The sequence below is a fragment of the Thalassophryne amazonica genome, chromosome 11 (assembly GCF_902500255.1).
Source record: "Thalassophryne amazonica chromosome 11, fThaAma1.1, whole genome shotgun sequence".
Lineage (NCBI taxonomy): Eukaryota > Metazoa > Chordata > Actinopteri > Batrachoidiformes > Batrachoididae > Thalassophryne > Thalassophryne amazonica.
The window spans coordinates 33,982,768-34,226,420 of NC_047113.1; the positions used below are offsets into that span (position 1 = coordinate 33,982,768).

Consider the following 243,653-nt stretch of genomic DNA (forward strand, 5'->3'; position numbering starts at 1 on the left):
CAGACTCAGAAACAACTGGAGACGCAGGCCAACAGACAGACAGAAATACAGACCGACAGATAGACAGGCCACAGGAGACATCAGACTCGGACAGCAACTTAGTAGATTTACCGACAGAAGAACCACAGGAAGTACAACCCAGACAAAGCACAGATACACCACACATCCCTAGTGACAGCTCATCTAGTGACGGCTCACTCAGTAGCACATCTAGTAGCACATCTCAACAGTCATCAGAGCAATGATTAAGGAATTATTCAAGGGATTGACAATACTACTGGTGGTCAGTATGGGAGAAAATAGACATCCAAAACATACAACGGACTGTGCCGTGGCCATGGCCGCAATAGCAGCTAAACAAGGCATTCTAAACACAGGAAAAACATATAATTTGGTATACATTAAATCAAAAGCCTACAAGAACATAGGAATACAGGGAAAGCTGGGGGATTACATATTAGGCGAAGCCATTAGCATCAAATGTGAAGAGGAGGGAACACTCAACATAGAGGTAATTTGTGATAAAGGAGGATGCAGGGAAACCAAGCAAGACGTAACTGTTACAGTACATGAAGCCACAAAATGGGTAAAAATCAAACCAAGGAAAAAGAGGACAATTAGAAGCCTAGAAACAAGCAGTCACTTAGGGAGATGGGATCCCAGGACAGACCTAGCCCGCACACAAGGGTTGAAGACCAATTTATTTTACCAATGGTTGAAATTTTCGGCTAGGCAGATCAGTGATCAGTCACCGGAAAGGTGTGATACCTCAGGCTAAACCCCTACCTGATATCAACAACTGTTATAGGAGCCCCCAACATAACTCAGACCAAGCAGAATGCTATACACAATGTGTTATGAAAATGGCAGTAGGTGATGAAAAATATGCTGCCGACAGTAAACTTTGTCCAGTGCCTCTAAGTACAGAATGAACCGTTCCACCTATGATTAAAATAGAGAAAGGGATGATACACCCATTCTGTATAGCTAAAGGCTTAGTAGCACAATACATAAGCGATTGGCAGGTAGGGACGACCCAGCCAAAACACCACATACAGTGTATGCAAAAGCAGCAAGAATACAAACCGGCCAAAACAGCATGGAACATTACCGTCTGTCGCACCCTGCCAGCAGCAGGCATACAGTGTGAACAAATAGTACCGGCCACAGGGGGGTCTGTAATTGGACTGAATCTCACCCATGCTTCATGGGTATCTACTCCAAATTTAGCTAAGGGAACGGTACCCTTAGCTGACATCTTTTGGATATGCGGACAAAAAAGGAAACTCCTGTCATCGCTGTCCCCGAATTGGAAAGGCCTTTGTGCTCCTGTGATGCTTACAGGAGCAATAACAGTAATTGAAATGCCAAATGCAATACAACCCATGCCACAGAAACTTTGTAAGAAAAGAGGAATAATGACGTTTAAAACAGACTACAACATCACAATAAGAAACGGGATACCAGAAGGGATACTCCGACAATTAGAAGCCATAGACAGTAGCAGAGTTAAAGCAGATGAAGACGCGGATAAATGGGGATGGGCATTGGCTCTGTTCGGGGTTACTCCAAAAATCCGTTCTAGGTTCCAGGAGGTGCAGTGGATTAATTACTTGTGGTATAATCAACAAAGATATTTGAATTGGACATTGGCAGCTGTAGGAGCCTTAACCGAACAACTGCACGCCACCTCGCTAATGACAATGCAAAATAGATTAGCTATTGAGATGATGATGGCTGATGAACAAGGAGTTTGTATTATGATCAAAGCCACCGAATGTTGCACAGCTATTCCCATGCGTACAGGGGAAGATGGAAATTTGACAGAGCTCTTAATCACACTTGAAGAGATGCAACAGGAACTATTAAGTAACTCCATAGGAGGGAGAAATGAAACTGACGATTCTGGATACGTTGTAGGGAATGGAATGAATATTGGCCCACTATTTTCACTGTTTGGGACTCTAAGGAGAGGGTGGATATCATGGAAAGACTGGTTATATCAGATAGGTGTAATCTTGGCACTAACAGGGGTGGCGGTCTTGCTGGTAATATGTTGTGGTATTCCCTTGATAAAATTTCTGGTCAATAAATTGATTTCATCCACAGTAGGACAGCTCCCACTGTTAGCCATCCGAGCCCTGGAAGAAAGCACAAACGAAACAGACAGAGAACCAGAATATATGGAAATGGATGAAATACCAATTATCCTCCCCGACAGCCCCCAGCTCCCTAATATTGTGGCGTATACCCCAGATAGGGAGGACTGGGATGGACCGTGCTTGGTGATATTGTAGACGAGGAAGAAGACATGCACGCACATTTACATTCACACACATGCACCCACAAAAATGAGGGATAGGATAGACAATATCTGAAAGAATGACATGGAGCTGTAATAATGAACGTATATGTATATTACTAGGACACAGGAGTATGGCTGAGAGACCAGACTCCCCTGATCAGGGACCTATGCCTGATCTGCCTCTATCAAGTCTGATTGGACTCTCAGAACTGTTTGGAGAAGAGGATATACAGGAGGGATGGTCGAGACATGATTGGTCACCACAGCCGCCATCCATCCAGCAGCTAAACCAGTTGGCAACAGAAGGATCTTCATCGTTCCAGCACCTGGCGATGACGGCTTCACAGAATCTGCCTGCAGCAAGAGTCGGCCCAAGGACTCCACCATCACCTGAAGGACCTTTTGGACTCAGGAACACACCCCTTCCGCAGATGCCATGGAGACAGTCACATGTGCCAGTGGCAATGATACCCTCCAGGGGAGGCAGCCAAGGTCGGCCATATGCAGCAACCGCCCGAGTGCATCCTAGACCCAATTCACTGCTAGGACCTGTCCCCAGCTTTCCACCCCCAAGGCAGGAGAGATATTCCGATCAGCCCAGTACCTCTGGAGGAGGATCAGCAGGGGTGGACCTTAGTCGAACTCACCGACCAGGACAGAGGGGAGCTTTGTACAGGCTGCTAAATGCCCAGAGTGTCCCAGCCACTTGCCCGAGCGACATCAGCAATACTCCCCCCACACACGAAATGCCTTCCCCCTTGTACTTCCTGTCCCCTGGACTGCACAACCTTAATCTGGTCATGGTCACCCCACAGGACATGGCAATCTTGGTTCGAGAGCTTTGTCTTCCACAAGAGTCTGTTCCAAAAACCTTGGAGCAGCTCCTGCCCCTCACAAATCACATTCCCCATGGGCTATTTGAGGAAATCATGCCACAACTGAGTCAGACAGCTGCATACCTGTTAAGGATACACCGTGACAATGCCAACATCTCTTGTGCTCAGGAGGGCCTCCATACTCAACTGTGTGGTCTTCAGTCTAGTATGGACATGCTAGCCAGCATGATGGAGCATATGGAAAGGGAACAGCTAGGGCTGGCCACCACCACCCTGAATGTGGGCAAGAATTCTCTGGGGGCCCTGTACAACCTGGCCAAGCAGCACAAGGAGCTGGAAAGATCCATCAGAGAACTGCACGACTGTCTGAAAGCCAGAATTCCTGATCCTTCCCCCACTACCCCTGAAAGGCTAACCTCCCCATATTCCCCAACTTCTCCCAAAACTTCAGACGCTGAGTAAATGCTGAGGAGCGCGGACTGACGTAATGGCACTGAACACGGACTATGATCTTAGTTCTTGAGTTTGAATTGCGGACTGGTTTCAGAAATCTGAGTGTAAATAAAAACAAAGAAGGATATATGTTAGTAACGAAGGTCGGGTAAATGTCTGTCCTTACCATCATCTGCGTAACACAGATAAAGCTAAATGCGTACACATAGATATCACATTGCAAAGTTATAAAAAGGGGACCCTTACACGGCGTGTTTGTAGATTTAGTAGTAAAGATGCACCATAGGGACCCCTTTTTCTTAAATTATAGCATGCCTCAAGAGACATGCATCGCCTAAATTTGGCGTCTGGCCAAAAAGGGCATTAGAAAACAAGCTGAAAAAGAAGAAAAACAAAGTGGAGAATGTTGAGAAATGGCCTATAATGAAAACCATTATATGATTGACTAAGGCAAATGACTTAAGGACGGACATGAAGGGAAACCATTTATGGTGTTTATCATTTAACTAGACATAGCTGCGCTAACCTTAGAATAGTTTCTTGATTGGTTGACTAAATAGTGGTAACGTAGGGGTTATTTGATGCATTTAAATAATAAATGTGTGACGCTTTAACAAAATAATATGTAGAACCAAGTATAATGGGTTGGAGCCTCTGGTTGAGTGAGACAATAGATGCCAGAAGATGATTGGTTGCACTGATGTCAATGTAAAGCCTTTGCTTTGCCATGATTAAGAGGTTGCTGTAACTTGTTTTATGTGGCCATTTTAAGTGCCTTGAATTACACCAAAACTCAATGTTTGAATGTCACCTTGCGTTGATATAATCCAGCTAATTGATCTCCTTGTGCCTTAGTATGTAGGTTCACCTGCACTTAAATATATTTACCGTGTGAAGTATCACTGATATTCATATCCGCACCAGAGTTATCAGTAATTCGAGTGATGTGTTTTTCTTTTTTATTGCAATGCACAAATGAGGATGTCTTGTCAGTAAACAACCCAAGAGTATAGTTGATGTAATGGGACTCTTTCGAGTCCCAGAGGAGGGACTGTAGAAGAATTTTTAGGTCCTTATTTGAACTATGATGAACTATCAAGTGTCCTGATCCGAACTGTATGTCCTCTGGTTGAACTAGCAGGTGTTCAACCCAAAAAAAGGGGCTCTATTAGTCATTCAGTCTGTCAGGGGCTTTCCAAGGCCTCTTAGGTGCTTTCCCGCAGGCCACGTGCGAGGGGCCTCGGGCCAGCTGCACCTGTGGCTGAGGCCACGTGCGGGGGGCCTCAGGCCAGCTGCACCTGTGGCTGAAGGTCTTTTAAAAAAAATCAGTTGTAAATCCTTCACGTTTTAATGGGAGCATTTGTCACATTGAAATAATGGCCTAACACCTGCTTAGGGTTCACTAGAGGACGCTTCCAATAGAAAACCATGTCTTGGGAATGAAATAAATAAAAAAGTCGAAGGAGGAGCGATGCCCGCGGGTCTCCAATAAATAGATGAGCGCGGTTGTCACATATTCAGTCTCTCTAGAGGACTCAGTTTGTCTAAGCTCTGTGTCGAAGGCTTAAATAAACTTAAAAACTCTGTGCATTTTATCTTGCTTAAGGCTGAATTATTCTAAAGTGTTGTGTCCTTTTCTAGCATATCACTTGCAATTAGTTTGTGTTATCTAAAAGACGACATCCCGAGAAGACTAAAGACGAACCACGACAAGAATTTTAAATTCTATTCTAGAATTAACAGGAAGCCAATGAAGAGAGGCCAATATGGGTGAGATATGCTCTCTCCTTCTAGTCCCCGTTAGTACTCTAGCTGCAGCATTTTGAATTAACTGAAGGCTTTTCAGGGAACTTTTAGGACAACCTGATAATAATGAATTACAATAGTCCAGTCTAGAGGAAATAAATGCATGAATTAGTTTTTCAGCATCACTCTGAGACAAGACCTTTCTAATTTTAGAGATATTGCGTAAATGCAAAATAGCAGTCCTACATATTTGTTTAATATGCGCTTTGAATGACATATCCTGATCAAAAATGACTCCAAGATTTCTCACAGTATTACTAGAGGTCAGGGTAATGCCATCCAGAGTAAGGATCTGGTTACCAGAGTAAGGATCTGGTTAGACACCATGTTTCTAAGATTTGTGGGGCCAAGTACAATAACTTCAGTTTTATCTGAGTTTAAAAGCAGGAAATTAGAGGTCATCCATGTCTTTATGTCTGTAAGACAATCCTGCAGTTTAGCTAATTGGTGTGTGTCCTCTGGCTTCATGGATAGATAAAGCTGGGTATCATCTGCGTAACAATGAAAATTTAAGCAATGCCGTCTAATAATACTGCCTAAGGGAAGCATGTATAAAGTGAATAAAATTGGTCCTAGCACAGAACCTTGTGGAACTCCATAATTAACCTTAGTCTGTGAAGAAGATTCCCCATTTACATGAACAAATTGTAATCTATTAGATAAATATGATTCAAACCACCGCAGCGCAGTGCCTTTAATACCTATGGCATGCTCTAATCTCTGTAATAAAATTTTATGGTCAACAGTATCAAAAGCAGCACTGAGGTCTAACAGAACAAGCACAGAGATGAGTCCACTGTCTGAGGCCATAAGAAGATCATTTGTCACCTTCACTAATGCTGTTTCTGTACTATGATGAATTCTAAAACCTGACTGAAACTCTTCAAATAGACCATTCCTCTGCAGATGATCAGTTAGCTGTTTTACAACTACCCTTTCAAGAATTTTTGAGAGAAAAGGAAGGTTGGAAATTGGCCTATAATTAGCTAAGATAGCTGGGTCAAGTGATGGCTTTTTAAGTAATGGTTTAATTACTGCCACCTTAAAAGCCTGTGGTACATAGCCAACTAATAAAGATAGATTGATCATATTTAAGATCGAAGCATTAAATAATGGTAGGGCTTCCTTGAGCAGCCTGGTAGGAATGGGGTCTAATAGACATGTTGATGGTTTGGATGAAGTAACTAATGAAAATAACTCAGACAGAACAATCTGAGAGAAAGAGTCTAACCAAATACCGGCATCACTGAAAGCAGCCAAAGATAACGATACGTCTTTGGGATGGTTATGAGTAATTTTTTCTCTAATAGTTAAAATTTTATTAGCAAAGAAAGTCATGAAGTCATTACTAGTTAAAGTTAAAGGAATACTCGGCTCAATAGAGCTCTGACTCTTTGTCAGCCTGGCTACAGTGCTGAAAAGAAACCTGGGGTTGTTCTTATTTTCTTCAATTAGTGATGAGTAGTAAGATGTCCTAGCTTTACGGAGGGCTTTTTATAGAGCAACAGACTCTTTTTCCAGGCTAAGTGAAGATCTTCTAAATTAGTGAGACGCCATTTCCTCTCCAACTTACGGGTTATCTGCTTTAAGCTGCGAGTTTGTGAGTTATACCATGGAGTCAGGCACTTCTGATTTAAAGCTCTCTTTTTCAGACGAGCTACAGCATCCAAAGTTGTCTTCAATGAGGATGTAAAACTATTGACGAGATACTCTATCTCACTTACAGAGTTTAGGTAGCTACTCTGCACTGTGTTGGTATATGGCATTAGAGAACATAAAGAAGGAATCATATCCTTAAACCTAGTTACAGTGCTTTCTGAAAGACTTTTAGTGTAATGAAATTTATTCCCCACTGCTGGGTAGTCCATCAGAGTAAATGTAAATGTTATTAAGAAATGATCAGACAGAAGGGAGTTTTCAGGGAATACTGTTAAGTCTTTAATTTCCATACCATAAGTCAGAACAAGATCTAAGATATGATTAAAGTGGTGGGTGGATTCATTTACATTTTGAGCAAAGCCAATTGAGTCTAATAATAGATTAAATGCAGTGTTGAGGCTGTCATTCTCAGCATCTGTGTGGATGTTAAAATCGCCCACTATAATTATCTTATCTGAGCTAAGCACTAAGTCAGACAAAAGGTCTGAAAATTCACAGAGAAACTCACAGTAACAACCAGGTGGACGATAGATAATAACAAATAAAACTGGTTTTTGGGACTTCCAATTTGGATGGACAAGACTAAGAGTCAAGCTTTCAAATGAATTAAAGCTCTGTCTGGGTTTTTGATTAATTAATAAGCTGGAATGGAAGATTGCTGCTAATCCTTTGCCTCGGCCCGTGCTACGAGCATTCTGGCAGTTAGTGTGACTCGGGGGTGTTGACTCATTTAAACTAACATATTCATCCTGCTGTAACCAGGTTTCTGTAAGGCAGAATAAATCAATATGTTGATCAATTATTATATCATTTACTAACAGGGACTTAATGTTGTGTGTGGGCCGCCAGAAGAGGAGGTACTGCTGGCCCACCACCAGTGGGCGCCCTGCCTGAAGTGCGGGCTTCAGGCACGAGAGGGCGCTGCCGCCACGGACACAGCCGGGGGTGACAGCTGTCACTCATTATCTCTTGACAGCTGTCACCCATCTACTCAACATCATCTCACTCCATAAAGACCAGACGTCATCTCCACCTCGTTTCCGAGATATCGTACTACATTGGAGGTAATATCCTCAGCCATTTGTGTTACTTATAAGCTGTATATTGTGTGTTTGCGGGAGTACCGGCCCCTCTTCCTGTGGAGGCTGAGTGAGTGCAGGACGGCACTCTTTTCCTCTGAGGGATCACTGTAAATTCATCAGCGTATTGAGTGAGAGGTGGAGGTGGCATTCCCACCGTTGTTGTTACTGGGTGTGCACACACCTACACTTGACTGTCTTTGTTCTCGCCAGCAGTACCAGATCCGACAGTCGGGGACGGTGATCAACTGGGAATTCGGGACTTGGCGGCTCCAGTATTCACCAGGTTCGGTGGCGGCGGAAATCGTGTGGTTCCGGCTCTTCTCAGGACAGACGTCTTCTATCCTCGAGCCTGCCCACACATCACCTTTGTGATTTGACTGTAATTATATTCTGAGATTGTCTGTATTTCGGTGTGCACATTTCACAACATTAAATTGTTACTTTTTGGCTCATCTATTGACCGTTCATTTGCGCCCCCTGTTGTGGGTCCGTGTCACTACACTTTCACAACACTTAGAAGAGAGAGACCTAATGTTTAATAGACCACATTTAACTGTTTAGTCTGTGGTGCAGTTGAAGGTGCTATATTATTTTTTCTTTTTGAATTTTTATGCTTAAATAGATTTTTGCTGGTTATTGGTGGTCTGGGAGCAGGCACCATCTCTACGGGGATGGGGTAATGAGGGGATGGCAGGGGGAGAGAAGCTGCAGAGAGGTGTGTAAGACTACAACTCTGCTTCCTGGTCCCAACCCTGGATAGTCACGGTTTGGAGGATTTAAGAAAATTGGCCAGATTTCTAGAAATGAGAGCTGCTCCATCCAAAGTGGGATGGATGCCGTCTCTCCTAACAAGACCAGGTTTTCCCCAGAAGCTTTGCCAAATATCTATGAAGCTCACCTCATTTTTTGGACACCACTCAGACAGCCAGCAATTCAAGGAGAACATGCGGCTAAACATGTCACTCCCGGTCCGATTGGGGAGGGGCCCAGAGAAAACTACAGAGTCCGACATTGTTTTTGCAAAGTTACACACCGATTCAATGTTAATTTTAGTGACCTCCGATTGGCGTAACCGGATGTCATTACTGCCGACGTGAATTACAATCTTACCAAATTTACGCTTAGCCTTAGCCAGCAGTTTCAAATTTCCTTCAATGTCGCCTGCTCTGGCCCCCGGAAGACAATTGACTATGGTTGCTGGTGTCGCTAACTTCACATTTCTCAAAACAGAGTCGCCAATAACCAGAGTTTGATCCTCGGCGGGTGTGTCGTCGAGTGGGGAAAAATGGTTAGAAATGTGAACGGGTTGGCGGTGTACATGGGGCTTCTGTTTAGAACTACGCTTCCTCCTCACAGTCACCCAGTCGGCCTCCTTTCCCGGCTGCTCGGGATCTGCCAGAGGGAAACTAACGGCGGCTAAGCTACCTTGGTCCGCACCGACTACAGGGGCCTGGCTAGCTGTAGAATTTTCCACGGTGCGGAGCCGAGTCTCCAATTCGCCCAGCCTGGCCTCCAAAGCTACGAATAAGCTACACTTATTACAAGTACCATTACTGCTAAAGGAGGCCGAGGAATAACTAAACATTTCTCACCCAGAGCAGAAAAGTGCAGGAGAGACAGGAGAAGCCGCCATGCTAAACCGGCTAAGAGCTAGTAGCTGCGCTAAGCTAGCGGATTCCTAAAAACACACAAAGTGAATAATGCGTAAATAATTTAGAGGTGATTCAGCAGATTCAGCACGGTGATACACCGTGAAACAAATCGTTATCTAGTTAACTAGATCAATCTAACTGCGCAGATTAAACAGCTAACAGATACAGCAAAACACCGCTGTGCTCCGGAACAGGAAGTGATACAATACCACAGTGAGAGCCAACCACCAGGATCCACCTGGCCAGTGCGCCCTCTGGAGCCCGAAAGGTGCCAACAGGCAGGGCGCCCTCTGGTGGTAGGCCAGCAGTACCTCCTCTTTGGCGGCCCACACAACAGATCCAGCGATGAGGCCAAGGTCTTGAAATGGAAAGCAGGTTTGAGTTATGGTTTTGCTTTAAAAATAAAATGATTGTGGATAGAATAACTACATTAATGTAAACTCTTAAAATGTACAAAGTGATATATAACACATATCTGTTCATTTTAAAATAATGCACTAATTCTCAAGATTTGAACATTAACAAACAGATACCCAGAGGGGATTATGGGTAACTAAGCTTCCGCTCATACTGATTGGTTGATTCATTCATTCTATGTAAAAACCAACAGAAGTTGGTGTTTACAAATAAATGTGATTTTGTAAAATATGGCATTTTTTTTCATTTGTATATAAAAAAAGAAAAATTTTCAAGATCCCGCTAGACAGCGCATAAGCGCACATGTGATGACATCACAACTCTTGCCGGTTAGGGGGCCGAGGTTTCTTTCAATAACAAGAACTGTCAAAAAACTTTCTTGTGTGTGGTTGGAGTTGTGTGGCGCTAGGATCACACAAAGGATTCTGGGTAAAATGTGCCTCGGCTAACACTGATTGGTTTGACTCATACATTATTGTAAACCAACACGTTAATGTGAGGTGTGTCGTGTGTTGGTGTTTACAGATAAATGTGCTTTGGTAAAACATTCCATTTTTTATTTGTAAAAAAAAAGGCATTTTCAAAAAAAAAAAAAAAAAAAAGGCCAAGTTGTAATTAGATAATCGTCTGATATAACCTGTGTCAAAAATAAATAATAGAACACTGCCATGATCTACTGGTGCCAGACATTCAGTACTTAAGCTGGGTTTACACTGTGCGGGTTTTGGCCCTTTTCAGCTGATTTTTCATTCGTGTGAGAATTTTTGGATTGCACCGAGTTTCAGGTTAATCGCGCATCCTGCATCGTTTAGTATACATGGAGTAACGAGCTGCGATTAACATCTCATGACCACCTCCTGAATGCCAATCATATGGTCGAATGAAAAGCAAACCTGTTTGATATTATTCTGGTCGGCCGTCGTGAGGGTATCCTGCTGCTGAAGCGCTACAAGCATCCAACCTCTCGCACTGTCCATGTGCAAACACCGCAGACCTGTCTTGTAATTTTTTTTTTTTCTTTTGCTTTGTTTTTTTTTTTACTTTGATGTCTCCCATCGAGAGTTTTTGGAAATTAAGTTTGAAAAAAAGCTTCTGTTTACATTTTGCTTCTGGAAACACGAGTCCGATGTGTGGTTTTTGAACGTACAATGTGTGTGAGAACATAAATCGTGCGCTCTGAACTTTGACACTGTGCAGTTCTGTGGTACAGCTGAGCTGGAACTGAGTACAGTGATTGAAAATATCAGCCTAGCTTCAGTTTGAATACTGCCATGAACACTACTGGCCAGTAGATGACAGCAGAGACCGTGAAAACTTGCCAAAACAAAATTCCAGATAATCCGTGTCTGCTACATTTAAGATGCGTGGAATTTAACAAACGCAAACACAATAACAACATCTAGAAACCCAGAGAATATATTCACGAGATTTTTATGTACTATAGTTTAATGCTGTTGTCTGTCGAGCCTGAACAGATTGTCTGAAATGCATTTGTCCTGTCGTGAACTTACTGGGATTACCCTATCCTACCCATAATGCACTGCTGGGCTGGGTTAAAAGAAATTAATTTTTTTGTGACTAATTCTCCTTTGCCTGCAGAGGATAGAGCAGTTTCTTCTACAGGCAGCTCTCTTCTGTTTGCAGAGGGTAGGACTATACATCTGATATGAAACATTTAACAGGTAGGTGCTCAACTGATTTTAAATTTTAAAAATGTTTGTAGCTGTTCAGCTTTGTTTTCTACGTTAACGGTCTAAAAATTATCGGAGGAAAATTTATCGGAAGATAATTAGTCTGATAATGGCTTTTAAAGTTATCTGAAAAGATAATCCGATAATGAAAACATTATCTTAGATAATTATTGGATTATTGGAACTGTGCCCACCACCGGATCAGAGCTTCTCAAATGCATTTCTCCTGTCATGAACTTTTACCCATAATGCACTGCGCACACACCATGTCCACATTAAAACCTTCAAAATTCGTGCATTACTTTAAAACTAAAACATATATCTGATATTTTCACTTTCATAAAACTTCAGACGTGACGTTAATTTAAATAACTTGTCCGAAATTAGTTTGGTTAAAATTGTAACCATGAGTTAAAACTATGCCTCGATGACTTGGGTGCTATTGCCAGTGTATTTGTATGGGGTCAAAAGAAATGAGTTTTCTTTTTTCTAGGACAGAGTAGTTTATTCTGGAACCAGCTCTTTTCTGTTTGTAGAGGATAGAACTGTGCATCTGCTACAAAGAACTGCGTATGCAAAAATGTTAGCAGTCTAAAAATTATCGGACCAAAGTTTATAGGAAAGTAATTGGTCTAATGATGGTTTTCAAAGTTATCTAAAAAGCTAATCCAATAATGAAAACATTATCTTCGATAATTAGCAGTTAGCGGATTTGTGGAACTGTGCCCACCATTGACCATGGGTCATTTATAGAGGAACAGATGGATCATATTTGTATTGCTTGCTTGATAAATGCAGTGTTTTTATATGGTGTGTGATTTTAATTTATTTTGTAATACTTGTTGTCCTTCCTGATATGAGGCAGATTCCCACAGCTTTCAAAGAGCAGCTCTGTAGCTCAGTGTTGAAGTCTCTGACTGGCAATCAGAGCTTTTGGATGGCGCGAGTTTGCGTCCATTGGGTAATTTTATTTATTTTTTCCACATAAGCGACGCGATGTGGTCCCACAGGTACCAGCTGGTTTTTTATATTTCCTCTGCATGCGATGTGCTGCAGCTGGTACTGTGTGTTCCTGCCAGATAGACATTGGCGCATGAATGAACTCTTGCACTGGGTTCGTGCATGCCTGCCCGTCGGCATGATGTTTGGTGGTGCGCTTATTTCGAATTATTTGGCGCTGTTTCGCCGTTGTCGTCCAAACGCTTCCAAACTTTGCATTATGTGTGAAGGGGCTCTGAATGTATTTTTACCGTGTATATGACAAGAAACATCTTGATTTTATTTTGCACGGGCTCTCTTTGACTCACCATATGGATAAGTCCAACATGCACCCTCCATCATATTGTCACAACAACCAGATGTTTTCCCTCACCATCTGACAAGGAAGTCCACTGTTTTTAGCTTTAGTTTGTAACTCAGAGCTGACCCTAAGACTAATCCTACTGTCAGGATTCGGCCCATTCACCTTCTGTGTCATCCATTTACCTTCTGTGTTTTATCATCTTGGTTATGCTCCGTTTATGATTAGTTTTGTTTAATTTATTTTCTTTGTATCACCTGGTTGCCATGTGTTTAGTTTTGTCTTTGTTCCTGTCTGGCCTGTAGTTTGTTTTTCTTTATTGCTCATTGTAATGCATTTGTATTCTTTTACTCATGGTCCCTTTAGTTACTTCCATCTCAGTTAAGTTTTTGTTTATCACATTTATTGCTTTATGCTGTAGTCACTGGTTTTGGTTGGTATTTATCTTCAGTGTTTTCTTCTGGTTATGTACCTTTAGTTATTTATTGCTTTCTCTGATTATTAATTATTCTGTGTTGTCCTTCATTGTATTCTTTTGTCACTGGTTTAGTTTTGTGTCTTTTATTTTTCTGGTCATCTTGTAATCGGTTATGGCATTTACTTTCATACTGTATCTGTATCAGTTCTGTTCTAGTTTCGACTTTGCTTTTTATTTTCGTGTGTTTGCACTCTAGTGTTTGCACTAGTTAAATAGTTCAGGTAAAATCCCGCTAAATTAACAAACTCCGCCATCTACTGTTGGAACGCGGTAACTGCATCAGGTAATAAAGGCAAAGGATTATGGGTAATCCTCAGTGCAAAGGAGGGTTCACCATGAGGTAGCGTGTCTCTGACTGTCTGTGGATAAATTCATCTTAACTCATTTGGTGCTGGAGCTAAGATGGTTTTCTTTGGTTGAATCTTGTTTATTTGACAGTATTTTCGCCACGTTTTAGTGAAGTCAAGAGATCGTTTTAGATATTTTATTGCCGGTTCTCATAGCTAGCTAACACCCACATGGTACCATCTTTCCAGATGGAGAATGAGCTGTTATCCACGACTGAATTCAGTGCCTTTGTTCACCAATGCAGGTATGTTAGTGTGTAGTCCATGAGTGGGAAATTTATCAAGTATTTTGTAATATATTTTTGTACTGGTTTTATATACTAATTTGCTCTATATGGAAAATGTTTAAAACAGGTAACAGTCAAAGTTCTAAAGTGAAAACTATATTTTTATTTTAATTGGTTGCTTTGTATAAAGTCCCCGAATTTAATTTAGACAAATTCATGACATTGTATTTTATTTTCATTTTTAACTCCATGAATGCTAAATCCACTATGCGATCACAATGCCAGTGTATTTTACAGAATATTAATTATGGGTAATCCTCAGTGCAACGGAGGATTACCCATTAGACGGAGAATGAGCTGTTATCCACATGACTGAATTAAGTGCCTTTGTTCACCAATGCAGGGATGGTGAGAAATAAACTGGCTGTTACCAACACTCTGACCAGCTCCGAGATTTTCAGTCAAAGCAGGGGATATTTTGCAGAGGTCACATTGGTGCTGTGACCCGGATGGAAGTGAGGTTTACTAACTACATCTGCACAGCGACACCTGCTGGCCTCTGTTACACTCATCCCCCTAAACTCACTCCCATCCGGGTACACGGCACCATTGTAGCGGCTGCACTCTGCGTTGTGTTGTTATGACTCCGCCCATTCGCTCCCCTCGGGACGCGAACTCACGATCCTCGACACGGGAGTCAGACTCTTTAACCAGAAGGCTAAAACCCAGGGCTCTGGCCTCGTGACCAGAGAATTCTTTTTGAGCTGTTGGGAGTGAGGTTTACTAACTACATCTGCACAGCAACACCTGCTGGCCTCCGTTACACTATAGTCATTAGTTGTATTTCCCTTTATACTTTAGCCACATGGTGAGTTCTGTCTTAGTTAGGTCTCTGCCTTTTATTTTTCTGACACATGAGCACATCAGTTTGTGGTTTTCAGGTCATTTTATCTCTGTTGGTTGTGGGTGTGTCACTCACTGGCAGTTGTTTTGTCTGTCACACCCACCTGTCTTGTCTGGCCACTCCCCTTCCAGAACCTTCCCCACACCTGTTTTACATCATGCCCTGATTCCTTCTCTTGTATTTCAGCTCTCACAGTCCCTCACTTCCCTGCTAGTTTGTTGATCGTGTGTCACATCCTCGCCTTTTTGCCATTTGCCTCTCTTTTTTTTTTACCTTGCTTGTTTGTCTCGATCTCCGCCACGCCGTGAACCTGACCCCAGCATGTGAACTGAACTACGAATCTGCCTCTCATCTGTCTGTACTGCCGCCCCACTGACTGCCTTATTGTGTATCAAACCATTGCCTGTTTTTTTTGATAAAGCCTATTTTTACCTCCACACCTCAGCCTGGGAGCCTGCATCGTGTGTCCTACCATTTTCTGTGCCACGCCACACCCACTCACAACACCTACCTACAAATCTACCAAACTACAATATATAAAATATACCATTTTCTCTCATTATATAATTAAGATGAGATCAACTTTATTTATGCTGAAGGAAATTATTTAAATTGCTAAAATAAATGTATTTATTCTACAAAGTATATACCTTTAGAATTGTTACTGTAACCTTTATGTCCTAGATCACTGTTATCATTTTCACATCCTCTTTCTGAAGAACATTTCTTCCTTTTTGCTACATTCAGTCCATTTCAAGCATAAAGGCATTTGGCGTGGTGAAGTTTGAGACTTCCTTCCCCTTTTGACTCTAAAAAGTTGAATTCAGCAGCACTCTGAGTTTTATGTCAGTAATCAGACAGGAGCAGGATTTATTTCAGGTGTAAATGTTTTCAAAGGCTGAACTTTGAGCACAGATGGAAGCTGCCGTTGGATTGTTGCTGGTGATACTTGGAGTCTGTCACGGTGAGTTGATTTTCTTTTTAATATGTAGGATTTAATATTACATCAGCTTGTTTTTTTTCTCTTCAATTCTGTGACTATAGACATAGAACACATCATGTCCAGTGACAGACACACCCAAGAATTTTGTGCTTCTGTATTGTTTAACTGACTTTTTATCTGACAATATGTTTTAGAAGGAGTGTAGATATTATTTGCAGGAGCCAAACTTCATAAGACAAATACTGTTGTGGAATTAAATCATGTTTTCAGGTTCTCACAGTGCTGTATTGAATCACTGACCTTCAGTTTATTTATTGACCCTTGATTGGAATAAACTGGTTAGGAAACCTGTTGTCTGTAAAATGTCTATATTTGTGAAACGTCATTTCTTGATGGATCAGTTTAGGAAGTCATATTTGAGTTTGGTCATCAACCCTAATTTAAGAAGTGTTGAGAAGTGTACTTCTTCTTTCGGCTACTCCTGTTAGCATCACAGCAGATCATCCATTTCCATCTCACCCTGTCTCCAGCATCTTCCTCTCTCACACCAACCACCTCAATCTCACCACTCTAACTTTGTCTCCAAACTGTCCTATCTGTACTGTCCCTCTGATCATCGTCGTTGCTCTCAAAGAAAATCTTCAGCATCTTCAGCTCTGCCTCTTCCAGAATTGCCCTCCTGTCTGTCTGTTAACTCCAGACAGCCTCTAAGTCTTACCACTTAGCTGTCCTCACTGCTGTTTTTTAAAGCTTTCCCTTGATGTGGACTATGGTAAATGTTTGTAAAGACTTGTGCTCTACGGCATCGTTGCCTGACGGAAGAGCCAGAAAATACAAAATCACCAAACACCTGGAGCCTTTACAGTGTTGTTTATGTTTTTAAGATGATGAGATTTGGTCGGTAATTCCTGAATATGATCAACACAAACAGGTAAAGCAGAGTTCAAATTTGCCAGACATAACGAAAAAATGGAAAGGTGGCAGAATCAGAGTGAAGTATTTTATCAAAATGCAAAATGTGTTGTGTTTGCACATGGAAATTGAGAGGAATATTCATGAAATCTCACACTTATACATAATGTTGTATGGAATGAGTCATGAGAATATGTTGGCTTTCACTGAGGAAGATGAGTTGTATGAAAGCAGTGATTCTGACAGGTGAGAAGGTGGTCTCCAGAACAGAATCGAGAACTGAACCTCTATAGCCTGGAACTCTGTCTGAGTCTGTAGACCAGGGCCCGTATCCTCGGTGCATCTCAAAGTCCTCTCAAAGAGCTCCTAACTTAGCCTAAAATATCCTGGCAAGGACTCCCAGCCTCAGAGAGATCCAAGAGGTGTCTGAAAGTAACTCTGGGCAAGGAGTTGACAGAAACTCCTATCTTATGGCCCCTTTACACAGAGTGCAAAGTTTGGATGGTGTTTGGATGAAAACGGCGAAACAGCGCAAAACATTTCAAAATTAGCACACGAAACATCGTACCAACGGGCCAAGTGCACCCTTTTGAAGCCAAAACAGCAAAAATAAATTTCGACAAAAAATAAAAAAATAAAAAAATCCTATGGCAGTAAATACCATACTGCACTACCCCCACTTCAAGCAGAATTTTGTGTGGCATGGTGTGTGTGTGTGTGTGTGTGTGTGTGTGTGTGTGTAACAGAGTGCCTCATTGAGACAGAACACTATACTGTGCAAAATATGACTGACATGACATAATACTGACGATAATGTAATACAGTTCACTGTAAATCTTTTGAAAAGGCACTTGATTGTTTCAGAGACGCTTTTCATAGATGAACATCACTTTGAGCAGATGAGATGAATTCATTAGTGAAATCATCTGCTGGAGTCAGTGCTGCATAGAAAACCTGCCCCCTCTTGGCCCTTTCTGGAACACTTTGGGCACCGCTGCCTTACAGCCTGCTGGGTGGCTCGGTGGTCCTGTTCTTCTTCTTTTTTGTCTTCTTACCCTGCACCAGAACAAACGGTTTGATCAAATCACAAAAAGACGTCTCACTCTGATCATGAATTCTTAAAGTCCTGTGCAGTGATGGTAACATGATGCCACATGTGTGAGCTGAATGTGAGCAGGTTGTACTCACGTAGCTGTCTTTGAACGTCCAGTGGGGGTGCAGCTGGGAGTGGAGGAGCTTTTCTGCTTTGGCCTTTTCAGAGTATCTGGATTTTTCCTCCCGTGTCATATTTTTCCACTGTGGACAGAAGACATGATACTATCAGTGATCTCACACACACACACACACACAGAGGAGGATCCACACTTACCAGCTCTCCCAGAATCTTATTCACGTGGCAGCTATCTTTGCATTTATGCTGTGCCATGATGCGGCCTTTCTCCTCCCTCCTGAAGATCATGAAGGCGTTCGCTGGCTTTTTAACATATGATGTCTGCGGTGGAGGCGCCGCTGCAGGAGCTGGAATATGAACAACAATAATTGTCCTCTGTCTTTGATTTTAATGCAACTGTACCATCAGGAGAATTTGGGTCCAGATGATACAAAACAATATGGACTATATATCCTTTATCGATTATCAAATATTGAAAGTGTTGACCAATGAGCACGACATGAAAACAACTAAACCAAATACATTTCACACATTGCCAGATTTTATCAACTGCCAAGAGTTATTAATACATACGTAAATTGATCCCTGTCCAAACTCAGTATATTGGCAGATTTTTACGATGTTTGAGTGGTGTTTATTATTTACAGGATGATATTGAGATGTGTTACTTTCATTTAAAATGAGCTCAAACAAAATATTTCTTATTAAAACTTTTAATCATTCATAGAATAACCATCTTACCTTCATCCCCAGCCAAAGGGTCCAACTGCTGCTGAGCCTAAAAACAATCAATTAAAAACACACACGTTACTCTTTCTATCAATGGAATTTATATCAAGAAGTGTCCTTGTTATCTGTGACATGAACAGACAACATGTATGACATGAGCGTGTCAAACTCACACAGGCTAACCACTTAATGTCCTGCTGGTTCAGGGTGACCCAGTTCATCTCTTGTCTTTTCCTCTTACATTCAGCACCCTGGATTTTTTCTCCTTTCCGCTTACATCCAACAGCTTGACCTTGTTCTCCTTTTTGCTACACACACACACACACACACACATATGAACACTAAACAGTGCTGCTTCTGTAATGGCCACGCCCACAATTAATTTGTGTCATAAAGCACAGAGAAATCATTCTGTACTTTTTGTTTTTTTGCAGTTTTTGTTTTTGTCTTTTCTGAAAACGGACACAGAAATGGATGAAATCTTTGATTTGCCTCATTAGAATGAAACTCCTGCATATTTGCAGCCGTCATCATTGTTCACTCTGTGTTGGCATCAAAACACCAAACAGAAGTAGAATGTGGATTTTGTTGTGAGGAAAATATCAACTTGTCATTGTGCTGCACATCCACAAAAATAGGTCCAAAACTGTCTTTCTAGGAAACGAGTATGTACACTGACATCATCTGATAAATAAAATGTGATGGATGATGTGATGTAATGTTTTGATGTGAATAGCGGCCTCGCGGTGCGGCACAAACAGATTCATATTTGTGTAAAGTGTTGAACTGTTGGTCTGTTGAACTTCGCCTGGTCTCACCTGCGTCTGCTGTCTGTCCTCGTATCCTGACATCAAACAAGGCTTCTTTGAATGTGACGGTTCTTCAGATTCTGCAGGTGCACAACAAACAACCCGACATCAATCATTTGACTGGAAATGTAAAGTTTTAAATTATTGAATCAAAAATATTTAAAAAGTCAGAGGTTCTCAGAGCCCAAGATTTTGGAGTCGATATGAAACAAATTCACTGAAAACGGATCTGGAACCAAAACGTGTAACTTCCAAATATCAAGCAGAAGCCTGAAAGCTCCAGTTTTGAGCCCAAACACACATCAGTGGTGTTTGTTGATGGGATAAAGCAGGCTGTCAGGAAACTTATGTCATGACCAAAGTCGTCACATCAACACTGTCTCAAATATCTGCACTGCTTGAAAGTGGAGTTTGTGGCTAAAAAACTGAAGCGATTTACATTTTAGCTGAACATATTTTCTCTTTCTCATGAATATGACCTCACCTTCCATCGTGCTGTGCGTGCACCTCTTTCTTTTACCCTGCAACAAAACAAACACATGACACCTTCGACATGCTGTCAACAAAGAGCGTTCACTCTCACGGTGACTCCATTAATGTTGTGATGACAACATGCAGCGTGTGTGAGTTAAAAATGAGCCGGTTGGACTCACATAGTTTTCTTTGGCTGACCAGTCGGGATGCTGCTGGAAGTGGAGGATGTTTTCTCCTTTAGCCAGCTCATAGTACGTGGCCTGTTCCTCCGCGGGTAGATCATCCCACTGTGGACAGACGACATCACACTTTCAGATACATGCAGACGGACACATCCAGGAGCATCAACACTTACCGAGTGTCAACACTTACCTGACTTATCATTTGGCATCAGTGTCTCAATTTCAGGCCTGCAGAACTTGTAGGACATCAGTAGATCTGTCTTCATGGTTTGAAAAGACGTCTGTCAGCTGGAGACCGCTGTTACTTTTCACAAATCTGATCATATCTTCACTTACTGTGTGACTGAGGTGTTCACAGGAGCAACGTCTGGTAAAGTGAAGTCTGAGAGAATATAAACTGGTTCACCGTTACAGAGAGAGAGAGAGTGAGTTATACAACCTGCAAACACACGTTTGGGGTGTTTTTAGGAATCATAATGTCTGTTTTCTCAGAGCAACTTCTTAACTGTTCACTCTTACTTTTTCAGATTTCATCATCATTTGTTTTTTTTTTTACAGTCAGTTTGACTTTCAAATCGTTTGCTTTCATCAGGTAACATTTGACATTCAGGACATTTCATGATCATTTTTGAGAGAAGTTGCCACTTGAGGAAAAATAATGTCTTGATGACGTTTACTGTGTTATTTTTGGTGGAATCAGCTGTCACATGTGGTTGATTACATTCTGATCTGAGCTGTCGATGGACCCATCAACCAGATTCTCACTACAACTAAAGAACAAGCGAGTGTGTCGACTGGTTCTTGAATATGTGACCCGACTGAGGAAAGTCAGAATAAATCATGTTTGCGTGTATGTTTTTACTTACAGCCACGCTACAGGCTCCGTGTCTATGGTCATGTCAAGTTTCACCACAGGAATGTCGACATTCTAGAGACACAAACACACAACATACAATTATTGTAACATCTGTCCACATCAGTCTCATATAGTGTGAAGAACTGACGACCCAACAATCTGTGAAACACACACACACACACACACACAGAGGCTGAGAAGCTGCTATTGACCCTCGTCCATTTGAATTTTCATCATTTCTGTCTCATCTTACTTCATATTTTGCACCGATCACATTCTTTGAATGTTCTGAATATTAATTTACTCAGAAAAGTTGTTTGGTTCTGTGTTTTAATTAATTCAGAAGTAGAAGGTTCAGTCAGAGAGGTCACAACTGCTCCAGAGGGACAACAGTTATCGCTTCAGACAACCACCAGGGGGCAGTCACGATTCTTTCAGCTTTGAGATGTCATCAGCATCACTTGTCTTCACACTGTTCACTGTCTAAAAATATTCAGGCATCTTAATTTCACTCACACGACTTAGTGACACTTGTACACTAACGTATTTACGTCATTTAGAATTTTGTGAAGCTAAAACGCCCTGAAAAAGAAACGTTGTTGTTGTACTGGGAGATGCTGCCTGAGATGCTCCTTATTATTATTGTGAGCAAAACGTGTTGTTTCATCAGTTACTTACAAATCTCGCTGATTATCTGTGCTAATTTCGGCTTCTACAATAAATAACTCTTAAATTAAACAAAGTTAAATCTCAGTATAATCTGAAGCTCTGCTGAATCAGGTTCCATCTAAACTGAACCAGTGCTGCTTCTCCTTATGTTCTTTAAAACAACTTTGTAAGATGACGTTTGAGCAAAAAGACTGAAATAACCTTTAACCTTGCTCCGGTTTCCTTCCACATCCAAAGACATGAGGGTCAGGTGGATTGGAATCTTTAAAAAAAAAAATTGTCCGTAGGTGTGTGTGTGTGTGGGTGTGTCTGTGTTTGTTTGTCTATTTGTGGCCCTGCGACAGACTGGCGTCCTGTCCTGGGTGTACCCCGCCTCGCGCTCTATCACTGCTGGGATAGGCTCCAGCCCCCACGACCCTTGATTGGACTAAGCGGTAGAAGATGAATGAATGAATGACTGTCCTGTCATACACGCTAAAGTATAATTGTTCATTCAAATAAGCCACAAATAAATAAAAACATATTTGGACCATTGTTCACTCTATAAAAATCTTCAAGCATCTTAATTTCACGAACACGACTTAGTGACACTTGTACACTAACGGATTTACGTCATTTAGAATTTTTAGAAGCTAAAAATTCCTTAAAAGAAACGTGGATTGCGAAATGCTTCCACCTACTCGTTGATCTATGTTACTACATCAAATCGCAAATATATTTTTTAATGTTGACATTGTGTACATAACGTGTTGTTTCATCAGTTACTTACAAATCTTGCTGATTATCTGTGCTAATTTTTCGGCTTCTATAATAAATAAATTAAACAAAGTTAAATCTGAGTATAATAAGAAGCTCTACTGAATCCCCCAAAATGAACCAGTGCTGCTTCTCCTTATGTTCTTTAAAACAGCTTTGTAAGATGACGTTTGAGCAAAAACATTAAGATAACCTTTAACCTTTTTCTTTGTTCTTAGAAAGTGTTTGCATCACTTAGAATTCTGAAATCTTTTGAAGACACTTGACTGCTGGGTTAGGCTCCACCCCCATTATTGTTGAGTGCGCGAAGCTCGCTCTATGGTAGATGAAGGCACAAAGCAGAAATGGCACAAGAAAATTTGCCCACTGCCGTAAAAAAAAATGAAGCCATAAATAGTGAAGAGATTCGCTCATGGCCCCTTCACACATAACACGAAAGACGCAGAAACCGGAAGAAAATCCGCAAACCAAACACAAAATGGGGAACCACGAACCGTCGTGTGTGTGCAAGAACACAGTGTGAGCAGCTGCATCACATCGCACCGCTGATGTGGAGAAAAAAAACTAGCTGTATAATTAGTGAATTTTACTGGGTTGATATAAATAAGAAATAAAAGGGTACCCAATACAGAACCCTGCGTTTAAATATCCATGGTTAAATAAAAAACAAATTCCACTCATGGGATTCAAACCTGCAATTTACAAAAACTCAGATTACCAAACAGAAATTTTACCACTGCACTACAATCACTTTCTTATAACAAGACCGTAAAATGACTAAAATCAACAAGGAGATAAAAGTATTTTCTAAAAACAAAGAGAAAAAAGTGCAGCAATAACTGACAAAACGGCATTTGTTACGGCATATGGTTGGTGATACGTGATTGAAAGTGGCGTATTTGTGACACTGTTGGCTTGTCATATTGTCATAGTCCTGCGGCGCACGTGTTCTGCCGGACACGTGTGAGATTTAGATCACCTGCTGTGTGATCTGACAGTCCGTTTCACATGGAGCAGCTTGCCGACATGCGCTGTGTGCGACCACTGCAGCCTGGCTGTGTGCACTCAGACTGTCCAGCCCCCATGTGATCATGTCTGTAAATACATGTCATCAACATGTCATGCAAGTGTGCTCCCGGGTGGGGGGGCGTGACACACACGCACACAACATGTGTGTTGCTTTGCAATTCCACACTCATGGGGCCACTTAGACAAATTTCAGTGTCAGCTTGAAAGTGGTCTTCTGCTCACTGTTTTAGTGCTAACAGCGTAAACGTCACCACATTTTCTAAGTGCCATGTGAGCCTTGTTGGATGTTTGTGTGTGTCACCTGGAATTTGGCCGACACCTGCTGCAAGAGGGATTGAATGAGCTCTCACAGGGCACTCTCTGTCTTTCGGGGCCCTCAATAATGTCAGTGAAATCGAACATATAATGTGTGAAATACCAAGTGTTCCAATACTTTTGGAGGGCACTGTATCCTAACCTTATGATGAGTGCAAAATGAGTGTGGTATTATTACTGTTTTGTTTAAGAATGTTTAATTTTCACTGCTGCACTTTGTGTGAAATCATAGTCATATCGTATATCATATTGATATGACAATATTCCAATATGATACTTTGGCCATATTGTACAACCCTGTCATGTAGTTTAGGGGAGGTGATGGTCTAGTGGTTAAAGCATTGGGCTTGAGACCAGATGATTCTTGGTTCAAATCTCAGCCTGACCGTGCCATGCTCATGCTCCATTGAAGCATTTACTCAAAAAAAAAAAGTCTGAAGGACCTAAATGACATGGTGAAATGCAGAAGAGCTTTGCTCATTCATGTCCGTGACATATACATATTATTACTCAGACTCACTTTTATTGTCACTCGACCCTCACAGGCAGAATGAAATGCAGTTTCTTGAGGTCTTGGTGTAGTTAACTGGGACATTTTTTTTTTTTTTACCTAGCCTGTTGTATAAACTTTTGCAATATAAACTTTTGCAGTGTACAATATTCACACTCCTGTGGCCATAGAATATATATACAAGGCACAGGGTCGGCGGCAGCGTTAGAGTATTAAGAAGGTGACTGTGCGTGTAGTGCAATGTTCACAGTTTGGTGGTGGATGTTGAACTGTTCAATAGTCTGACTGCATTAGGGTAGAAGCTGTTTTTCAGTCTGAACGTTTTTGCCCGGATGCTGCACAGCCTCCTTCAGAGGGAAGGGGTGTGAACAGAGTGTACGCAGGGTGAGTGGGGTCTCGAAGGATGCAGGTGGCTTTGTCTCTACATCTGGAGATGTAGATGTCCCCAATGGGTGGTAAGCTGCCTCCGATGGTCCTCTGTGCAGACTTCACCACCCACTGCAGTGCTTTCTTCTCCACCACCGTGAGCCACCATACCACACAGAGAGGCAGCAGGACAGGACATTCTCCACTACACAGCTGTAGAAGGCCCTGAAGACCTCGGTGTTCAGTCCGGCCCTTCCCAATTTCCTCAAAAAACAGAGACGGTGGGCTTTCTTGATGACAGCCATGGTTTTGGTGTGCCAGGTGAGAGTGTTGGTGAGGTGGACTCCAAGATACCTGATGGAGGAGACGATCTCCACCGCTGCTCCGTTGATGTAGAGGGGGCAGGGGATGGTGGGGGCTGACCTGCGGAAGTCAACAACTATCTCCTTGGTCTTCTGGGTGTTGAGGATGAGGTTGTTGTCGCCGTACCACCATGTCAGGTTCTCCACTTCTCGCCTGTACGCTGTCTCGTCCCCTTGGCTAATGAGCCTGATCACTGCTGTATTGTCTGCAAACTTAACAACAAGATTATTCTTGTGCTGGGCTCTGCAGTCAAAGGTCATCAATATGTACAGCAGTGGACTAAGCACACAACCCTGGGGTGAGCCAGTGTTCGGGATGATGGTGGAGGATGATGTGGTGTTGATCCTGACACTCTGTGGCCTCCCAGTCAGGAAGTCCAGGATCCAGTTGCACAGTGCTGAGGGGGCTCCTAGTTCAGCCAGCTTGGAAACCAGTTTCTGCGAGATGATGATGTTGAACCCAGAAGTGAAGTCCAGGAACAGCAGCCTTGCATAGGAGTCCTTGTTCTCTGTGTGGGAGAGGGCCTGATGCACCACGGTGGAGATGGCATCAGCTGTTGACCGGTTTTGCCTGTACATATACTAGTGCTCATCTACAGTCACATCGATGGTCTGCTTCAGGAGCCTCGTCACCAGCCTCTCAAAGCACTTTGTGGTGATGGGGGTGAGTGCAACTGGCCTGTAGTCGTTGAGGCAGGATGGTGCAGAGGTCTTTGGCACAGGGATTATCCTTGATGTCTTGAGGCACGGCGGAACTCTGACTTGGGACAGAGAGGTGTTGAATATATCTGCCAGAACCTCAAACAGCTGGTGTGCACAGTCTTTAAGGACTCTCTCTGGTATTCCATCAGGGCCTGGGGCCTTTCAGGGGTTGATCCTCTGCAGCACGTTCCTCACCTCAGCTGTAGTGGTGTTGCTGACTGGGGGGTCTTTGGGGGAGTGAGGGAATCGGGAGGGACTGGTGGTGTTGGATGCCTCAAAACGTGCATAAAAGGCATTCAGAGTGTCCGGGAGCGTTGGGTCTGCAGAGCACTGTGCTACAAAAACAATGTAGCACAGTGCTATTAATAATAATATAATAATACGAGGACTGTTAGAAAAGTAACGGACCTTTTTATTTTTTGCAAAAACCATATGGATTTGAATCACATGTGATTGCATCAGCCAAGCTTGAACCTTCGTGCGCATGCGTAAGTTTTTTTTCACGCCTGTCGGTTGCGTCATTCGCCTGTGAACATGCTTTGTGGGAGGAGTGGTCCAGCCCCCTCGGCGGATTTTCATTGTCAGGAAAATGGCCGAGCGACTGCCGCTTTGCTGCATCAAAATTTTTTCAGAAACTGTGTGAGACAGCCAGGTGGAAACCATTGGGAAAATTCAGATGGCTTTCGGTGAAGATCTTATGGGCATCACACAGATTAAGGAGCATCCCAACTGGATTACAGATGGCCCACAGCTTCGAGCGGCCATCGACAGGCTGAAACGACCAGATCATTTCCAAAGTGAAGGCTGTGTTGATCCGGGACGTCGTCTGACTACCAGAGAAATGGCAAGAGAGGTGGACATAGCACTTTTTCGGCACATTACAATGTTACAGGAGATTTTGTAATGAAAGACGTGTGGCGGAATTTGCGCGTCAGGACGGAGCCGCTAATGGCGCAGAACAAAAAGGACCTCCGTGTTGGAAGTCTCACAGGACATGCCAGCTCTTCCACCATTCGGAAGATTCAGATGGCTTTGGGTGGCTTTTCAGTTGAGTGAGTATCCGAGAAATTGTCGAGGAGCTGGGCATGTCACAACATGTCCTGTGAGACCAACACGGAGGTGCTTTCATTCCACGCCATTAGCGGCTCCGTGGCGAATTCCTCCGCTCCTGTTTTCATGACAAAATCTCCTTTAACAGTGCTATGTCCACCTTTTCTGCCATTTCTCTGGTAGTCAGATGACGTCCCGGATCAACACAGCATTCAGTTTGGAAATGATCTGGTCGTTTCAGCCTGTCGATCGCCGCTCGGAGCGCGGCGCGCCCTCTGCCATTGTGCGCCGTCTTTAAACCGGCTGTACCACTCCATAATCTGTGTGATGTCCATAAAATCGTCCCTGAAAGCCATCTGAATTTTCCGAATGGTGTCCACCTGGCTGTCTCTCACAGTTTCTGGAAAAATTTGATGCAGCGCTACTCCAGCCGTTCAGACATTTTCCTCACAATGAAAATCCAACGAGGGGGGAGGACCAGTGCTCACTCAAAGCCTGCTCACAGGCGAATGACGCAACCGACAGGCGTGAAAAAACTCACGCATGCGCACTAAGGTTCATGCTTGGCTGATGCAATCACACGTGATCCAAATCCATAAGGTTATTGCAAAAAATAAAAGGTCCTATACTTTTCTAACAGACCTTGTATTAATAATAATAATAACAATAATTATATAATCATCATCATGTGGCCCTGCCATAGACCTGAGGTCTGTCCATTTTGTACTCTGCCTCTCGCCCCCTGATCACTGGGACAGAGTGCAGCCCCCCGACCCTAATAATAATAATAATACAATAATATGCTTTTGTAGGGCGGTATGCATTTTCAGAGGCCCGGCGTTCACGCCCAGTCACCCAAAATGACAGCTATTCGCCCGAGTTACATGAGGGCGAATAGCTGTCATTGTGGGTGACTGGCAGTGAACGGAGGGATGCAGAAAATGCATGCCGCACGACAAGAGCATGTTATTTGCATTATTATCACTTTTTACTGAGATACACAAGATGTAACGTGTACATAAAAAGTTGGCTCACTTAATTTCTGCCACCTGGCGCGCGCGCTGCTGTTGAAATTCAGCAGTGCGTCCTCATCAAGCTGGCTGCTTTAGCTGCTGTTCATTGTCGACCTATCCATGAGAAAATCATCCGGAAAATCCATATTGGGACCAAAACACACTTCTCGCCTTTTAATCTTTTCCTCCGCGGAAAGTTTTTTTTTTTCCCCTCTGCGGACAGTTCTTGGGCTGCGCGCGCGCTATGACATCATTTGTTTACACACAGCGGGCGGGTATAGCCAGATACCGTCGACGTAAATCTACGATACCGGCCTAGCAACGCCCCGGTAAAGTGATGATAAAATTAAATATAATACCACCAATCATGTATAGTTGTGCAGATTTTACAACAAGAAATATAATTTTAAAAAGTGTGTGTGTGTTTGTGTGTGGTGGAGGGCTGGGCCTGTGTCTAAGAATCTTAAAGCATCGACGTGCACAAACTCAGTGCGAGAGTTCGTGCACACGCCGGTGTCCGTCGAGCACGAACAGTGCCAGGTGCACCACATAGCACTGCTTATTTGGAATAAATAAAAAATAAAAACCAGCCAGTACCTGTGGGACCACATCGCACCACTTATGTGGAATAATAAGAAAAGAAAAAAACACACCACCTAGGAAGCGAACTCACGCCTTTCAAAAGCTTTGATTCCCAGTCAGAGACTTTACCACTGAGCTACAGAGCTGTTCTTTGAAAGCTGCAGGAAGCTGCCTCATATCAGGAAGGATATGGAAGTAAGTAAGTCCCTTCGGCTGCTTCCTTGTTTGCACTTGGGGTCGCTACAGCAAATCCAAGGCGAATCTGCATGTTGACACAACTCCACATTACATGGAGAAATGTGGCAGGGGTGGGATTTGAACCCAGAACCTTCTGCACTGAAACCAAGTGCATTAACCACTTGGCCACCACCCCTAGGAAGGATATGGAAGTATTACAAAAAATAAATAACTAAATAAATAAAATAAAATCCCACACCATTTAAAAACACAGCATTTATCAAGCGAGCAATAAAAATATGATCAGTCTGTTCCTCTGGCAATGACCTATGGTCAGAGACATACAGTCATGAAATTACGTGAATGAGAAGCAGTGTGCTCTGATGTCCATATCTACTGGTCAGGTGCATCCAGTTGGTTGTGCATGTGTTCTGCCCAACACGCATGTCTTGTGGATGGCGCACCGCAGCACAGACACCGCGTCATATGGAACAGAGCTCACGTGGGTGACGTGCCGGTCAGATTGCACCGGTCTGACGGTCAATTTTAACCTGGGGGGTTGTCAGTGCCTGCTCCGTGCACGTGCTCACTTGCTGCAGCTTGCTGCCACCACAGCAATATAATTTTTTATTTATGTCCATGTAAATACAGTAATCAGACACACGTGCTTCACAGTGGACAGTTGTTAGTCCATGACTGTCCAAACACAGTAGGTGTTGTGTAGCTGGAATGTCAAGAATGACAGATCACCACAGCTGCTTCTGTCGGAAGTCACGCCTCCTGTGAGTGGAGCGCACACACCCACATGCCAGTGTGTGTGTTTGCAAAGTCACACTCGTGGGGAACTTATACAAATTTTACAGCAGTACGACAGTGATTATCTGCAGTCTGTTGTCGTGTGAAGAGTGCGACTGGCCACACATTTTCTAAGTGCCATGCGAGCGGTGTTAGATGTTCAGGTGTGTCACCTGGAATTTGGCCGGCACCTGTCGCGAGTGGGTGCGATGGGTTCACACAGCACACACTTTGTCTTTCAGGCACTTGTGTGTGTAAATAGCTGTAGCAACAGGTGTATGAGGCGTTGGCAGCAGGGACGACATTACATGGTTTGCACATGATTCCTGCGTCATGCGCACTAAGTGCACACTTCGTCCAAACGTCACACTGTGTAAAGGGGCCCTTAGAAAGGAGGCGGGGTTGACCCTGTTGCTAGGTATGATGTGGTCCTGTAAGAGCTGTGATTGGTTGTCACAGAAAGGGACGGGGAAATAAAAAAATAAACGCGCTCTGCACTCCTACATATGAATGAACAGTAAAATCAACTCGTCATATAACCTGAACTGCATAAGAAATGCGTAATCGTGAAAATAATTTAATGTCATGATGATGATACTCAGCAAAATTAAATTGGAGCTATTGCTGGGCCGGTCGCTTAACCTGTTAATTGTTGTCCTGCAATGCATTATGGGAGTTATTGGTTTTGTGGTTCTAAATGTTGTGGTTCACGTTATTTTAACAGTGTTGTTAGTGTTATTGATTTATTGTGTTTTTGTAGTTCAATTGGTTTTGTAAGCAAAATGTCACCATAAGTTACAAGTGTTTGATTTCGTCCCTTCACCGTCTGTGTTGTTTTATCTGAGAAATCAGAGCGCCTCCTAGCGGCAGAGTGCCAAAAAGAAAAAGCTCTCGTTTGTCTTTCATTATTCCACACAGTTCCCCACAAAATGTATTGTTACACAGCTTGAAGATGTTTGAACATATGTCATTCAGATGCCGATTATCTGCATATTAAACGTGCGTGAGTTTATTAAGTTCGATGTAAGTAGAAAATATAATTGTAAATAAGTTACGATTACATGCATGACACAAGAAAGTGAAAACACTTATTTCCATTGTAGTCCATTTAAAAATCAAATGATAAAATAGAAGTAATAATAAAATAAAATATTACTAATACTGATAATAATAATAAAAATAATATTAATGTGTGAATATGATAACAAGAACCTAAACAATTTATAAACACATTCAGACAGTAAATTAACATAAAATAACGAGTAATTATGTAGCTCAAGCCGGTAGCGTGTTACTGATTCACTGTCATCCTACATACACAGAATATCTCTGCTTCCTCTGTGTCTTTTCCACCATCTTCTCTGCTTAAGACACTCTTATGCTTCTTAAAAGTTCTCCTCACTACTCTTACCCGTTTGGTATCTTAGAGCTCTCTTAAGGCCTAAGGTGCTTTGTGGACAAGTTTCATCTTACCGAGGGAAAATTCTGAGAAATGTCTAAGAATCTGAGGAATTCTAAGATCTCATGTAGGGGCTTCATGGATGAGAAAGAGTTATCAAAGTAGAGAATTGGATGCATTTTTCAGAACACTGGAAAAACTGCCCACAAGGAAAGAACCATTTGTTGATTAAATTGGTACAAACAGCAATCTGACTTCACCTGAATGACTGTTTGTCCTTTTCTTCCCTCTGCATGTTTTTAGTGTCTTTCTTCTTCATAGACAGCTGCAGAAACTGATTCTGCTTCATTTTAAAGATATTAACATTTGCAAATGTAACAAACACAGCAATAATTTTATAAAACCAGCTTGGTTACATTTGTGAGTTCTTACAACTTATATTTTTAATATCTGCAGGTGAGGAAACGTACTGTGATGGGAGACAGAATGGAACTCAGTGCTATGGAGCTTTGGGAGGAACTGTGTCTCTCCGGCTGATGACGAGTGCCTCAGAAATACATAGATACGAATTGGTGAAGAACACAACCAAAATGCTCAGTGGGAAAAAGAATAATATTTCATTAGATGCTCTTGTAAACAGATCTGTCTTCACTCCCAGTGATGGAACATTCAGGATAAATAACCTGATCAGAAGTGATGGTGGTGAATATGTTCTTAGCATGTTTGATTCAAATGGAAATCTATACGAGAAGCGAACTCTGCACTTATTCATTCAAGGTAAATCGCTACAAATAATATTTCAGTTTAACTTGGATTACATACATAAAGTAAGTGGTCAGTCAGTCAGTCAACAGTAAGGGCTCCTTCACACATAGTATGAATAAGTACAACTCAGGGCGACTCACAGCGAAACAGGTCATATGAGCGAACCACGAAAACATTAAGCCAACAGGCAGGCATGCACGATGCTGCTGCGACAGTTCTTGCATGCGGGAACACAGTGTGAGCAGCTGCGTGATGTGGTTCGACATTGCGCAGCTGCTGTGAAAATAACAAAAATAAAATAAAAATACATGCCACCCACAGGATTCAAACCTGTACTTTCCAAAGGCTCTGATTGCCAGTCAGAAACTTTACCACTAAGCTACCATTGCTGTCCTGTGAAAGGTGCAGGAAAATGCATGATATCAGGAAGGACATGGATGTATTTAAGAAAAAATAAGACCACACACCATAAAAAACACAGCATTTTATTGAATCCCTCTTAATAAGCGGGCAATACAAGTTTTGATCCGTCTGTTCCTCTGTAGATGACCCATGGTCACAGACAAACAGTCATGAAATGACATGAATGATGAAGCAGGGCGCTGTTATCATGTCAACGTCTGCTGGCGGTGTGCCCGGCCAGCCCCACGTGTGTCCGGCCCGATATGGCATGCCACAGGACATACACTGCGTCACGTGGAACAGAGCTCATGTGGGTGACATGACAGTCAGACTGCCCGCTGCGTTTTATGATCTGACGGTCTGTTTCACCTGGAGTAGTCTGTGAATGTGCGCAGTGTATGCATGCTTGCTGCAGCCCATTGCAACATGGATATATGTTTTTATGTATGTCCACATGACAGTAAGCAGACACACGTGCGTCACAGTGGACAGTTAGTTCATGTCCATCCAAACATGGTACGTGTTCCCAGGCATGACGTCCAGATCCACAGATCTCTGCAGCCACTCCTGTCGGTGGCCACACCCCCTGTCACACACACCAATGTGTCACAGTGTCTGTTTGCAAAGCCACACTAATGGGGCGCTAAGACAAATTTCACATCCAGCTCAACAGTGATTGTCTGCTGACTGTTGTGTTAACAATGCGAAGGGTCACACATTTTCCAAGTGTCATGCGAGCAGTGTTAGATGTTCATGTGTGTCACCTGGAATTTGGCCGACACCTGCCGCGAGAGGGTTTGATGGGCTCTCACAGCGCACACTGTCTTTCAGCCACTGGTGTGTGCATAGTTGTAGCAACAGGTGTACGAGGCGTTAGAGGCAGCTATGATTTTACACGTATTGCAAACAATTCCTGCTTCATGCCCAATTTATGCGCAATTCAACCAAATTGTTGAAGTGAATCATGAATGTAATTTTTGTCTGTCTTTGATGCAACATAATGAATCTGTCATTTTACTTTTGTGTTTCTTAAGTCCCATCAAAACATGTTCCCATTATGGCTGGTATATTGGCGGCACTGGTTACACTGGTTTTGGCGGGCATAGCAGTTTACTGTTATAAGAAGAAAAAACAAAGCAAGAAACGTCATGGTATGATATTTTTCTTGTTAACTGCTGCATTAGCATGTTTTTAGTATGTTACACACAACCCTGTCTCACAAGTTTTTTTTTCATGCTCCCATCACAAAATGATTCAAATTTTCATGACGGGTTTTGTAAACTTACTATTATGAGCGAAGGCATAAAAGGTAGACAAAGGCACAAATGGGAAATGGAACAAAAATTCAGCCCCAGTAGAGAAAAAGCCACAAACCAGACAACATTGTCGTAAAAAGCTGTAAAAATCTACAAACCGACAGTAGATGAATATAGACAATATAAAGAGGAGTAGACGCCGCATTGGTTGCTGAGGCGCAAGAAATGTGGCCGCCATCTTGGAATGGCCATCATAGTGATTCTATCACAAGGCACAGTGAAGGTTTGATTTTATATTCTTATTCTCTTTCTTAATCTTTCTAACATAATGTGTGAAATAGCAAATGTTCCAATACTTCTGGAGGGCACTGCATCCTAAGATTATGATCCTAAGTTTATCTGGCCAATTTTCTTAAATCCTCCAGACCGTGACTATCCAGGGTTGGGACCAGGAAGCAGAGTTGTAGTCTTACACACCTCTCTGCAGCTTCTCTCCCCCTGCCATCCCCCCAGTACCCCATCCCCGTAGAGACGGTGCCTGCTCCCAGACCACCAATAACCAGCAAAAATCTATTTAAGCATAAAAATTCAAAAAGAAAAAATAATATAGCACCTTCAACTGCACCACAGACTAAAACAGTTAAATGTGGTCTATTAAACATTAGGTCTCTCTCTTCTAAGTCCCTGTTAGTAAATGATATAATAATTGATCATCATATTGATTTATTCTGCCTTACAGAAACCTGGTTACAGCAGGATGAATATGTTAGTTTAAATGAGTCAACACCCCTGAGTCACACTAACTGCCAGAATGCTCATAGCACGGGCCGAGGCGGAGGATTAGCAGCAATCTTCCATTCCAGCTTATTAATTAATCAAAAACCCAGACAGAGCTTTAATTCATTTGAAAGCTTGACTCTTAGTCTTGTCCATCCAAATTGGAAGTCCCAAAAAACAGTTTTATTTGTTATTATCTATCGTCCACCTGGTCGTTACTGTGAGTTTCTCTGTGAATTTTCAGACCTTTTGTCTGACTTAGTGCTTAGCTCAGATAAGATAATTATAGTGGGCGATTTTAACATCCACACAGATGCTGAGAATGACAGCCTCAACACTGCATTTAATCTATTATTAGACTCAATTGGCTTTGTTCAAAATGTAAATGAGTCCACCCACCACTTTAATCATATCTTAGATCTTGTTCTGACTTATGGTATGGAAATTGAAGACTTAACAGTATTCCCGGAAAACTCCCTTCTGTCTGATCATTTCTTAATAACATTTACATTTACTCTGATGGACTACCCAGCAGTGCAGAATAAGTTTCATTACACTAGAAGTCTTTCAGAAAGCACTGTAACTAGGTTTAAGGATATGATTCCTTCTTTATGTTCTCTAATGCCATATACCAACACAGTGCAGAGTAGCTACCTAAACTCTGTAAGTGAGATAGAGTATCTCGTCAATAGTTTTACATCCTCATTGAAGACAACTTTGGATGCTGTAGCTCCTCTGAAAAAGAGAGCTTTAAATCTGAAGTGCCTGACTCTGTGGTATAACTCACAAACTCGCAGCTTAAAGCAGATAACCCGTAAGTTGGAGAGGAAATGGAGTCTCACTAATTTAGAAGATCTTCACTTAGCCTGGAAAAAGAGTCTGTTGCTCTATAAAAAAGCCCTCCGTAAAGCTAGGACATCTTACTACACATCACTAATTGAAGAAAATAAGAACAACCCCAGGTTTCTTTTCAGCACTGTAGCCAGGCTGACAAAGAGTCAGAGCTCTATTGAGCCGAGCATTCCTTTAACTTTAACTAGTAATGACTTCATGACTTTCTTTGCTAATAAAATTTTAACTATTAGAGAAAAAATTACTCATAACCATCCCAAAGACGTATCGTTATCTTTGGCTGCTTTCAGTGATGCCGGTATTTGGTTAGACTCTTTCTCTCAGATTGTTCTGTCTGAGTTATTTTCATTAGTTACTTCATCCAAACCATCAACATGTCTATTAGACCCCATTCCTACCAGGCTGCTCAAGGAAGCCCTACCATTATTTAATGCTTCGATCTTAAATATGATCAATCTATCTTTATTAGTTGGCTATGTACCACAGGCTTTTAAGGTGGCAGTAATTAAACCATTACTTAAAAAGCCATCACTTGACCCAGCTATCTTAGCTAATTATAGGCCAATCTCCAACCTTCCTTTTCTCTCAAAAATTCTTGAAAGGGTAGTTGTAAAACAGCTAACTGATCATCTGCAGAGGAATGGTCTATTTGAAGAGTTTCAGTCAGGTTTTAGAATTCATCATAGTACAGAAACAGCATTAGTGAAGGTTACAAATGATCTTCTTATGGCCTCAGACAGTGGACTCATCTCTGTGCTTGTTCTGTTAGACCTCAGTGCTGCTTTTGATACTGTTGACCATAAAATTTTATTTCAGAGATTAGAGCATGCCATAGGTATTAAAGGCACTGCGCTGCGGTGGTTTGAATCATATTTATCTAATAGATTACAATTTGTTCATGTAAATGGGGAATCTTCTTCACAGACTAAGGTTAATTATGGAGTTCCACAAGGTTCTGTGCTAGGACCAATTTTATTCACTTTATACATGCTTCCCTTAGGCAGTATTATTAGACGGCATTGCTTAAATTTTCATTGTTACGCAGATGATACCCAGCTTTATCTATCCATGAAGCCAGAGGACACACACCAATTAGCTAAACTGCAGGATTGTCTTACAGACATAAAGACATGGATGACCTCTAATTTCCTGCTTTTAAACTCAGGTAAAACTGAAGTTATTGTACTTGGCCCCACAAATCTTAGAAACATGGTGTCTAACCAGATCCTTACTCTGGATGGCATTACCCTGACCTCTAGTAATACTGTGAGAAATCTTGGAGTCATTTTTGATCAGGATATGTCATTCAAAGCACATATTAAACAAATATGTAGGACTGCTTTTTTGCATTTACGCAATATCTCTAAAATTAGAAAGGTCTTGTCTCAGAGTGATGCTGAAAAACTAATTCATGCATTTATTTCCTCTAGGCTGGACTATTGTAATTCATTATTATCAGGTTGTCCTAAAAGTTCCCTGAAAAGCCTTCAGTTAATTCAAAATGCTGCAGCTAGAGTACTAACGGAGACTAGGAGGAGAGAGCATATCTCACCCATATTGGCCTCTCTTCATTGGCTTCCTGTTAATTCTAGAATAGAATCTTACTTATAAGGTTTTGAATAATCAGGTCCCATCTTATCTTAGGGACCTCATAGTACCATATCACCCCAATAGAGCGCTTCGCTCTCAGACTGCAGGCTTACTTGTAGTTCCTAGGGTTTGTAAGAGTAGAATGGGAGGCAGAGCCTTCAGCTTTCAGGCTCCTCTCCTGTGGAACCAGCTCCCAATTCAGATCAGGGAGACAGATACCCTCTCTACTTTTAAGATTAGGCTTAAAACTTTCCTTTTTGCTAAAGCTTATAGTTAGGGCTGGATCAGGTGACCCTGAACCATCCCTTAGTTATGCTGCTATAGACGTAGACTGCTGGGGGGTTCCCATGATGCACTGTTTCTTTCTCTTTTTGCTCTGTATGCACCACTCTGCATTTAATCATTAGTGATCGATCTCTGCTCCCCTCCACAGCATGTCTTTTTCCTGGTTCTCTCCCTCAGCCCCAACCAGTCCCAGCAGAAGACTGCCCCTCCCTGAGCCTGGTTCTGCTGGAGGTTTCTTCCTGTTAAAAGGGAGTTTTTCCTTCCCACTGTAGCCAAGTGCTTGCTCACAGCGGGTCGTTTTGACCGTTGGGGTTTTACATAATTATTGTGTGGCCTTGCCTTACAATATAAAGCGCCTTGGGGCAACTGTTTGTTGTGATTTGGCGCTATATAAAAAAATTGATTGATTGATTGGATTGATGATGGATGATGGATAAGGTTTGTTCAACAGTCAGTGGCACAGATGGGCAGTTTCTACGCAGAAAGAGCAGTAAACTGCACTTGTGGTCTAAAACTAAAAACAATACGGTCATACCTTAACACAAGATAGAAGAAAAGAATTTAGCTGAAAAACAATGAACGTGAAGTAAACAGTCCATCTAGGTAAGCAGCAAATGTAGTTGATGAGAATAGACTGTAAATTATTATAACTAGCTGTGGCTTTGGTGGCCACCAGCTCTAAGGATCGTACGTGTCACTTCAAAACCTTTATGTAAATTCATTCATTTATTAATTCATTTATCTATTCATTTGCTGCACTTTATAGAGGGTTAATACCAAAGTGTTCCCAAAACCTTTTCCTAAGCATAGGGGGTAAAAAAAAAAAAAAAAGACAGGGGGTCGTTTTGACCGTTGGGGTTTTTACGTAATTATTGTATGGCCTTGCCTTACAATATAAAGCGCCTTGGGGCAACTGTTTGTTGTGATTTGGCGCTATATAAATAAAATTGATTGATTGATTAGTGCAAAATGAGAGTGGTATTATTACTGTTTTGTTTAAGAATGTTTAATTTTCACTGTTGCTGCACTTAGTGTGAAATCATATTCATATCTTATATCATATTGATATGACAATATTGTGATATGATAGTTTGGTCATATTGTAGGCAAAAAAAGAAAAATGCTTAAAAAGGTGGTGGGGGGGGAGGTCAAAGCTGAAAGGCAAAAAAAAAAAAAAAAAAAGAAAAAAGGCAGGGGTTGGGTGAAGCTGAAAGGTTTTAGCCCTGCTCATGCTCCACCGAAGCATTTACTAAAAAAAAAAAAAAGTCTGAAGGACCTAAATGACATGGTGAGATGCTGAAGAGCTTCACTCGTCATGTCGCAACATATACATGTTGCTAACCCCTTCGCGCAGCCTTCACAGAATGTATTAGAATAAGTTTGTGCTCCCATCAGGAAAATTTTGCATTTTTTGTGACAATATCACAAACCAATAGATTAATGTATATTTTGTGATGCTGAATCATGACATGCTATGAGATGTGGTAGGCTACGCAAGAGTTTTGCATCATACATTCCAAGATGGCCACAGCACACGTCAGCACTCGTTTTATTTTCCATTTTCCTCTCAGTATTGGTTATTTTAAAAGGGTTTTAGGGGTTTTTCAGTGATTAGACTGATCTATCAGTACATATTTTTTTTGTCCTTTTAAAAATCTTAGCATTTTATAAACCACAAGTTAGGAGCCAGTACAGAGGTGTTATGGATCCTGGGATCATGTCTGCAGGCCGCCAGATCATCCACCATCGGTAGATCCTGTGGTGCCGTCAGGCTGCTGCCTGTTGAGCCATTGGGAGTTTGGCTGCTGGAGTCTGAGGGCTGCTGTCAGATGAGACCCTCAGTGCCAGTTATAGAGCTGCTGAAATGCCGTGCTGGCAGCCACCGAAGTCTGCTAGCTGCTGGAGCCTTCTAGCCACCGGAGCCAGCTAGCTCTCTTTCCGCTGGAACCTGCTAGCTTTCTAGCTGATGGAGCCCACTGGCCTGCTAGCTCTAGGAGCCTGCTAATCTGCTGGCCATCAGAGCTTTTTACCTTGCTTGATGACGGAATTCCCTAACCTGCTAGCTACTGGAGCCCATTAACTCAAACTACCAGAGCCTGAAAAATTGGTCTGTGATCAACTGAAGGAATTTTTAGAATCATACATTTTAAAGTGTAGGTGACACGTAATGCAATGTTTTCATGAATATTTAAGACTAAAATTAAACAACAGTTTGAAATTTATCCTTTCCTGGTGCACAGTTCTTGAAGAGATAAATATTCGGATTTTGAACTGTGCACCACTAAAAAAAACAGGAACTTCCTGGCATGCTGACATTGGACAAGAAGGAGGAGGAAGTGGCATCAGCTCCGGAATCATTATCTTAATTATCCCATTCATTTATGGATTAATTTATGGATTTTTACAGGCTACTGACAACCCCGTGGTTTGGGTCAGAGCTGCACCATGTTTTCGGTGTCAGAACAGTTACTTTTCGCTGGCAGAATGGCAGGTGGAACACTTATACCTCCGTAACACATAGCCGGAATCATGCAGAATGGCGTCGGACTTATGAATTGGTGCACATCTGGAAAGTGTCAGATTTCAATTCTGACAGCCATCTGCGGAAGTACACATAGTTGGTCAAAATTGGCCGCCGGCCCCGAGTGTGACCCACATGTTCAAAACTCTCCGGGCGAGGTTGAGATAGGACACCTATCCGACGGCGGTCTGAACACCATCTGACTGCAATTTACATATTCTGAAGACAGCATAAACATTATCCAAAACGATTTGAGCGCGTATGAGGGAAAATCGAGATGGATCGGGCATGGCAAAGCCTGCAGTATGACCTGCACATGCCACTTATCCATTTATAATGTCCACCTCCACTGCAAAGGAACAATTGATCGTTGATATGTATATGACACGCAGTCATCCATGTGCAGGCGATGTGAACACAGTGCAAACAAACCGAAAGCACCGTGTCCACTGCGGGTCAATGTGTGGCACAGTGCATGGCACTGCACTCTGGACAGGCTGTTATATCCATAATAGACCTTACAGTACAGCGGCTACAAATATTTGGGATTAATTACACTGGTCATCAAATTTGTTTTTTTCTTGCATGGACTTTGAGAACTGATTTAGCATAATTTTGTGGGGCTGAAACCAAATCTGCAGCTTTTGCTTCAATGCTTGATACGAAAAATATGTTTTCAAATCTCAAAAACATAATGTGACTGCCAAAAACTTCCACCAGATTTGAATTCAGCGCCCCCAAATGACCCCAAATCCATTAAAAAACTCCATGCAAGAAAAATCGTGTTGATCAGTGATACTGACATGGAGCTTTCTTTAAAGTTCATCTTAAACAATTTATTTGTAAATTAATGGTGAAGCTCTGTTCCTGTTGTAGAAATAAGTCATGCTTCTCCTTCCTCCTCCCGAGGAAGTACACAGCATCTGTGTTTACAGTCCAGTCCAGTTTGTTGTCTGTGTATACCCATGTACTTGTAGTAGACCACCTCAGTTCCATTAATGGTAACTGGATTTGGATAGGCCTTTTGTCTTCTGAAGACCACCAACAACTCCTTCGTCTTAGATACGTTGAGCTGCAGGTGGTTGTGTCCACACCACTCCACAAACCTGTCCACCACACTCCTGTCCTCAGCCTCCTGGTCACTGCCAATTCAGCACACAATGGCAGAGTCATCTGAAAACTTCTGCAGGTGGCAGGACTGTGACCAGAACAGAAAGAGAGACAGGACCCTGTGGTGCACCTGTGCTGCTCCTGATGGTGTCAGATGTAATGTCCCAAAGCCTCACATATTGTGGGAATCCTGTGAGGGAGTTGGTGATCCAGGCCACCAGTGGAGCCTCCACTTTCATGTCCTGTAGCTTATTGCTGAGCAAGTCAGGCCAGATGGTGTTGAATGCACTGGAGAAGTCGAATAACATGACTCTCACCTGCCTCCTCCAGGTCAGCGTAAGCACTGTGCAGCATGAAGATGATGGCATCCTCCACTTCCCCGTTGGGCTGGTTGCTTGGTTTGCTTGGTTGTGCGGCGGTACCTCAGGATGAGCCTCTCAAGTGACTTTATAACATGTTAGGGCCACAGGTCTGTAGTGATTAAGTGTGCTGGGATTCTTCTTCTTGGGCACAGGAACCAGACAGGAGGTTTTCCACCTCTCAGGAACAACCATCTGGCTCAGGCTCAAGTTGAATACGCGTATGTGCTGGAAAATCCCACACAGCTGGATAGCACATCCCTTCAGTACTCTGGGGCTGAGGCCATCAGGACCCACAGCCTTTCCTGGACATAGGCAAATAAATTCTCTTGTCACCTCCTCTGCAGTGATAGTGATGGGAGGCATTGGGGAGGATGAGGGAGTGGTGGAGGGAGGGGAGTGGAGGCAGGTTGATGAGAGGAGGGGGTGGTGTTGGGGTTTGAGGTGAGTGCACAGGGGAGGGGGAGCACTGAGAGGAGCTGGGGGAAGGGTGGGCAGAGAGTGTTGTCAAACCTGTTGAACAGGTTTAACTCATTGGCCTCATGAAGGTCTCCTTCCATAATCTGGTCCGCCTTCTGACCATGACCAGTGATGGCTCTCATCACCTTCCACACCTCCCTCAAGTGGTCCTGCTGGAGCTTAACCTCCAGCTTCCTCCTATACATGTCCTTTCCCTTTGTGATCTTCAGTATGCATATGTGTGCTTCAGCCAGTTGTCTACAGTCCTTGACTCTGGTGTACCATTGTCCTCTGAGATTTATTACTGGCTGTAGCCACCTCACTCACCACTGTGAGTTGCAATGCCACCTTTGAATGTAAGGCAATATTCAACCCCAATTCCAATTAAGTTGGGACGTTGTGTTAAATGTAAATAAAAACAGAATACAATTATTTCAAATCCTCTTCATCCTATATTCAATTGAATACACCACAAAGACAAGATATTTCATTTTTAAACTGATAAACTATTGTTTTTTTTGTTTTTTTTCAAATATTTGCTCATTTTGAAATGGATGCCTGCAACATGTTTCAAAAAAGCTGGGACAGTGGTATGTTTACCACTGTGTTACATCATCTTTCCTTCTCACAGCACTCAATAAGGGTTTGGAAACTCAGGGCAATGATTAGTGAAGCTTTGTAGGTGGAATTCTTTCTCATTCTTGCTTGATATACGACTTCAGTTGTTCAACAGTCTGGGGTCTCCGTTGTCGTATTTTATGCTTCATAATGCGCCACACATTTTTAATGGGTGACAGGTCTGGACTGCAAGCAGGCCAGTCTAGTACCTGCGCTGTTGTAACACATGCAGAATGTGGCTTGGCATTGTCTTGCTGACATAAGCAGGGACGTCCCTGAAAAAACGTTACTTGAATGGCATGTGTTGCTCCATGCCATGGGCACCAACACCCCCCATATGATCACAGATGCTGGCTTTTGAACTTTGCGCTGGTAACAATCTGGATGATCTTTTTCCTCTTTTGTCTGGAGGACACGATGTCCATGATTTCGCAAAACAATTTGAAATGTGGACTCATCAGACCACAGCACACTTTTCCACTGTGCGTCTGTCCATTTCAAATGAGCTCAGGCCCAGAGAAGGTGGCGGTGTTTCTAGGTGTTATTGATGTATGGCTTTCGCTTTTCATAGTAGAGTTTTAACTTGCACTTGTAGATGTAGCGATGAACTGTGTTAACTGACAATGGTTTTCTGAAGTGTTCCTGAGTCCATGTGGTAAGATCCTTTACACAATGATGTCGGTTTTTAATGCATCCCTGAGGGATCGAAGGTCACGGGTATTCAGTGTTTGTTTTCAGCCTTTCTGCTTACGTGTAGAAAGTTCTCCAGATTCTCTGAATCTTCTGATTATATTATGGACTGTAGATGATGGAATCCCTAAATTCCTTTCAATTGAACCTTTCAGTTGAACGAGAAAAACAGAATACAATGATTTGCAAATCCTCTTGACAAACATTGTTCTCAAACTGGTGGACTACTTTTTCATGCAGTTGTTCACAGTGATGATCCTCACCCCATCTTTGCTTGTGAACAGCTGAGCCTTTTGGGGATGCTCCTTTTATACCCAATCATTACACTCACCTGTTTCCAATTAGGTGTTCTTTGAACATTCATCAACTTTCCCAGTCTTTTGTTGCCCCATCCCAACTTTTTTGAAATGTGTTGCAGGCATCCATTTCAAAATGAGCAAATATTTGCACAAATCAAAAAAGTCTATCACTTTTAACATTAAATATCTTGCCTTTGTGCTGTATTCAATTGAATATGCTCACGTAAGTCAAATTTCCATTTTACGGACAATAAAGTCTTATCTTATATAGGTTGAAGAGGATTTGCAAATCATTGTATTCTGTTTTTATTTACATTTTACACAATGTCCCAACTTCATTGGATTTGGGGTTGTACACACTGGATGACTCTGGTTTACAAGGCTCTTATTGGTTTTGTTCCGCCTTAAATCTGAACTGAAACTGTCAGGGTTGGATTTCTCCGAATGCTTTCTGCTCCATTTTAAGAAACCAACAGTGGAAATCTTTTGAACAGTGAATGTGTTTTAAATCAGAAACTCATTTTTTAAACTCATATATTGTTACTATCACTGAAACGATTGTTATATTTCTTAATTGCTTGTATTTTGTATATTTTAATGGTTATCTTGTTGCTGTTTATCTTGTCTACTAAGACATGTGCTGCTGCCTTTATTTGCGAGGTTACCCTTGCAAAAGAGGACTCGATCTCAGTGGGTTTTTTTCTGGTTAAATAAAGGTTTAATAAAGGATGCTTGTATCAGTTTGTATTGAGTATGTTGTCTTCTTAAAAAGCTGTTTACCATGCACGTCTTCCTCTCCACAGAGGAGGACGAAGGCCAAGAAGTAACCTACACTGATGTCAAGATTGTGCAGCATCAGAAGATGCAGAAGCACAAGGAGGTAGAGATGGAAGTGGAATACGACCAAGTTAATGTTTTAGGAGAGCACCAGCAAATATCAGAGCAACCAAAGACAACTTTGTGCACGCCAAAGTCTGGAAAAACAGGTGATGCTGAGTGAGAGATTTCTGAACAAAGACTGCACCACTGAAAGAGGCTGTGTTTGTAAAAAAGCCTGGACATATTTCACCTTCATTTAATGTCATTTCCTTTATGTATCATATGGAGTTAAATCCAGGCCACAAGTTTTGTAATCTGAAAAAAAAACAAAACAAAAAAAAAAAAAGATGGAAAAAATAAATTTTGAAACTGAAAATTCAATGTTTGTTCTTGAATCCTGCGACCTGACTCTGGATAAAGTGGAAGAAAATGGATGGATGGATGTTCTTGATTCTTCTAATAATTTAAAAAGTATTATTAAAATAAAAATAAGTGTAAGATATATATTTTTCAGTTTAAATGTACTTTTGATTCAGCTCTGTAATTACTTTGATCAGATAATTTATTTTCTTTTTTTACTCTGAAATATATTTTAACATGTGACGTGTCATTTTTATAAGTTGCAGGATTATTTTTTTCAGTATCAGATCTTATCTTTTTGGTTTCATATTTCTTTTTTTACTTTCAGATCGTATTTTTTCAGTTTCAAACTTTTGGCCGTGTTCTGTCATGGGAGGGCGTGGCTTCGATTGAGAAGGGCATGGAATTGTGAGTGACAGCAGAGCAAACAGTCTTTACATGATGTTGCTTTTAGGAAACGTGGGTGCTTTGATAAATAATGACTCAACACTTTCTCTCCACTGTGTTGTCTTTATACCTGTAAATAAAGTGATGCTAAGGACAAAGATGTGTGTTACAAGTAATTCTAGATCACTCTTGGTCATTTTTTATGTATAAAAACTGGAAAATACGCCAGATTGTAAAGTTTAACACATCATTCATGTGGCGCAGCATCGCGCATGAATTATTCGAAGGTTTATCGGTCACGTCATTTTGTGCCCCACAGCCATTCTGGATTACGACGCGGTGGCCGCTGTGATACGCTACGTGAATTTGGCGAACAATTGCAGAAGCTTTTGTGCTGTCGTCGGTTGTTCAGAGGTGATAAAAATGAGGCAGGTCGCTCATTTTACAGGCTGCCAGCAGTTATTGTTCATCAAGCAGCGGCGTGTTACGAGCTTTCTAAGCGACACAGAGGCCTGGCACAGCAGATGTGAACGAAGCTTTAATATGTCCAGAACCAAGCAGACCACCCGGAAGAGTGCTCCAGCTACTGGCGGTGTGAAGAATCCTCACTGTTACAGGCTTGGCACCGTGGTGCTGAAAGAGATCCGCCGCTACCAGAAATCCACAGAGGAGCTGATCCGTAAGCTGCCGACAAGGTCAGCCTCTATGGCCTCCTGCAGAACATCACAGCGGACCTCTGAAAGCAGAGGTCGGTCTTGAAGTCCTGAGCGATTTTTTTTCACCAGGTGCTGGAAGGGCTGCTTGCGGATCACCAACTCATTGGATTTCTGGAAGCGACGGATCTCTCTCAGCACCACGGTGCTGAGCATGTAACAACGAGGCTTCTTCACTCCGCCGGTAGCCGGAGCACTCTTCCGGGTGGCTTTGGTAGCCAGCTGCTTCCTTTGAGCATTTCCTCCTGTGGATTTACAGGCGGTCTGCTTGGTTCTGGCCATATTAAGCTTATGCTGTGAAACTGCCGGCCACTCTTTTACATCGTCATTAAATTCACTATTCGCTGATCCACTGAACCAACTGTTACACATCAATCACAATAAACAGCTTCAACTCGAGGGTTTAAAGCCTCGTAATAAGCTTTCATTCTCTTTTCTTTCACGCGCCAGCCGCGTAGTAATCCGCGATGGAGACGGTAACTATTTGGTCGCCTGTTTCCAGTTTTTATACATCAAAATGACCAAGAGTGGTCTAGAATTACTTGTAATAGACATCTTTGTCCTTAGCATCACTTTATTTACAGGTATCAAGACAACACAGTGGAGAGAAAGTGCCCACATTTCCTGAAAGCAACATCATGTGAAGACTGTTTGCTCTGCGGTCACTCACAATTCCACGCCCCTCTTAATCGAAGCCACGCCCTCCCACATCAGAACAGGGCCAAAAGTTTGAAACTGAAAAAATAAGATCTGAAAGTGGGAAAAAAAAAAGATCTGAAGGGAAAAAAGAACTATGAAACCAAAAAGATAAGATTTTATTCTGAAAAATTTAATCCTGCAGTTGATAAAAATGGCATCACATGTTAAAATATATTTCAGAGTAAAAAATGAAAATAAATTATTTGATCAAAATAATTACAGAGCTGAATCAAAAACATTTAAAGTGAAAAATATATATCTTACACTTATTTTTATTCTAATAATACTTTTTAAATTATTAGAAGATTCAAGGACAAACATTGAATTTTCAGTTTCAAAATTTATTTATTTTTTCAATCAATTATTTTTTCAGATTACAAAATTTTTGGCCTGGATTTAGCTCCATTTCAGTCAACAACAAACCACAATCATTTATTACTTATTGGTTACTTATTGTTTACACCATTTTGCATGCGTTAAAAAAAATTTAAGTGACTACAGTTGGTAGGAAATCATATCATGAGCAACCAGTTAGCTCTGAGAAAGCCTGATTCTGTCACATCTCAAAAGCTAAGCAGAGTCAGTCCTACTTGGGGATGTGAATAGCAGTTGCAAGGGAAATCACTAGTTTAATGTTTAATATATCCATCCATCCATCCATCCATTCATTTTCTTCTGCTTTATCCGGAGTCGGGTTGCGGGGGCAGCAGCTCAAGCAAAGCCGCCCAGACCTCCCGATCCACACACACCTCCTCCAGCTCCTCCGGGGGAACCCCAAGGCGTTCCCAAGCCAGCCGAGAGATGTAGTCCCTCCAGCGTGTCCTGGGTCTTCCCCGGGGCCTCCTCCCAATGGGACGTGCCTGGAACACCTCACCAGCGAGGCGCCCAGGGGGCATCCGGAAAAGATGCCCGAGCCACCTCAACTGACTATTTTCGACATGGAGGAGCAGCGGCTCGACTCCGAGCTCCTCCCGAGTGACCGAGCTCCTCACTGAGGCTCAAAAGTCATAAATTCTGAATGGCTTTAAATCTACTTGGAATAAAATGTTAGTAAAAATCATATATATATATATATTGTTGTCATTAAAAGACAAGCAATATAGCGAGAAAACCAGCACAGTTTGTCATTTCCCCAAATTTCTGCATTTTACATAAAAGTTTTTTTCACCCACACATGCATAGGTTAATTGGAAAGAGCTTTCAAATGGCTTTAAAACAAGCCTGTATTTATTAAAATCCCTTAAATAGTGACGCTAGTGCGAAAAACAGTCAGATTATTATTTATGATCTGCACATCTCCACCCTTAGCAATGACGCCGCCCTGTCTTGAGTGACTCTAATAGATTGAGGCGTGCACGTCCATTCCAGGTCTATTGTTGTGAAGGTGTAGGAACACGGACCCACAACAGGGGGCGTTAAATGAATGGACAATGGATAAGCCAAACAGTAACAATTTAATGTTGTGAAGTGCACAACGGAATACAGACAAACGCAGTTTTGGTACCACAGACAATTATATTCACAAATTCAAATTTATTAATTTATATAGCGCCAATTCACGACAAAATCGTCTCAAGGCGCTTCACAACATAAAAACAATTAAAAATTTAAAACACAATAAAAACATATTAATTATATGTAGCGTGACGTGTGGGCAGGCTTGAGGATAGGAGACGTCCGTCCCGAACCGAGCCGGATCCCACACGGCCTTCACCGCCAACGGATCCGAAGAACACCGGAGCCGCCAAGTCCTGGATCCCCAGGTGGCCACCATCTCCAGCTGTCAGACCTGGTATTGCTGGCAGAGAACAGAAACGGTATTGATGAGTGTGAGTTCGCACACCCAGTAATCCCACAGTCTGTGTTCTTTTGGGAGGGAGCACCTCCAATCACACACTTGTGCAGCTCCTGTCTAACCACTTATCTGGTTGGAGTGTGAAGCGAAGCCGTTGCTGATCACACCAAACGGCAATCCCTCAGATAAGGCACACCACAGGAAAACGGCTGCAAAGAAGTTCAGACTATAAGTCAGAGTTAAGTGTAGCAGAGAAATTACCTCTCTAGTGGCTGATTTCTCGGCGGGGAGGTGGAGTTGTAGTCCGGCCTTTATGGTGGTGGTGATGAACTGTGGATGAGTGACAGCTGGTGCTGATGATGTGACAGCTGTCACTCGTGCTTGAAGCCCGCACTTCAAGCAGGGCGCCATCTGGTGGTGGTGGGCCAGCAGTACCTCTTCTTCAGCGGCCCACACATCTATATTTCCGTGGTAATAACATACAAAGAGTTGTCAGTCATCAATTAGAAATACATCTTGAAAATAGCTAAATAATAGTGATTAAATACAACCTGATGATAGGCATTTTTAATTTAATTTTGTAATGAATCCTATTAAATAATAATAATAAGAATAGTAATAATAATAATAAGAAGAAGAATTAATAATTAATCATACAAAGAAGGTTATTTTGCATTTTACATTAAAGAAAAACAGTAATTTTACTTGATACACTGTGCTGTGTTGTCCGCAGTCTGGCCCGGTCATGTTTTGTCCTCTGTTGTATTTATCTGGTCATATTTGTAGTCATTTGTCAAATCTCATCATAGTTTGGCTCTGTTTATCTCGTTTCTGTGTGTATCACTTTTGCCGCTGGTTTTATTTTCTGTTTATTATTTTTTATTATACTTTAGTCATGTCTAGTTTCCAACCAGCCATTGTTTTTTTTGCCATTGTATAATCATTAGTTTTATCACCTGTCATTTTACTTGATACACATTCACATTATACTGTCAGTGACGTCCTCAGAGATCAGAATTTGTCTTTTCCCCCGTTATAATTTTACATAAAAGTAATTTCTGTGTTTAAAACTGATGCTGTGTCACGTCATGTCCTGTATTTTATAAGCATTTATATTAGGTGTTTTTTCAGTCTTTGTAACTCCTCATTGGTCTTAGTAGGTATGAGGTATTGGGATGCAAATATGTCAGGATGTACTGAACTCATTTGTGTTTCACAACCATGTCAGCATGATATTTATCATACCATAACACTTCCGTGACACCACTAAGTGATGCCAAACAAAAGCTAATCTTATCAACCGACAGTTTTGGGTGTCAATGTCTAGTATAAAAACGAGTTCATGCTATCACTCTAGGTCTCTGCTTTATTTCTTTGGGGTGGTCTGACTCTTGGCTAAATAAACTACAGGAACCACTTGACTGCTCATTCTGTGTCTCAGGACCCATTATTTAAAACCACAACAGAGGTGGCCCCCTGTTGGTTCACAGAGGCATGCTTTTATGTGTATCATAATGTCACCTTAAAATAATGGCCTAAGTTAAATTCTCCAAAACATGACTTAGACCATTATTTTAGGAAGGTAACGATAATATTCAGTTTTCAGATGATCTCAAATCCCACAGTACACTGAATATCTCTCTCTCTCTCTCTATAATATAATTTTATGGTAAGATATTTGTACTTTACTCAAGTATCATTTTGAGATAATTAATACAAGACTGGCGGTAAATCATCTACAACCCCAATTCCAATGAAGTTGGGACGATGTGTAAAATGGAAATAAAAACAGAATACAATGATTTGCAAATCCTCTTCAACCTATATTCAATTGAATACACCATTGAATACACCACAAAGACAAGATATAGTATGTAAAAACTGATAAACTTTATTGTTTTTGTGCAAATGTTTGCTCATTTTGAAATGGATGCCTGCAACATGTTTCAAAAAAAGTAGTATGTTTACCACTGTGTTACATCAACTTTCCTTCTAACAACACTCAATAAGCATTTGGGAACTGAGGACACTAATTGTGTGTGTGTGTGTGTGTGTGTGTGTGTGTGTGTGTGTGTGTGTGTGTGTGTGTGTGTGTGTGTGTATATATATATATATATATATATATATATATATATATATATATATATATATATAAATATATATATATAAATTTTATGGTAAGATACTTGTACTTTCACTTAAGTATCACTTTGAGGTACTTAATACAAGACTGGCGTGACATCATCTATGTATTAAAAGCCAAGTACCTCTGTGTATGTGTGCGTGCATGCGTGCGTGTAACTTCAATCATGGACAAACTGGAGAGAGCTGACATTTGCTGTTTGGAATGCTTATGTATTTTGGCCAAAACAGAATGTTGACTAATACTGTTGGAGAAATTACGGATATAAATTACATAACAACAGTGAAGAATGAACATTGATAATTACATTCTGATCTCACATGCCATTCCAAATCATTATAGAAACTTATAGAAACTTTGCATAATTTATTACCCCCTTGGAAAAATGTCAGCTACATATTTTATAAACACTACCCAATTTAGAGCCCACAATCCCCATGGGCAACATCCAAGTTCTTAATATTGTCTTTGTATAAGTGAAGAGAAGCAAGCAAAGTAAGAATTTCATTGCAGGATCTTAATGTATTTTGACTGTGTACGAGGTCTGTTAGACAAGTATCCGACCTTTTTATTTTTTTCAAAAACTATATGGATTTGAATCATGTGTGCTTGCATCAGCCAAGCTTGAACCTTCGTGCGCATGCGCGAGTTTTTTCATGAAATGATCTGGTCGTTTCAGCCTGTCGATGGCCGCTCGGAGCGCGGCGCACCCTCCGTCGCTGTGGGCCGTCTTTAATCCGGTTGTAAAGGTCCTTAATCTGTGTGACGCCCAGAGTATCCTCACCGAAACCCATTTGAATCTTCTGAATGGTTTCCACTTGGCTGTCTCTCACAGTTTCTGGAAAAATTTGATTCAGCGCTGCTACAATCGCTCAGCAATTTCCCAGACAATGAAAATCTAACGAGGGGGTGGACCAGTACTCACTCAAAGATTGCCCACAGGTGAATGATGCAACCGACAGGCGTGAAAAAACTCATGCATGCGCATGAAGGTTCAAGCTTGGCTGATGTAAGCGCACATGATTCAAATCCGTATAGTTTTTGAAAAAAATAAAAAGGTCGGATACTTTTGTAGCAGACCTCGTATATGACAAGAAATTTAATTTTGCACGGGCTCTCTTTGACGCACCATATGGATAACTCCAACATGCAGCCTCCATCATATTGTCACAACAACCAGATGTTTTCCCTCACCATCTGACAAAGAAGTCCACTGTTTTTAGCTTCAGTTTATAACTCAGAACTGACCCTAAGACTAATCCTCCCTACTAATCTACCAAACCACCAATATTTATACGAGGTCTGTTAGAAAAGTATCCGACCTTATTATTTTTTTAAAAAACCATATGGATTTGAATCACGTGTGATTGCGTCAGACAAGCTTGAACCCTCGTGCGCATGCGTGAGTTTTTGTCATGCCTGTCGGTTGCGTCATTCGCCTGTGAGCAGGCTTTGAGTGAGGTGTGGTCCACCCCTCTCGTCTATTTTTTATTGCGAATAAATGTCTGAACGATTAACTATACTGGATGCTGTCTTGATCCAGTAGGTCATCTGACTAGCACAGGAATTGTGAAAAGACGTGGACATCAGCACTTTTTCCGGCACATTAAGACAGACGTGCGGAGGAGTTCCGTGCGTCGCGGTGCAGCCGCTCGGCGCAAAGCTACGCCGTGATGAAGCCTCACGGGACATGTTCTGGCATGTCCAGCTCATGCACAATCACAATCGGATATTCACACGACTGGAAAGCAACCGGAATCCATCTGAAATCCACCTAAAAGCTGTCCTGAGAGACCAACACCGAGGTGGTTTTGTCCCGCATAATGAACGGCTCCGTGGCGCGTCCCTCCGCTTTTCTTTCCATGAAAAAAACTCCTGTAACGGAGGAATGTGCCGGAAAAAGTGCTGATGTCCACGTCTTTTCACAATTCCTGTGCTAGTCAGATGACATACCGGATCAAGACAACGTCCAGTTTAAAAATGAACGGCACATTTCACTGTTACAGGAGTTTTTGTCATGGAAAGAGAAGCTGCTCCACATCTTCTGCCTTTTTGTGAAAGTCAGACGAGGTCCCGGATCAACAAAGCTTTCATGTTGGAAATGATCTGGTTGTTCCAGCGGGGTGTCAGCCTGTCGATGGGGGCTGGGAGCGCGCCGCGCTCTCAGCAGTTGTGGGCCGTCCTTAAAGCAGCAGTAACACCCCGTAATCTGTTTAATCCCCGTAAAATCGTCCCTGAAAGCCATATTAATTTTTCGAACGGTGTCCACCTGGAGGTCTCTCACAGTTTCTGGAAAAAAATTGACGCAGCAAAGCTCCAAATCATTCAGACATTTATTCGCAATAAAAAATAGACGAGAGGGGTGGACCACACCTCACTCAAAGCCTGCTCACAGGCGAATGATGCAACCGTCAGGCATGAAAAAACTCACACATGCGCACGAGGGTTCAAGCTTGTCTGACGCAATCACACGTGATTCAAATCCATATGGTGTTTTAAAAAAATAATAAGGTCGGATACTTTTCTAACAGACCTCGTATATATAAAATATACAATTTTCTCTCATTATATAATTAAGATACAATAATTTATCCTGGAGATAATTATTTAAATTGCTAAAATAAATTAATTTATTCTAACCACTATATACCTTTAGAATTGTTACTGTAACCTTTATGTCCTAGATCACTGTTATCATTTTCACATCCTCTTTCTGAAGAACATTTCTTCCTTTTTGCTACATTCAGTCCATTTCAAGCATAAAGGCATTTGGCGTGGTGAAGTTTGAGACTTCCTTCCCCTTTTGACTCTAAAAAGTTGAATTCAGCAGCACTCTGAGTTTTATGTCAGTAATCAGACAGGAGCAGAACTTATTTCAGGTGTAAATGTTTTCAAAGGCTGAACTTTGAGCACAGATGGAAGCTGCCGTTGGATTGTTGCTGGTGATACTTGGAGTCTGTCACGGTGAGTTGATTTTCTTTTTAATATGTAGGATTTAATATTACATCAGCTTGTTTTTTTTCTCGTCAATTCTGTGACTATAGACATAGAACACATCATGTCCAATGACAGGCACACCCAAGAATTTTGTGCTTCTGTATTGTTTAACTGACTTTTTATCTGACAATATGTTTTAGAGGGAGAGTAGATATTATTTGCAGGAGCCGAACGTCATAACACAAATACAGGTTCTCACAGTGCTGTACTGAATCAGTGACCTTCAGTTTATTTATAATGTAGAATAAACAAGTGGACAAATGACACTTCTACTCAAGAAATGGGTTTAATTGTTGCACCATGCCCTGTGACAGACTGGCATCCTGTCCAGGGTCAACCCTCCCTCGTGCCCTGTGCCTGCTGGAGTAGGATCAAGCCCCTAGTGACCCTTGATTGGAGTAAGCTGGTTAGGAGATCTGTTGTCTCTAAAATGTCTGTATTTGTGTCATTTCTTGATGGATCAGTTTAGGAAGTCATATTTGAGTTTGGTCATCAACCCTAATTTAAGAAGTGTTGCTTATACTTCTTCTTTCGGCTGCTACTGTTTGGAGTCATCACAGCAGATCATCTGTCTCCATCTCACCCTGTCTCCAGCATCTTCCTCTCTCACACCAACCACCTCAAGCTCACCACTCTAACTTTATCTGCAAACTGTCCTACCTGTACTGTCCCTCTGATCATCGTCGTTGCTCCCAAAGAAAATCTTCAGCATCTTAAGCTCTGCCTCTTCCAGAACTGCCCTCCTGTCTGTTAACTCCAGACAGCCTCTAAGTCTTACCACTTAGCTGTCCTCACTGCTGTTTTTAATGCTTGATGTGGACTATAATAAATATTTGTAAAGATTTGTGATCTACGGCATCGTTGCCTGACGGAAGAGCCAGAAAATATAAAAATCACCAAACACCTGGAGCCTTTACAGTGTTGTTTATGTCTTTAAGATGATGAGATTTGGTCAGGAATTCCTGAATATGATCAACACAAACAGGTAAAGCAGAGTTCAAATTTGCCAGACATAACGAAAAATGGAAAGGTGGCAGAATCAGAGTGAAGTATTTAATCAAAATACAAAATGTGTTGTGTATGCACATGGAAATTGAGAGGAATATTCATGAAATCTCACACTTATACATAATTTCATATGAAAGGAGACATGAGAATATGTTATGTTCCCAACCTGGTCTGTGTTTTCACTGTGAGGAAGATGAGTTGTATGAAAGCAGTGATTGTGACAGGTGAGGAGGTGCCAGTGGTGTCCAGAACTGAACCTCTACAGCCTGGAACTCTAGGTGAGACTGAGTCTGTAGACCAGGTCTCATCCAGCACCATGTGAGCAACCATCATGGATGAGAGAGAGTTATCAAAGTGGAGTATTGGATGCATTTTTCAGAACACTGGAAAAACTCCACACATGGAAGAAAACATTTGTTGATTAAATTGGTACAAACAGCAGCCTGACTTCACCTGAGTAACTGTTTGCCAATTTCAATTTCGATATATTTTCATTTATATAGCGCCATATCACAAAAAGTTACCTCAAGGTGCTTCACACAAGTAAGGTACCTTACCAACCCCCAGAGCAAGCACACAGGTGAGAGTGGTAAAGAAAAACTCCCTCTGATAATTTGAGGAAGAAACCTCAAGCAAACCAGACTCAAAGGGGTGACCCTCTGCCTGGGCCACGCTACCTACACAATTTACAGAACAATTCACAAAACAAAAATGCAGGAAATGTTGCCGGTGCCCATGACAGGAGGGTACAGAAACAGAAAACAGACACCACACCCATCTCTGGATGGAGCCGCACCTTAAACAGAGCGAGAGATACAGTATAATTTGTCAGTATTAAGCAACAAGAAAAACAGAAGAAATACTAAGGTGATCGTCGGCCACTAGCCCTGAGCTTCACTAAAAGACCCAGAATTTAGATAAAGTTGAGGCCGCGGCATGCTCCGTTTCCTAAAAAAATGAATTAAAAGAGTAAAAAGCATAGTAACATACTATACAAGTATGCTAGCAATATGAAATGGAAACTAAGTGTGTCTTAAGTCTGGACTTGAAAGTCTCTGCAGAATCTGACTTTTATTGATGAAGGGAGATCATTCCACAGAACAGGGGCACAATAAGAGAAAGCTCTATGACCTGCAGACTTTTTATTAACCCTCGGGACACAAAGTAGTCCTGCACCCTGAGAACGCAGGGGTTTAATGAGGTCAGCTAAGTAGGGAGGGGCCAGTCAGTGAACAATTTTATAGGCTAGTAGCAGAACCTTAAAATCTGCTCTCACAGGCACAGGAAGCCAGTGAAGAGATGCCAAAATGGGTATAATGTGGTCAAACTTTCTGCTTCTCCTTTGTCCTTTTCTTCCCTCTGCATGTTTTAGGTGTCTCTCTATTTTTCATAGACAGCTGCAGAAACTGATTCTGTTTCATGTTGAAGACATTAAATCAAATCAAATCAATTTTATTTATATAGCGCCAAATCAGCTGCCCCAAGGTGCTTTGTATTGTAAGGCAAAGCCATACAATAATTACGGAAAAACCCCAACGGTCAAAACGACCCCCTGTGAGCAAGCACTTGGTGACAGTGGGAAGGAAAAACTCCCTTTTAATAGGAAGAAACCTCCAGCAGAACCAGGCTCAGGGAGGGGCAGTCTTCTGCTGGGACTGGTTGGGGCTGAGGGAGAGAATCAGGAAAAAGACATGCTGTGGAAGAGAGCAGAGGTCAATCAGAGCAAAAACAGAAAGAAACACTCCGTGCATCATGGGAACCCCCCAGCAGTCTAAGTCTATAGCAGCATAACTAAGGGATGGTTCAGGGTCACCTGATCCAGCCCTAACTATAAGCTTTAGCAAAAAAGAAAGTTCTAATCTTAAAAGTAGAGAGGGTGTCTGTCTCCCTGATCTGAATTGGGAGCTGGTTCCACAGGAGAGGAGCCTGAAAGCTGAAGGCTCTGCCTCCCATTCTACTCTTACAAACCCTAGGAACTACAAGTAAGCCTGCAGTCTGAGAGCGAAGCGCTCTATTGGGGTGATATGGTACTACGAGGTCCCTAAGATAAGATGGGACCTGATTATTCAAAACCTTATAAGTAAGAAGAAGAATTTTAAATTCTATTCTAGAATTAACAGGAAGCCAATGAAGAGAGGCCAATATGGATGAGATATGCTCTCTCCTTCTAGTCCCCGTCAGTACTCTAGCTGCAGCATTTTGAATTAACTGAAGGCTTTTTAGGGAACTTTTAGGACAACCTGATAATAATGAATTACAATAGTCCAGCCTAGAGGAAATAAATGCATGAATTAGTTTTTCAGCATCACTCTGAGACAAGACCTTTCTGATTTTAGAGATATTGCGTAAATGCAAAAAAGCAGTCCTACATATTTGTTTAATATGCGCTTTGAATGACATATCCTGATCAAAAATGACTCCAAGATTTCTCACAGTATTACGAGAGGTCAGGGTAATGCCATCCACAGTAAGGATCTGGTTAGACACCATGTTTCTAAGATTTGTGGGGCCAAGTACAATAACTTCAGTTTTATCTGAGTTTAAAAGCAGGAAATTAGAGGTCATCCATGTCTTTATGTCTGTAAGACAATCCTGCAGTTTAGCTAATTGGTGTGTGTCCTCTGGCTTCATGGATAGATAAAGCTGGGTATCGTCTGCGTAACAATGAAAATTTAAGCAATACCGTCTAATAATACTGCCTAAGGGAAGCATGTATAAAGTGAATAAAATTGGTCCTAGCACAGAACCTTGTGGAACTCCATAATTAACTTTAGTCTGTGAAGAAGATTCCCCATTTACATGAACAAATTGTAATCTATTAGACAAATATGATTCAAACCACCGCAGCGCAGTGCCTTTAATACCTATGGCATGCTCAAGTAAGCCTGCAGTCTGAGAGCGAAGCGCTCTATTGGGGTGATATGGTACTATGAGGTCCCTAAGATAAGATGGGACCTGATTATTCAAAACCTTATAAGTAAGAAGAAGAATTTTAAATTCTATTCTGGAATTAACAGGAATCCAATGAACAGAGGCCAATATGGGTGAGATATGCTCTCTCCTTCTAGTCTCTGTCAGTACTCTAGCTGCAGCATTTTGAATTAACTGAAGGCTTTTCAGGGAACTTTTAGGACAGCCTGATAATAATGAATTACAATAGTCCAGCCTAGAGGAAATAAATGCATGAATTAGTTTTTCAGCATCACTCTGAGACAAGACCTTTCTGATTTTAGAGATATTGCGTAAATGCAAAAAAGCAGTCCTACATATTTGTTTAATATGCGCTTTGAATGACATATCCTGATCAAAAATGACTCCAAGATTTCTCACAGTATTACTAGAGGTCAGGGTAATGCCATCCACAGTAAGGATCTGGTTAGACACCATGTTTCTAAGATTTGTGGGGCCAAGTACAATAACTTCAGTTTTATCTGAGTTTAAAAGCAGGAAATTAGAGGTCATCCATGTCTTTATGTCTGTAAGACAATCCTGCAGTTTAGCTAATTGGTGTGTGTCCTCTGGCTTCATGGATAGATAAAGCTGGGTATCATCTGCGTAACAATGAAAATTTAAGCAATACCGTCTAATAATACTGCCTAAGGGAAGCATGTATAAAGTGAATAAAATTGGTCCTAGCACAGAACCTTGTGGAACTCCATAATTAACTTTAGTCTGTGAAGAAGATTCCCCATTTACATGAACAAATTGTAATCTATTAGACAAATATGATTCAAACCACCGCAGCGCAGTGCCTTTAATACCTATGGCATGCTCAAGTAAGCCTGCAGTCTGAGAGCGAAGCGCTCTATTGGGGTGATATGGTACTATGAGGTCCCTAAGATAAGATGGGACCTGATTATTCAAAACCTTATAAGTAAGAAGAAGAATTTTAAATTCTATTCTGGAATTAACAGGAAGCCAATGAACAGAGGCCAATATGGGTGAGATATGCTCTCTCCTTCTAGTCTCTGTCAGTACTCTAGCTGCAGCATTTTGAATTAACTGAAGGCTTTTCAGGGAACTTTTAGGACAGCCTGATAATAATGAATTACAATAGTCCAGCCTAGAGGAAATAAATGCATGAATTAGTTTTTCAGCATCACTCTGAGACAAGACCTTTCTAATTTTAGAGATATTGCGCAAATGCAAAAAAGCAGTCCTACATATTTGTTTAATATGCGCATTGAATGACATGCGCATATTAAACAAATATGTTGGACATTATTAACATTATTAAATTTGTGAGTTTTTACAACTGATATTTTTATTTTTTGCAGGTGAGGAAACGTACTGTGATGGCAGACAGAATGGAACTCAGTGTTACGGAGCTTTAGGAGGAACTGTGGCTGTCCGGCTGATGACGAGCGCCTCAGAAATATATAAATATGAATGGCTGAAGAACATAACAAAAATACTCAGTGGGAAAAATATTAACATTTCATTAAATACTCTTGAAAGCAGATCCATCTTCACTCCCAGTGATGGAACATTCAGGATAAATAACCTGAGCAGAAGTGACAGTGGTGAATATTTTCTTAGCACGTTTGATTTAAATGGAAAACTATCAGAGAAGCGAACTCTACAATTATTCATTCAAGGTAATTATCATTTAAATTTGACTTTTATAACAATAAATTTATATTTAATAATAAAATGATAGTTGATGTTTTTATTTTCCCACCTGTGAAACATTTTATTGTAAAATGTCTCATATCAATAATTAGCTGCACTCAGTGTCTCGTGTATTTCTGATTGAAATGTCTCTGTGAGCAACATTCTGAGGATTTCACAGTTTGACCAGTTTGGTGTTTTTGTCTCAGCTCCTGTGTCCTCTGTGCTGCTGGTCTCTGAGTGTCTGTCCCGGGGGCAGATGAGGGCGTCCTGCTCCTCTGAGGGAGGTGACAGTCCTCAGTACAGCTGGACTCTGGATGGACGCACACTGACAGACACTGACCTCCTCTCAGGACACAATGAGACCACAAACATCACTCTGAAACAAGGTCTCTCAGGACGACTTGTCTGCACAGTCAGCAATCACATCAGCAAAGTCAGCAAAGAGGAGAACATATCTACCTGTGCAGGTGAGCCATAACATGAGCAGCAAACAGCTGGATGCTGATAATCCTGACTGATATTTGAGCTTTCTGTTCACTTACAGGTTTTATATTCATAAACTGCACTTTATCTAATGGGACGCTCATATCACAGTGGGTGTTTGAAGCCAATAACACACTGTGCATTGAGCCAACAACCATCTCAACTACTGTTCCAGAAACTCCAGCCTCCCCCATCGGTAAGGAGACTGACAGTGTGTCCAACAAAACCTTCACTCACATCACACCATCCAATCAAACGGCTGCTTCTGCAGATGAGCCGTGGTACATCAGTAAGTCAAAACTAACATTGCTGAAGTGGATTTTAAATGTAATTTTTTTTTTTCTCTGTCTTTGATGCAACATTATGAATTTGTCACTTAAAGACATTTTTGTGTTTATGTCCCATCAGAACATGTCCCCATTATGGCTGGTGTATTGGTGGCACTGGTTACACTGTTTTTGGCGAGCATAGCAGTTTACTGTTGTAAGAACAAGAAACAAAGCAAGGAACATCATGGTATGATATTTTTCTGGTTAACTGCTGCATTTGTATGTTTGTAACAGGTGTCTGTGCACGTTGTCTTATTAGAAAGATGTTATCATGCACGTCTTCCTCTCCACAGAGGAGGAAGAAGACCACGAAGTAACCTACGCTGATGTCAAGATCCTGCAGTGTCAAACGAGGCCAAAGCACAAGATGCAAGAGATGGAAGTGGAATACGGCCAAGTTAAGGTTTCAGGAGAGCGCTGGCAAACAACCGAACCAACGGAAGATGACTGTGTGTACGCCAAAGTCCGGAAAAATCTGTGATGCTGACTGAGAGGTTTCTGAACAAAACCTGCCCCGCTGAAAGAGGGTGTGTTTGTTAAAAAAAAAAAAAAAAAAAAAAAAGCCTGGACCTGTTTCACCTTCATTCAGTCTCATTTTCTGTATGTATCACCATCAATTTTTAAATAGCCTACATTCCAACACAATGTCAGGAAATTAAATGAGCATTTCTGTCTACATGACTAAACACCAAACCAAAATCATTTATTATTGCTTATTTGTTGTTTACACATTTTTGCAACCTTTTTAACAAAAAAATGGATGAATACAATTAGTAGGATGTCAAACAGAATTTAAAAAAGTATTTTCTGAAAAATGTTACACTTTTATCATGTCAATATTTATTGGCGTACTGATAACATGCTGCTCAAAAAACAGTCTGAAGGACCTCAATGACATGATGACATGCTGAAGCGCTTCGCTTATTCATGCCTGCAACACATTCACATTTTAATAATAATAATTATTATACAAAGAAGCTCAAGAGGAATTTTCAGTGGTTGATTTGAGGATGTGTGCGTCCACACATTATCTTTCTGAAACTGTGGCTTAAGATATATGAATGTTTAAGAAGCTGTTTATTGTACTGTTGGTTTGTTATCCACGAGGAAAAACTTGTAAAATTGTGATGTTGTATTCAAAGCACATTTATTTTGCATGTTAAATTAAAGACAAAACTGTAATTTTATTTGATACACATTCACATTATAGTGTAAGTGGTGTCAGAATTTGTGTTTCTCACATTCCAGTTTTAAATAAAAGTCACTTCTGTGTTTAAAACTGATACGTTGTCACCCCATAACTTGAATTCACTTTATTTTTATAGTGGCCTCAAGGGGCTTCACATGCATCTTTGTGAAGTCGGCCACTGCTGGTTCTGCTGTTTTTTAAACTTTACCTTAATGAAAAGCAGAATTACTGATGGACCGTGTTTGTAAAGATTTGTGATCTACCACATCATTGGCTGACCAAAGACCCAGAAAATACAAAATCACCAAACACCTGGAGCCTTTACAGTGTCATTTATGTCTTTATGATGAGATTTGGTCAGTAATTCCATAATATTATCAACACTATCAGGAAAAACAGAGTTCAACTTCACAGCATGAAGAAACAATGGAAAGGTGACAGAATCAAACTGAAGCATTTGTTCTAAATACAAAATGTGTTTGCACATGGAAATTGAGAGGAATATTCACTGAATCTCAGACTTATACATGATGTCATATGAAACGAGTCACGAGAATATGTTGGCTTTCATTGAGGAAGATGAGTTGTATGAAAGCAGTGATTCTGACAGGTGAGGAGGTGTCAGTGGTGTCAGGCTGAAGCCAGCAGGGTCTCCAGAACAGAGTTGAGAATTAAACTTCTGCAGCCTGGAACTCTGTGTGAGTCTGAGTCTGCAGATCAGGGGCCTTATTTGCAAAGACTTGCATGGATTTCCTGCTGAAACATGGCGTACGCCAAAACCCAGAACTGGTGTAAGCACAAAAAAGGTCAGCCGTATCAAAGTGTCCATACACATGGATCCAAGCACGCTGCTTTTGTACATCCGACTGAACGTGGATTTGTGCACAAATGCAGAAGTACCAATCTCCTCCCTGTCCGTGCCCCTATTTAAATATGTAAATGTGTTTAAATGGGCCCTGGGATCTGGGGATTCCCCTTTCTGTCCAGAAAGACCATGGTAAGAAAAGGAATTTAACAGTGTCAGGTACTAATGAAGTGGAGATACACAGGGATATTTTATTTGGTAACCTGTCAACCAGAAAAAATATGAAGCGGACACAGCGCACGCGCACGCGCACACACACACACACACACACACACACACACACACACACACACACACACACACACACACACACACACACACACACACACACACACACACACACACAGAAAAAGAGAAAGAGGTGCAGCAGACAGTGTGACATCACAACTATACGCATGCATTAACTGACAAATACTGAACACAGGGAGACAATCGGGTGTTTAAGAAAGCTCAAGTTTCACCATGAAGAAACAAAAATCTAATAATAATAACAAAAACCATATTTGAATTCATACATGCCTAAATGTGGTTTCATTCAGATGAATTACGTGAATAAACTATTTACTCATTGCGCACATGCCAGATGAGGGCCCGAAGTGCAGGGTGACATGGGGGGGATCTGGAGGGGTTATGGTTAGGGTTAGGGGAAGGGAGAGAGTTACGTTATGTTTAGGGATAGGAGAAGGGGTTAGGGTTAGAAATAGTAAAATAAAAAATACTGCGTCATTGAAATGTCACTCATTTTGTGACGGGAGCATGAAAAACAAACGTGAGACTGGGCTGCCCCAAGCACGCTGTTAGTCAGGATGACTGAGTCATGTGTTGAACCAGGACATCTAGCCACGATGTTAGATGCAATTGCACATCACACACAGGGATGGGTATCGGGAACCGGTTCTTTTCGGGTATCATTAAGAAATGATTTGATCTATCAACATCAATAGCCTTTTTGCTTAACAATTCCCTTATCAGTTCTTCAGAGTGGCCATTGTTTTGGGGTGTTTGTCAGGATAATGATCATTTCTCTACATTGATTATAAACCCTGCAGCGGGTCTGTAATCAACCTTTTCTGCATTGCAACTTTGCTTTGAACCTTGAATCAATGAAGCAGTGCTTCGATCTGCTGCTTTGTTGGTTCTTTTTTTAATTTTGCTTTATCTTAATTTTCCCCCGCTAAAACGCCAAAGAGCATATGTCTGTGAGTAATATTTACATTTTTTATGTTAAACCAACCTGTTATCTTCTGAAACAGTTGATAGATGTATTTCATAACTTAAACACAGGACCGATGCTAACGCTTTTGGCATGTTTTCAGTGTTAAAGTTAGCATTAAGTTGTTTGCATCTCAGCACATTTGTGTGCAGTTGTTTTCCGTATAATAATTAATGGCTCAGCGTTTGTTGTCGTAAAAGAGTCAAATGCATTACAAATTGTAATATTTTTTAATTTACTTTTATTTATATATTAATAGTAGTAATAGCAACAACAAAAATAATAGTAATAACTAATAATGCTACAATACAATTTTAGAGAAAGAGACTAAAAGAACCTGATAAAACAAAACACAACAGAAAATATAAAACCAACTAACAATGAACATAAATAAATAAATACATATTCGCCCTATTGACGTATCCCATAATCCCTTGCATGCCAGAGAGTCGCTGCAGTCAAACAACATATAGAGAATCCACATGATGACAATTGGAAATGAATATTATACAACAAAAATATAAGGTTTTTATGCTTTTCATCATGTTAATAAGAAACTGCATGCATGATACCCTGAAAATTTGCTAAAACAATTATAACAAATAATCCGTGTCTGCTACGTTTAATCTGCGTGGAATTTAATAAATGCAAACCGAATTTCAGATAATTATATATATATATATATATATATATATATATATATATATATATATATTAGTCTGGAACAAAGAGGACAAACAGTGTTGTAAAGAACAATAATCAAGATGTTAAAGAACAAACTTCACTTTCCCCCAGAACGACATGATCAGGAAGAGAGCGAAGCTCACAGCAGCTCCCACTGAAGATAACGGACAGACAGCCTGTGATTCTCCCATGTTTACATAAAACAAACGCAATAACAACGTCTATAAACCCAGAGAATATATTCATGAGCGTTTTAGGCATAATATAAAAATAGTTTTATGATGCGATGTTAATGGTGTTGTCCATGTGCAGCGGTTAAAGTGAAGCCCGATCAGAGCGTCTCAATAGAGTTCTCAATGTTACTCAGATCTCGCAGCGCGGCGACCTCTTTGAAGTTTTGCGTGATTTGAAACGTCAATAGGGCGAATAGAAATAAATGTTTCCTGTGAACACCTAGTGACTCTTACACTTCCACGTCATCCCTATTTTATTTAAGTTTACTGACAATTTGTTTAGGTCAAACCATATTTTCAATTTGTTAAGTTCTTCAGTGATTTGCTCCAGAACTATCTGCCAAGCTAGAAAACTCCTAGTAAGAGCAGAATACTACTGGAATGAATTTGAATAAGGAAAGTTGTTTTTTTCCTCACCAAAATGGATGCTGCATTCACTGCAGTTTATCATCTGCAATAGTCCCAGATTGCATTTCAGAGCTTCTAGAATTCAAACATTTTTGTGCAGGTGGTTTTGGGCGGTAATTTTGGGTTACAGCTTTTTGGTTTTTCACCACTTTCATCCCTGAATATGTCAGTCGTGAGTCACTTTTGTACAGATTAAAGTCACTAACTGGGACTCCTGTCTTGTTGTGAGAAAGAAACAAGAATCGTCCTCCGTTCTGTTCACACAGCTCCAAACGCTGCGAGGCTCTCTGCCGAGTCAAGTTAGAATGATAGAGTCCAGTCGGAATTAATAATAAATTCAAAGCAAAACGCTGTTTAAATCAAGTGATGCCTCTTTCCAAACGTTGTAATACAAACCGCAATCGATCAAAACATTTTTTTCCTCCAAAAACGAGATGTCCTGTGCTGATGTGCAGCAGCCGGCTGAGCTTAGCTCAGTGGTATGGAGAGACATTCATGCCAAAATGTCTGAAAGGAAATGCTTTTGACAAAAACTACAGATTTTGTTTATTTTTATTTATGTCCAGAGATCAAGGATCCAGTGACCAATTTAAAATGTTGTTGACATAGAAAACCTGTAAAGCCTGCATTTAGTACACAGAAAATTCACAGGAGGTATCGATAAGGGAATCGATAAGGAATCGGATCGATAAGCGGAATCAATAATAGCATCAATATCGATAAAATCTTATCAATACCCATCCCTAATCACACATGATTTGAACATTAATGGAATGGAAATGTTTCCTTTTAACAAAAACAAATTCATCATGTGATGGCACCTTTACAGCAATGTGTGTGCAGTCAATAGCTCTTTTAGGAAACTGGCTCTTGCTGTGCATCACGCTTTGATGTTGGCCTCTTCAAGAGTATTGTATGGAAATGTCATGTGATGGACCTGGATGACATTCGGTTGATTGCATTCCACACAGCTGGCATGGCTCGGCTCAAGGTTGACAGGCACACTCCTCACCAACTCCTCACCAAAGCACTTTATGAAGATGCCTCTCCAGCCAACTCCAGTACCCATTTTTACAACTGGGTGGGCTGCGACAATACAGATTCAGTATCTTGTCCACAAACACAGACAGGGAACAGAGCTCTGCATATTGGCAGGTCAGCACTTTATTCCACTGCGTTACATGTAGAGCTCTTTATGTCGGTGGGATTAAGGTTGTTTCAATTTCATTTGTAAAGTCTCGGCCTGGTGACCTCCGAGACCAGTACTGCCGGATCATACATATGAAATATCGTTCTTTGTGTCAAGCATGCATTTATAGTTTGCATATATTTAAGCAAATATATTAAAATACTTTTCTAAAGAAGGCATAATGCTTTGTGTGTGTGTGTGTGTGTGTGTGTGTGTGTGTGTGTGTGTGTGTGTGTGTGTGTGTGTGTGTGTGTGTGTGTAGATTTGAGACAACCATCTTAAACAGACACTTGTCCAAAGATAAACTGTCACATCATGAACACAGTCTGCGTCCGCATGAAGCAAGAATTTCTTTCTCTGCTGCAAACACTTCTGCTTTTTGTTAGACAGGAACTTTTTTTTTTTTTTTTGTCCACACTCCACGCTGGTTTATTTTTTGCTTTCCACAATTTCTTTTATTTCCTGTTTCAAAATTGTATGCTTAAATTAGTTCATCCTGATGTGTGTTACTGTAACTGTGCTGTCTGTATTAAAATAAAATCATGTGAACATTAATTCATTCATTCATCTTCAATATCTGCTCATTCCAATTAAGGGCATCGTGAAGACATTTATTTTTTAATTTATTTTATATGCAAATGACAAAAGCTTTTTTTTGCGTTTTTTTTTTGTGTGTATTTTTAGCATTTTATTGCAGGGGTGGTGACAAAGTGGTTAGTGTGCTTGGTTTCAGTGCGGAAGGTTCTTGGTTCAAACCCACCCCTGCCACGTTTCTCCGTGTAATGTGGAGTTGCGTCAGGAAAGACATCTGGTGCAAAAGTTGTGCCAATCAAGATGCGGGTCCACCGTGGATCTGCTGTGACGACCCTGAGTGAAATAAACAAGGGAACAGCCGAAAGGACTTACTTGCTATTTTTAGAATTTTACTGCTTTTGCTTTGGAAATATTTACTCATAGATTGTTGGCTTCACTCAGCCTGTCTGTCCTCTCATGCTTAATTTGTGGTACATTGTTCTTTTAAAGACATTTTCAGTCGATTATGTGTTACTCTGAACTTAAATAACTGATAAAGCAAATGAAGGACTGTTGCAAAATCCAGTGTTAACCAGCACACATACATGTGGTTCAAGAAAGGAGAACCTACAAGATAAGTTTTGTTTTCGTGCTTTAAATTCAGTCAAACAAAAGTACTTATAATACTAGTAATTATTAAAATAGTAGAACTATTTTAATAATTATGTGTGTGCCTTGACTTAAGATGCAATAATCTTAGGCAGGCAGGCAAAAATTTTCTACATTTGTATTTATTCACACAGACAAAACCTGGTTTTCAAATGCCACCAACAGCTGCTTTAAATAACCCATGAAAATACAGCTCATACTATATGTTTAGTTTGTTTCTTGTCATGTGCTTGTGAAAATGAAACTGTCAAGATTTATTCATGCATTTTTCTGAGATGATTTTGCTTTATAACCTGTTGCACCGGCAGCAAGGTGTCTTCAGTGACTACAATTACATGCCGTTAATATTCGGGTTAAGGTCAATATTCTGGTTCCTGAATCATTAGGAATAACCCGTTTACATGCTTAAGCAGACAGAGTTACTCCTGTATACATGGTCAGTGGTATCATTTGGAATATCCCCATCTAAACAGCGACGTATGGACAATGTCCAGACGCACGGAGAACGTCATGACGCAAATATGCGTCATTCCCGTTTCTTCTTCCTCTTTCTACCGTCAATAAAAGACATTATATTCTTGTCTTTCATGATAGTAATGAAGTACTCAGTTTCCTCCTCGCTCCAAAAGTGTGGTGCTGTGCTGCCGCATCTGGATTTCGCCATACTTGTTTACCTCTGCTTCTGTGGTGTCCGGTGGGTTGCGTGCCCCGCATACAAGTAGTTGCCGTACTCAAAAGACCAAGATTCCTTGCGGATAGGACATGCGCAGAACACAAAATAATGTTCCTTTCTATAGGGATATCCCGATGCGCATTTATATGACCGGATATTCGGGGTAGAAAAGGAGTAACCCAGCGGCCATATTTGGGTTTTTAAAAACCGGAATATGAGCATATTTGTGTTTTTGCGGGTGTTTACATGGCCGTGCGCAACCGGGTTATTGCTAATATTCCAGTTATGAAAGGGTTATTGGCTGCATGTAAACGTAGTCATAGTTAGCACTGTTCTCTCACAGCAAGAAGGTTGTGGGATCACTTCCTGCCTGGTCCTTTCTGTGTGGAGTTTGTGTGGGTTCCTTCTGGGTTCTCTGGTTTCCTCCCATTTCCAAAGACATGTAGGTTTCCTGGGGTCCTGTCCAGGGTGTACCCCGCCTCTTGTCCAATAATTGCTGTGATGGGTTCCAGCTCTTCCATGAACCTTAATTAGATTAAATCTGCAATCTTGTTCAAAGTTTTTAAGCACATTTAATGAATTTAATGCCTTTGGATAGGATAAGAAAAAGCTACTGTTTAATTAGTTCCTTTAAATTCTCCCTTTTTGCATCAGATCTAATCTGGATCTGCATACTGAGTTGGTACACATTTTATGCAGTGTTGCACATCATGATGCCACGTGACATTAACCAGAGAATGGGCACCAGTACTGTTGAACTGTAAACATTCTGTTTTCCAAGCAGAGATGCTGACCATTTGGCCATCATAAAACATACTGTAATTATTTGGCTGATTTCTACCAAACTTGGTATGAGGACAGAGGCCAACCTCGGAAGTACCCACAGAGGGTTAGTTTTGGCAAAGGTCAAGATCACTGAGGTAAAATCCATCCATCCATTTTCCATACCCACTTAGTTCAATTAAGGGTCACAGGAGGGCTGGAGCTATCCCACCCATCATGGGGCGTGAGGTGGGGTACACCCAAGACAGGATCCCAGTCTGTCACAGGGCCACATTTACAGACAAATAAACACATTCACACCCACACGCACACCTACGGACAGTTTAAAGTTTCCAATCCACCTAACCTGTATGTCTTTGGATGTGGGAGGGAACCCACGCACACACGGGGAGAACATGCAAACTCCACACAGAAAGGCCACAGATGGGAATCGAACCTATAACCTTCACACTGTGAGGCAACAGTACTAACCACTAATCCGCCGTGGTGCCCCACTGAGGTAAAATGTTAAAATTAATATTTTTTCACCACACACGGCACACAAATGTGCTGGAATTTCTCAGGTGACATTAAAATTACCAAAGGTCAGTTATTGGGGTCAGGTTTATTGAGATCAAAGGACATTTATTTTCCCCACACAAATTTGCAACAAATGTGCCACTCACTGAGATGGGATCTGGAATTAACGAATTCCGATACAAAACCCCAAAAGTATAAAATCACAAATTTTCAGTTGAGGCCATCTGAGGCCAACATGCACTTGGCTGCTTAGGTGTCATCATTCATTCATTTTCTATTCCCACTTACTCCAATAAAGGGGGCCAAAGGGAGCTAGAGCCTACGTACCTTAATAAATTATTAGTTTCTCTAAGTAATTTGATTTGGGGTTTTTTTTTTTTGGTGCACTGTTGCTTGCATGTTTGTGTTTTTTTTTGTTGTTGTTCATGGATCAATGTATACTTTGTATTAGTTATGATGGGTATATGTATAATTTTATATACATGTGTATAATTTTTAATTTTGGTTAAAGGGGTAGGCGTTTACAAGCTTTTGCTTCTGCCTACACCCTTTCGGGTGCATTGTTGGATTATTTTCTTTCTTTCCTTCATTGTAAGTTTTTTTTGTTGTTCTGGACCTGTGTGTGCTGGATAAATTCAGTTCATTCATAAATAGAAAACAGTGTTGTTTTCTGATTTTGGTGGAATATTTCGACATTTCATAAGAGATTTTCTGTTGACCCATTAATGAATACAGAGTAGGTGGTTCTAGGAGTTAGACTCCTGATACTGTACTGCATCACTGCAGTGCAGCCAGCTGTAAACTGGTACTCGTCTTGGCTGAGGGACTACCTTGTGATTGACTGGCAGTGATGTCCTAGGGGAGTTGAAGAAGGAATCCAAGCACAAACACTGGCCTGGAAATGAGTTTTTTCTTCCACTAATGAGGACAGGAAACATCCCAAACACTGTAAACTTTCAAACTTTTAGGGCAGGTAAAACATTAACACAGAAGAAACTTGCAGTTTTATTTTATTTTATTGTACTGTTGGCAGCACCTTCTTGATTTTTTTTTTCTCATTTTTATTACTTGATGCAGCTGAAATTAGAGAACATTTACGTGACTGATTTGGTTTGATTGTGTGGTGTCAAAGGTCGACTCCTCAGCTGATTCATGGTGTCATAAAATCTGTTTATGATCCAAGATAGCTGAAGGGCTTTTAAACAGCCACTTGTGATCTATTTTACTTGAACTGTTTCTGAAACTGACTTCTCTACAGAGACAATAATGGACAACATAAGAGAAGCTTTATGCAACATCTCCACCACTCTTAGCGTGACAAAGCTACAGTCACTGTCAATACATGAACTGAATTTGTACCATATGTGGTATTTTTCATTCAGTGTGTGTGTGCTGTAGGATTTGAACTTTGGTAGATTTGACTGAACTATCATCAAACATTTATATTTCCCATAAAAGGGTGATTTTTGTCCTTTGTGTGACACAGTCATGTGATGTTACAATACCACACCAAGGTTATATAAAATGTTAATAAAAACCAAAACTCCTTACAAGTGCTAACAACTATATCAGATTCTGAGAAATCTTCATGTGACTACTAACTTAAACAAAGAGAATGGTCAAGTATATATTAAAAAAACAAATACTTTGATTTAAAACCAGTGTTGTTGGTTTCATATACTGTAAAAAAAAAAAAGAGAAAACATTATTCAGTGTAAAACAAGATCACTCTTTCCACCAATGGCTAAAACTGTTTCAAAGTAAAAAACATTCACTATAAAACATTGCAGCACATGCTACCTTGCTACACTTACTACCTCTCTTTAACATAAAGAGCTCTTACAAGTTTTGGATGTTGAGCTGGACATAACTAAACGTGCTGCAATGCTTTAGAGTGTTCAAAATATGTTTTATCCTGAGGCGCACCAAGACTTAAGGCTCCTTCACACAGAGTGCGAATATGTACAACTCCAGGGCGACACCTGTCGGAGCAGCTGGTATGTGCACACCACGAAACATTGCGCTAACAGGCAGGCGTGCACAGCCACCAGAAAAAAAAGAAATAACAAATAAAAAAATACATGCTGCGACGTTTCTGTGCACGTAGAAACAGCTCCTTTCCCCAGCAGCTGCGCAGCTGAAAAAAATAAAATAAAATTTACCCACGGGATTCAAACCTGTGCCTTCCAAAAGCTCTGATTACAATCAGAAACTTTACCAAGTAAACAACATTGCTGTCCTATAAAAGGTGTTGAATACTGCCTCATATCAGGAAGCATATGGACATATTAAAAATAAAATAAAAACAACGTACCATATAAAAACATTGCATTGTATTAAATCCCGCTCATCAAGCGGGCAATACAAATATGATCCGTCTATTCCTGTGTAGATGACCCATGGTCACTGACGTACAGTCATGAAATGACATGAATGAGAAGCAGTTCGCTTGTCTCATTCATGTCCACATTTGCTGGTGCATGTCCTGGCAGCCCGTGCACATCTTGCCGACATGCTTGTCTTGTGGATGGCGCACCGCAGGACACCGCTTCATGTGGAACAGAGCTCACGTGGGCGACGTGACAGTCAGATCTCCTGCTGTGTGTTATGATCTGAGGGTCCGTTTCAACCTGGGGGCAGCCTGTCCATGCATGTGTCGTGTGTGCGTGCACTCGCCTGCTGCAGCTCATCGCCACAGTGATATATGTTTTTATTTATGTCCACTTGATGACAGCAAACAGACACGCACGTCACAGTGGTCAGTTGTTAGTCTATGCCCATCCAAACACAGTATTGTCCAGCTGAGTCCATCCCCTCTTGTTTTTTTAAAAAAAGTGCTCAAAAACAATAAATGCTATCATCTTTAACTCAGCACATTCAAAGAACCGACAATGAGGATAAACCAATTCGTAATGAGTGAATTTTGATCCATCATATCAATTGAAAAAGCAACTTTGTTTGGACATGTAATGTCCCATAGCTAGCAGGAGGTGGTAATGGTAGAAAAATTTTTTTTTTTTTAAATATGCTTACATCCACTTCAGAGATTGTGCATTGTGTAATTTGGGAGATATTTAATATAGGAAGCGGGTGTCTACCATGACAAAAAAAACCCACCCCATGCAAAAAAGAAAACTGCAATATATACTGTAATTGTAACATCTTTTGAAATATTAGAATGTAACTGTTTTGACTTCATGATTAGTTCTGATGAACCCTGCATTGAACACAACATTCAAGTTTATGATATATAATGGTCTTGACTTGGTAGTGTTTGTTTTAGAGAAGTCACAAAAGCTACATACTGATATTGTTACAGTGATCATGCAATTACACATGTAATTTAAACACATGTAAAAGTCACAGCATGGCAAGTTGTAGTAAATCAAGTGTCATGGCCAAGCCAAAAACAAGCTTTCAGGCTAAATAATTTGATAAAACCTTTGACAATGGTTTATGTTTTTAAAGTTTTTGAAGAGCATGGCCTCCTCCTAAGTTCTGTTATTCACACAGTGTGACTGAAATAAAACCTTTGACAATGGTTTATGTTTTTAAAGTTTTTGAAGAGCATGGCCTCCTCCTAAGTTCTGTTATTCACACAGTGTGACTGAAATAAAACCTTTGACAATGGTTTATGTTTTAAAGTTTTGAAGAGCATGGCCTCCTCCTAAGTTATTCACACAGTGTTACTGAAATAAACCTTTGACAATGGTTTATGTCTTTAAAGTTTTTGAAGAGCCTGGACAAACTTTACACGTAGCGGAATAGCCAGATAATTGAAATAGACCATACTTTGTTACATTCAAGGGGTGTGGGTTATTTTCAAGATATAGGATTCATTTTGATGCCAAAATGCTGGAATTAATATTGCGAATCATTTCCCAAGTGGATGTATTGAAATTCTGACTTGTGATTTTAACCACCGCCTGCTACCATAGCTGCGTCTGCCACCTACTGGATGGTTATGAATGCTGGAATCCCTAAACAGAAGCCCTGTGTACACCGCCAACCCGTTCACATCTCTAACCGTTTTTCCCCACTCGACGACACACCCGCCGAGGATCAAACTCTGGTTACTGGCGACTCCGTTTTGAGAAATGTGAAGTTAGCGACACCAGCAACCATAGTCAATTGTCTTCCGGGGGCCAGAGCAGGCGACATTGAAGGAAATTTGAAACTGCTGGCTAAGGCTAAGCGTAAATTTGGTAAGATTGTAATTCACGTCGGCAGTAATGACACCCGGTTACGCCAATCGGAGGTCACTAAAATTAACATTAAATCGGTGTGTAACTTTGCAAAAACAATGTCGGACTCTGTAGTTTTCTCTGGGCCCCTCCCCAATCGGACCGGGAGTGACATGTTTAGCCGCATGTTCTCCTTGAATTGCTGGCTGTCTGAGTGGTGTCCAAAAAATGAGGTGGGCTTCATAGATAATTGGCAAAGCTTCTGGGGAAAACCTGGTCTTGTTAGGAGAGACGGCATCCATCCCACTTTGGATGGAGCAGCTCTCATTTCTAGAAATCTGGCCAATTTTCTTAAATCCTCCAAACCGTGACTATCCAGGGTTGGGACCAGGAAGCAGAGTTGTAGTCTTACACACCTCTCTGCAGCTTCTCTCCCCCTGCCATCCCCTCATTACCCCATCCCCGTAGAGACGGTGCCTGCTCCCAGACCACCAATAACCAGCAAAAATCTATTTAAGCATAAAAATTCAAAAAGAAAAAATAATATAGCACCTTCAACTGCACCACAGACTAAAACAGTTAAATGTGGTCTATTAAACATTAGGTCTCTCTCTTCTAAGTCCCTGTTGGTAAATGATATAATAATTGATCAACATATTGATTTATTCTGCCTAACAGAAACCTGGTTACAGCAGGATGAATATGTTAGTTTAAATGAGTCAACACCCCCGAGTCACACTAACTGTCAGAATGCTCGTAGCACGGGCCGGGGCGGAGGATTAGCAGCAATCTTCCATTCCAGCTTATTAATTAATCAAAAACCCAGACAGAGCTTTAATTCATTTGAAAGCTTGTCTCTTAGTCTTGTCCATCCAAATTGGAAGTCCCAAAAACCAGTTTATTTGTTATTATCTATCGTCCACCTGGTCGTTACTGTGAGTTTCTCTGTGAATTTTCAGACCTTTTGTCTGACTTAGTGCTTAGCTCAGATAAGATAATTATAGTGGGCGATTTAACAATCCACACAGATGCTGAGAATGACAGCCTCAACACTGCATTTAATCTATTATTAGACTCTATTGGCTTTGCTCAAAAAGTAAATGAGTCCACCCACACTTTAATCATATCTTAGGATCTTGTTCTGACTTATGGTATGGAAATAGAAGACTTAACAGTATTCCCTGAAAACTCCCTTCTGTCTGATCATTTCTTAATAACATTTACATTTACTCTGATGGACTACCCAGCAGTGGGGAATAAGTTTCATTACACTAGAAGTCTTTCAGAAAGCGCTGTAACTAGGTTTAAGGATATGATTCCTTCTTTATGTTCTCTAATGCCATATACCAACACAGTGCAGAGTAGCTACCTAAACTCTGTAAGTGAGATAGAGTATCTCGTCAATAGTTTTACATCCTCATTGAAGACAACTTTGGATGCTGTAGCTCCTCTGAAAAAGAGAGCTTTAAATCAGAAGTGTCTGAGTCCGTGGTATAACTCACAAACTCGTAGCTTAAAGCAGATAACCCGTAAGTTGGAGAGGAAATGGCGTCTCACTAATTTAGAAGATCTTCACTTAGCCTGGAAAAAGAGTCTGTTGCTCTATAAAAAAGCCCTCCGTAAAGCTAGGACATCTTTCTACTCATCACTAATTGAAGAAAATAAGAACAACCCCCAGGTTTCTTTTCAGCACTGTAGCCAGGCTGACAAAGAGTCAGAGCTCTATTGAGCTGAGTATTCCATTAACTTAAACTAGTAATGACTTCATGACTTTCTTTGCTAACAAAATTTTAACTATTAGAGAAAAAATTACTCATAACCATCCCAAAGACATATCGTTATCTTTGGCTGCTTTCAGTGATGCGGTATTTGGTTAGACTCTTTCTCTCCGATTGTTCTGTCTGAGTTATTTTCATTAGTTACTTCATCCAAACCATCAACATGTTTATTAGACCCCATTCCTACAGGCTGCTCAAGGAAGCCCTACCATTATTTAATGCTTCGATCTTAAATATGATCAATCTATCTTTGTTAGTTGGCTATGTACCACAGGCTTTTAAGGTGGCAGTAATTAAACCATTACTTAAAAAGCCATCACTTGACCCAGCTATCTTAGCTAATATAGGCCAATCTCCAACCTTCCTTTTCTCTCAAAATTCTTGAAAGGGTAGTTGTAAAACAGCTAACTGATCATCTGCAGAGGAATGGGTCTATTTGAAGAGTTTCAGTCAGGTTTTAGAATTCATCATAGTACAGAAACAGCATTAGTGAAGGTTACAAATGATCTTCTTATGGCCTCGGACAGTGGACTCATCTCTGTGCTTGTTCTGTTAGACCTCAGTGCTGCTTTTGATACTGTTGACCATAAAATTTTATTACAGAGATTAGAGCATGCCATAGGTATTAAAGGCACTGCGCTGCGGTGGTTTGAATCATATTTGTCTAATAGATTACAATTTGTTCATGTAAATGGGGAATCTTCTTCACAGACTAAAGTTAATTATGGAGTTCCACAAGGTTCTGTGCTAGGACCAATTTTATTCACTTTATACATGCTTCCCTTAGGCAGTATTATTAGACGGTATTGCTTAAATTTTCATTGTTACGCAGACGATACCCAGCTTTATCTATCCATGAAGCCAGAGGACACACACCAATTAGCTAAACTGCAGGACTGTCTTACAGACATAAAGACATGGATGACCTCTAATTTCCTGCTTTTAAACTCAGATAAAACTGAAGTTATTGTACTTGGCCCCACAAATCTTAGAAACATGGTATCTAACCAGATCCTTACTCTGGATGGCATTACCCTGACCTCTAGTAATACTGTGAGAAATCTTGGAGTCATTTTTGATCAGGATATGTCATTCAAAGCGCATATTAAACAAATATGTAGGACTGCTTTTTTGCATTTACGCAATATCTCTAAAATCAGAAAGGTCTTGTCTCAGAGTGATGCTGAAAAACTAATTCATGCATTTATTTCCTCTAGGCTGGACTATTGTAATTCATTATTATCAGGTTGTCCTAAAAGTTCCCTAAAAAGCCTTCAGTTAATTCAAAATGCTGCAGCTAGAGTACTGACGGGGACTAGAAGGAGAGAGCATATCTCACCCATATTGGCCTCTCTTCATTGGCTTCCTGTTAATTCTAGAATAGAATTTAAAATTCTTCTTCTTACTTATAAGGTTTTGAATAATCAGGTCCCATCTTATCTTAGGGACCTCGTAGTACCATATCACCCCAATAGAGCGCTTCGCTCTCAGACTGCAGGCTTACTTGTAGTTCCTAGGGTTTGTAAGAGTAGAATGGGAGGCAGAGCCTTCAGCTTTCAGGCTCCTCTCCTGTGGAACCAGCTCCCAATTCAGATCAGGGAGACAGACACCCTCTCTACTTTTAAGATTAGGCTTAAAACTTTCCTTTTTGCTAAAGCTTATAGTTAGGGCTGGATCAGGTGACCCTGAACCATCCCTTAGTTATGCTGCTATAGACGTAGACTGCTGGGGGGTTCCCATGATGCACTGTTTCTTTCTCTTTTTGCTCTGTATGCACCACTCTGCATTTAATCATTAGTGATCGATCTCTGCTCCCCTCCACAGCATGTCTTTTTCCTGGTTCTCTCCCTCAGCCCCAACCAGTCCCAGCAGAAGACTGCCCCTCCCTGAGCCTGGTTCTGCTGGAGGTTTCTTCCTGTTAAAAGGGAGTTTTTCCTTCCCACTGTAGCCAAGTGCTTGCTCACAGGGGGTCGTTTTGACCGTTGGGGTTTTACATAATTATTGTGTGGCCTTGCCTTACAATATAAAGCGCCTTGGGGAAACTGTTTGTTGTGATTTGGCGCTATATAAAAAAATTGATTGATTGATTGGATTGATGATGGATGATGGATAAGGTTTGTTCAACAGTCAGTGGCACAGATGGGCAGTTTCTACGCAGAAAGAGCAGTAAACTGCACTTGTGGTCTAAAACTAAAAACAATACGGTCATACCTTAACACAAGATAGAAGAAAAGAATTTAGCTGAAAAACAATGAACGTGAAGTAAACAGTCCATCTAGGTAAGCAGCAAATGTAGTTGATGAGAATAGACTGTAAATTATTATAACTAGCTGTGGCTTTGGTGGCCACCAGCTCTAAGGATCGTACGTGTCACTTCAAAACCTTTATGTAAATTCATTCATTTATTAATTCATTTATCTATTCATTTGCTGCACTTTATAGAGGGTTAATACCAAAGTGTTCCCAAAACCTTTTCCTAAGCATAGGGGGTAAAAAAAAAAAAATACAAAAATATATGTATTGCCTCATTGTGTTATTTTGCTGGTTTAATATACAGTTTTTCAATGTATTTTTTTAAAAATATTTTTATCCCGAAGGCAAAATAGTTGCAGCTGCATTTTTTTCCAACTGAAATACACAATCATAGTATATTTAAGTCCACATTAATATATCAAACTTAAATGACATTTTAAATTAAAACAATAATAATAAATTCTCAACATTTCTTGTACAAGCTGTATAATTTGCTTGAGAGAAAAAAATCTTCCTAAATATCAGCATTTTGTATTGATATTACAGAACATGTCCTATTTGAATGATCAGTGCAACAGTTATGTAGTTGTCATTGTACAAAGCAGGAGCTGGATTTTTGTCATGTGCTGACGTAAACATTCATTCATTCGACAGTAAAGTTGCAACAAAACCATCATGTCCACATTCTGTGTGTGTGTCTATGCATCCCCCACTAGTACTCCTCTGATACAGCATCAGACAAAATGTTGCTGCTGGGACTGGGTGGGATGTGGGTGCCTGTGGTTCCGTCCATTGCAGGCAGAGCGGGTGTGGTCGTGGAGGCCTGCTGGGAATGCTGCAGCTTCTTCCTGGTGATTTTCCTCTCCTTGGCCCGCCTGTTCTGGAACCAAATTTTCACCTGCAGCACAAACAGACAACATCAAATAAAACCTTTTAGGGTCATTTACTTATTTTCGGATCTCACTAATGTGCAAGAACAAAACAAAGGCGAGAGGTCAACTGGGTGATGCCAGTGGATTACCAGGATGGCGCTTTTGACAGTTCCGAGGTTAAGAGATTTTGACATTTTTGTGGATCTTGTAGCCAATCCTCAGTCACATTGGGAGGATTCACTTCAGGTATAGAACTGTAGCCGGGACGACGGCCTGCACATTACGACTACACTGTGTTGTGTTGTGCTGCACAGTCAGATTGTTGACACTTTCATAACTGGTTGAGCTCAGGTTTATTCCTGTAGTGAGGCCCGAGAGCAAAATGTGGTCAGAAGAATTCAGTCTTCACATCAATACGCCTCCCACAATGAGCGACATATAATGCCTGCTTATGGTCAGTAGGGAGCAGTGCTGGGCACAGCTAACCAAAAAGTTAGCTTTAAAAGTTATCTTTTATGACTATAAACCGATAAACTGCTAAAAAAAATTATCTTTATTACAGATAACCGATAACTATTAGTAATGATTTGGACGCGGCCACATCAGATTACACTGCCGCCTTCTGATAAACCAGTTTCACTGTAAGCGCCACAGGGGCTGCTGGGTAAATTCAAGGATCACAAACACAAAGAACACACGAAAAATGAATAGATTAAAAAAAAAAAAAACCCAAATACTGTCACTGTCATCATCTTTCAAAAGCAGTGACACACAGTTTTAGAAGTCACAGTTTATCTCGGTATTTGATACACTGTCGTTTACGAGCTAAAAGCTGCCTCTTTTTTCGCATACTTTGAACCCTGTGGCTTAAACAACTGAAATACATCCATTAATGCATTTATTGGCAGAGTAAAACACACATAGTAAATATAAATTCTTACCTGTTAGTTTCAGTGGGATTCATCTGAATAAATAATCCACATAAAGCATCCTTTTTAAAAATCCAAAACAGTGTCTAGAAAACTCCCTCCTTCTGTACTCACAGCTGCGACACGAGAGCGCCTTTTTCCCCCCCACCGAGTCTCTGGGGATTAAATTACAGCCACAAAGAAATAAAATAAAATAATGTTAAAATTAGTCTGTTTTGTTTTCGTGTCGAGTGGACAAGTCACTGTAATGTCCAAAGTGAACCTGAACTACACTACCCACAATGCTCCCTGCATCAACTGGCCAATCACGTTTTGCGCTTAATGATGACGCCATCAGCAAGCGACAGGCAGCCGGTGGCTGAAAACACACAATAAATGGAATAAAATGTTTGCTTTTAGTGTTTACAAAGTTTTTGACCACTAAACTTTACCAGCAAAGAAAATGTTAGCGGACTGAAAGTTATCGGAACTAAATTTATCGGAAGGTAATTGGTCCGATGATGGTTTTAAAACTTATCTGAAAAGCTAAACATTAGCTTTGATAATTAGCTGCTATGGGATTAGCTGAACTGTGCCCATCACTGGTAGGGAGCAGTAAAATGGTAAATGGACTGCATTTATATAGCACTTTTCCATCTGCATCAGAAGCTCAAAGTGCTTTACAATTATGCCTCACATTCAACCATTCACACAAACGCATTCACACACTGATGTCAGGGTGTTGCCATGGAAGGCGCTCACGACACACCAGGAGCAACTAGGTGATCAAGGACCTTGCCCAAGGGACCTGAGTGGTTTTACGGTCTGGTTGGGTTTTGAACCAAGGATGCTCTGGTCTGAAGCCCAATGCTTAACCACTAGAACATCACCTCCACTAAAACACAAGCTAATATGGTACTTTCAGTAACAATTAGATAAAACTTGAAAACAAAATAAAAAAATAAATGGTTTTGGTGAGAATATCACATTTTAAACCATGTCATAAAAATGAATACAATATTTCTAGTCATTTCTTTCATTACACAAGCTTATTTAATGTAGTATTGTAGCAGATGAATGGTTCAGTTGAAGATACAAGCACCCAATGTGGTATAAATACTTCTACGAAGTCCTTTTTTTCCCCAAAATAAATAAATAAAAAAATGCATTAGCCATATTAAGTTTTAAAATGGTGACCACTTTTCAATATGGCTACCACAAATACAGCCTATTTGCGCAAATAAATACAAACAATGACAAGCAAATATAGGTGGTTATGGTACTAAGTCATAAAATGTGATGCTATAAACACAAATCTAACATTTTAAGGTATGATTTGTGCCATCTTCATTTTTAAAAGGGTTTTTTTTTTTGGTGCTATGAACCTCTTTTATCTACAGCAAGATTAGCTGAAGCTGAACCCCATTTTGAGTTACACAGCAGTGATTGCCACCAGTGTTCCCTGGTTGTGCTTCACACTCACTGTTTTTTGGGGGTATAATGTTGAATAGATTGTTTCATCTGTTCAACAGTTTACTCGGTTGTGGACATTGCTGTGCACAAGCAACTTCTTGGACCCATTAGTGCAGTGGATAACTGAAAAAAAATCTTTCAAATGGTGATGCATGACCAAATTTGGCACAAATGCACTTTAGACATTACCCTTTCGAAAAGACAGGGTGTCCACTTGAATTTTCAATAGGCAGCCAGGTAGGGGTCAATTGAATAATTACACAGGGGTCTAAATTAAAAGATGCTCTAATCATATTGAAAACTATACATTATTTGTGTGATCACAGAAATTCCAAAAATGTATAGTTTGGACTATCTGTGACTGATTGTTTTGGAGTTATGGGGTAAAAACAGCAAGAATGGTGACAAAGGTCAATTTCAGTTTGTACAGGGGTCAAAAGTTAAAGGTGCTCTAACTTTGGAAAAAAATAATGCAGATTGTCAGTTGAGTTAATAGGGTTTTAAAAAGGAACAGTTTGCATGATGTGTCATGCTTAGTTATGTTACGGGGTAACATACTATGTCACATGTCATAGAATCCAGTGGACATCGACATTGTTTAACCTTTATTTTGCAGACCAAACATTCAACACAGTCAAAACTATTCAATGTATGTATATGTTAATGTATATGTAATATCATGAGCATTACAGATGTAACGTCTTGTTCAGAGGTGCTGCGCTGTGGTGCGCAGCAGCACTGAGACGCATTGACTCACAGTGACACACTGTGTTTTCAGCTTGATTGCGCAATGTTCACGTCCAGTTCACAAGATGAATGCTTGACACAGACTTTCCACATAACAGTATTTCCTTTGCCACCCGAAATGGGGTGCACGTCCGGCTCATCCTGCCACAGTTGGGACATGCCGGCAGGATTTGATGTGCCTGTACATGGCAAATTTCCCTGGAACACAATCAGGCTGTTTTGAATGTTGTTTTGATGCCATGAGAATATTTACAATGCAATTAGAGTCCACCTTGACTGCTGTTCAATATGTTTCCACCTCAAACGCATCACGATAGTTGGGTGCCCAACATTCAGGATGGCCTCACAACTGTGCCCGACTGTTTGGAATGCATTTCGACACTTCCTGAATGTGGGTCAAAGGCACATTCGGGTGGCTTTCGGGCCCATCCGGTCTCTAGTGTGATGGGGCATTAACTGTGCATGCCCTGTTAAAACGATGATGTAAAGGTTCAGGAAAAAAAACAAAGAACAAAACAAAATACATCTTGCATAAAATCATCCTGCATTTCTTTCTTAATGTTACAGCTTAATGTGCAGGAGAATGAAGGGCAGCATAATTTATTTTATTATTTTATTAATCAGTAAAGTTAATGGGGAAAATATTTTAGTTTTTCATGTGTGATTTAGTGCAACTGTGTCTAAGTTACAATGTAATCATTCTAGATTCTGCTTTATGAACATTGCAGACACAAACTGGACAAAGAAGGGAGACAATGCTGACTTTTGACGCTGAAATTTGCTTTTTTGCAGCTTCTTCGTGGTTTGCACTTCTGTCACTACTTCCGTATTGAAATTATTGGCACTATGCTAACAGCTCGATTTACTTCGTGTGGTCTTTTGCCTGCTCAGAACATGTCTACATATGGGCATGTTCAGAGTATGGAAGTAGTAGGAAGTGCGTTCTGTACTCTGACATATTTAAAGTGAAGCAACAAAGTGGCGAGCTGTGGAGTCCGGCAGCTTGAGCGCATTTGTTGGTGTGGAAAAGCTTACTGACTTTGACATTGTGGACAACAATGAGATCTTTTCTGAATTGTCTTTTGTCTTTCTGCTTCCTCCTCTGTGACAATTCCTACCTGCCTCTAACCCTGCTGGTGCTCTCACCTGTCTCTCAGAGAGGCTCAGTGCATTGGAGAGCTCAGTCTTCCTCCTCATAGTGATGTAGCGGTTGTGTTGAAACTCCGTCTCCAGCTCTAGCCGCTGGTATTCAGTGTACACCACCCTGTACTTGTCCTTTGTGCGAGTCTTCTCTCCTGAATCACATAAATCAAGCAGAATGAGTTAAATCTTCGACAAAGGTGCATGTGAATAAACAAGTAGACGCTTTCTTTTCTGTTTATATTTTCACCCTTGAATCACCCATGTACGGCCCCTCCACACATCGTGTGAATGTGGCCGAACTTCACATGAAGCAGGAATCGTATGCAATACGTGGAAAATCGTAGTTGCTTCCAATGCCTCGTACACCTATTGTTACAACTATTCATGCACACCAGCGACTGAAAGACAGCTTGTGCCTTGTGTGAGCCCATTTGATCCCTCTCGCGGCAGATGTTGGTCATATTCCAGGTGACACACATGAACATCTAACACCGCTCACTTGGCACATAGAAAATGTGTGGCCATTTGCGCTGTTAGCACAAAAGCAGTCAGCAGATGACCACTTTCAAGCTGGTGTGTGAAATTTGTTTAAGTGCCCTCACAACTGTGAAGTTGCCAAGTCCAAATGTGGCGTGCGAGAGTGTTGGCTCTCCCCACAACACGTGTGCGTTTCGCACGCTGTCCTCACGTGGAAATACATAAAATATATATGCTTTTGCAACGGGCTGGAAAGCGCGCACATTGATAGGCTGTCCCAGCTGAAACGGAACGTCAGTTCATGTGGACATGCAGCAGGCGATCTGTCTGATAGGTCACACGTGTCATGTGAGCAGTGCGCCGCAGGACTATATGAAAAGCCAACAGTGCAACAAATATGGCACTTTCAGTCACGTATCAGCAGAAATACACCAAACAAATGCCTTTTGGTCAGTTATCACAGCACTTTTTTCGTTTAAAGAAAAAAATGCATTTATCTGCTTTTTGATTTTAGCCATTTCATGCTCTGTATGAGACAGTAATGTGGTGCAGTGGTAAGTTTCTGTCTGGTAATCAGAGCTTTTGTACCTAACAGGTTCGAATCCCGTGAGTGGCATTTACTTTTTATTTAACCAGGGTTATTTAACCGCGGGGTTCTGTATTGTGTCCCTTTTTATTTATTATTCATATCAACCCAGTGATATTCACTAATTATAGAGCTGGTTTTTATTTTATTTTCTCCACATCAGTGGCACAATGTGGTGCACCATGCCCCAGCTTCTTGCACTGTGTTCGTGCCCGTGCATGATGGTTTGGTTCCCCATTTCGTGTTTGGTTCATGGATTTTCTTCTGATTTCTGTGTCTTTTGTGTTATGTGTGAAGGGGCCCTAGCCCTGCTTGCTTCCTTTACTCTGTCCATCCACCTCACACACTTGTTAGCTTCGAGCAATTCCACAGTGACTGACGTTACATTCAGAGAGGAAGCAAGCCTTTTGAAGTGACAGGACTTAAAACATAGAGCCCCTGAGTGAAGACATAATAGGGACAAGGTCTACTTGGTACGGGAAGGAAGCTTTGTTGGTGTTTAGTACATGTTGGTGGTACTGGATACTATGGGCATAACTGACATTACAAAAAAACATGTTGTGGCTGGCGTGCCTGGCTGGCTTTTGTTGGTCTTCTGTTTCTGTCTTTTGGTTTTCCTTCCAGGTGGCGCGCATTTGGGGAACTGAGTGGCTGTGTGGCTGAGTTATCAGGACCTCACCCTGATCACCTGCGGCTCATCAGGACTCACAGCCTGTGGTGCATCTACATGGATTGGAACATGGTGGCATTTAAGTCTGGAGTACACAGTGTGTATTGCCAGAGGACTTGACCTTGTGACCAGACGGGTGAGATCATCGTCTCGAGAGCCATCTCATCATCAGTGGATGCAGAGAACGTCCAGGTTTGATGCATGGTCTGTGAAAGAGGAGAGGGTGAGGTCTCACGCTCGTCAGCACACTTCCTGAGGTACGTTAGGTTTTGTGACTAACATTTGTACAGTCAGTAATGTGGTGTCCCTCACAACCTTATTATATTGAGCTGTTATGTTAGTCGTTTTAATCAGCTTCCACTGCAGTGAGTTTGTGAACAGGATGTTCCATGCCTGCAGGGTGGGAAGCTGATTAGTAATTAAGCCAGGAAGTGTTTGCTGTTTGTACACCTTTGAGCGGTCTCTCTGTGTGTTGAGTGTGGACTCACATGATGATTTCTTCATTCACAGACTCGGTTTGTCGTGGGACCTGGGGGGGTGTCGGTGGGGTCCGAACTGGTTCTGGCTCCGGACCGTTAGCACTGCTGGGAGCGCACCGCAATCCACCATGCCAGACCGCGCACTTTTATATTTATCACATCACTGTTATGTTTATTAAACTCTGTTATCCTTTGTACCGTGCTCTGCTTATTTCATACTGGGTCCTTCAAACGCTGGTCGGTTCTCCGGGCTGCGTCCGACACATAACAGTAGTTTCTGGCCAAACATCACAGACCCAGCGGTAGCAGAGACGGTAACGCGCCGGGAAGGCGGCAGCAGACGTTCAGAAGTTATCCGGATCAGTTGCGGGTGCTCTCCGCCCGGATGGTGCGTGTTTGAGAACCCATTACTGAATACTGATTCGTGCTCTCTTGCAGCCGCGTTTCCTGTGTTTGTGCCTTATCCGTGGGTCGTGGTGGAGTGTGACTGGCAACGGCTTCGCGTCACGCTCCGACCGGATAAGAGGTTTAAACGGGAGCTACAAGAATGTGTCTGTAATGGGTGAACGCGCACGGCGGAGCTCTGTGGCACGGGTCGCTGAGCTTCCCGTGTTACAGTTTTAGCCCCGTTTCCCCGTGTGAAGATAACTACTGCGTCTGTTGTATCAGCTCCGGCGTAATTTAGTTGAACATTTTTGGTTGTGGTTACACACAGCTGCGCACAGAAAAGCAGCTTGAGTTTGTTTTCTCAGTTACCAAAGGGGGTTTTCATTTTTAGCACTCTGGCTCCCTCTGTTGGTGACTGAGTCACATTACCGTTAAGCTCTTAAGTTGGAACAGGGTGTTCCATTTGTTTGAGCTTGACGGTATAAAACACTTATTAGTTTTGTGTTGATTCATTTTTTGTGGGTGTTTTTTGAGTTGGTTTTTGTGTGGGATTTTTTACACTATTAGTGTCTGGGGTCGTGACCCTGCAGTTCTGTTTGGAGCATGAAAAGGACCCAAGCAACTTTATGTTACTCTGTTAGTCTTTCTTTCTTTTTCTTTTAGTTTCACCTCCCCAGGGTTTGATGGGACGGTCCCCTGGGGGGTGATGGGGGGATAATTGGGTTGTTTTTCTTTTTCTTTTTTTTGTTTTTGTTATGCCCTCTCTTCTCCTCTGACTCCAGCCGGGTGAGCCGTACGTGTCGGCGTTGGGAGTGGTGCAGTTTGGTTATGCTGGGCGTTTCCCAGGTAACCTCTGCACCTGGGAGGGGGGGGGGTTCGGGGTGTTGTTGTTTTTTTTTGTTTGTTGATTCCCTGTTCCACCTCCGGCTTCAGCGCGCCTTTGAGCCGTCTGCCATCAGCGTGGCTGAGGTTTGGGGCGGTGGGATATACCCGCAGCTGGTGGCTGGTTTGGAAGTCGGAGGAGTGGCGCCGTTTTGTGCCGTCTGCCATAACCGCTGTTCCACTCCTCCCGGTTGGCTTCTGGGGTATAGTCACGGTTGGTGACGCTGGACGTGCTTCCAGTTTCCACTGCGCCAAGGGGGTGGGGTTGGGGTTGTTTTGTTTGTATGTTTTTTTTTGTTTTTGTTTTTCCCCCCAGTTTCCGCCCTCAGGGTGTGACTGTGGTGTCCTCTGGGGGGGAAAGGGCTGTGGGTCCATCTAGCCATAGACGGCCGGGGCTGGGTCCGTTGGTCATGAGGGGAGGCATCTCCTGGGGTTGATGGAACGGTCCTCTGGGAGGCGCTGGGAGTCCCCGTGGGTGACTTTGGATCCCAGAGGGACCTCGGCTGTGGTTATTACTCCTGGAGCTGGCGGGATGTCCTCTGGGGGTGTTGGTCCCTACATGTCGTCGGGGGGGGGGGGGGGGGGTGTTAGCGTTTTTTTTTGTTAGCTTAAGTTTGGGTTGTTTTTTTTTTCTCCCCTTCCCGGGGTTTGGTGGGACGGTCCTCTGGGGGGGGGGGGGGGTGGTTTGGGTGTTTGTGTTTGTCTTTTTGTTTTATGACTAATCAGACTGTGAACATGGTTGGAAAGGCTGACCGCACAGGTTTAAGAACTCCTGGCCACACCTGTGCTAATTGACAGACAGAAACAAAGGCAAAGATGCAGCCAGAGGAGAAGACATCAACCGTTCTGTTAAATGAAGATTCTGTTGGAAGATGTATGCAGATACGGTTTCCAGCCATGGTCCCTGGAGGGAGGTGTTTCTCCTGGGCCAGGTTTGTGTGGTCGCCGGGAGGCTTCCCGTGAGGGTGGGGTGCTGGTGGCTGGCGTGCCTGGCTGGCTTTTGTTGGTCTTCTGTTTCTGTTTTGGTTTTAAAATTCAAATGATTGAGCACCATTCCACACCATATGCTGGCATTACTGCGGTTCTCCAATGCTCCTGGTACCCTCTTGCAGTTGTTCTATCCAGACTGCATTATTTTATTTCTTCATGCGATTTTCCATCTTGGACTAAGGAAGTATTTAAAAATTCTTACTCTTTTTAATACCTCTCCCTAAAAATTAATTTCTGACTCATCACCTTCATTAAATCACAAATGCTGTCTTTTGTTGTTGTTGTTGTTTTTGTAGTTTCCTCTGTATTTCCTATTTCCAAGTGTTGGATAACACAATGTCATCTGCAAAAATAAACTTCACCGGGGGCATGATCTTTCAACCTAAAAGTCAAAAAATAAACAGATTACAAAAGGTAAGGTTTTGACGAACATCTGTGCTACAAACCGCTCTGACGGGCTTGTGTGTTACATTGATCTTGCTTCACTCCTGGTCCTTGTTCCATGTACTAATTTGAATGAAGTAAAACAGTTCCCGGGTATTATGTCTGCATTCCTGTCAGAACAACTCAAACAAGTGAGTCACTAACAGACGACTTATTTGAAGCAGTCTGGTGCCATGTTCAAGTTCAGGCGCCACTTAAAGCCTCATCAACTCTATTAATCATGCTAAATATAAGGAATGTAAGCCCTCCCACCTGCATTGCATCACAGTTTTCCTTATCACTGGTGAGCGGTGTTTACACAGGCAGCTATTCATTGACACACATGTTCACTTGCAACAGGAAGGACTTAGGGGGTGAGTCATTGTTATTGATCAGAAATCATGAGTTGGCGGCATCGATCGAGGTGGAGCAGACGATGCACCAACATGCACAGAGATATCAGTAAAGCCTGGAATCATCTTTTAGAGGAGATTTGTTGTCCCCAGACTTCCTAGTGTTATCTATCCAGTCTGTCACTTTGTTGCACCCACCCAGTGGACAAGCGGGTGGGATGCGATACCTCTGCAGACGACATGGGCTCCACTGTTAGTTCTACTTTGACGTCTTGCACCAGGCTCACGGAAGCAGAATGTGAAAAGTTGATGAATGTATGTGTGCCTTTTGTCGTAACTGAGTAAGATGACTGTTTAACCGTATGTGTCATCTGCACCTCCTCTCAACCACAGAGGGATGTTGTTGAAGGGCGATCACAAGGGCAGACTTCTTAACTGATCATAACTGAAATAATACATAAACATTCTTAATTATAGAGCATGTTCTGACTTTATCTCTAAGAATAATCTGGCAGCATTTACTTGATATGTAGATGCCTTGAAACATAGCTTAAGTTAAGATATCAAAAGCCACAAGTTTGCTATTATTCAGACTGATCATTTATTCATCTGCCTATCACCATTTCTCACAAACTGTTGCAAGTATCAAGATATACTGGTTGCTGCAGTCCTTTCTGTGTGGATTTTGTATGTTCTTCCCGTGTTTACATGGGTTCCCACTGGGTGTCCCGGCTTCCGCTCACTTCCAAAGTTGGTGGAAGCTGAACTGGTGACTCTGAATTGGTTGTAGGTGTGAGTGAAAAAATGTGAATGGGTTTGTCTGTCTGTATGTGGTCCTGTGATAGACTGTCATCCTGTCCAGGGTGTACCCCGCCTCTCGCCTGCTGAGCTGTTAATTGGAATAAGTGGATACAGAAAATGAATGGTTGTTATAGCAGAATTACTGTTGTCTGCAGCGGCAGATGGTAGATAATGATATGATACAGGACAGTTTTGCAGTGTTACTAACGTTGCATTAAAACAGGAAGCTGTGGCTTGATATGGGGGGGGGGGTGTACCCATTATACTGTGTCATCTATACACCAGTGACCTGCCGCAAACAAAGGCTCGCAAGTTTGTATATGCTGACGATATCTGTTTTTGCACTCAAGCTAAGGTTGTTAGTGATTTGGAGACACATTCACTGAAGATGGTACTCTCATGACAGATTACTGCCACACATGGAGACTTAAATCAAACTCATCCAATTACATGGTCAGTGTATTTCATCTACATAATGCATATGCCAACAAGGAGGCTAGCGAAGTGTGGGAGAGCTCTTGGCCTTCTTCAGCAACTGGGGTCCTCAGCATTCATGCACCTTTGCACTGGATCATGCATATAGAAATGCACCACATAGCCAAAATGTCAAAGCTGACGCTCCTTCACAATGTATGTGATACTCCTTATGTTCGTCTCTCTATCAAACTGCTCGTTTGATACAAAGTAATTTCATGGGTATTCATCTGAAGAGATGTTGTACCAAAGGCATCACCTGAGGTCACTGGTTAGCATCCAAGTCTCATGGCCATACAGTAACAACAGGAATCATCAGGGCCATAAAGATGTGGACCTTAATTTCCCTGCGCAGAAGTCAGCATCACCAAACACTTCTGTCCAGTGATCTTTCCCCATGCAGCTCTCAATCTCAAAGGCCGAGGACATGAATGTCACTGTTGAGATAGTGAATGTCTCTAAAGGTTCAACACTTTCACAACAGAAGTCATTAAAACCCAGAAACTCAGGTTACACATTGATTCCACAAAGATCACAGCATCTTTTGTGAAGTCAAGGTCAGTAAACCTTTCCTTGCTGTTAGCTCCCAAAATATGAATCAGCTGTAAATTGTGAATTATCTGCAAGCCATGAATTGCAAAACGTTAACGCTGAAAAATATCTCCCGAAACGTGAACACAAGTCGCAAAATGTGAATTTCTTCACAATTTGGTGTATATGCTTGGCTGAGGAGGTAATGGTGTGAAGCTACCATCTGTGGGATTATGTCTGCGCACCTCTCACTTTCACCCATTGTAAACAGTCTGTAAATTTTGTGTGGCTGCGTGCCAGCGTGCAAAGAAAATTTTGAAATGTTTGAAGCTTCTGGCACGCATTAATTTCTTGAATTAATCGCGGACATTGCACATCCTATTCGAAAACACTGCATGTCATTGCGTGTCATTGCATGCAGTGCATCTGAACTTGAAATTGAGATTATAAGGAGATGTTACATAATAAATGTAACTTTACAGAGACATTATCTAACTCATAAGAAAGAATGAAAATGCACCTGTTCAACCAATCCATTACTATATAAATATTAAATAACCTTTGAGACAAGATTCCAAATTCATTCACCACACAATGCGCATGACAACCTGTAGCGGTAGATCATTTCTCTGTGATTCTGGGAGCAATGAGAGAACGGTTTCATCAGCCAAGTTCTGACTTGTCATCGGCTACGAAATGATTATTTTATATAGCGTGGCGTCCAGTGGGACAACGCGGGATACATTGGCACCACAAATTGCACAGCAGTGCAGGTATCAAATTCGTTCATGTTTTAGTGGGTGAACAATCCAACGCTTGGTGAATTCTGCTTCATGATGATAGGAAGAGTCAACATCGAAGGATCAAAAAGTGACATCGTTATGAACACTTGGCTGCCACAACCAGTTATCCCTGTGGTAACTTTTCTGACACCTCCTGCTTAAAACCCAAAAAGTCAGAAGGATCGTGAGGCCCTGCTTTCACAGTGTGTATTCATACTGAGAATCAAGATCGAGTGAGCTTTTGCCCTTCTGCTCCACGGCAGGTTTCTGTCTTCCCTGAGCTCGCCTTATGACACCTGCATTACCGTTTCACAGGTGTACCACCCCAGTCAAACTCCCCACCTGCCACTATCCCGGAGCAGGTCACACCCAGCAGGGCCGGACACTTGAAACCAAAAGCGAGAGCCGACTTGGGGCTCACATCCCCACCTTACTGGGTATAGTGACCGCACCCATCCCCCCACCCCCAAAATAATATTTTGCGGAGATAGGGTTTGCAATCAAGATTTCCTGAAGTAATTGATCTATAAACTGAAATCCATAATCGACTTAAAGTGAAAGAAAATATACCATGAATAGCATTGACGTTTTGCAACTTGACCTGCATTCACGTTTTGTGGGATATTTTATTCATGGTTTGCAGCAAAATTATTAACGGTTTGCAGATATTCACGGTTTGCATAAATTTTCATGAATAGTTTGCAGAAAATTCATAATTTGCAGGGGTTGACACTTTGGGGTCGACACTTGCAGAGCTACATCGAGGGCTATTGTTGACTTGGGAATGAAGCCACACTGTTCCAGTCACTGAGAAACATGTAGCTGGTACAAAATCCTGTTAAGAATATCCTTGCAAGCACCTTCCCTGGTGCAGAGAGCACTCTAATACCCCTATATTTGTTGCAATCCACGTCATCACTTTTTACTTTCCAGACTGGGACAAAAAGTCCTTTCTTCCAGTTGCTAGGGATGATACCTGTTTCCCAGATTGAAACAAAGATTGTTTGCAATGCCAGGAGAAAAGCATCTCCACTCACCAGGAGGAACTCAAGTCTGATGCTACAGAGCCCCCGAGCTTTCCCCAAGATATCAAAGGAGTAGCTTCAGGACAACTCTGTGAATGTCCTTGAGTGGTCCAGACAGAGCCCAGACTTGAATCCAATTGAACATCTCTGGACAGATCTGAAAATGGCTGTGCACCGATCCTCCCTATTCAACCTGATCAAGCTTGAGAGGTGCTGCAAAGAGGAATGCCCTAAGATGGGTGTGCCAAGCTTGTGGCATCATATTCAAGAAGACCTGAGGCTGTAATTACTGCCAAAGGTGCATCAACAAAGTATTGAGGAAATGGTGTGACTACTTACTGTATGTATATGTGATTTATTATTTTTTTATTTTAGTAAATTTGCAAAACTTTCAAATGGCCATATATATATATTATATATATATTATATATATATATATTATATATAATATATATATATATATATATATATATATATATATATATATATATATATATATGGCCAAGTGGCCTCTGTGTGCGTGTGTGCGCGTGCATGTGTATGGCTTTGATCATGCAGAAACCAAGGACAGCTGACATTTGCTGTTTCGTATGCTTATGTATTTTATGTATGAACGCTGCGAAAACGGAAAGTTGACACACAATTTCAACATCTTCGTGTGTTTCTTTTTATTCTTTTACACACGTTAAACACATTTTAAATAAATTTATTTTTAAGGAACTGTCTATCCATTTACACACTTTACAGCCTTTGTAAACATTTTAAACATATTTTTAAAGAACTTTCTATCTTCCATTTGTCATATTTTAAACATGGTTTTTTAACATTTAAACATCTTTGTGTGTGTTTTAAACGTCTAACATAACTAACACATTTTAACGTAAATAATATTAATTAAACTTTTATACATATTTAGTCTCTCCTCTAGTCTCACGTCTTGTTTAGTGCGAACAATGAGTCTGGGTCTTTGACGCGCACAGGTGGGTGACGCGGGGATGCACTGTGGAGAGGAACAAACGATGATCATCCTCTACTTTCTTTTTTTTGGTTGCCCCAAACTCTGTCTTCTCACTGGTAGATTTACATCCATTTTGATTTATATCCATTTTGCTCCTGGCATGTTATCTAACAACATTTTCATTTTCCTTTTTTTTCCCCCTTCTTCTTTTGTTGGTTAACAGTGTTTACAGTTATTTTTTTGAAGAGCTCTGGCACCCCTCCCAGGAGGGGCACGCCTCACAATTTGAAAACCACTGATGTACATGAAAACAGCATTCTGGAAGAATTCCAGTCTGGTTTCCATAGTGCTCACAGCACAGAGACAGCACTGGTCCAGGTCACAAATGATCTCCTGGTCGCAGTCAAACATGGCTCTTCTTCTGTCCTTATCCGTCTTGACCTGTCAGCAGCCTTCGACACAGTTGATCATGCCATTTTGCTCCACTGCCTACAGCACCTTGTACTGCCTACAGCACCTCACTGGCACTGACCTGGTTTCAATCATATCTGTCAGGGAGATCAGAATTTGTCTCTATTGGGCGTGCTAGATCACTGAGCCATCCTGTCTCTTATGGGCTGCCTCAGGGATCAGTCCTGGGATGCCTTCTTTTTAATCTGTATATGGTGCTGTATATGCATCATTAAAAAGCAGTTATGCTGTCTCATTTCATTGCTACACTGACAATACTCAGCTGTATCTGAAGTTGGGCACCAATGTGTCTGAGACCCCATCGGCTCTGTCTCCGTCACTCTCTGTTTCCCCTCCATCTCTGTCCACCCCCTTTCCACTCTCACAGCCTGTCTGGAGGACATTAAGGCATGGATGCCGTAAAATTTCCTCCATCTTAACAGCTCAAAAACTGAAGTAACCCAAATTGCTACGCCACACCAAATTCAACAACACAAAATCCTCAGCATTGCCTTTTCTGGTCAATCATCTCACTTTCCACGACAGTCACCAGCCTTGGTGTCATCTTTGATCCACAACAAACCACATCTGTAAAACCTCAATCTTCCACCGTGTCTTAGCTAAACTCAGGCCAACACTCTCCCTTTCCGACACTGAAAAGCTCATCCACGTCTTCATCTCCTCCAGACTCGACTACTACAAAACAAACTCATTGGGATTTCTGCCAAGAACATACAAAGACTTCAGTATGTCCAAAACAGTACTGCCAGGGTCCTGATGAGAGTGCGTAAGAACAAGCTCATCACTCCCATCCTCTGCTCACTTCATTGGCTTCCCATTTCTATATGGTAATGCCCCCATCACATCTTGCAGAAGTCCTCACCGCTCATTGTCCCACACGTTCTCTCCGCTCCTCCAACACCCACCTTCTTCTCACTTCCAGGACTCAATCCCGCACCACAGACTTGTCCTGCGCAGCTCCACAGACTGTGGAATCTTTCAACAAGGGCCTGAAAACTTTTCTTTTTACCTAATGTTTTTAATGATATTTTTAAACCTGTACACCTTTTATTCTTGTCTCTACTATCTTTTTAATGCTGTCTTATCTCCTTCTTATTGTTTATTGAATTTTTTTACTGACTGTATAAACTAGAAGCACTCAGAGAGTGCAAGGCCATGGGGTAACAAATAAGAGACAAAATTCAATTTATTATTCAACTAAACTGCAAATATATGAATTTTTTAACATTTATGAAACACTTCTCTAAATAAATAACAGTAAATTCTGAAATAAACTATTTTTTAAGTGTTGCATGTGCTACATAATGAAGTGCACCTCCTATATATTCAGTGAAGTGCACCGAAACAGAATATATGTGACAGTAAGGTGCTGATGTCAGCCTCTGGGTTTTAGGGATCCTAGGTGTGATTCATCAACACCTGGGAGTGGGTTTTGCACCTTGTGTACTTTGTTCAGTGATGTGCACTGAACCAGAACTTAACCACTGCAGAGTATACTGCTGACTCATCACTTTGCTTTTGCTAAGTGAAGTAATCTGGATAGTGATATTCGTTGCCACTAAAATATAATAATGCCAAATGATAGTCCTTCATCTAATAAATTCATTGTGCTCCCCAGCCCAGTATAGTTTGTCATGAGGGATTTCCTCTTTGCAGTGTGTTGTATTTGACATCTTTTACTAACAAGGTCATAGGGTCACTGACCCTAAAGAGATTCCCTCCTTGGCACAGTGATCTATTCAACAATTCAGTGTTACAACCAAAACTATGATACATACACTTTCTTTCCTTTATATTTGACATCCTTGACCATGAAAACATACCACTAGAACTTGGAATCACTTTTATGTCTTTATTAGTTCAAAAGTTATTGTATAAAAACTATTTTTCGGTAATGGCGGTTTTGTTCTGGATCTAGCTCCATAACATTTGAAGCTACATCAAATCTAATGACACCTTACTGGATCAGTACAGATTCAGCTACAATTTGGTGTTAGTTGTGCATCTCTAGCTTCATTTGTCACCTCACACTGACACATTTTCTATTTTCCTTATATTTTTGTATATTCTGGATCACCAGATCTGGAATCCGGATCCGATCATCACCAAAATTTGTTGTTTGATAGAACATTTGACTATGTTACACCCTTTTTTCAAGCCTTTCTGCCTTGTTTTTGTGGAGTTAGAAACTAGAATGTCAAAATTCCCCCTATCCTGCAATGGTGAAGAATCCTTTGAAAATTCCTGGATCCAGATCGTGATCCGGATCACCACTAAAATTTAATCACTTGTTCCTCTTGTCATTTCCAACCACTCCACAAAATTTCATCAAAATCCGTTCAAAACATTTTGAGTTATCCTGCTGACAAACAGACAGACAAACAAACAAACAAACTCGACTGAAAACATAACCTCCTTGGCGGAGGTAATAAAATTTATTATTATTATTATGATTAACACAGAGGGGCAGTCTTTGTATTACAAGCCTGAGTGCATATGTGTGTGTGTGTGTGTGTGTGCGTGCGCGCGCATGCATGATTTTATTAAGTAAGTTCAATGTAAGCACATAATATAATTGTAATTATTTTAACAATACATGGATGGCAGAAGAAACTGAAAACACTTGTAAATACTATCTTCAGCCACAGACTGCTCTTTCCTAAGTGCAGGACCAACAGACTGAAAAAATCTTTGGTCCCTCAGGCCATCAGGCTGTTCAACCCTTCACTCAGGGGGGAGGAGGAGTAACAGGAAGACAGAGGATGGGAAGGAGTGGAATGGTAGTAGCCAGTAAACCAGTAGCGATCAGTATTTTTGATATTTATATTTGTATTTACATTTCAAAATTTGTTTTTATTTCTACGTTTGATACTTTGTGTGCTTCTTACCCTGTTTGCTGCTATACAATGAAAAATAACTGTGGCCTTAACTGAGACAGAAACGTTTTTTAAAAAATCTAAAGACCTTTACAATCTTTTCTAAACTCTGAAGTCACATTTGGGGGGACAAAATCTCAAAACACCATTTTATTCACATATCACTCTTAATGGAGCTGGCCAAAGTACACTGGACAGTTATTAACACATTACAGATTAGAATAGCAATTCTTACTAACTTAATCACAGAATAATTTACTTATTATTAGTCTAGTTGGGAGGTAGAATTTTGTCCCATACAGTAAGTCATGGTTTAAGATATAAAAGTATTATTCTTATGGTATCATTTGAAAATATGATGGCATTGTCATGCAACACATTAAATAAATACCACCAAATTATTCTTACATATGTGGAGACAAAGACCCAATCCCAATACTTTCCCTTTGCCCTCCCAATTCACCCTTTCCCTTCATTTTGTGCAAAATGGCCAAAATCATACTACATACTGCTAAGCTACCTTCATAATTTTCAATAAGCTTGGTTCATGCTTTCTGCAGCTGTTCCAACAATTTCAGATATGTTTTTCTTTACGTCAGATTATTGATAGTGTAAAAGCTTCCACTAATGTAACATCATACGTGACCCACCACGTCATAGACAGCATACATATCGGACAATGTCCATTATACTCTGCTGAGAGCTGACAGTACCTGACACAGTCGGTTTGATCACTTCATGTGTTCTCTTCTTGGATGTGAATGGGTCCTGTCCAGACAGAAAGGTGTACGAGGTAAACAACGCCTCTTCACTGGGGGTGGGTGTGCTCATCAACTCTGGAGAAGTGAAGTTGACCTGACTGCTGAGATTTGATCCGGGAAAGCTGTGACCATACGGATACTCCTCCCGGGAAGCATAAATGGAGTTCCAGTCACTAGATGGGTCGCTGATGCCCCAGGGGGTGATGTTTCCACATGGAGACGGAATGTACTGATTGTTCAGTGGCCAAGTCTGAGCCGGAAATCTGGCCCTCTGTGCGGTGGGGTACATGTCCAGCAGGTCAAAAGTATGCCAGGTACACCTCAAACATCCAGGAACATGTTTGAATGTATTCCCAAAAGGCTGTAGTGTGTCAGTCTCAAGATTCTTACCGCTGTGCTACCTGCGCTGAGAGCCAACACGCCTTTATAGATTTACTGTTCAGGAGGTCAAAAGTATCATCATGACGTCAAGTCTTACCCGAGACCTGCCTGCTGCTCTCGGCAACATGAGTACACTGACCCTCGTTTCTGCCGTTATCAGTTTTACTACTACGAAGCTCTGGGTGAACGCGCTTCTACGTGCATTCAAAGTTTTATGCTAATAAAAATGATAAGGGCAGAAATGAGCCTTGTAACGTGCAGAGGAGTCATGTGAGTGATACAGTTCAGACTGTAAATCCAAATGGACAGCTGACTGGAATACACCTGTACCTCCCACAACGGGTGTTGCTATCTGATTTCTCTTCCTTCAGACATTTTTTGTTGTTTGGAAGTAAAACAATGAAAAAACAAAAACCCAATCCCCTATCCAAACTGATGATTTAAATGGGGATTTTGTGCAAATTTGTCTATATATACATCTGACTGTTAAATATCATTGTTGTTTAATATTAAACTTCCACCAAGTCCCACAAGTTTGTCCATGTATACAACTATTGCACAATAAACAAAATTTACACTCAAAAGTCTTATTTCACACATTTGTGATATATGACACAGATTTTTTTTCCTAAAACCTTTAATATTTAAGACACTTGATCACCAGTATCACCTTGATGACACCTCTGTCATACTTATTATTAGAAATTATTATTACAAATTATTTTTGGGAAATATTACCAGGTAGCAACAGCAATGCCTGTTTATTTAACTGAAATAGGATTATCAAACGTTATGAACATTAACTGTTTTTATTCTTTCCTGACCAAAAAAATAAAATAAAAAAAAAAGATTGTTTTTCATTAAATGTTATGTAACTGTGTGAATACTGTAAATGTTGCTATAAGTCATGGTCGGACTGCATAAAAATATGAATCTTGTTTTGATGGAGAAGGAGAGGTGGAGGTATGCACTGGAGAGAAGGTGAATGAAAGCCAGTAACACCAAAATGGAGAACATTTCCATAAATGAGATGGAGTACTGTGGAAAGGTGTGGATGCAAGGAGTGGGAGGTGGCGCGTACTTTGTTTTGGGAGTGAGTCAGAGTCACACAGTTGTGATATGACAATACAGGCCATTCTTCTATCCGTCCCTGTTAATCCGTCTACTTCTTTAATGTGCAATGCCTGACATGAATGTTTATTTTATTGGGTTTTTTTTTTGTTGCTGTTCATGCTCTGTTTGCTGCACCCTGCACATCCTGGCTTTGTGCAATGGAGCGGATCATTAAAACAGAGCCACTCTCATTCAACAATGCAATAAATGTGCAACACAACTATGTCCTGTCCCACCAACTTCTTATTTAATCTGAATCATGTTGTGGAAGATGCACAGAGGAGGAGTGATGATATGACCGTGATCACATGATCACATTTGAAATATGTGTCATTAAAAAGTAATACAGAACTTCTACATAACAGAAACAGAGGTGTGAATGTCAAATATTTGTTGTTGTTGGTTTGGTTGATTGAAGAAAAAACAAAGACAAATACACACACACACACTCATCTTCAACCGCTTAGTCCAATCAAGGGTCACGGGGGTCTGGAGCCTATCCCAGCAGTCATAGAGCACGAGGCGGGGTACACCCAGGACAGGACGCTGGTCTGTCACAGGGCCACAAACAGACAAACAAACACATTCACACCCACTCGCACACATACGGACAATTTAAAGGTTCCAATCACCTAACCCACATGTCTTTGGATGTGGGAGGAAACTGGAGCACCCGGAGGAAACCCACGCAAACATGGGGAGAACATGCAAACTCCACACAGAAAGTGCAAATAATAAGCACCTAAATACAAAATAAATAAATTTGAGTGGAGTTGAGGGGATATCAGTATAAGTAGTTCAGATACTCTCTTTTATATTCCATTTTTATATTTTAAGTAATTTTAATAGCAACAAAAACATTTGATAACTTTGTTTTGCATAAAAACACCAAACTTAAGACTTTATTCAAAACAGAAATTACATTCTTTATAAGTAACCATGTATGAATCCCTTCCGAAACAAGTGATTTTAAATTGTGTAGATTACATGTGGTGGTCCTGCATACAACCACACGATGGCACCAAGTAAGCAGTTACTGAAGGTAACTTGGTCCAGTCTTCCACAGACTAACACTAGACTGTTGTACCCATATCAGACATGCAATTTATTATGAATATGTTTCATTAAAAGTCCACTATAATACACGCAGAGAGTGCACACCTGCACCAAGACCCAACAGTTCTCTGTTAATCAGTTCTTACCCTGTTTTACCTGATGAGGTCAGGACCGGAATATGAGCATATTGTGTTTTGCGGGTGTTTACATGGCCGTGCGCAACCGGGTTATTGCTAATATTCCAGTTATGAAAGGGTTATTGGCTGCATGTAAACGTAGTCATAGTTAGCACTGTTCTCTCACAGCAAGAAGGTTGTGGGATCACTTCCTGCCTGGTCCTTTCTGTGTGGAGTTTGTGTGGGTTCCTTCTGGGTTCTCTGGTTTCTCCCATTTCCAAAGACATGTAGGTTTCCTGGGGTCCTGTCCAGGGTGTACCCCGCCTCTTGTCCAATAATTGCTGTGATGGGTTCCAGCTCTTCCATGAACCTTAATTAGATTAAATCTGCAATCTTGTTCAAAGTTTTTAAGCACATTTAATGAATTTAATGCCTTTGGATAGGATAAGAAAAAGCTACTGTTTAATTAGTTCCTTTAAATTCTCCCTTTTTGCATCAGATCTAATCTGGATCTGCATACTGAGTTGGTACACATTTTATGCAGTGTTGCACATCATGATGCCACGTGACATTAACCAGAGAATGGGCACCAGTACTGTTGAACTGTAAACATTCTGTTTTCCAAGCAGAGATGCTGACCATTTGGCCATCATAAAACATACTGTAATTATTTGGCTGATTTCTACCAAACTTGGTATGAGGACAGAGGCCAACCTCGGAAGTACCCACAGAGGGTTAGTTTTGGCAAAGGTCAAGATCACTGAGGTAAAATCCATCCATCCATTTTCCATACCCACTTAGTTCAATTAAGGGTCACAGGAGGGCTGGAGCTATCCCACCCATCATGGGGCGTGAGGTGGGTACACCCAAGACAGGATCCCAGTCTGTCACAGGGCCACATTTACAGACAAATAAACACATTCACACCACACGCACACCTACGGACAGTTTAAAGTTTCCAATCCACCTAACCTGTATGTCTTTGGATGTGGGAGGGAACCCACGCACACACGGGGGGAGAACATGCAAACTCCACACAGAAAGGCCACAGATGGGAATCGAACCTATAACCTTCACACTGTGAGGCAACAGTACTAACCACTAATCCGCCGTGGTGCCCCACTGAGGTAAAATGTTAAAATTAATATTTTTTCACCACACGGCACAAATGTGCTGGAATTTCTCAGGTGACATTAAAATTACCAAAGGTCAGTTATTGGGGTCAGGTTTATTGAGATCAAAGGACATTTATTTTCCCCACACAAATTTGCAACAAATGTGCCACTCACTGAGATGGGATCTGGAATTAACGAATTCCGATACAAAACCCCAAAAGTATAAAATCACAAATTTTCAGTTGAGGCCATCTGAGGCCAACATGCACTTGGCTGCTTAGGTGTCATCATTCATTCATTTTCTATTCCCACTTACTCCAATAAAGGGGGCCAAAGGGAGCTAGAGCCTACGTACCTTAATAAATTATTAGTTTCTCTAAGTAATTTGATTTGGGGTTTTTTTTTTTGGTGCACTGTTGCTTGCATGTTTGTGTTTTTTTTTGTTGTTGTTCATGGATCAATGTATACTTTGTATTAGTTATGATGGGTATATGTATAATTTTATATACATGTGTATAATTTTTAATTTTGGTTAAAGGGGTAGGCGTTTACAAGCTTTTGCTTCTGCCTACACCCTTTCGGGTGCATTGTTGGATTATTTCTTTCTTTCCTTCATTGTAAGTTTTTTTGTTGTTCTGGACCTGTGTGTGCTGGATAAATTCAGTTCATTCATAAATAGAAAACAGTGTTGTTTTCTGATTTTGGTGGAATATTTCGACATTTCATAAGAGATTTTCTGTTGACCCATTAATGAATACAGAGTAGGTGGTTCTAGGAGTTAGACTCCTGATACTGTACTGCATCACTGCAGTGCAGCCAGCTGTAAACTGGTACTCGTCTTGGCTGAGGGACTACCTTGTGATTGACTGGCAGTGATGTCCTAGGGGAGTTGAAGAAGGAATCCAAGCAAACACTGGCCTGGAAATGAGTTTTTCTTCCACTAATGAGGACAGGAAACATCCCAAACACTGTAAACTTTCAAACTTTTAGGGCAGGTAAAACATTAACACAGAAGAAACTTGCAGTTTTATTTTATTTTATTGTACTGTTGGCAGCACCTTCTTGATTTTTTTTTTCTCATTTTTATTACTTGATGCAGCTGAAATTAGAGAACATTTACGTGACTGATTTGGTTTGATTGTGTGGTGTCAAAGGTCGACTCCTCAGCTGATTCATGGTGTCATAAAATCTGTTATGATCCAAGATAGCTGAAGGGCTTTTAAACAGCCACTTGTGATCTATTTTACTTGAACTGTTTCTGAAACTGACTTCTCTACAGAGACAATAATGGACAACATAAGAGAAGCTTTATGCAACATCTCCACCACTCTTAGCGTGACAAAGCTACAGTCACTGTCAATACATGAACTGAATTTGTACCATATGTGGTATTTTTCATTCAGTGTGTGTGTGCTGTAGGATTTGAACTTTGGTAGATTTGACTGAACTATCATCAAACATTTATATTTCCCATAAAAGGGTGATTTTTGTCCTTTGTGTGACACAGTCATGTGATGTTACAATACCACACCAAGGTTATATAAAATGTTAATAAAAACCAAAACTCCTTACAAGTGCTAACAACTATATCAGATTCTGAGAAATCTTCATGTGACTACTAACTTAAACAAAGAGAATGGTCAAGTATATATTAAAAAAACAAATATTGATTTAAAACCAGTGTTGTTGGTTTCATATACTGTAAAAAAAAAAAAGAGAAAACATTATTCAGTGTAAAACAAGATCACTCTTTCCACCAATGGCTAAAACTGTTTCAAAGTAAAAAACATTCACTATAAAACATTGCAGCACATGCTACCTTGCTACACTTACTACCTCTCTTTAACATAAAGAGCTCTTACAAGTTTTGGATGTTGAGCTGGACATAACTAAACGTGCTGCAATGCTTTAGAGTGTTCAAAATATGTTTTATCCTGAGGCGCACCAAGACTTAAGGCTCCTTCACACAGAGTGCGAATATGTACAACTCCAGGGCGACACCTGTCGGAGCAGCTGGTATGTGCACACCACGAAACATTGCGCTAACAGGCAGGCGTGCACAGCCACCAGAAAAAAAAGAAATAACAAATAAAAAAAATACATGCTGCGACGTTTCTGTGCACGTAGAAACAGCTCCTTTCCCCAGCAGCTGCGCAGCTGAAAAAAATAAAATAAAATTTACCCACGGGATTCAAACCTGTGCCTTCCAAAAGCTCTGATTACAATCAGAAACTTTACCAAGTAAACAACATTGCTGTCCTATAAAAGGTGTTGAATACTGCCTCATATCAGGAAGCATATGGACATATTAAAAATAAAAATAAAAACAACGTACCATATAAAAACATTGCATTGTATTAAATCCCGCTCATCAAGCGGGCAATACAAATATGATCCGTCTATTCCTGTGTAGATGACCCATGGTCACTGACGTACAGTCATGAAATGACATGAATGAGAAGCAGTTCGCTTGTCTCATTCATGTCCACATTTGCTGGTGCATGTCCTGGCAGCCCGTGCACATCTTGCCGACATGCTTGTCTTGTGGATGGCGCACCGCAGGACACCGCTTCATGTGGAACAGAGCTCACGTGGGCGACGTGACAGTCAGATCTCCTGCTGTGTGTTATGATCTGAGGGTCCGTTTCAACCTGGGGGCAGCCTGTCCATGCATGTGTCGTGTGTGCGTGCACTCGCCTGCTGCAGCTCATCGCCACAGTGATATATGTTTTTATTTATGTCCACTTGATGACAGCAAACAGACACGCACGTCACAGTGGTCAGTTGTTAGTCTATGCCCATCCAAACACAGTATTGTCCAGCTGAGTCCATCCCCTCTTGTTTTTTAAAAAAAGTGCTCAAAAACAATAAATGCTATCATCTTTAACTCAGCACATTCAAAGAACCGACAATGAGGATAAACCAATTCGTAATGAGTGAATTTTGATCCATCATATCAATTGAAAAAGCAACTTTGTTTTGGACATGTAATGTCCCATAGCTAGCAGGAGGTGGTAATGGTAGAAAAATTTTTTTTTTTTTAAATATGCTTACATCCACTTCAGAGATTGTGCATTGTGTAATTTGGGAGATATTTAATATAGGAAGCGGGTGTCTACCATGACAAAAAAAACCCACCCCATGCAAAAAAGAAAACTGCAATATATACTGTAATTGTAACATCTTTTGAAATATTAGAATGTAACTGTTTTGACTTCATGATTAGTTCTGATGAACCCTGCATTGAACACAACATTCAAGTTTATGATATATAATGGTCTTGACTTGGTAGTGTTTGTTTTAGAGAAGTCACAAAAGCTACATACTGATATTGTTACAGTGATCATGCAATTACACATGTAATTTAAACACATGTAAAAGTCACAGCATGGCAAGTTGTAGTAAATCAAGTGTCATGGCCAAGCCAAAAACAAGCTTTCAGGCTAAATAATTTGATAAAACCTTTGACAATGGTTTATGTTTTTAAAGTTTTGAAGAGCATGGCCTCCTCCTAAGTTCTGTTATTCACACAGTGTGACTGAAATAAAACCTTTGACAATGGTTTATGTTTTTAAAGTTTTTGAAGAGCATGGCCTCCTCCTAAGTTCTGTTATTCACACAGTGTGACTGAAATAAAACCTTTGACAATGGTTTATGTTTTTAAAGTTTTTGAAGAGCATGGCCTCCTCCTAAGTTATTCACACAGTGTTACTGAAATAAAACCTTTGACAATGGTTTATGTCTTTAAAGTTTTTGAAGAGCCTGGACAAACTTTACACGTAGCGGAATAGCCAGATAATTGAAAATAGACCATACTTTGTTACATTCAAGGGGTGTGGGGTTATTTTCAAGATATAGGATTCATTTTGATGCCAAAATGCTGGAATTAATATTGCGAATCATTTCCCAAGTGGATGTATTGAAATTCTGACTTGTGATTTTACCACCGCCTGCTACCATAGCTGCGTCTGCCACCTACTGGATGGTTATTGAATGCTGGAATCCCTAAACAGAAGCCCTGTGTACACCGCCAACCCGTTCACATCTCTAACCGTTTTTCCCCACTCGACGACACACCCGCCGAGGATCAAACTCTGGTTACTGGCGACTCCGTTTTGAGAAATGTGAAGTTAGCGACACCAGCAACCATAGTCAATTGTCTTCCGGGGGCCAGAGCAGGCGACATTGAAGGAAATTTGAAACTGCTGGCTAAGGCTAAGCGTAAATTTGGTAAGATTGTAATTCACGTCGGCAGTAATGACACCCGGTTACGCCAATCGGAGGTCACTAAAATTAACATTAAATCGGTGTGTAACTTTGCAAAAACAATGTCGGACTCTGTAGTTTTCTCTGGGCCCCTCCCCAATCGGACGGGAGTGACATGTTTAGCCGCATGTTCTCCTTGAATTGCTGGCTGTCTGAGTGGTGTCCAAAAAATGAGGTGGGCTTCATAGATAATTGGCAAAGCTTCTGGGGAAAACCTGGTCTTGTTAGGAGAGACGGCATCCATCCCACTTTGGATGGAGCAGCTCTCATTTCTAGAAATCTGGCCAATTTTCTTAAATCCTCCAAACCGTGACTATCCAGGGTTGGGACCAGGAAGCAGAGTTGTAGTCTTACACACCTCTCTGCAGCTTCTCTCCCCCTGCCATCCCCTCATTACCCCATCCCCGTAGAGACGGTGCCTGCTCCCAGACCACCAATAACCAGCAAAAATCTATTTAAGCATAAAAATTCAAAAAGAAAAAATAATATAGCACCTTCAACTGCACCACAGACTAAAACAGTTAAATGTGGTCTATTAAACATTAGGTCTCTCTCTTCTAAGTCCCTGTTGGTAAATGATATAATAATTGATCAACATATTGATTTATTCTGCCTAACAGAAACCTGGTTACAGCAGGATGAATATGTTAGTTTAAATGAGTCAACACCCCCGAGTCACACTAACTGTCAGAATGCTCGTAGCACGGGCCGGGGCGGAGGATTAGCAGCAATCTTCCATTCCAGCTTATTAATTAATCAAAAACCCAGACAGAGCTTTAATTCATTTGAAAGCTTGTCTCTTAGTCTTGTCCATCCAAATTGGAAGTCCCAAAAACCAGTTTTATTTGTTATTATCTATCGTCCACCTGGTCGTTACTGTGAGTTTCTCTGTGAATTTTCAGACCTTTTGTCTGACTTAGTGCTTAGCTCAGATAAGATAATTATAGTGGGCGATTTTAACCCACACAGATGCTGAGAATGACAGCCTCAACACTGCATTTAATCTATTATTAGACTCTATTGGCTTTGCTCAAAAGTAAATGAGTCCACCCACCACTTTAATCATATCTTAGATCTTGTTCTGACTTATGGTATGGAAATAGAAGACTTAACAGTATTCCCTGAAAACTCCCTTCTGTCTGATCATTTCTTAATAACATTTACATTTACTCTGATGGACTACCCAGCAGTGGGGAATAAGTTTCATTACACTAGAAGTCTTTCAGAAAGCGCTGTAACTAGGTTTAAGGATATGATTCCTTCTTTATGTTCTCTAATGCCATATACCAACACAGTGCAGAGTAGCTACCTAAACTCTGTAAGTGAGATAGAGTATCTCGTCAATAGTTTTACATCCTCATTGAAGACAACTTTGGATGCTGTAGCTCCTCTGAAAAAGAGAGCTTTAAATCAGAAGTGTCTGAGTCCGTGGTATAACTCACAAACTCGTAGCTTAAAGCAGATAACCCGTAAGTTGGAGAGGAAATGGCGTCTCACTAATTTAGAAGATCTTCACTTAGCCTGGAAAAAGAGTCTGTTGCTCTATAAAAAAGCCCTCCGTAAAGCTAGGACATCTTTCTACTCATCACTAATTGAAGAAAATAAGAACAACCCCAGGTTTCTTTTCAGCACTGTAGCCAGGCTGACAAAGAGTCAGAGCTCTATTGAGCTGAGTATTCCATTAACTTTAACTAGTAATGACTTCATGACTTTCTTTGCTAACAAAATTTTAACTATTAGAGAAAAAATTACTCATAACCATCCCAAAGACATATCGTTATCTTTGGCTGCTTTCAGTGATGCGGTATTTGGTTAGACTCTTTCTCTCCGATTGTTCTGTCTGAGTTATTTTCATTAGTTACTTCATCCAAACCATCAACATGTTTATTAGACCCCATTCCTACCAGGCTGCTCAAGGAAGCCCTACCATTATTTAATGCTTCGATCTTAAATATGATCAATCTATCTTTGTTAGTTGGCTATGTACCACAGGCTTTTAAGGTGGCAGTAATTAAACCATTACTTAAAAAGCCATCACTTGACCCAGCTATCTTAGCTAATTATAGGCCAATCTCCAACCTTCCTTTTCTCTCAAAAATTCTTGAAAGGGTAGTTGTAAAACAGCTAACTGATCATCTGCAGAGGAATGGTCTATTTGAAGAGTTTCAGTCAGGTTTTAGAATTCATCATAGTACAGAAACAGCATTAGTGAAGGTTACAAATGATCTTCTTATGGCCTCGGACAGTGGACTCATCTCTGTGCTTGTTCTGTTAGACCTCAGTGCTGCTTTTGATACTGTTGACCATAAAATTTTATTACAGAGATTAGAGCATGCCATAGGTATTAAAGGCACTGCGCTGCGGTGGTTTGAATCATATTTGTCTAATAGATTACAATTTGTTCATGTAAATGGGGAATCTTCTTCACAGACTAAAGTTAATTATGGAGTTCCACAAGGTTCTGTGCTAGGACCAATTTTATTCACTTTATACATGCTTCCCTTAGGCAGTATTATTAGACGGTATTGCTTAAATTTTCATTGTTACGCAGACGATACCCAGCTTTATCTATCCATGAAGCCAGAGGACAACAACCAATTAGCTAAACTGCAGGACTGTCTTACAGACTAAAGACATGGATGACCTCTAATTTCCTGCTTTTAAACTCAGATAAATACTGAAGTTATTGTACTTGGCCCCACAAATCTTAGAAACATGGTATCTAAACCAGATCCTTACTCTGGATGGCATTACCCTGACCTCTAGTAATACTGTGAGAAATCTTGGAGTCATTTTTGATCAGGATATGTCATTCCAAGCGCATATTAAACAAATATGTAGGACTGCTTTTTTGCATTTACGCAATATCTCTAAAATCAGAAAGGTCTTGTCTCAGAGTGATGCTGAAAAACTAATTCATGCATTTATTTCCTCTAGGCTGGACTATTGTAATTCATTATTATCAGGTTGTCCCTAAAGTTCCTAAAAAGCCTTCAGTTAATTCAAAATGCTGCAGCTAGAGTACTGACGGGGACTAGAAGGAGAGAGCATATCTCACCCATATTGGCCTCTCTTCATTGGCTTCCTGTTAATTCTAGAATAGAATTTAAAATTCTTCTTCTTACTTATAAGGTTTTGAATAATCAGGTCCCATCTTATCTTAGGGACCCTGTAGTACCATATACCCCAATAGAGCGCTTCGCTCTCAGACCTGCAGGCTTACTTGTAGTTCCTAGGGTTTGTAAGAGTAGAATGGGAGGCAGAGCCTTCAGCTTTCAGGCTCCTCTCCTGTGGAACCGCTCCCAATTCAGATCAGGGAGACAGGACACCCTCTCTACTTTTAAGATAGGCTTAAAACTTTCCTTTTTGCTAAGCTTATAGTTAGGGCTGGATCAGGTGACCCTGAACATATCCCCTTAGTTATGCTGCTATAGACGTAGACTGCTGGGGGGTTCCCATGAGGCACTGTTTCTTTCTCTTTTTGCTCTGTATGCACCACTCTGCATTAATCATTAGTGATCGATCTCTGCTCCCCTCCACAGCATGTCTTTTTCTGGTTCTCTCCCTCAGCCCCAACCAGTCCAGCAGAAGACTGCCCCTCCCTGAGCCTGGTTCTGCTGGAGGTTTCTTCCTGTTAAAAGGGAGTTTTTTCCTTCCCACTGTAGCCAAGTGCTTGCTCACAGGGGGTCGTTTGACCGTTGGGGTTTTACATAATTATTGTGTGGCCTTGCCTTACAATATAAAGCGCCTTGGGGAAACTGTTTGTTGTGATTTGGCGCTATATAAAAAATTGATTGATTGATTGGATTGATGATGGATGATGGATAAGGTTTGTTCAACAGTCAGTGGCACAGATGGGCAGTTTCTACGCAGAAAGAGCAGTAAACTGCACTTGTGGTCTAAAACTAAAAACAATACGGTCATACCTTAACACAAGATAGAAGAAAAGAATTTAGCTGAAAAACAATGAACGTGAAGTAAACAGTCCTCTAGGTAAGCAGCAAATGTAGTTGATGAGAATAGACTGTAATTATTATAACTAGCTGTGGCTTTGGTGGCCACCAGCTCTAAGGATCGTACGTGTCACTTCAAACCTTTATGTAAATTCATTCATTTATTAATTCATTATCTATTCATTTGCTGCACTTTATAGAGGGTTAATACCAAAGTGTTCCCAAAACCTTTCCTAAGCATAGGGGGTAAAAAAAAAAAAATACAAAAATATATGTATTGCCTCATTGTGTTATTTTGCTGGTTTAATATACAGTTTTTCAATGTATTTTTTTAAAAATATTTTTATCCCGAAGGCAAATAGTTGCAGCTGCATTTTTTTTCCAACTGAAATACACAATCATAGTATATTTAAGTCCACATTAATATATCAAACTTAAATGACATTTTAAATTAAAACAATAATAATAATTCTCAACATTTCTTGTACAAGCTGTATAATTTGCTTGAGAGAAAAAAATCTTCCTAAATATCAGCATTTTGTATTGATATTACAGAACATGTCCTATTTGAATGATCAGTGCAACAGTTATGTAGTTGTCATTGTACAAAGCAGGAGCTGGATTTTTGTCATGTGCTGACGTAAACATTCATTCATTCGACAGTAAAGTTGCAACAAAACATCATGTCCACATTCTGTGTGTGTGTCTATGCATCCCCCACTAGTACTCCTCTGATACAGCATCAGACAAAATGTTGCTGCTGGGACTGGGTGGGATGTGGGTGCCTGTGGTTCCGTCCATTGCAGGCAGAGCGGGTGTGGTCGTGGAGGCCTGCTGGGAATGCTGCAGCTTCTTCCTGGTGATTTTCCTCTCCTTGGCCCGCCTGTTCTGGAACCAAATTTTCACCTGCAGCACAAACAGACAACATCAAATAAACCTTTTAGGGTCATTTACTTATTTTCGGATCTCACTAATGTGCAAGAACAAAACAAAGGCGAGAGGTCAACTGGGTGATGCCAGTGGATTACCAGGATGGCGCTTTTGACAGTTCCGAGGTTAAGAGATTTTGACATTTTTGTGGATCTTGTAGCCAATCCTCAGTCACATTGGGAGGATTCACTTCAGGTATAGAACTGTAGCCGGGACGACGGCCTGCACATTACGACTACACTGTGTTGTGTTGTGCTGCACAGTCAGATTGTTGACACTTTCATAACTGGTTGAGCTCAGGTTTATTCCTGTAGTGAGGCCCGAGAGCAAAATGTGGTCAGAAGAATTCAGTCTTCACATCAATACGCCTCCCACAATGAGCGACATATAATGCCTGCTTATGGTCAGTAGGGAGCAGTGCTGGGCACAGCTAACCAAAAAGTTAGCTTTAAAAGTTATCTTTTATGACTATAAACCGATAAACTGCTAAAAAAAATTATCTTTATTACAGATAACCGATAACTATTAGTAATGATTTGGACGCGGCCACATCAGATTACACTGCCGCCTTCTGATAAACCAGTTTCACTGTAAGCGCCACAGGGGCTGCTGGGTAAATTCAAGGATCACAAACACAAAGAACACACGAAAAATGAATAGATTAAAAAAAAAAAAACCCAAATACTGTCACTGTCATCATCTTTCAAAAGCAGTGACACACAGTTTTAGAAGTCACAGTTTATCTCGGTATTTGATACACTGTCGTTTACGAGCTAAAAGCTGCCTCTTTTTTCGCATACTTTGAACCCTGTGGCTTAAACAACTGAAATACATCCATTAATGCATTTATTGGCAGAGTAAAACACACATAGTAAATATAATTCTTACCTGTTAGTTTCAGTGGGATTCATCTGAATAAATAATCCACATAAAGCATCCTTTTAAAAATCCAAAACAGTGTCTAGAAAACTCCCTCCTTCTGTACTCACAGCTGCGACACGAGAGCGCCTTTTTCCCCCCCACCGAGTCTCTGGGGATTAAATTACAGCCACAAAGAAATAAAATAAAATAATGTTAAAATTAGTCTGTTTTGTTTTCGTGTCGAGTGGACAAGTCACTGTAATGTCCAAAGTGAACCTGAACTACACTACCCACAATGCTCCCTGCATCAACTGGCCAATCACGTTTTGCGCTTAATGATGACGCCATCAGCAAGCGACAGGCAGCCGGTGGCTGAAAACACACAATAAATGGAATAAAATGTTTGCTTTTAGTGTTTACAAAGTTTTTGACCACTAAACTTTACCAGCAAAGAAAATGTTAGCGGACTGAAAGTTATCGGAACTAAATTTATCGGAAGGTAATTGGTCCGATGATGGTTTTAAAACTTATCTGAAAAGCTAAACATTAGCTTTGATAATTAGCTGCTATGGGATTAGCTGAACTGTGCCCATCACTGGTAGGGAGCAGTAAAATGGTAAATGGACTGCATTATATAGCACTTTTCCATCTGCATCAGAAGCTCAAAGTGCTTTACAATTATGCCTCACATTCAACCATTCACACAAACGCATTCACACACTGATGTCAGGGTGTTGCCATGGAAGGCGCTCACGACACACCAGGAGCAACTAGGTGATCAAGGACCTTGCCCAAGGGACCTGAGTGGTTTTACGGTCTGGTTGGGTTTTTGAACCAAGGATGCTCTGGTCTGAAGCCCAATGCTTAACCACTAGAACATCACCTCCACTAAACACAAGCTAATATGGTACTTTCAGTAACAATTAGATAAAACTTGAAAACAAATAAAAAAAATAAATGGTTTTGGTGAGAATATCACATTTTAAACCATGTCATAAAATGAATACAATATTTCTAGTCATTTCTTTCATTACACAAGCTTATTTAATGTAGTATTGTAGCAGATGAATGGTTCAGTTGAAGATACAAGCACCCAATGTGGTATAAATACTTCTACGAAGTCCTTTTTTTCCCCAAAATAAATAAATAAAAAAATGCATTAGCCATATTAAGTTTTAAAATGGTGACCACTTTTCAATATGGCTACCACAAATACAGCCTATTTGCGCAAATAAATACAAACAATGACAAGCAAATATAGGTGGTTATGGTACTAAGTCATAAATGTGATGCTATAAACACAAATCTAACATTTTAAGGTATGATTTGTGCCATCTTCATTTTTAAAAGGGTTTTTTTTTTTTTTTTGGTGCTATGAACCTCTTTTATCTACAGCAAGATTAGCTGAAGCTGAACCCCATTTTGAGTTACACAGCAGTGATTGCCACCAGTGTTCCCTGGTGTGCTTCACACTCACTGTTTTTTGGGGGTATAATGTTGAATAGATGTTTCATCTGTTCAACAGTTTACTCGGTTGTGGACATTGCTGTGCACAAGCAACTTCTTGGACCCATTAGTGCAGTGGATAACTGAAAAAAAATCTTTCAAATGGTGATGCATGACCAATTTGGCACAAATGCACTTTAGACATTACCCTTTCGAAAAGACAGGGTGTCCACTTGAATTTTCAATAGGCAGCCAGGTAGGGGTCAATTGAATAATTACACAGGGGTCTAAATTAAAAGATGCTCTAATCATATTGAAAACTATACATTATTTGTGTGATCACAGAAATTCCAAAAATGTATAGTTTGGACTATCTGTGACTGATTGTTTTGGAGTTATGGGGTAAAACAGCAAGAATGGTGACAAAGGTCAATTTCAGTTTGTACAGGGGTCAAAAGTTAAGGTGCTCTAACTTTGGAAAAAATAATGCAGATTGTCAGTTGAGTTAATAGGGTTTTAAAAAGGAACAGTTTGCATGATGTGTCATGCTTAGTTATGTTACGGGGTAACATACTATGTCACATGTCATAGAATCCAGTGGACATCGACATTGTTTAACCTTTATTTTGCAGACCAAACATTCAACACAGTCAAAACTATTCAATGTATGTATATGTTAATGTATATGTAATATCATGAGCATTACAGATGTAACGTCTTGTTCAGAGGTGCTGCGCTGTGGTGCGCAGCAGCACTGAGACGCATTGACTCACAGTGACACACTGTGTTTTCAGCTTGATTGCGCAATGTTCACGTCCAGTTCACAAGATGAATGCTTGACACAGACTTTCCACATAACAGTATTTCCTTTGCCACCCGAAATGGGGTGCACGTCCGGCTCATCCTGCCACAGTTGGGACATGCCGGCAGGATTTGATGTGCCTGTACATGGCAAATTTCCCTGGAACACAATCAGGCTGTTTTGAATGTTGTTTTGATGCCATGAGAATATTTACAATGCAATTAGAGTCCACCTTGACTGCTGTTCAATATGTTTCCACCTCAAACGCATCACGATAGTTGGGTGCCCAACATTCAGGATGGCCTCACAACTGTGCCCGACTGTTTGGAATGCATTTCGACACTTCCTGAATGTGGGTCAAAGGCACATTCGGGTGGCTTTCGGGCCCATCCGGTCTCTAGTGTGATGGGGGCATTAACTGTGCATGCCCTGTTAAAACGATGATGTAAAGGTTCAGGAAAAAAACAAAGAACAAAACAAAATACATCTTGCATAAAATCATCCTGCATTTCTTTCTTAATGTTACAGCTTAATGTGCAGGAGAATGAAGGGCAGCATAATTTATTTTTATTATTTTATTAATCAGTAAAGTTAATGGGGAAAATATTTTAGTTTTTCATGTGTGATTTAGTGCAACTGTGTCTAAGTTACAATGTAAATCATTCTAGATTTCTGCTTTATGAACATTGCAGACACAAACTGGACAAAGAAGGGAGACAATGCTGACTTTTGACGCTGAAATTTGCTTTTTTGCAGCTTCTTCGTGGTTTGCACTTCTGTCACTACTTCCGTATTGAAATTATTGGCACTATGCTAACAGCTCGATTTACTTCGTGTGGTCTTTTGCCTGCTCAGAACATGTCTACATATGGGCATGTTCAGAGTATGGAAGTAGTAGGAAGTGCGTTCTGTACTCTGACATATTTAAAGTGAAGCAACAAAGTGGCGAGCTGTGGAGTCCGGCAGCTTGAGCGCATTTGTTGGTGTGGAAAAGCTTACTGACTTTGACATTGTGGACAACAATGAGATCTTTTCTGAATTGTCTTTTTGTCTTTCTGCTTCCTCCTCTGTGACAATTTCCTACCTGCCTCTAACCCTGCTGGTGCTCTCACCTGTCTCTCAGAGAGGCTCAGTGCATTGGAGAGCTCAGTCTTCCTCCTCATAGTGATGTAGCGGTTGTGTTGAAACTCCGTCTCCAGCTCTAGCCGCTGGTATTCAGTGTACACCACCCTGTACTTGTCCTTTGTGCGAGTCTTCTCTCCTGAATCACATAAATCAAGCAGAATGAGTTAAATCTTCGACAAAGGTGCATGTGAATAAACAAGTAGACGCTTCTTCTTCTGTTTATATTTTCACCCTTGAATCACCCATGTACGGCCCCTCCACACATCGTGTGAATGTGGCCGAACTTCACATGAAGCAGGAATCGTATGCAATACGTGGAAAATCGTAGTTGCTTCCAATGCCTCGTACACCTATTGTTACAACTATTCATGCACACCAGCGACTGAAAGACAGCTTGTGCCTTGTGTGAGCCCATTTGATCCCTCTCGCGGCAGATGTTGGTCATATTCCAGGTGACACACATGAACATCTAACACCGCTCACTTGGCACATAGAAAATGTGTGGCCATTTGCGCTGTTAGCACAAAAGCAGTCAGCAGATGACCACTTTCAAGCTGGTGGTGAAATTTGTTTAAGTGCCCTCACAACTGTGAAGTTGCCAAGTCCAAATGTGGCGTGCGAGAGTGTTGGCTCTCCCACAACACGTGTGCGTTTCGCACGCTGTCCTCACGTGGAAATACATAAAAATATATATTGCTTTTGCAACGGGCTGGAAAGCGCGCACATTGATAGGCTGTCCCAGCTGAAACGGAACGTCAGTTCATGTGGACATGCAGCAGGCGATCTGTCTGATAGGTCACACGTGTCATGTGAGCAGTGCGCCGCAGGACTATATGACAAGCCAACAGTGCAACAAATATGGCACTTTCAGTCACGTATCAGCAGAAATACACCACAACAAATGCCTTTTGGTCAGTTATCACAGCACTTTTTTCGTTTAAAGAAAAAAATGCATTTATCTGCTTTTTGATTTTAGCCATTTCATGCTCCTGTTATGAGACAGTAATTGTGGTGCAGTGGTAAAGTTTCTGTCTGGTAATCAGAGCTTTTGTACCTAACAGGTTCGAATCCCGTGAGTGGCATTTACTTTTTTATTTAACCAGGGTTATTTAACCGCGGGGTTCTGTATTGTGTCCCTTTTTATTTATTATTCATATCAACCCAGTGATATTCACTAATTATAGAGCTGGTTTTTATTTTATTTTTCTCCACATCAGTGGCACAATGTGGTGCACCATGCCCCAGCTTCTTGCACTGTGTTCGTGCACGTGCATGATGGTTTGGTTCCCCATTTCGTGTTTGGTTCATGGATTTTCTTCTGATTTCTGTGTCTTTTGTGTTATGTGTGAAGGGGCCCTTAGCCCTGCTTGCTTCCTTTACTCTGTCCATCCACCTCACACACTTGTTAGCTTCTGAGCAATTCCACAGTGACTGACGTTACATTCAGAGAGGAAGCAAGCCTTTTGAAGTGACAGGACTTAAAACATAGAGCCCCTGAGTGAAGACATAATAGGGACAAGGTCTACTTGGTACGGGAAGGAAGCTTTGTTGGTGTTTAGTACATGTTGGTGGTACTGGATACTATGGGCATAACTGACATTACAAAAAACATGTTGTGGCTGGCGTGCCTGGCTGGCTTTTGTTGGTCTTCTGTTTCTGTCTTTTGGTTTTCCTTCCAGGTGGCGCGCATTTGGGACTGAGTGGCTGTGTGGCTGAGTTATCAGGACCTCACCCTGATCACCTGCGGCTCATCAGGACTCACAGCTGTGGTGCATCTACATGGATTGGAACATGGTGGCATTTAAGTCTGGAGTACACAGTGTGTATTTGCCAGAGACTTGACCTTGTGACCAGACGGGTGAGATCATCGTCTCGAGAGCCATCTCATCATCAGTGGATGCAGAGAACGTCCAGGTTTGATGCATGGTCTGTGAAAGAGGAGAGGGTGAGGTCTCACGCTCGTCAGCACACTTCCTGAGGTACGTTAGGTTTTGTGACTAACATTTGTACAGTCAGTAAATGTGGTGTCCCTCACACCTTATTATATTGAGCTGTTATGTTAGTCGTTTTAATCAGCTTCCACTGCAGTGAGTTTGTGAACAGGATGTTCCATGCCTGCAGGGTGGGAAGCTGATTAGTAATTAAGCCAGGAAGTGTTTGCTGTTTGTACACCTTTGAGCGGTCTCTCTGTGTGTTGAGTGTGGACTCACATGATGATTTCTTCATTCACAGACTCGGTTTGTCGTGGGACCTGGGGGGTGTCGGTGGGGTCCGAACTGGTTCTGGCTCCGGACCGTTAGCACTGCTGGGAGCGCACCGCAATCCACCATGCCAGACCGCGCACTTTTATATTTATCACATCACTGTTATGTTTATTAAACTCTGTTATCCTTTGTACCGTGCTCTGCTTATTTCATACTGGGTCCTTCAAACGCTGGTCGGTTCTCCGGGCTGCGTCCGACACATAACAGTAGTTTCTGGCCAAACATCACAGACCCAGCGGTAGCAGAGACGGTAACGCGCCGGGAAGGCGGCAGCAGACGTTCAGAAGTTATCCGGATCAGTTGCGGGTGCTCTCCGCCCGGATGGTGCGTGTTTGAGAACCCATTACTGAATACTGATTCGTGCTCTCTTGCAGCCGCGTTTCCTGTGTTTGTGCCTTATCCGTGGGTCGTGGTGGAGTGTGACTGGCAACGGCTTCGCGTCACGCTCCGACCGGATAAGAGGTTTAAACGGGAGCTACAAGAATGTGTCTGTAATGGGTGAACGCGCACGGCGGAGCTCTGTGGCACGGGTCGCTGAGCTTCCCGTGTTACAGTTTTAGCCCCGTTTCCCCGTGTGAAGATAACTACTGCGTCTGTTGTATCAGCTCCGGCGTAATTTAGTTGAAGCACATTTTTGGTTGTGTGTTACACACAGCTGCGCACAGAAAAGCAGCTTGAGTTTGTTTTCTCAGTTACCAAAGGGGGTTTTTCATTTTTAGCACTCTGGCTCCCTCTGTTGGTGACTGAGTCACATTACCGTTAAGCTCTTAAGTTGGAACAGGTGTGTTCCATTTGTTTGAGCTTGACGGTATAAAACACTTATTAGTTTTGTGTTGATTCATTTTTTGTGGGTGTTTTTTGAGTTGGTTTTTGTGTGGGATTTTTTACACTATTAGTGTCTGGGGTCGTGACCCTGCAGTTCTGTTTGGAGCATGAAAAGGACCCAAGCAACTTTATGTTACTCTGTTAGTCTTTCTTTTCTTTTTCTTTTAGTTTCACCTCCCCAGGGTTTGATGGGACGGTCCCCTGGGGGGTGATGGGGGGATAATTGGGTTGTTTTTTCTTTTTTCTTTTTTTTTGTTTTTTGTTATGCCCTCTCTTCTCCTCTGACTCCAGCCGGGTGAGCCGTACGTGTCGGCGTTGCTGGAGTGGTGCAGTTTGGTTATGCTGGGCGTTTCCCAGGTAACCTCTGCACCTGGGAGGGGGGGGGGGTTCGGGGTGTTGTTGTTTTTTTTTGTTTGTTGATTCCCTGTTCCACCTCCGGCTTCAGCGCGCCTTTGAGCCGTCTGCCATCAGCGTGGCTGAGGTTTGGGGCGGTGGGATATACCCGCAGCTGGTGGCTGGTTTGGAAGTCGGAGGAGTGGCGCCGTTTTGTGCCGTCTGCCATAACCGCTGTTCCACTCCTCCCGGTTGGCTTCTGGGGTATAGTCACGGTTGGTGACGCTGGACGTGCTTCCAGTTTCCACTGCGCCAAGGGGGTGGGGTTGGGGTTGTTTTGTTTGTATGTTTTTTTTTCTTTCTTTTTGTTTTTCCCCCCAGTTTCCGCCCTCAGGGTGTGACTGTGGTGTCCTCTGGGGGGGAAAGGGCTGTGGGTCCATCTAGCCATAGACGGCCGGGGCTGGGTCCGTTGGTCATGAGGGGAGGCATCTCCTGGGGTTGATGGAACGGTCCTCTGGGAGGCGCTGGGAGTCCCCGTGGGTGACTTTGGATCCCAGAGGGACCTCGGCTGTGGTTATTACTCCTGGAGCTGGCGGGATGTCCTCTGGGGGGTGTTGGTCCCTACATGTCGTCGGGGGGGGGGGGGGGGGGGGGGGGTGTTAGCGTTTTTATTTGTAAGCTTAAGTTTGGGTTGTTTTTCTTTTCTCCCCTTCCCGGGGTTTGATGGGACGGTCCTCTGGGGAGGGGGGGGGGTGGTTTGGTTGTTTGTGTTTGTCTTTTTTGTTTTATGACTAATCAGACTGTGAACATGGTTGGACAAAGGCTGACCGCACAGGTTTAAGAACTCCTGGCCACACCTGTGCTAATTGACAGACAGAAACAAAGGCAAAGATGCAGCCAGAGGAGAAGACATCAACCGTTCTGTTAAATGAAGATTCTGTTGGAAGATGTATGCAGATACGGTTTCCAGCCATGGTCCCTGGAGGGAGGTGTTTCTCCTGGGCCAGGTTTGTGTGGTCGCCGGGAGGCTTCCCGTGAGGGTGGGGTGCTGTTGTGGCTGGCGTGCCTGGCTGGCTTTTGTTGGTCTTCTGTTTCTGTCTTTTGGTTTTAAAATTCAAATGATTGAGCACCATTCCACACCATATGCTGGCATTACTGCGGTTCTCCAATGCTCCTGGTACCCTCTTGCAGTTGTTCTATCCAGACTGCATTATTTTATTTCTTCATGCGATTTTCCATCTTGGACTAAGTAAGTATTTAAAAATTCTTACTCTTTTTAATACCTCTCCCTAAAAATTAATTTCTGACTCATCACCTTCATTAAATCACAAATGCTGTCTTTTGTTGTTGTTGTTGTTTTTGTAGTTTCCTCTGTATTTCCTATTTCCAAGTGTTGGATAACACAATGTCATCTGCAAAAATAAACTTCACCGGGGGCATGATCTTTCAACCTAAAAGTCAAAAAATAAACAGATTACAAAAGGTAAGGTTTTGACGAACATCTGTGCTACAAACCCGCTCTGACTGGAAGCTTGTGTGTTACATTGATCTTGCTTCACTCCTGGTCCTTGTTCCATCGTACTTAATTTGAAATGAAGTAAAACAGTTCCCGGGTATTATGTCTGCATTCCTGTCAGAACAACTCAAACAAGTGAGTCACTAACAGACGACTTATTTGAAGCAGTCTGGTGCCATGTTCAAGTTCAGGCGCCACTTAAAGCCTCATCAACTCTATTAATCATGCTAAATATAAGGAATGTAAGCCCTCCCACCTGCATTGCATCACAGTTTTCCTTATCACTGGTGAGCGGTGTTTACACAGGCAGCTATTCATTGACACACATGTTCACTTGCAACAGGAAGGACTTAGGGGGTGAGTCATTGTTATTGATCAGAAATCATGAGTTGGCGGCATCGATCGAGGTGGAGCAGACGATGCACCAACATGCACAGAGATATCAGTAAAGCCTGGAATCATCTTTTAGAGGAGATTTGTTGTCCCCAGACTTCCTAGTGTTATCTATCCAGTCTGTCACTTTGTTGCACCCACCCAGTGGACAAAGCGGGTGGGGAGCGATACCTCTGCAGACGACATGGGCTCCACTGTTAGTTCTACTTTGACGTCTTGCACCAGGCTCACGGAAGCAGAATGTGAAAAGTTGATGAATGTATGTGTGCCTTTTGTCGTAACTGAGTAAGATGACTGTTTAACCGTATGTGTCATCTGCACCTCCTCTCAACCACAGAGGGATGTTGTTGAAGGGCGATCACAAGGGCAGACTTCTTAACTGATCATAACTGAAATAATACATAAACATTCTTAATTATAGAGCATGTTCTGACTTTATCTCTAAGAATAATCTGGCAGCATTTACTTGATATGTAGATGCCTTGAAACATAGCTTAAGTTAAGATATCAAAAGCCACAAGTTTGCTATTATTCAGACTGATCATTTATTCATCTGCCTATCACCATTTCTCACAAACTGTTGCAAGTATCAAGATATACTGGTTGCTGCAGTCCTTTCTGTGTGGATTTTGTATGTTCTTCCCGTGTTTACATGGGTTCCCACTGGGTGTCCCGGCTTCCGCTCACTTCCAAAGTTGGTGGAAGCTGAACTGGTGACTCTGAATTGGTTGTAGGTGTGAGTGAAAAAATGTGAATGGGTTTGTCTGTCTGTATGTGGTCCTGTGATAGACTGTCATCCTGTCCAGGGTGTACCCCGCCTCTCGCCTGCTGAGCTGTTAATTGGAATAAGTGGATACAGAAAATGAATGGTTGTTATAGCAGAATTACTGTTGTCTGCAGCGGCAGATGGTAGATAATGATATGATACAGGACAGTTTTGCAGTGTTACTAACGTTGCATTAAAACAGGAAGCTGTGGCTTGATATGGGGGGGGGGGGTGTACCCATTATACTGTGTCATCTATACACCAGTGACCTGCCGCAAACAAAGGCTCGCAAGTTTGTATATGCTGACGATATCTGTTTTTGCACTCAAGCTAAGGTTGTTAGTGATTTGGAGAACACATTCACTGAAGATGGTACTCTCATGACAGATTACTGCCACACATGGAGACTTAAATCAAACTCATCCAATTACATGGTCAGTGTATTTCATCTACATAATGCATATGCCAACAAGGAGGCTAGCGAAGTGTGGGAGAGCTCTTGGCCTTCTTCAGCAACTGGGGTCCTCAGCATTCATGCACCTTTGCACTGGATCATGCATATAGAAATGCACCACATAGCCAAAATGTCAAAGCTGACGCTCCTTCACAATGTATGTGATACTCCTTATGTTCGTCTCTCTATCAAACTGCTCGTTTGATACAAAGTAATTTCATGGGTATTCATCTGAAGAGATGTTGTACCAAAGGCATCACCTGAGGTCACTGGTTAGCATCCAAGTCTCATGGCCATACAGTAACAACAGGAATCATCAGGGCCATAAAGATGTGGACCTTAATTTCCCTGCGCAGAAGTCAGCATCACCAAACACTTCTGTCCAGTGATCTTTCCCCATGCAGCTCTCAATCTCAAAGGCCGAGGACATGAATGTCACTGTTGAGATAGTGAATGTCTCTAAAGGTTCAACACTTTCACAACAGAAGTCATTAAAACCCAGAAACTCAGGTTACACATTGATTCCACAAAGATCACAGCATCTTTTGTGAAGTCAAGGTCAGTAAACCTTTCCTTGCTGTTAGCTCCCAAAATATGAATCAGCTGTAAATTGTGAATTATCTGCAAGCCATGAATTGCAAAACGTTAACGCTGAAAAATATCTCCCGAAACGTGAACACAAGTCGCAAAATGTGAATTTCTTCACAATTTGGTGTATATGCTTGGCTGAGGAGGTAATGGTGTGAAGCTACCATCTGTGGGATTATGTCTGCGCACCTCTCACTTTCACCCATTGTAAACAGTCTGTAAATTTTGTGTGGCTGCGTGCCAGCGTGCAAAGAAAATTTTGAAATGTTTGAAGCTTCTGGCACGCATTAATTTCTTGAATTAATCGCGGACATTGCACATCCTATTCGAAAACACTGCATGTCATTGCGTGTCATTGCATGCAGTGCATCTGAACTTGAAATTGAGATTATAAGGAGATGTTACATAATAAATGTAACTTTACAGAGACATTATCTAACTCATAAGAAAGAATGAAAATGCACCTGTTCAACCAATCCATTACTATATAAATATTATAAATAACCTTTGAGACAAGATTCCAAATTCATTCACCACACAATGCGCATGACAACCTGTAGCGGTAGATCATTTCTCTGTGATTCTGGGAGCAATGAGAGAACGGTTTCATCAGCCAAGTTCTGACTTGTCATCGGCTACGAAATGATTATTTTATATAGCGTGGCGTCCAGTGGGACAACGCGGGATACATTGGCACCACAAATTGCACAGCAGTGCAGGTATCAAATTCGTTCATGTTTTAGTGGGTGAACAATCCAACGCTTGGTGAATTCTGCTTCATGATGATAGGAAGAGTCAACATCGAAGGATCAAAAAGTGACATCGTTATGAACACTTGGCTGCCACAACCAGTTATCCCTGTGGTAACTTTTCTGACACCTCCTGCTTAAAACCCAAAAAGTCAGAAGGATCGTGAGGCCCTGCTTTCACAGTGTGTATTCATACTGAGAATCAAGATCGAGTGAGCTTTTGCCCTTCTGCTCCACGGCAGGTTTCTGTCTTCCCTGAGCTCGCCTTATGACACCTGCATTACCGTTTCACAGGTGTACCACCCCAGTCAAACTCCCCACCTGCCACTATCCCGGAGCAGGTCACACCCAGCAGGGCCGGACACTTGAAACCAAAAGCGAGAGCCGACTTGGGGCTCACATCCCCACCTTACTGGGTATAGTGACCGCACCCATCCCCCCACCCCCAAAATAATATTTTTGCGGAGATAGGGTTTGCAATCAAGATTTCCTGAAGTAATTGATCTATAAACTGAAATCCATAATCGACTTAAAGTGAAAGAAAATATATACCATGAATAGCATTGACGTTTTGCAACTTGACCTGCATTCACGTTTTGTGGGATATTTTATTCATGGTTTGCAGCAAAATTATTAACGGTTTGCAGATATTCACGGTTTGCATAAATTTTCATGAATAGTTTGCAGAAAATTCATAATTTGCAGGGGTTGACACTTTGGGGTCGACACTTGCAGAGCTACATCGAGGGCTATTGTTGACTTCTTGGGAATGAAGCCACACTGTTCCAGTCACTGAGAAACATGTAGCTGGTACAAAATCCTGTTAAGAATATCCTTGCAAGCACCTTCCCTGGTGCAGAGAGCACTCTAATACCCCTATATTTGTTGCAATCCACGTCATCACTTTTTACTTTCCAGACTGGGACAAAAAGTCCTTTCTTCCAGTTGCTAGGGATGATACCTGTTTCCCAGATTGAAACAAAGATTGTTTGCAATGCCAGGAGAAAAGCATCTCCACTCACCAGGAGGAACTCAAGTCTGATGCTACAGAGCCCCCGAGCTTTCCCCAAGATATCAAAGGAGTAGCTTCAGGACAACTCTGTGAATGTCCTTGAGTGGTCCAGACAGAGCCCAGACTTGAATCCAATTGAACATCTCTGGACAGATCTGAAAATGGCTGTGCACCGATCCTCCCTATTCAACCTGATCAAGCTTGAGAGGTGCTGCAAAGAGGAATGCCCTAAGATGGGTGTGCCAAGCTTGTGGCATCATATTCAAGAAGACCTGAGGCTGTAATTACTGCCAAAGGTGCATCAACAAAGTATTGAGGAAATGGTGTGACTACTTACTGTATGTATATGTGATTTATTATTTTTTTATTTTTAGTAAATTTGCAAAACTTCCAAATGGCCATATATATATATATATATATATATATATATATATATATATATATATATATATATATATATATATATATATATATATATATATATATATATATATATATATATATATATGGCCAAGTGGCCTCTGTGTGCGTGTGTGCGCGTGCATGTGTATGGCTTTGATCATGCAGAAACCAAGGACAGCTGACATTTGCTGTTTCGTATGCTTATGTATTTTATGTATGAACGCTGCGAAAACGGAAAGTTGACACACAATTTCAACATCTTCGTGTGTTTCTTTTTATTCTTTTACACACGTTAAACACATTTTAAATAAATTTATGTTTTTAAGGAACTGTCTATCCATTTACACACTTTACAGCCTTTGTAAACATTTTAAACATATTTTTAAAGAACTTTCTATTCTTCCATTTGTCATATTTTAAACATGGTTTTTTAACATTTAAACATCTTTGTGTGTGTTTTAAACGTCTAACATAACTAACACATTTTAACGTAAATAATATTAATTAAACTTTTATACATATTTAGTCTCTCCTCTAGTCTCACGTCTTGTTTAGTGCGAACAATGAGTCTGGGTCTTTGACGCGCACAGGTGGGTGACGCGGGGATGCACTGTGGAGAGGAACAAACGATGATCATCCTCTACTTTCTTCTTTTTTTGGTTGCCCCAAACTCTGTCTTCTCACTGGTAGATTTACATCCATTTTGATTTATATCCATTTTGCTCCTGGCATGTTATCTAACAACATTTTCATTTTCCTTTTTTTTCCCCCTTCTTCTTTTGTTGGTTAACAGTGTTTACAGTTATTTTTTTGAAGAGCTCTGGCACCCCTCCCAGGAGGGGCACGCCTCACAATTTGAAAACCACTGATGTACATGAAAACAGCATTCTGGAAGAATTCCAGTCTGGTTTCCATAGTGCTCACAGCACAGAGACAGCACTGGTCCAGGTCACAAATGATCTCCTGGTCGCAGTCAAACATGGCTCTTCTTCTGTCCTTATCCGTCTTGACCTGTCAGCAGCCTTCGACACAGTTGATCATGCCATTTTGCTCCACTGCCTACAGCACCTTGTACTGCCTACAGCACCTCACTGGCACTGACCTGGTTTCAATCATATCTGTCAGGGAGATCAGAATTTGTCTCTATTGGGCGTGCTAGATCACTGAGCCATCCTGTCTCTTATGGGCTGCCTCAGGGATCAGTCCTGGGATGCCTTCTTTTTAATCTGTATATGGTGCTGTATATGCATCATTAAAAAGCAGTTATGCTGTCTCATTTCATTGCTACACTGACAATACTCAGCTGTATCTGAAGTTGGGCACCAATGTGTCTGAGACCCCATCGGCTCTGTCTCCGTCACTCTCTGTTTCCCCTCCATCTCTGTCCACCCCCTTTCCACTCTCACAGCCTGTCTGGAGGACATTAAGGCATGGATGCCGTAAAATTTCCTCCATCTTAACAGCTCAAAAACTGAAGTAACCCAAATTGCTACGCCACACCAAATTCAACAACACAAAATCCTCAGCATTGCCTTTTCTGGTCAATCATCTCACTTTCCACGACAGTCACCAGCCTTGGTGTCATCTTTGATCCACAACAAACCACATCTGTAAAACCTCAATCTTCCACCTTCGTGTCTTAGCTAAACTCAGGCCAACACTCTCCCTTTCCGACACTGAAAAGCTCATCCACGTCTTCATCTCCTCCAGACTCGACTACTACAAAACAAACTCATTGGGATTTCTGCCAAGAACATACAAAGACTTCAGTATGTCCAAAACAGTACTGCCAGGGTCCTGATGAGAGTGCGTAAGAACAAGCTCATCACTCCCATCCTCTGCTCACTTCATTGGCTTCCCATTTCTATATGGTAATGCCCCCATCACATCTTGCAGAAGTCCTCACCGCTCATTGTCCCACACGTTCTCTCCGCTCCTCCAACACCCACCTTCTTCTCACTTCCAGGACTCAATCCCGCACCACAGACTTGTCCTGCGCAGCTCCACAGACTGTGGAATCTTTCAACAAGGGCCTGAAAACTTTTCTTTTTACCTAATGTTTTTAATGATATTTTTAAACCTGTACACTTTTTATTCTTGTCTCTACTATCTTTTTAATGCTGTCTTATCTCCTTCTTATTGTTTATTGAATTTTTTTACTGACTGTATAAACTAGAAGCACTCAGAGAGTGCAAGGCCATGGGGTAACAAATAAGAGACAAAATTCAATTTATTATTCAACTAAACTGCAAATATATGAATTTTTTAACATTTATGAAACACTTCTCTAAATAAATAACAGTAAATTCTGAAATAGAACTATTTTTTAAGTGTTGCATGTGCTACATAATGAAGTGCACCTCCTATATATTCAGTGAAGTGCACCGAAACAGAATATATGTGACAGTAAGGTGCTGATGTCAGCCTCTGGGTTTTAGGGATCCTAGGTGTGATTCATCAACACCTGGGAGTGGGTTTTGCACCTTGTGTACTTTGTTCAGTGATGTGCACTGAACCAGAACTTAACCACTGCAGAGTATACTGCTGACTCATCACTTTGCTTTTGCTAAGTGAAGTAATCTGGATAGTGATATTCATTGCCACTAAAATATAATAATGCCAAATGATAGTCCTTCATCTAATAAATTCATTGTGCTCCCCAGCCCAGTATAGTTTGTCATGAGGGATTTCCTCTTTGCAGTGTGTTGTATTTGACATCTTTTACTAACAAGGTCATAGGGTCACTGACCCTAAAGAGATTCCCTCCTTGGCACAGTGATCTATTCAACAATTCAGTGTTACAACCAAAACTATGATACATACACGTTTCTTTCCTTTATATTTGACATCCTTGACCATGAAAACATACCACTAGAACTTGGAATCACTTTTATGTCTTTATTAGTTCAAAAGTTATTGTATAAAAACTATTTTTCGGTAATGGCGGTTTTGTTCTGGATCTAGCTCCATAACATTTGAAGCTACATCAAATCTAATGACACCTTACTGGATCAGTACAGATTCAGCTACAATTTGGTGTTAGTTGTGCATCTCTAGCTTCATTTGTCACCTCACACTGACACATTTTCTATTTTCCTTATATTTTTGTATATTCTGGATCACCAGATCTGGAATCCGGATCCGATCATCACCAAAATTTGTTGTTTGATAGAACATTTGACTATGTTACACCCTTTTTTCAAGCCTTTCTGCCTTGTTTTTGTGGAGTTAGAAACTAGAATGTCAAAATTCCCCCTATCCTGCAATGGTGAAGAATCCTTTGAAAATTCCTGGATCCAGATCGTGATCCGGATCACCACTAAAATTTAATCACTTGTTCCTCTTGTCATTTCCAACCACTCCACAAAATTTCATCAAAATCCGTTCAAAACATTTTGAGTTATCCTGCTGACAAACAGACAGACAAACAAACAAACAAACTCGACTGAAAACATAACCTCCTTGGCGGAGGTAATAAAATTTATTATTATTATTATGATTAACACAGAGGGGCAGTCTTTGTATTACAAGCCTGAGTGCATATGTGTGTGTGTGTGTGTGTGTGTGCGTGCGCGCGCATGCATGATTTTATTAAGTAAGTTCAATGTAAGCACATAATATAATTGTAATTATTTTAACAATACATGGATGGCAGAAGAAACTGAAAACACTTGTAAATACTATCTTCAGCCACAGACTGCTCTTTCCTAAGTGCAGGACCAACAGACTGAAAAAATCTTTGGTCCCTCAGGCCATCAGGCTGTTCAACCCTTCACTCAGGGGGGAGGAGGAGTAACAGGAAGACAGAGGATGGGAAGGAGTGGAATGGTAGTAGCCAGTAAACCAGTAGCGATCAGTATTTTTGATATTTATATTTGTATTTACATTTCAAAATTTGTTTTTATTTCTACGTTTGATACTTTGTGTGCTTCTTACCCTGTTTGCTGCTATACAATGAAAAATAACTGTGGCCTTAACTGAGACAGAAACGTTTTTTAAAAAATCTAAAGACCTTTACAATCTTTTCTAAACTCTGAAGTCACATTTGGGGGGACAAAATCTCAAAAACACCATTTTATTCACAATATCACTCTTAATGGAGCTGGCCAAAGTACACTGGACAGTTATTAACACATTACAGATTAGAATAGCAATTCTTACTAACTTAATCACAGAATAATTTACTTATTATTAGTCTAGTTGGGAGGTAGAATTTTGTCCCATACAGTAAGTCATGGTTTAAGATATAAAAGTATTATTCTTATGGTATCATTTGAAAATATGATGGCATTGTCATGCAACACATTAAATAAATACCACCAAATTATTCTTACATATGTGGAGACAAAGACCCAATCCCAATACTTTCCCTTTGCCCTCCCAATTCACCCTTTCCCTTCATTTTGTGCAAAATGGCCAAAATCGTACTACATACTGCTAAGCTACCTTCATAATTTTCAATAAGCTTGGTTCATGCTTTCTGCAGCTGTTCCAACAATTTCAGATATGTTTTTCTTTACGTCAGATTATTGATAGTGTAAAAGCTTCCACTAATGTAACATCATACGTGACCCACCACGTCATAGACAGCATACATATCGGACAATGTCCATTATACTCTGCTGAGAGCTGACAGTACCTGACACAGTCGGTTTGATCACTTCATGTGTTCTCTTCTTGGATGTGAATGGGTCCTGTCCAGACAGAAAGGTGTACGAGGTAAACAACGCCTCTTCACTGGGGGTGGGTGTGCTCATCAACTCTGGAGAAGTGAAGTTGACCTGACTGCTGAGATTTGATCCGGGAAAGCTGTGACCATACGGATACTCCTCCCGGGAAGCATAAATGGAGTTCCAGTCACTAGATGGGTCGCTGATGCCCCAGGGGGTGATGTTTCCACATGGAGACGGAATGTACTGATTGTTCAGTGGCCAAGTCTGAGCCGGAAATCTGGCCCTCTGTGCGGTGGGGTACATGTCCAGCAGGTCAAAAGTATGCCAGGTACACCTCAAACATCCAGGAACATGTTTGAATGTATTCCCAAAAGGCTGTAGTGTGTCAGTCTCAAGATTCTTACCGCTGTGCTACCTGCGCTGAGAGCCAACACGCCTTTATAGATTTACTGTTCAGGAGGTCAAAAGTATCATCATGACGTCAAGTCTTACCCGAGACCTGCCTGCTGCTCTCGGCAACATGAGTACACTGACCCTCGTTTCTGCCGTTATCAGTTTTACTACTACGAAGCTCTGGGTGAACGCGCTTCTACGTGCATTCAAAGTTTTATGCTAATAAAAATGATAAGGGCAGAAATGAGCCTTGTAACGTGCAGAGGAGTCATGTGAGTGATACAGTTCAGACTGTAAATCCAAATGGACAGCTGACTGGAATACACCTGTACCTCCCACAACGGGTGTTGCTATCTGATTTCTCTTCCTTCAGACATTTTTTGTTGTTTGGAAGTAAAACAATGAAAAAACAAAAACCCAATCCCCTATCCAAACTGATGATTTAAATGGGGATTTTGTGCAAATTTGTCTATATATACATCTGACTGTTAAATATCATTGTTGTTTAATATTAAACTTCCACCAAGTCCCACAAGTTTGTCCATGTATACAACTATTGCACAATAAACAAAATTTACACTCAAAAGTCTTATTTCACACATTTGTGATATATGACACAGATTTTTTTTCCTAAAACCTTTAATATTTAAGACACTTGATCACCAGTATCACCTTGATGACACCTCTGTCATACTTATTATTAGAAATTATTATTACAAATTATTTTTGGGAAATATTACCAGGTAGCAACAGCAATGCCTGTTTATTTAACTGAAATAGGATTATCAAACGTTATGAACATTAACTGTTTTTATTCTTTCCTGACCAAAAAAAATAAAATAAAAAAAAATGATTGTTTTTCATTAAATGTTATGTAACTGTGTGAATACTGTAAATGTTGCTATAAGTCATGGTCGGACTGCATAAAAATATGAATCTTGTTTTGATGGAGAAGGAGAGGTGGAGGTATGCACTGGAGAGAAGGTGAATGAAAGCCAGTAACACCAAAATGGAGAACATTTCCATAAATGAGATGGAGTACTGTGGAAAGGTGTGGATGCAAGGAGTGGGAGGTGGCGCGTACTTTGTTTTGGGAGTGAGTCAGAGTCACACAGTTGTGATATGACAATACAGGCCATTCTTCTATCCGTCCCTGTTAATCCGTCTACTTCTTTAATGTGCAATGCCTGACATGAATGTTTATTTTATTGGGTTTTATTTTTTTGTTGCTGTTCATGCTCTGTTTGCTGCACCCTGCACATCCTGGCTTTGTGCAATGGAGCGGATCATTAAAACAGAGCCACTCTCATTCAACAATGCAATAAATGTGCAACACAACTATGTCCTGTCCCACCAACTTCTTATTTAATCTGAATCATGTTGTGGAAGATGCACAGAGGAGGAGTGATGATATGACCGTGATCACATGATCACATTTGAAATATGTGTCATTAAAAAGTAATACAGAACTTCTACATAACAGAAACAGAGGTGTGAATGTCAAATATTTGTTGTTGTTGGTTTGGTTGATTGAAGAAAAAACAAAGACAAATACACACACACACACTCATCTTCAACCGCTTAGTCCAATCAAGGGTCACGGGGGTCTGGAGCCTATCCCAGCAGTCATAGAGCACGAGGCGGGGTACACCCAGGACAGGACGCTGGTCTGTCACAGGGCCACAAACAGACAAACAAACACATTCACACCCACTCGCACACATACGGACAATTTAAAGGTTCCAATCCACCTAACCCACATGTCTTTGGATGTGGGAGGAAACTGGAGCACCCGGAGGAAACCCACGCAAACATGGGGAGAACATGCAAACTCCACACAGAAAGTGCAAATAATAAGCACCTAAATACAAAATAAATAAATTTGAGTGGAGTTGAGGGGATATCAGTATAAGTAGTTCAGATACTCTCTTTTATATTCCATTTTTATATTTTAAGTAATTTTAATAGCAACAAAAACATTTGATAACTTTGTTTTGCATAAAAACACCAAACTTAAGACTTTATTCAAAAACAGAAATTACATTCTTTATAAGTAACCATGTATGAATCCCTTCCGAAACAAGTGATTTTAAATTGTGTAGATTACATGTGGTGGTCCTGCATACAACCACACGATGGCACCAAGTAAGCAGTTTACTGAAGGTAACTTGGTCCAGTCTTCCACAGACTAACACTAGACTGTTGTACCCATATCAGACATGCAATTATATTATGAAATATGTTTCATTAAAAGTCCACTATAATACACGCAGAGAGTGCACACCTGCACCAAGACCCAACAGTTCTCTGTTAATCAGTTCTTAACCACTGTTTTACCTGATGAGGTCAGGTTTAGGAGCATGTGCTAGTGCTAGGGTGTCTCACAGTTTTACCAAAGCACAAATAACATGGAAATCAGAAGTTAATTCATTTAAAAATGATTTAGGATCCTCAACTGGTTCAAAAATTTGACAATTCTTCCTTGACCAAAGACGTACCTCTCCAACCAAATGGAGCTGAAAACATTTACCTCCTTGGTGGAGGTAACATTTTAATGACCTGCAGTGACCATTCTGTCACATGCTACAGCAACATGGAGCACCGAACTCGCAGACGCAACGCAAGTCTACAAAAGTTTACCTTTTTTTCAAGGTAAAAATCCTGCTAGAAATTGCTTTTCATAAGCTAAATTAGATGTAATGAAATCCCAGGAGTATGTATTCATGCACTTGTATATATTTTTTTTTTTTTGTGGTGTTGCTAGGGGTTTTTTTCTTCAACTTTTTTGATATACTTAATTATTTTTCAGATAATTTTCACAGAATATTGGTTATCTTGGGGGTGTGCCCTTAGGCTTCTGTGTGTATTTTCTGTCCATTTTGTTGTCTTGTCTACTCGTGGCTGTGTATGTGTAGGTGCACATTCTTCAGCTCTGTCATATTTCTGCCGTATGTGTGTGTGGCCCTGTCTTGGTGTGGTGTTCTTCATGTCTTCTCTGTCCACAGTCCTTATGGAAATTATTCTCAGTGTTCATCAGTTTCTCTGTGTAAATGCTCAGGATTTGTCTTTTGTTCGCACTCCTTTCCTTCTGAGTTCAGTATTTAATTTCTTGGGTTGTCAGTTTATTTTGTGTCTATTTGTATTTCTGTTCTTTACAGTGGTCACACGAGTTGTTTAGGGTTGTACCTAATGGCTTTTGTTTCTTTAACGGTTATGTTTTCTCTTCAGCTTTGTATATACAGTGAGGAAAATAAGTATTTGAACACCCTGCGGTTTTGCAAGTTCTCCCACTTAGAAATCATGGAGGGGTCTGAAATTTTCATCTTAGGTGCATGTCCACTGTGAGAGACATAATCTAAAAAAAAAAAAAATCTGGAAATCACAATGTATTATTTTTTAATTATTTATTTGTATGTTACTGCTGCAAATAAGTATTTGAACACCTACCAACCAGCAATAATTCTGACTCTCACAGACCTGTTAATTTTTCTTTAAGAAGCCCTCTTATTCTGCACTCTTTACCTGTATTAACTGCACCTGTTTGAACTTGTTACCTGTATAAAAGACACCTGTTCACACACTCAATCAATCACACTCCAACCTGTCCACCATAGCCAAGACCAAAGAGCTGTCTAAGGACACCAGGGACAAAACTGTAGACCTGCACATGGCTGGGATGGACTACAGGACGACAGGCAAGCAGCTTGGTGAGAAGACAACAACTGTTATGATTATTTATTAGAAAGTGGAAGAAACACAAGATGACTGTCAATCTCCCTCGGTCTGGGATTCCATGCAAGATCTCACTTTGTGGGGTAAGGATGATTCTGAGAAAGCTCAGAACTACACAGGAGGACCTGGTCAATGACCTGAAGAGAGCTGGGACCACAGTCACAAAGATTACATTAGTAACACATGATGCTGTCATGGTTTAAAATCCTGCAGGGCAGCAAGGTCCCCCTGCTCAAGCCAGCACATGTCCAGGCCTGTTTGAAGTTCACTAGTGACCATCTGGATGATCCAGAGGAGGCATGGGAGAAGGTCATGTGGTCAGATGAGACCAGAATAGAGCTTTTTGGAATCAACTCCACTTACGATGTTTAGAGGATGAGAACAACCCCAAGAAAACCATCCCAACCATGAAGCATGGGGGTGGAAACATCATATTCTGGGGGTGCTCTTCTGCAAAGGGGACAGGACGACTGCACCATATTGAACGGAGGATGGATGGGGTCATGTATTGCGAGATTTTGACAAACAACCACCTTCCCTCAGTAAGAGCATTGAAGATGGGTCATGGCTGGGTCTTCCAGCATGACAATGACCCCAAACACACAGCCAGGGCAACTAAGGAGGGGCTCCGTAAGAAGCATTTCAAGGTCCTGTAGTGGCCTGGCCAGTCTGCAGACCTGAACTCAATAGAAAATCTTTGGAGAGAGCTGAAACTCCAAACCTGAAAGATTTGGAGAAGATCTGTATGGAGGAGTGGACCGAAATCCCTGCTGCAGTGTGTGCAAACCTGGTGAAAAACTACAGGAAACTGTTGTGTGTTAGGGGGGTTTGGCTGGCTAAGATATTGTTTGTGTGTTTTGTGTATACTTCGGGTGGTTTGTGAGGGGCGTGTCTGAGGCTGTGATGATGGATGAAGCATCTCTCACCCTCCACTGTCATCATGCCAAACCCATGCACCTGATGAGCAGTTCATGTGCTGATTTAGAGGACTACCAGCTGAAGAGGATGCACCTGATGAGCAGTTCATGTGCAGAGCTAAAGGACTACCAGCTGAAGTGGATATCCTGATCAGCAGTTCACGTGCAGTTCCAAAGGACTTCCAGCTGAAGTAGATATCCTAATGATGTACTACATTTAAGCCATGACTGCTCTGTGTAAGGTGCTGGGGACTCAACCTTGTTACTTCTGTGTGACGACCGTTTGTCCAACACTGTGACGCCGAGGATCGCTCCAGGTTTGACGCACCGTGCCTGTTAAGGAGAAGGGTGAGGGACACGCTCCATCAGCACACCTCAGAGGTAACTAAAGCTTAAATGACTTTGAGTAATTAACAGTAGTAATTTGGCGTCTTGCATGCAGCAATATTTGAGCTACTCTGATAATTGTGTAAATTCGCTCTTCACAGCTGTGGTGTGCGGATTGATGGTCCTCCACAGGCTGTGAGAGCTGTCTCTTTAATTTGAGTCTGAAGTAGAACCTGAATGTGTTTGCTGATGGTGTGAATCCTAAACAGTATTTGTGTGAACAGTGACTTACCTCACCTCTCGTCCTTAACAGGCGCTGTCCGATTCATTAACCACCTGGGGGGTGCCGGCGGGAATTTTTGGGTCCAGAACTGCCGGGCTCCAATCCCTTGGGCGCTAGGAAGAGCGCGTCGTCCTCCACCCGGCCAGGCCGTTAATTCACCTTTTGTTTATATATAGCACTTGCAAAATAAATCTGATTTCTGGAACCGCTTTCTGTTTATTTAGTGCTGGGTCCTTGTCAGACGCTGGTTCGCTCCTCAACCCGCGTCCAAACATAACAGAAACATTTGACCTCTGTAACTGCAAACAAAGGCTACTGTACCAAATATTAACATTGATTTTCACAGGTGTTCAAATACTTATTTGCAGCAGTAACATACAAATAAATTATTTAAAAAAATCATACATTGTGATTTCCGAATTTTTTTTTTAGATTATGTCTCTCACAGTGGACATGCACCTACGATGAAAATTTCAGACCCCTCCATGATTTCTAAGTGGGAGAACTTGCAAAATCGCAGGGTGTTCAAATACTTATTTTCCTCACTGTATATAGTGGGTTTCTGGCCTTCGGTTTGTGTTATTATATGTCATGTGTTTTCTCTCACTTCCTCCCATGTTCTAGCGTTTCCTTTTGCATTTGTCACCACCAGTGATTAATTAGTTCTTTTGTACAACCCCTGGCAATAATTATGGAATCACCGGCCTTGGAGGATGTTCATTCAGTTGTTTAATTTTGTAGAAAAAAAGCAGATCACAGACATGACACAAAACTAAAGTCATTTCAAATGGCAACTTTCTGGCTTTAAGAAACACTATAAGAAATCAGGAAAAAAAATTGTGGCAGTCAGTAACGGTTAGTTTTTTTAGACCAAGCAGAGGGAAAAAAATATGGAATCACTCAATTCTGAGGAAAAAATTATGGAATCACCCTGTAAATTTTCAGCCCCAAAACTAACACCTGCATCAAATCAGATCTGCTCGTTAGTCTGCATCTAAAAAGGAGTGATCACACCTTGGAGAGCTGTTGCACCAAGTGGACTGACATGAATCATGGCTCCAACACGAGAGATGTCAATTGAAACAAAGGAGAGGATTATCAAACTCTTAAAAGAGGGTAAATCATCACGCAATGTTGCAAAAGATGTTGGTTGTTCACAGTCAGCTGTGTCTAAACTCTGGACCAAATACAAACAACATGGGAAGGTTGTTAAAGGCAAACATACTGGTAGACCAAGGAAGACATCAAAGCGTCAAGACAGAAAACTTAAAGCAATATGTCTCAAAAATCAAAAATGCACAACAAAACAAATGAGGAACGCATGAGAGGAAACTGGAGTCAACGTCTGTGACCGAACTGTAAGAAACCGCCTAAAGGAAATGGGATTTACATACAGAAAAGCTAAATGAAAGCCATCATTAACACCTAAACAGAAAAAAAACAAGGTTACAATGGGCTAAGGAAAAGCAATCGTGGACTGTGGTTGACTGGATGAAAGTCATATTCAGTGATGAATCTCGAATCTGCATTGGGCAAGGTGATGATGCTGGAACTTTTGTTTGGTGCCGTTCCAATGAGATTTATAAAGATGACTGCCTGAAGAGAACATGTAAATTTCCACAGTCATTGATGATATGGGGCTGCGTGTCAGGTAAAGGCACTGGGGAGATGGCTGTCATTACATCATCAATAAATGCACAAGTTTACGTTGATATTTTGGACACTTTTCTTATCCCATCAATTGAAAGGATGTTTGGGGATGATTAAATCATTTTTCAAGATGGTAATGCATCTTGCTATAGAGCAAAAACTGTGAAAACATTCCTTGCAAAAAGACACATAGGGTCAATGTCATGGCCTGCAAATAGTCCGGATCTTAATCCAATTGAAAATCTTTGGTGGAAGTTGAAGAACATGGTCCATGACAAGACTCCAACCTGCAAAGCTGATCTGGCAACAGCAATCAGAGAAAGTTGCAGCCAGATTGATGAAGAGTACTGTTTGTCACTCATTAAGTCCATGCCTCAGAGACTGCAAGCTGTTATAAAAGCCAGAGGTGGTGCAACAAAATACTAGTGATGTGTTGGAGCGTTCTTTTGTTTTTCATGATTCCAGAATTTTTTCCTCAGAATTGAGTGATTCCATATTTTTTTCCCTCTGCTTGGTCTAAAAAGTAACCGTTACTGACTGCCACAATTTTTTTTTTGATTTCTTATAGTGTTTCTTAAAGCCAGAAAGTTGACATTTGAAATGACTTTAGTTTTGTGTCATGTCTGTGATCTGCTTTTTTTCTACAAAATTAAACAACTGAATGAACATCCTCCGAGGCCGGAGATTCCATACTTTTTGCCAGGGGTTGTATTTAAGTCTGATTTTTTCGCCTTGTCATTGCCGGTATTTGTACTTCTGGGATCACGCAAGTGTTTTTTCTCTGTCACTTTTGACAGCTGGGTTTTTGATTTCATGTGGTTTGTTTGTTCCACTGTGATTGTTTTTTTTTTTTTTTTTGTCACTTTGGTTTTGTTCTCATTACAAACGACCCTTGTTGCTTTTTTGGTTCTTATTGCCATTTTGGTGCCATTACAAAGGCTTTTGTTGCATTTTTGATTTTTGTCACTTTAGATTTTGGTCACATAGCTAAGGACTAATGCTGCATTGTTGGATTTGGCCACCAGGGACTGTGTTCACATCACATTCATTATCATCTGCAAAATAAAACCTTTGTTACACTAATCCATCTGTGTCTGGTGCCTGCATCAGGGTCCAGTGTTTGTCTCCTCAGTGGTTTAAATTATAACATCTTTGCTATGCACAATTTGTCACTGCTTTTTGGCATTTGGTTTCCGACTGACAGCTGGAAGATAGACAAATGGAGGGGTGGTGGCCAAGTGGTTAATGCGCTTGGTTTCAGTGCAGAAGGTTCCGGGTTCAAATCCCACCCCTGCCACATTTCTCCATGTAATGTGGAGTAGCGTCAGGAAGGGCATCCGCCACAGGTAAAACCTGTGCCAATTCAACGTTCAGATCCACCTCGGATTTGAAGTGACGACCCCAAGTGCAAACATGGGAGCAACCGAAGGGATTTACTAACTGGAAGAAAGACAAACAGGCACTAAATTGAAACCTCCATCCAATTTTGGTGGTGCAGTTAAATCCATAAGAGAAAAATGAGTGATTGAGGCACTTTTGATATATAATGCAAAATGTACACCAAATGGGCTCTTCAATATTAAATTCAAAAGTCCAAAATCCTGATCAGATCAGAGTTTTCCAAGGGATGGTGCATGCCAGTCTGCACCTCACCTCATCATATTTAGATTTTGTCTCTTTGTTTGTATATTTCACTTGTCAAACTTGTCTTGCTGTATGTAAATCAGACCAAACATCCATCAAGAACTTACCGTGCATCCAGAAAGTATTCACAGCTCTTCATGTTTTCTACATTTTTTTATGTTACAGCCTTATTCCAAAATGGATTAAATCAATTTTTTCCCCTCACAATTCTACTCACAACACCCCATAATAACAACATGAAAATGTTTTTTTTTTTTTAATTGTTGCAAATTTATTAAAAATAAAAAACTAAGAAATCAAATGTACATAAGTATTCACAGCCTTTGCTTAATACTTGGTGATGCACCTTTGGCAGCAAATACAGCTCTGACAGAGTGACTATCAGGTTCTTGGTCATCTCCCGGACTAAGGCCCTACTCCCCTGATCACTCAGTTCAGACGGGCGGCCAGCTCTAGGAAGAGTCTTGGTGGATCCATACGTCTTCCATTTATGAACGATGGAGGCCACAGTGCTCATTGAGACCTTCAAAGCAGCAGAAATGTTTCTGTACCCTTCCCTAGATTTCTGCTTCAAGACAATCCTGTCTCACAGGTCTACAGACAATTCCTTTGACTTGGTTTGTGCTCTGTTATGCACTGTCAACTGTGGGACCCTATATGTAGACAGGTGTGTGTCTTTCCAAATCATGCCCAGTCAACTGAATTTATCCCAGGTGGACTCCAATTAAGCTGTAGAAACATCTCAAGGATGATCAGCAAAAACAGGAAGCTTCTGTGCGTCAACAAATATTGAGCAAAGGCTGTGAATACTTTGTTTTTAATTTTTTAATAAATTTTCAAAAATCTTAAATGTTTTTCACGTTGTTATTATGGGGTATTGTGTGTAGAATTTTAAGTGGAAAATTAATTTCATCCATTTTGGAATAAGGCCATAACATAAAAAAAGTGTGGAAAAAGTGAAGCACTGTGAATACTTTCCGGATGCATTGCATGCTGCTAACTCAGTCGTAACATCCATTTACAACTGTTAGCATAAATATGACTAACGGATGTGAAAGTGCCTCACACTTTAACATGAATGCAAGTGCTGTATAAGAACCACAGCATCACTGTGTGCTGGGAATACAAAGCATCCAAAGTGAAAACAGATAACATCATACTTTGACATTAACAGCATAACATGATTTAGCTATAATGTTTATCCAAATGAGTTTCTGTCAGAAATGTTCCATATGTAAAGATGACATTTCATCACTGCAGTAACATTGTCCCCACTGGTTTGCATTGGGAAAATACATCGAGTGTATCGAAGAAGGACTAATAAGAGGCTTGCATCCTGCTTTTCACCACTTCTAAGAGCTTGCATGTGTTAGAGCTGCTGTAGGTGCTCAGACAAACCAAACACTTTCATCTTCCACAGTCAAACTACCACTTTACAGCTGTTACAGTCCACACAGTGATTATCAAGTGTAGTACCAAACCCCAGCACCATCCCACTGCCCAGACGTCTATCTCACCGTACTTGTCAAAAACGGAAAATTTCAGTGTGATGACAAATTCACCTTGAAAAACAAAAACACCAGTGAAAATGTAATAGTCATTGTGAAGGTAATAAAAAAGTGTAATTACAGTAAAGCACTAACAACTGAAGTGTCGTGCGTGTGTGTGTGTGTATTATTGCTGCCATGATGTGGATTTACTTGTTTTTACCTCCTCCAAGGAAGTAATGTTTTCACCGGAATTTGTCTGTTTGAGTGTCTGCTGGATAACTCAATAAGTAGCAAATGCATTATGCAGAAACTTGGTGAGCAGAAAGACTGCAGGAAATAAGTGAGACAAATTTGGATATGCAGATACAATAGAATATTTAAATCAAAGCCTTGTGAGAGAATATTGATGAAATTTGGTGAGCAGATGGATAATATCCTAGAAAATAAAGTTGGAGGAGCTGTTTGTTTGTCTGTTTCTGTGAACAGCCTAGAGAGCATAATTTTTCATATAATGTTATGAAATTTTTACTGAAGATTCATATCCTGATAGGCAAGAACCCATTCAATTTCAAAGGTCATAGGTCAAAGGGCAAACTCAGGAAAAAATGCTGGATAATTTGAAAAATCCCTATCTTTAACATTGAACGAATATTCAAAAATTCATAACCCTGTCAAAAAATGTCAAATTTGTGAGTGCGTTATGTAGGATGGTATCCTTTATCAACTGGCAAAGTTTGATCCTGACCTGATCCAGATTACAAATTTTGTGGCCATTTAAATTTAACATTGAAAATGTTATGTGTCGGACGCAGCTCGGAGAACCGACCAGCGTTTGAAGGACCCAGTATGAAATAAGCAGAGCACGGTACAAAGGCTAACTGAATTTAATACATAACAGTGATACAAAATATACAAAAGAAAGTGCGGTCTGGCGTGGTGCGCTCCCAGCAGCGCTAACGGTCCGGAGCCAGAAGCTGTTCGGACCCAAGGACCCCGCCGACACCCCCCAGGTGGCCGCAACAAACCGAGTCTGTGAAAGAAGGAACCATTATGTGAGTCCACACTCTACACACAGAGAGAACACTTAAAGGTGTACACAAACAGCAAACACTTCCTGGCTTGATTACTAATCAGCTTCCCAACCTGCAGGCATGGAACATCCAGTTCACAAAACTCCACTGCAGTGGAAGCCGATACATGACTAACATACAGCTCAATATAAAAAGGTGTGAGGGACACCACATTTACTGACTGTATAAATGTTAGTCACAAAATCTAACGTACCTCAGGAAGTGTGCTGACGAGCGTGAGACCTCACCCCCTCCTCTTTCACAGACCGTGCATCAAACCCTGGACGTTCTCTGCATCCACTGATGATGAGATGGCTCCCGAGATGACGATCTCACCCGTCTGGTCACAAGGTCGAGTCTCTGGCAAATACACACTGTATACTCCAGTCTTAAATGCCACCATGTTCCAATCCATATAGATGCACCTCAGCTGTGAGTCCTGATGAGCTGCAGGTGATCAGGGTGAGGTCCTGATAACCTCAGCAACACAGCCACTCAGTCCCAAATGCAAGCCACCTGGAAGGAGAAACAAAGGACAGAAACAAAAAGGCAGCCAGCCCCCCCCAGCCATATAACAGAAAACACCATTTCAATGTATATTTTACATTATATTTTAAATCAAACGTACCCCAATCCCTCTCATGTTTGAAAGTGCGGTGCAAACTGGCACGCACTATCACCTAACAAAGTTTGATCCAGATCTGATCCGGATTACAGATTTTGTGGACATTTAAATTTAACATTGAAAACCCCATTTAATGTGTATTATATCTTAATCAAACGTGCCCCAATCACTCTCATATTTGAAAGTGAGCTGCAGAGTGGCACTCACTATCATCTGACAAAGTTTGATCCGGATCTGATCCAGATTATGGATTTTGTGAACATTTTAATTTAATATTGAAAAGCCCATTTGGTGTACATTTTGCATTACATCTCAATCAAAAGTGCCTCAGTCACTCTCATTTGTGACAGTGAGGTGCAAAGTGACTGAATGAACAGACTAAGACTGAGCCACATCTGATCTGCACAGTCTTGCGAGTATTTGATTCTTTTTAACTTTAAAAAGCCCTTTTGTTCTGTGTTTTGTATTATATTTTAGCTTATGAAAAGCCACTTCTAACAGGACTTGGACCTGGAATTTTTTCCAAGGTAAAAATTTGTGGAATTGGAAACTAGTGTTGGTGGAGGTTTGCACTGTACAAGCACAGGGCTCTAGTTTTGATTTTGATCTGGCACATACGAGGTCTGTTAGAAAAGTATTGGACCTTTTTATTTTTTGCAATAACCTTATGGATTTGAATCACGTGTGATTGCATCAGCCAAGCTTGAACCTTCGTGCACATGCGTGAGTTTTTTCACGCCTGTCGGTTGCGTCATTCGCCTGTGAGCAGGCTTTGAGTGAGCACTGGTCCTCCCCCCTCTTCGGATTTTCATTGTGAGGAAAATGTCTGAACAGCTGGAGCAGCGCTGCATCAAATTTTTCCAGAAACTGTGAGAGACAGCCAGGTGGACACCATTCAGAAAATTCAGATGGCTTCCAGGGACGATTTTATGAGCATCACACAGATTAAGGAGTGTTACAGCTGACGGCGCACAATGGCAGAGGGCGCGCCGCGCTCTGAGCGGCGATCGACAGGCTGAAACGACCAGATCATTTCCAAACTGAATGCTGTGTTGATCTGGGACATCGTCTGACTACCAGAGAAATGGCAGAAAAGGTGGACATAGCACTTTTCCGGCACATTCCACTGTTAAAGGAGATTTTGTCATGAAAACAGGAGTGGAGGAATTCGCCACGGTGCCGCTAATGGCGCGGAACGAAAGCACCTCCGTGTTGGTCTCACAGGACATGTGACATGCCCAGCTCTTTGACAATTTCTCGGATACTCACTCGACTGAAAAGCCACTCAAAGCCATCTGAATCTTCCGAATGGTGGAAGAGCTGGGCATGTCCCGTGAGACTTCCAACACGGAGGTGCTTTTTGTTCTGCACCATTAGCGGCTCCGTCCTGATGCGCGAATTCCGCCACGTCTTTCATTACAAAATCTCCTGTAACAGTGTAATGTGCCGATAAAGTGCTATGTCCACCTCTCTTGCCATTTCTCTGGTAGTCAGACGACGTCCTGGATCAACACAGCCTTCACTTTGGAAATGATCTGGTCGTTTCAGCCTGTCGATGGCCGCTCGAAGCGCAGCACGCCCTCAGCCGCTGTGGGCCGTCTTTAATCTGGTTGTAATGCTCCTTAATCTGTGTGATGCCCATAAGATCTTCACCGAAAGCCATCTGAATTTTCCGAATGGTTTCCACCTGGCTGTCTCTCACAGTTTCTGAAAAAAGTTTAATGGAGCAAAGTGGCAGTCGCTCGGCCATTTTCCTGACAATGAAAATCCGCCGAGGGGGCTGGACCACTCCTCCCACAAAGCGTGTTCACAGGCGAATGACGCAACCGACAGGCGTGAAAAAACTCACACATGCGCACGAAGGTTCAAGCTTGGCTGATGCAATCACACATGATTCAAATCCATATATACTCAACAAAAATATAAACGCAACACTTTTGGTTTTGCTCCCATTTTGTATGAGATGAACTCAAAGATCTAAAACTTTTTCCACATACACAATATCACCATTTCCCTCAAATATTGTTCACAAACCAGTTTAAATCTGTGATAGTGAGCACTTCTCCTTTGCTGAGATAATCCATCCCACCTCACAGGTGTGCCATACGAAGATGCTGATTAGACACCATGATTAGTGCACAGGTGTGCCTTAGACTGCCCACAATAAAAGGCCACTCTGAAAGGTGCAGTTTTATCACACAGCACAATGCCACAGATGTCGCAAGATTTGAGGGGGCGTGCAATTGGCATGCTGACAGCAGGAATGTCAACCAGAGCTGTTGCTCGTGTATTGAATGTTCAGTTCTCTACCATAAGCCGTCTCCAAAGGTGTTTCAGAGAATTTGGCAGTACATCCAACCAGCCTCACAACTGCAGACCATGTGTAACCACACCAGCCCAGGACCTCCACATCCAGCATGTTCACCTCCAAGATCGTCTGAGACCAGCCACTCGGACAGCTGCTGGAACAATCGGTTTGCATAACCAAAGAATTTCTGCACAAACTGTCAGAAACCATCTCAGGGAAGCTCATCTGCATGCTCGTCGTCCTCATCGGGGTCTCGACCTGACTCCAGTTTGTCGTCGTAACCGACTTGAGTGGGCAAATGCTCACATTTGCTGGCGTTTGGCACGTTGGAGAGGTGTTCTCTTCACGGATGATGCGAAGGAGATGTGTTGCACTGCATGAGGCAAATGGTGGTCCCACCAGATACTGACTGGTATCCCCCCCCAGTAAAACAAAACTGCACCTTTCAGAGTGGCCTTTTATTGTGGGCAGTCTAAGGCACACCTGTGCACTAATCATGGTGTCTAATCAGCATCTTCGTATGGCACACCTGTGAGTGGGATGGATTATCTCAGCAAAGGAGAAGTGCTCACTATCACAGATTTCGACTGGTTTGTGAACAATATTTGAGGGAAATGGTGATATTGTGTATGTGGAAAAAGTTTTAGATCTTTGAGTTCATCTCATACAAAATGGGAGCAAAACCAAAAGTGTTGCGTTTATATTTTTGTTGAGTAGTTTTTGCAAAAAATAAAAAGGTCCGTTACTTTTCTAACAGACCTCGTATTTTGGATGTAGACTCCAGAAGACATTTTAAGCAAAATTGGCCTTGGTGGTGTGGAAGCAACTGTTGATCATAATTCAAATGAAAAAGCAAATTTGAAAATTAAAAAGCAAAACAAGACAGAGAAGCAGACCAGCTGCAAAGACATGCAGGTTAGGTGGATTGGAAACTTTAAAATTGTCCGTATGTGTGCATGCGGGTGTGAATGTGTTTGTCTAGCTATATATGGCCTTGCGACAAACTGGCATCCCCCCCGCCGGTGACCCTTAACTGGAGCAAGTGGGTATAAAAAAATGGATGGATAATCCGTGTACACATGCAGTTTTGTGATGTAATTCCAATGAAAATGATTTAATGTGTGTTTGACAATTTTTGGTGTTTCGTATTCTCATTACTCTGGGTCCCTAAGGTTAAAATGAAGTCAGCAGGTCACAGAGCACTCTCTTATCATGCATCTGTTCTGTGGAACAGTCTGCATGTTCCGATAAAACAGTCTGATTCTCTGGATTCTTTCAAGTCTAGATTAAAGACATATGTTCTCCCTTTCATATGGCTAGAATACATGCATAGCATCTAACCGTTTTTCCTCTTGTTTTAATTTGTGTTTTCAACAACAGAACAAGTCTGAGCCTGATTATGTCTAAATTCTGGGTTTTTTAGTGAAGCATAAGGTTTGTTGCCAGCGACCACATTAGCACCTTCTTCTGTTTCTCTCTTCATTGGCTTCCTGTTAATTGTAGAATAGAATTTAAAATTTTTCTTCTTACTTATAAGGTTTTGAATAATCAGGTCCCATTTTATCTTAGGGACCTCATAGTACCATATCACCCCAATAGAGCGCTTCGCTCTCAGACTGCAGGCTTACTTGTAGTTCCTAGGGTTTGTAAGAGTAGAATGGGAGGCAAAGCCTTCAGCTTTCAGGCTCCTCTCCTGTGGAACCAGCTCCCAATTCGGATCAGGGAGACAGACACCCTCTCTACTTTTAAGATTAGGCTTAAAACTTTCCTTTTTGCTAAAGCTTATAGTTAGGGCTGGATCAGGTGACCCTGAACCATCCCTTAGTTATGCTGCTACAGACTTAGACTGCTGGGGGGTTCCCATGATGCACTGAGTGTTTCTTTCTCTTTTTGCTCTGTATGCACCCCTCTGCATTTAATCATTAGTGATTGATCTCTGCTCCCCTCCACAGCATGTCTTTTTCCTGGTTCTCTCCCTCAGCCCCAACCAGTCCCAGCAGAAGACTGCCCCTCCCTGAGCCTGGTTCTGCTGGAGGTTTCTTCCTGTTAAAAGGGAGTTTTTCCTTCCCACTGTCGCCAAGTGCTTGCTCACAGGGGGTCGTTTTGACCGTTGGGGTTTTTCCGTAATTATTGTATGGTTTTGCCTTGCAGTGTGGGGCGCCTTGGGGCGACTGTTTGTTGTGATTTGGTGCTATATAAATAAAATTGATTTGATTTGATGTACTGCTAGTGAAACTAATGCCTTAGGTGCTGTTACTTTCACCCGACTGATTCTGTTTTCTTCTCTCTCTGTCTGAGGTACTACTGCTGAGACCAGGCCTTAGCATCAGGGAGTGTGGAGCCGCATGCTGAATGAATGGACGGGGTGCTACCCACACCATGCAGAAGATAAGGAGAACCAGGACAACGCAGAATCTCATACGCAAGTAGAAGCAAGTACTTTTGAACTTCTTCAAAATGATCTGACATCTCCTATTGGCGTTTCATTTGACAGTGCTGTTTGCATCCTGTTCATGTTTTGTGTGTGTGTGTGTGTGTGTGTGTGTGTGTGTGTGTGTGTGTGTGTGTGTGTGTGTGTGTGTGTGTGTGTGTGTTTTATTTTGTTTTCTTGTCTCAGTTATTTCATAGAATTTCCTAAGCAGTGGGTCATCCCTCTGAGTCTGGTCAACTTGAGGTTTCTTCCTCAAAAATGCCAGAGGGAGTTTTTCTTTATTCCTGTGGCCAGTGTACTTGCTCAGGGGGGGTTGGCAAGGTTAGACCTTACCCACGTGAAGCTCCTTGAGACAGGTTTGGTGTGATTTGGCACAATATAAATAAACTAGCTGAGTTACCCGTTCTACGCGTGGGTAATAGAGCTGAATTTTAGCCATGTCATTGTATATTTCATGTCACTTTAGTTAAGGTGTTGTACAGCAAGTTGTATTGTGTGTATGTTATCATCACTAATTTTCACAATTTGTGACATTCATGAGACTCAAGTGAATGATGATAAAAAAGGTGTGGTGTGCACTGGCCTTTTCGGTTTGTAATTAAAGTGCACCTATGTAGTAAATAAATTGTGATGCTTGCTACCTGACCTGAGCACCACATGAACTGCAAAAATAAGGGCTGCAGTGCTTAATTCTTGTGACTGTGCATAGCGAACACACACACACACACACACACACACACACACACACACACACACACACACACACACACACACACACACACACACACACACACACACGCACAGTCATCTTTGTATATTAGATTGAATTGCAAATTTAGGTTGAAGAGTTGGAATAATGACCACTTTTCTTGTTATTGTTGTTATTCCAAATCAAGTCTTGTGAAATTTTCAGCCTTAACCCATAGAATAATGAACATGACTTGAGACTTGAGACAGCCTCATCCATCTTTAACTATCACAGATGACTTTTGGGTTCAACATGAGGCTGGAGTCCTCACATGGTCTTTTGGGGCCTCTGACTTTTAGACATTGAGCGATAACCTTTAAGAACATCTGTAATCCAGAGCAAACAAGCATATGGGGGTTATGGTGGTTCTACTGCAGCTATGACAACAATCCTGGTCAGACAGTCTCTTCAGCTCTTCTGATGTTGTTGAAGAATACTTTGGAGGCCGGTTTTAAACTCACACATTTGTCCCCTGATTTTTTTAACCCAGCTGCAACAAAACCAAACATTGGCCATGCACAGACAAAACTGTCCTGACACTCTTCAGTGTGTTTCCTCTCAGTGCGTCCTTTGAGAGCTGTGGGTTTCTGCAGGATGTTTTGACAGAGAGTCTGTTTCATCTCCAGCTGATAAATGACATGAACGTATGTATGTTTTTGCTGGAACATTGCAGATTATCAATTGTGGGTGAGATTTAATTGACATTATTAAAACATAGGTGAATACTCAATACACAAGAAGCAAAGGCTGAATTTTGGCTTTGGGAAAGATTTATTGGGAGGAGGTGTGACTCTAAGGTGGGACTGTCCTGTGTGGTTGTTTCCCTCCTGCTTAATAACTGGGGCTTTTCTGGCTCTCTAATTAGTGCCGACGGGGGCCTTTAGATTTGCCCTTACAATTAGAGGAGAACATGGTTACAGGCCGATTCAGCTCCAGCTCCCCCCTCGCCTCTGCCTGCCACCCACCTCCCCCTTGACCCTGCAGAGCCGCGTTATGAATTTCAACCATCTTATTGTGAGAACGGAAGAAATTAGGAGAGAAAACAGATGTACGGTGCATGCGTGCACGTGTGCATGAATAAGAGCAGCAGAAGGGGAGATGGAAGTGAGAAAAGCAACTTTGGCTCAGAGACTTTGAACCTCTTTCCCACCTAACTCAGAGTAACGTTCTTCTCCTTGAGAAAGTGAGACTTGCATGTTTGCTTCCAAAGCAGGTCTCAGCGTACTCTGCCAAAAACGTCTTTTTTACCTCTTTATTCATTCTTTCGCTTTCTTTTTTTGTGTTTCTGGCTTTATGGCAGTTAGATGCGGTCCAGATTGCTGTTGCCAACGGAGACCGTCTCAGCTGGTTCAGCTCAGCTGCACCTCCACCCCATTCATAAACAAATCACCCCAGCTTGGGACATCTCAAGCTGGAGCTCAAGCCCCATTTTGAAGTTGTCTCCCTGTTCCCTCCTTCCTTCTCACAGCTTTCCTTTTCTTTTTTTTTCAAACGTCCCTCACTTGCTTTCTGCTCAGCTTTCCTTCAGATCTGTCTCCCTCCTCTCTGTCCATGCTCACTCCTACTCTGGCTGCAGCAGAGGCGGAACTGCTGACACTCTGTGGGACTCCGTGTGGGAACACGTTGGTAGAAACGTGTAGAACTGTTTAGTAGAAGTGGGACTGTGAGAGAGGGGAGAAGAGGAGAGCCCCCTCTCAGTGCTGTGATTTGACTAAGAAAACAAGTGGCTGAGAGCAGATACCTCCTCCAGCGGACTCCTGGGACAGTGCAGCTTGACCTTACAACCCTCAGACTGTGAACATCTGAGGCATCCATACATCTGAAGCAGCAGCAGCCCCTGTAGGGAAAAAACGGCTGGAAAACTCTGCTCCGATTTCAGACTTGGACTGAGTGTTGGCCAGCAGTCTCCTCAAACACAGAGGGAGCGAAGACGTTTGGGATAACCTCTGAAGGTAAGCGTTTTTACTCCTGTGTCACTGTTATGGGTTTTTACTTTGGCAGATGTTGGGAGAGGGGAAGATGTATTTTACAAGGTAGTGGCAAATCATTTAGCCTGGATGTGATAGAATCACTTACTACGCAGCTGTGTGTGTGTCAGATTGAGTTCACCTTAATATTTAACATCTGTTTATGATGCTGATGCAGCTGTTCCACCTGATCCTGTCAGATCTCAGAAGTGAAACAGAGTGGGTCCTTATTAGACCAGGGAAAACCAGAGGTTGTACTCAGTTTTCTCCAACTGGAGTTGTGTCAAATAGGACATCCAGCGTAAAACCTGTGCCAAATCCTCATGTAGGATCTGCTGTGGCAGCCGTGGCAATCCGAAAGCAAAGGAAATGATTTATGATGCTGCTGATGGGGGATTTGTAACTTGTGGAATTTGTAACTCGCATTGTGGAATGTGCACACATCAGGCATTACAGTGTAAAAGAGTCGGAGCAACCTGTCCAAACATCAGAGTGCTGATGGGTTTGTATCTACAGACGCCTCTTTTACTCCGTGTTTGCCGTGTGGCTGAGAGAATGCGTTTGACAAGGTATCCTGGAGATGCAAATACACACGCAGAGCTTTGTGTTTGTGTGCGCTCTGCTTTGTGCTTCACCTCCAAAGGGATTGTTTGTACACAGCTTTTAGCTCACCCTGAGAGAACTATTGGTCTTCATCAGTAAAGTATCAGACTTCCCCCTCCATCCGGAATAGATGCACGGGGATGCTGGCTGGGCTGTGCAACCAGTACACCAGCGTTCTCTTCAGGTGTGTGTGGGTCTGATTTGTAGATAGCACATAGCAATTTATTTCCCAGACACAATCAGGTTGATAGGTATATGGGCAGTGGCACAATTTTCGTGATTTTTTTTCCCCCTCTATACACCACCACAGTGGAATTTAAAACAAAATAATCAAGATGTGCTTGTAGTGAAGCCTGTCAGCTTTAATTCAAGAATGAGGGAAGACACCAAAACACCCATGACAACTCTGAAAGAGTTAAAGGTGTCTGTGGTTGTGATTGAAGAAACTGTGCATACTGCAACTTTTGTCTGTTGCGCCACCAAACACAGCTTTTTGGTTGAAGGGAACAGAGAAGGACCTTCTGACAAAAGAAAAAAAAAGGAAAAAAATCTAAGCTTGAGACTGCCATGTGCCTTCTGACAAACTGTCGCTGAAATTTTGTTGTTTTTTTCTTTCTTTTAAGAAAATCCTTCTCTGTGCCCTTCCACCATGTAGCTTTTAACATCCAATGGAACAAACAAACATTTCTTCACAGCCAGAGAAGCCTGACTCCTTCAAAGTTGTCTGAGTATCTTGTGGCTTCCCTCACTTGTATCCTTCTTTCACAGTCACTCAGTTTTTGAGAAGTACTTCCTTCAGACAGATTGACTATACAGTACAACACTGTTTTTATTTCTTAATGATTAATGTAAATAAAGTGAAAGATGTATTCAGTGACTTGGAAATGTTCATGTATCCATCCCCTGACTGTCTACTGGCTATAAAAGTGATGATTATCCTATTAACAATCTTTAATGTCTAAATACTAAATGCCACATTAACCAGTAGGATATAGAATTGTGCTCTTTCTGTATTTATTCTCTTTCAGTACTATAACTTATGAACACCTTATCCTATTTATTACAAAACTGCTATGAAAAATGGTGTATTGTTTTTCCTCCCTTATGAACGTTTGCACCATCTATCAGTCAGGATTTTTACAACAAAACCACTTCACACACTGTGGACTTTGTACATTACATTATGGTTGAACAATGTTGATAATCTCTGTCTTATTTATTCCAAGATTCATATGAATATTTCAAATGCTAGGTTTTCCCACTTTTGGGCCATATAGAATCACACTCTATCCGTGTGTGTTCTTGATTGAGTGTGCATTATAGTGAATGCTCCAATTACTCTGGGTGGGAGATGCTCGCTCACAACTTGTCTTGTTTTTAGTGAACCCCTTGAATTAAAGCTGAAACTCTACAGTATAGGCTCGTCTTGATTGTTTCCTTTCAACACTATTGTGGTAGTATACAGAGGCAAAAAATAAGATGTCACTGTCCAGATACTTATGGACTTGACTATATATCATGGTTTGAAAACGTGAGTAAATCTGTGACCGTGTTGTATCTGCGGAATGCAGGGCAGACGTAAACATTCAGCTGAATCATTTCCTCAAACTCCTCACAAGCTTTTAGCAGCCAGATTGAGTTTCTTCATAATCACATGAAGAAAATCACAAAGGAGGCACATGTGGCGTGCACGTCTCTTCTGTAATCTGCCATGTGTTTGGCACCTGAGAGCATTCCCATTTAACGCGGAGCAGATTTGTGTTCCATTTAGTCGTTGAGCTGCATCCAACCGGATGTACATCCACAACTGCTTTGATATGAGGAAATCTAAACTTCTATCTGCTGCTAGATTTTGTTTTCATCGTATGTGATCATCTTGAAACATCAGTCTCGTTCTCTCGCAGATAATCTTCCGGGAAACTGCATTCATAACATAGTTCTACCATTAATGGTATTGGAGGAAAAAAATGCGCACACAGCTTTCCTGTCAGCTGGATTGTATTTCTTGAGGTACTTTTCACAGCAGCAGTGTATTCTGACAGACGTTTAGAGGTGGGACCAGTAAAACATAGTAAACTTAGTTCCTCTTCTGACTAGTGGGGATTTTTCTCCCTGTGCGTCAGTCTGCTGGTATGCATTCTTGCACAGCTCCTCTATCTGGCTGCCATGCACTGAAGCCCTGTCGGCTCCATTCCACTGGCCTTAATCCTTCATCATCAGCTGTTTCCTGGCTCTCCTGACTCTCTGCATGCCAACCACTCTGAGAAAATGTGCTTTGCATTATGACCACGCACAAAACATGCCAGGAAGCTGATTTGACTCACATGTGTCTATGGAGGACCGATATGTAACAATTTCAGCTCAGTAACAGCTTTCAATGCACACTGATCCCATTCTGTCGTATTTTGTGCCATGAGATGAAAACAGCTGTTTTCCAGCAATGACACTTAGAAACCCATTAGGCGTGCAAGTTGGAAGAAAGGTTAACCTTTAGAATTCTTGTATCCTTTTGAAATTAACATCATAAATACACCAAAAATGCATAAACTATGATTTTGGAAATTTGAAAGAAAAATCTTTTTAAATTTCTTGATACCATATGTTGTTTGAGTAGAACCTTCAATAAACCTTAATTTCCTGAGAGCTGAACAGATGAAAGCCTGAGCCAGTGGGGTGAAGACAGACAGCACAAAGAAACTTGGTGTCTTGATTTTTCTGTCCCAGCAGAAATTGAGCGAGGGACATGGGGTAGACCCTTGGCAGGCCACCAGTCTATCACAGGGTCAACACATAAACACATTGACACCTACGGTCAATTTAAAGTTTCTGTTTTGCCCAACTGCATGCATGCATGCATGCATGCATGCATGCATGCATGGATAGATAGATAGATAGATAGATAGATAGATAGATAGATAGATAGATAGATAGATAGATAGATAGTCATTACAACAAGTGCAATGAAATTTCTTCCCACCCAATCACCTCGGACAAAAATACAATTCTTCCACAATTATTACAAGTTGAACGTAATATAATGGCACACATCATAATTAGAACACCTATACATATGCATTTTTGTTTATGTACGCTAAACTTTAAGACAGTCCGTCATCCGAATTGAGGCAATGGATTTGGGGGGGGCAGTGTCTCCCGCACAGCTGACATTGTCTCCTGCGTAGCATATTGTGTTCATAGAATTGGGAAAAAGCAAATACAGGAAGAACATTCAAATTCCAAACAGAAAGGATCAGGTGGGAAGCAAACCTCCGACCTTCTTGTTGCAGGGAGGCAACAGCGCTAACCACTAATCCACTGTGCTGCCCATGACTGGATTTTTCTTCACCAAAGAAAGAAAGAAAACTGCCATCATCCACTTTATTTTTCGCATATGGTCCAACAGGCCTTTTAGTGTTTCTTCACTCCTCAACCCTTCACTTAACTCATTCCTTCTTTTTAAAGCCCCTTTCACACCGGGCCAACGTAGACTTGCGTAATGCGGTGTACCCACTACGCTGAGCTTATGCAGCCCTACGTGGCAATATGCTGAGGGAGGCAAAAAGGTCCGCAAAAAATTCAACATGTTTCGTTTTTTCGCAAATATTCAAAGACATTTCATAGACAATTCTATGAAACATGCCGCTACTGTACACCATGCCTCTGCAATTGTACACTAGCCTACGCCAGTCCGGCGAAAAATCCTTTTAGGTTTTTTTATCGGTAAATACCTGCATTGCTCGAGTTTATTCATCCCGCTGAACTCTGCTGAACTTTGCTGGCAGTGAAACTTCAAAACAACAGAAGAAAAAGAAGCGGGCCAAAGCTTTCCCCCTGCACGCAACATACGCAACCATTCCTGCGTAATAGATACACAACACAATGCAACTCTATGCAGGCCTAGTGTGAAAGGGGCTTAAGAATTTACTAAATTGTTGACTGGCCACAGCGCTAACATTTCTGCTGTCTGACAAGTTTGTTTAGTTATTTTCCTCCTAAGTGTGGCCTCCTTCACTTGCACTGACACCTCTTAGGACCTCGTGTTGAGAGCTCCAGTGAATCCAGTGTCAAATGCAAATTCAGCACTTGGAATCAACTCTAGACTTTTTATTTCCTTAATCTGCTGTTCATTAACAAGGGAACAGACTCTACAGAAACCACTTTTCAATCTATTGCTCAATTTCTTATGGCACCCTAAAGGTCTACACTCCAAAGACATTTTGATTGCTTCATTTCTTCTCCAGTGTGGTGGTGTACGGAGGGAAAATTATAAAGCTGTCACCGTCCAAATACTTAAAGATATTTCCTTAACCTCACAATCTCCCTGGAGTTTCTTTACCATTTATAAATAGAAACATCTGTAAAAAACCAAAACATCACAATGATGGAAGTATGTGTGGGGTCATGTTAACACCAGAAAGAGAGTTTGTGAAACAAAAACAAGGCTCCATGCCTAAATAGGGTGAACTCTAATAAACGGAAAATATGTGCAAATGATGAACACATTTTGTTGTTTATATGTTTAAATGTAACAAGCTATGACTACGCTGGGGCCACTTATTGGCTGATTCATAATTCATCATTCATACTTTTGGGCTGAGCTGTTGTTTCTCTTGCAAAGCTGTCGGTCTCGTCTACCTCCACAAGCTCTTTCCTGATCTACTCAGACACTTATCTGGCTCATCGCAGCTTTAAAGACATGCACTAAGCAGAGAGCATTTTGTCCATTCTTCCTCGCTCCCTCCTTATTTCACTCCCACCCACTCACCAAGAAATAACAAGCAGCTGCATCCCATCTTCAGAGAGCACAGTTGCTCCTAAGAGGATGTATGTTTAATTTATGATGAATTATCAGAAGGAAATCAATGTCAACCCACGCAAAAAAAAAAAAAAAAAGTGCAGCAAATACAATATTCCTGAACAACTGTGTATGGATGGTTCCTGCACATCTTACTGCATGGAGCAAATTTACAGATTTTTCAGCCGGACGTTTTGCTTTCCATCACATGCTTTCAAATAACGCTTTTCTGTGCAGTTTGTGCTGATTCAGGTCCAAGTAAAGCAAGCTGGATTTGGTGATAGAGCACAGCGGGACCTGGCTACAATGAAAAAACAGTCTTGCTTTTAAAAGATAAAAAATCACTCACAGGATAAAAGTGGGTGAGGAATCACATTTATTTCAGTTTCTCTGGAGGCTGTGAGCCGGCAGCAGCGATTCATCATTTATATCTACAGCAACTTTATTCTGCCATCATTCAAAGTGAGGCTATGACTATATTTTTGTTTCTTCTCTTATATCACTTCTTAAGATCAAATGTGCTTGTAAAGCTGCAGTTTGTGCAGCTGATCATCCAGAGGTGTTTTTCACATTTTTTTTTTTCACCCATCTGACTTCTTCCCAGGGAAATGAGAGGAATTTCAAACCAGTAATTGAATCCAGCTGTTTCTGATTCTCCTTTTTTTTGTTGTCTTTAGTTAAAGTGTGTGTAGGAGAGGGAGGTTTGGGGGTTATGCCCTCAAAATTTGCAAGAATAAGGAGCAGATGTGCAGCGTGCACACGGGTGGGAAACAACAAGGTGGGAGGAAATGCTGCTATTTTACACGTAATTATTCCTGATGAGCAGAAACTGTTTATTTACCTTTATAGCAAACCTGCTTACAAGTGCTGCACATGTCCCTGAAAGCGCAACAGCTGCTTCAGTTTTCGACAATCTCAATCCCCTTTTCCCTTTATTTAGGTTCACAAATGAGTAGAAAATTAGATCATTAAATGGATCTCAAACACTTTCCACATCTAAAGACTGTCACTCTATAGCCGCTAATTTTACCCAGATGCCCTTCACATTTCCATGAACGCCACTACAAACAGCATTTACAGCTGTTTTTGAAAAGAGCAGATTCAGTGTTTTCCAAACACATATTGCCTCAACATGAGCCGGAGGTTCATTCTGGTTGCTGAGGTGAACCCACTCCCTGTGTCCTGAACTCAGCAAATCCAGGCCTGGGTTTGAGAACAGGAGTAATGCTGAGGGTTTAAAAAAATACATTAGAATCTGATGACATTAAGCTTGACTTTGGCATCAAACTCTCATGTTGCAGCACAGAAGCTGTTTTATGCTGATGTTTAATGTTCGGGAGGTGGTGATGTTTTTTCTGAACTGTAAAACTTAAAAGGATAGAAAAGTTAAATATACTTGTACAATTCTCCACCTTTCCTCAGTTAATTCTGGGAGAGGTCATCCATCATAGCCAACTATAACACTGCCACATAGTGAGGCTTACAGAGTTAAATTGACTCTGCAGTGAATACATACAGTGGATACAGATACGCTTGGGCTGGTCAAACATATCTTCATTTCAATCATTCAGGCTTTTCTTTGCTAAAGTTTCTTCTGAAATGATCCCTGTTTAAACTCAAACAAAAACAAATCTCTAAAGCACCATCTACAGTGCATCCAGAAAGTATTCACAGTGTTGCATTTTTTTTCTGCAATTTTATGTTACAGCCTTATTCCAAAATGGAGTAAATTCATTTTTTTCTTCAAAATTCTAAATTCTACACACAATGCCCCATAATGACAATGTGAAGAAAGTTTTTTGAGATTTTTGAAATTTGACTAAAAATAAAAACCTAAGAAATCACATTTACATAAGTATTCACAGCCTTTGCCATGAAGCTCAAAACTGAACTCAGGTGCATCCTGTTTCTACTGATCATCCTTAATGTTTCTACAGCTTAATTGGAGTCCATCTGCGGTAAAATTCATTTCATTGGACATGATTTGGAAAGGCACACCTGAATCCGATTGAACATCTCCGGGGAGATCTGAAAATGGCTGGACACCGATGCTCCCCATCTAACCTGATGGAACCTGAGAAGTGCTGCAAGGGGGAATGGACAAAACTGCCCAAAGATAGGTCCACCAAGCTTGAGGCATCATATTGAAGAAGACTTGACGCTGTAATTGCTGCCAAAGGTGCATCAACAAAGTATTGAGCAAAGGGTGTGAATAGTTACATGTGATTTCTTGTTATATAATATAAGTTTGCAAAAAAAAAGAATCTTTCTTCGTGTTGCCATTATGGTGTAAGTAGAATTTTGAGGGGGGAAAATGAATTTACTCCATTTTGGAATAAGGAAGAAGTGAAGTGCTGTGAATACTTGGATTCACTGTATATACTAAAGCCCCGTTTACACACAGACAGTAAGAGCTCCCGGAAGCGTCCCGGAAGAGTTTTTGGCCGTCTTAAGAATCACACTCTGTTGTTAACGCCGGCAATAGGGGGCGTGGTTTAGTTCCGGCTTTACCGGGAATCGCTCCGGAATTATTCAACATGTTGAATAATTCCGGGAGCGATTCCCGGAGACCTCCCGTGATGACGAACAACGGCGTGTGATACTTTATAATCACCGTTTCATCCTGCCGCTTCCTGTAGTCAATCAATCAATTTTTTTATATAGCGCCAAATCACAACAAACAGTTGCCCCAAGGCGCTTTATATTGTAAGGCAAGGCCATACAATAATTATGTAAAACCCCAACGGTCAAAACGACCCCCTGTGAGCAAGCACTTGGCTACAGTGGGAAGGAAAAACCCCCTTTTAACAGGAAGAAACCTCCAGCAGAACCAGGCTCAGGGAGGGGCAGTCTTCTGCTGGGACTGGTTGGGGCTGAGGGAGAGAACCAGGAAAAAGACATGCTGTGGAGGGGAGCAGAGATCGATCACTAATGATTAAATGCAGAGTGGTGCATACAGAGCAAAAAGAGAAAGAAACAGTGCATCATGGGAACCCCCCAGCAGTCTACGTCTATAGCAGCATAACTAAGGGATGGTTCAGGGTCACCTGATCCAGCCCTAACTATAAGCTTTAGCAAAAAGGAAAGTTTTAAGCCTAATCTTAAAAGTAGAGAGGGTGTCTGTCTCCCTGATCTGAATTGGGAGCTGGTTCCACAGGAGAGGAGCCTGAAAGCTGAAGGCTCTGCCTCCCATTCTACTCTTACAAACCCTAGGAACTACAAGTAAGCCTGCAGTCTGAGAGCGAAGCGCTCTATTGGGGTGATATGGTACTACGAGGTCCCTAAGATAAGATGGGACCTGATTATTCAAAACCTTATAAGTAAGAAGAAGAATTTTAAATTCTATTCTAGAATTAACAGGAAGCCAATGAAGAGAGGCCAATATGGGTGAGATATGCTCTCTCCTTCTAGTCCCCGTCAGTACTCTAGCTGCAGCATTTTGAATTAACTGAAGGCTTTTTAGGGAACTTTTAGGACAACCTGATAATAATGAATTACAATAGTCCAGTCTAGAGGAAATAAATGCATGAATTAGTTTTTCAGCATCACTCTGAGACAAGACCTTTCTGATTTTAGAGATATTGCGTAAATGCAAAAAAGCAGTCCTACATATTTGTTTAATATGCGCTTTGAATGACATATCCTGATCAAAAATGACTCCAAGATTTCTCACAGTATTACTAGAGGTCAGGGTAATGCCATCCAGAGTAAGGATCTGGTTAGACGCCATGTTTCTAAGATTTGTGGGGCCAAGCACAATAACTTCAGTTTTATCTGAGTTTAAAAGCAGGAAATTAGAGGTCATCCATGTCTTTATGTCTGTAAGACAATCCTGCAGTTTAGCTAATTGGTGTGTTAGCTAAACCACCAGTAGAGGCTCTTGCTTGCCTCTACTGGTGGTTGGCTCTCACTGCGGTATTGTATCACTTCCTGTTCCGGAGCACAGCGGTGTTTTTCTGTATCTGTTAGCTGTTTAATCTGCGCAGTTAGATTGATCTAGTTATCTAGATTACGATTTGTTTCCCAGTGTAATCTTTACGTGCCTTAACTAAAGCACTCCTTCTGCTGAATCACCTCTAAATTATTTACACATTATTCACTTTGCGTGTTTTTAGGAATCCGCTAGCTTAGCGTAGCTACTAGCTGTTAGCCGATTTAGCATGGCGGCTTCTCCTGTCTCTCCCGCACTTTTCTGCTCTGGGTGTGAAATGTTTAGTTATTCCTCGGCCTCCTTTAGCAGTAACGGTACTTGTAATAAGTGTAGCTTATTCGTAGCTTTGGAGGCCAGGCTGGGCGAATTGGAGACTCGGCTCCGCACCGTGGAAAATTCTACAGCTAGCCAGGCCCCTGTAGTCGGTGCGGACCAAGGTAGCTTAGCCGCCGTTAGTTACCCCCTGGCAGATCCCGAGCAGTCGGGAAAGCAGGCTGACTGGGTGACTGTGAGGAGGAAGCGTAGCCCTAAACAGAAGCCCCATGTACACCGCCAACCCGTTCACATCTCTAACCGTTTTTCCCCACTCAGCGACACACCCGCCGAGAATCAAACTCTGGTTATTGGCGACTCTGTTTTGCGAAATGTGAAGTTAGCGACACCAGCAACCATAGTCAATTGTCTTCCGGGGGCCAGAGCAGGCGACATTGAAGGAAATTTGAAACTGCTGGCTAAGGCTAAGCGTAAATTTGGTAAGATTGTAATTCACGTCGGCAGTAATGACACCCCGTTACGCCAATCGGAGGTCACTAAAATTAACATTAAATCGGTGTGTAACTTTGCAAAAACAATGTCGGACTCTGTAGTTTTCTCTGGGCCCCTCCCCAATCAGACCGGGAGTGACATGTTTAGCCGCATGTTCTCCTTGAATTGCTGGCTGTCTGAGTGGTGTCCAAAAAATGAGGTGGGCTTCATAGATAATTGGCAAAGCTTCTGGGGAAAACCTGGTCTTGTTAGGAGAGACGGCATCCATCCCACTTTGGATGGAGCAGCTCTCATTTCTAGAAATCTGGCCAATTTTCTTAAATCCTCCAAACCGTGACTATCCAGGGTTGGGACCAGGAAGCAGAGTTGTAGTCTTACACACCTCTCTGCAGCTTCTCTCCCCCTGCCATCCCCTCATTACCCCATCCCCGTAGAGACGGTGCCTGCTCCCAGACTACCAATAACCAGCAAAAATCTATTTAAGCATAAAAATTCAAAAAGAAAAAATAATATAGCACCTTCAACTGCACCACAGACTAAAACAGTTAAATGTGGTCTATTAAACATTAGGTCTCTCTCGTCTAAGTCCCTGTTGGTAAATGATATAATAATTGATCAACATATTGATTATTCTGCCTTACAGAAACCTGGTTACAGCAGGATGAATATGTTAGTTTAAATGAGTCAACACCCCCGAGTCACACTAACTGTCAGAATGCTCGTAGCACGGGCCGGGGCGGAGGATTAGCAGCAATCTTCCATTCCAGCTTATTAATTAATCAAAAACCCAGACAGAGCTTTAATTCATTTGAAAGCTTGACTCTTAGTCTTGTCCATCCAAATTGGAAGTCCCAAAAACCAGTTTTATTTGTTATTATCTATCGTCCACCTGGTCGTTACTGTGAGTTTCTCTGTGAATTTTCAGACCTTTTGTCTGACTTAGTGCTTAGCTCAGATAAGATAATTATAGTGGGCGATTTTAACATCCACACAGATGCTGAGAATGACAGCCTCAACACTGCATTTAATCTATTATTAGACTCTACTGGCTTTGCTCAAAAGTAAATGAGTCCACCCACCACTTTAATCATATCTTAGATCTTGTTCTGACTTATGGTATGGAAATAGAAGACTTAACAGTATTCCCTGAAAACTCCCTTCTGTCTGATCATTTCTTAATAACATTTACATTTACTCTGATGGACTACCCAGCAGTGGGGAATAAGTTTCATTACACTAGAAGTCTTTCAGAAAGCGCTGTAACTAGGTTTAAGGATATGATTCCTTCTTTATGTTCTCTAATGCCATATACCAACACAGTGCAGAGTAGCTACCTAAACTCTGTAAGTGAGATAGAGTATCTCGTCAATAGTTTTACATCCTCATTGAAGACAACTTTGGATGCTGTAGCTCCTCTAAAAAAGAGAGCTTTAAATCAGAAGTGCCTGACTCCGTGGTATAACTCACAAACTCGTAGCTTAAAGCAGATAATCCGTAAGTTGGAGAGGAAATGGCATCTCACTAATTTAGAAGATCTTCACTTAGCCTGGAAAAAGAGTCTGTTGCTCTATAAAAAAGCCCTCCGTAAAGCTAGGACATCTTTCTACTCATCACTAATTGAAGAAAATAAGAACAACCCCAGGTTTCTTTTCAGCACTGTAGCCAGGCTGACAAAGAGTCAGAGCTCTATTGAGCTGAGTATTCCATAACTTTAACTAGTAATGATTTCATGACTTTCTTTGCTAACAAAATTTTAACTATTAGAGAAAAAATTACTCATAACCATCCCAAAGACGTATCGTTATCTTTGGCTGCTTTCAGTGATGCCGGTATTTGGTTAGACTCTTTCTCTCCGATTGTTCTGTCTGAGTTATTTTCATTAGTTACTTCATCCAAACCATCAACATGTTTATTAGACCCCATTCCTACCAGGCTGCTCAAGGAAACCCTACCATTATTTAATGCTTTGATCTTAAATATGATCAATCTATCTTTGTTAGTTGGCTATGTACCACAGGCTTTTAAGGTGGCAGTAATTAAACCATTACTTAAAAAGCCATCACTTGACCCAGCTATCTTAGCTAATTATAGACCAATCTCCAACCTTCCTTTTCTCTCAAAAATTCTTGAAAGGGTAGTTGTAAAACAGCTAACTGATCATCTGCAGAGGAATGGTCTATTTGAAGAGTTTCAGTCAGGTTTTAGAATTCATCATAGTACAGAAACAGCATTAGTGAAGGTTACTTCTTATGGCCTCGGACAGTGGACTCATCTCTGTGCTTGTTCTGTTAGACCTCAGTGCTGCTTTTGATACTGTTGACCATAAAATTTTATTACAGAGATTAGAGCATGCCATAGGTATTAAAGGCACTGTGCTGCGGTGGTTTGAATCATATTCGTCTAATAGATTACAATTTGTTCATGTAAATGGGGAATCTTCTTCACAGACTAAAGTTAATTATGGAGTTCCTCAAGGTTCTGTGCTAGGACCAATTTTATTCACTTTATACATGCTTCCCTTAGGCAGTATTATTAGACGGTATTGCTTAATTTTCATTGTTACGCAGATGATACCCAGCTTTATCTATCCATGAAGCCAGAGGACACACACCAATTAGCTAAACTGCAGGATTGTCTTACAGACATAAAGACATGGATGACCTCAAATTTCCTGCTTTTAAACTCAGATAAAACTGAAGTTATTGTACTTGGCCCCACAAATCTTAGAAACATGGTGTCTAACCAGATCCTTACTCTGGATGGCATTACCCTGACCTCTAGTAATACTGTGAGAAATCTTGGAGTCATTTTTGATCAGGATATGTCATTCAAAGCGCATATTAAACAAATATGTAGGACTGCTTTTTTGCATTTACGCAATATCTCTAAAATCAGAAAGGTCTTGTCTCAGAGTGATGCTGAAAACTAATTCATGCATTTATTTCCTCTAGGCTGGACTATTGTAATTCATTATTATCAGGTTGTCCTAAAAGTTCCCTAAAAAGCCTTCAGTTAATTCAAAATGCTGCAGCTAGAGTACTGACGGGGACTAGAAGGAGAGAGCATATCTCACCCATATTGGCCTCTCTTCATTGGCTTCCTGTTAATTCTAGAATAGAATTTAAAATTCTTCTTCTTACTTATAAGGTTTTGAATAATCAGGTCCCATCTTATCTTAGGGACCTCGTAGTACCATATCACCCCAATAGAGCGCTTCGCTCTCAGATTGCAGGCTTACTTGTAGTTCCTAGGGTTTGTAAGAGTAGAATGGGAGGCAGAGCCTTCAGCTTTCAGGCTCCTCTCCTGTGGAACCAGCTCCCAATTCAGATCAGGGAGATAGACACCCTCTCTACTTTTAAGATTAGGCTTAAAACTTTCCTTTTTGCTAAAGCTTATAGTTAGGGCTGGATCAGGTGACCCTGAACCATCACTTAGTTATGCTGCTATAGACGTAGACTGCTGGGGGGTTCCCATGATGCACTGTTTCTTTCTCTTTTTGCTCTGTATGCACCACTCTGCATTTAATCATTAGTGATCGATCTCTGCTCCCCTCCACAGCATGTCTTTTTCCTGGTTCTCTCCCTCAGCCCCAACCAGTCCCAGCAGAAGACTGCCCCTCCCTGAGCCTGGTTCTGCTGGAGGTTTCTTCCTGTTAAAAGGGGGTTTTTCCTTCCCACTGTAGCCAAGTGCTTGCTCACAGGGGGTCGTTTTGACCGTTGGGGTTTTACATAATTATTGTATGGCCTTGCCTTACAATATAAAGTGCCTTGGGGCAACTGTTTGTTGTGATTTGGCGCTATATAAAAAAATTGATTGATTGATTGTGTGTCCTCTGGCTTCATGGATAGATAAAGCTGGGTATCATCTGCGTAACAATGAAAATTTAAGCAATACCATCTAATAATACTGCCTAAGGGAAGCATGTATAAAGTGAATAAAATTGGTCCTAGCACAGAACCTTGTGGAACTCCATAATTAACTTTAGTCTGTGAAGAAGATTCCCCATTTACATGAACAAATTGTAATCTATTAGACAAATATGATTCAAACCACTGCAGCGCAGTGCCTTTAATACCTATGGCATGCTCTAATCTCTGTAATAAAATTTTATGGTCAACAGTATCAAAGCAGCACTGAGGTCTAACAGAACAAGCACAGAGATGAGTCCACTGTCCGAGGCCATAAGAAGATCATTTGTAACCTTCACTAATGCTGTTTCTGTACTATGATGAATTCTAAAACCTGACTGAAACTCTTCAATAGACCATTCCTCTGCAGATGATCAGTTAGCTGTTTTACAACTACCCTTTCAAGAATTTTGAGAGAAAAGGAAGGTTGGAGATTGGCCTATAATTAGCTAAGATAGCTGGGTCAAGTGATGGCTTTTTAAGTAATGGTTTAATTACTGCCACCGTAAAAGCCTGTGGTACATAGCCAACTAACAAAGATAGATTGATCATATTTAAGATCGAAGCATTAAATAATGGTAGGGCTTCCTTGAGCAGCCTGGTAGGAATGGGGTCTAATAAACATGTTGATGGTTTGGATGAAGTAACTAATGAAAATAACTCAGACAGAACAATCGGAGAGAAAGAGTCTAACCAAATACCGGCATCACTGTAGTGCCGCAGTTCTCGTCGCGCCGCGATGACCAATCAGGGACTGAATATGTAGTGACGTGGAGATGTCTGGAGTTTGAAGATGTGAACATGTCCTGTCTCTGGTAGCAGCCTGTGAGCAGGACTTATGTCTCTTTTGTCCATTATTTTACAATCATGACAGAGTTTTTGGAGCGAGCAGCAGCACCACAGCAGCGTGAATAGGAGGTTCTTTTAAATTGTATTTTACGTGCGTGCGCGCGCGAATCGTCTTGGAGATGAATGAATGAATGAATGAATGAATGAATGAATGAAAACTGTTTATTTCAAACATGTGATACAACAACAATTACAAGATAGATCAGTAAAGACAACAACAAAAAAGTTCCTACTGTGTACCCAACATGTCCGAAAAGGGGTAGGGTGAAGCATCAGCTTATTTATCCCTACCCCTTCTTCCCCACAACCAGTAATACCCTTTGCCACATATACACATAGATTCCTACACACCTAAACCGATATCAATATATATATATATATATACATATATATACACATACATATACACATCAACATACATACACATATACATACACATATATACACATATACATATATACACATATATATACACAAACATAAATATACACCTACACATACCTACTTACATACAAAATACTATATATTTACAAGCCGAAGCAAAAACAAAAATACCCTAACCCTCATTACCCTTCCTCCTCCCTATACCCAGAAAAAACCATATTTTTGTACCGCTGTTTGAACTGGTTCATGCTTGGACATTGCTTGAGCCCCACTCCCAATCTGTTCCACATCCTCACCCCACAGACAGAAATACAGAAACCTTTTAATGTGTTCGTGCCCACTGATGCTTAAATTAAATTTCCCCCTCAGACTGTAATCCCCTGATCTGTTAAAAACATATTTTTAATATTTGCTGGAAGTAAATTGTTTATTGCTTTATACACAATTTGTACTGTTTGAAAATGAACCAAGTCTGTGAATTTTAAGAATTTGGATTGTAAAAATAGTGGATTTGTATGATCTCTATAGCCAGTATTATGAATATTCTTATAGCTCTTTTCTGCATTACTGATAGTGATTGTGTTGTACCTTTATAAGTATTACCCCATACCTCTGCACAGTACTGTAAATATGGTAAAACCAGTGAGCAGTAAAGAATGCGGAGTGAGTTGTGGTCCAGAATATGTTTCGCTTTGTTTAGAACTGAAATGCTTCTTGGACATTTTACTTTGTATATGTTTTATATGAGTCTTCCAGTTTATCTTATCATCTATTATCACCCCAGAAACTTATTTTCATGTACCCTTTCAATATCTACCCCCTCGACTTGTAACTGAACCTGTATGTCTGTATTACAATAGCCAAATAACATGTATTTTGTTTTACTTAAGTTAATGATAATTTATTTCTGTCAAACCATATTTTCAATTTTCCCATTTCTATACTGATCCTCCTCAGTAACTCCTGCAAATCCCCCCCTGAACAAAAAATGCTTGTGTCATCTGCAAATAATACTAATTTTAATATTTTTGAAACATTGACAATATCATTTATATAAATTAGAAACAGTTTTGGACCCAATACTGACCCCTGTGGGACGCCACAAGCATTGTCCAAGCATGATGATGTATATTCCCCCAACTTCACAAACTGTTTTCTGTTACTTAAGTAGCTTCTCACCCAGTGCAACACCAACCCCCTAATCCCATACTGTTCAAGTTTATTGATTAATATGTCATGATTAATTGTATCAAAGCCTTTTAGGTCTATAAATATTCCAACTGAATGTAATTTGTGGTCTATGGCGTTTGTAATCTCCTCAACTGATTCTATTAATGCAAGTGATGTTGAACTATGTGCTCTGAATCCATATTGACTATCAGTAAGTAATTTATGTTTATTTATGAATTTGTCTAATCTATTATTGAATAACTTTTCTAATAATTTGGAAAATTGTGGAAGCAAGAAACAGGTCTATAATTTGTGAAGTGGTGTCTATCCCCAGTCTTATACAGCGGCACAACCTTAGCTATTTCATTTGATTGGGAAATTTACCGGTTTGAAATGATAAGTTACAGATGTATGTTAATGGTTCTACATCCATTCAGTGACCTGTTTTACCACCACCATATCAATTTCATTTAAATCGGTAGATGTTTTATATTTACAATTATTCACAATGTCTATAATTTCATTTCCATCCACTGCTGTGAGGAACATTGAACAGGGATTTCTTTCTATGAGATTATTATCCCAATCCTCAGGTTGGGAATCGGGAATTTTTTCTGCCAAGCTTGGTCCAATATTTACAAAAAAATTATTAAAACCGTTGACTACCTCATCCTTATTTTCCTTCTTGACATTATTATCAATGAAATACTGAGGGTAACTCTGTTTTTTATTACCATTTTTGATAATGCTATTTAATATATCCCATATTCCTTTAATATTGTTTTTGTTATTATATAATATGTTACTATAATATTCCTTCCTACATACCCGTATAATATTAGTTAATCTATTTTTGTATTTCTTATATCTATTTTCTGCCTCTTTAGTCTTTAGTTTTATGAATTCTCTATACAGTGTATTTTTCTGATTACATGCATTTCGTAACCCTTTCGTCATCCATGGTCGAGCTTGGATTTTTTGTTTTCTGTAGTCTTGTTTAATTGGACAATTTTTATCATATAATGATGTAAATATTTGTAAAAAAGTTTCATATGCACTATCAACATCACTTTCACTGTATACCTTTTCCCAGTTTTGCTCCTGTAAATCCTTCTTAGTGTGTTCATGTTTTCCTCTGTCCGCACTCGCCTGTATTTTATTTTCTCCTCTGGCTGATTCCGCCGATGGTTTCTATTATAAACGATGAAAACTGGTAGATGATCACTAATGTCATTGATTAATAATCCACTCACAGTGTTATTCTCAATATCATTGCTGAATATATTATCAATTAAGGTGGCACTATGGGATGTAATTCTGCTTGGCCTGGTGATTTTTGGATATAAACTCATACTGTACATTATACTGATAAATTCATCTGTTATTTTATGCTTATTTGGATTGAGCAGATCATATTTAAGTCACCACAAATGAACACAGTTTTTTGATTAGTTTTTGAGAACATTTTTCCCATACAGTCAGTGAATGTTTCAATACAAGATCCTGGTGCTCTATATATACAGCTGACTAATACATTTTTTGCTTTTTTCTTCACATATTTCAATAGTTATACATTCTAATAAGTTATCAATCACAGTTGTCATATTGTCTACTATTTTATAATCCATGTTCTTATCCACATACACAGCCACTCCTCCTCCACTCTTATTTTTTCTGTTTACACAATTAAATTCATATCCATCCAGTTCAAAATCCATTCCTTTATCTTCATTGATCCATGTTTCTGATATAGCAATTATGTTAAATATTTTTTAAACTGACTTAAATATTCTTTAATGTTGTTAAAGTTTGCATATAGACTTCTGCTGTTGAAATGGATTATTGATCATTTGTTATCCGTTTAATGATCCGATTAAACTGTTCATCTGTATAATAGCAACAACTGTCATTGATATTTGAGAAGAAATTATTGTCCGGGTCTATATCGTGCTCCAAGTCCAGTACATTGTGGTCTGTGTATTTAAATGTTCTCAGTTCTACTTTTCCATGATCAGCAATCCTTTGAGTTATATCCTTCTTGTCTCCAGATGTAGATGAATAGGTAGTAGATGAATAGGTTCCTCTGGTCTGTGTCATGGTGTTGTGATGTGTTTGTGTCCTCATACCTTATTGGTCATATTTGTCCAGATCCTCGCTTTAAGAAACACTATTGTTCATATTTGTCCAGCTCCTCGATGTTCCTTATTGCCATGACTTTTGCTTGTTCTGGTGATCCGTTCAGTTTGATGAATATTTACAGTTTGAAGTCCATGTGTGCTGGATTTTTCCCTGTTTCTTCAAGAAGCGTGCTTTCCTGGCGATGTCGGCATTCCGTTTGGTGAGATGTTCATTGATGAATACGTTTGTCCCTTTCAGTTTTCTTCCTTGTTTTAACAGTGCTGTTTTGTGTTTTCTGTTGATGAATCTCATGATGACGGTTTGTTTATCACCGTCATTTCTCCGGGGCAGAGGGTGGCACGCTTCAATGTTATTTAAATCCATTTCTATACCTTTAGATAGGAGGAAATCAGCAACCTGTTTTTCCACAGAGCTGACCTCCTGTTCACTGGGCTCCCCTCCGCTCTCATCTGTTACCGCCCGTGCGTAGGACCGTGGTTTGATATGAAGACCTGTGATGATGATGTCGTTAATTCTGGTGTACTGCTCCAATTCAGCCACTCTATTTTCCAGCTGCACCAGATGCCGGTCTTTCTCGGCATTCTGGAGCCGTAATGCCTTCACCTCCTCCACCAGATCCATGATTGATTTCTGTTGCTGCTTCACAACAGAAATCTCCTCTGATAAAAAGTCCAGAGATTTTTTAATATCGTCACCTTCCTCCGCTGTCAGAACCTTCTTAGGCCCCATGGTCGGCTTATGAGCAGCTTCTCGATCGCCGATGTTAACAGCCTGCGTTGTTTGTCACCGGGATGGATCTGCACTGCGCTGGTGCTGCGCGGCCTCGGTGTTTCCGCGCTGATGGATGCGCGGTGGCTGCACGAGGCCTCGGGGAAGCGGCACTCGTGACGCGCGGCTCTAATGACGCAGCGCGCGGCCTCAGTGAATTCACCACGTTGGGCCTCGGACGTTGTTGCTGTCCAGTCGCTGGGCTAAGTTGCCGGTTGAGGTGGTATTCCCACTGTCCGGGTTGGCAAACACCGGCGTGGCAGATGGCAACTACAAACACCACCTCTGAAAACTCAGGTACAAACTTTTTGCAGCTCGCTCTGACGACACGCAGCTCTGACTGACTGTGACTGACGCTGAAGCGATATTGCATCACATCACGTCGCGTTGCCTCCCTAAGTTGAAAAATCTGAACTTTTTCGTCTCGTCGCGCCCTAAACAAAAAAACTGGCTTCTAAACAAAATTATGACAGAGTTTTTTGGGGGATAGAGCGAGCTGCAGCCCTGCAGCAAAGAGCAGCCGGGAGCAGACTTTTTTTTTCTTTTCTTTTTTTTTTTTTTTACGTGTGCGCACGAGCGAATCGTCTGTAGAGAATATTTTATTAATTAACTACACAGATGTATAATAAAACATATGTGACTGCCTTCTAAACACAATTATGACAGAGTTTTTTGGGGGAAAGAGCGAGCTGCAGCAAGCAACGGAGTTTATTTTTTATTTTTTTAATTGTTTACATGTGCGCACGTGAAAGGGACAGTTGATCCTCAAACTGGCTCCTGCAGAGGCGAAAAGACCACTGAAAGCAGCCATCATCCAGACAGCTCCTGGAGCAAATAATAATAATGATACTCTCTTTATTGGGAGCTTTCCACAGCAACTCGCTCCGTGTGATCAAGGTCCGTCATGTTAATTTTGACTGACAACCAGAGCCGGCGAGTTCCGCCCCTTTCCGGAACTACTGCAAACTTCGGTCTATGTACTACTCGCTGACAAAACCGTCTGGTGCAAACCAGCCTTTAGAGATGCCTCGGAATTTAGCCAAACCTGGCTCACGTATACTTTGACATACGGAAGCTATTGAGCACTTTAGTACTAGTAGTAGTAGTAGCAGCAACAACAACTGTCTCTTCTTGAGGCAGCTTTATTTGCACCCTAACAGTTCTCTGGAATAGGTGGGAGGTGATAGCTTTGTTGGGGAAGATGAAGTTTTCATTTCAGCCTTTGAATCAAACCCATCCTGTGATGGGGAATCAGATAGTTTCTCAATAATTGATGTGAATGAAGTCCAAGAAATCTCCAGTTATTTGGAATTTTTTATTCCTCCATCTTCTGTCTTGTCAAAGTAAATTGGCTGAGAAAGTTTGATATTTGATATTTATTTATTTGTATTTAATTTACATATCATATTTCAGAATTTTGTTTTGGTTGAGGTTTAAAGGCAATCATTTTGGTAATGTTAATACAGAGAAAACTTCAATCAATCAAAATATCCCGTGCAGTGTTTTTGCACTTTAACCTTAAAGCGCTCTACGTGTGCTTTAAGGTTATTTTGTTTTAGAAAGTGCTAACTGAAATGCTTTGTATCTGATGAATTCAAAACCTGCTGTAAAAATCCAACAAATGTTTCATACCCACCTGTTGTGTTAATCATGTTGGGAAGTAAATTGCATGTTGGCGAGCATGTACTGTAGTTGCATGTTGCTGAATCCCTGTCGTCAGTCGTCTCATGTGATTTAGAGGTGGCTGAATACTTTAACAGTGGCTAGAATACTACTGCCAAATCTACGAGGAGATTTCTACACCGTGGAGGCCACCTGTATTAACAGATACCCATTTAATGCCAAACCCAGGATGAAGAAATTTGGAGTTTAGTGTATTACTCAGGGATACTTTGACAAATAACCAGGTTTTGTTGACTTCTGGAGGGTGAGGCACTCCACCCACTTAACCACACAAAGAATACAGAAGAACAGCAATTATCCAATAATGTTTCATCATTTTTAGTGAATGTTGGAAACAGATTTGTTCTTTATTCCCATGTTATATGTCAAAATTGTATGGCCTTTTAATTTTTTTTTAATTGTTTGGGTAGTTATTCTAAGCTTCTAATGCTTTATTTTCATAAACATTCTGTGCATATTCACACCTGGAAGATGGACAGTAGTGCCACACCCTGACTTAACAGGACAGATGGAGATATCAGGGTATTTCTCGCGGGCACCTTAGTGGCAGTAATGTTTCCTCCAAACGCTCTTGGCACTATAGATCTCGTCATGCTTTCAGCATTGATTGTAGTTCAAATTCCTGGAAAAATGTTGTTTGATTTTTTTTAATTAATTTATTTTAAATAGGTATAATTAAAGAGAAATTTCATACCAGTTTAATTTTTGGCTTCACAGAATAACACTGTAGTACTTATTATGAAACCATTATAATAGAGGCCAAAAAGCTGTCACTATGGATGGCTAAATCAAACAAGAAAGTACAAAACAACTGCATGGATTAAAATGCCATATGCTATAAATGTCTGTTTTGTGTTACTAAAAAAGACAGTTAATTGTTTTTGAGAATTTATAAAATAGTTTTATACATTTCATTACGTTTCCTGTTATTATGATCAGGGCCGGCCCAAGCCTTTATGGGGCCTTAAGCAGAATTTCATTTGGGGGCCCCCTACCATCACCTCAGCACCAGATACCTCATTATTCCATAGGCTACACTGTTATGTGTGTAACATACCCACAATCATTAGCATTATTTGTAATTATCTTACATCATACAGGTGTCATTCTTGTTTTTAACCTTAAAGGGGTAGCAAACTCATAAATATGTTTTAATTAACTTCTACATACAGAGTGATGTATAAGCATGGCTCATTAATTTAACTATTTGAAAGTAACATCAGCAGGCAGGAGACTGCATTTATAGTAAACACGTTAAATAGTTTAATTTCTTTCAGATGTGCAATGGTGTGCAAAATGGTCAATATCCAAATACAAAATAGAATCAAATGACATTCACATTATCTTACAGAAAAGTAAAGTTGTAATCAAAATTAAATACTTAAATAATAAATACAATACTTAAATAATCTCCAAAATGAACATAGAAATCCAGAACATAACAGCAATGTTTGTGCATAGCAATGCACAAACATTGCACTGGGGGCTATTGCTTTAACTTTGGCCTGCAAACCATTGAGAGCTGAGCTACTTTTCCCCACCTTTTGCACCAAATTAATCTGAGGAGTTGATTGGCCCTGCTGTTTAACTCTAAGTTTTTCTTCGTAAGGAAGACTATCAAATGGCTTCCCCAAAATCCGATCCACAACATTCAAATTGTCTGTCATTATGTGCAGCTTGCTACCTAGCTAGCTCGCTAGCTGGGACTGGCGCGAGGCTAATGTGAAGTGTGTCCGCCTGTGAGTGCTTTGTGACGTTGGAGGAGCTCAGCAGCACCCGCTGCTCGGTAGGGACAGAAACTGTGGTAGAAGTCAGAAAGAGTGATAGAAGTCAGTCTCCAAACACAAACAGTTACAAAAATAACCCACCAGAAATAGAAGCTCGATTTGTCACTAGTCATTTTTAACAAAGAAAATACCGCTAAGAGGATTAGGAAAGTCTTCGGTTCAACTCAGAACAGAATGAAAATGAATCTCTCATTTCGCTGTCAATCAAAAAGGGATTCAGCCTCAGACAGATCATCCAATCATCATGCAGAAGCTGAGCGCCCGGGCCAGCCGAGGCCCGCCCACTGCCCCATAGACCCCCAGACACGCTGAGCGTCCGATGGGCGGGACAAAGCCCAGCATTTATCCAATGACTCGTCTCGTTTCGCTGCATGCTTTGTGTCGCTATTGAACTCCGTGGATGCTCAGCGTCAACACTGTTTAAAGCGCTGTGAAGCTGCGGGTTTGAGTGAGAGGAAAGCCGCGTCGTTACCAGTGATAAGAAGCTGATTCAAAAAGTTGAGCGCGTTGTAGCGCATATTTAGGCAATGACATGTACACACAACAGTATATATTTGATCACTTATTTTTTGACATTTTAGGGAAAGCTGAGCTTCCCTTGCAGTCTTAGAGCAATCGCCTCTGACTTCAAAACACCTAAAGCACTTTACACTAAACGAACAGAGCATTTCGCAAATAATGACAACAAAAATTGTAATATTGGACATGCAAACCTACCTTTGTCTTGTTGTTTTTTCTCATCTTCCAACTTCTTCTTTTTTCTTTTCTCCACTCCAGAGGGATAATTTCTTTTCTGAGACATGACTTGCACTCACTTCTTTCCTCACGATTAGTCATCGACCACCCGACCCAAGCGGTGCATCTAAATTTGCCCAACTGTGGCAGCAGCCAACAGGAGGCATCAATTAACCTACTATTGTATTTTGTCAAAATGAATTTATTTTTTTCGGGTGTAATACAATTTTGTTTAAATTATTCAATATTATTTTAATTTCATGTATATATTTACTTTTTTATCACAACGTCTCAGTGCTCTCGGGGCCCTCTGGTGGCGTGGAGGCCCTAAGCGACCGCGTAGTTGGCGTATGCCTTGGGCTGGCTCTGATTATGATTTCCTCAAATCTGAAATTACCTGTTAAATATATTGCTTATGTCTTATGCACCACAAAATCACTGAATCTTCTTTGATGACTTGTTCAGTGGTACAATACAGTTATTGTACATAATGTTTCTTTGCTTAACATATATATTCCACAGTTGGCACGGTTTAAAATGGTAAAATCAGAATGATTTGTTGCTTAGCAAACAGCCATGTGTAAATAAATACAGATAGATCATGATAAAGACATTTTCACACTTTACTGGCAACAACTGTTGCAGAAGTGTATCACTGTCATTTTCTACTCACAGTAAAAAATCTCAAAGGTACTAATGCAACTTTTTCCACTTATAAAAAAAAAATCTGGGCATAAAGGGGTTAAGCACAACAAGTGATATTTAGCATTGCCATTGTCAACACCCATGAATTAGCTGCTTTATCAGAGATGATATTGAACAGTCAAACAAGGTTATTCCTGACACTGAGGTCGGCTGTTATTCTTGCACTTCAAATCTTGACCACATAGAGGTAGTATGTGTTGTATCCTAACCCTTAGTAAGTAAGTCCCTTCGGCTGCTCCCTTGTTTGCACTCGGGGTCGCCACAGCAAATTTGAGGTGGATCTGTATGTTGAATTGGCACAAGTTTTACGCTCGATGCCCTTCTTGACGCAACTCCACATTACATGGAGAAATGTGAGAAATGTGGCAGGTCTCTTGAACATAGCTGAAGCAGGAGACCTTAGTGGTAACATGAGGTGTATTTCTGTATGACAAGAAAGCATTGAGATGCCTGTTGAGAGGCTGTGTGGTCTGAGATGATAGAGCTTGCTTCATGGTCTGTACAAATCTTTCAGTGAGCCCATTAGTAGGTGGATGATAATGTGCCGAGTTGATGTGCTGAATAACATTCTCCATGAATGTTGCGAACTCTTCAGACACTCAGGCCATTATCATTAACAAACTCTTGTGGCAAACCAATGCAACTGAAGATACGAGGTCTATTAGAAAACTATCCGACCTTATTATATTTTTCAAAAACCATATGGATTTGAATCACGTGTGATTGCGTCAGACAAGCTTGAACCCTCGTGCGCATGCGTGAGTTTTTCCACGCCTGTCGGTTGCGTCATTCGCCTGTGAGCAGGCTTTGAGTGAGGAGTTGTCCAGCCCCCTCGTTGGATTTTCATTGTCAGGAAATGGCAGAATGATTTGGGCTTTTTTTCCATCAGAATTTTTTCAGAAACTGTTAGAGACTGGCAGCTGGAAACCATTCAAAAAATTTATCGGTGAAAATGTTACGGGCTTGGTAGAGAATAAGGAGTGTTACTGTCACTTTAAGGACGGCCCCCAGCGGCTGTGGGGCGTGCCGCGCTCCGAAGCCGCCATCGACAGGCTGAACGACCATTTCATTTCTAAACGGATGGCTGTCTGGATCCGTGACCATCGTGTGCCATTTCTCTGGTTATCACAAGAGCTGGACATCAATGATTTTCCGGCAGATTTCACTTTTAACAAGAGATTTTGTCATGGAAAACCGAGCAGAGGCTTCGCGCATCATGATGGATTCGCTACTGGAGCGAGACAAAACCACCTCCGTTTTGGTCTCACAGGACGGCTTTGAGATGGCGTTCAGACAGCTGTCAGTGGTTTTTCCATCGAGTGATTATCCGAGAAATTGTGGATGTGCCTGGACATGCCAGAACATGTCCCGTGAGGCTTCATCACGGCATTGCTGTGCGCCATGCGGCTCCGCCGCGATGCACAAAGCCTCCGCTCCTCTTTCCATGACAAAAACTCCTGTAACAGTGGAATGTGCCGTTCATTTCCAAACTGGACGCTGTATTTTATCCGGGACGTCGTCTGACTAGCACAGGAATTGTGAAAAGACGTGGACATCAGCACTTTTTCGGCACATTGAGACAGACGTGTGGAGGAATTCCGCACGTCGTGGCAGTGCCGCATGGCGCACAGCAACGCCGTGATGAAGCCTCACGGGACATGTTCTGGCATGTCCAGGCACATCCAAAATTTCTCTGATAATCGCTCGATGAAAAAACCACCGACAGCTGTCTGAACGCCATCTTAAAGCCATCCTGTGAGACCAAAACGGAGGCGGTTTTGTCTTGCTCCAGTAGCGAATCCATCGTGACGCACGAAGCCTCTGCTCGGCTTTCCATTACAAAATCTCTTGTTAAAAGTGAAATCTGCCAGAAAATCATTGATGTCCAGCTCTTGTGATAACCAAAGAAATGGCACACAATGGTCACGGATCCAGACAGCCATCCGTTTAGAAATGAAATGGTTGTTCAGCCTGTCGATGGCAGCTTCGGAGCGCGGCGTGCCCCACAGCCGCTGGGGGCCGTCCTTAAAGCGACAGTAACACTCCTTATTCTCTACCAAGCCCGTAACATTTTCACCGAAAGCCAGATAAATTTTTCGAATGGTTTCCAGCTGCCAGTCTCTAACATTTTCTGAAAAAATTCTGATGGAAAAAAAGCCCAAATCATTCCGCCATTTCCTGACAATGAAAATCCGACGAGGGGGCTGGACCACTCCTCACTCAAAGCCTGCTCACAGGCGAATGACGCAACTGACAGGTGTGGAAAAACTCACACATGCGCACAAGGATTCAAGCTTGTCTGACGCAATCACACGTGATTCAAATCCATATGGTTTTTGAAAAAAATAATAAGGTCAGATACTTTTCTAATAGACCTCGTAGACCTTAGCTCTTCAATGGTTCTCTATGTGCAGATGCTCTTCATGACAACAACCAACCAACCAACTTTATTTATTAAGCACTTTATAACAACCAGTGGACCAAAGTGCTGTACAGAAAACAAAAATCATCATAAAACACATAATTCACATAAAATTGGAAAAAATACAACTAAAACCCAGAAAACATGAATAAAAATAACAACCATACAACAACAACCTCAGGCCATTTTCATCAACTACGACAAAGAACATGTGCTTCTCTAGAGGTCCAGTCAAGTCTATGTGGACTCTTTGCCATGGTTCTTCTGTCCAGTTGCACAGGTGTAATGGAGCCAGCTGAGGGAGATTTCTCAGATTCTGGCAGAACAGGACTCTGGTTTCTCCTCTATGGCTGCATTTATGCCTTTCCACCAAAAATAACTGGGTGCAATTTCTTCATTTGCATGATCCCGCAGTGTCCAGAGTGGAGCTCTCTCAGTACTTTCTGTCTCAGTGGTGGTAGCATAATGATACGATAGCCCCACAAGAGATATCCAGACTGGACTGAGAGGTCATTTCTTCTCACCAGATAGGGCTTCATGTTTGGTGTCATTTCTCCTCTCCTCCCAGGAGTGACTATGTCCGAAACCCCAGACATGACTGGGTCTGTGAGTGTGTGTTTCTTAACATGAGTTGAGGTCACTGGAGCAGCAGTCACATCCTTTAATTAGAAGATCTCAGCTTGTGTTGGCTCAGTGTATGTGACAGGCAATGGGAGCCTTGAGAGTCCATCAGCATTTCCATTCTACTGCTACTTCTACTACTGTTGGGGGACAATAACAGAGCTCATCATTGCATATGGCTGCCCTCCAGCAATGGAATACCAGTATGAGGACCAAAAATAGCAGTGAGAGGGCGATGGTTAGTGAGCAGCATGAATTTTATGCCGAAGAGAAACTGGTGAAACTTCTTCACTCCAAAAACTATTGATAAGGCTTCAGGGTCAATCTTTACTTAGTATTCTTGATGTGAAAGTCTCCATTTCCCTGAAGGCATGATGTATGACACGACTGTGTCCACCCCATATGGTGAGGCGTCACATGCCAGTTGCAATGGCAATGCATAGTCAAAATGAGTGAGGGCCTGAGACTGAGAAAGGGTTGTCTTTACTTATTTGAAAGCCATCTTTTGTCTGTCCATGTCCATGTCTTGGTTTTGTTAAGAAGCTCATGTTGCCGCTTCAGTTTGTTAGCACGTTTGGGCAAAAATCTTGCATAATATGTCAGCAACCCCAGGAATGATCTGACCTGACTCACATTCTTTGGGGATGGAGCCTCAACAATGGCCTTCACTTTTGATGGTGCTTTGGGGAGTCCAAGACTGTCGATCACATGCCCCAGATACTCAACAGATGGTCAAAAAAATTCACACTTGTCTTTCTTGAATCTTAGACCATATTCCTCCAGTCTTTGCAGTGTCACTCAGTATCTGGCCCATTGCTCTTTGTAAAAGCACCAGAGCAGTGTTATCCCAAAAGGGAGCCTCTAATATCTGTAGAGACCCTTGTGTGTCACTACGCTCAACAATTCCTGTGACTGTGGGTCAACATACATTTGGAGATAGGCCTGACATAAATCTATTTTACTAAACTTCTGCCGTCCAGTCAACCCTGAGAAGAGGTCATCGATGAGGGGTAATGGATATTATTCTGCAGTCAAGACAGGGTTCACAGTCACTTTAAAATCACCACAGATCCATAGGGCCCCATCATTTTTTTCATGACTGGAACAACTGATGTTGCCCATTCACTCGTGCTCACAGGTTCCAATACTCCTCTCTCCACTAACCTGTCTAATTCTGCTTCCACTTTGGGATTGATGGCATACAGGACAGGTCTAGCTTTCAGACACTTGGGTGTGCCTCCTGGTTTGACTGTTAACTTGACCGTGATATCTTTCATACTCCCATGTTCTCCATCTAACACTTTGAAGTGCTTCTTTAAGATCTCCTGTAGGAGGCCTGTGTCTTCGTTATTAACCATAAGCACTTCCTGCCAGTTCACTCTGAGCTTTCTTAGCCAGCAGCGGTCAAGCAGAGCTGAACGGTTTTCTGGTATGATGTAAAGTGAAAGAGTCCTTTTTTGGTTATTGTCTTCCACTGTTACATCCACATTCCTGACACTAGGACAGGCTCACCTGTTTAGGTCCTTAACTTCAATTTTGTATCTCGAAGAGTGAGGTACTGTAGCTTTTCCTTGTAAGCAGCTTCAGAAACCATGGATACACGTGTACCGGTGTCCAGTTGCACCCTCACTGCTTGTAACCCAGTACGTCATTCATAGATAAAACATCCACTGTACCTTCATCATCAGACTCACAGTCACTATGCTCATCCTGTTCATGTTCTATCTTGTCCACTTGTTTCTTTTTGTATCTGTGGAAACCACTTTTCTTTGTCTCATTGTGCTGTTTGTATGACTGGGCCTTTTTATTGTTACATGCACGTTCGATGTGGCCTTTCTTTCCACAGTTTCTGCAGTCTAAGTCTTTATACCAACACTCTGGTGCTTGGTGTCCTGTTTTTCCACAATGATACCATGGCTTGCTAGCTCCTGTCTTGCTATTGGGCTCAAAGGATAACTTATGAACTTGGGTTGATGCACTTAACTGTTGTCCTTCTCAGACTGCCATCTACATTGATGTACTTAACACTATGGTCTTTTCTAGTGTTAGGTTAGCCTCTGTGAGCAGTCGTCTTTGCATAGCCTCACCGCGTAGACTACACACCAGTCTGTCACGTATGGTGTCGCTGAGTGAAAGTCCAAGTTCTCAATGCTCTGCTAAGCATTTCAGCATTGCTACAAACTGTGCAACAGATTCACTCTCTTCCTAGTTTCTCTTATTGAATCGTAATCTCTCTGCGATAAGCAGTGGTGTTGGAGAGTAACGAGCTCCTAATATTTTCACTATTTGGTCATACGACTTGTCAGTTTGCACTAAACTGCGAAGTACGTTGAATATCTTTCCTCCCATAACACTTAAGAGGACTGGCACGATAATATCTCCATTAATGTGTTTAACAAGCACAAAATACTCAAACCTTTCCATGTATGAACTCCCAACCAGTGCAGCCATGTTCAGTGACTTTATTTGTGTTTCTCTAATTTCAGCAATTAGTCTTATCCTACACTTGTTTGCATGAACAGTCCTTAATTTCTTCATGGTCCTGATGCAATTCTCCCATTTTAGCAGTCTCTTAGCTTCCTTTCCAACAGGGAGATTCTCCCTCCTTCCTTGGCAGCAGCGCTATTGTCTGTGTTAGTATCATCTCAGACAGACTGCAGGAAGCTGGCCGGCACCATTGCACAGCTGCGATATGTGCATGTGGAAAGAAAAAAACTTGCCCAAACTCTGACTTTCCTCAAAGAAAAAAATAATAACAGTGCACAAATGCACTCCCTCGTTGCCATTTTTGTTGTATCCATTTTTGTTGTATCCTATAAAAAGGTACACAAGACCATGGGAGAATTGCTTTTCATGTCCGTTTACACCCTTATCATGTTCAGGACAAAAAAAAAAAAAAAAAAAAAAAACATGACATCACATGGGGGGGCATGATAGCAACAGCATTTTGGCAAGGACATCCTCAGTGTACATCAGTGCAGCGAAAAAAAAAATCACATCAGAAATTAGTCCAGCTTTTCTGTTGTGAAAGTGTCGTGACACGGACCCACAACAGGGGCGGTAATGAACGGACAATGGATAAGCCAAAAGTAACAATTTAATGTTGTGAATCGCACGACGACGTACAGACAATAACAATATGGTGGACTGTCAATCAAACACCAGGTGACGTGTGGGCAGGCTCGACGATAGAAGACGCCTGGCGAGAGAAGAGCTGGATCCCCACACAGCTTCCACCACCAACGGAGCTGAAGAACACCAGAGCCGCCAAGCCCTGCGCCCCAGGTGGCCGCTGTCTTCAGCAGTCAGACCCGGTACTGCTGGCAGAGAACAGAGACAGTCCTGATGAGTGTGAGTTTGCACACTCAGTAATCCCACAGTCAGTGTTCAGTAAAGGAGGGAGAACCTCCACCTCCAATCACACACTCGTGCAGCTCCTGTCTAACCACTTATCTGATTGGAGTGTGAAGCGAAGCCGTCGCTGATCACACCAAACGCCAATCCCACAGATAAAGCAAACACCACAGGATAACGGCTGCAAAAGAAGTTCAGATTATTACTCAACGTTTTGAGTCAGCAGAGAAATTACCTGAATGGTAGCTGATTTCTCGGCGAGGAGGTGGAGTTGCAGTCCGGCCTTTATGGTGATGGTGATGATGATGAATGAGTGACAGCTGGTCCTGAGGATGAGTGACAGCTGTCACTCCCAGTGGCTCTGGTGGTGGGCCAGCAGTACCTCCTCTTCAGCGGCCCACACAACATTTTCATTCCAACTTCCTGCTAACAGCCTCCAGACAGCACAGTGGACTTGTTTTGTATGTGTGTGCGCACGCATGCGCATGTGTATGTGTGTGCACACGCGTGTGTGTGTGTGTGTGTGTGTGTGTGCAGAGTGCAATGGTACCAAACGTATGGAACCAAATTTGCACTCTAAATGTAATGCAACACAAATGGGATGAATAATCTATGTCATGTGACATACAAAGCACCAATCAAATGACAAGGATCCACTCAGCCATTACAATAACAATACACAGCAGTATGGCTCCACCTTAGGAGGCTTCAAATGTATGGTCAGTGGGGTGCTAAGTGTGATAATGTATAGCTGGGGCAAATAGGACAGGGCAGTCTCGTTTGAACCCCTGTGTGATGTCGCTGGATTTGAGCACATCCGGGGACAGCTGGCAGGAACACGGCAGAGACTAATCCCTGGATGGAGTGTGGGAGTTTGGCACAAACCATTCAGCCTGGCTCAGTAAACTTAAAAGTGTACTCGCCGTCACCTAGTGGACGTGCCGGTTTAAAATGGTTTGAAACCTTCATCCTCTGACAGGTTTGTGCTGACACTCCCACACTACATCCAGGTATTAGTCCCTCCCCACAGCGTCACCTCTAACGGAAAAATAGTGTACTGTTTTGTTTTTGGCTGCAATCACCGAAGCAGTTGCGAAAAGTGCAGTTTTATTTGGTTCCCAGTGGAGAAGGGAAGACGAGGCAAATGGGAGAGGTTGTGACCGTAAGTGTTGGCCTACACACCTGTCCAGAGTAGCTGCGGTCTCTCACCTGCACAATCGCCTCGACATGTTTGAACTCCAGGTCATAAACAAACCGCAACACATGTCCACTTTCCACCACATTGTCACTTTTTCTTTATATTTTCACTTTGTTTGCTGTGTAATTTGCCATAAAACTCAGACAAAGTGGCATGTTTCTGCTGAGGACAGACGAGGGCTGTCCCCAGAAGTAAAAGTATTGTGTCATATGCGTCATATTTTACCTCCTTAAGCGCCCCGCCCTCAAATGAGACTGCGCTGCCCAAATGCAGCTTCCTTCACTCACAGTTACACTGACAGTCAGTGGATTAAACTATTCATCTAACAGTTTCTAAAACTCAACAAATGAATTGAGAAAACACCCTGTGCATCTAAAGGACCAAAAGGTGATTTGTGGTGCCTTTTTCTCTTGAACTATTATGTCATGTCTCTTTAAATGCTTGGAAACTAGCAATAGTTATTTCACAATCTGAGATATGGATCGTACAAACACACCCCATGGACAGACTGCACACTCATGCATTTCCTGCTTATAGTGACTCATGTGCACTGAAATAACCTTTAATTCACGAGTCCGCAATAACCAACCGTTCTTACAGATGTAGTGGTCTTTGGCATGAGTAGTATATGAAGTGTTGGGGATTTGCGAGAGAGCAGTGCATCTTGGGTATGCAGGGATCAGAAAGTTTGTCTCGGGGGAGATGTCTGTGTGAGAGTGATAAAAATGGGGGTTTGTTGAAACAAACAGACGGGGTCATTTTTTTCCCACAGCGCATGCCAAAGTCTTACTTTCTAGAACCAAAACAAGAAACCCTGACCTTCATCTAAAATCTAAAAAAAAAAAAAAAAAGACAAGAAAAATGATGTGTACTCGGTCTGGCTTTGCATCATGTTCGCGGTTGTCATCTGCCTTATCTCAGCTCATAGTCGTGCATGTTCTGGAAAAAACTGACCACTAAAATTTGGATTTCTTGTACAGGTCACAGCTTCCTGCACACATTACTTGAGTAAACATGAGTGTCTGTGATGTCGCTGTGCGTGCGCTCCTTCTGCCATCCCCGTCTAACTTTGAAGTGGTGTTTGGGACTAATTGTCTTCTGTATGTCTGTATGCTCCGTCTCATGTTTTTTTTCCATCATCTGGTGCTGTTTTTGTGGCACGTACAAAGCTTGTCATGCTTCGTCACTGCCTCTTATTTTTTGCTCTTGAGTTTGCATCTTAGTTGAAGCAGTTTTCTGTTTCTTATATGTACTTGTGGTATTTTTTTCCCTGTCTTTGTGCATATTTGCTTTGTGGTTGCGGTGGTCTGCTTTGTCACTGATGCATCATTGCCTCACACCCACACAAGCAGAGAACATTTTCCCACACCGGAAATCAGCGCTGTCCAGATGCACTTGGACATCTTTCTCTTTCTTTTGTTGCAGAGTTTTTTTCTCGGTTTTGGCAAAGCAGTTCCCACCTCCTCGCAAACCGCTTCATCACTGCCAGATGTTTGAATGAATCTGTTTCAGTCCAAATATATGTATATACTGTAGGTAATCCCAGGGGTGGGATTACAGGCTGTTCAGGGAATCAAGTTTACATATGTTGGCGCTTAATCCCACAGCTAAGGATGAATTTAGCAACGTTTCTCGTTAGCTGGTGTCCACGAACACCAGGAAGGGTCAATCAGGCACCAGTTTCCCAGCATCTGTGGGAAAACTTTTATGACAGGATCACAATTTATTCTTCATTCAGATTGCTCTCCCATTGCTTACATAAACACCAGACCTCTTTATTCAGAGGCGAATTATGGAGTACCTATTACAAAGAATAAAAAACATCAATAAACACCTACATTATAAAATATTTGTTAGTTTACTGAAGTCACTGAATCCCTCGAACGTTCCGCACCACTGATAACAGGAATATATATATATATATGTGTGTGTGTGTGTGTGTGTAAACGCAACACTTTTGGTTTTGCTCCCATTTTGTATGAGATGAACTCAAAGATCTAAAACTTTTTCCACATACACAATATCACCATTTCCCTCAAATATTGTTCACAAACCAGTTTAAATCTGTGATAGTGAGCACTTCTCCTTTGCTGAGATAATCCATCCCACCTCACAGGTGTGCCATACCAAGATGCTGATTAGACACCATGATTAGTGCACAGGTGTGCCTTAGACTGCCCACAATAAAAGGCCACTCTGAAAGGTGCAGTTTTGTTTTATTGGGGGGGGGATACCAGTCAGTATCTGGTGTGACCACCATTTGCCTCATGCAGTGCAACACATCTCCTTCGCATAGAGTTGAAGAGAACACCTCTCCAACGTGCCAAATGCCAGCGAATGTGAGCATTTGCCCACTCAAGTCGGTTACGACTACAAACTGGAGTCAAGTCGAGACCCCGATGAGGACGACAAGCATGCAGATGAGCTTCCCTGAGACGGTTTCTGACAGTTTGTGCAGAAATTCTTTGGTTATGCAAACCGATTGTTTCAGCAGCTGTCCGAGTGGCTGGTCTCAGACGATCTTGGAGGTGAACATGCTGGATGTGGAGGTCCTGGGCTGGTGTGGTTACACGTGGTCTGCGGTTATGAGGCTGGTTGGATGTACTGCCAAATTCTCTGAAACGTCTTTGGAGATGGCTTATGGTAGAGACATGAACATTCAATACATGAGCAACAGCTCTGGTTGACATTCCTGCTGTCAGCATGCCAACTGCACGCTCCCTCAAATCTTGCAACATCTGTGGCATTGTGCTGTGTGATAAAACTGCACCTTTCAGAGTGGCCTTTTATTGTGGGCAGTCTAAGGCACACCTGTGCACTAATCATGGTGTCTAATCAGCATCTTGGTATGGCACACCTGTGAGGTGGGATGGATTATCTCAGCAAAGGAGAAGTGCTCACTATCACAGATTTAAACTGGTTTGTGAACAATATTTGAGGGAAATGGTGATATTGTGTATGTGGAAAAAGTTTTAGATCTTTGAGTTCATCTCATACAAAATGGGAGCAAAACCAAAAGTGTTGCGTTTATATTTTTGTTGAGTATATATATATATATATATATATATGTATGTTATATCTGAAAAGTAATTATATTTTTAGCAACATTTACAGTATTGTACAAAAGCTTTAGACACCACAGGAATGATTTTTGTCCATTGAGGGGACAGAAATTATCATTTTATTTGTACAGCACTTCTAGGTGTACATCAAACTTGCATAAAACGAAAAAAGTTAATACACATAAGAACAGACTAATAGTCTAAATATCAAATATATGCACATTTTTAAAAAGTTAAAATGTTTGAATAAACTTCCATCCATCCATCCATTTTCTTCCGCTTTATCCGGAGTCGGGTCGCGGGGGCAGCAGCTCAAGCAAAGCCGCCCAGACCTCCCGATCCACACACACCTCCCCCAGCTCCTCCGGGGGAACCCCAAGGCATTCCCAAGCCAGCCGAGAGATTGTCCTGGGTCTTCCCCGGGGCCTCCTCCCAATGGGACGTGCCCGGAACACCTCTCCAGCGAAGCGTCCAGGGGGCATCCGGAAAAGATGCCCGAGCCACCTCAACCGACTCCTTTCGACGTGCAGGAGCAGCGGCTCAACTCCGAGCTCCTCCCGAGTGACCAAGCTCTTCACCCTATCTCTAAGGGAGCGCCCAGCCACCCTGCGGAGGAAACTCATCTCGGCCGCTTGTACTCGCGATCTTGTTCTTTTGGTCATGAGCCAAATCTCATGACCATAGGTGAGGATCGGAACGTAGATCGATCGGTAAATCGGGAGCTTTGCCCCCCTACTCAGCTCTCTCTTCACCACGACGGTCCGATACAGCGACCGCATCACTGCAGATGCTGCACTGATCCATCTATCGATCTCACGCTCCATCCATCCCTCACTCGTGAACAAGACCCCGAGATACTTAAACTCCTCCACTTGAGGCAAGGACACTCCACTGACCTGAAGAGGGCAAAGCACCTTTTTCCGGTCGAGAACCATGGCCTCGGATTTGTAGGTGCTGATTTTCTTCCCGGACGCTTCACACTCGGCTGCAAACCACCCCAGTTCACGCTGAAGGTCCTGATTTGACGAAGCCAACAGAACCACATCGTCCACAAACAGTAGAGACAAGATTCTGTAGTTCCCAAACCAGACCTCCTCTACACCTTGGCTGTGCCTAGAAATTCTGTCCATAAAATTAATGAACAGAACCGGTGACAAAGGGCAGGGCCAACGTGCACTGGAAACAGGTTTGACTTACTACCGGCAATGCGAACCAAGCTCCTGCTGCGGTCGTACAGGGACCGGATAGCCCTTAGCAAAGGACCCCGGACCCCGTACTCCCGGAGCACTCCCCACAGGGTGCCCCGAGGGACACAGTTGAACGCCTTCTCCAGATCCACAAAACACATGTGGACTGGTTGGGCCAACTCCCACGAACCCTGGAGCACCCGATGGAGCGTGTAGAGCTGGTCCAGTGTGCCGCGACCAGGACGAAAACCACACTGCTCCTCCCGAATCTGAGGTTCGACCAATGGTCGAACCTCGGATTCAGTCGGTCGAACTTAATTTAAAAAAACCTCGGTCCTCGAACCTCGGTCGAACTTAATTTAAAAAAATAATCAGAAACATTGTGGGTATCACAGAAACGGACAGAAACATATGGACACAAGTGCAGGACTCAACACAGTAGCTCTGGTTAGTAAAAACGTTTACTGAATGATTCAGTAGGGTCCGGTACACACCAAGGATCTTGGACCAAGGATCCAAGCGCCCAGGTCCAAGCGCCTTGGGGCAACTGTTTGTTGTGATTTGGCGCTATATAAATAAAATTGATTTGATTTGAAGATAAGCAAACAGATCAAAAACATTAGGCAAAAGGTGTGATCGGTACAAACAGGCAGGTGGTCAAAAAACACAATGTGGAAGCAGGACTTGGAAAACACAAACTCAGATCTGGAAGTGAAGGCACAAAGTGCAATGATCTGGAAAATAACTTGTGCAACCAGTGGAGCTTAAATACACCCAGGTAATGGGCTGCAGATTAGAAACAGGTGTGTGGAAAGATACAGAACAGGGTGTGGCCCAGACAGAGTGTAACGCCCACCACCAAGCACCAAGAGAGACAAACAAGAGAGATAGGGACAGTGAATTCTCTTGCTGAGAGAATTCATGCAAACGAAACAAAGAAAACCTAACCTAACAAAAATAAAAACTAAACAAAACAGAACAAAACCTAAGCTAAGCAAGATAAAACTAAAACCTAAACTAAACATGACAAGACAAAAACTACATAATCAAACAAAAACACAGAGCACAGACTTCAGATCATAACAGTGTGTGCCAACTACAGGGGCATCACACTACTCATCCTACCCTGGTAAAGTCTACTCCAGCGTGCTGGAAAGGAGGGTTTGGTCGATAGTTGAACCTCGGATTGAAGATGAACAATGCGGGTTCCTTCCTGGTCGTAGAACAACTGACCAGCTCTTCACTCTTACAAGGATCCTGGAGGGTGTCAGGGAGTATGCCCACCCAGTCTGCATGTGTTTTGTGGACTTGGAGAAGGAGTATGATCGGATACCCTGGGAGAGATACTGTAGGAGGTGCTGTAGTATGAAGTGAAAGGGTCCCTTCTCATGGCCATCCAATCTCTGTACTGACAAAGCAAGAGCTGTGTTTGGTTGCTTGGCAGCAACTCAGACTCGTTTCTGTGGGGGTTGGCCTCCGCCAGGGCTGCGTCTTGTCACCTAACCTGTTTGTGATATTCATGGACAGGATATCGAGGTGTAGTCAGTGGAGGAGCGTCTCCTGTTTGGTGGGCTCAGGGTCTTATCACTGCTTTTTGCAGATGATGTGGTGCTGTTGGCTTCATCGGCCGGTGACCTCCAGCACTCACTTGATCAGTTCGCAGCTGAGTGTGAAGCAGCTGGGTTGAGGATCAGCACCTCTAAATCTGAGGCCATGGTTCTCAACAGGAAACTGATGGATTGCCTACTCTGGGTAGGGAATGAGGTCTTGCCCCAAGTGAAGTAGTTCAAGTACCTCGAGTGAGGAGACAATGCAGCATGAGATTGACCGGAGAATCAGTGTAACGGGGTGGTATTGCATTTGCTGTACCATACTGTTGTGACGAAAAGGGAGCTGAGCCAAAAGGTAAATTCTCGATATACTGGTCAATCTTTGTTCCGACTCTCACCTATGGTCATGAGCGAAAGAACTGGATCGCGGGTACAAGTGGCCGAAATGGGCTTCTTCCTTACAGATAGGGTGAAAAGTTCGGTCATCCATGGGGAGCTTGAAGTACAGCCACTGCTCCTTCATGTTGAAAGGAGAGCCAGCTGAGATGGTTTGGGCATCTGGGAGGATGCCCCCTGGGTTGCCTCCTTGGGGAGGTGTTCCAGGCAATCCATCTGGAAGGAAACTCTGGGGAAGACCCAGGTCTGGGTGGAGAGATTACATCTCCACACTGGCCTGGGAACACCTCGGGATCCCCCAGTCAGGGGTGGTCAATGTGGCCTGGGAAAGGGAAGTCTGGGGTCCCCTGCTGGAGCTGTCACCTCTGTGACCTAATTCCGGATAAGCAGTTGAAGATGAATGAGTGAGTTTAATCAGAAACAACAGGAAAATGTTTTTTTTTTTTTTTTTTAAGATGAGATTTAAATATTCAATAGAATTTAACTTTCTCACATCCTACAGCACATTATACCACAAGACAGGAGAACAAAAATGAAAAAGATCTTCATCTTATGACTTTTCTCAACCTTAAGAACAAAGATGTCAGCCTGCATCCTGAGACTACAAGGCACGAGATGGCACATAAGGTTCACTACATTCTGTAATTTATGAGGGAACACATATTCTGTTGTAAGTTAACAACAGAAGAATCTTAAGATCGGCTCAGGTAGGTTTAATCATTTCAACGTATCTACATGACAATGAGCAGCCTTATCTACCTCTCCAATATGCAGGCCAGGAGACAATGTGTATCTCAAATCCCACCAAGATATTCAGCTTTTTCATGTTGATCAATCACACATTCATGAAGGGGCAATGTTAATGAATCATTAATATGTCTCTGATTAGCAAGGCCAGTAACAATCATCTCAGCCTACTCTAGATTCAGAAAAAGAATACTGGAAGATGTCCAGTGTTTCGCTGCAGGCCCCAGTTATTTATTTATTTTATTTTTTCTCTGAGGGACATTGCCTACATAAACTGTTAATTCATCAGTATAACAGTGAAAGTCCATCCCATGCTATATATAATCTGACAAAGAGGTGCTACATGAAAAAGAGAATGACACTGGTCCCAGAAAAGAACCCCTGAGGTAGCCCATACATCACTGTGGAATTTTCAGATTTAGTATTGTTCCTAAAAACACACTGAGTTTTTTTTCTGACAAGTGAAATCTTAGCTGTGAAAGTGCCCAACAAGATATGTCCAAACAATTTTTAATTCTCTTTAACAAAATAGCGCTATCAGCTGTATCAAAGGCTGCAATTAGGTCTAATAACAGCACTGACATGGCATATGCATCCATAGCCAGTAAAAAATAATTCACTGCTTTAATGGGTGTAGTTTCTTGTGAATGATGGGCCCTAAACACAAAGTGCAAAGGCTCTAAATGTAATTCTCTGACAATATGTGACATTGCTTAAAGACAACTGTTGCTGAAACATTCATAAAGAAGGCAGATCATTTCCTTTAGCTTCTCCCTTTTTTCCACTTGGGGTCACCACAGCAGATCTGAGATGGACCTGCATGTTGGTTTGGCACAAGTTTTACACCGGATGCCCATCCTGACACAACTCCACATTTCATGGAGAATGGGCAGGACTGGTCTTGAACCAGGAACCTTCTGTTGTGGAAACAAGCACAGTAACTACTTGGCCACCGTGCTGCTCTTTCATAGAAAAAGATATCTGTCTATAGTTTGCCAGCAGCCCCATTTTTTCAAACTAAGTTTCTTAAGGAAGGGTTTTAAAGCTATCAATTCAATTCAGTTTATTTATATAATGCCAAATCACAACATGGGTCTGCCCAAGGCCCTTCACAAGGGTAAGGTCTTACCTTACCAACACTCCTGAGCAACCACACAGGCAACAGTGGTCACGGAAAAACTTCTCTGGCATTGTTTGAGGAAGAAACTGTAAGAGTGTTCCATGATGCATAACACAAAATGGCTGACGCACATCCAAAATGTCCTTGTAACTATCTGATCTTAACCTAACTGCCTTACAAAATGGCTGATGTACAAAATGTCCTTGTATTTGGTAAAACTATCAGATCCTTTTACAGCTGTCTATTTGATATAACCATCTGATCTTTTTATATATGTTTAATTGATAAAACCAAAGTATTCATGTCTATTTGGAAAAAGAATCAGCATGATGGAACACTGTTTTTATTGTGTGAAACTACACTACATACATAAACACACACTATAAGATTTTTACATAACAACCATGAATGCACCGCAAACAGACACCGCCCACTTTCACCACCCTGCAGCCAGCTGACGTAGACACTGACTCAAGCCAGGTTAAGGACTGCCCATATGGGGGTGGCTTAGGCTGGTTATAAAAGTTAGAGAACAAAGGAAGTCTGGGTTCTTTGTTCCTGGTGTTTGCATGCGACCGGTTCAAGATCCCAGCGCTAAGATAACTCTGTATCGGTGTAACAACTCTTTTCAATGGAACATCTAAACTTTGAAGCCCATTCCTGTCCAATTCTTTTTGGAGGTCTGACCGTGATAAAGAACCTAACAAAACCTCAAAACAGAAGAGAGTCAGAGGATGGACCAATTGCTTTGGCCATACTAACAATAACAAAGATCCAATAAACAAAGTACAACAAAGAATTTTCAAACAAGCAAGACAAACACAAAAAGGTTTGTAAAATAAGAGCGTCTAGGTAGGTAGTCCTGCAAGTAGGAACAGTTCCAGTGGTGATTGATCAGACAGCATTTAATAAATAAATACATACAAATTAATCAATGATCCCTTAAAAATAAAATTACTATAAATACTTATTAAATACAACCTGATTTTCTTATAAAATTTACGAGACCATTGAAAGACATTACATATTTTTAAAAGAATGAAGCCGTTTTAGACTTTATTTCTCCATGTTATATGTAATATTACCTCCAGTCCAAATCTGATCATTGGATGAAATAAAGCAGTGTTTCAGTATTCTATAAAAGGTTTACACATATATAATGTACTAAAGACTTTTGTATGAGACTGTATGTTTTCTGACATTTTAGCAGAATTATTCAAAAGGTTTTCAGATGATTGCCACAAGACTTGGCAGAATGATCAACCTTGCTGTGAGAGAAACCATTATATGACTGGATCTGTATGTTGATTCTAGATCCAAGTTTTCACCACTATCCAGTCTGTGACTCCTCTAATTGTGACATCACAAATTCAGACACCTTTAGTATCAATTTTATTACTAACTCATCATAGTGAAATGATTCCACTGTGTCCATGGCTCAGAGTGACCTCACGGATTGAGATCAAAATGCTGTTTTTATAAACTGGGACATGCAGAGACATTGAAATGCTGCCAGACTTTCTTGGCAGATTCACTCGAGTTTCATTGTCAGACAGTGTTCTGACCCTCTTAATGCTTCATTGGGTGGGTTGTTCCCTTTTTGCACAAAAGCTTTACCGGCACAGAGACTGGCAGCTAGACAACTACGTTTTCATCAGAGTTTACAACTACAATCCCAGTTTGTTCTTAAATGTTGGCTCAATGTCACATTGTAGTGTCTTCTCTTTCACTTTCTTTTGAAGGAGTCTACTGGCTCACTTCAGTCCTCTGAACCCAATCAGTCACATTTTGGAGGTCAGATTCCTTCATAAGAGGCATCTATCTGTTCAACCTCCTTCACTGTTCATCAGTCAACGTGAACCCTCATCCTTTTGCTGTAGCCAAATTTTGTTTCCCCTCCCATTCACAACGCCACTTGATAAGACTTTGAGTCTTGTTCTGCTTGGAGGTTTTCCCCAGTTTGATCTCAGATGATGTTCCCAGAGGAGCCCTTCTTTAGTAAAAATAGCATCAACAGCCAGTTTCAATAAGATTTTTTTTCTTACGCTGCCAAGTGACACATGCCATTGGTGTCCAGGCATTTGTCCGCCGCCGCTCGGCCGTCATCACTGACACCAGGTTACTGGCGCGTGTGAATGCTGATGTATGACTTCCTCAGTGGACGGAGCCTCTTTGCAGGGGCCCTCTGTGATGAGGCGACCCCTCCGCTCCTGCCGTCGTCACCAATGGCGTCCCAAGTGCATCAACGGTCCTGGGAAAGTTTGACAGAAATGCTGTGGGAACGAGAACTGTACACAGACGCCAGTGGCCAAAAGAAGCACGGGGGAGGTTTGTTTTTTGTGCTTGCGGAGGTGGTGGGTGCAGGACAGGGGAGGTTAGGGGGTGCAGTGCAGCGTGTGCCATGAACAAATCAGTGCTGCTAAGAATATTTATCTGAATTTGAACCCTGACAAAAAAAAGCATCTGTCTCTCCTTCAACTCTTTTTATTAGAACCAGGAGGCGCGGGGGAGGAAAGGGACAACTCATGTTTTGGGAGCAAGTCAAGAGTTTCTTGCTTTGGGAGCGGAAGTGCCAGATGCAGTTCATTTAGTGAGACAACGTGTGTCTGGTTTGAGTAACCGGCATTGAGTTGGACATGGAACAGTCCAGATTAATCAGGTCATTCATCAAATTTACACCCCCAAAAACTTACCAATTTAATCAAAAACAAAACTTATTGTTGCCTTTGATGTAGATGTGGGTGTGATGTCACCTAAGTGTTTAATTAACTTCAACTGGATAAGCAGGTGAAGTTTAAACATGCTTACAGATGTCATAAAAGTCACTCAGTCTTAAAATAGAAATTGTATCATCTGCATAAAAAGAGTAACAGGGTGAACTCTCTGAAGATTTTGCAGTTTTTTTTTCCACTGGCTCCCTCCTTCTCTTCCTCCGCCTTCGTTCTTCCGCCCTCACTCTCTTTCCCACCCTGTTGCCTGTGATCTATGCTTAACTGTTTCCATACGTCTGTGTGGTGTGCCCCTTAACCCTCCCGCCCCCACCCTTACAAAACAACAAAGCCCCCCCACCCACCTCGCCACCTCGACCCTCCTGCTCTCTTACAGCAGTCACTGAAGACTGGAGGTGAGTGAAGTTACCTTTGACCCCAATAAGTGACACTGATATCACACCTTGGGGTCACGTTTGTTTTACAAAGCTGAAGCAGCCATTCAAGACTTTAGTTGTGCTCAAGTGGACGTGGTTTATGTGAAAGTTTATGCTCCCAATTTCACTTTTGTTTCCACCAAAACCAATTGATATCTCAGCACATTGCTGGAACAGTGTAGACGCCTCATTGTTGTGACTGAGCGTGCTGTGAAGCTGGACACAGTGACCTGTCTGTTCATAGACAGAGTGGTCCAGCACCACCATCTAAACCACAGGGACACTGTTGCTCTGTCCTGGTGCAGTGAGGCATCAAATACCTTCAGCTTTAAAGAAACCGGCTCAACAGCAAGATAAGATTTGTTGTTTAATGAATTAAGATATTATTATTTATATGGCGGGAGCTGAGGCTCCTGTCAGAGGAAGCAGATTCCTCTGACAGGAGATTTATTTCATAATCCTTCACTAAACTGGGTCTCATGAGGACAGAAGTCCATCCATCATGACCTGTAGCCTTCTGGAAAAAATGTTTAGAGGGTTCATTGCTCTCTCACATATCAGTGGTAGTCTGCAAACTGAAAAACAAAATCTTTAGTGGTATTTTTTGCTCTTCTTTTTCACTTAAAGTAAAGGTAGGAGGAGCAACAGGAAGACAGGGGGCGGGAAGGAAAGGAACAGTACACAGTAAAATCACTAGTGTTAAATTAACACTGCCAGTGTACATATGGTCCTAGTCTGGTCAGAGTGGGACCACATGTTCACTGTCAGTGTTAATTTAACACTGTGTTAGTTTTACACTGGTGATTTTACTGTGTAAAAATTTGCAAATTGTTTTCTTTTTTATACTTTCACTTTTGATACTCTGCATGCTTCTTATCCTGTGTGCTGCTATACAGTGCTGCTGGAACCTCAATTTCTCCAAGGGAGTCTTCCCAAGGCATTAATAAAATTCTACCTGTAATCTAATCTTAAATTAACATTATCCAAGGAGTTAAGGATTCAGCACTCTTCTTGAGTTTAGATTTTAACTTCAAAGTCTGTGCTTTTCATCACTATACAGAGCATGTTAACCCTGTTTGGTTTAAGACAGTGGAGTTGAACAGGCTTTTTTGTTATTATTATTATTACATCCACCAACAACGTAATAAAATCATCTGTATTTATTTATTTGTCTGTCTGTCTGTTAGCAGTATTGCATCAAAACTACTGAACATATTTTGACGAAATTTTCACCACAGATAGATATTAGGCCATAGAAAAACCCATTAAATTTTAGAGGTGATCCGGATTCTGGATCAAGATTCACTTTATATAGGCTTTGAAAGATTACTTCAAAACTGTTTCACAGATTCTCACCAAAGTTTCATCACAGATAAATATTAGGCCATGGAAGGCTCCATTAAATTTTGGAGGTGATCTGGATCTGGAATCTGGATCAAGTTTCACTTTGTATAGGTTTTGAAGGATTACATCAAATTAGAATACCACACACCAGGTTGGATCTGAATACAAAACCTTCTGGTTATGACATCAGGCTGTCACAGAAAGATCAACGTGTTTCACAGCAAATCCTGATCCTCATTTTTACACAACTTATGGACAGAGTAAAAGTTACACTTCAGAGAGTTAAGCTACACTTGAATTCGGGTGAATCGACACTGACATGATCAGCTCTGATAAACATGTTCAACACTGTGTGATGGTTAATACTGAGAGGGTTAAAACAAAACAAAAAACTCTGCAATATTTAACTTTGAAAGTTAACACCTCAGTTTCTGTTGTGTTCACTCAAAATTTCTTTGTGGACTAAATTATTAATTTTAATATTTGTGAGACCAAACACAACAAAACATGCAGTTTAATTGCTGTCATCATTTGAGCTGAAAATATCTTTTGATTAATTGAATGATCGATGCACAGAAAAACAATTCAACACCTTTTTTTCTTTCTTTCTTTTTTTTTTTTTTTTTTTTTTTTTTTTGCAATGTAAAAATTCCTCAGGACAGCTTTTAAACTGTGAGAATGCACTTGTTTGGCACCCTACAATTTTGAAAAGAAAGTAGTCCACGGGCCAACATGGGTATACTGCCCCCCCCCCCCCCCCCCCCCCCCACACACACACACACACACACAACTCTATGAACCTATATTTTTCTGAAGTCTAAGCGTGTCCCATTAATGTTAATGTTGGGATGAACTACCTGTATTCACACAACAAATATACATACCCTATAATAGTTATTTTTCATACCGTAAAAAGACTGAAATTCTTACTCTTTTAATTCATTTATTAGTAATTGGAGCGGGCCGCGGCCTCAACTTTACCTAAATTCTGGGTCTTTTAGTGAAGTTTAGGGCTAGTGGCCGGCGATCACCTTAGTATTTCTCTGTTTTTCTTGTTGTTTAATGCTGACAAATTATACAGTATTTCTTGTCTTTCTGATGCCTGATTCTGTTTTTTCTCTCTGTTTAAGGTGCAGCTCCATCCAGAGATGGGAGTTGTGTTCGTGTTGGTGATCCTCCTGTCCTGTGCGCCAATAGCATTTCTTGTATATTCGTCCGTGAATTGTTCTGTGAATTGTTCTGTAATTTATGTTTTGTAGCATGGCCCAAGCAGAGGGTCACCCCTTTGAGTCTGGTCTGCTTGAGGTTTCTTCCTCAGAGGGAGTTTTTCCCTACCACTGTTGCTCTGGGGGTTGGTAAGGTTAGACCTTACCTGTGTGAAGCACTTTGAGGCAACTCTGTTGTGATTTGGCGCTATATAAATGAAAATAAATTGAACAAAAAATTTAAAATTGAAATTCTTCAAGTATATAAGGTTACGCAAATATTGCTTTAGTTTAGATGCAAAAGCACAACAGCAGTGTCTAAAGTATTCTTAGTGTAAAACAATGTTAAAATGCTGAAGTATTTGAACGGACTATAACGTTTGATGCTGTTTGTCAGCAATCAAATCAGCATAAACTTTACTTTGAAATGTTCAAGTGTTCATATTACAACAAAATAAAAAATGAGAATAAAAATGGGTGGGGAGAATGTTTCTGAAAAAGGTGAATTTATTAAGTTATAAGCTTATATATACGTATATGGGTGTATTGTTTGCGGTCCATGTGTGAACAAAATAAGTTAGTGATGCAATTTGGACCAAATGTGAAATGACTCAGAGTTTCTGTTCTCCTTTCTTATCATCTAAGGCACACTGAATCTGCCTTAAACTTTTTCACATTACATTATGCCACATGATATTGAAATAATTATTTGTTTACGTAAAACAAGTACTTGAATTTCAATTTCAATTTATTTTCATTTATATACCGCCAAACCACAACAAAGTAAGGTCTAACCTTACCAACCCCAAGAGCAAGCACACAGGCAACAGTGGTAAGGAAAAACTCCCTCTGATGATTTGAGGAAGAAACCTCAAGCAGACCAGACTCAAAGGGGTGACCCACTGCTTGGGCCCAATGCTGATGACACATTTTACAAAACAATTCACAAAATGAATATACAGGGAATGTTACCAATGCACAGGACAGGAGGTTTGCAGAAACAGACACGACACCCATCTCTGGATGTAGCCGCACTTCAAACAGAGAGCAAAAACAGAATCAGGCATCAGAAAGACAACAAATACAGCATAATTTGTCAGCATTAAGCAACAGGAAAAACAGAGAAATACTAAGGTGATTGCCGGCCACTAGCCCTAAGCTTCACTAAAAGACCCAGAATTTAGATAAAGTTGAAGCCGCGGCCCGCTCCATTTTCTAATAAAATGAATTAAGAGTAAAAAGCATAGTAACATACTATGCCAGTATGCTAGCCATACGAAAGGGAAAATAAGTGCATTTTAAGTCTGGACTTAAAAGTCTCTACAGAATCTGACTGTTTTATTGATGCAGGGAGATAATTCCACAGAAAAGGAGCACGATAAGAGAAAGCTATGTGACCCACAGACTTTTTATTCACCCTAGGGACAAAGTAGTCCTGCACCCTGAGAACGCAAAGCCGGGGCCGGCACGTAGGGTTTAATTAGGTCAGCTAAGTAGGGAGGTACCAGTCCGTGAACAATTTTATAGGTTAGTAGCAGAACCTTAAAACCTGATCTCACAGGGACAGGAAGCCAGTGAAGAGATGCCAAAATGGGTGTAATGTGGTCAAACTTTCTGCTTCCTGTCAAAAGTCTGGCAGCAGCATTTTGAACCAATTGGAGACCCCTAATGCTGGACTGCGGTAAACCAGGAAATAGAACATTGCTGTAGTCTAATCTGGAAGAGACAAACACATGAATCAGGGTCTCAGCATCAGCCATAGACAGCATGGGACTAATCTTCACTATATTTCGCAGGTGGAAGAGAGCAGTCCTCATAATATCTCTGATGTGGAAGTCAAAGGACAATGTAGGATCAATAATTACCCCAAGGTTCCTCACTTTGTCCGTGTGATGTATGACACACAAGTCTAGGCTAAGCCTTAGCTGGTCAAATTGATGACGATGTCTCACTGGACCAAGAACCATCATTTCAGTCTTATCAGAGTTTAAAAGTAGGAAGTTGCTAGACATCCAGCTTTTCACTGATGCAAGGCAATCTTCTAAGGATTTTATGTGGATGAGATTACCAGTAGTTATCGGCATATATAACAGTATCATCAGCATAGCAGTGAAAGGTAATCCCAAAATGCCATACTATGTGCCCAAGGGGTGCTATATAAACGGAGAAAAGCAAGGGGCCTAAGACGGACCCCTGTGGAACCCCAAATTTCATGTCACTATGGTTAGAGGTAGTGTTACAGTATTATACAAAATACAGTGAGAATGACTGGTCAGGTATGACGTCAACCATGCAAGGGCACTCCCAGTAATCCCATAGTGATTTTTCAGCCTATCAAGTAGAATATGGTGATCCATGGTATCAAACGCAGCACTAAGGTCTAACAGCACCAGAACCGTAGTGCAAGTAGAAGATCATTCACCACTTTAGTGAGAGCTTTCTCTGTGGAAAGATATTTTTTTAAAAGCAGACTGCAGAGGCTCAAAAAGATTATTCTCAGTAATGTGGCCCAGGAGCTGCCATGAAACCACCTTTGCCAGAATTTTAGAGCAAAATGATTGATTTGATAGCGGCCTATAGTTTTTCAATACACTAGAGCCAAGATTAGATTTCTTAAGTAATGGTTTAATCACTGCAGATTTGAAACATTTAGGAACAGATCCAAAAGTTAATGAGAGATTAATCATTTCCAGCACAGTTGAACCAAGAGGGGGCAAAAAGAAAGAATCTTAGCATTTTGAAGCTGTTTTCAAGATATTCTTCTTCTTTTCTGCTTAAATAATGAATTAATTAAGCATGCAAGTAACCAGCAGTTTAGGATTTTAATAATTATTTCAGTTCTGTTATTTGTCCTTTTTTGGCAGAACCTGTGTGGGTTGAGTTACACCAACATGAGGAGTGCGACGGTGTCAGCGCTCCAGGCAGCAGCACTCACAGTTACAGGTTGGGGCTGAGTTTCACTCAAACAACAGAAATCAACATTTTTAACATAACCACAAGCACTTTGCAGGGGGGGGGGGGGGGGGGGGGGGGGGGGGGTGTGATGCAAAACCACCTAGGAGCGTTTCACTTTCACTATAAATGAAAATGAAAGGGAAGATAAAGCGAAGGTGTTGCCATGGTTACTCTGGCACGCTTGGTGACAGGAGGAGAGGCAATTTGGTTGAATTTACATTTGCTATGTGCAGGCTGTGCAGAGTTGAGACAACACACTCCTCTAATGTGACACAAACGGATGAATTAGTGCTGACCTCTGTCATCTTTAATACATCTGTCACTCACACGGCATCATTATCGTCCCTCTGCTCCAGACCGCTCACATCACTCAGTGTACAACAGGATCTGGCTTGTGTTGTTGATTTAACCTCTGACCTCAAGCTGCTGACATTCTGACCTCAAACTTGACCTTTTCTTTGTTGTGTAAATTGCAGCTCTGGTGTACCTCTGTCCGGGCGTGTGGTGCCTGGAGATCACGCCTGGTGAAAGAGAACACATTCTGCCTCAGGGCTCCTCCTTCACCCTCAACTGCTCCGGCACGAAGGAGACCACCTGGGCTTTTAAGAAGGAGGATGTCCCGTACTTCCAAGTGGACCCGGCCAAAAATTATCAAATTGTCCAAATCAGTCCCACTTCCAGTATTTTGCACTTGTGGGACCTGAGCTGGAAACACACAGGAGCGTATGTGTGCATTGATCGACACACTGGAGAAACAGAGGAAGTGGCCGTTTTTGTCCCAGGTTAGTCTGACATCCAGTCAAGCAGAACAGTATCAGTAATATTAAATACATTTTGTGGACTGTAGAATGAACTGTCAAAATTTCAATCAAGTCTTACCTCTGTTCCCCAGACCCTGATATGTGGTTTGTAGAGAGTTCCCACGGCATGGTAACTAAGACCAGCGAGGAAACTATCATCCCCTGTGTGGTCACCAACCCCAGCATCAATGTCACGCTCTATGAGAAGGACGCTGATATCCCTCTGACAGGTTCATATGTTCCTAGCGAGGGCTACAAGGCAGCGCTGGAGGAGAGGACCTACGTTTGCCGCGGAGAGCTAAACGGGAAGGTCAAAGAGTCCCAGGCATTCTACGTCTACAGCATTTTTGGTTGGTGTTTAAAGGCAACAGTAATGAACAATTTCCCCTTTAATATAGTCTGAGGTTATATGCCTTTTTGCAATTATTTCTAATAAGGTTCTGTTTTTAAGCCACTTTTTAAAAATGCATGAAATCTGTATCCATTTTATCCAAGCATCATAAACTGTTCAATGTGTGAGGCCTATCTTACACCTGACACAAAGCAGTGAGTGCTGGTCAGATATTATTGCTGGCTTCAGACCAACACAGTTGTGGGTTTCAAGCCCATCACCCACACTGTATAAATAACAAATATATATACTTGCTGTCATTGGTGCATTCCTAGATGTGTTGGTTTTAAAATGTGGTGTGGTTCAGGTACATTGGTATCATGAGGCAACCAACAGAAACCTGGTCTAAAGTTGAATGCAGAGTTTTTCACACACTGATGCAAATTTTTTAAACAAAAGCAAAAATTAAAGGAAAAACACAACACAGGTGCAGAGCTCCAAGATGGGGCTGGCCATGGGAGGGTCTACGAGGTCTGTGAGAAAAGTATCCGACCTTTTTATTTTATGCAAAAAATATATGGATTTGATTCATATGTTTTTACATCAGCCAAGTTTGAACCTTCGTGCGCATGCGTGAGTAACGCCTGTCAGTTGCGTCATTCGCCTGTGGGCAGGCTTTGAGTGAGCACTGGTCCACCCCCCTCGTCGGATTTTCATTGTGAGGAAAATGTCTGAACGGCTGGAGCAGCGCTGCATCAAATGCTCCACACAGCGATCCGTTTAGAAATTATGTGGTGGTTTCTGCCTCTTGATGGCGGCTGGGAGCGTGGCGCGCCGAGCGCCATTGTGGCCCATCCTTAAAGCTGTAGTAACACTCTTTATTCTCTGTGAAGCCCGTAAAATTTTCACAGAAAGCCAGATAAATTTTTCGAATGGTTTCCAGCTGCCTGTCTCTAACAGTTTCTAAAAAAAATTCTGATGGGGGAAAAAAAGCCCAAATCATTCCGCCATTTCCTCGCAATGAAACAACGATGAGAGGGGTGGACCAGTGCTCACTCAAAGCCTGCCCACAGGCGAATGATGAAACCGACAGGCGTGGAAAAACTCACGCATGCGCATGAAGGTTCAAGCTTGGCTGACGTAAAAACATATGAGTCAAATCCATATATTGTTTGCATAAAATAAAAAGGTCGGATACTTTTCTCACAGACCTCGTAAGTGCAGTGGATGAGATTGGATGGACAGATGTGGTGGAGGAGGGAGAAACTTTGTAGGAATGAGGAGCTCCACTGCGTCACCTCAGGGAGCTTTGGTGGATGAAAGCCCCCACAAATGATTTGTTTATTCATTGCCAAAAAGTTTCCCATGTCTGTCACATCTGAATCCACCATTTAAATAGCCACTACATCAAGGTCAAGCTCACATGGCTCTTTAAGGTAATGACAGAAGACAATCTGATTATTGTAATTCATGTTATGCCCAAGACACACCCATGATTAATGAAGATACTAAATGCAACCGTGAACCTTATTTTGCACATTACATGGCATAAAGGACAGTGTGGAGTTGGACACGCCCCACATGCAGGTGCGCTATGCACTGTAAACTGCATTATATATAGATCTTCAATGATGGCCCTAAAAGGTCTTTAGAAACATGACTGCACCATGAGTTTAATTATTTTTACATAATATTGATATGCACATGTATTTTCAGCCATCCTACAGGTTTGTGGTGCAACATTTGGGATTGCAGGGTGTGCACACACAACTGTGTATAGGTTTGATCACTGTATGTATCTTCTCGTTGAAAAGCCAGCCATCAATTTTATGCATAAAAATATGAACAACATACTGCGGTCTTCATGAAATCTGTATACATAAAGATAAGCAGTGCTTGTTCTTGGCATTAAGCCACCATTATCCCTTCTTTCTGTTCTCTCACATGCTCTCTCTTCCCATCACAGTCCCAGAGGCCATCGACGCCTACGTTAATGCGTCAAAGACAGTCCTGAAGCTGAACGAACCGCTGACAGTAAACTGCACCGTGCACGGCGTGGAGCTAGTGGACTTTTCATGGGATTACCCCCACAGGGAGGTGTGTAGGCGTGGAATAGAATAAGCACTTTTGTTTTGCCTCCCTGATCACTCACATGCTTCTTTGCTAAGCCCAAATTACATCAAGATGTCGAGACACACCTCAGTTTTCATCCCCTGTTAAATAATACTCCCAACACATGTTGTGTTAAATGGTTATAAAGCAATGGAATTTCATAACTTTGGGATTGTCTCAACAATGGTTTCTGCAGATAATTGTTCTTTAAAAACATTGTAGATTTGTTGGAGAATTCACCAATTGGAGTCGCTGGACATTTGACCAAGATTTTTTTTTTAAATTCCAAGATCATCATCTGCAAATTAAAATTGTTTATAGCAAAAAATTAAGATGAACACAATCAGTTATTTTCACAGCACACAATGCAAGCATATACTGACAGGACAGAGGGATTCTACCAGTTTCAAAAAAGAAACTATAAGAAGAGGACAATGGGCAATGGGTGAATTCTTTGTGATTCAGTATTACAGTAATATATGGTTCTGAGTAGCCTTGACATTTAACTCCAAAAATTAAACACTTCTCCTTGACACATAACCTTTCCCCAACACTGAAAAAAGAGAATAGTTGAACCAACTTAAAAAAGTGTTACAATGGGTAAAACCTGAAAGAATTAAGTTGTATGAACTTAAGTTCATACAACTTAATTCACAACTTAATGCTGCACGGTCTCCTTTAATTTAATTTCCGTAAGTTGTATGAACTTCATACAACTTAATTCCCTCAGGTTTTACCAATTGTAATGCTTTTTTTTTAAAGGTGGTTCTTTTTTCAGGGCATATTGAATTAAAATTGTTTGAGCTAATGGACTGCATTTATACAAGGTCTATTAGATAATAAACCGACACTTTTATTTGTTTTTTAACTATATGGATTTGAATGACGTGCGATTACACCAATTATGCTTGAACCCTCGTGCGCATGCGTGAGTTTTTTCATGCGTGTCGGTGACGTCATTTCCCTGTGGGCAGGCCTTGAGTGAGATGTGGTCCCGCCCTCTCGGCTGAATTCCTTTGTTTCACACGCTGCTCGAGACGGCGCGCGTTGCTTTATCAACATTTTTTCTGGACCTGTGAGGAATATCTGAGTGGACACTATTCAAGAAATTAAGCTGGTTTTCGGTGAAAAGTTTAACGGCTGATGAGAGATTATGGGGTGTTTCTGTCGGTGTAAGGACTTCCCACGGAGCAGGACGTCGTGCAGCGCTTCCAGGCACCGTCGTCGGCCTGTTTCAACCTGAAAACATCCTAATTTAAGGCGTAATTCACCCAGGACGTGGTGAGAGAACAGAGAAGATTCAGAAGAGGCCGGCATGAGGACTTTATGCGGACATTCCACTGTTTAAGGACATTTTGTAATGAAAGACGTGCGCGCAGATTCGCCGAGTCGTCACGGAAACGACTCAGCGAATCTGTGTGCGCCGCGACAGGAAAACACCTCCGTGTTGAAAACCATTTGTAAAATTCAGGCGGCTTTTGATGGCTTTCAACAAGTGAGTAACTGAGAAATTGTTTGACAGCTTGGGCATGTTCCAACTTGCCCGTTAAGGTTTCCAACGGAGGTGTTTTTCCTGTCGCGACCCCCCGCGGTCGGGTCCGGCCCGACATGTGACTCTGCCCGCACGTTCTTTCATTACAAAATGTCCGTTAACAATGGAATGTCCGAATAAACTCCTCATGCCGACTTCTTCTGAAAGTTCTCTGTTCTCTGACGACTTACTGGGTCAACAGAGCCTGAAATGTGGAAGTTTTCAACTTGAAACGGCGAGACGCTGCCGCCTCGAAGCGCAGATCGCCGTCAGGCGCCGTGGACCGTCCTTACGGCGACACTACCAGACCAAAATCTCTCATCAGCCGTTAAAATTTTTACTGAAAACCAGCTGAATTTATCGAATGGTGTCCACTCAGTTGTGTCTTACAGTTTTGAAAAAATTTTGATCAAACAAAGCAGTAGTCTCTGAGCCATTCCTAAACAATGAAAAAACGACGAGAGGGTGGGCGACTCCTCACTCAAAGACTGCCCACAGGCGAATGACGTAACCGACAGGCGTGAAAAAACTCTCGCATGCCCACAAGGCTTCAAGCATGTCTGATGTAATCACACGTGATTCAAATCCATATGGTTTTTGAAAAAAATAATAAGGTCGGATACTTTTCTAATAGACCTCGTATAGCGCTTTTCCATCTGCATCAGACGCTCAAAGCGCTTTACAAATAATGCGTCACATTCACCCCAATGTAGAGGTGCTGCCATACAAGGCACTCACTACACACCGGGAGCAATAGGGAATTAAAGACCTTGCCCAAGGGTCCTTAGTAATTTTCCAGTCAGGCTGGGATTTGAACTGAGGATCTTCTGGTCTCAAGACCAATGCCTTAACCACTAGACCATCACCTCCCCCAATCAGTTATGACCTTGAATATTCAAAGTTACCTAAGGTCAAAGGTTATGTGACCCAGAGGAACTGTATGTATGACCTGATATAGTTGTTTAATAATAATCATAGGCAGGGCCGCTGCTAAGGTTTTGGAGGCCCTAAACATAACTGGTCAGGGAGGCTTCCCACCCCCATACAAGAGACCCCCCCCCATCTAGTATCCGGTGTATTCCATAATGATAGGAAAACTACATGAAACCATTATATTATATTAAATTATGGACACATAGAAAAATACCTAAATATTAAAATGCTCAATACTACACATCAAGCAAAACGGTGGCATTGTGAAACCATACACAACCACAACAAATGCTAAAGTTTACCAGCAGGTGTCACCCTTTCCTTACCCTAAGGGGGAATGGAGCACTCTACAGTACCCCCACCAACTAAACTGCATTTCTTTTCCAGCATTCTGATGACTGCACGCAAGCATGCATGTCTATTTTAAGCATTGGATACGTAATTTACATACATATGCCTTAAATAAAAGTTCTGAAATTATTCTCACTGTTCTTGGTATATTTATCAGCCTGTCAAATTTAGAGTTGCTATCTGATCATGTTGTCAGGCAGAATAGATTTGGACCTAAGTAGTGCACTGACGGCTAACTAGGACTTTGTTGACTTATAAGGCACTCAAAATCTTCAAACTACACTGCCCAACTATTTGCAAACGTGCCACATGCCTTGTAATATCCAGATTAGTTTAGCGTTTAAAGCTACATCAAATCTGCAAAGCCAACGCAACCTAGCACCACTGAACATTAAGTAATCAAAACAATTTAAACCTTTAACACGTACTTACCAGCAAGGGATGCACGGGCATCATCTTTTTGTTTCTTTTTCCTCCGTTTTTCAGCTCCAGACTCCTGCTGTCGCTTCATTGTTTAATTGTAGCATAGTGGCAACTTGTCGTCTCGTGTCAGAATCGAATGTGGGCTAGCAGTGCTACTTCAGTTAGGCGCAGGGTTGGGTGTTTTCCCATCCAATTGGTTTGTTTAGGGTAAAAATATGGCACACTGGTCCTGGACGAGTTTTTTGTATAGAATTGCCATACACATTTTAAAAATCAGTTCAAATTGCGCAGGATTTAGTGCCTCCTTGCATGTTTGAGCATTTATTGGACTGGAAATCGTCACATCTGGCAACTCTGGTTAGGCGACACAGCGAACAGAGAAAGACGCAAACAGGGCTGTACCATTTGAATCGGGGCGGGGGTGGATGGGGCTTTATATTAGGCAAAAAAAACTGTTAATTTGCGCCAATTAAGTAATGGGGTAGGGGCCTACACAATGTTCAAAGACAAAAACGATGGGCCTATTCATAAATAATTCATATTGATTTTGAAATGTAATAATGTAATAATTTCAACACATTGTTCAGTCAATTGGAGGCCCTGCAAACTAGTGCAACATGGTTGGTGCCCCACGCAGGCTGCATAGTCTGCTTATGCCGAACAGCGGCGCTGATCATAGGTAACTATATCTTTGCCAGATTTCTAGAAATGAATTTGATGCTTCAAAGGCCCCAAAGATGAATGTCACATTACCAAAATATGACTTCACATAGCGATTAATTGTAACCGTAGGTGTATCTTTAGCCAATTCCACAAATTAGCAGTTCCTAATATCCCCTGTAGAAAGACACTGGGCCCAAATTTAAACCTTGCCCTGTGACCTTGACTTTTACCTGACCATCTGTCTTTCCACCAAGTTTAGTCCAAACTGGATCAAAATTCTTTGCATTACTTTGTTCATACGTGCACAGAAAGACACACAGGACTGAAAAGAGCACCTCCTCATATGCTACTGTCCAATAAACAACTCAGCAAGAGCTGTTGTATATGAGAAAAACACAAAATTAAGTGAAAGTAACGTATCAAGTTGAGAAAGTGCTTGTTATCCAGAAATGTCATAATAAGACTGTAAATTACTGAGGCAGAGAAATGAAATTAGAGTTTAAACTAAAATTTATGGCCTTCAAGAGAGACTGTTCTCCAACACCCATTTTACAGGTAATTTAAATATCGCTCTCTTTCTCTCTTTCAGGAGATTAATGTAGAACCATTGACTGATGTCATGTCCACCATGATCATGCGGTCCTGCCTGAACTTCCCCACTGCCACACTGGCCCACAGCGGAAACTACATCTGTCATGCTCGTGATGTCATCCAAGGCCAGAGTTCCTCTGCCAGCATCAACATCACTGTGCTCGGTCAGACTGAACCCCGACCAGCACGCACGCACGCACACAAATAAATTAAAGCAGACCATGCAGGGTGGATTATTATTGTCAGATTACTATATAAACTTTTCAGAGTAAAACTGTGAGAGTTGCTTCTTTTAAAGGAAATGAAAAGTATCTTCTATTTATTTATGCTCAAAGTGTGAAAAAAACCTTTGACACAAATAGAGGGGGTTCACAACCTAAGGACTACACTAAGTCTCTTTTTAGAATTTTAATAACTGGACCAAGCAAACATGAACCATTTGTATAACTGCTGCTTGCTTTCAAGCATGAACATAAGCTGAAGTCGGTCATCAAAAGCTGCAAAGATCCATGGAAAGGAGTGAACGTAGAGCCAGTAAAAGCAGGAATCATCACTCTGAGGTTTTCTTCTTTTTCTGTCTGTCGGACAAAACACATTCAGAATCAGATTCAGATTTCTGTCTGCACAGAGGTGCTTTACATTTAAGAAAACTGAATAATGTGAACCTCTGTGGTCTGTGTGAGCTACAACAGCATATTAGATTGTCAGTAATAAAGATAGATACTGACTCTCTCACTCACTCAGGAAGCAAAATGTACACTGTGCTATGATGGATATTTAAAATTCCTATTATACAATTTCTTTCAGTAAATTAACATCACTAATATATCCCTGTTTGGAGATAAAATATATCACCACAATTGAATGGTTTCGTCACTCTGGACCCTGTATTTTTATTTTAAGTGTAATAAAAAATATCATCCCAAGTTTGAAATAAAATAACAATACTGATGAAATAAAATCACTTATCTAGACTTAACAGCTCAGAAAAACAGATGTTTTTAGTTGTTTCTTAAATATGATTACTGACCAGTTGCAGGAAGCGTCCTTTAATTTTTCCAGTCTTGTGATTAACACATTTATTAGTTTGGGAAGTTAGGACTACCCCGTTTGTAGACACCCCCAGAACTAATTCAAACCATTCTTAAAGATCATCAGAGTTAAATGACCCCAAAACATAACCAGGAATAAAATAACAAATAAATAAAAATAACAAAAGCCTCATGCTAAAAGGCTAAATAAAATAACATAGGTCTCATGCCAGATACTCGCGATACCCTCCAAAATAGCCCCAAAATATGATGTTCTGCTACTATTAATTCTATTTGTTGTTGCTATGATGCGTTTTAGGAGTGTTTTAATAAAGATTCATTTGGTAGTGAATTTAAAACTCTTGAATGAAATTATTTAGCCACAAATTTATTTACTGTAAACAAAAACATTCCTGACATGGAATATTTTAGAAAATAAAGTATTTTATCTGCTGTTGAACACATTTTAGTAAGGAAAAATGTTTTGGCAGCCATTTTGGAAGCCATCTTGAATATTTTGCTTTGGAGTGGGGAGTGGGGAGCAAAGTGGGCCGTCCCAACTCCTTATTAATTTGCTACAAGAGTCTGAAACCTGAATACCTCGATCAGGTGATGGTCTAGTGGTTAAGCAATGGGCTTCAGACCAGAGGATTCTCAGTTCAAACGCCCCTCAAGATGGAAAATCGCAAAGGTCCCTTGGACAAGGACCTTAAAGCCCCTTTCACACTGGGCGAGCTTTCGGTGAGGATACTCTCGGCGTCACACAGATTAAGGAGCATTACAACCGGATTAAAGACGGCCCACAATGAAATCCGACGAGGGGGGTGGACCAGTGCTCACTCAAAGCCTGCCCACAGGCGAATGACGCAACTGACAGGCGTGAAAAAACTCACGCATGCGCACAAAGGTTCAAGCTTGGCTGATGCAAGCGCACATGATTCAAATCCATATAGTTTTTTTAAAAAAATAAAAAGGATGGATAGTTTTCTAACAGACCTCGTATAAATGTGTATGCTGCTTATGTGCATTCTTATTGTCACTCTTGTTTCCTCAGAGCGAGGTTTTGTGGACGTACGGCCTTCTCAGCGACAAAATATATCAGCCAAATTGCAGACCAATGTGCAGCTGAGAGTGGACATCGAGGCCTATCCAACGCCGCAGGTCCTCTGGAGCAAAGATGGCGCCTCCATTAATGGAGACCGAACCATCATCACTAAATCAGAACATGAGACCAGGTGAGACATTGGCCAGTGTAATGACCCTGTAATTACAGAATGCCCTTTGTAAACAGGAAGACCTCAGATAACTTGAAGTATTTAGACAATTAGCATCTAGCACCTGTCAGTCGTCACCAGATAAGGCCTTTGGAGAAAGAAACATGAAACCCTCTAGGGGGCAACATTCCATCAATCATCACACAGAAAGCATAAACACAAATGTCCTGTAAAAACCTTCAGATCTTCTTGAGGACAAAAACATACCCAACTATACACATGACTGACTTAAAATATGTACATTATTAATTCACAAAGCCACTTTTTTAATAAAGCCAACAGTTTTGTGTTCAAATTCACAGCATTTGATCATATTTTTATGCTTCAGGTATGTGAGTATTCTGACTTTGGTGAGGGTGAGGACAGAGCAGAATGGTGTCTATACCGCCCTTATCAGCAACGGAGATGATGTGAAGAAAGTGACCTTTGATCTTGAGGTCCAAGGTGAGAAATCCTCATGGTGATACATTCCAATAAATCTGTTTCAGATTTTGCCCTGGGAGGTTATTCCATGTCGTTCCTCATCCATTGCCCATGTTCCCCACGAAGTGTTGTGGAATAAAGACTGGCAGAGGAGCAGGGTCCTCCTTACTGGTCTTAAAGGTCCTCCTTTGATTTTTCAACTGACAAAATGTTACAGTGGAGTTAAAAGTGAATATATTTCTGACTTACAATAAAAAAAAAAAGTATATTAAGCCATAATAAAACATTCAGGTCCCTACTGTTTTAATTTGGTAAATCAAGTAAAAGCTGTTGTAACTGTAATGAACTGACTCTGTGAAACCTGACACAATGGACCTGCTTCAGGGTTGTCTGACTGACAGATATCCAACAAAATGGGGAATATGTCCAGATTGAATCCTGACTTCTTCCCACCAGGATCTCTGGTTGTTGTCTTTCCGCTTCAGTTTTGCTTTGTTTTTGTGTCACGTTCAGTTATGATTGAGTTAACTGCAGTTCTTTGGCTCCATGATACTTATACCAGCGTATGTAGGATATGATACTTCCACAGAAAGTGTCATTGGATTTTAACCCATGTGGGTCAAAATTCTAAACTGTTTTGAGACAAGTTGAATTTTGACAGATATAAAATTGGGCATCTTTTAGGAAACAAAGTCATCATAGTGAAGAAGAAAATAACTTTTATGACTTAAATGGTAAAAACAACGACAACACACACAAAAAGAAATGGGGCCTCCACCTTTAAGGTATTAGCCGGCAGTACATAAATGTTTGCAGAGCATAATTTATTTTCATTTTTAAAAAAGCATAAAATATTTTAAAACTGGAGACTTTCTAGCTGTATAGTCACAGACATGGACTTTGGGAGTGTTCAGTTTTTTGTTATATTTAATTGTAAAAGTTAAATGTGTTTGCAGAGTACGTCTCCTTTAATGCCTAAATCCCCCACCCCCACCCCCCGCATGCAGTTCCCTCTCAGATTAAAGACTTGACCGATCACCATCTCCCTGGAAAGAGACACTTGGTGACCTGTGTGGCGGAGGGGGTCCCGACCCCAACCATACAGTGGTACAGCTGTGACAGCATGCTCAAGTAAGCCATTCATCACAGTTCTTGAACTGCCACACAATGACCACTAGAGGGAAGAGTGGATGCATCTTCTGCATTGACTGTGTCTGTACTCATTGAATTGTGGCATCCTGTAGTGATGACCTATGGTTCATTTCCATGGCTCTGTTTCTTCATCCTGAACCATCCCTTAGTTATGCTGCTATAGACGTAGACTGCTGGGGGGTTCCCATGATGCACTGTTTCTTTCTCTTTTTGCTCTGTATGCACCACTCTGCTTTTAATCATTAGTGATCGATCTCTGCTCTCTTCCATAGCATGTCTTTTTCCTGGTTCTCTCCCTCAGCCCCAACCAGTCCCAGCAGAAGACTGCCCCTCCCTGAGCCTGGTTCTGCTGGAGGTTTCTTCCTGTTAAAAGGGAGTTTTTCCTTCCCACTGTCGCCAAGTGCTTGCTCACAGGGGGTCGTTTTGACCGTTGGGGTTTTACATAACTATTGTATGGCCTTGCCTTACAATATAAAGTGCCTTGGGGCAACTGTTTGTTGTGATTTGGCGCTATATAAAAAAAAAATTGATTGAAATTGAACTGATCCTGTCTCAGGTGTAGCAACCAGACAGCAGCGTGGCAGCTGCTGGTTCCTGATCCAGAGGTGTTGAGCATCCAGAACAACGTCACTATCAGTGAGAGCCGTAAAATCAGCCAGGTGCGCAGCCAGGTGACCTTCCACAAGCCTCAGCAGGTTACAGTCCGCTGTGAAACCAGCAACCGAGGAGGATTCATCGACAGAAGAGACATCAAACTGGTGTCCAGCAGTAGGTGTCTATTTAATACAGAAAGCATACAGTTTATCTGATTTTTGTGACTTTGAGTCACTTGTATGCAGTCATGTCCATAACTGTTTGGACAGGGTCAAGATTTTTGTCATTTTGCTTTTGTACACCATAAAGGTGCTGAAATGAAGCAATGAAGATACACATGTAATATAATGTAATTTTGAGTTCAAGCATCCCACTTACCTTTTTAAGAAAGCTGTTCCAATCCATATATTTATTGGAAGGGAATTCTGCCTCAAACTGAACTGAGTTCATCCAAAAAAGTCTTTATGTTATCCTTATGCAGTATTTATGTTAAACCCCTTGAATTAAAGGTAACAGTTTAGACTACAAATACATCTTAATTGTTTCATTTTAACTCAGTTGTGGTTGTGTACAGAAGTAAAATGAGCAAAGGTGTCACTGTACAAATACTTATGGACTTCAGTATAACACATACATCATGTGGGTTGATGGTATCAAGATGACAGAATGCTGTATAATTTGAAATGAATTGCACGTTTCATCCTGTGTGTTGCAGCATTGTTCTCCCAGGTGGCAGTGTTGGCTGCTGTTCTGGCCTTAGTGGTCATCATTATCATGTCCATCATCATCCTCATTGCTGTGTGGAGGAAGGTATGACAGAACAATTCCATTATTCATCTGTTTTTGTTTCCTCTGCCAGTGAAGTTGGAGGAGGTTATGTTTTCACCCGTTTGTTTGTTTGTGAACAGCCTGGAGCCCACAATTTTTCATATATTGTTATGACATTTTTACATACGTCAAAGGCCAAAGTCAGGAAAAATCTTGAAAAACTGGAAAAATCCCTATCTTTAGCATTGAACAAATTTTCAAAAGTTCATAACTCTGACAAAAAAGATCACATTTCTTTCATATTTGTGTGAGTGTTATGTCAGATGGTATCCTTTAGCAACTGATAAAGTTTGATCCAGATCTGATCCAGATTACAGATTTTGTGGCCATTTAAATTTAAGATTGAAAACCCCATTTAATATCTTAATCAAAGGTGCCCTCATATTTGAAAGTGGGGTGCAGACTGGCACTCACTATCACCTGACAAAGTTTGATCCGGATCTAATCCGGATTGTGAATTTTGTGGACATTTTAATGTAATATTGAAAAGCCCATTTGTTGTACATTTAGCATTACATCTCAATCAAAAGTGCCTCAATCACACTTATTTTTCTGTTATGGATTTACCTACACCACCAAAATTGGATGGAGGTTCCAGTTTTAATGCTGTTTGTCTGTCTTCCAGTTATCAGTAGGAAACCAAGTGCAAAAAAGCAATGACAAATTGTGCATAGCAGAGATAACCAATGTTCTGTGAAAATTATATGAAAAAAAAAATTCAGAAACCAAAAAGGTTGAAGGAAAAAAAAAATCTGACAACACCACAAAAAAAAACTTTGATTCAAGTGCATGAACTAAATACATACTCCTAACATTTGATCACATCTAAATTAGCCACTTGTAACAGGACTTTGACCTTGAAAATTTTTTCAAAGGTAAAATTTTGCACAATTTTGCAAAATAGAGCACCGCACTCTGAGTACGGTGCTCTATTTTGATTTAGTTTTTTGTTTCTTTGTTTTTTTTTTTTCAGTTTTATATTTTGTTTGTTTTTAATTTTTAGTTTCCCTTTTCTGAAATGCTTTTGTACTTTTTTGTGTCTTTTCAGAAACCTCGCTATGAGATCAGATGGAAGGTGATCGAGTCTGTGAGTCAGGATGGTCATGAGTATATTTATGTGGACCCCATCCACTTGCCCTATGACCTGGCGTGGGAAATGCCCCGAGACAACCTGGTTCTGGGTGAGCGATCAAAAAAAAAAAAAAGATGGTATGGACAGTTTGATGTTCAGGATGCAGTTCTGAGACCTAAAACTCCACAAACACACACACAGTCGCAGAGAATGCAGGAAGTTAAAAGTATAAATGACAACAAAACTATGAATTATTTCACATTTAATTTTTGAATCTGATGAGCAAAAGTGGGAACAATAATGTAGAATTTTACTGAAAAGACCATTTCCTGCTTCTTATCCGGGTCCGGGTTGCAGTGGCAGCTCATCCCACAGTTCCCTATCCGCTACCAAGACTGCTAAGGTGCTCCCATGCCAGCTGGAAAATATAATTTCTTCAAAATATCCTGGTCCTCCTAGATATTCAAGCATCCCACCCTGTCCCTGAGTGTAAGCCGAGATACCCAATAGATGAATCTCATTTCCATACCACTTGTTTTATCAGATATTACCCAAATGACCATAAATGAAGATAAGAGAGTAAACTGACTAAATTGTAGATCTCCGCCTTCTGGCTCACCTCCTTCTTCACCACGACAGCCCGGTACAATGTCTGCAGAACATCAGGCGCAGCCGCACTCTGTCTATCGATCTCACAGTCCATCTTACCGCCACTCTGTTGCTGTGGGAGTATGAGGTGCCAGAATCACTGCAATGCACAAGCTGGTCTCTACACAACCAGAGTAGGAGCTGGGTCCACATCTTCTGCCTTATGTCAGAGCTGTTCTTAGTGGGTGTTGTTGGACTCCGCCAGGGCTGCCCCTTCTCACCAATCCTGTTTGTGATTTTCATGGAGAGGATTTCAAAACACAGTCAGGAACTGGAGAGTGTCCAGTTTAGTGACCTCAGAATTACATCTCTCCTGGCTGGATGAGGATCAGCAGCTCCAAATCTGAGACCTTGGTCCTCTGTTGGAAAAGGGTGGATTGTCCCTTTTGGAAATGTTTCACTCAATTCATTCATTGAGCCTCATAACTTACATTGACAGGGTTGAGAAAAATATGCAGAATAAATAAATATTCCTCTGATGAGAGCAGACAAACTGCCAGCAGGTGATTTTAAGGCTTTGTGTGGTTTTATTTGACACTGTTGTGTTGAGAATGAGAAGCTTTCTTAAATCTTTTTTAAAAAAGGAAAAAAAAAAGAAATTCCTTTTGTCGTGTCATGTCACTTGGCAGCTGCTCTCAAAAAGGAAGTTTGTCAAAACACTAATTAATGTTCATCTGAACTTCATCACCTCCCATTTCGTCTTCCCACCAAACAACACATGAAGACGGAAGTTCACAACAATATGACTTCAATAACCAGAAATGTTTTCTGTTTTTTGTTGGTTTCATTCAGACTCTTTCTAACTGAGCCCGTCTTTGTGTTCCAGGTCGCATTCTTGGATCAGGAGCTTTCGGCAGGGTGGTCGAGGCGACCGCGTACGGCCTCACTCATTCTCAGTCCAGCACAAAGGTGGCAGTGAAAATGCTGAAATGTAAGTGGAGAAACACCACGTGTGCATTTCCAATGCAGACACAACAGCAGCGTCTCCTGCATAGCTGTCAGATTTTGTGACACCGCTGCCGTGTCCCCGTGAACAGTGTGTGAGAACAGCGACCTGCCGAGCTTTTGTTCAGCTGCCAGGCTGCTTCCAGTTTCAGCCAACAGGTCTTTGAGCCTTTTGGCAAAGAGACATAATGTCCTGGCCTGTGCCTGTTGGTCTGTTCTCATGCCCACCACACAGTGACCCACTTTCACTCTCCCACTATTTGTCTCCAGCTACGGCCCGGAGGAGCGAGACCCAGGCTCTGATGTCTGAGCTGAAGATCATGAGTCACCTGGGTCCTCACCTCAACATTGTGAACCTGCTGGGAGCATGCACCAAACACGGTCAGCATTAGTGCAACACTGCTGTCACGACTGACAGATTTATCACTTAAAAAAACATCTGCAAAACTGAAAAAGCAGCATTCAGACAAAAAAGTTGACATTTAGCGTGTTATATTCTGTTGTCTATCCATGTTTGTCCTTGTGCACGTTTCCACTGACATTACATAATATATCATGACCTGCTGGTCATACCGGGGTCTATTTGATATCAAATTATTTGCAAGTTACAATTGTCCACGGGATCTAATGGAATATTTTGTGAGAAATTGAAACATCAAGCTGCTGGTCAAAAACAGCACGATTCACACACTTTCAGATCTCAGTAGCACAGACTTACTCACTGACCCCAAGTTCAGATTTGCTTCAACTGAATTTCTTTCCTGAAAAATGTTTGGAAACATATACTTTGATCTTTGACCCCTTGAACTCACTCTTGTTGCATCTCATGAACCACTGACACTAGAAAGTATATTTTGTAATTAAATTACTCACTGACCCCAAGTTTCTATTTGCTTCAACTGATTTATTTTTGAAAATGTTTGGAAACACGTACTTTGACCTTTGACCCCTTGAGCTCACTCTTTGTTGCATCTCACACACCACTAACACGAGAAAGTATATTTTGTAATTGAATTACTCACTGGTCTCAAGTTTCTATTTGCTCCAACTGATTTATTTTTGAAAATGTCTGGAAACACCAGGGGGCAGCACGGTGGTAGCATAGAGTATCTGCACTACTCGCTGTGTGAGGGAGAGATTCCGCAGATCGTTTCTCCTGGCTGCTGTCAGACTGTACAATGAACAATGCTAGTACTGTGGTAACCATAGCAACCAGGTCATTAATCATGTCATTACCCGCTGTATTTATTAGGTGCAATAATTTAACTTATGGTGCACTTATGGTGCACTCAACTCACATTACATATTACATATATATATCAATCAATCAATCAATCAATTTTTTTATATAGCGCCAAATCACAACAAACAGTTGCCCCAAGGCGCTTTATATTGTAAGGCAAGGCCATACAATAATTATGTAAAACCCCAACGGTCAAAACGACCCCCTGTGAGCAAGCACTTGGCTACAGTGGGAAGGAAAAACTCCCTTTTAACAGGAAGAAACCTCCAGCAGAACCAGGATCAGGGAGGGGCAGTCTTCTGCTGGGACTGGTTGGGGCTGAGGGAGAGAACCAGGAAAAAGACATGCTGTGGAGGGGAGCAGAGATCGATCACTAATGATTAAATGCAGAGTGGTGCATACAGAGCAAAAAGAGAAAGAAACAGTGCATCATGGGAACCCCCCAGCAGTCTATGTCTATAGCAGCATAACTAAGGGATGGTTCAGGGTCACCTGATCCAGCCCTAACTATAAGCTTTAGCAAAAGGAAAGTTTTAAGCCTAATCTTAAAAGTAGAGAGGGTGTCTGTCTCCCTGATCTGAATGGGAGCTGGTTCCACAGGAGAGGAGCCTGAAAGCTGAAGGCTCTGCCTCCCATTCTACTCTTACAAACCCTAGGAACTACAAGTAAGCCTGCAGTCTGAGAGCGAAGCGCTCTATTGGGGTGATATGGTACTACGAGGTCCCTAAGATAAGATGGGACCTGATTATTCAAAACCTTATAAGTAAGAAGAAGAATTTTAAATTCTATTCTAGAATTAACAGGAAGCCAATGAAGAGAGGCCAATATGGGTGAGATATGCTCTCTCCTTCTAGTCCCCGTCAGTACTCTAGCTGCAGCATTTTGAATTAACTGAAGGCTTTTTAGGGAACTTTTAGGACAACCTGATAATAATGAATTACAATAGTCCAGCCTAGAGGAAATAAATGCATGAATTAGTTTTTCAGCATCACTCTGAGACAAGACCTTTCTGATTTTAGAGATATTGCGTAAATGCAAAAAGGCAGTCCTACATATTTGTTTAATATGCGCTTTGAATGACATATCCTGATCAAAAATGACCCCAAGATTTCTCACAGTATTACTAGAGGTCAGGGTAATGCCATCCAGAGTAAGGATCTGGTTAGACACCATGTTTCTAAGATTTGTGGGGCCAAGTACAATAACTTCAGTTTTATCTGAGTTTAAAAGCAGGAAATTAGAGGTCATCCATGTCTTTATGTCTGTAAGACAATCCTGCAGTTTAGCTAATTGGTGTGTGTCCTCTGGCTTCATGGATAGATAAAGCTGGTATCATCTGCGTAACAATGAAAATTTAAGCAATACCGTCTAATAATACTGCCTAAGGGAAGCATGTATAAAGTGAATAAAATTGGTCCTAGCACAGAACCTTGTGGAACTCCATAATTAACTTTAGTCTGTGAAGAAGATTCCCCATTTACATGAACAAATTGTAATCTATTAGACAAATATGATTCAAACCACCGCAGCGCAGTGCCTTTAATACCTATGGCATGCTCTAATCTCTGTAATAAAATTTTATGGTCAACAGTATCAAAAGCAGCACTGAGGTCTAACAGAACAAGCACAGAGATGAGTCCACTGTCCGAGGCCATAAGAAGATCATTTGTAACCTTCACTAATGCTGTTTCTGTACTATGATGAATTCTAAAACCTGACTGAAACTCTTCAAATAGACCATTCCTCTGCAGATGATCAGTTAGCTGTTTTACAACTACCCTTTCAAGAATTTTTGAGAGAAAAGGAAGGTTGGAGATTGGCCTATAATTAGCTAAGATAGCTGGGTCAAGTGATGGCTTTTTAAGTAATGGTTTAATTACTGCCACCTTAAAAGCCTGTGGTACATAGCCAACTAACAAAGATAGATTGATCATATTTAAGATCGAAGCATTAAATAATGGTAGGGCTTCCTTGAGCAGCCTGGTAGGAATGGGGTCTAATAAACATGTTGATGGTTTGGATGAAGTAACTAATGAAAATAACTCAGACAGAACAATCGGAGAGAAAGAGTCTAACCAAATACTGGCATCACTGAAAGCAGCCAAAGATAACGATACGTCTTTGGGATGGTTATGAGTAATTTTTCTCTAATAGTTAAAATTTTGTTAGCAAAGAAAGTCATGAAGTCATTACTAGTTAAAGTTAATGGAATACTCAGCTCAATAGAGCTCTGACTCTTTGTCAGCCTGGCTACAGTGCTGAAAAGAAACCTGGGGTTGTTCTTATTTTCTTCAATTAGTGATGAGTAGAAAGATGTCCTAGCTTTACGGAGGGCTTTTTATAGAGCAACAGACTCTTTTTCCAGGCTAAGTGAAGATCTTCTAAATTAGTGAGACGCCATTTCCTCTCCAACTTACGGGTTATCTGCTTTAAGCTACGAGTTTGTGAGTTATACCACGGAGTCAGACACTTCTGATTTAAAGCTCTCTTTTTCAGAGGAGCTACAGCATCCAAAGTTGTCTTCAATGAGGATGTAAAACTATTGACGAGATACTCTATCTCCCTTACAGAGTTTAGGTAGCTACTCTGCACTGTGTTGGTATATGGCATTAGAGAACATAAAGAAGGAATCATATCCTTAAACCTAGTTACAGCGCTTCTGAAAGACTTCTAGTGTAATGAAACTTATTCCCCACTGCTGTGTAGTCCATCAGAGTAAATGTAAATGTTATTAAGAAATGATCAGACAGAAGGGAGTTTTCAGGGAATACTGTTAAGTCTTCTATTTCCATACCATAAGTCAGAACAAGATCTAAGATATGATTAAAGTGGTGGGTGGACTCATTTACTTTTTGAGCAAAGCCAATAGAGTCTAATAATAGATTAAATGCAGTGTTGAGGCTGTCATTCTCAGCATCTGTGTGGATGTTAAAATCGCCCACTATAATTATCTTATCTGAGCTAAGCACTAAGTCAGACAAAAGGTCTGAAAATTCACAGAGAAACTCACAGTAACGACCAGGTGGACGATAGATAATAACAAATAAAACTGTTTTTTGGGACTTCCAATTTGGATGGACAAGACTAAGAGACAAGCTTTCAAATGAATTAAAGCTCTGTCTGGGTTTTGGATTAATTAATAAGCTGGAATGGAAGATTGCTGCTAATCCTCCACCCCGGCCCGTGCTACGAGCATTCTGACAGTTAGTGTGACTCGGGGGTGTTGACTCATTTAAACTAACATATTCATCCTGCTGTAACCAGGTTTCTGTTAGGCAGAATAAATCAATATGTTGATCAATTATTATATCATTTACCAACAGGGACTTAGAAGAGAGAGACCTAATGTTTAATAGACCACATTTAACTGTTTTAGTCTGTGGTGCAGTTGAAGGTGCTATATTATTTTTTCTTTTTGAATTTTTATGCTTAAATAGATTTTTGCTGGTTATTGGTAGTCTGGGAGCAGGCACCGTCTCTACGGGGATGGGGTAATGAGGGGATGGCAGGGGGAGAGAAGCTGCAGAGAGGTGTGTAAGACTACAACTCTGCTTCCTGGTCCCAACCCTGGATAGTCACGGTTTGGAGGATTTAAGAAAATTGGCCAGATTTCTAGAAATGAGAGCTGCTCCGTCCAAAGTGGGATGGATGCCGTCTCTCCTAACAAGACCAGGTTTTCCCCAGAAGCTTTGCCAATTATCTATGAAGCCCACCTCATTTTTTGGACACCACTCAGACAGCCAGCAATTCAAGGAGAACATGCGGCTAAACATGTCACTCCCGGTCCGATTGGGGAGGGGTCCAGAGAAAACTACAGAGTCCGACATTGTTTTTGCAAAGTTACACACCGATTTAATGTTAATTTTAGTGACCTCCGATTGGCGTAACCGGGTGTCATTACTGCCGACGTGAATTACAATCTTACCAAATTTACGCTTAGCCTTAGCCAGCAGTTTCAAATTTCCTTCAATGTCGCCTGCTCTGGCCCCCGGAAGACAATTGACTATGGTTGCTGGTGTCGCTAACTTCACATTTCTCAAAACAGAGTCGCCAATAACCAGAGTTTGATCCTCGGCGGGTGTGTCGTCGAGTGGGGAAAAACGGTTAGAGATGTGAACGGGTTGGCGGTGTACACGGGGCTTCTGTTTAGGGCTACGCTTCCTCCTCACAGTCACCCAGTCAGCCTGCTTTCCCGACTGCTCGGGATCTGCCAGGGGGGAACTAACGGCGGCTAAGCTACCTTGGTCCGCACCGACTACAGGGGCCTTGCTAGCTGTAGAATTTTCCACGGTGCGGAGCCGAGTCTCCAATTCGCCCAGCCTGGCCTCCAAAGCTACGAATAAGCTACACTTATTACAAGTACTATTACTGCTAAAGGAGGCCGAGGAATAACTAAACATTTCACACCCAGAGCAGAAAAGTGTGGGAGAGACAGGAGAAGCCGCCATGCTAAATCGGCTAAGAGCTAGTAGCTACGCTAAGCTAGCGGATTCCTAAAAACACGCAAAGTGAATAATGTGTAAATAATTTAGAGGTGATTCAGCAGAAGGAGTGCTTTAGTTAAGGCACGTAAAGATTACACTGGGAAACAAATCGTAATCTAGATAACTAGATCAATCTAACTGCGCAGATTAAACAGCTAACAGATACAGAAAAACACCGCTGTGCTCCGGAACAGGAAGTGATACAATACCGCAGTGAGAGCCAACCACCAGTAGAGGCAAGCAAGAGTTATTATATTTTAACCTGTCCATATTGTAAATATCAGAGTAACTTATCGTACATCTCACGGTGAGGTCATTTTATCTGATCACTCTCACATCCTGACAGTGTATATCACCCCGGCAGTGCAGCATTGAACTGAACAATGGTAGCCTTAGCTTTACCTGGCACTCAGTGCTTTTTTAGTTCTTGTTTTTAAGAGATGCTTGTTTGTTTTATTGCATGCCCTTCTGTCTACTCCTACTGTTCTATGCTGCGATGTGACACTGAAATTTCCGTATTGAGGGATGAATAAAGGCTTTATTTCTTTCTTTCTTTCTTTCAACTCCATTCAAATTTATTTATTTTGTATTTAGGTGCTTATTATTTGTCTTTGGGGGCAGCACAGTGGCTTAGTGGTTAACACTGTTGCCTCACAGTGAGAAGGTCATGGGTTCAATTCCCAGCTGTGGCCCTTCTGTGTGGAGTTTGCATGTTCTCCCCATGTTTGCGTGGGTTTCCTCCGGGTGCTCCGGTTTCCTCCCACATCCAAAGACATGCAGGTTAGGTGGATTGGAATCTTTAAAAACTGTCCGTAGGTGTGTGTGTGGGTGTGTCTGTGTTTGTCTATTTGTGGCCCTGCGACAGACAGGCGTCCTGTCCTGGGTGTACCCCACCTCGCGTTCTATGACTGCTGGGATAGGCTCCAGCCCCGCGACCCTTAATTGGACTAAGCGGTAGAAGATGAATGAATGAATGAATGAATGGAAACACCAGTTTTGATCTACATCTCAGTGATGTGAGAGGTCGCATTTTGGGCTTAAAGTACTCAAGGACCTCAGGTTTCTATTTGCTCCAATTGAAAATCTTTCCGAAAAATATCTGGAAACACCTATTTTGATGTTTGATACCAATGAAATGACTCCTTGCTGCATATCATGAACCAATTAAAGTTAGACAGTTAGTTTGGGGCTGAAATTGCACATAAACTTTACTCCAACTGAACATAGTTCTTTAAAATGTCTGGAACCACTTGATTTGACCTTTCACCTCAATAAAATCCAGGCATTAAACTGTATGTTGCGGACCCCAAGTTTCCACTTAATCCGTAGATCAAAACTGGTGTAAAATGTTCTCTTTTGAACTTTGCCCCAAATTTAATCACTCTTCCCTATATTCCAGTACAGTTCACAAACTAGTTTCAAGCTTGTCAGCTGCAAGTTTTACTAGCGTGATCATGAGCTTAGTTTCCAGCTAACAGTCCAGCAAACAGAACAAAGAGATGTGAGTGAAAATGTAACCATCTCGAACGCAATAACATACCAATTTGGTTACCTGTTAACACTGGCTGACACACACGATACACTTAAAAGGCCTTTCTAACATCTGACTGTGACATTGTAGCACATCATTGCAATTAAAATAACCTTTTGAAGAGGAGTTATAGAAATAAATCAGATGGTATTCACGGAGCACTTCATTCGAAATAATGTAATATTTGCTCTTGTTGTGAGTTCCCAGAGATGAGTATGATCTAGTGTACAAGTTGTTGTTGTTGTTGTTGTCCATCCGGCTGCTCCTGTTTTGTGGTCGGTGTTGCCACAGTGGATACAGCCAGATGATCTAGTGTACAAGTAACAGATTTAAAATTTAATACAGTAAATTATGAAATGTCCACATATATTAATCAAGATGACAGATGGAGACTTTTCATTATGTATGAAAACAATATATGCTCAACAAGTTTGTTTCTTACATTTCTAGTTGAACTCCTGAACACATCTATATACATAAAGGGCTACGTCTGTCTGTCTGTCTGTCTGGAATAAACTCCCAAACTATAATATGTAGCCCTAAAAACTATATATATATTCTGAATCATGACATGGGGAACAAACTGGTACCATTTTTTTCAAGGCTGAACTGAAAATGACGCCCAAAATAGCGATTTTTGTAAGACCATACACTGTTGTACCATGTGCGATAAACTCCCAAACTATAATATGTAGCAGTAAAAACTATACATATTCTGAATCCTCGTGACATGGGGAACAAACTGGTACCATTTCTTTTAAAGTTGAACTGAAAATTACCCCCAAAATAGCCATTTATGTAAGACCATACACTGTTGTACCATGTGCTTTTCATGCTGCCGCTTCTGTCTGTCTTTCTGTCTGTCCGGGATAAACTCCCAAACTATAATATGTAGCCCTAAAAACTATATTCTCAATCCTCATGACATGGGGAACAAACTGGTAACTTTTTTTTTTTTTTAATTTGAAATGAACATTACCCCCAAAATAGCCAGCTGTGGGTATGACCAGGCAGATTCAAATTTCCAGCCCTGTATATGTGTTGGCCATCTCTGTTTATTTAATCCCTTTCTACAGCACACTCAGCAAAACAACATGCTTAGGCTGAGGCTGTGGATATGACCAGGCAGATTCATATTTCCAGCCCTGTATATGTGTTGGCCATCTCTGTTTATTTAATCCCTTCCTTGAGCTACTTCATGTTCTCAACTGTTAAGCACCTGACTGTCCTGTACAACCCAGTTTACCTTCCTGTCTGAATACATTCATTTTATGTTTGTAAAATTGCAATGTAAAAACAGTGAAATACACCACTACCTCAATTTTGATTCATTGAGATTTACATTTACTGTTACCTACATTTTGTGTGTAATTTTGTTATAAATTTGATTGCAAAACAAAGCCTGCATGAAGGACTTCAAATGTGTTTGTCTTTTAACCAAGTATTTCTACTTAGTTTGGGGAGTCCACCTCTTATAGTTCTGCTGGACAAACTATATTTATAAGACATCAGCATTACAAAAACAAATGTTTGGCAATTGTTTTGATTAAAATAATTGGCATTTGGCTTATGTCTAAAACAGATTAACCCAGGCAGCGCCGGGTACCCCAGCTAGTGTTTTAATAAACATGAATAATATTGACCTATTTTCAGGTGAAACTGCTGATAGCTTCTGCACGATGTTGTAGTTTATAAAATTTCCATCTGTCTGATGGAGAAAACAGGTTTTCATTGTGTTATTTATGTGAAGCAGACAGAAGAGGAACATAATTAAATTTTGAGTTCAGACAAAGGATGAGCATGTTCATGTGACAGATGTCCTGAGCAGATCACGTGTGAACTCAGAGAAAAATTGTTGAATTTAATTGCCTTTTTGTTGTTAGTTTATCCTTTTTCTGTGAAGGCCTTCTCTATGTGGCTTTATGACGGCAAACATCCATCTCTCCCTCTTTGTTCATCCATCAGGTCCTCTGTACCTGGTGACAGAATACTGTCGTTATGGAGACCTGGTGGACTACCTGCACAAGAACAAGCACACCTTTCTGCAGTATCATGCCAAAAAAACCCCAGACACCAGCTGCCTCATCCCTCGAGGCAGCACGCCGCTCAGCCAGAGGAAAGGGTGAGGAGAACATCTTCTCTTAAAGCCATACAAAGGAGCATTTAATCCCCCTCCCCGCACGCACGCACACCTTATCACATTTAAGAAGCATCCTTTGTCATATACAATTTGATGTGGTCACAACCCATTAACATTTTTCAATTTGGCTCATTTTACTGTAAATTTCTTCTCTTTCTTTCCACCCACATTTTATGTCTCCAGCTACGTGTCTTTTGGAAGTGATGGAGGCTACATGGACATGACGAAAGACGAGCCCTCAGTCTATGTGCCCATGCAGGAGCAGATCGACAACATCAAATATGCAGACATCCAGCCCTCTCCATACGAGTCACCCTACCAGCAGGCCTTATATCAAGAACAAGGTTCGACCCCAGCTCTGGGTGCATGCGTACACACTCGCACGCATGTGTCTTCAATCTTAACCTTGTAAAACTTCTCCATATCTCTTACCACAACAAATATTCCCTTTTTCTGGAACTGACACTATGAAGGATGGAAATTTGTGAGGAGACAACATGAATGGGATAAAGCTGAAACGCAGTGTGACATCCTCACATCTGCTTAGTGACATTTTCTGCTTGTCAAAGAATGTGTGACAGCTGTTAAATCTGTCCACATCTCACATGAACAAGCACAGTTTGCTTTTTGAACAAAGCCTAGAGAGGTCTTACAGAGACATGCCACAGCATGGCATTCAATTTAAAGCTGTGGAGTCACAGGACACTGGGAGTTCCCCAAGCTAAGAAGATAATAATGTCTTCATTCATGGTGTCTTCCAATCCTCACCTTGTCTTTCTCTTGCCTGACTTCTTTAGGGAGCAGCCGAGTGGACCTGGTCATCAGTGACTCTCCTATTCTCACCTACAATGATCTTTTGGGTTTCAGCTATCAAGTTGCAAAGGGGATGGACTTCCTGGCTTCCAAGAACGTAGGATATTTAGAATCACATGCTGTTTATTTGCTGAACATGGCGGCACGCTGGTGAAAAAACATATATTCCAAGATCATGTTGCTCCACCATACAGTGGGTTTCAGTAACTGCCCCACTCAGATACAATATAAGATGCAATATATGCAGATTAAAAGCTATTAAAAACAATACAGCCTTATACTATACTGTATAAAGTTTTTATTATTTATTCATAAATAAAACTACATTTGAAAGGAAAAGAAAAGGCAGCATGAGGGCAACATCAACAACACTGCTAAAATTTTAGCAATATTATCCATATTTTCCTCAAAATGTAACAATAGAGACATGTTGTAGATTCCCTATGGATTTAGATGAGGTCACCCATGATGTGCCAAACTTAATCTGGTACTCTGATACTCTGTGTACTGCTATACAATGCTACTGGAACCTCAATTCCCCTGAGGGAGTCTTCCCAAGGGATTAATACATTTCTATCTAATCTAATCTAATCTATAGACATTCCTCCAGACCTTCACCTTGTTCCACCTCAATCATGGCCATTGTCTTGAGAGACAACTATGCTATACCTAGTCCATGAGCCTGTTCCAATTTTGACCAAATTAGTACCACTTATGGAAAATAAACAACACTTACAATCCAGCCTCTGTATGGCCTACACAGAAATAAATAGGTAGGGGTCAAAATTTAGAAATACTCCAACCATATTAAAAAGTACACAACATTATTTGATCACAAATATTTCAAAAAGGTGTAGTTTTGACTATTATGAGGTCAAAACAGCAATAATGGTGACAAAGGTCAGTTTCAGTTTGTAGTGGGACAAAACAATAGATTTGCTCCAATTTTGGTCATTGACCCCTGTCTGGCTATAGCTGCCACCCTGAGATGGCTCCCATACATTTCTGTAGACGGCTAGATGCAGCAACGTGCTGCACTAGCGCACGCTCCCAGACCTTACCTGTCAGGGTTCTGGTGGCTGATCTGAAGTTCAGCTGCGAACAATGGAATCTCAGTAAAATTGCAAACATGGTGAAACAGCTGCAGGCAGATAAAGCTGCAGGGATTTGTGGTATTGGAGCTGAACAATGGAAAAAATATCTCGCTTCTTCTTCTTTCCTACTTCTTCATTTTCCACATTGTGTTGGCAGTGATATTTTTGTACGTTACTAAGCACATATCAACCACAAAACTAGTAGAAAATAAACCCCAAATATATTTTATTGTGATTTTATAAAATACGCTCATAACTGCAGTTTACCATGAGGTTTGGTTCTCTGTCGCCCTCTCTGTGTTGTTGCTAGATGACAATTGTCTCAAACATTTCATATTCTCTCTGTCTAGTATTTGCTTTTTAATGGGTGTTATTTAATTGAGACTGTATTTGTTGTCTTTATGTCATCACAGTGTGTCCATCGTGACCTCGCTGCCAGGAACGTGTTGATCTGTGAGGGCAAGCTGGTCAAGATCTGTGACTTTGGCCTCGCCAGAGACATCATGCACGATTCCAACTACATCTCTAAAGGCAGCGTAAGTTCCAGTCTTACTGCACAGATCATGCACAAATATCATGTTACATGACAGTATTTCTAAAGGAACTGTGCATGTGCTCAATATGATACTGCAAACAGATTTCTTGACTTTTATATCCCTACTGGCTAATGTTTAAAAATGTCTCTTGAATGTAATTTTGCTTGTTTGTTTTTGTTTTCTGGCGGTGTGGGCTCTTTCAGACTTTTCTGCCGTTGAAGTGGATGGCACCAGAAAGCATTTTCCATAATCTTTACACCACTTTGAGTGATGTGTGGTCATATGGCATTCTTCTTTGGGAGATTTTCACACTGGGTGAGTCCACATACATACACACATGCAGTATAAAAAGATCTGATTCCTATTCACTGGGTGCCACAAGCATTTACCAAGGATTACTAAAAGTCACACGGCTGTTCTTCTGAAATAAGTCTGGGCCAGTGACTGTGCACAGCAAAATCTACCATTTGAAATTAGATTTATGGACATAATTTGGAATTATACCAACTTTCAAAATGATTATGTTCTAATGTACATGACAAGCATATGATGTGGACGTGTTCAGCAGGTAGCAGTCAAACTACACGTAAACTAAACCTCAACTGTTCTGAATTTATCAATATCCATCCAGCATTCACTAACCATCCAGCAGGTGGCAGACATGCCTATGAGATATTAAACAGGCACAGCAAAGATGCTTTTTGAGCTGGTGCATCAAAGTTCTCAGTGAACTAATAAGTTCTTCCTCATTATGCATTCTTTTTAATCTGGTGGGTTGCCGGATATCAGCATTTGTCATTTGAATTACTGTCTATCTATACAATCTGGCTGGGATGGACTCACTCACTCACTCACTCATCTACAGTTTTATTGTTGAAGCCTTTAACTGTTACCAACACAGGGGAAAACACTATGCTATCATATTTTAGTTCATATTGTTTTTGATCAAATAAAATAATTATAATTTTTGTTCAGGAATATGACAATCCAGCTCCTTGAATTATATTTTTGCAGTGTTGCTGAACATATTATGGCATTTGGCACCCATTAGTTTGTCTGTTTTAGCACAATAAGAGTAGCGTCCAAAATAATAATAATAATAATAATAATCCTTCTGCCATCTGAGTCACTCTTTTCGCTTTCTACTCATGTGTCTGTCCCTTAATGTGGCCCAACCAAGTATTTCACAGGAAACTGTGCCTGTTGCCATGGCTAAACAAAACCAGATTTGCTCATTGATTCAACAAATCAAATTCTCTGCTTGACTACAGTTGAATTACAATGAAGGAAATTTTTAAAGCCTCCCACAGAAGCGACATTGCCAGGAAGTGAAGAAACTACATTTTTGCTAAAATGTAATCTTGTTCTCTTCATGTATTTAGTCAGGATTGACGTGTCAGTAAATGTACTTCCATTCCATTGCCAGACTCTTATTCATAGACTTTTCCTCAGCATTCAATACCATCCAACCTGTTCTGCTTGCTGATAGGCTCTTCCATCATTTTAAACTTGATCCTGATCTGATTAGTTGGATAACTGACTTTTTAACTTAGAGGTCACAGTGTGTGAGAGTTAACGGTGTTCTTTCTAGTGTGCTCTCCTCTTCCACCAGGGCTGCTGCTTGTCACCCCTGCTCTTTATTTTGTACACTGAGTGCCATAGCAGCTTCAGTAACAGACACATCCTAAAGTTTGCTGACGATACGGTTATTGTTAGTCTTCTTTGTTAGATGAGCAGGACCATGGGCCTGCTATTGATGACTTTTTTTCCTGGTGTGATGAGTCTTTTCTGGAGTTGAATGTGTCAAACACTAAAGATATGATTATTGATTTTAGCAAATCTACCTCTTTTCCATCACCAACTGTTATCAGAGGTGCTGATGTTGAGATGGTGGAGAGCTACAAATATCTGGGTGTGGTCCTTGATATTAAACTTTGCTTTGAACCTCATGTTGATGTTACCTCCAAAAAGGTTCAGCAAAGATTATTCTTTTTAAGGAAGATGATAACGTTCCATGTTTCTTCTAAGATGATGACTCTCTTTTGTATTGTTGCATGGTTTGGAAACTTGAACTGTTCCAATAAGAGTCATCTCGGTAGTCTTGTTAAAACTGATGGAAAAATCTCAGGAAGTCAGCAGGCCGGGGTACTGTCTGTCTATAACTGATAGGTCCTGAGGAAGGCTAATGCTATTCTGGATTGTCTGTTGTGGTTGGCGTGCCTGGCTGGCTTTTGTGTCTTTTGTTTCTGTCTTTTGGTTTTCCTCCCAGGTGGTGCGCATTTGGGACTGAGTGGCTGTGTAGCTGAGTTTATCAGGACCTCACCCTGATCACCTGAGGCTGATCACCTGCGGCTCGTCAGGACTCACAGCTGTGGTGCATCTACATGGATTGGAACATGGTGGCATTTAAGACTGGAGTACACAGTGTGTATTTGCCAGAGACTCGACCTTGTGACCAGACGGGTGAGATCGTCGTCTCTAGAGCCATCTCATCATCAGTGGATGCAGAGAACGTCCAGGTTTGATGCATGGTCTGTGAAAGAGGAGGGGGTGAGGTCTCACGCTCGTCAGCACACTTCCTGAGGTACGTTAGATTTTGTGACTAACATTTATACAGTCAGTAAATGTGGTGTCCCTCACACCTTATTATATTGAGCTGTATGTTAGTCGTTTAAATCAGCTTCCACTGCAGTGGAGTTTTGTGAACGGGGTGTTCTATGCCTGCAGGGTGGGAAGCTGATTTGCAATTAAGCCAGGAAGTGTTTGCTGTTTGTACGCCTTTGAGCGTTCTCTCTGTGTGTTGAGTGTGGACTCACATAATGATTTCTTCTTTCACAGACTCGGTTTGTCGCGGCCACCTGGGGGGTGTCGGCGGGGTCCTTGGGTCCGAACAGTTTTCTGGCTCCGGACCGTTAGCGCTGCTGGGAGCGCACCGCAATCCACCACGCCAGACCGCGCACTCTTTTGTTGTTTTCGTATCACTTCACTGTTATGTTTATTAAACTCTGTTATCCTTTGTACCGTGCTCTGCTTATTTCATACTGGGTCCTTCAAACGCTGGTCGGTTCTCCGGGCTGCGTCCGACACATAACATTGTCCTAATCATCCACTGAAAAAAGAGTTTGAGCTTTTGCCCTCAGGCTGTCATTTTAGGGCTCCTATGAGGAGGACTAAAAGATTTCAGGTCTCGTTTATCCCCAGTGCAATTTTATTACTTAATGGCAATTATCCCTTAGGTGCTCTTGTTTTTCTTGCGCTACTATTGCTTATTTGCACGTCCACACATTGCACTTCTGCAATACTTTGTAGCGTTTTTTTTTTTCCAGCTTTGGCATGAATTCTGGATTGAACATTTGACATTTGATAGTAATTTTGTGTATGTGTATGGTGCTTTTTAATATTGTATTGTTTTCATTATGTCTGATTTTAGGCTCATAATTGGGTCTTATTTTTACTATTAATATTGTTATATTATTGTCATTGTGTACCTTGTCTTTTGTGTGCTCCTGCTGCAACATTAATTTCCCTTTACGGGACAGTAAAGAAATTCTGATTCTGATTCACTTTTTTTCCAGACAAGGTAAGCATTCAGTGATACCTATATATTACCCACTATGGAGTAATCACAGCCAGGGATGCCGGAAAGGGGAGAATGAGAAGGATTCTAAGGGCCCATGACTGACAGGGGCCCAGAGGGGACCCTAATGCAAATATAATACTCACAAAATAATATGGTGGGGGGGGGGGGGGTGGTTAGTAAGATTTCTTTTCATGGGACCCAAAATCTCTGGCAACGCCCCTGACCACAGCAGGAATCCAGAGATCTCACTTAATACCACCTGGGGTAGAGGCCACATTGGTATAACAAACTACAACCCTCCAAATAAATTTTCTAAAATAGCAACACATAACATGAATTAATACTCTAGCAAATGTAATGTTCCATGTCTGATTGTAAGTACATATGAGTTGCTTGAAGATTTTACGAGGTCTAAATCTCATTCGTCACAGCGGAGGTTCAAAATCCACCTTTTTTGGCTGATGGTATTGTTAATGTTTTTTTAATCAGCCACCTTCTCACGATTTTTTGGAAGTACCATGAAAACAAAGGAGACACTTTATAGCATATGCATGCATAAGACTGTGTTATCAAAAACAAACACACAATCCAGCTTCTGTAAGCAACAAGCAACCATTGTCTGTGCAGCATGAATCAGCTTTTCATTGGACTTTCCCAATTATTTATTACAGATCTGCGTCATTATTCTAGTCCATGAGCCCAAAGCCAATTTTAAAATAATCTGTACCACTTAAGCGGACACAACAACACTTACAATCCAGCCTCAGTGTTCCAATAGCCTACACTAAAATATGTAAGATATTAGTATCTATCATATAAGTCCAATCATATTGAAAAGTATACCACATTATGTGTCTGATTATAACTGCCCCAAAATGGTATAGTTTGGATTATCTGTGACTGAATGTCATGCCGTTTTGGGGTAAAAACAGCATGGATGTTAAGCCCCCATCACACATAGCAAGAATGTGCCGGAGCCATGCCCGACATGACAACTATTGCCATAATCCAAAGCAGTCGGGAGGAAAAAAGGCGTGGCCAGCAATGTCAGAGCGCAGACAGACTGCCTCGTCCACACCTGTCATACTGCGTCGAGAGCGTATGTAGATGACATAGACTGCTGTCAGATGGCCATAAAAGGCGCTGCAGACTGCCCAATCTCCAAATGTCTGGATGGCAAACACGGACCGGAGGGCTGTGTTCCTCACGCGCACGTACGCACGAGTGTGTAGTGCGCGTGTGTGTGTGGTGCATGTGCACTCCGCACACACGTGTGGGGCTGCAATTATCACTCAGCCTCGTGTGTGTGTGTGTGTGCGCGCATAACACTGCATGGGCCACTAAGCGAGCGAGCGGGGGGCACTGGACAGCTTCACTCAAAGTTTGCTGGCAGTTGGGCCATGCAGTCCCTCAGACAGAGTGCCTTTCCAGGGAACTTTCTTTTTTCTTATTTGTCCACTTCAAGAGCACAGCGCAACTCTGGACACCTCGATGGTTGGATTATCACATGGAATTAATTTTTTTCTTTTGGGTGAGAGGATTTTAACCACAGGCTGCTGTCTCGGCTTCATGTCCATGTCCATGCTTTGAAACACTCCTGGACCGCTGTTGGAGGTGAGATTCATATTTATTAATGCTGTCATGGCCTGACACAAGTTCCACGTCATCTCTCTTACAGAGTTAGAAGTTGATCATATATTACAGCATGGGATCCGTCCAGTTCCGAGCCTAACGCGTGCAATGACACTTTACTGCGCACCATGGTGAGGCACAGCTGCCAATGTTATATGCAGTTATGATGGAGACAATAATTCACATTATTTAAGTCACCCATGGGAAGGAATGGACAAATATCTGTACAGTAAGGTCTACTGTGGATATAACAGCCTGTTCAGATTTGCCACAGCATACGCACAGTAGTGCACAGAGCTTTCGGTTTGATAGCCGCTGTTCACATTCACTGTACGTGATAATAATTCATAATTATTGTCATGATGAAGCGTGACACATACATTCCAACAGTTGCTTTGTGCTCTGGGAAAGGTGGGATGGACATTATTATACATGGCATGTGCAGGCCATACCGGCAGGCTTTGCAGTGCTAGATCCATCTCGAGGTTCCCTCGTATGCACTCAAATCATTTTGGATCCCATTTTGCCACCATCAGAACATGTAAATTGCGGTCAGATGGTCCTCAGTATGCACATGGACAAAGTAATGGTCAAACCAGGTTAACATCCATTGGATTATGTGTAACCCGTAACATGTTAACTAAATCAAATCAATTTTATTTATATAGCGCCAAATCACAACAAACAGTTGCCCCAAGGCACTTTATATTGTAAGGCAAAAGCCATACAATAATTACAGAAAAACCCCAACGGTCAAAACGACCCCCTGTGAGCAAGCACTTGGCGACAGTGGGAAGGAAAAACTCCCTTTTAACAGGAAGAAACCTCCAGCAGAACCAGGCTCAGGGAGGGGCAGTCTTCTGTTGGGGCTGAGGGGAGAGAATCAGGAAAAAGACATGCTGTGGAAGAGAGCAGAGATCAATCACTAATGATTAAATGCAGAGTGGTGCATACAGAGCAAAAAGAGAAAGAAACACTCAGTGCATCATGGGAACCCCCCAGCAGTCTAAGTCTATAGCAGCATAACTAAGGGATGGTTCAGGGTCACCTGATCCAGCCCTAACTATAAGCTTTAGCAAAAAGGAAAGTTTTAAGCCTAATCTTAAAAGTAGAGAGGGTGTCTGTCTCCCTGATCCGAATTGGGAGCTGGTTCCACAGGAGAGGAGCCTGAAAGCTGAAGGCTCTGCCTCCCATTCTACTCTTACAAACCCTAGGAACTACAAGTAAGCCTGCAGTCTGAGAGCGAAGCGCTCTATTGGGGTGATATGGTACTAAGAGGTCCCTAAGATAAGATGGGACCTGATTATTCAAAACCTTGTACTAAGAGGTCCCTAAGATAAGATGGGACCTGATTATTCAAAACCTTATAAGTAAGAAGAAGAATTTTAAATTCTATTCTAGAATTATTAGGAAGCCAATGAAGAGAGGCCAACTAAGCATAACAGACAGTGCAAACTACTCCTTCTTAACACCATATTAGCTCAACCAATAATGTACATCACTTTTTGCCAAAATTTGAACAACCTTTGACCTCTGTACAAACTAAAATTGACCTTTGTCACCATTAGTACTGTTTTTACCCCATAGTTCCACAATATTTAGTCATTATAGACAGTACAAACTATAGCTTTTCAGAATATTTATGCCCCCTCATTGACCCCTACCTGGCTATAGCTGACACCCTGGGAAGGTTATGATACATTATAGACCATGGTGTACTGAGGCTGGATTATCAGTGTTGCTTCATCCCATTAAATGTTACAGAAAATCTGCTTGGCCCATGGACAAGTCAGAAACCTCACCCAAATCTCAGGTAAAATATGAATGAATCTATGGGTCACCTTGGAAAGCAAACATGTCCAAAGTATTCTATTTGTTTTGGGGATTATAAAAATAATAGTCACTCTAAGCGCTTAGATTAGTTTTAATGTGATTTGTAATTTTTTTTTTTCCAGGAGGTACTCCATACCCTGATTTGCCCATGAATGAGTTGTTCTACAATGCATTGAAGAGAGGCTACCGAATGTCCAAACCCACTCATGCTTTTGATGAAGTGTAAGTGTCCCCCTAGTATAAAATGTTTTCAGTATTTGGTTGTTAAGGATTTAAGAATTATATTGTTTGTTTTATAGGTATGACATCATGAGGAAGTGCTGGGATGAGAAGTTCGAGAAGAGGCCTGAGTTCTCCTTTCTTGTCCACAGTGTTGGGAACATGTTGGCAGACAGCTATAAAAAGGTATTTTATTAATGTCACCTCTGGAAATATCACCAAACCAAGTGTAACTCTCCAGCCATAATACTCTGATATATGTTCACAATCATCTGCAAATGTTGCTTCTGTTTACGGAAAGGACAACTCAACATTATTGTTTTAAAAGTACTATATATGCTCATGCATATACTGGTATAGTAAATTTTCAGAGAAAATAAGTATTATTTTTAAAAGTATTGCATTTATTATTTCTTATTAATGATTCATTCATAGTATGAAAAAGTCAATAGATACATATCACATCCTTAAGAAAAAATCTTGAGATTTTAAATAAACAGCACATTGCACTACACAAAAAATTAAAAAGGTAAACATTGAGCGTATTTGATCCTCATATTGCTGTTTAATTCCAGGCACATAATTAATTCCAAATTGCTCATATAATTAGACTATTATCTCCTACCAACAGAGATACAACCAAGTCAATGACAACTTCTTGAAGAGTGACCATCCAGCAGTGGCTCGCACCAAACTTCGACTGTCATCACCGTTTCCGATTGGCAACCCATCTTTTGGCAATCCCACCTTTCCACTGGATCCTTACAACCAGACCCCAAGCCCTGGAGATGACAGACAAGAATCAGAGGCACATGAAGTCACGAATTTATACAATGAGTACATCATTCCAATCCCAGATCCAAAGCCGGAGGAGGCTTATGGAGACGTGGACATGCCATCAGAGAGTCCTGCAAGGTACAGACGCACCGACGATGTACAGGAGCATTGTTGACATACATATGCACCGACAACGCGCATGCATACTGATGACATACAGACACACCGACAATGTACAGGCATACTGACAACATCCAGACGCACCGATAACGTACAGGCGCACTGACACACCGATAATGTATAGGCGTACTGTTGACATACATATGCACCGACAATGCACATGCATACTGACAACATACAGACGCACCAACAATGTACAGGCGTACTGACGGCATACGCACTGACAACATACAGGGGTACCGACGACATATGCACCGGCAACGTACAGGCGTACTGACGACATACAGATGCACTGACAACATACAGGCGCACTGACAACGTACAGATGCACTGACGACGTACAGACGCATCGACAATGTACAGGCATACTGATGACATACAGACGCTCCGACAATGTACAGGCGTACTGACGACATACATACGCTCTGACAATGTACAGGCGTACTGACAACATACAGACACTCCGACAATGTCCAGGCGTACTGACGGCATACATACACTCTGACAATGTACAGGCGTACTGACGCCATACAGATGCACCGGCAATGTACAGGTGTACTGACGACATACAGGCGCACTGACAATGTACAGGCGTACTGACAACATACAGATGCTCCGACAATGTACAGGTGTACTGACGACATACAGGCGCACTGACAATGTACAGGCGTCCTGACAACATACAGATGCTCCGACAATGTACAGGTGTACTGACGACATACAGGCGCACTGACAATGTACAGGCGTACTGACAACATAGACGCACCAACAATGTACAGGTGTACTGACGACATACATATGCTCTGACAATGTCCAGGCGTACTGACGCCATACAGACGCACCGACAATGTACAGGCATACTGACAACATAGACACACCCGCAATGTACAGGCATACTGATGACATACATACACTCTGACAATGTACAGGTGTACTGACACCATACAGATGTATCGACAATGTACAGGCGTACTGACAACATAGATGTACCGACAATGTACAGGCATACTGACAACATACAGATGCTCCGACAATGTACAGGTGTACTGGCAACATAGATGCACAGACAATGTACAGTTGTACTCACGACATACAGACGCTCCGAGAATGTACAGGTGTACTGACGACATACAGACGCTTCGACAATGTACAGGCGCACTGACGACATACAGGTGCACCGACAATGTACAGGTGTACTGACAACATACAGACGCTCCGACAATGTACAGGTGTACTGACAACATACAGACGCTCCAACAATGTACAGGTGTACTGACAACCAGGGTTGGGCAGGATTAGTTTGAAATGTAATCCAAAAGTAATCAGATTACAAGTAATCCAAATGTATGTACATACATACATGTAATCCACATGTATTCTTTCAAAGTAATCCTACCCAACCTTGCTGACAACATAGACGCACCGACAATGTCCAGGCGTGCTGACAACACACATATTCTCTGACAATGTACAGGCATACTGACGCTATACAGACGCACCGACAATGTACAGGCGTACTGACAACATACAAACGCATCAACAACATAATGAAGCATTGACAACATACTGACACAGAGGTACCCAAATTTTCTGTGGAATGGCCACGAATAGTCTGGCTGGAGGGCAACATACCAAAAATACATGTTGATGTTCTGTGAATTACACGAATTTGATGAACTTTCATTACAATTAAATAAGCTATGGTGGCAGCACTCAAACCAAGAATGCCCACCTGTGCCTCCTTGTGTATCAGGAAGGACATCTGGTATAAAATGTGTGCCAGATTTAACAAGTGGACCACACCGGATCAAAATAAAGCAGGAGAAGCCAAAATAAGTTATATTTGACAGAAAATCAATGTTTTGAATTCCATACAAAATTTTTTAAAACTCTACTTTTTCATTTGGCAATTTATTAATTTGCTGACAGTTTTTCAGTTGCCATGGCGTAGCGAAACAAAAGGAATGTGGATCCATGCGGCCCGGAAGGACCATGTTGTCCAGCTGTGGTTTAAATATAAAGTGTGTGTACTTACAATTGTAGTTTATATGAACTTGAATAATTTAATAGAGCTGCAGTCAAAAGATATATGTGAACTAATTTCAACTATTTAAGTTCTAATAACATTTTTTTGAATGGTCACTTTGATATTTCTGTCCATGCACAGTGTGAAATCACATTTTGTTTTTCTTGTCCTGTCCTCAGCTCTCTGGCTCTGGAGGAAGAAACTGACTCCGTGTCTGAGGACACGGCAGAAACTCTGCCAGAGGAGGACCGGCTGGAGGAGAACAGTGAACGAGACGCTTTGCTGGGCTTCACCGGGACGCCCGAGGTGGAAGATAGCTTCCTGTAACCATGGCAACATTGGCAGGACAGATCTTTTATTTGGGGGAATTGTTTAGAACACGTGAAAGGGAATGTGACTAAAGTAGAATGTAGCAAAATTCACTGAGAAGGCAATCTTTGTCACTAAGCACAGTTAAGGTTTTGTCCCTTCTGAGTTGTTTATCACACTTTGTACCTCTAAATCCACACAACAACAAAAAAAACCTGAAATTAAGCATCGTTGTTGTTGTTGGAGATTTTATGTGACATATGGTACTTTATTCACACAGCCCTAGAATTAGTTTGCAGTAGATAAAGGTTTCTCTTTACTGACTCAATTCAACAACACATAACTTTTACTGTCAGTTTATCACGTTGTAAATCAAGTGCTCCTGTTTTTACTCATTATTTGACTTATTTTAAGGATTTCTGACCAACATCTGTTTTACATGTAGAATAAATGCACGATAAATTAGATGAATATAAATGTAATTTTTGAAAAGCATCTTCAGTAATTTTCTATTACAGTTTTGCACTTTATTTAGATAAATTAGGTTAATAAAAAACTAAATATATGACTTTGTATTGCTTTGAAGTTAGAATAATGCAACTGAGAGTCATCAGGATTGTTTAACCTACATGTGTAACTGTAAAGTGAATATGAACAGATTCTGTGATGATTTCTGACTCAAGTGAAAATACTGCATACAGCATATCACTGCCTGAGAACAAAATGCTACAGATGTGTGTCTTTTTTAAATTTTGCAGCAATGTGGGTTGGAAGATATGAAGGGATACTATACTTTAAACAAAAACTAGATATCATCTGTGTACATGCTCTAAATATTATACTTTTATCTTTATTTGTTTTATATAATGTTAACTTACACTATGTGTACTTTCATTATTTGGTTCACCATTTAAAGGGGTCATTGTGCAAAATCAGTGTAGATCTCATTTTACAGTTAAATGTAGTTGTGGTTTCATATTAAACATATTCCAAGCTCCACAATTCTGTCTGTGAATATAGAGACTACTCTGTATTATAAGCAAAATGCAGACCTGGAATGGCTCTTTTTAGACTTCTGTGACGTATGTCATGGAAGTCCATCTCTGAGCTCTTTGCTCTGATACACACCCTCTGAACTCTGTATGACACACCCACACAGTCTGTGGAAGAGCAACAGAGAGAAAAGAACTAAGGGGGCGTGGCAAGCAGTAGTTCTTTTCCATTTCAGTTAATCAATCAAAGTTTATTTATATAGCCCTTTCCACAGCCCAGAGGGTGACCAAAGTGGTCACAGTCAGATAAAAACATAAAGAATAACATTTATAGCAAGAAACACAGAAATGGGGCCGTTCTTGAGACCTGAATACATTTTTATTTTTAGCAGGATGTATGATATCAATGGGATCTCAACTACAAAATTTCAAGTTGTGTGTACATGTTTCTCACTTATAACTCTAAATCATCCTGGAAGCATAGCTACGTGTACAGGGCTGTTGTCGACTCCAAACGTTTTTTTTACACCATCTGCACCCTGTGTGATACTGTTTTCTTTTAAGTTAAATTCTGTTTTGCCATAGTCTTGTTTTCCTTGTCATCATAGCAGGTTGACTCACTCTGAAAAATGTGTGCACATCATTATTCTGAATAGGGTATGTCAATTCAGATCACACATTCTTCTCATTCATGTGTGGAGAAAAGCGTATGCATGGTTTTTGTTGGTACACATCATATAATAATCATATAATGAGGCTCCTCATGACCAAAATTACACTGCTGGAAATGTGCACAATATGACCCCTTTAAAACCCCACATTGTAAATATCTGTATCATTTATCACACTGTTTAAAATGCACATTAGTGTAGCACAAGCTATTGTACCAAAGGGTTACTTAACGTTTACAAATGTATTTTTATAAGTGATATTTTATATGCTTTAATAGTGATAATAAAAAAATATTATATATTTTTGAAGTGTCTGTCTTTGTCAATTGCTTAAATTCTTTCAGGTCCTCTTCTACTTTATCCTCATTCATACAGATCTAAAGTTCTTAAATAGAACAAGCTTGTGTTTGTTGTCAAATAAAGCAACTCTTGTACTGATTCATCCTGGCTTGTGGAACTAAGATGGAAAAACTTGAGTGGAAACAATGCAGTGGCATATAGAAATGTTGTTTGTTTTTTTTTGTTGTTGTTGTTTGTACAAATTATTGAATATTACATGCATTTTGACATACTCCATCAAAGGATGTGTCCTTTTATAATTTCACTATTCTGCGTATATCCGAATATATAGTCCAAAATGATGAAAATGTACATATCTTTTAATTTAAAGAAAAATAAGCAATACCTACCCTAACATGGTTCTCAAGACCAGGCACCTGAGTGGCTCTATTCTACTCTTTTCTACTCTTCTATTTTACTCTTCCTTTTTAGATATTTAGATATACCTTGGTATACTAGCATAATTCTACCTTAGAATTGGAATATAATATATAAGATATACCTTACAGAATTTTCATGGGTCAACAAGCCCAATGTCAAACTTACAGTAGGTGTCAAGTTTCATCTTGTTCGAAGAAATATTTAAGATCTTGTATGCACAACTTTTCAAAGACTCTGTCCCCTGGTGGCCACAATTAAAAATGAAACTCACTCACTGTTAAACTTGTCTGAAGTCTTAGTGAGGTGAACTTATGTAACAAGTTTCCTTTTGACATGCGAAGTCTTTCTCAAGATATCGCATGCACGGTTTACAAACTACACTGAAAAAAGAATAGTTGAAACAACTTAAATTAATTGTTTCAGTTGGTAACATCTAAAAGAATTAAGTTGCTTGAACTTAAGTTTGTAAGTTAGAGTTGATCTATCTTACTAACTTACAAGTAAGTTCAAACAACATAATTCATTCAGGTGTTACCAATTGAAACAACTTTTTAAGTTGGTTCTTTTTTCAGTGTGTGCTGCCTGGTAGCAACTAAAATCAAAACTCACCCGAGGTCAAACTTGTGAACCAAGGTTCACAAAATACACAAAATCTAAGACTCTGTCCCCTGATGGCTACAACTGGAATTACCATGAATGCAACACTGAAGTTGCTCAAGGTATCAGGTATCCGTTGAACATAAGGACATGTGCATGAATGGATACACATATGGTGTCAAGGTGTTCCTAGACCAGCTTGGTCATCTGCAACACAGGTAAAGATCTGAAATCCAAATATAAAGTAGTGTTCAGAATAATAGTAGTGCTATGTGACTAAAAAGATTAATCCAGGTTTTGAGTATATTTCTTATTGTTACATGGGAAACAAGGTACCAGTAGATTCAGTAGATTCTCACAAATCCAACAAGACCAAGCATTCATGATATGCATGATATGCTATTAGTAAAAAAAAAGTAGAAAAGGGGGTGTTCACAATAATAGTAGCATCTGCCGCTGACGCTACAAACTCAAAACGATTATGTTCAAACTGCTTTTTTAGCAATCCTATGAATGACTAAACTAGTATTTAGTTGTATAACCACAGTTTTTCATGATTTTTCCACATCTGCAAGGCATTAATTTTGTTGGTTTGAAACCAAGATTTTGCTCGTTTACTAGTGTGCTTGGGGTCATTGTCTTGTTGAAACACCCATTTCAAGGGCATGTCCTCTTCAGCATAAGGCAACATGACCTCTTCAAGTATTTTGACATATCCAAACTGATCCGTGATACCTGGTATGCGATATATAGGCCCAACACCATAGTAGTAGAAACATGCCCATATCATGATGCTTGCACCACCATGCTTCACTGTCTTCACTGTGAACTGTGGCTTGAATTCAGAGTTTGGGGGTCGTCTCACAAACTGTCTGCAGCACTTGTCCCCAAAGTCACATCAACAATTTTACTCTCACCAGTCCACAAAATATTCCTCCATTTATCTTTAGGCCAGTTGATGTGTTATTGTAACCTCTTCTGCACGTCTTTTATTTAACAGAGGGACTTTGCGGGGGATTCTTGCAAATAAATTAGCTTCACACAGGCGTCTTCTAACTGTCACAGCACTTACAGGTAACTCCAGACTGTCTTTGATCATCCTGGAGCTGATCAATGGGTGAGCCTTTGCCATTCTGGTTATTGTTCTATCCATTTTGATGGTTGTTTTCTGTTTTCTTCCACACGTCTCTGTTTTTTTTTTTTTTTTGTCCACTTTAAAGCATTGGAGATCATTGTAGATGAACAGCCCATAGTTTTTTGCACCTGCGTATACGTTTTCCCCTCTCCAATCAACTTTTTAATCAAACTACGCTGTTCTTCTGAACAATGTCTTGAACTTCCCATTTTCCTCAGGCTTTCAAAGAGAAAAGCATGTTCAACAGGTGCTGGCTTCATCCTTAAATAGGGGACACCTGATTCACACCTGTTTGTTCCACAAAATTGACGAACTCACTCACTGAATGCCACACTACTATTATTGTGAACACCCTCTTTTCTACTTTTTTTACTAATAGCCCAATTTCATAGCCTTAAGAGTGTGCATATCATGAATGCTTGGTCTTGTTGGATTTGTGAGAATCTACTGAATCTACTGGTACCTTGTTTCCCATGTAACAATAAGAAATATACTCAAAACCTGGATTAATCTTTTTAGCCACATAGCACTACTATTATTCTGAACACTACTATAAATGTTGATGGTGAGTCCCTAAATACGTTTTTTGAAACGAACTTGATCATTATCCCAGAAATCGTTCTACATCCTGTGTGAAGCAAGTTCATTCTTACACCCGGTGCCCCAATTTGTGGTCCTCAGACTGATCATCGTCTGGTCATTAGGCTGAAGTCCACGCTGGAGGGCCAGCAGCCGTGACCTAACAGGCGTTGATTCGTCTGAAGTCTGCAGATGTTCCAGCGGAACTGTGGCTTTCTATGACAAATTGGTGCAGCCTCATTAATTTGTTGAGCGTGATGTGATCCTCCTCCCTACACTGTTCCCTCCACCCTCCACTTGAGCCCTGAAAGATTACAGCGAGAGCATCGAAAAGACAAGACCAAAGGGAAGAAGGGACGGTTATGTCAGCTCTGGATAGTGGAGGCATCATTACCCAGGTGAGGGGACTAAGGTACAACTCGTACTTTCATGACTTATGGTAGATAACCTGCCTTGTAAGCTGGAATCTGTTAGTGGGTTTTAAAAAACAAAAATACATATAATTAATATAATAAAATATAATGATAAACATAATAATAACAAAAAGGTTTAAAAAAAACAGTTCTCCAGTGTTTTGTAGGGCTGTGGAATACAAACTGTTCAGTACAAAGAGCAGGAGTAATAAAAAAGAGAAGTAAATGAGAGGAATGAGCAACAGCTGAGATGCTTTTCTCTTTTTTTTTTCCTCCTAGCTGCACGAAGGAGCACAGACTGTCACCGACGCTGCATCACTTGGAGCTGATCCAGGATGCAGACCTGCCTTGCTCTGCTGCTGGGGGTCGTGGCCTCTGCTGCCTCAGGTAAGACCTGCTGAAGTCCTCCCTGAGCCTGCTTTTGGACAGCTGCACCACCGTGTGATCTGCTTTAATGAAGTCTGAGAGTGATAAAGGAGGAGCGGTATTTTTGTTTCAAATTCTGGAATGTGATTTTTTTTTTTTTTTCACTTCTGCACTCACAAAGCACGTCACTCTAACATGAAATACCCCGAGGAATCAGGGTCATATCTGGATCATAAACGCATTAGGTGCCACACAATTTTAAGAAAGATGTAGTCATCAGTGTTGCATTTATTAGCTGTGACTTTGTTGTAGGTGTTGTATCTGGACAGATGATCAGACATTAATACTTTTTTTTTTTGTAAAAGCCTGATTACTACGTACATCCCCATTTTGTTATCAACTGCAGGACAGCACCCAAAAAAAAAAAAATTCATGCTTTTTAAAATTAAAAACATGCATTTTCAAAGAGAGAACATGGGTGCGTGCATGATGGAACTCCTCCAAAACCATCTGGTGAAATTCAGCAGTAGTACACCATGTGAAGATGTGGAAAAAGAAAACTAATTCTGGTGTGAAAAACTTTTTTACACCATACTTGTCAATTACACAAACAGAGATGACTGCTTTGTTAATTCAGCTATTTAATCACAAAATATATACCTATACCTTTATATACACTGCAATGTATTTGGACATTATATGTAAAGCTTTTCTGATAATGTCTGGAAAATTGCTACATTATTCGGGCACCTGGTAAGGATGCCACCTGGGCACCTCCCTGGGGAGGTGTTCCAGGCACGTCCATCTGGGAGGAGACCCCAGGGAAGACCAGGTGGAGATATTATATCTCCTGGCAACACCTCCGTATCCCCCAGTCAGAGGTGGTTAATGTGGCCTGGGAACGGGAAGTTTGGGGTCCCCCGCTGGAGCTGTTGCTCCCGTGACCCGATCCTGGATAAGCAGTTGAAGATGAGTGAGGGAGTATTCAGTTTGAGAAACATGGCTTTACGAATCAAATGTATCATACTAATGTGTTTCTGTGCTACTTTTCATGGCATAAATTCAGAACAATTAGAAAAGGATCTTAGTTGAAACAGAGTTGACTGGTCTACTAATTCAGGTATTTAATCACAAAAGACACACACACACACACACACACACACACACACATATATATATATATATATATATATATATATATATATATATATATATATATATATATATATATATATATATATATAAATTTTGTGCTTGGGCAGCACAGCACAATGAAATGCACGCTTTGTGGGAGGAGTGGTCCAGCCCCCTCGGCGGATTTTCATTGTCAGGAAAATGGCTGAGCGAGTGCTGCTTTGCTGCATCAAAAATTTTTTCAGAAACTGTGAGAGACAGCCAGGTGGAAACCATTCGGAAACTTCAGATGGCTTTCAGTGAAGATCTTATGGGCATCACACAGATTAAGGAGCATTACAACCGGATTAAAGACGGCCCACAGCGGCTGAGGGCGCACTGCGCTTCGAGCGGCCATCGACAGGCTGAAACGACCAGATCATTTCCAAAGTGAAGGCTGTGTTGATCCGGGACGTCGTGTGACTACCAGAGAAATGGCAAGAGAGGTGGACATAGCACTTTTTCGGCACTGTTACAGGAGATTTTGTAATGAAAGACGTGCGGCGGAATTTGCGCGTCAGGACGGAGCCACTAATGGTGCAGAACAAAAAGCACCTCCATGTTGGAAGTCTCACGGGACATGCCCAGCTCTTCCACCATTCGGAAGATTCAGACGGCTTTGGGTGGCTTTTCAGTCGAGTGAGTATCCAAGAAATTGTCGAAGAGCTGGGCATGTCACATGTCCTGTGAGACCAACACGGAGGTGCTTTCGTTCCGCGCCATTAGCGGCTCTGTGGCGAATTCCTCCACTCCTGTTTTAATGACAAAATCTCCTTTAACCCCTTAACACCTGAATTTATATAGCTGTATATAAAAAGATGTTTTCTGTGTGTTTTTGCCTTTAAGTAGATGGTAAATAATGTTGAGATTATTAATTACACTTTTGCACAAAAAATAAATAGTAATTTTGGTATTCTGGTAATAATTTATGTTATAATGTTATAATAATAATAATTGTATGTTGCAAATTTGCGACAACAGGCATACTGGTCAATTTGGTAAGTTGCATATTTGAGTCAAATATTGTAGCATATATGCGACAATAGGCGTTAAGGGGTTAACAGTGGAATGTGCTGGGAAAGTGCTATGTCCACCTTTTCTGCCATTTCTCTGGTAGTCAGACGACGTCCCGAATCAACATAGCATTCAGTTTGGAAATGATCTGGTCGTTTCAGCCTGTTGATCGCCGCTCGGAGCGCGGCGCGCCCTTCGTCATTGTGCGCTGTCTTTAAACTGGCTGTAACACTCCTTAATCTGTGTGATGCCCACAAAATCGTCCCTGGAAGACATCTGAATTTTCCGAATGGTGTCCACCTGGCTGTCTCTCACAGTTTCTGGAAAAATTTGATGCAGCGCTGCTCCAGCCGTTCAGACATTTTCCTCACAATGAAAATCCGACGAGGGGGGAGGACCAGTGCTCACTCAGAGCATGCTCACAGGCGAATGACGCAACCAACAGGCGTGAAAAAACTCACGCATGCACACGAAGGTTCAAGCTTGGCTGATGCAATCACACGTGATTCAAATCCATAAGGTTATTGCAAAAAATAAAATCCAATACTTCTCTAACAGACCTTGTGTGTGTATATATATACTCAACAAAAATATAAACGCAACACTTTTGGTTTTGCTCCCATTTTGTATGAGATGAACTCAAAGATCTAAAACTTTTTCCACATACACAATCTCACCATTTCCCTCAAATATTGTTCACAAACCAGTCGAAATCTGTGATAGTGAGCACTTCTCCTTTGCTGAGATAATCCATCCCACCTCACAGGTGTGCCATACCAAGATGCTGATTAGACACCATGATTAGTGCACAGGTGTGCCTTAGACTGCCCACAATAAAAGGCCACTCTGAAAGGTGCAGTTTTGTTTTATTGGGGGGGGGGATACCAGTCAGTATCTGGTGTGATCACCATTTGCCTCATGCAGTGCAACACATCTCCTTCGCATCATCCATGAAGAGAACACCTCTCCAACGTGCCAAACGCCAGCGAATGTGAGCATTTGCCCACTCAAGTCGGTTACGATGATGAACTGGAGTCAGGTCGAGACCCCGATGAGGATGACGAGCATGCAGATGAGGTTCCCTGAGACGGTTTCTGACAGTTTGTGCAGAAATTCTTTGGTTATGCAAACCGATTGTTTCAGCAGCTGTTCGAGTGGCTGGTCTCAGACGATCTTGGAGGTGAACATGCTGGATGTGGAGGTCCTGGGCTGGTGTGGTTACACGTGGTCTGCGGTTGTGAGGCTGGTTGGATGTACTGCCAAATTCTCTGAAACGCCTTTGGAGACAGCTTATGGTAGAGACATGAACATTCAGTACACGAGCAACAGCTCTGGTTGACATTCCTGCTGTCAGCATGCCAACTGCACGCTCCCTCAAATCTTGCGACATCTGTGGCATTGTGCTGTGTGATAAAACTGCACCTTTCAGAGTGGCCTTTTATTGTGGGCAGTCTAAGGCACACCTGTGCACTAATCATGGTGTCTAATCAGCATCTTGATATGGCACACCTGTGAGGTGGGATGGATTATCTCAGCAAAGGAGAAGTGCTCACTATCACAGATTTAGACTGGTTTGTGAACAATATTTGAGAGAAATGGTGATATTGTGTATGTGGAAAAAGATTTAGGTCTTTGAGTTCATCTCATACAAAATGGGAGCAAAACCAAAAGTGTTGCGTTTATATATATATATATATATATATATATATATATATATATATATATATATATATATATATATATATATATATGTGTGTGTGTGTGTGTGTGTGTGTGTGTGTGTGTGTGTGTGTAGAGAGAGAGAGGAGAGAGAGAGAGAGGCATATAATTACTCATAACCATCCCAAAGACGTATCGTTATCTTTGGCTGCTTTCAGTGATGCCGGTATTTGGTTAGACTCTTTCTCTCAGATTGTTCTGTCTGAGTTATTTTCATTAGTTACTTCATCCAAACCATCAACATGTCTATTAGACCCCATTCCTACCAGGCTGCTCAAGGAAGCCCTACCATTATTTAATGCTTCGATCTTAAATATGATCAATCTATCTTTATTAGCTGGCTATGTACCACAGGCTTTTAAGGTGGCAGTAATTAAACCATTACTTAAAAAGCCATCACTTGACCCAGCTATCTTAGCTAATTATAGGCCAATCTCCAACCTTCCTTTTCTCTCAAAAATTCTTGAAAGGGTAGTTGTAAAACAGCTAACTGATCATCTGCAGAGGAATAGTCTATTTGAAGAGTTTCAGTCAGGTTTTAGAATTCATCATAGTACAGAAACAGCATTAGTGAAGGTTACAAATGATCTTCTTATGGCCTCAGACAGTGGACTCATCTCTGTGCTTGTTCTGTTAGACCTCAGTGCTGCTTTTGATACTGTTGACCATAAAATTTTATTACAGAGATTAGAGAACGCCATAGGTATTAAAGGCACTGCTTGAATCACGGTTTGAATCATATTTATCTAATAGATTACAATTTGTTCATGTAAATGGGGAATCTTCTTCACAGACTAAGGTTAATTATGGAGTTCCACAAGGTTCTGTGCTAGGACCAATTTTATTCACTTTATACATGCTTCCCTTAGGCAGTATTATTAGACGGCATTGCTTAAATTTTCATTGTTACGCAGATGATACCCAGCTTTATCTATCCATGAACCCAGAGGACACACACCAATTAGCTAAACTGCAGGATTGTCTTACAGACATAAAGACATGGATGACCTCTAATTTCCTGCTTTTAAACTCAGATAAAACTGAAGTTATTGTACTTGGCCCCACAAATCTTAGAAACATGGTGTCTAACCAGATACTAGCGGGGACTAGGAGAGAGCATATCTCACCCATATTGGCCTCTTTTCATTGGCTTCCTGTTAATTCTAGAATAGAATTTAAAATTCTTCTTCTTACTTATAAGGTTTTGAATAATCAGGTCCCATCTTATCTTAGGGACCTCATAGTACCATATCACCCCAATAGAGCGCTTCGCTCTCAGACTGCAGGCTTACTTGTAGTTCCTAGGGTTTGTAAGAGTAGAATGGGAGGCAGAGCCTTCAGCTTTCAGGCTCCTCTCCTGTGGCCTTGCCTTACAATATAAAGTGCCTTGGGGCAACTGTTTGTTTGATTTG

At 41.3% G+C, this 243,653-nt stretch overlaps 6 protein-coding genes across 11 annotated transcripts in view; 4 read left to right on the forward strand and 2 right to left on the reverse strand.

Moving 5' to 3' along the window:
• LOC117520001 (hemicentin-1) overlaps positions 1-60,036 on the forward strand; it is a 103,513-nt gene extending 43,477 nt beyond the window's left edge. For all 4 annotated transcript variants that reach the window (XM_034181293.1, XM_034181294.1, XM_034181296.1 and 1 more), the window contains 4 exons: positions 58,684-58,944; positions 59,022-59,249; positions 59,369-59,476; positions 59,583-60,036. In XM_034181293.1, the coding sequence (XP_034037184.1) occupies positions 58,684-58,944; positions 59,022-59,249; positions 59,369-59,476; positions 59,583-59,770 (785 nt within the window). In that variant the 3' untranslated portion in view covers positions 59,771-60,036. The remainder of the gene's footprint in view (positions 1-58,683; positions 58,945-59,021; positions 59,250-59,368; positions 59,477-59,582) is intronic.
• LOC117520003 lies at positions 15,889-43,994 on the forward strand. The gene is made up of 4 exons (XM_034181297.1): positions 15,889-16,121; positions 31,416-31,736; positions 33,161-33,277; positions 43,746-43,994. Exons 1-4 carry the CDS (start codon positions 16,073-16,075, stop codon positions 43,940-43,942), a joined length of 684 nt encoding a protein of 227 aa, XP_034037188.1. The 5' UTR covers positions 15,889-16,072; the 3' UTR covers positions 43,943-43,994.
• Positions 60,037-77,135: 17,099 nt separating the features above from the next.
• On the reverse strand, positions 77,136-95,819 carry LOC117520933 (homeobox protein CDX-1-like). Its single transcript, XM_034182273.1, has 3 exons — positions 95,464-95,819; positions 81,589-81,737; positions 77,136-77,340 (listed from the first exon to the last, which is right to left on the reverse strand). The coding sequence occupies exons 1-3, from the start codon at positions 95,798-95,800 to the stop codon at positions 77,155-77,157; spliced, it is 672 nt and encodes a 223-aa protein (XP_034038164.1). The 5' UTR covers positions 95,801-95,819; the 3' UTR covers positions 77,136-77,154.
• A 12,393-nt stretch (positions 95,820-108,212) lies between these two features.
• Positions 108,213-126,972, reverse strand: LOC117520067 (homeobox protein CDX-1-like). Its single transcript, XM_034181372.1, has 3 exons — positions 126,617-126,972; positions 112,663-112,811; positions 108,213-108,417 (listed from the first exon to the last, which is right to left on the reverse strand). Exons 1-3 carry the CDS (start codon positions 126,951-126,953, stop codon positions 108,232-108,234), a joined length of 672 nt encoding a protein of 223 aa, XP_034037263.1. The 5' UTR covers positions 126,954-126,972; the 3' UTR covers positions 108,213-108,231.
• An 18,794-nt stretch (positions 126,973-145,766) lies between these two features.
• pdgfrb (platelet-derived growth factor receptor, beta polypeptide) lies at positions 145,767-233,657 on the forward strand. Its single transcript, XM_034181169.1, has 23 exons — positions 145,767-146,220; positions 194,673-194,751; positions 195,240-195,545; positions 195,656-195,913; positions 197,861-197,991; positions 202,497-202,662; positions 204,584-204,764; positions 205,132-205,247; positions 206,234-206,357; positions 206,935-207,146; positions 207,688-207,782; positions 208,849-208,981; positions 210,347-210,451; positions 210,736-210,846; positions 219,689-219,845; positions 220,047-220,207; positions 220,661-220,773; positions 222,184-222,306; positions 222,510-222,621; positions 229,474-229,573; positions 229,651-229,756; positions 230,202-230,485; positions 232,733-233,657. Exons 2-23 carry the CDS (start codon positions 194,700-194,702, stop codon positions 232,878-232,880), a joined length of 3,294 nt encoding a protein of 1,097 aa, XP_034037060.1. The 5' UTR covers positions 145,767-146,220; positions 194,673-194,699; the 3' UTR covers positions 232,881-233,657.
• A 4,216-nt stretch (positions 233,658-237,873) lies between these two features.
• The window catches only part of csf1ra (colony stimulating factor 1 receptor, a), a 45,551-nt gene continuing 39,771 nt past the window's right edge, over positions 237,874-243,653 (forward strand). For 2 of the 3 annotated variants that reach the window (XM_034181170.1, XM_034181171.1), the window contains exons 1-2: positions 237,874-237,954; positions 238,249-238,356. In XM_034181170.1, coding sequence (XP_034037061.1) covers positions 238,305-238,356 — 52 coding nt within the window. In that variant the 5' untranslated portion in view covers positions 237,874-237,954; positions 238,249-238,304. Of the gene's footprint in view, positions 237,955-238,248; positions 238,357-240,990; positions 241,043-243,653 lie in introns of those variants that run through there. The other variant, XM_034181172.1, reaches the window with a different exon arrangement.

What these genes read in the sequence shown, in the direction of transcription:
- LOC117520003 (XM_034181297.1), top strand. Translation starts at nt 16,073, where the DNA reads ATGGAAGCTGCCGTTGGATTGTTGCTGGTGATACTTGGAGTCTGTCAC. An exon ending in GATACTTGGAGTCTGTCACG is followed by an intron (nt 16,122 to 31,415) that starts GTGAGTTGATTT and finishes TAATATCTGCAG; the next exon opens with GTGAGGAAACGTACTGTGAT. An exon ending in TCTGCACTTATTCATTCAAG is followed by an intron (nt 31,737 to 33,160) that starts GTAAATCGCTAC and finishes GTGTTTCTTAAG; the next exon opens with TCCCATCAAAACATGTTCCC.
- LOC117520933 (XM_034182273.1), bottom strand. Translation starts at nt 95,800, where the DNA reads ATGTACCCCACCGCACAGAGGGCCAGATTTCCGGCTCAGACTTGGCCA. An exon ending in GATCAAACCGACTGTGTCAG is followed by an intron (nt 81,738 to 95,463) that starts GTACTGTCAGCT and finishes TATGTGATTCAG; the next exon opens with GAGAGAAGACTCGCACAAAG. An exon ending in TGAGCCTCTCTGAGAGACAG is followed by an intron (nt 77,341 to 81,588) that starts GTGAGAGCACCA and finishes TTTGTGCTGCAG; the next exon opens with GTGAAAATTTGGTTCCAGAA.
- LOC117520067 (XM_034181372.1), bottom strand. Translation starts at nt 126,953, where the DNA reads ATGTACCCCACCGCACAGAGGGCCAGATTTCCGGCTCAGACTTGGCCA. An exon ending in GATCAAACCGACTGTGTCAG is followed by an intron (nt 112,812 to 126,616) that starts GTACTGTCAGCT and finishes TATGTGATTCAG; the next exon opens with GAGAGAAGACTCGCACAAAG. An exon ending in TGAGCCTCTCTGAGAGACAG is followed by an intron (nt 108,418 to 112,662) that starts GTGAGAGCACCA and finishes TTTGTGCTGCAG; the next exon opens with GTGAAAATTTGGTTCCAGAA.
- pdgfrb (XM_034181169.1), top strand. Translation starts at nt 194,700, where the DNA reads ATGAGGAGTGCGACGGTGTCAGCGCTCCAGGCAGCAGCACTCACAGTT. An exon ending in CATCAACATCACTGTGCTCG is followed by an intron (nt 202,663 to 204,583) that starts GTCAGACTGAAC and finishes TTGTTTCCTCAG; the next exon opens with AGCGAGGTTTTGTGGACGTA. An exon ending in CTTTGATCTTGAGGTCCAAG is followed by an intron (nt 205,248 to 206,233) that starts GTGAGAAATCCT and finishes CCCCGCATGCAG; the next exon opens with TTCCCTCTCAGATTAAAGAC.